At 41.2% G+C, this 288,358-nt stretch overlaps 10 protein-coding genes and 2 long non-coding RNA genes across 21 annotated transcripts in view; 6 read left to right on the top strand and 6 right to left on the bottom strand.

Annotated features, from left to right (window-relative positions):
- The window catches only part of LOC133506502 (complement C3-like), a 37,266-nt gene extending 16,525 nt beyond the window's left edge, over positions 1-20,741 (top strand). Inside the window, exons 21-44 of the mRNA XM_061830715.1 lie at positions 5,171-5,438; positions 5,582-5,667; positions 6,259-6,398; positions 6,515-6,724; positions 8,059-8,119; positions 8,385-8,468; positions 8,545-8,748; positions 10,628-10,703; positions 10,800-10,962; positions 11,454-11,561; positions 12,100-12,259; positions 12,405-12,565; positions 12,722-12,877; positions 15,087-15,146; positions 15,209-15,299; positions 16,460-16,511; positions 16,701-16,788; positions 16,906-16,995; positions 17,092-17,197; positions 18,336-18,425; positions 18,496-18,579; positions 18,659-18,739; positions 18,805-18,952; positions 20,498-20,741. Coding sequence (XP_061686699.1) covers positions 5,171-5,438; positions 5,582-5,667; positions 6,259-6,398; positions 6,515-6,724; positions 8,059-8,119; positions 8,385-8,468; positions 8,545-8,748; positions 10,628-10,703; positions 10,800-10,962; positions 11,454-11,561; positions 12,100-12,259; positions 12,405-12,565; positions 12,722-12,877; positions 15,087-15,146; positions 15,209-15,299; positions 16,460-16,511; positions 16,701-16,788; positions 16,906-16,995; positions 17,092-17,197; positions 18,336-18,425; positions 18,496-18,579; positions 18,659-18,739; positions 18,805-18,952; positions 20,498-20,639 — 2,909 coding nt within the window. The 3' untranslated portion in view covers positions 20,640-20,741. The remainder of the gene's footprint in view (positions 1-5,170; positions 5,439-5,581; positions 5,668-6,258; positions 6,399-6,514; positions 6,725-8,058; positions 8,120-8,384; positions 8,469-8,544; positions 8,749-10,627; positions 10,704-10,799; positions 10,963-11,453; positions 11,562-12,099; positions 12,260-12,404; positions 12,566-12,721; positions 12,878-15,086; positions 15,147-15,208; positions 15,300-16,459; positions 16,512-16,700; positions 16,789-16,905; positions 16,996-17,091; positions 17,198-18,335; positions 18,426-18,495; positions 18,580-18,658; positions 18,740-18,804; positions 18,953-20,497) is intronic.
- A 683-nt stretch (positions 20,742-21,424) lies between these two features.
- On the bottom strand, positions 21,425-63,615 carry LOC133506409 (sialoadhesin-like). Its single transcript, XM_061830527.1, is given in 12 exon segments — positions 21,425-21,951; positions 22,978-23,121; positions 23,931-23,973; positions 52,986-53,067; positions 53,140-53,400; positions 55,012-55,272; positions 55,995-56,264; positions 56,732-56,968; positions 57,801-58,140; positions 58,142-58,437; positions 60,434-60,796; positions 63,483-63,615. Coding segments are annotated over 11 exon segments (2,325 nt in total). The 5' UTR covers positions 63,526-63,615; the 3' UTR covers positions 21,425-21,951; positions 22,978-22,992.
- On the bottom strand, positions 26,293-33,328 carry LOC133506408 (protein turtle-like). Its single transcript, XM_061830525.1, has 5 exons — positions 32,830-33,328; positions 30,202-30,438; positions 29,457-29,726; positions 28,718-28,779; positions 26,293-26,455 (listed from the first exon to the last, which is right to left on the bottom strand). The coding sequence occupies exons 1-5, from the start codon at positions 33,197-33,199 to the stop codon at positions 26,438-26,440; spliced, it is 957 nt and encodes a 318-aa protein (XP_061686509.1). The 5' UTR covers positions 33,200-33,328; the 3' UTR covers positions 26,293-26,437.
- On the top strand, positions 29,651-36,133 carry LOC133506410 (uncharacterized). Its single transcript, XR_009796489.1, has 3 exons — positions 29,651-29,842; positions 30,339-30,461; positions 35,877-36,133. It is a non-coding gene; the product is annotated as an uncharacterized LOC133506410 (long non-coding RNA).
- A 5,687-nt stretch (positions 63,616-69,302) lies between the features above and the next one.
- Positions 69,303-86,536, top strand: arhgap19 (Rho GTPase activating protein 19). Of its 4 annotated transcripts, none has more exons than XM_061830604.1 (12): positions 69,303-69,455; positions 72,173-72,432; positions 73,706-73,786; positions 74,507-74,716; positions 76,227-76,453; positions 77,731-77,817; positions 78,888-78,953; positions 79,846-80,052; positions 81,223-81,312; positions 81,549-81,635; positions 83,350-83,451; positions 84,090-86,536. In XM_061830604.1, exons 1-12 carry the CDS (start codon positions 69,412-69,414, stop codon positions 84,183-84,185), a joined length of 1,557 nt encoding a protein of 518 aa, XP_061686588.1. In that variant the 5' UTR covers positions 69,303-69,411; the 3' UTR covers positions 84,186-86,536. The 4 variants fall into 4 exon arrangements, with proteins under 4 accessions (XP_061686588.1, XP_061686590.1, XP_061686591.1 ...); XM_061830606.1 differs by having other exon boundaries at positions 84,085-86,536; XM_061830605.1 differs by having other exon boundaries at positions 69,315-69,455; positions 72,176-72,432.
- Positions 86,537-92,207: 5,671 nt separating this feature from the next.
- On the top strand, positions 92,208-127,805 carry LOC133506062 (slit homolog 1 protein-like). 2 transcript variants are annotated; one of them, XM_061829797.1, is made up of 37 exons: positions 92,208-92,597; positions 96,771-96,842; positions 97,924-97,995; positions 98,733-98,804; positions 101,672-101,743; positions 101,953-102,024; positions 102,125-102,196; positions 102,556-102,719; positions 104,400-104,547; positions 104,893-104,964; positions 105,224-105,295; positions 105,391-105,462; positions 106,248-106,391; positions 107,268-107,431; positions 107,884-107,907; positions 108,037-108,181; positions 109,419-109,493; positions 110,040-110,183; positions 111,158-111,301; positions 112,157-112,323; positions 113,180-113,318; positions 113,389-113,457; positions 114,002-114,073; positions 114,188-114,259; positions 114,430-114,501; positions 115,979-116,142; positions 117,395-117,525; positions 118,257-118,351; positions 119,813-119,952; positions 120,054-120,147; positions 120,242-120,379; positions 121,402-121,630; positions 122,429-122,559; positions 123,325-123,479; positions 125,014-125,228; positions 125,318-125,441; positions 126,542-127,805. In XM_061829797.1, exons 1-37 carry the CDS (start codon positions 92,377-92,379, stop codon positions 126,811-126,813), a joined length of 4,500 nt encoding a protein of 1,499 aa, XP_061685781.1. In that variant the 5' UTR covers positions 92,208-92,376; the 3' UTR covers positions 126,814-127,805. The 2 variants fall into 2 exon arrangements, with proteins under 2 accessions (XP_061685781.1, XP_061685782.1); XM_061829798.1 differs by lacking the exons at positions 92,208-92,597; positions 96,771-96,842; positions 97,924-97,995; positions 98,733-98,804 and adding an exon at positions 99,431-99,492.
- On the bottom strand, positions 119,962-125,119 carry LOC133506065 (uncharacterized). 2 transcript variants are annotated; one of them, XR_009796392.1, is made up of 3 exons: positions 124,999-125,119; positions 120,733-120,908; positions 119,962-120,102 (listed from the first exon to the last, which is right to left on the bottom strand). It is a non-coding gene; the product is annotated as an uncharacterized LOC133506065 (long non-coding RNA). The 2 variants fall into 2 exon arrangements; XR_009796391.1 differs by having other exon boundaries at positions 120,007-120,137.
- A 15,210-nt stretch (positions 127,806-143,015) lies between the features above and the next one.
- On the bottom strand, positions 143,016-212,965 carry lcor (ligand dependent nuclear receptor corepressor). Of its 2 annotated transcripts, XM_061829726.1 has the most exons (8): positions 212,824-212,965; positions 210,886-211,041; positions 171,986-172,051; positions 170,103-170,182; positions 167,272-167,407; positions 160,751-161,137; positions 153,581-153,656; positions 143,016-150,227 (listed from the first exon to the last, which is right to left on the bottom strand). In XM_061829726.1, exons 2-8 carry the CDS (start codon positions 210,995-210,997, stop codon positions 149,057-149,059), a joined length of 2,028 nt encoding a protein of 675 aa, XP_061685710.1. In that variant the 5' UTR covers positions 210,998-211,041; positions 212,824-212,965; the 3' UTR covers positions 143,016-149,056. The 2 variants fall into 2 exon arrangements, with proteins under 2 accessions (XP_061685710.1, XP_061685711.1); XM_061829727.1 differs by lacking the exons at positions 210,886-211,041; positions 212,824-212,965 and adding an exon at positions 207,981-208,166.
- On the top strand, positions 212,232-227,671 carry LOC133506028 (MORN repeat-containing protein 4-like). Its single transcript, XM_061829728.1, has 5 exons — positions 212,232-212,816; positions 215,185-215,256; positions 222,551-222,665; positions 222,755-222,864; positions 227,116-227,671. Exons 2-5 carry the CDS (start codon positions 215,190-215,192, stop codon positions 227,256-227,258), a joined length of 435 nt encoding a protein of 144 aa, XP_061685712.1. The 5' UTR covers positions 212,232-212,816; positions 215,185-215,189; the 3' UTR covers positions 227,259-227,671.
- Positions 227,672-239,976: 12,305 nt separating this feature from the next.
- hoga1 (4-hydroxy-2-oxoglutarate aldolase 1) lies at positions 239,977-251,084 on the bottom strand. Its single transcript, XM_061830296.1, has 7 exons — positions 250,696-251,084; positions 249,616-249,744; positions 248,953-249,080; positions 246,622-246,756; positions 241,912-242,008; positions 241,494-241,627; positions 239,977-240,210 (listed from the first exon to the last, which is right to left on the bottom strand). The coding sequence occupies exons 1-7, from the start codon at positions 250,922-250,924 to the stop codon at positions 240,061-240,063; spliced, it is 1,002 nt and encodes a 333-aa protein (XP_061686280.1). The 5' UTR covers positions 250,925-251,084; the 3' UTR covers positions 239,977-240,060.
- LOC133506295 (metal transporter CNNM1-like) lies at positions 250,805-269,434 on the top strand. 2 transcript variants are annotated; one of them, XM_061830295.1, is made up of 14 exons: positions 250,805-250,940; positions 255,549-256,082; positions 256,967-257,228; positions 258,147-258,499; positions 259,020-259,353; positions 263,955-264,098; positions 264,333-264,473; positions 264,577-264,746; positions 265,497-265,587; positions 265,726-265,847; positions 265,917-266,172; positions 266,480-266,575; positions 266,693-266,797; positions 267,866-269,434. In XM_061830295.1, exons 2-14 carry the CDS (start codon positions 255,678-255,680, stop codon positions 267,985-267,987), a joined length of 2,601 nt encoding a protein of 866 aa, XP_061686279.1. In that variant the 5' UTR covers positions 250,805-250,940; positions 255,549-255,677; the 3' UTR covers positions 267,988-269,434. The 2 variants fall into 2 exon arrangements, with proteins under 2 accessions (XP_061686279.1, XP_061686278.1); XM_061830294.1 differs by having other exon boundaries at positions 265,708-265,847.
- Positions 269,435-269,949: 515 nt separating this feature from the next.
- LOC133506485 (aspartate aminotransferase, cytoplasmic-like) lies at positions 269,950-280,217 on the bottom strand. Of its 3 annotated transcripts, none has more exons than XM_061830680.1 (10): positions 280,020-280,217; positions 278,861-279,019; positions 275,842-276,023; positions 275,460-275,583; positions 275,267-275,379; positions 274,953-275,057; positions 274,725-274,875; positions 274,238-274,403; positions 273,462-273,604; positions 269,950-271,540 (listed from the first exon to the last, which is right to left on the bottom strand). In XM_061830680.1, exons 2-10 carry the CDS (start codon positions 278,967-278,969, stop codon positions 271,401-271,403), a joined length of 1,233 nt encoding a protein of 410 aa, XP_061686664.1. In that variant the 5' UTR covers positions 278,970-279,019; positions 280,020-280,217; the 3' UTR covers positions 269,950-271,400. The 3 variants fall into 3 exon arrangements, with proteins under 3 accessions (XP_061686664.1, XP_061686662.1, XP_061686663.1); XM_061830678.1 differs by having other exon boundaries at positions 278,861-279,157; positions 280,020-280,129; XM_061830679.1 differs by lacking the exons at positions 269,950-271,540; positions 280,020-280,217 and adding an exon at positions 271,632-271,719 and having other exon boundaries at positions 278,861-280,007.
- Between the last annotated feature and the right edge of the window lie 8,141 nt (positions 280,218-288,358).

The following is a 288,358-nucleotide window of genomic DNA, read 5'->3' as shown; positions in this document are numbered from 1 at the left end:
GTCACAAACCAGTGCAATCTGTAGGCCGGTCCCAAGCCCGGATAAATGCAGAGGGTTGAGTCAGGAAGGGCATCCGACGTAAAAACTGTGCCAAACACATATGAGCGTTCATCTAAAGAATCCCATACCGGATCGGTCGTGGCCCGGGTTAACAACGCCCACCCCCGGCACTGCTAACCTGCAGGGCGTCGGTGGAAATTCAGCTACTGTGGGTCGAAGACAAAGAAGAGGAGGGAACCGGATCCATCGTCAGAACAAAAAGAGGAATGCACAGAGCCTACAACTGAGTGTAGGGACTTTGAATGTTGGGACTATGACAGGAAAAGCTCAGGAGTTGGTTGACATGATGATTAGGAGAAAGGTTGATATTCTGTGCATCCAAGAGAGCAGGTGGAAAGGTAGTAAGGCTAGAAGTTTGGGAGCAGGGTTTAAATTATTCTACCACGGAGTAGATGGGAAGAGAAATGGAGTAGGGGTTATTTTAAAGGAAGAGCTGGCTAAGAATGTCTTGGAGGTGAAAAGAGTATCAGATCGAGTGATGAGACTAAAATTTGAAATTGAGGGTGTTATGTATAATGTGGTTAGTGGCTATGCCCCAGAGGTAGGATGTGACCTAGAGTTGAAAGAGAAATTCTGAAAGGAACTAGATGAAGTAGTTCTGAGCATTCCAGACAGCGAGAGAGTTGTGATTGGTGCAGATTGTAATGGACATATTGGTAAAGGAAACAGGGGCGATGAAGAAGTGATGGGTAAGTACGGCATCCAGGAAAGGAACTTTGAAGGGCAGATGGTGGTGGACTTTGCAAAAAGGATGGAGATGGCTATAGTGAACACTTATATCCAGAAGAGGGAGGAACATATAGTGACCTACAAGAACGGAGGTAGAACCACGCAGGTGGATTATATTTTGTGCAGACGATGTAATCTGAAGGAGGTTACTGACTGTAAAGTAGTGGTAGGGGAGAGTGTAGCTCGAGAGCATAGGATGGTAGTGTGTAGGATGACTCTGGTGGTGGGTAGGAAGATTAAGAAGACAAAGGTAGAGCAGAGAACCATGTGGTGGAAGCTGAGAAAGGAACAATGTTGTGCTGCCTTTCGGAAAGAGGTAAGACAGCCTCTCGATGGACAGCAGAAGCTAACGGAAGACTGGACAACAAGGTAATCAGAGAGACAGGCAGGAGAGTACTTGGTGTGTCTTTTGGTAGGAAAGGGGAGAAGGAGACTTGGTGGTGGAACCCCAAAATATAGGGAGTCATACAAGGAAAGAGATTAGCGAAGAAGAAGTGGGATACTGAGAGGACTGAGGAGAGGCGAAAGGAGTACATCGAGATGCGACGTAGGGCAAAGGTAGAGGTGGCAAAGGCTAAACAAGAGGCATATGAAGACATGTACACCAGGTTGGACACGAAAGAAGGAGAAAAGGATCTCTACAGGTTGGCCAGACAGAGGGGTGGAGATGGGAAGGATGTGCACCAGGTTAGGGTGATTAAGGATAGAGATGGAAATGTGCTGACTGGTGCCAGTAGTGTGCTAAATAGATGGAAAGAAGTTGATGAATGAAGAAAATGAGAGAGAAGGAAGAGTTGAAGTGGCAAGAGTGAAGGACCAGGAAGTGGAAATGATTACTAAGGGGGATGTCAGAAAGGCACAACAAAGGACGAAAAATGGAAAGACAGTTGGTCTTGATGACATACCAGTGGAGGTATGGAAGCACTTCGGAGAGGTGGCTGTGGAGTTTTTGACCAACTTATTCAACAGAATACTAGCGGGCGAAAAGATGCCTGAAGAATGGAGGAAAAGTGTTGTAGTTCCCATTTTTAAGAACAAAGGGGATGTTCAGAGCTGTGAGAACTATAGAGCTGATGAGCCACACAATGAAGTTATGGGAAAGAGTAGTGGAGGCTAGACTCAGGACAGAAGTAAGTATCTGCGAGCAACAGTATGGTTTCATGCCTAGAAAGAGTACCACAGATGCATTATTTGCCTTGAGAATGCTAGTGGGAAAGCACAGAGAAGGTCAGAAGGAGCTACATTGTGTCTTCGTGGATCTAGAGAAAGCCTATGACAGAGTACCAAGAGAGGAACTGTGGTACTGCAGGCGCAAGTCTGGTGTGGCGGAGAAGTATGTTAAAATAGTACAGGACATGTATGATGGCAGCAGAACAATGGTGAGGTGTGCCTTAGGTGTGACAGAGGAATTTAAGGTGGAGGTGGGACTGCATCAGGGATCAGCTCTGAGCCCCTTCCTGTTTGCGGTAGTAATGGATAGGCTGACAGATGAGATTAGACTGAATTCCCCTTGGACCATGATGTTCGCAGATGATATTGTGATCTGCAGTGAAAGCAGGGAGCAGTTGGAGGAACAATTAGAAAGATGGAGGCACACACTGGAAAGGAGAGGAATGAAGATTAGCCAAAGTAAAACAGAATATATGTGCGTGAATGAGACAAGTGGAGGGGGAAGAGTGAGGCTACAGGGAGAAGAGATAGCGAGGGTGGACGACTTCAAATATTTAGGGTCAACAATCCAGAGCAATGGTGAGTGTGGTAAGGAAGTGAAGAAACGGGTCCAAGCAGGTTGGAACAGCTGGCGGAAGGTGTCTGGTGTGTTATGTGACAGAAGAGTCTCTGCTAGGATGAAGGGCAAAGCTTATAAAACATTTGTGAGGCTGGCCATGATGTACGGATTAGAGACGGTGGCACTGAAGAAACAACAGGAAGCAGAACTGGTGGTAGCAGAAATGAAGATGTTGAGGTTCTCGCTCGGAGTGACCAGGTTGGATAGGATTAGAAATGAGCCCATTAGAGGGACAGCCAAAGCTGGATGTTTTGGAGACAAGATTCGAGAGAGCAGACTTCGATGGTTTGGACATGTTCAGAGGCGTGAGAGTGAGTATATTGGTAGAAGGGTACTGAGGATGGAGCTGCCAGGCAAAAGAGTGAGAGGAAGGCCAAAGAGAAGGTTTATGAATGTGGTGAGGGAAGACATGAGGGCTGTTGGGGTTAGAGAGGAAGATGCAGGAGATAGGCTCAGATGGCAAAAGATGACACGCTGTGGCGACCCCTAACGGGACAAGCCGAAAGGAAAAGAAGAAGTCAATGATCACCAACGTATACAGCTATCGGTTCCGTCTGCTTTTTAGTATAATTACAACTTGAACTTTACAGTACTTCTTTCTCAACTACGTTCTTAGTTAATTGTTTCCACACTTAAAGTACTTACTTCCTTACTTCTTCCTTGCATACTCCTTACTTCCTACCTACAGTACTTCTCGTTGGCAGCCAGGTTCATAGATGTTGGGACATGAGCACAATTAACATTGTTTCTGCTATAAACAACACTTTGACAGATTTGAAATGAAACAAAGATGTCCCTTAACTGCAGACTTTCAACTTTAAATTGAGGGTATTTAGATCCAAATCAGGTGAACAGTTTCGAAATTACAATAGTTTATATACGGGCATCTCACTTTTTCAGGGACCAAGAGTAACTAGATGCTGGATCTCATTGCTGGTAATGGCCGGCCAAGCACTGCAAGCGTCATCACTTCCTGCTCTTTGTTGCTTGGGCATTTTTTCTCCGGTTTCGCCTCCAACAAATGAAGTGCATGCTCAATCAGCTTCAGATCTGGTGAATGACTTGGCCATTTCATAACATTCCTCTTCTTTGCCTTGGAAAAAAAACCCTCTACGGTCGCTCTCGCAGTAGAGTGTGCTTTAGTCACACTGTGAAGTTCCGTTCAATGCATCTGGCTGAATATTGGCAGATCAGCCAATTTGTCCCATAAAAAGCGGGAGGTAAATATTCAAATTGTTGTAAACCTCACACGGTTCACCTGAATTGGATGCCAACACCCTGACATTAAGAATGAAAGTCTGCTGTTAATTCACATTTGTGTTTCTCATTTCAAATACTTACGAATATTCTCATTTACCGCGACCCTCGTGAGGATGAGCGACAAAGAAAATGCAAGCAAGCAAGCAAATTTATTTGTATAGCGCATTTCGTACGCAAGGTAACTCAATGTGCTTTACACGATTCAAGGCATTTGAAAGCAAAGAAATAAAACATTTAAAACGGGATAAAAACAATAAAAATGACAAACAAAATATTTAAAAAAAAGACAATTAAAACTGCATACAGTGAAAGTAATATGATCAAAAAGTGGAAATATTGTAAAAAGCATGAGGAAAAAAGAAGAGTTTTCAATCTGGATTTAAGAACATTCACACGTGGGGCAGACGTCACCACTGTTGGCAACTTATTCCGTTTGTGTGCAGCACAATAGCTAAATGCTGCTTCACCATGTTTGCTTTGGACTCTGCGCTCCACTATTTGACCTGAGTGGGTCGATCTCAGAGCTCTACTGGGTTTGTATTCCGTAAGAATTTCTTTCATGTATTCAGGACCTAAATCATTTAGTGATTTATAGACCATTAGCAGAACTTTAAATTCTATTCAAAAGCTGACTGGAAGCCAGTGCAAGGAATTTAGGATTGGCGTTATATGCTCTGACTGCTTTGTTTTGGTCAGAACGCGAGCTGCAGCATTCTGAATGAGCTGCAGCTGTTTAATACTCTTTTTGGCAAGTCCATTCAGAAGACCATTACGGTAGTCAAGTGTACCTGAGAAAAAAGCATGGATGAGCTTTTCCTGGTCTGCTTGACACCTACAAGACTTCACTCTAGATATGTTCTTCACATGATAGAAGGCAGTTTTTGTGATTGATTTGATATGATTGTTGAAAGTCAGGTCGGAATCAATCAGAACACCAAGGTTTCGGACTTGGTCTTTGGTTTTTAAAGAAAGACAGTCCAGGTGTTTACTAACAACAATTCTCTTTTCTTTATTGCCAAAAACAATTGTCTCAGTTTTGGATGGATATTCTCATTTATCCTGGTCATTTCATTCCCTGGGCACTGAATCAATTGCAACTTGCAAGTCATTTCAAATCCTTTGCGGAGGTGTTAATTGGGTCGATGTCCTGATATTAATGGATCTGACTAGAGACTTACCTACATACTAATTTATTTCTTACTTACTTGGTTCTGACTTAGTTAAGTACCTTCTCACTTAGTTACTGTACTTAAATCCTCCCAACTCATCTTTCTTGTCACAACAGTGGCCATCTCCAACTTGTAGCGATGTAGTGTGCCTTATTTCTTCCAGATTGGGGAGGACGTAGGACCAACACTCCTACATACACCGATGCCCACAAGGTCTTGCAGAGCAGTGTTTACACAGCGGCACGCACCATGGAGCGTGAGGAAGTGCGCCCGGAACCCGAGGCAGACGCTGAACGCGAACAAGTAGACGACTACGAGGAGGAGGAAGAAGAACGGTACCTGGACGAGAACGACTTGTATCTGCGCTTTAGGTTCTTCGAGTCCTGGCTTTGGACCGACCTCAGGCTGCCCAATGAGGCTGACAGAGACGGGTGAGGGAAGGCAAAAATTAAATACCAAAAAATATAAGTAAAGGCAATGTGAAATGGCGGCACAGTGACTCATCTGGCTAGAGATCATTGGCCTAGATCATTTTCAACTACAGTATGTCGGTGTGTGTGTTGATTGGCGTCAGGCTGGCGTCCAGCGAGGTGAGCCATCCCCTGCCCGACAGCATCACGGAGTGGGGCATCCTTGCCGTCAGCGCCTCGCCGAACACCGGTCGGTAAACTAGCGGGTTCACCTACACTTACACACTGTGCTCATTTTTTTAAATGAATTTTCCAAAGGCACTTGAATTATTTCATGAGGCATAATATGGAGAAATTTGTATTTAATGTATAAAATTTTGATAATTTAATGGCATTTTTCAATATTAAACGGTAGTTTTACTCATTATTTTACTTATTTCATGGAATTTTATTTGTCATGAAGTATTGGTTTATCGTGATATTTGTATTTAATCAGTAGTATTTTCCATTAATTATTTATTCATTTAATAGACTTGTATTTTTTTTTTCATGTCGTACATTATTATCAGCACACATGTAATGAATTATTCATGATTTTAACATTGGTATTTAGTGAATGGGATTTTATAGCATTTAAAATGATTTTTGGGTGGCATTTGTATTATTTAATGACGTTTTTTTAAATGTAGTAAATAATGGTATGTTTTGTTTGAGTGCGTTAGTTATTTCAAAGCAATGCAAATGATTTCCCGGCATTTAATTTTTTTTTTTTAATTTTTGTTCTTATTAAACAGCAGTCTTTTTTTTTTTTTTTTTTAACGGGATGTTAATCTTCGTTCAGGTTTCTGCGTGGCCGAGCCATACAACATCAAGGCGTGGAAGCCCTTCTTCGTGGACCTGAAGCTTCCGTACTCTGTGGCCAGGAATGAGCAGGTGGAGATTAAGGCTGTCATCCACAACTACGCTCAAGACGACCTGCACGTAAGTCAAAGCTTCTTTTGCGCAGTTTTGGCGTCAAGATGTATGCATATAGGGTGGAAAAAAAACCTGCAGTTTTGGTGGCTGACCGCCGTCGTGACTAATCGTCTCCCTTTCAGGTCCGTGTTGTGCTGATGAAGACAGACGACATGTGCAGCGTGGCCTTCCGTGACCGCCACACCCAGGAAGTCACCCTGCCGGCGGGCACGTCCAAGGCAGTGCCCTACACCATCATGCCCCTGGCGGTGGGGCAGCTCCCCATCGAGGTGATGGTGGTGGCCCGAGATATGCTGGACGGAGACCGCGTCCAGAAACTCCTGCGGGTGGTGGTGAGCGTTGGCCGTCAATGATTTTGTACATGACCAAAATTAGCACATTTTTTCAGGATTGTCACAGAAAACAATCCACTTAAAATGAATGGAGATGTTTTCCTGATTGAATTCATCCTCTCTTATTTCACAATCAATTTGCTCAATTCAAACCTTTCCAACGTCAAACCTTTCAGGTCATTCAGGACTCTTTGGAAAGTATTATTCACATTCTCTACATTTCCAAAGTTTTTCATATTTGACATTATCAATGATACATTTCCCAGATTAATGGAGACAATTGACAAAATTGATTTCAACTTCAACATTTCGCAAAAGCATTACAAATTTAAAATCCCTAGTTTCCCCCAAATTCCAAACTTTCCATTTTAAAATTTGCTTAAATCAATGGGCACATTTCATAAGTTCACCTCATCCTTGCGCATTTTGCAACCGATCCAAACCATTACAAATTCAAAATGTTGATTCACCTCAGGGCGACACAGGTGGATCAGCTGGTAAAAGCGTTGGCCTCGCATTTCTCGGGTCCCGGGTTCAATTCCGGAACTGCCTGTATGGAGTTTGCATGTTCTTCCCGTGCCTGCGTGCGTTTCCTCCGGGCACTCCGGCTTCCTCCTACATTCCAAAAACATGCAACATTAATTGGTCACTCTAAATTGCCCATAGGTGCGATTGTTATTGTGACTGTGGCTGTTTGTCTCTATGTGCCCTGTGATTGGCTGGCACCCACCCCGCCTCCCGCCCGACGACAGCTGGGATAGGCTCCGGTACTCCCCGAGACCCTTGTGAGGATAAGCAGCGAAGAAAATAGATGAATGGATGGAGGGATTCACCTCATCCAGAAAACGACTTACGAAACTATTTTCCACATTCCAAAATTTCCAATTTCTCCAGAATTCAGAATTGTCCATTTTAAAACTCCCTTAATTTATGGAGACATTTTAAAATTTTCTCAGCTTTCAAAATTTTCAACCCAGGTAAGGCATTCACAAACATTTACTGTACATGAAAATGTTTGTTCACAACATTCAGGCTACTGTTTTCCAAATTTAAAGAATTCTTAATTTAAAAAAACAAAATTCTATACTTACAAGTAAATTTAAAGAAAATTTTCTTTAGATGGAGATTTTTGACCAATTCACATCCATTAGGTAATTGTAATTAGTCTTTGAAAAAAAAAAAGATTCTTCAATAATTCAACAAGTCAATGATTTTCAAAGCATTTAAAGTTCAGCATCAGTGCTGCCGCATTCACACGGTGTTGTTGCTTCAGAAATTGCATTCTCCAGTTGTCTTACAATTAAAATAGTTGTTCTCTCTTTGCACCCAAACAGATGGATGGTGTCCAAAAGACCAAAGTGTGGAGCACTATCTTGAACCCAAGAGCCGAAGGAGGTGTGGACATTTATTTCAGACACAAGTTCTGTTTTTGACAATTCATCCCCCGGATCTCATTTTACTTAACACCGTGAAATTTGGAAGGCATGTCTGTGATGAGCAGACACACCAAAAAGTCTCAAGAACCCATGGCCGAAAAGGCATTGCAATTTTAGGGTTCCGTTTTAGATTCATTTTGGCCATTTTTGTATTCATCCCCTGGAATCAGTTTTTCACTTAGCAACATGAAACGTAGCGGACGTTTTGCTTCCATTTTGTGCAGGTAAGCAGAGCGTCCGTGTAGGCAAGGTGGAACTGGAGGGGGTGGTGCCAAACTCGACGCCAGAAACATTTATCAACGTTCGAGGTCAGTCACCACACGGAATAAAAGGTACCAACGTGATGGCTGACGCCACCTAGCATCTCCCACCGACTTCCCCCAGGGAACGTGTTGGCCGACAGCATCGATAACTCTATCACCGACGACTCGCTGGCTTCTCTGATCCGCATGCCGGGCGGCTGCGTCGAGCAGAACCTTGCCAGCATCACCTTGCCGCTCATCGCCACCATCTACCTGGAGAGGACGAATGACTGGGAGGCTGTGGGAGTGGAGCGCAAGGCCGACGCGCTGAAATACATCAAGAGAGGTGTGCCACATTGATAGAAGATAGTCATGAATGGTGGGATTTTACATATATGCATGAATGTTCATGCGTTAATGCATAGCAGATAAAGTTTGGACTTGAATGGATGGATGATACATGCATGAATGAATGATGGAGAGGATATGGTTGGTTAATACATACTGTAAAGAAAACGAGTATTTGAACACCCTGCTATATTGCAAGTTCTCCCACTTAGAAATCATGGAGGGGTCTGAAATTTTCATCATAGGTGCATGTCCACTGTGAGAGAGATCATCTAAAAAGAAAAATCCAGAAATCACAATGTAGGATTTATTTGTGTGATACGTCTAAATACGAATAAGTATTTGAACACCTGTCTATCAGCTAGAATTCTGACCCTCAAAGACCTGTTATACCACCTTTAAAAGTCCACCTCCACTACATGTATTATCCTGAATCAAAGCCACCTGTGTGAGGTCGTTAGCTGCATAAACACACCTGTCCACCCCATACAATCAGTTAGAGTCAAACTTGTAACATGGCCAAGACCAAAGAGCTGTCCAAAGACACCAGAGACAAAATTGTAAAACTCCACACAGCTGGAAAGGGCAACGGAGAAATTGCCAAGCAGCTTGGTGAAAAAAGGTCCACTGTTAGAGCAATCATTAGAAAATGGAAGAAGCTAAACATCGGAGTGGAGCCCCATGCAAGATATCACCACGTGGGGTCTCAATGATCTTTAGAAAGGTGAGGAATCAGCGCAGGATTACACGACAGGACTTGGTCAATGACCTGAAAAGAGCTGGGATCGCCGTTTCCAAGGTGACTGTTGGTAATACACTCAGACGTCATGGTTTGAAATCATGCATGGCACGGAATGTTCCCCTGCTTAAACCAGCACATGTCAAGGCCCGTCTTAAGTTTGCCAATGACCATTTGGATGATACAGAGGAGTCATGGGAGAAAGCTTTGTGGTCAGATGAGACCAAAACGGAACTTTTTGCTTATAATACCACTAACCGTGTTTAGAGGAAGACGAATGATGAGTTCCATCCCAAGAACACCATCCCTACTGTGAAGCATGGGGGTGGTAGCATCATGCTTTGGGGGTGTTTTTCTGCACATGGGACAGGACAACTGCATTGTATTAAGGAGAGGATGACCGCGGCCACGTATTGTGAGATTTTGGGGAACAACCTCTTTCCCCCAGTCAGAGCATTGAAGATGGGTCGTGGCTGGGTCTTTCAACATGACAATGACCAAAAGCCCACAGCCAGGAAAACCAAGGAGTGGCTTCGTAAGAAGCATATCAAGGTTCTGGCATGGCCTAGCCAGTCTCCAGACCTAAACCCAGTAGAAAATCTTTGGAGGGAGCTGTTACTTAGCGACAGCCCAGAAACCTGTTTGATCTCGAGAAGATCTGTGTGGAGGAGTGGGCCAAAATCCCTTCTGCGGTGTGTGCAAACCTGGTGAACAACTACAGGAAACGATTGACCTCTGTAATTGCAAACAAAGGCTACTGTACCAAATGTTAACATTAACATATTAAACATAACATATTATTTGTACCGGTATCACCCAAATAAATTGTTAAAATATCATACATTGTGATTTCTGAATTTTTCTTTTCAGATTATCTGTCTCACAGTGGACATGCACCTATGATGACAATTTTCAGACCCCTCCCTAAGTGGGAGAACTTGCAATATTACAGGGTGTTCAAATACTTATTTTCTTCACTGTAGATGTACAAATGGCTTGTTGGTTGGGTGGCTAGTATATAGACTGATGATTATTGGAGATATGGATGAGTTGTACACAGATAAATGACTGGATCGATGTGTACAGTATCTTGATAACTAAATGATCTGCATTATGTGTTTTTTCTCGCTATTTTCAGGCTATCAGAACCAGCTGGCCTACAAGAAAAGTGACGGCTCTTACCCCCCCTACAGGAGGGAGGGCGCAAGCACCTGGTACATCACAGCTGCGCATCTATTCATATGCGTAATCATCATACTCATAATAATAATAATAATAATCATAATAAGCGGATGATGACTGGTGCTCAGGATCACGGCGTACGTGGTTAAGGTGTTCTCCATGGCTCACTCGGTCATCGGCGTGGACATGCAGCAGGTGTGCGACCCCCTCGCTTTCCTTGTGCGCAACAAGCTCAAACTCCCCATCGGACACTTTGTGGAAGACAACCCGGTCTACAGTACCACCATGACTGTAAGATACACATTTTAAAATCAATACACGTGGGCACAAAGCATCTACTGGAGTGTACACATACAGTATGACTGATCAAAAGTTGATCATTTTAGACATTGTACAATCTCACAAAGGGGACTTCAGGAATGGTAACGGTTTCAAAGTGGGATTGGAGCCAGTGTAAATGTTTGCAATAAGGGGTTTGAAAAATTGATGGAATGGATTGTTTCATTTAAGTATTTGCAAAGTTTTGGGGTTTGAACAAAGTTAAGGTGACAAATAAAGGTTGTTCTCAAAGTAGGGTTTTAAATGTGAGTTAGCTTTTCAAGATAAGGTTAAAGTTTCAAAGAACGTTTTAAACCTGGGTTCGGGTATCAAACAAGCTTTATTGGTCCAGATCATGCATTCAAAGAAGAGTTTGGGTAAATAATGTTGTTTGTCTATCTAGGACGGCATATGTTACTCCACCCTGGCTGAATTTAGTTTCTCTCATGTGTTTGTTCTCAAAGGGCGGCCTGCGGGGCAACGACCCCAAGATCACGCTGACGGCGTTCGTCCTCATCGCCCTGGCGGAGGCCGAGCAGGCGGGGATACATTGCAGCCAGGAAAACCTGGAGGTGAAATAATTGAACCCCTCTTGAGAAAAAATAAATTCCAGATGTTTAACGTTCTCACGGGTGAAATGTCACCGTCCCCTTCGCCATTCATCAGTGAGGAAGAAGTGGTTTTACGCATTATCCCAAATGTGGAAAGAAGTTGCGCGTATATTAGCAGGATGAAGAAGACTGCTGAAATACCTTTTCTCATTGAACCGGGACATTTGTTGGAAGAGACTGGAAGAGTCACAGAAAGGAAGTGAACATCATGGCTCATACCCCTGCTGTGATTATTGTTGTTCTGCGTTCCTTGTTGGAGGGCACCAAGTTGTGCAAATATTGACCAAAACACGGAACAGTCCGCTTCGTACGTTCAAAAATCTACAGGTCAAATTAAATTCACCTATAAAGGTTATGATGCCTTTTAGGTTCACCCGGAAATTTCACTATTTCTACCAGAGTATCCCTAACCTTTTGTGAGTCGGGAATTTTCCTTGTCAATTGCTGTTGGAAAACACTTATGTACGTCACTCCATGAGCTGGTTTGTGGGCCCTGCAGGAGGCGATCGGTAAAACAGCAGAGTTCCTGGAGAAGGCGCTGGCGACGTCGGGCAGGAGGCCCTACACGGTGGCCATCGCCTCCTACGCGCTAGCCTTGGCGGGAAAAGGCTCCAGCGCCTACGACCCCACAGGACAGCTCCTTGCAGCATCTCCGGATGGTAAATGCTTCAACCAGAAGTAGCTCTTCCTGTGTTAATTTACTGACAAGTTAAGGCTAGTGCTTCAATGTAAGCTTAAAAAAGGGTTTCAAACCATGTTTAGTGTTTCGATTGAGTTTCAATGTCCTAACTGCGGCCCCTGCAGGGAGCCACTGGCCAGACGCTCACAACCATTTGTTCTCGCTGGAGGCAACCGGTTACGCCATACTGGCTCTCGTCAGGGTGGGTCGCATGCAGGAGGCCGGGAAAGCCTTCCAGTGGATCAACGGCCAGCGCAAGATGGGGGGAGGTTACGGCTCAACTCAGGTATTGTTTGCTTCTTAATCATAACCATTAATAATTAGAATTATGAAAAGCTCTTCACCCTTCACGTGCAGTTGTTTTTTTTTTATTAATACATTGTACAGTTTCATCTACAGTATTTACTGACAGTGTTGTTGTACCTGTTGGTGGTGGTGTCAGTCCACCATGGTGGTGCTGCAGGCACTGTCTGAATACCTGATGAAGACTCGGGTTGCCAGCGAGCTCTCCCTGGACGTTGACGTCAAGATAACGGGCCGACGCGACATCCGATACCATTTTAATGCCAAGACAGCATACACTGCAAAATCTTCACGGGTGAGACACACGCAGAACAGAAACAGGAAGTCACATGGACCTCCAAAGCATCAGAACTTTCCTTCCGTTACCCGTTTGCTTCCAATGTTTGCTCCAACAGTAGCTCCCAAAGTTTTCTTAAAAAAAAATATTATCCTAAAGTCAACTTTCAATATATATTACCTGATTAGCTTTCAAAATTAGCTTCCAATATTACCTCCTATTGTAATGTTTAAAGTTATATTCCAACGTTAGTGTCCATCATTACTTCTGTTAACTCACTGTTAGCTTGTAATATTAGCTTTTGAAGTTAGTGTCTGAAGTTACCTGGAATGTTAGCGCCAAGGAGAAATTAGCTTCCAACATTACTTTCCAGTGATGGCGCTAATGTTAGTCTCTGACATTACCTGTAAGATTAATTTTCAATGTAAGTTTCGAATGTTGGCTTCCAATGTTAGGATCAACACTCTTCTTCTTTTTTCCCTTCGGCGTGTCCCATTAGGGGTTGGCTCAGCGTGTCACCTTTTTCCATCTAAACCTATCTCGTGCATCTTCTTCCCTAAGTCCCTCTGTCCTCATGTCTTCCCTCACAACATCCATCAACCTTTTCTTTGGTCTTCCTCTCGCTCTTTTGCCTGGCAGCTGCATCCTCAGCACCCTTCTACCAATATACTCACTCTCTCGCCTCTGAACATGTCCAAACCATCTAAGTCTGCTCTCTCTAACCTTGTCTCCAAAACATCCAACTTTAGCTGTCCCTCTAATGACCTCATTTCTAATCCTATTCAACCTGCCCACTCCGAGCAAGAACCTCAACATTTTCATTTCTGACACCTCCAGTTCTGCTTCCTGTTGTCTTTTCAGTGCCACTGTCTCTAATCCGTACATCATGGCCGGCCTCACCACTGTTTTATAAACTTTGCCCTTCATCCTCGCAGAGACTCTTCTGTAACATAGAAGACAAGACACCTTCCGGCAACTGTTCCACCCCACTTGGAGCCATTTCTTCACTTCCTTACCACACTCTCCTTTGCTCTGTATTGTCGACCCCAAGTATTTGAAGTCATCTACCCTCGCTATCTCTTCTCCCTGGAGCTTCACTCTTCCTCCTCCTCCTCCTCCTCCTCCTCCCCTCTCATTCATGCACGTGTATTCTGTTTTACTTCGGCTAACCAGTGCATGCCTCCATCTTTCTAATTGTTCCTCCACCTTGTCCTTGCTTTCACTGCATATCACAATATCATCTGCGAACATCATGGTCCAAGGGGATTCCAGTCTAACCTATTCTGTCAGCCTATCCATTACTACCACGAACAGGAAGCGGCTCAAAGCTGATCCCTGATTCAATCCCACCTTCACCTCAAATTCTTCTGTTATTCCTACAGCACAGCTCACCACAGTTCTGCTGCCCTCATACTTGTCCTGGACTATTCTAACACGTTTTTCCACCACACCAGACTTCCGCATGCAGTACCACAGTTCCTCTCTTGATACTCTGTCATAGGCTGTCTCCAGGTTTAGAAAGACAGATTATAGCTCCTTCTGACCTTCTCTGAACTTTTCCACGAGCATCCTCCACCCAAATAATGCATCTGTGGTATTCTTTTGAGGCACGAAACCATGCTGTTGCTCATAGATACTGACTTCTGTCCTGAGTATACACTCCACTACTCTTTCCCATAACTTCATTGTGTGGCGCATTAACTTTATTCCTCTATGGTTGCCAAAACTCTGCAAGTCACCTTTGTTCTTGAAAATGGGAGCAAACTCACTTTTCCACCATTCTTTAGGCATCTTCTCGCCCACTAGTATTCTTTAGAATAAGTTGGTCGATGTTAGCATCAACACTGGATTCCCTTATTATATTCCATAGATACCGCCAATGGTACCTTTCAATGTTAAATTTCCACTTTCGCTTCTCGGGTTTTTCTCCAGGATTAGAATTAACAAGAATGAATGTTAGCTTCCATTGTTGTGTCTTGTGTTACCGTTCAATGGTAGATTCCCAGCTTAGCTTTTATAGTTAGCTTCCAACATTAACTCTAACATTAGCTTCTGAAGTTAGCTTTCGACTATTGCCGCAATGTTAATTTCTGGTCAGGAACTCTAATGATTTAAAGAGGACCAACGTTAGCCTCTGAATTTAGTTCAAACATGATATTTTATGTTAACATTTGTCTGCATTTTTATTTTACCACCCTGGTTTCCCTGTTCTTGATCTTCTTCGCAGCTTCCAGCTAATCTGGACCTGACCGTGGAGGCCACAGGCAATGGGCAAGGAATACTCGAGGTGAGATGGGTAACAAGATGGCCTCCACAAAGCATCAATTGACATGCGTGTCATGATTCCAGGTGGTGACATATTACAACCAGCTACATGAAGTCGACGAAAAGACCCCCTGCCAGCACTTTGAGCTCAGTGTAGATGTCGAGGATTCCAGCGGTGAGTTGTCTGGTTTGCCCTGTCATCCCAAGGCAGACTGACCAATCACAGTGGAGCATAGTGTATGAATTGTTTATATGTCCATTTTTACTCTTTGGAAAGGTATTTCTATATGGACAAACAATGTTTTTATTACATTTCCAAAACCTAGAATTACCCAAGATCTGAAAGGCAGGCTGTGGATAAAGCTATGTGACGGTCTGCATAGTCATTTAAGTACCTCAAAAATCAACAGGCACCCCTTTAGTATGCTGCAAGGTAAACAATGTAGGCTACTGGCATTGTTTGTAAAATGGTGTAGTTGGTCCAAAATGCTAGGATTGTCCCATATGTTTGATTAAAAACAATCCAAAACAGTTGTGCTCTGGATGAAGCTTTGTGGCCATCCACATGGCCTTCTGAGTCCCTAAAGTTGTTAGCTCAAATTGCTTGCATTATTTGATTAACACTTGGCATTCGGATCATCCCAACTGCATAGCCAACAAAGTTAACAATTCTTGGAAGATCATTTGGGTGAGTATTTTTTTTTCTTTCAGACTATGCAGCCATCCACATGGTCAAATGTACACAACTCCGTGGTAAACAATGTACATGTGTGATGCCAGCTAAACAATAGGAAAATCAGGACCATAATTCTTTTTTAACAAAATGTTTTGCAACAATTCACATAGTCCTTAAAACCCTGCTCAAAAAAGCAACAAATCAAATTAAAGTGATGTCTTGTGATCATCTCTGGCATTAGCACATTTACCCAGCTAAGCTAAAAATTCTGGGAAAATCACAAGTTTGGCTCATTAGCTCACCAGCTAATGCACTTTTGTTTTCTCTAAAATAATACTAAATTGTACTTAGCTCAAGATGGTAGCATTACGCTCACAACTGAGGCCGGATGAACGATGGTGATAACGATGCTGGGAAAATGGCGAAGATTAGCTTTTGTGCCTGTCCACATCGTCATTTGAATCCCTCAACATTAAAAAAATTAAAACAGGGCTTTCCTCGTTAGCTACTCAAAACAGTGGTTGATTCAGAAATTTTACAAATAGACAACAACAGAATCTGTTTCTTTTCACCTCTTTTGTCACTTGTTGCTGGGCAGAATTACTGGTCTGGCCTAGCAACAATAATTGTTCTTTGAAATTGTTCTTAAACCGCAACAGAAAAGCCTCCCGCAGATGTGGAAAAGTCCTACCTGATGACCATCAAAGTCAGGTGAGAGGCCCCGTGGGGTCAGCCACTTCAAATTCCAGCCACTGCTTACGCCGACAAACTAAATACTGTAACACTATATAGTATGGCAGTACTCAGTAAATTCCTCACCTCAAATAATCCTTGCATGCCAGATAAACATCTAACTCAATAAATATCCCGATTATGATCGAATGTATATGACGGGCGCAGAGCGTTAGGATCCAGCGACGTCAGGATGGTGGTGCTGGATATCAATCTGCCCACGGGCTTTACCCCGGAAAACTCGGACCTGGAGATGGTACACATTTTATTTCATGTTCTATTTTTCTGGTTTCATTAATAACCCTCTGGGCTCTATACTGACAATTTGTCTCCCTGAGAGCTGGGATAGATATCATAATGCGTGTGTGTGCAGCTGTCCAATTCAGTGGACCGCTACATCAACAACTTCAAGATGGTGGACAACCTCAGCGAGAGGGGCTCCCTCATCATCCACTTGTTCAAGGTAGTTGCTGGAACCGGGAAAGAGCACGCAAACACGGTTCTGCTGGGTCACTTCAGCTGCAGGCTCAGCTGTGGTGTCCTCTTCCCCTTCACGCAGGTGTCGCACAAGGAACCTGAAATCCTGATCTTCAGACTTCAGCAGAACTTCAAAGTGGGCCTCCTGCAGCCCTCCTCAGTCACCGTGTATGAGTACTACAACCCAGGTACTGCTCTTATACTTTATAAATATATGTACTGTAGATACTCAAACTGATCACTTCGTTAGGCACACTCTGTGATGCAGTGGTCCTCAACCTGAGGTTATACTGTATTTATTAATTATTAATTACTACTTTTTATATATACTGCATGAATATAGCCAAAGATAGATGGGGTAGGCTCCAGCACTCCCGCTCCCCAAGTGAGGATAAGCGGTTCAGAAAATTGATGTGGATGGATAAGTCGGGAGGGTTTGAACAAAAGGTGCATTGCAATTGGAAAAAAGTCTTTTTTTTCCGTGAAATAAAGGCGTCATTTTCCAGAATGGAGTCTTATGTTATGGAAAATAAGGCATCTTTTCCAGAGTAAAATGTATAGTTTTAAAAGAATAAGTCTATTTTTCAAATTCACGAGTTAAAATGCAAATTTCTTCCCTTGTTAAACGTTGATTGTAATATTGCGACATTATGACTTTTTTTCCTCATGTTATCCAAGATAAATCTTTTTTTTCTTGTTTTTTTAAACATTATCCCCTCAAAATTAATTTTTTTTTCTAAAATGAAAAAAATGCTTTTGTAAAATTACAACCCTTTTCCTTGAAAATTGGTTCCTATGGAATTTCGGGGTACACGGTCCCTAGACTCCAAAGTTAGAGAACCCATGCTTTAATAACCTCGAATACAAACAATTTTCCTTTAGAAATACAAAACGCTTTTCTTTTGAGATGTATTTCTCTTTAAGAGATTTATTTTGCATTGCTGCGCGGTTTTGGCATAATTCATTCCTATATCGTGACATCCAAGCCTCTTGAAATATTTTAGAAATGTATAAAGTTGTATTTATGATAAAATTGTGTGTCACTGTTAAAATAGTCAATGTAATTCTAAAATACTTTCATTAAAAAATATTGCGCCACCAATCTTTTTAGCATGTCAATGTCGTGTCAATTTCCACCCAATGTTACCGTAATGCTAATTGCTAATTTTTGTGTAATAGTGGAACGATTCAATGTCACGCCAAATTAATAGCGGAATGCTTATTTTAGAATCATCGTTTTACGTTAGCATAATGCTAACACCCCGTTTTTAGTTTTTTTGATTTGAGGTTAATAATGACAATATTAGTAATATTTTTTGTTGGTAGACCACCGCTGCAGTAAGACGTACACACCCCGTCAAGATCAGGGGGATCTGACGCACATCTGCAAGGAAAACATCTGCCGCTGCGCACAGGGTAAAAACACACGCAAACAAACGTAAATGTACTTTCGAACTGTAACCCTTTTGTTCGCTCACCTCGACAGGCGACTGCTGCGTGGCCAAAGCGGACAGCGACAGCTTTGCTGCCAAGGAGCGAGAGACCTTTGCCTGCAAGTCTCTGCACCACGGTACTTTTTGTACCCCAAAAACATGAGAGACACTTTCACGCTGCTCACCCCTTATCACCTTGTCACTTGCTGATTTCAGTGTTCCAGGTGAAAGTTCTCAGCATCCAACAGAGTTACTACGACAAGTACGAGATGGAGATCACGCGGGTCATCAAACTGGGTGAGCGCTTCCTTTTTGGGCTGGGGGGGCGCGATTGAGGAGGAAACTCAATATGGTCGTTGCAGGTGTGGAGGCAGGAGTGGAAGTGGGTCAGACCAGGGTGTTCGTGTCCCACGGGGGGTGCAGAGAGGGGCTGAACTTGAAGGTGGGCTCCCTTTATCTCATCATTGGCCCCAAGGAGGACCAGTGGGATGTTGACGCCGACAACAACAGGTATGCAAGGAGGGTTGAAATGTGGGTAAATGTAGCATTTATTTCGGGGACTGTTTGGAAGTAAAAAGTAAAAATACTTTTTGGAGTTGTTATTAATCGCTAGTTTAGAGCATTTTGGAAACGTTATCTTGATAGGATAAAAGTGAAGGCGATGTTCACTTGCTCTTAAACAGCTTCAAGGAACACGCAACTTTTTTTGAAGGTCAACTATTTTATATAGTTTTGCTTAAAGGGGAAATCCAGTGCTTTGGATCAACAATGTGTCCAATAGATCATGTAATATGTACCCTATTTTGATAATGTGATGTTAAATCCTCTCTTATTTAAGAGTGTTTTGAGAAGATTTTTCTCGACTATTACGAATTTTCAGGGGCGCTGCCATTTTCCCGAGTCACATGACCTTTGGGCGAAATGTCGCGGAGTCTGACTACTCGGAGGCCTACGCGTGACATAAGTGCATAAACAAAGGGCCCCGGAGCTCCGGGCCGGCAGCAGCGGATGGTTCTTCGGACGCGAATGACGTGGAGTCTGACGAGCGAGCTCCGGGGGCAGGCCATGAATCGAGCTTCCAGGCTGCGGAGGCCGTTAGCCCCAGACGCCGAAGGTGGGCTAAAGGCCTCTGCCGCTGCTGAAGTTCGGCTAATGGCCTCCGCTACCTGGAAGCTCGGCTAACGGCCACCGCCACCGGAGCTCGCTCGTCAGCCTCCGCGTCATTCCTGTCCAAAGAACCCTCTGCGGCTGCCGGCCCGAAGCTCCCGGGGGCTTTTGTTTGCGCACTTATGTCACGCGTAGGCCTCCGAGTAGTCAGACTCCGCGACATTCCGCCTGAAGAACCATCCAAATATTCAACATTAATTACAGCCACAGGTTCAAATCTGTATGGAAGTATTCCTCGGTCTTCCCAATCAACCGATACTACTATTTCTTCCTCAGATGAGGATAAATACGAGAAATCGGTGCTGGGCATTAATGGTGTCCCATGTAATTGAGCCTTTGTTGTGGCACAGTACATGTCAAATCCGTGCATGTAGGTCGTGTGACTCGCGAAAATGGCAGTGCCCCTGAAAATTCGTAATTGTCGATAAAGATCTTCTCACATCACTATTAAATGAGAGAGGATTTAACATCACATTGTAAAAATAGGGTTCATATTACACGACCTAGTGGATACACTGTTGATGCAAAGCACTGGATTTCCCCTTTAATCACGCCAAGTTGTCCAAACAGTTAACCACATTTAATAATTCGCCTGTTCAAAGTTTGTTTGGGTGGGGGAAACGTACCCTCTGTAATTTGCTGAAAATGTTACTGATTGGAAATTTTCCTGCTACCTGGTGACATCTCAGAGCCAAGCAAACAATTGACAGAACAAACCAACAACAGACATACATTGTGTGTGTGTTGTGTACATAAGTACCGAGTTGAATCTGTCCCTTATTTTTTTTCTCCAGGATTTAAATCAGTACTTCTATCCCCCCCTCACTAACATCTCTATCTCAGAGTGCGAGTATGTAAGCCAATTTTGGTGTATTTCTGGTGTGTCAGGTTCGTGTACACGTTGGGGGCGGGCACGTGGGTGGAGCGCTGGCCGTCGCCCGACGACTGCGCCGCCGCTCTCCTGCAGGACAAATGCGCCAAGTTGAAGGCCGCCGCCACAGAACTCTCGCTCAATGGCTGCCGCTTGTGAGACGCTTTCTGTTCTGTATGAGCATACGTCAGTTGGACTTTTGGTCTCTTCCCTTGTTTGGAAGTGAGGGTTTTTTTTTTTTCAAAACAGGAAGTACATAATGCCGACTTATGATCCTCTTTCTTTACAATAAAAGTCCTCGAACATGGTTGTCATATATTAAGGTAATTAAAACAGAATCAGTTTGATATGCATACAGTGTACACATATACACTGAATATGAAGTTTGAATGTTCAAATGTTCAAAATCATTTTTCGTGACAAACGAGAAAACCAACCTAAATTCTTTCGAAACTTTTTCCATCATTCATGTGACCTAGACTCTGTAGAACTCAATTTCAAAGAAGAAGAGAGCAGTAGTAAAAATAACCAACTGCGATAACGTGGTTGCGCAAGTGTTCACACCATCTTTTAACAGGGAGGTGGGCGTGTTCAGAATTAACCAATTACATTCAAATTTAACAAACACAAACACAAGTGCCACTGTTGAAAGTGCCTCCAGTTGCTCAAAACAACCCTCAGCTATTCTAGTTTGCGTTTCCTGATATGTATTTGCTTCATTAGTTACCTACTTACAGTTACTTGGTTACTTTTACATCCTCAATTTACATATAGTTACTTACTTAGTTGCAAAGTGGTGACGTGGCTATGTTCAGAATTAACCAAAAACCTTTTAACATGTCAAATGGGGGTCAGCTCACAAATGTCACCACTTAGGTTGCTGAAGTTCAGATGTTGTAGTAGTCTTTTTTTTTTGTTGCCATTTTTAGATCATTTTGAAATTTTTGAAGTCATTGAAATGGAAAAAAGGAAGTCTGTTCCAGGGTCAAAATGACACCACAGCAAAAACTTTCTTCGTTGTATGGGATATATTTTAACATTAACGTTCATACCTGACATTCAAGCATTAAAAAAAAGAAGTGGCACATTGTTCAGATTCAAACATAAAAAATCAAAAATACGGCCATTCAACTGTAGAAATAATGTAAGCTCTTGGAAAAAAAAACAAATCGGTCTTTCAAATAAAAAAAAGTTATCATTGCAAAATATGCATTCAAAAATATGATAATCATCCCCCACTCAATTTTAACATGCATTTCAATGATAATAAACATGGGGAAAGTTAAAAAAGAAAAAATTACCAGCATTTCTATATGCAAGACTGTATATACTGTATAAAGACTTAATACAACGCAATTTATCAACTAATTAATGATGTGGGGAAAAAAGTCAAGCACAATGAGTTCAGATCTTGTTTTTCTGCACTGTGGCGCACAGTACGGACACGTCGGGTTCCGCTCGAGCCTTTGGCCTGTAGATGGAAAGACCATAGGCCATCGTCAGGTAGTACAATAGAACCGAAGCCATGCTATGTGATGAAAGTGATACAATTCAGACTTGGGAATGATTTGGAGCCTCCTGTTATGACACACATGGCCACCCAATTTTCTCTATCAGTAAAACTGCTGCCAGGGGCTATTCGCCCCCCCCCCCCCCCCCCCACACACACACACACACTGATTTTTCCACCGGGCACTAGAGAGGGAATAGGCTCAAAAAGGCTGCTTCAACCCAAAGTGGATGACTTCCTGGTTAATTTTATCCATGGGTCATTTTTTTGGTGTGTATCCTGTTATGAGAGAATTGTTCACTGAATTTCATGTAGTTCGGTGAAACTAGTGCCTGAGGCTTTTTTTAAATGATTATTTTTATAGATTTCACTCTCAAAGTGCCTGCTTCAACCCAAAATAGCCAACTTCCTGTTTAATTTCCGGCATTGGACTAATTTTTGTTCATCCTTTCACGCTAGATATTTCCACTCATTTTCATGTTGAATTTCATTCGTTTCAGGAGCAATTTTTTTTCCCCAAAAATTTCTCAGGGTATGATTGAGGGAATTCGCCCAAAATGGCTGCTTCAAACCAAATTAGCAGATGTCCTGTTCAATTTCAGAAAAGAAAGAAAGACTTCTTTCTCATGCCTCTTGACAAGATAAATGTCCACCCAATTTCTTGTCGGCTCCTGAGGAAATGCGGCCAAAATGGCTGCTCAAGACCAAACTAGTTGACTTCCTGTTCAATTTAGAGCTTGGGCCCTTAGGACTTTGTGTGCGCTGTTATAAGTCTTGTGTCCACCCAATTTTTTATGTTGATATGTGAATCGAGTGTTGAGGGAAGATATGTGTGAAAACATTTTCCATAGTGCAGTAATAGATGATATATGGGGGACTCGTGTTGGATTCAGACGGATATTAGGATATCTGTGTCGATTTTAAGAGGCTCATAAGAGTCATTAGAATGGGCAAAAAAAAAGGACAAAAGAAGGATGGTGAGCTCACCTTGAGGCTCGGCTGTCACTGCAACTGACCGTTGTCCTGGTACCGATTCGCGTTGGCGTATGTGGGAGCGTTTTTGGAGAATGTCACCACGGAGTAGACCAGCTCGTGTTGATGATTCCCATCACTGTCTGCACTTGCCGTTTGCTGAGCGGAGTTTGAAAGATTTTTCTCAATCTTCACTTTTATGTGCTGTATTTTGTACTTTTTTTATTTTTTGTTTTTTTGCATTTTTAAAAAACATGTTTCCACAGTTTTAAAAATAGATGTATTTTTAGAAATTTTGTTGTTACTTAACAATTTTCTCAAAGTAAAACTTTATTTTTTTCAAAAGATTTTGAGCAATTTTTTTGGAATTAATATAGAATTATCATTGTCTGATATTTTCAACTTAAAAAACATTCTAAACCTTTTAAAACTTAAGAGCTTACAAATATTCAATATTTTTGACAGTCTTAACAATTTTAGCATTTAATAAAGCAATTTTAATGCAGTTTTAAACATGCCAGCTAACCTTATTTTCCATTTTTTATCCTGACCATTTATGTTGAAACATTTTTGGAAAATATTTGTAAATGCTCATATTTAATAGAGTAAGAAATTAGATTTTTAATATTTTACAACTTATAATAAAATGTCTAAAATTTTGTAACATTTTTAACAGTAACAGTTTTACTTTTTTGTGTAATAATTATCTCCTTTTTTAATATTTAAAATTTTGGTGAAAACTCCTTCATAGTCCTGAGGACCGGGGTTCAAATCCCTGCCCCGTCTGTGTGGAGTTTCCATGTTCTCCCCCTTCCTACGTAGGTTATAATATTTTTAAAAAATTCCCAACAGATATATTTGTAAATCTATTTTTTTTTTTTGAGATCTTGAATTTTTTAAACATTTTTTGGGACCATTAGACAACTGTGTTTTACATTCAGCACTTAAAACACAAATGTTTTTCTCACCTGAGCTTCAGACTGTGTTGTGTGCTTTGATGCAATCTTTTTCCTACAAAAAGAAACAACAGCAACCGCAATCAACCATTTTAACAAGAGAAATACATTTTTATTATACTTTTGTTATATTTGTTTTCATAATTGAATCAATATGAAATAATCTATTTTATATAATTTTTTAATCACATTTCTTACCAATTTATATTTCCAGATGTTTTTATCTATTGATCAAATTTATCATTTTTACCATGAAAAAAAATTTATGAATTAAAATTTTGATTTCCCATTTTTACTACTTAAAATGTGCAATTTTGTCCATCCATCCATCCAGTCATCCATCCATCTATCTTCTACCACTTTTCCGGGTTGGGTTGTGGGGGAAGTAGCTTCAGCAGGGATACCCAGACTTCTCTTTCCCCAGCCACTTCGTCCAGCTCTTCTGGAGGGATTCCGAGGCATTCCCAGCCCAGGTATTCCCTCTTCACCATGTCCCGGGTCATGCCCGGGGTCTCTTTCGGGTGGGATGTGTCCAGTAAACCTCACCAGAGAGGCACCCAGGAGACATCTGGATCAGATAGCCCTGCCACCTCATCTGCCTCCTCTCAACACTGAGTCCCTCCCAGATGATTGAACTTCTCACCCAAACTCTAAGGGAGAGCCCGGAGACCCTGCAGAGGAAACTCATTTTGGCCGCTTGTATCCGGAATCTTGATCATTTGGTCACAACCCACAGCTCGTGCCCATAGGTGAGGGTTGGAACGTAGAACAGAACTGGTAAATTGAGAGCTTTGCCTTTCAACTCAGCTCCCTCTTTACATACAAAGTCTGCATCACTGCAGACGCTGTACCTATTCGCCTGTCGATTTTCCCGCTCCATTCTTCCCTCACTCTTGAATAAGACCCCAAGATACTTGAACTACTCCACTTGGGGCAGGATATCATCCCCGACCTGGAGAGGGAACGCCACCCTTTTCCGACTGAAGACCAAGGCCTCAGATTTGGAGGTGCTGATTCTCATCCGAGCCGCTTCACACTGTACACTGCTCCAGTGAGCGTTGGAGGTCACGGCTTGATGAAGCCAACAGAACCACATCACCTGCGAAGAGCAGAGTCCAACTCTCACTTGAAACAAGTCCGACTTATTGCCGGCAATGTGGAGCAAACTCTTACACTGGTCGTACAGGAACCGAACAGCCCAGATCAGGGGGTTCTATACTCCATATCCCCAAAGAACCGACCACTTTCTTCCCAATCACAACCTTCCCGGTCTCAGTCATTGCCCACATGGGCATTGAAGTCCCCACACAGAATAATGGAGTGCCCAGAGGAAGCCCTCTCCAGCATTCCCTCTAAGGACTCCAAAAAAAGTGGGTACTCTGAACTGTTTGGTGGATAGGCACAAACAACAGTCAGTACCTGTCCCTCCAAAAGAACACAAAGTGAGGCTACCCTTTCATCCACCTGGGTGAACCTTAACAAACAGGCGCCGAGCCAGGGAGCAATAAATACACCCACACATTCTCGGCGCCTCTCACCATGGGTAACTCCAGAGAGAAACAGAGTTAAACCCCACTCGAGAGGACTGGTAACAGAGCCCAAGCAGTGTGTTCAGGTAAGTCCAACTATCTAGCCTGAACTTCTCGGCCTCAAGCACCAGCTCAGGCTCCTTCCCTGCCAGAATTGTGTCATTTCATGTAGCTAGAGCTAGTTTCTGTAACATGGGATAGGATCACCAAGGTCCCTGCCTTCGGCTACCGCCCAGGTCACATTGCACCCGACCACGATGGCCCTTCTCACAGGTGGTGAGCCCATGGGAAGGGGCACCAGGCACTCACCTTCGTGCCCCAAGAAGGGGGACCCCGGTGGCCCAAGTCCAGGCAAGGGAAAACTGAATCCATCGATTTTTCTCCTCATAGGGGTGTATGGAGCCATACGTTGTCTGGTCCCTCACCTAAAACTTGTTTGCAATGGATGACCCTACCAGTGGTGTGAAGCCCCAGGCAACTTGGGTCCTAGGATCATCGGGAAACACAAATCCTCCCACCCCAATAAGGTGACGGCTTGAGGAAGATTTTTGCAAAAACAGTTTGAAGTATATTTTCCCAAGGAAAAAAATGACCTGAGCATGTAGATGGTGACGAGAAGCAAGATGAGCAGTACAACTGACGTCACGCAACCGATGGTTGCCGCCTTCAGGGGACCTGAGGAAGGGGAACATTGAAGCGACCAGACGGACGCAGAAGAAACACCTTGGAGACGTGACAATGACTTACGAGTCTCTGTGTAAAGCCGGTGGGTGGCGTTGGTGCTCCCCAAGGTGTTCCGGGCCTCACAGCGATACTCGCCGTCGTGGTGCAGTTGGTAATCGCTGATGTTGAAGACTGCCTGTGTGGATTTGGGTGACTCCTCGTTGTCCTTGTACCAAATGTAGTCAGCGTTGGGGTTAGCGTCACTGCTGCATGTCAAAATGACCGAAGAACCCACGGTGACGGAACTGGAGGGGCTCGCAGAGATGTTCACATGCCGAGGACCATCTGGAAAGAACACTTTTAATGTAGTTCCAATTTTTTTTGCGTAAAAAAGAAAAAAAATCACTTCAATTGTTTAAAACCTTATTGAAATTTGTAACATTTTTATATTATTCATAATTTTAACAATTCAGATCAGGTTTTTATCAAGTTATAAAGCTTCATTATACACTACACAAAAAATGAATTGAGCCATTTTATAGTTATTTACATATTTTCATGTCTATCATATTTGACATTTTTACAATTTTGAATATTTTAGCAACAACAAAAGCTAATTGGTTGGTTTGAAGCATTTTAAAACATCCTTATCATATTCAACATTTTAACATTACAGTATTTAACAAGAAATGTATGTATTAAAAATTTATTTTTTTCACCATTTGTTATACTATAATAAACACTTGGGACAATTTAATTTCATTGAATGTTGAGTTACTGATTTGTCAATTGTTTCAACATTGTTTTTTCATATTTAGCATTTCAACACTTATTTTTTGTGACTTATTTTAATGAAACACAGGAACAAGTAATTTTAAAAATCCATTTTAAAGATTTTTTTTCCCCCAAACTATTCTATTTTACTTTTGAAGTAATTTATATTTCAGTTTTGCAGTTTCTTCAATTTACATTTTTAATGTTTTCACATAACTTTTGGAAGATTTAATCTCTTGTTGAAAAATGACATTTGACATTTTCCTTTAAAACAGTTTTATCACTTTGAACATTTCTACTTTAAAAAAAAAAAACAAAAAAAACAATTACACTTCTTAGCTGGTTATCGTCACAAGGGCCACGAGAGTGCTGGAGCCGATCCCAGTTGTCGCTGGGCAGGAGGTAGCGTACGCCCTGAACTGGTTGCCAGCCAATCGGAGATGGAGACAGACAATCGTCCCAGTCACAATCATCACCTTGGGGCAATTGAGAGTGTCCAATTAATGTTGCACGTTTTTGGGATGTGGAAGGAAACCGCATCCACAGGGAGAACATGCAAACTCTACACATGCGGGGCCGGGATTTAAACCCTTGTCGTCAGAACTGTGAGGCCAACGCTCTCCAGCTGCACCACCGGGCCTCCCCTAAACGTAATGATCAACCTTTAATCAACTTCCTGCTTAGCCCACCCTTGTAGCAATGCAGGAGCCAATCATGTTGAAGCGGAGCAACTCTTGCCGAGAAAGGCCGTGGGATTTCCAGCAATGTCTGTGAAATGAGACGTTCCCTTTCCAGACATGTCGTCTTTGGTAAATGTTTTTTGTTTTTTTGTAAAAGGGTTTCTGCATTTGCATTTGTTTTCTAAACCCCAAAACGTTTTTTGTTTGCTTACTCAAATGTAAAAGTGATTTAGCTTTTGTTCATGTCTTTTAGAATATTTGTTTCCTTTTTTTCCCCCTGAAATATAAGTATTTCAGAATTTGTTGTATTCCAGGCCAGTTTGTAAAGGTCTGCAATATTCTGAGAAAAATAAATCACTTTTTACCAACAGCAGTGCATGATATGTATGAACGGTGACAAATAAAATCGTCTGTTACTCTGCATCAATTTTCTCTTACAAGGAACGACTGCTCCTGCATGACAACCACCAAGTAGAGACAAGACTAACGAGGTATCGGTAATTTTTGGTACAATCGTGATCACATTACTTTTTTTTTTACAAGGTTCTGCATGCACGGTTGATTTATTTCACACATCATATTCATCGTATCGTGTCAAGTTGTGATGAATGTTTTAACATATTTGACAAAAGTGCTTTTTTGTTTGTTAAAAAATTCTAACTCCCATTTTAAGTGAGGGGAAAAAAGATTAAATGTATGTTCTGTAGGGTTCAATGGTGAAGATTGACTTGGGCTGTCGAAACTTTCAAAATGATTTTGGTTCCTATTCTGAAAATCCACACTGACTTCAGGACTTACATTGAACATTTATGAACATCTGCGAGGATGTGAAATTTCCATATACATTTGAAGAGTTTGTTTTCAAAACGCGACACAGGCATTTTTTTCAGATTTACGAAACTCGCGCCAAAATTATTATTATTATTTTTATTAATTTTGTCGCGAGTTTCGTAAATCTGAAAAAAAATGCCTATGTCGTGTTTTGAAAACAAACTCTTCATTTAGAACCTTGCAATAGAAGCTTCCCGCATTTTTTGAGCGGATGGAAATGAAACTGTAATTTCTTTCTGCTCCCTGCAGCACAATTTTTTTTGTCCTTGTACCAGGTGTAGCTAGCGGCTGGGTAAGCGTCACAGGTGCAGGTCAGACTCACTGACTGGCCCTCCTGGATGTCCTGTGGTGGACTCAGCCTCAAAACAGAACACTTTGGAGCATCTGAGGAAGATAACATTGGACTTACTGGTGAGCAGCTCATTTACACCTGTACGGCAAACCCCCGTTTATCATCGCGGATATGTTTTGACTTTGTTGTTGTTTGAAAATGATTGATTCAGAGCAATAGCGACTGGTTTGGTTTTCTTTTGTTCTCTTGCCTCTTCTTATTCCGCATAATTATTTGGAATATCTTCCAGTGAACCTCGCTGGTGCCCCCATGCTGTGGCACAACTCTAAATTCAGAATTGCCTCTAGACTGTAAGAAACCCATCCATTCATTTTTTTTAATCCTCACAAGGGTCACGAGAGTGCTGGAGCCTATCCCAACTGTCATTGGGCAAGAGGTGGGGGGTACACCCTGAACTGGTTTCCAGCCAATCGCAGGGCAGATGGAGACAGACAATAGTCGCTGTCACAATCATCACTTAGGGGCAATTTAGAGTTTTGAATTCATGTCTTTTTTCGGGGATGTGGGAGGAAACCGGAGTGCCCGTAGAAAATGGTGAGAACATGCAAGCTCCACACAGGTGGGGCCGGGATTTTAACCCTTGTTCTCGCAACTGTGAGGCCATGACTCTAACCAAGTGTGTCACCGTGCCGCCACTGTAAGAAACTATAAAAACAAAAGGAAGATTATGAATCTGCAATATAACGGGGAAACACTGAACTGTACTCACATTTCACATCAATCATGACAGATTGCGACGTCCGCTTCCCAAGGTCATTCTCCACAACACAAAAATACTCTGCTGAGTCTGAAGACTGAATGGGGGTGAAGACCAGTTCTGGTCTGGTCCCCAAAGCTTGTTGACCTGAAGGCCTTATCTTCTTGTACCAATGTTGTCGATATGATGTCTGAATGTCAGTTCTGCAGGTCAGAGTCAATGAGTGACCCTCCAGGATCTCACCTCGATCACTCAGCTGCACCCTGGGGGCTTTCAGAGCATCTGGAGGAGAAGATGGAGGAGAAAGTCAGTCTGAGGAGAGGAGACCTCCACTGAAGTCCAACAATCTGAAACATGTCGAACTCGCTTGACTGAATCCGGACATCCAGTGGGAAATGGTGATAAATTTCTACTCCAGTCTTGCAGGTGGCACTCATACTCTTAACACGGCTCCTTCTGGTGGGTCACTGCCCCCAATGGGCTTGAGCGCAAGCAGACTGTTATGTCTGACGTGACCAAGTTAAACAAATACCTAAATAGTTTAGGTTACTACTCTCGATAAATCAACCAATTGTTTAAAAAAGTAAACTCTAAATTTTGGATGCTTAACTTTTTATTTTATTTCATTATTTAGAATAAACATGTTAGACAAACATTCATTGAGTCAAATTAATACAGAGTTCTAAAAACATTTTAATGAAACAGTTTTAGGTATAAAACAATTTAGTGAATGAAATTAAGCATATAAAAATCTCACACAAGCGAGAAGAGACGCTGAGGGGATATCCTTGGACAGCACAGGTGACATAGTCTCCAGGATTTAAACGCATTCTGAGCTGTTTCGTCCTCTGTGTTTCTGTGCAATCAAACTGAACTCCATTCTTCATCAAGCAGAAAGACAAAACAGCTGCCGGCCTGCAGCTCGTGTGACATGACAGCCAAGCGGACACATGAGAATCTTCCACTTGGACGTCTACCACCTGCATCTGCACAGCTGGAGGGAAGAGGAGCAAAAAGGTGGGTCTCGGACCGGGATGCTCTTTAGAATTTAAGTCCAGAGACTGGTTTGACCAGTTTAAAACCTTGCATGTGTTGCAAAGCATCATAAAGAAAGAATTCTTTGGACGTTTGGTTGTGTCAGTGAATCACAGCCTTGAGACAGAAATTCCACATTCATTTTAAGACCACCATATTGACTTTGGTTCGCAAACTGGACCTCCATGTTGAATTTGAGATTCAGAGTGGACCTTCTTTTCAAATTTGTTTTCAACCTAGACATTTTACTCTGTGGTTCAAAAACTAGGACTCAATTTGGACTTTGGGACTTACAGTGAAGAAAATAAGTATTTCAACACCCTGCGATATTGCAAGTTCTACCACTAAGAAATCATGGAGGAGTCTGAAATTTTCATCGAAGGGGCATGTCCACTGTGAGAGCAATAATCTAAAAAGAAAAATCCAGAAATCAAAATGTATGATTTCTTTTAACGATTTTTTTGGGTGATACAGGTGCAAATAAGTATATGAACACCTGTCTATCAGCTAGAATTCTGACCCTCAAAGACCTGTTATACCACCTTTAAAAGTCCACCTCCACTACATGTATTATCCTGAATCAGATGCACCCGTGTGAGGTCATTAGTTGTATAGACACCTGTCCACAACCATACAATAAGTAAGAGTCAAACTTGTAACATGGCCAAGACCAAAGAGCTGTCCACAGACACCAGAGACAAAAATTTACAACTCCACACGGCTGGAAAGGGCTACGGAAAAATTGCCATGCAGTTTGGTGAAAAAAGGTCCACTGTTGGAGCAATCATTAGAAAATGGAAGAAGCAAAACATGATAGTCATTCTCAATCGGAGTGGAGTCCCATGCAATATATAACCTCGTGGGGTCTCAATGATCCTTAGAAAGGTGAGGAATCAGCCCAGGAATACACGACAGGACTTGACTTCAATGACCTGAAAAGAGCCAGGACCACCGTTTCCAAGGTGACTGTTGGTAATACACAAAGACGTCATGGTTTGAAATCATGCATGGCACGGAACGTTCCCCTGCTTAAACCAGCACATGTCAAGGCCCGTCTTAGGTTTGCCAATGACTATTTGCATGATCCATAGGAGTCATGGGAAAAAGTTTTGTGGTCAGATGAGACCAAAATTGAACTTTTTGGTCATAATTCCACTAATCGTGTTTGGAGGGAGACGAATGATGAGTTCCATCCAAAGAACACCATCCCTACTGTGAAGCATGGGGGTGGTAGCGTCACGCTTTGGGGGTGTTTTTCTGCAGATGGGACAGGACGACTGCGTTGTATTAATGAGAACATGACCGCGGGCATGTAGTGTGAGATTTTGGGGAACACCTTCTTTCCCTCACTCAGAGCATTGTCGTGGCTGGGTCTTTCAGCATGACAATGACCAAAAGCCCACAGCCAGGAAAACCAAGGAGTGGCTTCATAAGAAGCATATCAAGGTTCTGGCATGGCCTAGCCAGTCTCCAGTCCTAAACCTAAGAGAAAATCTTTGGAGGGAGCTGAAACTCCGTGTTTCTCAGCAACAGCCCAGAAACCTGTATGACCTCGAGAAGATCTGTGTGGAAGTACCAAAATCCCTCCTGCAGTGTCTGCAAACCTGGTGAAAAACTACAGGAAATGTTTAACCTCTGTAATTGCAAACAAAGGTTACTATACCACATATTAACATTGGTTTTCTCAGGTGTTCAAATACTTATTTGTAGCTGTATCACACAAATAAATCGTAAACAAATCATACATTGTGATTTCTGGATTTTTCTTTTCGATGATCTCTCTCACAGTGGGCATGCACGTACGATGTAAATTTCAGACCCCTCCAAGATTTCCAAGTGGGAGAACTTGCAATATATGTTCAAACACTTATTTTCTTCACTGTTCGATGGACCACCACATGAGCTTTGAGCCCTAAACTCGACCCCCGGCTTCACTTTGGCCCTCATGGTTGGCCTATGCCTTGATTTTGATATCCAAACTGGTTCTCTACATTGACTTTGGGACTCACACGTGACCTCAGGGTAGAGTTTGGACCTAAATTGGAAATCCATATTGGACTTTGGAGCTGACAGTGACAGTATCAAAATAAGGTAAACTCCATGCTCCATATGATTGGCTTTAAGTGTGGATATTGACTTCACATGTTGCCGCAAACGAAGAATGCTAACATTTGGGGTTATCAATGGCTGAGAAGCTTTTAGGGATGTGACAAATATTATGATCTTCTCTGGTAAGTTGTCTCTTTGGCATGTATAGTAAATACCTGAAATTAAAAGCTAAACTTGTGATGTATTATTTTAAACTTTCAATGCTAAACCTAAATGTTGGCAAATACTACGATTCACTTACCTGTGATTGTCAAAGTAGTTCCGGGTAAAGTACTTTTCCATTCAAAATTGCTTGTGATGAATTTGAAGCGATACTCAGCAGAATCGCTCTCAGTCACGTTTTTAATTCTCAGAGTTGATTGTCCGTACGGTGCTGATGGGTATTCAACACGATCTTGGTAGTGATTGTCCAACTGGAGATTCCGAGGTGGAGAGGGATTTGTCTCTGCTCTGAACCAGAATTTGGTCTCGATGTTCCAGTTCCAGTTGGTTCCGTAAATGCAATTAATGTCCACTGACGAGCCTTTAAGGGCGCAGATGTTTCTGTTGTGGTAACGGACAATGTTACATCTGTTGGCCCAACCTGAAAGATTGAACAAGCACCTCAGCATTAGAGTTGGCGAGGAACAAAGTCTTAAAAACTGCTCTGGCAGGAGTCAACTCACACACTGGAGGAGATAAAAGCTGCTGATTTCCTCTTACAGCACAGGAGTAGCTGTGTTTGGAGTAATATCCAGGTTTGTACTTTTGGGAGTTTTCATTTTGGATTTCCCGTCCGTTCTCATACCAGAGGTATGAAGGAGAAGACCCCAGCTTGCACTCGGTCTCACAACTCAGAGTTTTGCCCTGATTGTTTTCCTCTGGAACTACTCTGAGATCTACGACCGTGTAGAACAAATTGAGATCAAATGTCAAAGCACATTTATTTCAATGGAAATGTGTGAAAGCTCATTTCCACCAAGCAGAATTTTGTTTGTCAATGTTTGTGTTTTCATTGTCAAAATTTGTGAACTGTTCCCAAATGAAGTGTGACCCGCATGATTATTTGTTCCGGAGTTGTTATGAGTGTCTGTTTTCTCTTTTTTCTCCTTGTCTTTATTTTCCTTTTTACGTACTTTCTTTATTACTTCTGTACTTTATTACATCGTCAGGGGTGGATCTTTCTGGAACTTCGAGAAGTGCTTATTTAAGGACCACGATGACTTTTCGACATGGCTTCTTACAACCATCGGGGCTTAACGAGTAACGAGTTGCTTTCTTCCACCTTGCCTTCTGCCTTTCGTCTTTTGGACATTTCTGGAACATTTGCTGTGAATAACATTCAACTACTTGGAGATTTGTTCGGACTGTAGTGACTATACGTTCTTTGGCTTGTTCGGTCGTGTTACACGTAACTAAACTCTTTTTGTGTTAGGGTGTGATTGTATTGTGTTGTATTATATTGTGTGTTATTAAATTGTCTTAAATGAAATACAACTGCTTTGTAGTATCTTGCTGTTTTGACCAAGGGGATTAATTCGAAATTCACACGTAACAAAATCGTAACAGAGGCTAAACCGTTTTAGAGCAGCAACTTGGATTGGTTGCCAGTGTCATACTTCTTATCAAAAGCCGTTTTTTCAAACACAGAGTGGGTTCACAAAGGCATCCTACAAAAATATATCACACCAGACACATCTGATGATCAATTTGTGAAAAAGAATGTAAAAAAACAAAAACAAAAAAATGACCCTGGGCTGGTCGCTGGCCAATCCCGGGGCACAGAAGGACAAATGAGCATTCGTACTCACATTTAAAAAACTGGGCAATTTTCAATGAACTCAACATGTAGGTGGAGTACCCGCAGAAAACCCAGTCAAGCATGGCGAGAATATGCAAACTCCACGCAGGAAGTCCCAAGCCCAGATTCAAACCCTAAACCTCACACTTGCGAAGAACACTTTGCTGTCACAGTTTTGTGATTCATTCATCCATCCATCCATTTTCTGAGCCGATTATCCTCACAAGGGCTGCGGCAGTGCTAAAGCCAATCCCAACTGCCAACGGGCAGCAGGCAGAGTACACCCTGAACTGGTTGCCAGCCAATCGCAGGGCACATGGAGACAGACAACAGTCGCACTACCAATATAACCTAGGGGCAATTTAAAGTCTCGAAAGTCCCTGGTCCTCAGAACTGTGAGGCCAACGCTCTCCAGCTGATCCACGGTGCCGCCAATTTTGTGATTAGTCTTGAAAAATCAAATTTTCTCTTAAGATCGTTGTTCTAAATAAAATACAAATTTTTGCATAATAAGACCAATAATTGTGTTGAAAATAAAATGATCTGTAATGATGTATTTTTAATTTGAAATATGAAAATTTCTCAACAGTATTGGAATTGTTGTAAGATTATATACAGGATGATTGAGTTAAAAAATATGACTTATGAAAGGATAACTTTTCTTTCAATATGATTTTAAAACAATATTGATGAAGATGCATTTTGATGGAAAAATTCAACCTTTGTGCAACATCATTCCATTTTTTTTCCCAATATGTTTGATTTCAGTGTGTGTTTAAGGGGATACCAAAGATTCAAAAATGTAATTTTCTCCTCAAAATGTGATTGCCTTTGTTGAATATTTTTAAATATATATTTTTCTAATACATTCTATTATTGTGAGACTACATTTTGTGTGAACATTTTGTGACTTCTCCCACACACGAGACTTTGGGGAGAGGGGCAGAGCAGTGGTTTCAAGCTCTTCCTGCTTGGTGGCTACGAGCTTTTAGTGAGTATCGATACCATTGACAGTCAGATTGACTCCAGGCATGACAGTGTAGCTTCCCCCAGGCAGGTTTGTTACAAATCTGAACTTGTACACGCCCGCGTCGCTTTCTCTCAGCTCTCTGATTGACAAGGTGCACTGTTTGCCAACACAGTTAAAGTCCAGACGACCAGAGTACTCGGGGTCTAAGCTGAGATCTTCAGGTTGATAATCAGAAACTTTTGTGAACCACAACCTCTTCTCAACGTTTGTCTGTTGGCCGTCCTTTCCTTTCGGGTACCGGAAGGAGCAGTTGAGCGTGACTGTGCTTCCTGTCAGGCCACAGACGGTTTTCTTGTCATAATAGCCCCCCCAGGGACTTGTCTCCAATCCGTGGAAGACTGAAACACATTTTCAAAATAACATGGAAATTAACTCGTGGAATATCATGTTCTTTTTATTTTTTTTATTAATTTTTATATGTGTGGATGATTCTGGAAAAATAATACACAGAACTTTTTCTTAATATTGACACCCAAAGGTCCAGTGAACCTCTCTCTCTCAGCTCTTACCCATCACTACACTTCCCCACGGAACCTGCAGTCGACTGATTCAAGTCTCCTCACTGTCCTTGTCGCCATCAGGTGAACTTTCAGGCGTGGAACTACAACCCGTGGAAATTCGGCATTCACCAACATCGGCTATTTTCAACTCGGCAATGAAACAGCTCTTGTTTATCTTTGGCACCTACTTTGGTTTTTCTCTGTTCTTGTCGTCAACTTGTTGTGATTGACTTTCTTTTTTGTATAACGGATCCTTGTGATTATTATTATTTCTGGTCCAGATTCAATTTTTGGAAGCAATCTAACTGCAATATCCATCCATTCATTCATTTTCTTTTGCCGCTTATCCTCACGATGGTCGCGGGGAATGCTGGAGGCTATCCGAGCTGTCAATGGGCAGGAGGCAGGGTACACCGTGAACTGGTTGCCAGCCAATCGCAGGGCACCTGGAGACAGACAACAGTCGCACTCACAATCACACCTAGGGGCAATTTGGAATGTCCAATTAATGTTGCATGTTTTTTGGGATGTGGGAGGAAACCAGAGTGCCCAGACGAAACAGGCGGGGCCAGGATTGAACCCGGGACCTCCGAACTTTGAGGCTAACAATTTACCAACTGCGCCACCATGCCGCCCCAACTGCAATATGTTCAAGTATATTATTCTGACACGACAGTCATGCACCTTTTTCATATTTGTTCTGTTTGTGCAGCAATGTATTACATTTAAATGCGTGAATACACTTTCCACTGTTAAAAAAAAGACAAAATGGCCAAATGTTTCTTTCTTTTGCTTTCTTTACAAACTTTTGTCGCAGATTGTCTACATTACCTACTGGTTTTCACTCACCCAAAGTACCCTTTTATTATGGGTTGTTATTTTATGATGATCCAGCAGCAGAGTCAATATAGAAAACAAAAGTAAATTGAACACTTTAAATCCTTCAAATGTTGTCAGATTTGTTGGGTTTATGTCAAAGTATATTTCAAACCTAATCTAGATTCCAAAATATGGAGGCAATCTAAAAGTAATGTAAAAGCACAATAAATGGCTGATATGCAGGACAATTTTGAAATGCACTTTGATTTGTGTTTATGTCAAACTTGATTTTAAACCAGAGCTGATGCAAATTACACATTTGGAAGCAATGTAACATCCAATCCCACTGAATTCAAAGCGTTATGACGTGTCTGGTGAACGTCATTCGATTTGTGCGTTTGATAAAAGTGTTTTAATCCAAATTTTACATTTCTTGATGTTGTTCTCTCATGGGACACACTGTCACATCCTGACGGTTCAATCAGTATTCGTATTCGTAATACATGCTGTAGACAATTGCACGACTTATCACTTGAAACTGCTCCCTTTGCACAATTATCATTGCACTGGTCTATAATAGTGAACCGCAGACATGTCAGGGTACTCAGTACAAGGTTTAACATAATGTGGGGCGTTGACGCACTCTCAACTGTTCTAAATGAAGAAGATTCTTCACCTTGTACATCTGTGACTCTTATAAGGAATCGTGTAGTTCCTCGTAACTGGATGTCTCGTGTTCTTTGTTCTCATTAGTTTGTTTGTTTTTTATTCTGAACATCGTCGCACCAGGGCAGCACTGACTGCCGGGGACAAATTCCGTGTGTTTTGTTAGATACTTAGCCATTAAGGCTTTTTCTCATTTGGATTCTCTCTGACTGATCTTTGAATGATTAAAATCATCGAGAAGACTTTTATGGCAGGAAGTGAAGGAAACCACTCGTATTACTGAGCAGAAAACCGCATGTGAACTACTCTAGTATGTCGCTTTAAAGATCCTCAATTTCTGTGTTGTCTCATCCCCGGAGAAAATAAACTTGTTTTTTTGAATGGCATGTGTGCAGTATGTTGTTGTTGATAACGTAGATGATAAAAAGTAGAAAAAACAGCATTTGAAGTTGTGCAAATTCAGTCACTCTAACCAATGTAAAAATATAGACGAGGTTGTACCTTGTACGCAGAAGAGAAAGATGGCAAATATGGTCCGGCTCATATTTCCTGTGCATGTGATTTTAATGCTCACCGCTCTTCACCGTCGTCGTCTCTGAATGAAAAAAATTCTGAGAGCGAGAGGTGACATTCTTCCTCTTTCCTTAGATAAGCATGATCACACTTTCACTGTTTAAAAAAAATAAAAAAAAAAAGTTAATCAACAAACGCTTCTTGGTTTTACTTTTTTCACACACTTTTTTTCCCAGACTACATTTCTACAAAAGTGCACTTTTGGAATGACATGTTCCCACTTTGCTATGACTGTTTGGACACATAAATGACTGAATGCGTGAAAGCATGACCAAATGTAGATTGTAATCTTTCTAAAATTTACAAATTATAAAGATGAAGCTATTGATATGACATGCGTAAAACCTGAAGAATGGAGAAAATTGCATCTATATTTGATGTGTGTGTTGAGGGGTGGAGGTGGGTAACCTCCTCCCACTCTAGTGAGGCCCTTTCCACCCAAACTAAAACTTCCTACAACTGCCACTGACGGTGTGCCTAATTGAGTGTCCGATGAGCATACATGTACGTCACTGTAGATATTTTAAAGACAACGCTCACACTGAGCTTGACAACATCCTAACCCACAATGCGTTCGATCCTCCTACAGCAGGTTTTTCATTTTACTTCGGAGTCGCCGCTCCTCCGCATTGAGAGGAGCCAGATGGGGTGGCCGCATCTTAGCTCTGATGCCTGCCGAATGTTTTCCGGGATGTTGTGTGTCTCCATGTGCCCTGCGATTGTCTGGAAACCAGTTCAGGGTGTACCCTGCCTCCTGCCCGTTGACAGCTGGAATCGCCTCCAGCATTCCCGCAACCCTCGTGAGGAAAAGCGGCTCAGAAAATGGATGGAAGGAAATATTTCCTCGCAATTTCAGTTGGCGCCGCTCAATAAAGCGAGATCATCTCTGACTGCTGTCAATACACAGTACTTCCAAGTTAAAAAAATAAATAAATAAATTACTCTGTCTTGAATGTTCTGCTGTACACTATACATATGATGTACATACATATGATGTATAGTGTACATCATCGATTACTGCATAGTATACAGTTTACTGTACAGTATCCTAAGTACTGTATTTAAGCAAGTGTAAGTAACGTCCATTTTCAAGCTTAAGTTTTTTTATCGAGACGAAAATATATGTTCAACTAGACCATAAAATGTATATCTTGTTTGATGTTTTTTCCCGAAAAATAGAAGTATTTATGAATTAAAGTCTGGGAACTTTGACCTTCCCTTTCTTGTGGCTTATGTTGCACCTGTAAAGAATTTCTTTCTTTGCTTTGCACCATCCTCAAGGCGTGGGAAACATTGTTGCTGGGTTCTGTGTCGTATGTTTGTCTGCAAAAGGAATGCAGGGACTGCATGTGGTACTCTTAGAATCAGAGGATGGAACAAAACTATGGTTGAACTTATTTCTACAGCAATAGATGTTGCAATAACTGCTCTTACACACTGGGGTAATCCACATGCTACACCCAGATAAAAACTGAGGTCATAAAATGACCTTTGCTATAATCTGGCACTAGTTCTTTCTTTATCTCACAGAAAGCTTCTTCCTGTTCATTTTAACAATGATGCCATTTTGAGGTCTTCCTCGTACATTAATGTGGTCAAAAGCTCAGTTATTGCATAATTTGTTATCCATGGTACAATAATTAGTCAGGCCTAAAAATGACAATTTGTTTCCTCGTTTGTGGTTTTGGTGCATTCAGTACAAACAATTTTTGGTCGTCTAAAATTGTTCTTCTTCCTGTACTAAGGTTGTGTTGCAAGTAATAAACCTGTTGTTTCCAAATTTGCCATTTATTCTTGTTAACCTTGTGTCCCTCCTGTGCTAAATGTTCCAACAATGCTGTTGTGTCACTTTTGCAAGTTTCCTTGTGGGGTGATGCACCCAAAACATCATCTACATAAAGTCGAATTTGATTGCCACTCGATAATTCAAATGTGGACATACTGGCTGTCGTAACTTGTGAATAAATTGTTGGACTTTCACAATACCCTTGAGGTAACCATCTAAATGTGTATTTTTGCCTTCAAATGCAATTGCAAATGCAACCCAATCCACCACAGTAAAAACCTTTGCTTCTGGTCTTAATGAATTTGGCAATGTGTGTGTTTGTCTGAGACACAAGGTGCCCGCTGTCTTGAGGTCTTGATTCGTTCTCCAACATCCAGATGGGGGCGCCTTCTTTCCTGGAAAATAGGCGTGCTGCAGGGAGAGTCTCGACATTCTGTTATTACCGTTGCAGTCACTAATGACTCAATTACTGGCTTTATGGCTTCTCATGCATCTGGTTTTCATGGATATTGTTTCATAACTACCCTATATTCTGTTTTTAGTCCAATTTGTACAGGTTGTGCTCCCTAATGAGTCTCGCATCTGATAGTCCTATCGACCGTATGCATTCTGGAACTTCTTTTCAAAATATGTCCTCTTTCACTGTTAAGAGATAAGAGTAAATACCGCGTCACTTTTGATGAAGTTTCCAATCAGTTGCCGTTTGACTTTTTTTGACGAAACCTCCCAGCCACTCCCACTGTGTGTCATATGGTTTAAACTTGAATACAGTTGTCATTCTCACTCTGTTTTCCTCAAAAAGCTCATCATCCTTTCGTTTTACTCTTCCTATTTTAGGGTAATTTGCTGTGTCTAAAACGCTGGTTTGGTCTCTGAATTTTCAAATTTTCCACATCTTCTACATATTGATTCATGTCGCCTTTGTACTACGTGTTATCTTGCACAGCCTTTTTTCAACATCACCCATAGTCCAAGTCCGATACGCTAAAATAGTTAAGTCGGCGCCATTTCGTGTTGGGGTTGATGACTTGGATCATTGGGTATAAGTCGCCTTAACTTAGTGATAAGTTGGTCATTTGTGCAGCAGTCTGTGGAGAAGATAGTTTTCCTCCCAGTCTTTTCGATCATTTCAAGTCAGTTCCATCTGATCAAGTCATTCTGTGTGGTGGTGTAAGTCAGGGTGTGGTTGTTTTTCTCTTTTCTGTGTGCCTTTCTTAACTTGTACCTCTTGTCTTTCTGTATCTATTGTACTTTGCACTGGCCCTGCCTCTGGGAACCATCAGAACTTTCTGACTACTTACTTTATCTTTCTGTTAACTTTCTTGTTCTTTCCTTTATCTGACTCCTTCCTCTCTTTTCTTCTCCTTCTTGTAACCACAATCTTAGACCATTTTATGAAGGTCACCTTGATTTCTACAATTTGTCATCTTTCAACTGAATTATTTTTGTGAATTAAGCTGGTCAGCGAATTTTTATTTTGTAATCTATTTATCTAAATATTTTAGCTCATCTGGGACTTGTGCTTTGACATATTTCCAATCCTTGCAAGTCAAATTGTCCCTTTTCTTTTGTGTACTCATATTTTTCCCCATTTTGCAAATTTGGAGCCAACACACTACACCGAGAGTCGGCAGCCCATGGCTCTAGAGCCGCATGCGGCTCTTTAGCAATCCTTAGTGGCTCCCCAGAGCTTTTTCAAAAATGTTTGAAAATGGAAAAAGATAGTTAAGAGAAATATATTTTTTTCATTTAACATGGTTTCTCTGGAAGGACAAACATGTTCCAATGCTGTAAGAATGTGTAGAATAAATATTACATTTCAATATTTCTGTCAACAAAGATTTGCGTCATAGCCTGTGACATACGTTTCTATTCGCAGGGCGAGATGCTAGGCTGTGGCTGTTGTCATTGATCTAAAAATTAAAAAAATTTTTTAAAAAGACCGGATAGCACAATGGCCATCGTAGTTGAAGTCGCTGGAAGCAGATATCCGCCATCTTGATCCTCCCAAAACAACCATGCCGACTTACGTTAATCGCCACTTTCGTGGCTGTTAATATGTATTTACATATTCAGTGTTAACACTTGGGACTAAATGTCTGTGGAAATATATTTCTAAATAAAACATACATGGATGTCCCTTAAAGTTGATCTTACTGGTATGTTTGGATGTTAAATTTCGGATCATGCTCGAGTATGTTGGGCTGAGTGGCAGCAAGCCTCCAGATTTCACTTTTTGAAGGTAACCTTTTTTCTTTTCCCGTTCACTTCTAAAATTCTTGATATCGGGTCAAACAACAGACAGTAAACTCTGCATAACGTGACACTGTTTAGGACCACAACTTTTGTGTCAACTTCGAGAAATGTTGACTGACACATAACCTTTTCAATAGTATTATTGGAGACTGGGACCTCCGTTTTAATGTTGAGTTACGGTATGTGTCAGTTTATACGGTGTCGAGTTACGGAATCCCATAAATTTGTTCTACCTTATTAAGTTCCTGGGGCCTCCCTGGCTTAATCAATATATATCTGTCAGAAATTTCGTCCGCACTCTTGGATCGAATGCTTTCATTTCACATCGTGCTTCACAGCATATTTTGGGAAAAAATTAACGTCACGGAAATTGGGCCCAAGGTAATATGCAAGGTTTCTTGGTAGCCACGGTGTTATACGTCTTTCCTTTGCACATCAAAAATACTTCATGTTAACAAAACTGAAAAAATGTCAAGCTCACACGACCAGTTTTAATGCCAAATTACATGCCATATTTTGAGGGAAAACCCCGCCATAATCCAACCTGTAAACCAATTCCTCCACGCGTTTTGGGAGTACCAAGATGGCCGCCAATTGTCTTCAACCAATCGACACAGCTCGATATAAATGGGCAATCCAGTATTTTTTTTTTTTTTTTTTTTTTAGATCAATGGCTGTTGTAAACAAACTGGCGGCTGTGTGATGGGTCATGAATCCCACGGAGGAAAAGAGAAAAATAACTGAGGAGAACAGCGGATTCAACGTTTCTTGGACCGAATCATTTGCTTTCATTGCCAATGCGGAAGGATTGCCTGAATGGTTGCTTTGTAGCGAGAAGTTGGCAAATAACGAAAAGAGTCATGTGGATATTTCCAATTTCCACATTTTCAGGGAAGGCATGCTACATTTGCATCCGAGTATCCATTCGGGAAAGAGAGAAAAGTGCAATTGCATGACATCTGGGGAAATTAGAGGAGTGCAAAAATAGATTTAAGAAGTGGATTGCATCTCCAAACTCCACTACTGCTGCAAGTTTTGTTGCAACCCGGGAGATAATAAAGCGTGGAAAACCACTCACAGATAAGGAGCTGAGCAGTGATGTCCAAAAACACAAGTCGGATGAAATGGGTAAGAACACAATCCTCTCATAGGCATATATTCATTATCAAAGTAGCTGTTTTCAAAAGGCTGCTGTTTTATTTTTATAAACGCAGGCTATGTTTTATTGCACTCTGTTTCGTGCCTAGATAGGGGGCACGTTATGCACGTTCCATTTTGTTGTTTTTTTCCAATTCTCAAAACAAAATGACATCAAAATCAGATTTCTTTATTGCATTTCTTTCATTTCATCAAAGGAATGAAACATGATTCATTAATATTGTAATGAAGTTAAACTTGAGGCGGCATCGCACAACAGGTCACGTGGTGTGTCGTTCTTTACAGAATGCACTGCAGGGAAAATAAACATTTAATCATAAATGCTCATTATGCATTTGTAGCCAACTTTGTCACTTTGATAAGAGGCTAACATAGATGCATACAGCATGTGTTGCCCTCATTATAAGGCTTTTATTTTTTTGCGGCTCCAGCTGGTTTTTGTTGTCTCGGTCCAATATGACTATTTCAACATTTTGGGTTGCTGACCCCTGGTCTAGGATAATTCTGTGACGTTCGAGCAGAGTAATAGAGACTGGTAGAGGGAAAAAATAATAATAATTCTGTTAGCACTTAAAAAAAAAAAAATCTTGTTGTATACATTCACCTGGTAGAAAAATATTGTCTACGTGAGTGAATACTATTTCGTGGTTGGAATACCATTAAAATAGTTTGGGTTTTATGCAAAGTGGTTAAAATTCACTCATGGTTTTGAAACAATGCACATGGAGAGCACATTTTAATTCCTACATTTGTTTAGTCCATGCTGTGTCAACATTTATTTAACAGGGGAGGAATGTAGCACCTGTAAAGAATTTGTTTTGTTGCACTTATCTCTTCTAATCGTTATCATGTTGTTATTATGTTCTCTGTGTGTGGGAGATGGGGATAGGTTTGCATGTTTTGCCTGGCAGCAGGTGGCAGTTGACTGAAGGAGAAGAAGAAAAGTCAGATCCCACGAAAAAGGAGGCTGTGTAGCGAATGTGGCTGTGTATGGACTTGAGAGCCGTTGTGTTTTTTTTTTTTTTTTTTTTTTTTTTTACAGAATTTTCCTGCTGTGAAGCCAATAAATTAACATTTTCCACACACCATCTGAAGCCTCTGTCGTGAGTGGTGGGTGGAACATTTACCTCTGACGTCACAGCTAGGAGACCTGCTGTTGTGCAACTAGCTTTTAGTCGTAGCATTGCCTGTTGACACCGAGGAAAAACCCACTTGTTTCGAGAATTCCTCAGTGATTGTAAGCTAAAAACAATCCATGAAAATGGTGAAGACGTGTGTGGTTAAGTTTTCTAGCAATTTGAATTGTTCAAGTCACAGTTTCCATTATTTTTCCGAAGACCCAAGCCCCAGAAGGTGGTGGGTTGGGTTTGTGCAGACGAAGAGAGCTAATTTTTCCAAACCCGCTTAGCAGTCTCTCATATGCAGTGAACATTTGACCCCAGGCTCTATTACTGCCGGACTCAGGTCTGAGATGCGTTTTAAATGTAAAAAAAAATATCAAACCCGCATCAGTGCCTACCATACAGCCAGTTCCGACATCTGAACAGAATAGTTTTGCTAAAAGGACTAAATGCGAACTTGGATCAGCTGCTGAACCTGGACACGGTTCGACAAGCTCAGCGTCCCCACAGAAAGTACCAAAACTGTGAGGAGCTTTTGTTAAAAGACAAGTTGCAGTGATATGTTGATCATCTTTTATTTCCTGAGAACTTTGAGCACTGTTGACATGGTTGAATGAAGGCAGCACATGTTGTTTTTGGCGAACAGTAAATCGTTTGACCTAATATTGTGTACAAACAGTGGAGGAGCTTGAATGCGTTGGCCTCACAGTTCTGAGGACCTGGGTTCAATCCCAGCCTCGCCTTGTGAGGATTAGCGTCTAACAAAACCCCGATACGAACCTTTTATTTGTAGATTTATTTCTGTATTTGTGAAGGGTTTTTAATTTTAATAAAATACTACATAGTATTAAAACAAGCAGTATTACATACAAGTCACTCTCAGAATAGGAGACCTGTTTGCAATTTATCAAAATAATTTGTGCACCTGGAATAGATTGAATTGAACCTGTGCTTTATCTATACATTTTTCCCCTTTTTATAAACTTTGAACCTTAGTTTTCTATATTAATTACAGATGGTGCAGGAAGCATCTTCTGCACAAGAGGTTGACATTGAACCAGCAGATGAATCTCCAAATTTGGTACATTCCAAAAGTTGCCTGACTGATGAACTGCCTGTTCATGGGAAAGGAACACATCTTTCCAACAGCAGAGAAAATACTGCAACGTGTATTTCAACCTCAGGTGGCCTCAAGATGCTCATATTGACAGACCAAATAAGCATCGACTGACAATGTTATGAGAGAAACATATTTAATTTAAAAAAATGCGATGATTTTAGTTCTGTGCTGTATATTTACTTCATAAACAAACATATACATCAACATTTCCACAAAGACAAAACAAAAAAAATTCAGAATGTAAAGCAAAGCAAAGCAAATTTATTTGTATAGCGCATTTCATACACAAGGTAACTCAATGCGTCTTATACGATTAAAGGCATTTGAAATCAAAGAGATAAAACATTTAAAATAGGATTAAAACAATAAAAATGACAGACAAAATATAAAAAAAAAAAAAAAGACAAAACCGCATACAGTGCAAGTAATGATAAAGAAGCATGAGAAAAAAGAAGAGTTTTCAACCTGGGTTTAAAAACATTCCCACTTGGGGCTGACCTCACCTCTGTGGGCAACTTCTTCCATTTATGTACAGCATAATAGCTAAATGCTGCTTCACATGTTTGCTTTGGACTCTGCGCTCCACTATTTGACCTGAGTAAGTCCATCTCAGAGGTCTACTGGGTTTGTTTTCCGTAAGCATTTCTTTCATGTATTCAGGACCTAAATCATTTAGTGATTTATAGACCATTTAAATCCTGTGTACTCTTGGCCATCTGCCACAATAAAACCTGGGTGCACTGCAGCTGTTGGTCTGGATGGTCTGCCATTTTCTGGTGAATATGTTGACTCAGGACAACAACAGCTTTCTTCTGTTGTTTCCATGGGTATGCAGCACTTACATGTACACCTGTGGATATATTTTTAAAACAATCTGTTCAAATTCACAAACTTCTACAGCTTAAAGACGCTTATAGTCCAGTACACAGAACCATCCACCCCATTTACATTTGTTTTTTAAGCATTTAGTGGCCACCCCCCCCCAAAAAAAAAAAAAAAAACCCACAAGATACCAGTTTACAGTTTTCAGTATAAAGTTGAGCGGTTTTGCTCATGACATCTTGGGATAATTGTGACTAAAGTGGGGATGGACGGGTCTGAGTACTAACTGATTATGCATCAGTTTACCACGTGAAAATGTATTTCTTGTGAAGCAAGTTATGACCACCAGTTGGTTCTCAAATTAACATGACGTTTTAAATGGATTTTGTTCATTAAAATGCTTATTTGTGAAAATATACCAACTTAGACTAAATATACTGCGTTTGCATCATTTTAAAACAAGACCAAAAACTCAATATATTCATTTGTGATAGCGAAGCCATTTCCATTTATCAATGTATGCCTACATAAAAAAAAAACAACAACTTCACAAATGCTTACCGGTCAGTGTTTCCACCACGAGGCGTGTCGTCCTCCCTGGATCTGACTGCTAGCTCGGCACCTTCATCACCAGCTATTTCGTCTGCATTTGAACATGTGTTCTGTCTAACTGGCTCAAAATAATACCCCTTAACACCTTTATAAAGCTCGTATTCTTCACCATCTTAATGGGACCCTTCAGAATCATGTTCATCGCTCGAATTACCGGGAAATTCATCGTCGTCCTCACGTTGGAGTCTAGCAGGAGCCATGTTTATCAAAACTTATGACGTCACGTCCCTATTTCCCCTGTGTACTCGTGTATTTCCGGTGCATCCAGAAATGTGTGATCAATTTTTGATGATAATTGAAAAACAAAAATGTTTCCTTTATAACGAATTTCAGATTCAAATTCAGCGTAAAAAATGTATAATGTAAGCACAAGGTACATAGAAGACTTTACATACCCTCTAAAAGGCATCATGTCACGCGGCTTTTTTCTAAGGTCAACTTTTTTTTCAAAAGAAGTAGCTTATTGTTCAGATTCAAACATAAACAATAAAAAATCCAAACATTCAAGTGTTACAATAATATGAGCTCTTGAAAGAAACTAATTGGTCTGTTAAATAAATGTAATCATCCCAAAAATCTGCATTAAAAATATGATAATCACCCCCCACTCAATTTTAACCTAGACGCTTACAATATTTGAAATTAAAATCTGCATTACAATTATAATAAACATGGGAAAAGTTAAAAAAAAAAAAGTTTTTCCCATATTTTTTTTTTTGGACTAGCGTTTCTATATCCAAGACTATATACTGAATGTGAACTTAATTTATTAATGACAGGGGGGATAAAAATCAGCCCAAGGTTTGGCTGTCCCAGGATGAGTTCACATCTTGTTTTTCTGCACTGTGGCATACAGTACGGACACTTCGGGTTCCGCTTGAGCCTTTGGCCTGTAGATGGAAAGACCATAGGCCATCGTCAGGTACTACAATAGAACCGTAGCCGTACTGTGTGATCAAAGTGATACAATTCAGACTTGGGATGATTTGGAGCCTCTTGCAATGACGGACATGGCCACCCAATTTTGTCTATCAGTAAAACTGTTGCCAGGGGCTATTACCAGCAGGCACTACAGAGCAAATAGGGTAAAAATGGCTGCTTCAACCCGAAGTGGACGGCTTCCTGGTTAATTTTATCCATGGGTCATTTTTTTGTTGTGCATCTTGTTATGAGAGAATTGTTCACTGAATTTCATGTAGTTCGGTGAAACTCGTGCCTGAGGCTTTTTTCAAATGATTATTTTTATGGATTTCACTCTTAAAGTGTCTGCTTCAAACCAAAATAGCCAACTTCCTGTTTAATTTCAGGCATTGGATTATTTTTTGTTCATCTGTTCACGCTTGACATTTCCACTAATTTGTTGTAATGTTGTTGAATTTCATTTGTTTCAGGAGAATACAAAAAAAACTCCCCAGGGGCATGACAGGGAGTTCTCCCAAAATGGCTGCTTCAAATTAGCAAACAAATTACCAGATCTCTGGTTTAGTTTCAGAAAAGGGTCTCCAAGAGTTATTTTTCGTGCCTCTTGAAAAGATAAACGTCCACCCAATTTCATGTCGGCTACTGAGGAAATGCGGCCAAAATGGCTGCTTAAGACCAAACTAGCCGACTTCCTGTTCAATCTAGAGCGTGGGCCCTTGGAACATTTTTCCTCTGTGCGCTGTTATGAGACTCGTGTCCACCCAGTTTTTTATGTTCATAAGTGAATCTGGTGTTGAGGGAGGATATATGTTTACATTTTCCAGTACAGTGAAGTACTCGTGTTGGATTCAGGCGTATTCAGAATACCTGTGTCGATTTTAAGAGGCTCATAAAAAAGAAGAAAAGAAGGATGCTGAGGTTACATTGAGGGTCGGCTGTCGCTGCAACTGACCGTGGCATACTCCATACTGTTGTCCTCATGCCGATTCGCATTGGGGACGTTGGCGGAGGTGGGAGCGTTTTTGGAGAAAGTCACCATGGAGTAGACGACCTCGTACTGATGATCCTCGTCACTGTCTGCACTCGCCGTTTGCTGAGCACATTTTGAAACACTTTTCTCAATCTTCACTTTTATGTGCTGTATTTTGTATTTTTTAAATGATTTTATTATTTTTTACATTTTTTTAACAAGTTTCCACAGATTTCAAAATAGATATATTTTGAGTAGTTTAAGGATTGGTGTAACACTTTTCATACTTGGAATTAACAATTTTCACAAAGTAATACGATTTTGAGCATTTTTTTGGAATTAATATAGAATATCATTATCAGACCTTCCAAATATTTAATATTTTTGACAGTTTAAATAATTTGATAATTTAATGAAACAATTTTAATGCGATTTAATTATGCTAAGCATTGTTTTACTTAGTAGCGTTACTCCTTCAGAAAAAAATTTAAATGTTTAGACATTTTAATATTACATTTTATATTTGAAACTTTAGTAATTTTTCAAATATTTTTAAAAACAATGTTATTCAATATTTTTTATGTTGATGTTTTATTTTGAAAAAGTTTTTTAAAATATTTCTAAATGTTCATGTTGAATAAAGTAAAAAACTACATTTTTAATATTTTAACAGTGACATTTTAACTTTTTTTGGGGTTTAATCACTATCACCATTTTTAATATTTAATGTTTTGAAATTCGGTGAAATCGGCTTCACAGTTCTGAGGACCGGGGTTCAAATTCCTTCCCTGCCAGTGTGGAGTTTGCATATTCTCCCTGTTCCTGCGTGGGTTATAATATTTTCAAAATTAATGACAGATATATTTGTAAATGTAAATCTTGACAGATTTAAAATGCTTCTTACATTTTTTTTTTACATTTTTAATTGTTTTCAACTTTCCATACATGAGGCAATTGTGTATAACATTCAGCACTTAAATCACAATATTTTTTTTCTCACCTGAGCTTGAGACTGTGTTGTGTGCTTTGACGCAATCTTTTTCCTACAAGAATAAACAGCAACCATTTTCAACCATTTTAACGAGAAAAATTGATTTTTATTATAATTTTATCATATTTGTTTTTATAATTGAAACAATATGAAATATTCTATATTTTATATCATCATATTTCTTAACATTTTATATTTTCTGGAGTTTTTATTATCGATTAATCAAATTTGTCATTTTTACCACGAAAAAAAAATTCAATGAATTTAAATTTTGATTTCCCATTTTTACAACTTCAAATGTGCAATTCTTTTCCATCCATTCATATATCCATCTTCTACCATTTTTCTGGGTCAGGTCGCAGAGGCAATAGCTTAGGAGGGATACCCAGACTTCACTTTCCCCAGCCACTTCATCCAGCTCTTCCGGAGGGATTCCAAGGCATTCCCAGGCCAGGCATTCCCTCTCCAGCGTCTCCTGGGTCATCTCCGGGGTCTCTCTCTGGTGGGATGTGCCCGGAAAACCTCATCCAAGAGGTGTCCAGGAGACATCCGTATCAGATAGCCCAGCCACCTCATCTGGCTCCTCTCAATGCAGAGAATCAGCGGCTCAACACTGAACCTTTCCTGGATTACTGAACTTCTCACCTGATCTCTAAGGGAGAGCCCGGACACCGTGCAAAGGAAACTCATTTTGGCCACATGTATCCGGGATCGTGTTCATTCGGTCACGACTCACAGCTCATCACCATAGGTGAGGGTAGGAACATAGATCGACTGGTAAATTAAGAGTTTCACCTTTAAGCTGAGCTCCCTCTTTACCACAACAATCTGATGCAAAGTCCGCATCACTGCAGACGTTGAACCCATCCGACTGTCGTTCTCCAACTCCATTCTTTCCTCACTTGTGAACAAGACCCCGTGATACTTCAACTCCTCCACTCTGGGCGGGATCTCCTCCCCAATGTGGAGAGGGCACGCCAGCCTTTTCTGACTGAGGACCAAGGCCTCAGATATGGAGGTGCTGATTCTCATCCCAGCCACTCCACCTGCTTCAGTGAGCATTGGCGATCACGGCTTGATGAAGCCAACAGAATCACATCACATGCAAAGAACAGACATGCCATGGTGAGGCCACCAAACCCGACACCCTCTATGCCTCGGCTGCACCTAAAAATTCTGTCCATAAAATTTATGAACAAAATCGGTGACAAAGGGCACCTTTGGCAGTGTCCAACTCTCACTGGAAATGAGTCCGACTTATTCCCGGCAATGTGGAACAAGCTCTTACACTGGTCGTAGAGGGACCGAACAGCCTGTATCAAGGGGTCCTCCTGAAGAACCCCCCACTGGACTCCCTGAGGGACACGGTCGAATGCCTTCTCCAAACGCATAAAACACATGTAGACAGATTGGGCGAACTGTCATGCACCCTTGAGGATCCTGCTCCTCAGCAGTATAGTTATAGTTGTAGAGTTGGTCCACTGTTCCACGGCCAGGACGAAAACCACATTGCTCTTCCTGAATATGAGATATGACATCCTGACAGAACCTTCTCTTTTTAACCAACTCGATTGCCTCAACCCCAGAGATAGAAGAGCCTGCCTCAGAGAACCCCGACACTGCTTTCTCATGGGAAGACGTTTGAAGAGGTCTTCGAGGTATTCTCCCCACCGACTCACAATGTTCCGAGTTGAGGTCAGCAGTCCCCTATCCTCGCTATACACATTGTTGACGGTGCACTGCTTTCCTCTCCTAAGATGCCAGACACTCGACCTTAATTTCCTTGGCCAGTTGCTTCGGGAGTCCCCCTTCTTTAGCTTGACAGCATCCCCCACTGTTGTCCACCCATGTGTTCGTGGGTTGCCGCCATGACAGGCACCGACTATCGTATGGCCAAAGTTCTGGTCGCCCGCCTCAGCAATGGAGGCACAGAACATCATCCACTTGGACTCAATGTCCCGCCTCACCCGGAACATGAGCAAAGTTCTTCCGGAGGTGGGAGTTGAAATTCCTTCTGACAAGGGAGTCTGCCAGCCGTTCCCAGAACACCCTCACAATACATTTTGGTCTGCCATGACAGATTGGCATTTTTTCGCACCAACTGAGCCAACTCACCACCAGGTGGTGATCAATTGATAGCTCTGCCCCTCACTTCACCAGAGTGTCCACGACATGCAGCCACAATTGCAATGACACAACCACAAAGTCGATCACCGAACTACGACCTAGGGTGTCCTGACGCCAAGTGCACATGTGGACACCCTTATGCTTGAACATGGTGTTCGTTATGGACAATCCGTGATGGGCACAGAAGTCCAGTAACAGAACACCACTCGGGCCCTAACCAGGGTTCTTCCTAATCACACCCTTCCAGGTCTCAGTCAGTACCCATGTGGGATATTGAAGTCCCCCAGCAGAATGATGGAGTGCCCAGAGAGAGCGCTCTTCAGCACTCCCTCTAAGGACTCCAAAAAGAGTGGGTACACTGAACTTTTTGGTGGATAGGCACAAACAACAGTCAGTGCATGTCCCCCAACCCAAACGCCAAGGTAGGCTACATGCTCATCCACCCCAACATACAGGTGCCGAGCCAGGGGGCAATAAATACACCCATACTTGCTCGGCGCCTCTCACCATGGGCAACTCCAGAGAGGAACAGTGTTAAACCCCACTCGAGAGGTCTGGTAACAGAGCCCAAGCGGTGTTCAGGTGAGTCCACCTATCAAGTCGGAACTTCTGGACCTCAAGCATCAGCTCAGGCTCCTTCCCTGCCAGAGAGGTGACATTCCATGTCCCTAGAGGTAGTTTCTGTAACCAGGGATCAGATTGCCAAGGTCCCTGCCTTTGGCTACCACTCAGCTCACATTGCACCCGACCCCAATGGCCCCTTTTACAGGTGGTGAGCCCATTGGAAGGGGGACCCATGTTACCCTTTTGTGCTGTGCCCAGCTGAGCCCCAAGGGTGCAGGCTCGGACACCAGGCACACACCTTCGAGCCCCAAGAAGGGGGGCCCCAGTGACCCACGTTCGGGCAAGGGAACCTGTACCCATCGATTCCTCCCCCCCCCCCCATTATAGGGGTGTATGGAGCCATACGTTGTCTGGTCCCTCACATAAAACTTGTTTGCCATGGGTGACCCTACCAGTGGTGTGACAACTTAGGTCCTAGGGTCATCGGGAAACACAAATCCTTCCACCCCGATAGGGTGACGGCTTGAGGAAGTTTTTTTCAAAAATAGTTTTAAGTATATATTCCCAAGGAAAAAAATGACCTGAGCATGTAGATGGTGACGAGAAGCAAGATGAGCAGTACAACTCCCGTCACGCAACCGATGGTTGCCGCCTTCAGGGGACCTGAGGAAGGGGAACATTGAAGCGACCAGACGGACGCAGAAGAAACACCTTGGAGACGTGACAATGACTTACGAGTCTCTGTGTAAAGCCGGTGGGTGGCGTTGGTGCTCCCCAAGGTGTTCCGGGCCTCACAGCGATACTCGCCGTCGTGGTGCAGTTGGTAATCGCTGATGTTGAAGACTGCCTGTGTGGATTTGGGTGACTCCTCGTTGTCCTTGTACCAAATGTAGTCAGCGTTGGGGTTAGCGTCACTGCTGCATGTCAAAATGACCGAAGAACCCACGGTGACGGAACTGGAGGGGCTCGCAGAGATGTTCACATGCCGAGGACCATCTGGAAAGAACACTTTTAATGTAGTTCCAATTTTTTTTGCGTAAAAAAACATAAAAAAAAATCACTTCCACTTGTTTTAAACGTTATCGACATTTGTAACATTTTTATATTATTCAGAATTTTAAAATTTTAGATGAGGTTTTTATCCAGTTATAAAGCTTAATAATCAACTACACACAATAAAGGAATTAAGTCATTTTTAAAATGTTATTTACAAATTTAAATGTCTATCATATTTAACATTTTTATCATTTTTAATATTTTAGCTTCAACAAAAAGTTAGTTTGAATCATTTTAAAACATCCTTATCTTATTCAACATTTTAACATTAGAGAATATAACAAGAAATGCATGTTTTATAAATGTACATTTTTTACCTTTTGTGAGACTACAATAAATACTTGTAATAATTGAATTGAATACAAATTTACCGATTGTAAATTGTTGTATCATTGTTTTATCATATTCAACATTTTAAAATTGTTTTGATTGTTTTATTATTTATTTTAAAAAAGGACATGAACAAGTTATAATTTAAAAAAAACTATTTTAAAGATATTTTTTCAAACTATTTTATTTTCCTTTTTAAGTATTTTATGTTTCAGTTTTGCAGTTTCTTTCATTTACATTTTCGATGTTTTCACAATTTTGGGATAATATCTTTTGTTGGCAAAGGAAATTTGACATTTTCATTACATTACAATTTTTAAAACATTTTTAACACTTCTAACATTTTAACAGTTTTTTTACACTTCCATCCAACCATTTTCTTAGTCGCTTAACCTTACAAGGGTCACGGGAGTGCTGGAGCCTATCCCAGCTGTCAATGGGCAGGAGGCGGGATACACCCTGAACTGGTTGCCAGCCAATTGCAGGGCACATGGAGAACAGCCGCACTCACAATCAAGGCAATTTAGTGCCCAATTCATTTTGCATGTTTTGGGGTTATGGGAGGAAACCAGAGTGCCCAGAGAAAACCCACACAGACCCGGGGAGAACATGCAAACTCCACACAGGGATTGCTGTGCTCGAACCCGGGTCCTCAGAGCTGTGAGGCCAACGCTTTCCAGCTGGTCCAACTTGCCACATGTCGTCTTTGTTAAATGTTTTCGTTTTTTACAAAAGTGTTCCTGCGTTTGTAGATGTATTTTCTGAAATATTTTTTGTTCATTTGTTTACTGAAACGTAAAAGTGATTTAGCTTTTGTTCATATTTCTGAATTTTTTCTTTTTTTTTGTGGAATGTGTTTCACAATTTGTTGTGTTTTTTTGCCCTTCCAGGCCAGTGTTTAAAGGTCTGCAATATTGCTCCTGCGTGAAAAACCACCAAGTAGAGACAAGACGAACAAGGTATTGGTAATTTTTGCTACACTCGTGATATTTCACACATCATATTCATGGTGGACTACTGTCAAGCTGTGTTGAATATTTTAACAAATTTGACAGCAATGCTTTTTGTGTGTTAAAAATTTCTAACTCCCATTTTGAGTGAGGGGGAAAGAAGATTAAATGCATGTTCTGTAGTGTTTATTGAAGATTGACTTCGCCTGTCTAAACTTTCAAAATGATTTTGGTTCCTATTCTGAAAACCCACACTGACTTTGGGACTTACACTGAACGTTTATGAAAACCTGTGAGGAGATGCCATTTCCATATACATTTTGGGCCTTGCAAAAGAAGCTTCCCGCATCTTCTGAGCAGATGGAAGCGAAATTGTAATTTCTTTCTGCTCCCTGCAGCACAATTTTGTTGTCCTTGTACCAGGTGTAGCTAGCGGCTGGGTTAGCGTCGCAGGTGCAGGTCAGACTCACTGACTGGCCCTCCTGGATGTCCTGTGGTGGACTCACCCCCAAATCGGAACACTTTGGAGCATCTGAGGAACACAACATTGGCTTCATTGGTGAGCAGCTCATTTAAGTCGCACACCTGTTCGGCGAACCCCCGTTTATCATCGCGGATACGTTGTTTTGACTTTATGGTTGTTTGAAAATGATTGATTCAAGTATAGAGCAATAGCGGCTGGTTGAGTTTTCTTTAGTTGTCTTGCCTCTTCTTTTTCCGCTTAATTATTTGGCATATCTTCCAGTGGACCTTGCTGCGGCTCGCATGCTGTGGCACAATCTGGTACTACACTGAAAGCGCACAACTCTAAATTCAGTATTGCCTCTACACAGCCATTCATTGTTCGAACCACTTATCCTCACAAGGGTCAGGAGAGTGCTGGAGCCTATCTCAGCTGTCGTTGGGCACAGGGGGTACACCCTGAAGTGGTTGCCAGCCAGTCGCAGGGCAGATGGAGACAGACAGTAGTCGCAGTCACAATCATCACCTAGGGGCAACCTAGAGTTTCCAATTAATGTTGCATGTTTTTGGGATGTGGGAGGAAACCGGAGTGCCCATAGACCCACACATCCACGGGGAGAACATGTAAACTTCACACAGGTGGGGCAGGGATTTGAACCCTAGTCCTCAGAACTGCGAGGGCAATGCTTTAACCATGTGCTACACCGTGCCACAACTGTAAGAAACTGTAAAAACAAATTCAAAATTATGAATCTGCAATATAACTGTCACTGTAACTATAACTGTACTCACATTTCACATCGATGATGACAGATTGTGACATCCTATTCCCAAGGTCATTCGCTACAATACAAAAATACTCTGCTGAGTCTGCAGACTGGATGGAGGGGAAGACCAGTTCTGGTCTCGTCCCCAAATCTTGTTGACCTGAAGGCCTTATCTTCTTGTACCAGTGTTGTCGATATGATGTTTGAGTGTCAGTTCTGCAGGTCAGAGTCAGTGAGTGACCCTCCAGGATCTCACCTCGATCACTCAGCTGCACCCTGGGGGTTTTCAGAGCATCTGGAGGAGAAGATTGAGGAGAAAGTCAGTCTGAGGAGAGGAGATCTACACCCAAGTCCAACAGTCTGAAACATGTCGAACTCGCTTGACTGAATCCGGACATCCAGTGGGAAATGGTGATAAATTTCTACTCCAGTCTTGCAGGTGGCACTCATGACTCTTAACACGGCTCCTTCTGGTGGGTCACTGCCCCCAATGGGCTCGAGCGCAAGCAGACTGTTATGTCAAGCGTCACCAAGTTAAATAAATACCTAAATAGTTTGTTACTACTCCCCATTAATGAAACACGTGTTTAAAAAAATTCATTCAACTCTAAATTTTGAATGTGAAATTTTTTTTTAATTTCAATATTTAGAATAAATATATTAGACAAGACAAATTAAAAAAGCATTCTAAATACATTTTAATGAAACAGTTTTAGGTATACAACAATTTAGTTCATGAAATTGATCATATAAAAATCTCACACAGGCGAGAAGAGACGATAAGTGGTTGTCCTTGCACAGCACAGGTGACATAGTCTCCAGGATTTAAACGCATTCTGAGCTGTTTCGTCCTCTGTGTTTCTGTGCAATCAAACTGAACTCCATTCTTCATCAAGCAGAAAGACAAAACAGCTGCCGGCCTGCAGCTCGTGTGACATGACAGCCAAGCGGACACATGAGAATCTTCCACTTGGACGTCTACCACCTTCATCTGCACAGCTGGAGGGAAGAGGAGCAAAAAGGTGGGTCCAGAAAATGCATGCTCTCTAGAGTTTAAGTCTGGAGACTGGTTTGAACAGTTAAAAACCTTGCACGTATTGCAAAGAATCATAAAGGAAGAGCTCTTTGGACCTTTGGTTGTGTCAGTGAATCACAGGCTATAGACAGAAATTCCACATTAATTTTAAGACCACCATATTGATTTTGATTCACTAACTGGACCTCCATGTTGAATGTGGGATTCAGAGTGGACCGACCTTTTGACTATTAAACTGGATATCTACTCTTACTTTGGTTAAAAAACTAGGAGTCAATTTGGACTTCGATACTTAGAATGGACCACCACATTAACTTCGGTACTTGAGCGAGACCCACAGCTTCGCTTTGGCCGTTATGGTTGGCCTATGTTTTTATTTTGATCTCCAAACTGGTTCCCTGCATTGACTTTGGGACTCACACGTGACCTCGGTTTGAGTTTGGACCTCAATTGGAAATACATATTGGACTTTGGAGCTGACAGTGAGAGTCCCAATATCAGGTAAACTGCATGCTCCATCCGATTGGCTTTAAGTGTGGATATTGACTTGGCCTGTAAAACTGTCCACATGTTGCTGCATCAAAGTATCACAAAGGAAGAATGGCCACATTTGGTGTTTTAGATGGCTTAGAAGCTTTTTGGGATGTGACAAATATTATGATCTTCTCAGGTAAGTTAGGCCTTTGGCAACTATAGTAAATACCCGAAATTAAAAGCTAAATTTGTGATGGATTATTTTAAACCTTCACCGCTAAACCTTAATGTTTTATATGACACATATTATGATTCACGTACCTGTGATTGTCAAAGTAGTTCCGGGTAAAGTACTTTTCCATTCAAAATTGCTTGTGATGAATTTGAAGCGATACTCAGCAGAATCGCTCTCAGTCACGTTTTTAATTCTCAGAGTTGATTGTCCGTACGGTGCTGATGGGTATTCAACACGATCTTGGTAGTGATTGTCCAACTGGAGATTCCGAGGTGGAGAGGGATTTGTCTCTGCTCTGAACCAGAATTTGGTCTCGATGTTCCAGTTCCAGTTGGTTCCGTAAATGCAATTAATGTCCACTGACGAGCCTTTAAGGGCGCAGATGTTTCTGTTGTGGTAACGGACAATGTTACATCTTTTGGCCCAACCTGAAAGATTGAACAAGCACCTCAGCATTAGAGTTGGCGAGGAACAAAGTCTTAAAAACTGCTCTGGCAGGAGTCAACTCACACACTGGAGGAGATAAAAGCTGCTGATTTCCTCTTACAGCACAGGAGTAGCTGTGTTTGGAGTAATATCCAGGTTTGTACTTTTGGGAGTTTTCATTTTGGATTTCCCGTCCGTTCTCATACCAGAGGTATGAAGGAGAAGACCCCAGCTTGCACTCGGTCTCACAACTCAGACGCTTGTCCTGATTGGTTTTCCTCATCACTACTCGGAGATCTACAACCGTGTGGAACAAATTGAGATCAAATGTCAAAGCACATTTATTTCAATGGAAATGTGTGAAAGCTCATTTCCACCAAGCAGAATTTTGTTTGTCAATGTTTGTGTTTTCATTGTCAAAATTTGTGAACTGCTCCCAAATAGTGTGTCCTGCATGATCATTTGTTCCGGAAGTATTATGAGTCTCTGTTTTCTCTTTTTTCTTCTTTTCTTTTTCTTTTTTACGTACTTTCTTTATTACTTCTGTACTTTATTACATCGTCAGGGGTGGATCTTTCTGGAACTTCGAGAAGTGCTTATTTAAGGACCACGATGACTTTTCGACATGGCTTCTTACAACCATCGGGGCTTAACGAGTAACGAGTTGCTTTCTGCCACTTTGCCTTCTGCCCCTCGTCTTTTGGACATTTGTGGAACATTCGCTGTGAATAACATTCAACTCCTTGGAGATTCGTTCAGACTGTGGTGACTATATGTCCGTTGGCCTGTTTGCTCGTGTTACACATAACTCAACCGTCTTTGTACCTCTTTTTTGTGTCAGCTTGTGATTGTATTGTGTTGTATTATATTCTGTGTTCTTAAATTGTGTTAAACACAATACAACTGCTTTGTTATATTTTGTTGGTTTGACCAAGGGGATTTATTCTAAATTCCCACAAAACAAAATCGTAATAGAGGCTAAACCATTTTACAGCTGCAACTTGAGTTGGTTGCCAGTGTCATACTTCTTATCAAAAGTCAATTTTTCCAACACGGAGTGTGTTCACAAAGGCAACCTGCAAAAATATATCACACCAGATGCATCTGATGGTCAGTTTTTAAAAAAGCCACGAAAAAGAACTCACAAACAAAAAATGACCCTGGGCGAGTTGCTGGCCAATCACTGGGCACAGAAAGACAAACAAGCATTCATACTCACATTCACAAAATTAGACTGTTTAGTTTTCAATGAACTCAACATGCATGTTTTAGGTGTAGGTCTGAGTAACCGCAGAAAACCCACTCAGGCCTGTGGAGAAAGTGCAAACTCCACACAGGAAATCCCGAGCCTAGATTCAAACCCTCAACCTCACACTTGTGAAGCAGATGTGCTCACCACAAAGAACACCTTGCTCTCACAATTTTGTGATCCATCCACACATCCGTCCATTTTCTGAGCCGCGTATCCTCACAGGAGTGCTGGAGCTTATCCCAGCTGTCAACTGGTAGGAGGCAGGGTACACCCTTAACTGGTTACCAGCCAATCGCAGGGCTCATCGAGACAAAACAGCTGCACTCACAATCACACTGCACACACAGCAATTTAGAGTCTCCAATAAATGCATGTTTTGGGATGTGGGAGGAAACCAGAGTGCCCGGAGAAAACCCACACATCCACGGGGAGAACATGAAAACTCCACACAGGCCAGGCAGGGATTTGAACCCTCGTCCTCAGAACTTTGAGACCAACGCTCTCCAGCTGCTCCAACGTGCTGCCAATTTTGTGATTTCTCTTGAAAAATCTAAATTTCTGTAAAGATCTTTATTCTAAATAAAAGAAAAGAAAAATTTGCATAGGGTGACAAGTAATTGTGAAAATGAAATTCTCTGTCATGATGTATTTTTAAATTTAAAAATTCTCAATGGTATTAAAATTGTTGCAAGAGTATATGCAGCATTATTGAGTTTAAAAAAATATGACTTATGGAACTATAACTTTTCTTTCAATATTATTTTTGAACAATATTGATGAAGCTAAATTTTGATGGAAAAATTCAACCTTTGTGCAACATCATTTCATATTTTTTTCAAAATTGTTTGATTTCAGTGTGTGTGTGTGTGTGTGTGTGTGTATAATTTTTATAATACACTCTTATTGTAAGCCTTTTTGCGTGAACTTTTTGTGATCCTGCCCACACACGAGACTGGGGAAATTAAAAAAAAAGGTAAACATGGACAGAGGCTTGTAGCTCTTCCTGCTTGGTAGCTACGAGCTTTTAGTGAGTATCGATACCATTGACTGTCAGATTGACTCCAGGCATGACAGTGTAGCTTTCCCTTGGCCGGTTTGTTACAAATCTGAACTTGTACACGCCCGCGTCACTTTCTCTCAGCTCTCTGATTGATAAGCTGCACCAATCGCCTTGACAGTAAAAGTCCAGACGACCAGAGTACTCGGGGTCTAAGCTCAGATCTTCAGGTTGATAATCAGAAACTTTGGTGAACCACAACCTCTTCTCAACGTTTGTCTGTTGGCCATCATTTTCTTTCGGGTACCAGAAGTAGCAGTTGAGCGTGACTGTGCTTCCTGTCAGGCCACAGACGGTTTTCTTGTCATAATAGCCCCCCCAGGAACTTGTCTCCAATCCGTGGAAGACTGAAACACATTTTCAAAATAACATGCAAATTAACTCTTGCAATATTACAGTATATTCTTTTTATTTATTTACATGTGTGAGTTATTCTGGAAAAATAATATACGGAACTTTTTCTTAATCTTGAAAGTGAACCTCTCTCTCAGCTCTTACCCATCACTACACTTGCCCACGGAACCTGCGGTCAACTGATTAAAGTCTCCTCATTGTCCTTCGCGCCATCAGGCGAACTTTTAGGCGTGGGACTAACTACCCATGGAAATTCGGTATTCACCATTATCAGACACTTTCAACTTGGCACTGAAACGGCTCTTGTTTATCTTTAGCCCGTACCATGAAGAAAATAAGTATTTGAACACCCTGCTATATTGCAAGTTCGCCCACTTAGAAATCATGGAGGGGTCTGAAATTTTCATAGTAGGTGCGTGTCCCCTGCGAGAGAGAATCTAAAAAGAAAAATTCCAAAATCCAAATGGATAATTTTTTAATGATTTATTTGTGTGGGAAAAAGCTGTAAATAAGTATTTGAATGCCTGCAAAACCCATTGTTAATATTTGGTACAGTTGCTTTTGTTTGCAATTACAGAGGTCAAACGTTTCCTGTAGTTGTTCACCAGGTTTGCACGCATTGCAGGAGGGATTTTGGCCCACTCCTCCACACAGAAATCTTGATCAGACGTGTTCCTGGGCTGTCACTGAGAAACACGGAGTTTCAGCTCCCTCCAAAGATTTTCCATTGGGTTTCAAACCATGACGTATTAGTGTATTACCAACAGTCACCTTGGAAACGGTGGTCCTGGCTCTTTTCAGGTCATTAACCAAGTCCTGTTGTGTAGTCCTGGGTTGATTCCTCACCTTTCTAAGGATCATTGAGACCCCACGTGGTGATATCTTGCATGGGGCTCCACTCCGATTGACATTGAACCGTCATGTTTAGCTTCTTCAATTTTGTCATGATTGTTCCAACAGTGGACCTTTTTTCACCAAGCTGCTTGGCAATTTCTCCGTAGCTCTTTCCAGCCATGTGGAGTTTGTATTCATTCATGTACAATTTTCTCTCTGATGTCTTTGGACAGCTCTTTGGTCTTGGCCATGTTACAAGTTTGACTCTAACTGATTGTATGGGGTGGACAGGTGTGTTTATGCAGCTAACGACCTCACACAGTTGCATCTGATTCAGGATAAAACATGGAGTGGAGGTGGACTTTTAAAGGCGGAGTAACAGGTCTTTGAGGGTCAGAATTCTAGCTGATAGGTGTTAAAATACTTATTTGCAGCTGTATCATATCAATAAATTTTAAAAAATCATACATTGCGATTTCTGGATTTTTCTTTTTCGACTATCTCTCTCACAGTGGACACGCACTTACAATGAAACTTTCAGACCCCTCCATGAATTCTCAGTAGGAGAACATGCAATATAGCAGGGTGATCAAAAACGGATTTTCTTCACTGTACTTTGGTTTTTCTCTGTTCTTGTCGTCGACTTGTTGTGATTGACTTTTTCTTCTTTATGTAATGCATCCTTGTGATTATTATCTCTGGTTCAGATTGAATTTTTGGAAGCAATCTACTATAATACGTTAAAATATATTGTTCTGACACAACAGTCATACACCTTTTTCATATTTGTTCTGTTTGTGTAGCAATTTATTAAAAGACATTCTTCCTCTTTCCCTCATTGACATCCGTGAATATACTTTGCACTGTTGAAAAAAGACAAAATGGCCGAATGCTTCTTACTTTTGCTTTGTTTACAAACTTTTGTCGCAGATTGCCTACATTACCTAGTAGTTTTTATTCACCCGTTGTTCTATCATGACGATCTCGCAGCAACGTCATTATGAAAAACAATTAAAAGTAAATTGAACACTTTAAATCTGTCAAATGTTGTCAGATTTGTTGTGTTTGTGTCAAATTATATTTAAAACTTAATCTAGATTCAAAATTTGGAAGCAATTCATAAGTCATGTAAAAGATCAATAAATGGCTGATATGCAGGACATTTTTTAAATGCACTTCGATTTGTGTTGAAGTCAAATTTGATTTTAAACCAGATCTGAGCTTGATTACACATCTGGAAGCAATGTAACATCCAGTTCCACTGAATTTAAAGTGCAATAACATGTCTGGTGAAAGTCATTCCATTTGTGCGTTTTATCAATGTGTTTTAATCCACATTTTACATTTTCCTTGGAGGCGTTCTCTCATGGGACACACCCTCACATCCTGGATTAGTATTAATATATACTGTAGACTATCGCACGACTCATCACTTGAAACTGCTCCCTTTGCACACTGGTCTATAATGGTAAACCGCAAACGTATCAGAGTACTCTTTACAATCTTAACATAATGTGGGGCGTTGACGCACTCTCAACTGTTCTAAATGAAGAAGATTCTTCACCTTGTACATCTGTGACTCTTATAAGGAATCGTGTAGTTCCTCGTAACTTGATGTCTCCTGTTCTTTGATCTTGTTACTTTGTTTTTTGTTCTGAATGTCGTCGTACCAGGGCGACACTGACTGCCAGAGACAAATTCTTCGTTTTTTGTTAGATACTTGGCCATTAAGGCTGTTTCTAATTCGGATTCTCTCTCACTGATCTTTGAATGATTAAAATCATCGAGAAGACTTTTATGGCAGGAAGTGAAGCAACCAATGTGAAAATATAGACGAGTTCGTACCTTGTACGCCGAAGAGAAAGATGGCAAATATGGTCCAGCTCATATTTGATGTGCATGTGAGTTTGATGCTCGCCGCTCTTCGTCGTCGTTTCTGCATGAAAAAAATTCAGAGAGCGAGAGCTGACCTTCTTCCTCTTTCCTTAGATATGCATGATCGAACGCTTCTTGGTTTTACTTTCTTCATACACTTTGTTTCCCAGACTACATTTCTACAAAAGTGCACTTTTGAAATGACATGTTCCCTCTTTGCTATGACTATTTGTACACAACATAAATGACTACATGCGTCAAAGAATGACTAAATGTACACTGTAATATTTCTAAAACTTTGAAATTGTAAAGATGAGGCTATTCATATGACATGCGTAAAACCTAAAGAATGAAGAAAATTGCATCTAAATTTGATTTGTGCGTGCGTGTGTGTAAGTTGGGGGTTGGAGGTGGGTAACCTCCTCCCACCACTATAGATATTTTTAATACAGCGCTTACACTGAGCTTGACAACATCCTATCACACAATGCGTTCGATCCTTCCAAAGCAGGTTTTACATTTTACCTAGTTTCTGTGTTTCTGAATGGTTAGAAATGAAAAATAATTAGTCGAGGTCAGCTTAAAGGAGGACTTTGTCCAAAATTCACATGTACAATTAACCCTCCAATCTGAAGTAATATTATTATTACATATATTTTGGACATTAATTGAAAAAACATTGAAAATAACATTTTTGAAATCCACACATTATCTGGATATGTGCCAACTTTAACAGTCAGACCCGGAAGAAATGTCCTTGACCCTTGACCTCGCCCTATGACGTTGCCGGTGCTTAGCATTGCAGACCATTCGTTCTAGCTAGGCCAAGATGCCAACATGTTGTGCACCAAAATGCAACAAAACTGAGAAAACACACCCAAATTTGTTGTTCTTTAACCTCCCAATTTTTGTTTGACCTTTTCAAACTCATGACAACACTGTCTTTCCACCACAGTTGGCGTTAGGTCGCAAAGAGAACATGAACACCAGTCTTTCGAAACGAGCCTGTCTGGAAGATCTCTGAGGTTCATGTTATGTGATTGTTGTGCTCCACGGTCTCAGATGTAGAGGTGCTGAATCTCATCCCAGACGCTTTACACTCAGCTGCTTCGGTGAGATTTTGTCTCGGTCTGTTGTGGTGAAGAAAGAGCCAATCCGAAAGGCTAAGCTCTCAATTTATCGGTCGATCAACACTCCTACCGATATCTATGATCACGAGCTGTGGGTCTTGTTGGAAAGAACAAGATCCCGGACACAAGCGGCCAACATGAGTTTCCTCCGCAGAGTGTCTGGGAGATAGGAAAGACGCTCGATCATCCGGGAGGGGCTCAGTGTCGTGCTGCTGCTCCTCCGCATCGAGAGGAGCCAGATGGGGTGGCTGGGCCATGTGCCTCGAATGCCCGCTGGACATTTTTTTGGGGATGTCCCACTGAACTGCAACGAGATACTGCGTATTACCAATTTTTTCCATGACTTGCCACAGATTTTTTTTCATCGGTCTTGTTGTATAATAATAATAATAATGCAAATAGTACTGTACTTTGTTATTGTACACAGATAAAATTATCCATATCTTTGCTTCATTGATTATTTATAGTTCTGAAAATTTTCAGTTTTACTCCACTGCATTTCCTAAATGTACCCCCCCCCCCCATCTTTGTTACATATTATTACTACACAGTATTATATCTGGTCCAGATCTCGCTTATGGAAGTAATGTAAATGCAACATATTAACGTCCATTCTTCAGACACTACATTTATACATCATATACATATTTGCTGTGTTTGTGTAGCTTTTTATTACATTTAAAAGACTTTCTTCCTCTTTCCCTCATTGGCATGCATGAACACACATTGCATTCTTAAAAAAAAAGAAAAAAAAAGCGGTAAGGCGGGTGAATGCTTCCTACAGTATGTTTGATTGTGCTGTTGTATTATATTTTCTACACTATATACATATTTCTTGTGTTTATGTAACATTTTGTAACATGAGACATTCCAGCTCCACATTCCTCATTGACACGCATAAACACATTTTGCAGACCACAGATTTGTTCGATCTTTATCAAAATGAATTTCGATCCAGATGAGCTCCATATTACACCTTTAGAAGCAATTTACTCTAAATGTAACAACAAAAATCCAATTTGACGTTACATCTCTGTCAAATGTCAAAATTGTTTTGTGTTTGCTAGCAGTATCTACATCGTCATCAGTCCTACATTACACTTTATCGGAAGCGATGTAAATGTAAAAGTAAATTGAAGCTTCTGTCTGCATTTGGAAAAAAAATTCCCCATAGCAGGGTTGCCCTGACTTTTTTACCCCAAGATCTACTTTTCAAGCAGCCAGCCTCTTGCGAGCTATCGACGATGGGGGCTGGGAGATGATGATGTTGATGCTCCCACACCGTTTTAAGGTTAATGTTTGTTGCCTCCGATATTTAAAATACAGAATTAGCTTTTTCTGTGAACTGTATTGTCTGCGCTTTCATCCTGGATCAAGCTGTACCAAGTCGCAATTTTAAAATGACACACGATCTCATCCTGCACTTTCCATTTTGGCTTGAGACCAGACCTTTCCCACTCAGAAAAGACTAAATCTCATCCATTTTAACCACTTTTTCTTTGATTAGTCACGTACTCCGACAGTCATTGCATCTTAAAACAACAGCTTCTTTCTCCATTAATATCGAAAGTAAACATAAGCAGCATGTCTAGCTCGTGTTTGCTCTACGTTGCCCAGACTGTGTTGGTAAGTAAAGCAGGGGTGGTGGATGCTGTCATTATAAAACACATTGATGGGCTGCATAAGTGCTGTAACATTTGTAATTATGAGTGTACGTCTTTATAAGCGCGGTGGGGGGTGACTGTAAGGTAAACTAGGAAAAGAGTATGGCGGAGCAGCTGTCGTCGTTAGAGGAAGTTCTGTGTGCTGCCTAAAAGAAACCAGTGGCTTCTTCTTTTCATTCTTTACAGTACGTGTAAAGAAAACATGTGAATAGTGCCACTGGATGCAACACAGTCATCCCTCACTCATGGAATCACATTGCAAAATGCCACAAACTGAATAGCTGTATGTTATACTTTCAATTTGCAAATGCAGAATATCTGCGAAGAGACTGCATCAGCGGATTTACAAGACTTCCTCATGATCACAATCGACGCATTGAGCACCCCTGCCCCATAGGGTTAATTTTTTACATTCCCTTAAAATGAACTGTGGGTGAGGATAAATTAAGTGAATCCCAAATATTCTTATTCAGTGAAGAAAGATCGCAAGACTGCCACTGGCGGTTTTGGAAAATGGATCGATGGATGTACTGAACTAGAAAAGTTGGATAACATAAAATAGTACATTATATATAAAATAGTTGTCTGTTTTTATTTGCCATCAGTTTTATTTGCTTTAACTTTTGACAAAAAGTGCTGCTGTTGTGGGATTTGTTTTAATTTGATCAAAGATTTCCTCGGCCCACACAGTGAAGAAACTGGTTAGAACACTGGCCATACAGTTCTGACGACTGGGATTCACATCCCGGGCCCGCCTGTGTGGAGTTTGCATGTTCTCCCCGGGTCTGTATGGGTTTTCTCTGGGCACTCTGGTTTCCTCCCATAACCCCAAAACATGCAACATGAATTGGGCACTAAATTGCCTTTAGGTGTGATTGTGAGTGCGGCTGTTCTCCATGTGCCCTGCAATTGGCTGGCAACCAGTTCAGGGTGTACCCTGCCTCCTGCCCGTTGACAGCCCGCAACCCTTGTGAGGAAAAGCAGCTCAGAAAATGGATGTATGGAAATATTTATTCGAAATTTTAGTTGGAGCCACTCAATAAAACGAGACAATGTCTGACTGTTGTCAGTACACAGTACTTCCTAGTTAAAAAAAAATTATAAATAAATGACCGTCTTAAATGTTTGATGAAGCTGATTGTCACAACACTATAGAGGCCAGCCACATGATGTCACAGTCAGGTGATTTATAGGCCTTGCGCCTTATTGGAAGACAAACAAGTGTACCGGCAGCTGTATCTCCACGCACGAGTGACCCCGTTATTTTTTTTAAATAACTTACATAAACCAACTAGCCTCCAGATATGGTTAACTTCTGTGCTGTGATTGGCTGCTCCAACAGAGCAGGGCCTGACGTAAAAAAGACGTTCTTCGGGATTCCAGCTGTTATAACAAGGCAGGGAGAACAAACTGAATAACTTTCTTCTCAGCGTCAAAGGGATTGGATGGCAGTATTGTCCAGAGCAGATGTAAACACTGCTATCTTTCCAGTATCCTGTCTGGTCAGATCATTTTGTCACTGGTAAGTGTTATTTTGTCAGTTGACTGATAAATTTAAAGGTCTAGTGTCATCCCTATAAAGATTCTAAAATGAATATTGAAATGAAAAATACATATAAGATTATTCACTTCAATGTCTACATGAAAAAATAAATATGAGCGGAGAGCGCATCATCCATGTGCAAAGTTGCGGAAGTGTCATTCTACGACATCCAAGTGGTCGCCATATTGGCTGCATCCCCTGTCTGTGACGTCACCCCGAACATTCGCCATTGAAAACACGCTGTGGCGCCTACTGTAGGACATGCCCCTTCAGACGCGGAAGCTCTTTTCGAAGAAAACATCTCACAACTGAGTGAAGTGTCCGGGGCAATATTACCCTATTGTTTCAAGCCATATTTAGATGACATGCAGATAACGGCCAAACCACTTCCCCGCCCTATCCACCTCCGCACGGCGGTGATAAACACGCACTTCCGCGGCGGACATGAGCCACCGCGATGACGAGCCACCACGGCCGACAAGGCCGGCAGCAGGCTTGGCCTTGTCGACAAGGCCGAGCCGGTAGCGATCCACAAGGCCTGCGGAGGCCGTCCTTCAGCGGCTGCTGCACGGAAACTTTCTGATGCGCACATCGGCACATTTAGCAACCGCCATCTTGATACTCCCAAAACAACCATGCCGACCTGTGCAGCGACAGCAATTAATGCAGTTTTGTGGCTGGGAGAAAACATTCTACTGGTAAGTTTGAAAGATTTACTTTGACACTGTTAAAAGTTGTTTGTAAAAGTGTTTTTTTTTTAATTTTCTGATGAGCTTAATTCACTTGAACAACGTTTTGGTTACAGTTGTTGTTGTTCACTGTTCACTCTCTGCTTCACCTTTATAGGCCAACGTTTTTTCGCCAAAAAACGATGTAAATATTTTTTACCAAACTTCATCAGTGGATATGCAAGATAACACATTTTCTGTGAAAATTTTTAAATGAATTTCATAATACAGAACTCTGCAAATTAAATTTGATTTTCAAATGCAAGGAAACAAGTTAAAATTTTGTCTGAAATAGGACATCGCAGGAACAACAAATAATGCGTTTAGCATGTATTTCCCCGTTGCGAGTCCGAGTTTCCAAAAATATAGCTAACTAAATGACTTAAAATGTAATGTTTTTAATGACAAAAAAAAAAATGCTTAGTTTTTTGCTATGTTATGATGGTAGTGGTTCACAGACTATTTTGATAAAAGTTAACATGTCACGGAAATCGGGCCCTAAGTAATATGGAAGGTTTCTTGGTAGTCACAGTCTTATATGTCTTTCCTTTTAACTTAGCCTTTTTTTTTCTTTTGCTTAACAAGTCGAATTAAAAATCATGTTACTAGAACTGAAAAAAGGTCAAGCACACACGACCAGTTTTAATTGTACATGCCAAACTCTGATATCAGTGCATACTGTTTGTTGACTTGGCAAATTTGAAATGACCAATCACATAGCGGTGATGCAAACCACGACCTATTCTCGCCGCGCCCTTAATCGGCGACTGACCAATGGTTGAAGATCTGGGCGGAGTCTGCTGAATAACAGCGGCGGTTTCGAAGGAAGCGAACATGGCTGCGGGTCACGACGCCGACGGAGTTACGCCAAATACAAGGTAAACACATGTTCCCTCCTCACCTTCGTAAGTACCTTGGGTGTTCCCACCGACGGATTTATTCCACGCTACTGTGTCCTAAAGATAAACGTACAAGACTCGAGCCGTGAAAGCGGATATCCAAAGGACTGTCTCTATGACTGCCTAACCGGTGCTGTTTGTCACTCGCGTTCTATTAGCGGCGAGGCTAACATTTGTGTACATCTTCTCGTTTAATTCATCTGAACAGGACCCGCATTAACAGATACATCTTGTAACTAGAATTCATGTGATGTAAGTATCTCCCTCCCGTGATAAATACTCAGAGCCTTGTAAATTTTTAAAACCGGTGAAACTTCACCAATTTCTGCCACCGTCCTAATGCGAGATTTTAGTATGGGCTGCCAAGGGGTTTTAAAAGATGGTTCAAATAATGTATTTTAGTTACCAAATCATTCCTTGGAGTGTAGGTAATGAGAAACTAACACGTATTTTTAAGTACCTATTAATATTTTTGGCCTACAGCTAAAAAAAATATATATATATATATATATATATATATATATATATAAAAGACCACATGCGAAAAATGTGCTTCTTTTCAAAAACATGAAGAAAAAATGGTCCTAGCTTGTTTTATGCTATGGAATGAGTATTGTGTCAGTTTCTGTGTTTTAACTTTTCATTCAGGTCATGCATTAATACACCCTTTTATGAAATATTATTCCAAATCCAACAAGAAATGCGTTATATGTGTAATTTTTCCTTAAGTTCGCCTATGAAAATTTAGCAAAAAAGTCGACTTCCTTAAGCTTTGAAAGGTCCTGTGACTACAAAGACTGACACCAAAGGTGTCTTAAACTGAGGGAAAGTCTACAACTTTATGGGAAAAACCATAACTTGCTTTAGTCCTTAATTTCAAGGGAAATCTACAGCCGATGGTTTGCCACTAGATGAAAGTTACCAACTGTTTGTCCAAATTTCAGTACTGTCGCTGCAAAGTCATTTCAAAATGCGCCCCCCATAATAAAACATACGGTCCTGAGCCATCCTTTGACTCACTGGTAACTACTTCTGGAGCTGTATCCTTTAAAAAAAATGTATATTAAGTCATACTAAGTACTTTCATTTCCTTTGCACATATTGGTGTACATTTATACCATAAATATATTGCATTAATGTTTCTAAATGGTTACAGATGACATGACAAATTTTAGTTAATTGAATAATTAATGGGATTTACATTAACCTAGATTTTCCCAAACATAATTTCATGAAAAAAGCCTCAATTAACTACAGAGCATTCTGTGCAATGTATTGGAAAATACACATAATCAAACGCATAAAACTCAATTACCAATTATTTGGGCAAGTGCATGATGTTAAAAAAAGAAAAAATTAAGCATGGAACTTTAGCTGCTACAGTGACACCTTCTTGATCTTTTGCAGTACTTGCACCTTAAACACTCTGAACATACTGCTCCAACAGCATTCAACATATCTGAAACCAGCCTGGCAACAAGAAGCATACATAAACATCCCAATGGTCCTTTCCGCCCTGTCAATCACTCGTACAATAATAGCCAATCAGATAGCCGCATTGTCCTAACTCCTGGCTTGACACGCCCCTCTCACTGTATTGCCCCATAATCAATGCTGGTTGGTAGTAGCGTGCGCTTGGAAAAGTTAATGTTACAAACAAAATGGTCCTGAGATGCACTTGGGGAACGGGCAATTCTGATGAAAGATGTCCGGGTCGGGTTGATTAATTTTCCAAAGCCTAAAACACAGTTGACAAAGTGTCTACGATGCATTAAGGCTCGCGGAAGAGCACACGTACAACTAAGTGTGGATGAAATCAACATACACAAGGCTGTATGTTTGAAGGTAAGTGAGGGAGAAGTAACTTCTCTGAGTTTGAATTATTTATTATCAGTGCTTGATACATTGCAGGAGAACAACTTTAACTTTGTTAGTGTATCACGGACCTGCTGAATGAAATGTGTAATGTTTTATGGCAAAGAGTCGGGTTAGTGATATGTAAATGCGCGATGTCATGCAAGAGAAATGTCTATGGCTTACTCATTTGAAGTTTTTGAATGAGGTTTGAGCTTTAAATTCTTGAAATGTTTGATTCTGATGAAGTGTGTACTAACTTTTGTGATAAATTTGCAAGTCGTGATTAAAACTAGAATGTGTTCTGTGTTGTCAGTCGGTGTAGAGTTCTCAGGTAATAAACATAAATGTAGTGAAACATGGAACAGCGGTCCCACCATCATTTGAAAATGTGCGATCTAGAGTGTGGCAACAATTCTAGTACGTGTTCTTTCAGGTTTACGTCTCGTGATTTTATCAAGGCACGCTATGACTTCTGTTCCTTTTGTGTAGTTTGTATGTTCATTGTTGTGCTGTTTTAATTTCCGCATGAATGGTGTCCATTAGTCAAAGATGTATATTTTCAGTATTTGTAGAATAAACTTTCCACAGTTTACCTTCATTTAAAACTCGGCGTTAACTGTAATTTGTTTCAGTACACTTTGAAGCAGAACAGCTTCAGTGCAGACAAACGTTGAAGCACCCGTACAAAAAGATGGCATTTAAAAAAACATTTTCATTCTTGTGTATTTTGGGTCTCTTCTGGCAAAGTCATCAAATTTAAAGATGGACCATTGTATTATTATTATTTATTTATTTATTTTGCTCTCAAATGTCAAATTGTGATGTCCCGCCTTCAAAAGCAGGCATTCCAACGTGGTGGTACACCAGGATGATTTGTCAGGAGGGTCCCGCGCCGCCACCCAACCACCCGTCATCTTCAACCCGGACTTCTTTGTGGAGAAGCTCCGCCATGAGAATGCTGACGTGTTTCTGGAGCTCGTGTTGAGCAATATCACTCGCCTCATTGACCTTCCTGGCACGGAGTTCTCCCAGCTCCTTGGTGAGGAGGCCCCCAAGACCCCCGGATTCTTCCGCTCATTCAACTTCCTCAAGCGCAAAGGTTGGCGAAAACTTTGTTTTTCATTAGAATTTGTAAGTTCACCTGGTGGCGGCACGGTGGATCAGCTGGTAAAGCATTGGCTTCACAATTCTGAGGTCCTGTGTTCAATCCCGGCCCCACCTGTGTGGAGTTTGTATGTTCTCCTCGTGCCTGCGTGGGGTTTCTCCGGGCACTCCGGTTTCCTCCCACATCCCAAAAAACATGTAACATTAATTGGAAACTCGAAATTGCCCCTAGATGTGATTTTGTGAGTGCAGTTGTTTGTCTCTATGTGTGCCCTGCGATTGGCTGGCAACCCGTTCAGGGTGTACCCCACCTCTTGCCCATTGACAGCTGGCATAGGCTCCAGCACTCCCTGCGACCCTCGTGAGGATAAGCAGCAAAGAGAATGGATGAATGGAAGTTCACCTAGTCACTTTTTTTTTTTTTTTTCTTCTTTTGTGTTTGAACCTATCCTCCAAAAAAACTCACCCATTGGTTGTTTTTCTGCTTAGGCCACAGTAATGAAATATTGTTGTAGGGTTTAATTCTTTAACGACTTTTTTTTTTTTTAATTCTGTTTGACATGTCCTGTTTTATTGGTTGTCTTTGAGTGCACCTTCTGTAGCTGCACGTGAAAGTCAGTTTGGTTTTGTCCCCCCCCCAATAGTGGTATGAGCTGTGTATATGGTCTGTGTGTATGGTATGTGCAGCCAACGTCTGCATTTACATATGTGGTCAAAGCACTGCTTAAATGTTATTTTATAGGAGATGGGGACACACACACACATAGGAATGTTACAATAATTGGAACAATTTACAATGTCTTTTTGTTTTCCACAAAATTTCCTCAAGTACCACCACATATGACACTATCCAAACTTTAGGCTTTGCTTGTGTTTTTATAAATGAATGCTCCATCATGATCCAAACACCTAATACATTTTAAAATCTTGTTGCTCATTGGTTAATTAATTTTACAGTCCTTAAACATTAGTTACTTTAGTCAAAAGAAAATTGTCCTCACAAATAAAACAAGTTAAAAACTTTTCATGTGTGAACAAATATTGGAGGGCCGGCAAAATCAGCAAATAGGTGAATCCGTAGGTGTTCAACTGCAAATGTGCTGTCAGTTGGAAAGACTATTTTGAAAACCAGCATTACCAAATATTTTTGCTTCTGGTCCAGGTATATTTAAATGCACTGCCACACCTCACAGTTGACTTGAATATTTGACTTCTAAAGTGTCAATGGTAGTGAAAGTAGGGTGAGTGTCTGTGTTTTTGTGTCACAGATAAAGGCTCCATGTTTGGGACAGCACTGTCAGAGAGTGGTGTATCTCACATGTACCGGCTCATTGAATACCTCAGTAAAAGTAAGTCTACGCCACTTTTTTTAAAAATTCCATGCCGTACTTTTTTCAAATAAGTGAAATTGTAGAGTACATCCTACTTTTGACTGTTTTACTCACCTAGTCTTATTCTACCTCCTACGTTATACTTGGTCCCAACTTGTTCTTCCAAGTGTTACTATAATTCAACTTTTTCACTCCTTTTATTCATCAGTCTCATTTACATTTACTTTATTCTATATTCTAATTTTTCACTTATATTCTGCAAAATTTTATTCTCCCTGTATTTACAATGTTATTTTTCTTTCTGACGCCTACTTTAGTTTCCTATTTCACTAATCCATACTATCTACTTTAGCTACATATTAATCCACAAACGTTCATTGTATTGAGTATTAATCTCGGCCCTACTTGAGCGATAGGCAACTGATGGCGTGCAATGTGTGAATACACTTGGACTGGCCTCTCAATGAATTTAAGTATTATTCATTTATTATCCTCAGAACTCTGAGGGGAACATTCTTCTCCATTCCCATATTTATTCACGATGTTCCACTTGTTATTGTAGGTCTTTGTTACTTTGCGTTATTCTCGGTCTTAAATTATTCCCACACTTATTCACAACATTCCTCTGTACTGTTTTTCTAAGTTCTACTACAGCATTCTATAATTATTCTATACAAAGCCACAAAGTTTCACTGTACTCAGTGGTAGTGCTGGTTTACCCTCTTTTCTCCTGCCCAGATCTGCATGTGGAGGGTTTGTTCCGGGTTCCGGGCAACAGCGTGCGGCAGCAAGCCCTGAAAGAGCTCCTGGCTAGTGGGGCTGACGTGGACCTGCAGTCTGGAGGGTTCCATCCCAACGATGCCGCCTCACTGCTCAAGACATTCCTGGGGGAACTGCCCGAGCCTCTGCTCACGCATAGACACTTCCATGCCCACCTCAAGATCGCTGGTAGGGTGTAGCGCAGCTACACTATTGTGTACACCTTCATGGGAACTTTGCATGATAATCTATGTCGACTGTCATATTTGTCAGACATTTTGATCCCCATGTGTTGTGGAATAGTGAATCCTCATTTATTGCAGTGGACCCGCAAAAAGTGAAAATCCATTATATACTGTAGATACCCCATTACAAAAAAAAAAAAAAAAAGTTTTATTGCTATGAAATCCTTAAAACACATTTTAGTGCTTGTTCTCAAAATTTCTCTCTCCCATAGTTCTCCAAATAAAATGTTACTTCCAGTTTAAGCTTACAAGGAAAATAATCAGTTTTAAATTATTTGCATAGCACATAACCACAAAACCAAACCATATCCATTTTGTCTAATGAAAGTCCAATAGCTTCATGCTAACATGATGCGAAACATCATAGACAGGCTAACAGAGATCCGCATGCATATTAAGTAATAATAAACCTTGTATTGCACTTTGATGCTGTCTTACTTTGCACAACAACATACCTACTACAAACCCCAATTCCAGTGAAGTTGGGAAGCTATGTCAACCATAAATAAAAAGACAATACAATGGCTTGTGAATCATTTTAACCTGTATTCAATTGAATACAATGCAAAAAGATATTTAATGTTCTGATTTTTTTTTTTTTTTTTTTTTTTTTTTTTTTTAAACTTCAAATGTTTTTTCACGAGTTCCATATTTTGTCATAGATATAAAAGACCCTGTATAGTAATTATGATGCAGGGAATAATTGAACGATTCCCAACAAGGAGTATCACTATTGAATACTTTTAGAATCCATTCTGCTCTTGACTATTGATTGGATAATTGAATAGTAATTTTCCAGTGCAGCCCTTTGGAGGGGCAAAAGCTAGTGCAAAGCATAGGCTGTTCCCAAGTCCGGATAAATGTAGAGGGTTGCGTCGGGAAGGGCATCTGTCTTAAAAGTCAAATCTGAGCATTCGTACGAAGAATTCCATACCAGATCAGTCGTTGCCTGGGTTAATAACCGAGAGGGGCATATAGACACGGGAATTATGTGCAGCAGTTTAGGGTGATTAAAGATGGAAATTTGCTCACTTGTGCCGATTGTGTGCACTTAATGAATGAGGAAAATGAGAGAGAGAAGTGTAGAAGAGGCAAGTGTGGTGGACCAAGAAGTAATCATGGTTACAATACTGACTACATTCTGCTTCAGCTGACCAGGACAAGGTAGCAATTACTATTATGAGGGCCAAAAAAAAAATGGTGATTACAATGGGGTCCCTCATACTTTCATTACATTATGCATTGTCACTTACAGATACTCTTTGTTTGAGTTTAAATTGGCTCAACACTGCATCAGTCTACAATAAACATGGTTCTTGGCAGAATTTTATTTTATAATGGTCCCAGCGGAGCTTTCAGGCAGAAATTGTGTCCACCTATTTTTGAAGTTGACTTAGCCAAGATTTTTAATTCCCCGAGCTCTATTCCAAACACAGACCTGTTTGTTCTTCCAGAAATGACGCTGCTCGATGAGCATGGCAACAAAACATCGGCACCCAACAAGGAGCGTCAGACTGAGGCCCTGCAGCTCCTTCTCTTCCTCCTGCCCCCGGCCAACCGCTCCCTGCTCAAGCTGCTACTGGACCTCCTCTACCACACTGCCAAGAAACAGGATGCCAACAAGATGTCTGCCTTTAACCTGGCTCTCATGTTTGCCCCGCACGTGCTTTGGCCACGACATGTAAGATGTACATTCAGATGTTTGGTAAATTCCAGGAATTCTTCAAGTTTTTATGGGAATAATCCATAGAGATACAAAATTGAAGGTTGGGTCTGAATTGCTAGCCTATCTTTACTAAAACAACATATTTCATGAAGGTACAATGTTACTCTGACTAATGAGGGCCCTGAAAGGTGAGACAAAATTTGAGTTATAAGTGCGCTTCAGTTACATTGTTGCTGGAGTGATGTGGAAAAGAAAAATGGAGCAATTAAGGTATGCAATGCCCTGCCATGTAGCCTAGGAGAAGTATGTATTTTATGCTTGAGTAGGATACCTTTCAATTAAATTACCCTGATTAATTCTGAAACCTCCTCAGCTTATATGTGCATTGAGCAATTCGGATCAATGGCAAAGGGGACAGTGACAAAACTCTAAGTACTTTAAAAGGCTACTATGTCTTTTGTTTTTCCACCAAATGTCACTATAGAACCACCAAAGAGGGCAATATTTGATGTTTAGGCTTAGTTTGTTTTTACATATGTCTAAATAAATATATAAGCATCTAATATTTGTTCAAAGATATGAGACAAAGAAAACTCTTAAGTTCAATTAAAAAAAAAAAAAAAAAAAATCTTTTGGTCAAACCATAGTCTTCCTCACGTTGGCGTAGGATTCATAGGAAGTCAGATAACCTGGTTCCTGAGTTTGGTCAGGCTCGGTTCTGCATATATTGGATTCAAAGTTCCTTTCAATCTTCCCAAAGACACTTTCCAATTTTTAATTTTCCAAAAAATTGTCCATCTTAAATTCTGGCAATTTATCAAAAAGCAACCCTCTCCCTTGCATCCCTACTCAGAAGACACATCTTGAGGTCGACACATTTCAAAATATCATTTTGTATATTATTCATTGGTGTGTGGGGGGGCAGATGAAGGCCTTGGCCTCACAATTCTGAGGACCCGGGTTCAATCCTGGCCCTCCCTGTGTGGAGTTTGCCTGTTCTCCCCGTGCCTGCGTGGGTTTCCTCCTGGCACTTCGGTTTCCTCCCACAGCCCAAAAACATGCAACCATTAATTGGACAATCTAAATTGCCCCTTGGTGTGATTGTGAGTGCGGCTGTTTGTCTGTTTTCATGTGCCCTGTGATTGTCTGGCAACCAGTTACGGATGTACTTCACCTCCTGCCCGTTGACAGCTGGGATTGGCTCCAGCACTCCGCGGCCCTTGTGGGGATAAGCGACAAAGAAAATGGACGGATATTATTCATTGAGTGTGATTGTGCGTTTCCTGCTGCAGATGACAGCCACTGACCTGAAAGACCATATGAAGCCCCTCAATAACAGTATGGCCTTCCTCATCAGACATTCACAGAAACTCTTTAGGGTGATTATCACGCACTCATGCACACACACAAACTTATGAACAGAAAATGCACTGAAATAAAGCAAACAAACAAACAAGTTAACCAATGCTCTATGCTGCCTGTTTGCATCCACCCGGCTTACTTTAACTAGTTTACTGTAATAATGAAAATCTAGTGAAACTTCCCCAAGGGTGGAAATTTCTTTCTGATTTTAAATTCCACACCAGTGACATTGTATTTACATCATTTTTTTTTTTACATCAAATTGTACCTTTTGATGATGGTCATCATTTTTGGCCAGTTGAAACCAATAAACTATGAGTTCCTTATTTACTGGAAAAAAAACATGCAAACTGAGGATCATGCAGTTCATTCTGGACTCAACACTTGAAAGTTCAAGTTTTTTTATGTTTTCTCTACCAGATTACATAATTGATAACTTTTTGGACAAGGGTGCAATGTCATGTTAGTTTTACTTCCCGAAAGAAGTCTTTAATGGCTTACTGCACTGCACTAGCACAAATGACGTATTTAATTTTGATTGGAAGAAGTGGAATCTCCCTCTGTTTATTAGCCATTTGGATGTATTTGCAATATCGTCATACAAATTAAATTCTAGGTTGCTTTTCAAATTACTCATTGTGCAAACAAAATGTATTTGAAGATATCAAAAAATGAGAAATAATGGATATTTGATACTAATGAAAAAGGCTCAATTGATGTTAGTTAAAATCTTGGCATTTTAATAGGAATAAATACATTGGCCACGATCACTGAACGGGTCATAAAATGCAACAAGGCCTAGGTGAACAACCTACACAAAACACACTAATACAAACTCAAAATGTACACAAGAACAAGCAAAAGAATAAGTTCAAAGAAATAACACAACATACATGCGTACACAGTCTCGCACATTGAGAACGCACACAAACTCAAAATGCAAATAAAGTACAGACTTATACCACAAACAAACGGTAGGAACACAAATAAAACGTATATAAACACAAAAGCAAAGAATACACCCACAAGAATTAACTAAACAATGCAAATATTGACACAGTTCATTAGTGTGATGTTTGTATTTCAGGCCCCAGTGTACTTGAGGGAACATGCCAGAGCACACTTCATGAAGACCACCACCACACGGAGCAAGGTCAGTCCAAGCCTGATCGAATTGTATTGATTGATTGTCCTCCAAAGACCTCCACACAACAATTTGTATTTATTAGTAGAACCAGGCAGGTATATATTTTTAGACCAATGCAATTGTGATATTGGGCAGATTGGCATTCCAAGCAACGATTAATTGGATGATTAATAAAAAAAAAAAGTGTGTGTGTGTGTGTGTGTGTGTGTTGTGTGTGTGTGTGTGTGTGGTGTGTGTGTGTGTGTGTGTATTTATTTATCTATCTATCTATCTATCTATCTATCACATGGAGTCACTGATGGTGTAGTGGCACACATGCCTGCCTTTGGTGCGGGCAGCGTGGGATTGATACCTGCTCAGTGATGGTGTCTATCTCCGACTGGTGACCAGTTCAGGGTGCAGTCCGGCTTTCGCCCGAAGCCAGCTGGGATAGGCTCCAGCTATCCCGCAACCCTTGTGGGGATAAGCAGCTTGGATCATGACATGACACACACACACATATATATATATATATAATATATATATATATATATATATATATATAAACTGTATGAACACAAAAACTCACTGAAAACCTAGGATTTTTTTTTTCTTTTGTCTTAGGTTATAATGTATTAATTCATGCTGCACTATGGTGAAAAAGAAAAAAAAAACATAAATACTGTTTATTGTATCACCATTATCTTTCTTCATTAGCAAGTGCTTATCTTTTTGGGGTTCATCAGAAAACCATGATGGACCCCAAGGTTATGCACAGGGTTTGTTCTAGATTTATGTGCACTGAGATGGAATGCTACTTCTGTTTTATGCCTTATTAAAACATTCCTGAAGGAAAAAAAAAAAAAGGAGAGAGCGAGAGACAGAAATGTTGTTGGTTACTAATGTCTCTCACTTATAGGACGACCTGGACCTGTTGTCACTGAGCAGTTCCCCCAGCCGGCAGGTGGTGTCGCCCCTGAAGCGACGGGAGGGCGGTGTCAGGGGCACTCCGCATCAGTGCCAGTCACCTGCTCAGCAGTACACAGAGGAGGCGCTCAAGGAGCTCTTCAGACACGTGCACCAAAATATGCCCGACTCGGCGAAGAAGAAAAAGCTGGTCCGACAGGTCGCCTTCCTATTTAAAACTAAGCTATTACTATTATTATGACTACAGAGTGAGCCAAAAGTAGACTTTGTGATACCGATTTTAGAACTATGATTTGACTAACTACTTAGTCTGCCAACAGATGATCATAATTAGCTAAAAATAATACAAATTGACTGAAAGAACAGGATCCCTGATACAAGCAGCCGAAATTCTTTTCCTCCCCAGGGTGTCCGGGCTCTCCCTTAGAGATAGGGTGAGACGCTTGGTCATCCGGGAGGGGGTCAGTGTCGAGCTGCTGGTCCTCCGTGTTGAGAGGAGCCAGATGAGGTGGCTGGGGCATCTGATTCGGATGCCTCCCGGACGCCTCCCTGTTGAGGTGTTCCGGGCATGTCCCACCGGAAAGATTCCCGAGGATGACCCAGGACACGCTGGAGAGATAAGTGCTTGGGAACGCCTCAGGATCCCTCTGGAAGAGCTGGAAAATGTGGCTGGGGAAAGGGAAGTCTGGGTATCCCTGCTGAAGCTACTTCCCGCACGACCCGGCCCGGAAAAGTGGTAGAAGATAGATGGAGAAATCTCATTCACTGCCACCCTTCTCGGTTACCAGGCATACTTGGCATCGCTAGCATAAGGAAGACTCACCATTGTAAAACGTGAAACATTTGTAAGCCTACTTTTTGCCCTTTGTTATAGCGGGAATGGTCAGGAGAACTTTTCCTTTCTAATATCTCAACAGATTTAGACTTGTCAAACATCAAAATTTTCAGGGCAATTTGGGAAATAGTTTTCCCCATTTTCAAAATTTTCCATCTACAAATCATTGTTCAATGTTACCTATGTCCACATTTCTCAGTTGATTCAAACTATTCCAACTTGTAACCTTTCATCTTGTTCCAGCTGTGCAAAACTATTTCTTTCATTTCTCCAAAATTCCCCAATTTCCCTTAGATTTCCATATTAGTAGAGACTTTACATGTTTACCTCCTTGTTCCACATTTATTGTCTGACTCAAATATTTTCCACTTCAACCTGTTCTACTCATTCAAGACATTTTGGGGATTTATCTCATTCCACAGCATTTCAGTTCTTTAGCCCATCACCTGCAATTTCTCCAAAAATTGCATTCTCTAGTTATTTGTGCTCAAGACAATTATTCCTTTACTTACTTTGTCTTTGCTGTGTGTGCAGTTGGTCAAGCAAACGGGTTCAGCCAGCAGCCAGCACGATGGGCCAAGCAAGAAGCGCCCGCGCTCTCGCTCATTTGGAGGGCTCATCAAGGTAATTTTTTTTGCCCGTATGATGAGAGACGTGCACACTGTACCATTTAACTGAAGCAACACAAACTGAAGACACAAAACAAAAAACACAAACTAAAAATAAATACAGAAATAAAAACAAAAATGAAACATAAAAACATGCATGCTGTAATCCACTAGCCATTAGCATTCGCGCACACTCACACACTTTTCTTTTTGCTGCGTATGTCGACATGGCCCTCTATTTTTGACTTCCAGCGTAAAGCTCGAGCCGATCAGCTGATGCCGGACGTCTTCGCTAGTGCAACACACAAACGCGATAAAGAAAATGTCATCCTACAGCAGGTAAGCCATGCGTGCCACCATCGTGACCAACAGTTAATGCAGTCGAGTAGTTGGCTGACATGTTCATCACAAACGAGGAAGAGGGTTTATTTCTAAAAAGTACTTTGACTATTATTGTAAGCCACTGTAAAATTATGCAGTTTCATGTTTGTGAATTAATATAAAAATGATCAAATACACAGTGAACAGAATTATTAGGCAATGCTCATTTTTGAAAAGAATTTTCATTAAACAACAACGCCAGTGCTCAAGGTTCATCCAAAATGTTGATAAACTTCTAACAAGAATATTTGAGAGGCTAAACCTCACCTTTACTTTTAGAAGATCAATATGTGGACAATTTCGCAACTACTGGTGTGCAGAATTACAATCAGTCTTTTAAACAAAAAGAAAACATTTTCCCCATCTTACTTTATTTTTATGTGATTTAAATGAACATTATAACCAATTTAGAATATAATTTGATAGGAGCTGATTTATGTATACTTGAGGTTTAAATAAAAAAAAAAGTGATTTAATTTAACTATCTTTTCGATAACGTTGAGCTTGATTTGTCATGGATAAGGTTTTTGTGCAACAGGAACCACAACTTTCAAATGTTCGAAAAGGTTTACTGTTTTCCTTTGTTTATCTTCCATTTAAGAATTGCTCACAAGTTCTCAATTGGGTACAGGTCAGGTGACGAAGGGGGTCATGTTACCAATTTTTCATCTTTCAAGCACTTACTGTCCGGCGACGCAGAGGAGTACTAGATTCACTTGGTGGAGCATTGTCCAGTGCGCAGAGTTTCTATGGAAGTCTGGAAAATATCAAATTTGATGTCAGAAATTTCCAGGTCTGCTATGGAAACTAGGAATTGAAGGAAAAATGAGACAGAAGCAGTACAAAGAGTTAATGTTAAGTTAGCTAATTAAACCAATTCCAGAGGAGGAGGATGAAGTCAGTGCAAAGAAAAACACAAAACAGGTGATTAAAACTCAGACATTTCCTGTCACAACAATGGACAAATACAAGTTAATTGGGACTTGGGGGAACTGGCACATAAAATGTTTCAAAACAAACAGTTCTTGGACTATCCATCCATCCATTTTCTGGGCTGCTTATCCTCACAAGGGTCACAGGAGTGCTGGAGCTTATCCCATCTAACTTCGGGCAGGAGGCGGGGTACACCCTGAGCTGGTTGCCAGATTAATACCTATTGTACTTAAAAGTAATCACATGATACAACTTAATTCCCCTTAAATTTACTGTACAGGAGAAGTAACATTTCTTTAAAGTGTAACTGTCTCATGTGCTGTTTTGACATTAAAAGCTCTTTTCTGACTAACGCAAATCCACCATGGTGCATGCCGCAACTCTCCTATTGGCGCATTAGACCTGGTTGACATAATCTCTCAGGTGCACCAAGTGAATGTAACGAAAGGATCTGTCTGGGCTGGTGGGTGTAAACAATGAAATTTTATTTCACTTCAAACATGAATTCCCTTGAAGTGAGGCACAATGACGGTCTCCGTGCCTGACTGGAGCATTGTCGCTGGCAAAGACAATGCGATTAAATACAAGCTGAGTTGGCTCTCATAGCTGCTGGCTGGCCAGTGGGATAAAAAAAATTATAATAAAAATGAGCTAAAAATGATGACAACACCAATAATATACAAAGAGGCACCAAAGTAATACCTTTAGTTCAAAACCGTGTTTGTGTGTGTATGTTCAGGTGAAAAGCCCTCTGAATGCTGGCAGGTACTGCAGGGTGGCGCTAGTGTTGAAAAATCCTGACTTTGACTTTCACAGGGACAAAGCTGTGACAATATCGAAGGTACAGCACGCAAGAACATGGCAAACATGCAGAAACAGACACGCACAAAAAGAAACACGTGCTAACATGAATGCAAACAAGCACGCTAACACATGGAAATGGGTGCACGTGCAGTAATACAAATGTACAGACACACTCGCACATGAAAACACAAACTAACACTCAGACGCACACTGCGTGTACACTCACACAAACAGGTACTCTCATACAGAAACTCAAATGCAAACATGCAGTCATGCGCAGACACTCGCACACGTACAATTAAAAAAAAAAACCACACAGAAAATGTACATGAACATAAATCTGCACACAAACCCAAACAATTATACAAATGCGCATATACTGCTGACACACACCCATTACCCAAATGTACACAGGAATGCACTCCTACGAACACATACGTTAGGTGCTCACACACGAACTCACACCTACGCTCACACAGATGCATGTACACAAATGTAGAATACGCTATTTACGTACACTAACACAAGGACAAACGTGGACATGCAAACCATTTCAACCACACACATGCCAGACGAAAACACAAAGACAGATACAAATGGAAACAAACACGTTGACACGCATACATGGCACAAGTGATAATTCAGGCCTAATGTGTCCGTTTTTCATCAGGACAGATTGTTCTCGGCATCTCAGGAGGTTTCGCTGTAGATACCGCCGCCAATTCCTGCTCTGCGTGGCGATGGCTTCATGCTGCAGCTCCATCGCTATGACGTTTTCAAACTATTTATCTCTTATTGTGTGATTGTTTACTCATACTGGGCACTCCATTAGGTACACCAGCTCATGAAAGGTGCCACTCATGAAATGCCCACTGAGTTTTTTTGACTGACTTCAGCGACCATGCTATTTTAAGTGTTTAAAAATATTTCAACACTTTGTGGTACTTTGGGATATAAACAACTAACCATGATATATGCACACACACATTTTGGGTTCTTTTTTTTTTTTTAAAGATGTGAATCTCTGCGACTGTACAAGCGGTGGCCACGAGCTAGCTTAGCCCTCATTTACTTTGTTTTTATTTTTCATAAGTTACTATCGCACAGGAAGACCGGTATACTGTATACCTTTTTGGAATTTCTTAGCTGTACCTCTTGTAATTGACCACTACCATACAGGAAGGGATGACGACTAGCTAGCTAAACCTTGACGGTGACATCATTCAAGATTACCATTATAGAGGAAGCGATAACTGCGAGAAAGCATAGCGTCTAAACTGTGCTGTTTACAAGTGACCACTACCATACATAATAACTACTTTTGTAAGATAGTCTTACTATTTCCTGTATATAAACAAACTCTACTATTCAGGACGTGATGCCGGTCAGCTATCTTACCTGTCACTGATGGGACTGTTCATATAAACAACTGGAAGCGACGACTACGTGCTAGCTCAGACTTCGTAGACTGTCATGTTTCTATATGACTTTCACCACCATCTTGCTTGGCCTTCCCAGAACATGCGGTTTATTAAAGACCACAACCTTTTATTTTCGTAGCCTACACTTACCGTTATTTATATCTGACCTGACATGCTTGCAGCCAGGGAGTCGGCAACTCTTACTTTTAATGACTGCCACCTAGCTTAGTCTGCAAAGACGGTACTGTTGCTCAACAAATGACTACTGTACAATAAGGTAGTTCGTACAGAATTTGCAGTACTGTGACGGTTCTGTTTGTAAATGTCCACTAACGTACATGACTCTGTAACTGCTACCTAGCTGACCCTTGACAGGCTGATTGGGTGACTTGACGACATACAATCACATCTTGTCTATGTGGCACTTGATGATATTTCGGGTGTGACCAATGTATTACTGACACATAGCAGCCATGTTAAACTACCTGTGTTTAATTTTGGCAACAGGGAGGTACATTTAATCAGTTTATGCAGAAAATGCAAGTACTGTAGCTTGTGTATGCTGTTTACCTATAGAGTTGCTGTTACTGGTTTTATTTTACTTTTTTGTGGTCTGTTCCTCCAATTTTGGTCAGTTAAAGGAAGAAATAGACTGTGTGTGTGTGTGTGTGTGTGTGTGTGTGTGTGTGTGTGTGTGTGTGTGTGTGTGTGTGTGGTGTGTGTGTGTGTGTGTAAATTGGAAAGGAGGGATGTTTGGGTGAAATGAGGGCAGTCACGTGAGGCTGTGAATTTGAAGTGATCATTATAAGTGGAACAAAATTGGGAAAAATCCCAGCAGGCTTTGCGCTTCCTGGCCCCAGACTGAGTGGACTGGCGGCGAGCATTTTTCCCAAATTTTGCACCTCGTTGAGGCTTGTATGGAAAACCTGACATTTTATTCGATATCGTACTGGTGTGCTTAATTGTCCATATAGCATCTGTGTGTGCTGTGTCCTCATTTGTAACACAATTAAGCATATTGGTAATACAGTACAATTTGAAGTATACAAATGTCAACAAGTATCACGCAGTTGTGAACTAATGCACAATTTCCTCACATGTTCTACTTATTCACTGAATTGGCTTACTGGTTTGGACCAAGTGTACATCGAAATGGACAATTCTGCACTCCTTGAGAAGCTCTAGCAGCATGTAGGTGTTAACTGATGCATGGTTTAGCCTCACTAGGGGAAAAAAAATATCACCTTTTCTAGTGTGCACTAGTCGTTCTATTTGTGTACAGAAATGTCCTATAGTAGTTGGGGTGGAAAACGCTCATTAGAAGGTAAGTCAAATACGCTGCAGTGGTCAGACTTCAAGTGCTTACTAGTGAAGACAAAAGAGCGTGCTTGTATGGTATCGATGAATGTTTAAAACGCTTGCCGAAGAGGCTGTACTACTTTCGGGTTGGGAGAAAGTTGCATGCAGGTTGTGTTAATGTGTTTGTGGAATGTGTAAAGTGACCTTCCTCACCAGAATTGAATAAGTCGGCTTAACAGAAAAACTTACTGTTTACCCGTGAACTTTTTTTTTTTTTTTGTTAATCTTAACTTTTTGTCATGTGAATGTGAAATATTTCTATTACAGTTGTACTTGTGAAATTTTAGAGTAAAATATGTTAACTGGCCAAAGTCCACATTTGGATTAAAACTTCAAAACTTATTGTCCTCCCTGTCTGAGTTCTTTGAGAATCATTTAGAGCTTATCAGCGGGCTATCAACGCTTCCCTAAAAAAAGTGCTTCTGCAATGCTCATATTTGTCCACCAGTGGGAGACCGCTCGCAACAGAGACAGGACTTGCCCTCGCCCTGCCAATGACGTCACCTAAACCGTTGGACACTGAGTTTTATAATGACCATGAAAAATGGTGTCATTATTTTGACAGATCGAAAAGTACTTTTATTGAGTTTTTTTAATCAGCGCTACACATTTTTCTAATATTTTGACTCTCCTGAGTACGTTAAAAGGGTGTCCACAGAGCATTTAAAAGTCTTGTGATTTGATTTTTTTTTTTTTTTTTTTTTGTTTTAAATCTAATCCTAAATTTTAAATAGGTGACTTGTAATTTTTCAGTGTACCCCAAAAAACCTATACACCCTTTAAATATTTGTAAATTATTTTACATTTTAAAAATTGTTATCATAAGCATCGAAATTACAATTATTTGAAGTGTGTATGCATTTTTGGTGACACCCTATGTGTAATTTCTGTGTGTATGTGTCAGCGGCGGCGTTCGTTTGAGCTATCTCATCCCGGACTGTGTTGGTTAGTCAATGACATAATAAAATTTTCAATTTTGTGGAGGCCTTTGAATGTGATTTTGAATCCTGAAATTGAGGAACATATTCATATTTGTGAAAACCACACAAAACCTACCAAACTGTTTATAAGTGACTTAACTTACAGGGAAGTGATAACCACAAGCTAATTTGGGATTCCTGGTCTACTGTCTGTAAATACCGCGTGCTAAACAAGGAAGTGATGTCTACTCGTTAGCTGAGCTTTTGTGCCCCAACCTGCCCCCGTTCCCTGCGTAAGCCACCGACTGACCCCTAACCCCTGTGGAGGCGCACAAGGAAATGTCTCTGGATGCGACCTCGGGATAATTTATTTGGATTTTGCATGTTCTCACTGTGCTTGTGTGGGTATTCTCCTGGCATTCCGGTTTTTGCCCACATCCCAAAAAAATTTCATTGTAGGTTGATTGAAGACTCTAAAATTGCCTGAAGGTGTGAATGGTTGCTTGTGCATAAGTGCTCTGCGATTGGGTGGCGACCAGTTCAGGGCGCCTCCTGCCCAATGACAGCTGGGATTGATTCCAGCACTCCTGTGACCCTCGTGAGGATAAGCGGCTCAGAAAACTGATGCATGTATGATATATTTCAATAAAACAAAAACAATCAGGCCTTAATAATTAACATTGCTGCTCCCCTGAACATCAGTGGTGGAGAGGGTCCATAGCACCAAGTTCCTGGGAGTGGACTTCACTGAGGATCTCTCCTGGGCCAGCAGCCTTTCACTACGGGCCAAAAAAAATGTCCCCAGTGTCACAAGCTGAGAAGCGCCTGAGCACCAGCCCCCCATCTTTGCTGGCTCCACAGCGGGACCATAGAGAGCATCCCGGGGAGCTGCAACACTGTGTGGTACAAAGCCTGCGCCACATCCTGCCGCAAGACACTCCAATACATTGTGAGGGCAGCTGACGAGATTATCGGAATCTCTTCCATCCAGGAGGACAATTGTAGCACCCTCCTCACCCACTTAGTATGAAATTTTCAACCATCAATCTCCCAACCTTTTCAGTCTGCTCCCATCAGGGAGGACATTGCGGGCCAGAACCAGAGTACTTGAGGACCAGGTTTTTTTTCCCTTCTTTCCAGCAGGCTGTAAGGAGATGAACTCAGCCTGCTGTCCTCTGTCTATCTCTTTTCCTCGACTCACCTGAGCTCTGATCTCCCATGAGCAAGCACACGTGTGCATCCCTCTCCAAACTGCCTTTTAATTTGTAAATGTCATGCATCCCTTGATACTCAGACTTTGGTTCACGTCTCCGAATTTTCAATATTTGTGCATTTAATTTATAATTTGTATATGGTGCATATTAAAAAAATAAATAAATTACACTTATACACAGGTCGGGCTTTCTCAGGGTCATATGGCTGTGAGCTGAGCTGCGCATGCTACCCTGAGAATGTCCAATCTCGTCAGATCTCAGAAGTTAAGGTGGTTTGGCCTTGGTTAGTACTTGGATGGGAGACCACCTGGGAATACCAGGTGCTGTAAGATTGTCCTCCCCGGCTAAAATTGCAGACAGGTTGCGTCAGGAAGGGCATCTGGCATAAAACTGTGCCAAACAAATGTGCGTTCATCTAAGATGACATCCTGTGATGAACGCCAATGGGACATGCCAAAAGGAAAAGAAGATTTTTATACCATTTTTTTTCTTTTTTTTTTTTTTGTGGTAGCACCATAGACCCATAATTTGTATCTGCAGATTTGACAACTGTCCAGAAGACCATCATTGATACCCTCCATAGGAAGTTCAGGCTATTCACAGAAAGCCTAGTGGAAGGGCAAAATGTGGCAGGAGAAGATCAAAAAGAGATGATTGTGGGCTTCAGCAAATTATTAAATTGGTGATTCCTTCTGCTGAGGATCTATTATGAAGATGCAGATTTCATCTTCCAGCAGGACCTGGCCCCTGCCCATCACGGCCAGAAGCAGCAAAATTTGGTTTGATGCCAATGCCATCGTAGTGCTTAACTGGCCATTCGCCACCCCAGATCAAAACCCCACCGAGAATCGATGAGCTAATATCAAAAGGAAAACGAGAGGCAACAGATTCAAAAACATAGAAGAAATCTGCACTTCCAAAACTCTCAGGCAATGCCACAGGCTGACCGCCTCAATGCCTCAGCGCATCGAGGCAGTGAGTAAAGTAACGGGGTACTCAACCACGTATTTAGCATTACTGTATCCTTTTGAAAGATTGATTTAAAGAAACCCTAATTTCTCATTTTATTTATATAAACTGAGAAGTAAAAGTACTCAATTTTTTTTTTTCAATTACTGATTTTGTGGGTTTTATGATCTGGAAAATCAGATTAGGCAAGAATAAACAAATACTGGAAATTTTTTCAATTGTTGTTTAAGGTGGAGGTGGGACTGCATCAGGGTTCTGCGCTGAGCCCCTTCCTGTTTGCAGTAGTAATGGATAGGATGACAGACGAGGTTAGACTGGAATCCCCTTGGACCATGATGTTCACAGAAGATATTGTGATCTGCAGTGAAAGCAGGGAGCAGGTGGAGGAACAATTGGAAAGATGGAGGTACGCACTGGAAAGGAGAGAAATGAAGATTATCTGAAGTAAAACACAATATATGTGCGTGAATAAGAGGGGTAGAGAGGGAAGAGTGTGGCTACAGGGAGAGATCACGAGGGTGGATGACTTCAAATAATTGGGGTCAACAATACAGAGCAATGGTGAGTGTGGTAAGAAGTGAAGAAACGGGTCCAAGCGGGGTGAAACAGTTGGAGGAAGGTGTCTGGTGTTCTATGTGACAGAAGAGTCTCTGCTAGGATTAAGGGCAAGGTTTATAAAACAGTGGTGAGGCCGGCCGTGATGTACGTATTGGAGACAGTGGCCCTGAAGAAACAACAGGAAGCAGAAATGAAGATGTTGAGGTTCTCGCTCGGAGTGAACAGGTTGGATAGGATGAGAAATGAGCTCATTAGAGAGACAGCCAAAGTTGGATGTTTCAGAGACAAGGTTAGAGAGAGCAGACTTTGATGGTTTGGACATGTCCAGAGACGAGAGAGTGAGTATATTGGTAGGAGGGTGCTGAGAATGGAGCTGCCAGGCAAAAGAACGAGAGGAAGACCAAAGAAAAAGTTGATGGATGTTGTGAGCGAGGACATGGGGACAGTGGATGTTAGAGAAGAGGATGCACGAGACAGTCTTGGATGGAAAAAGATGACACGCTAACGGACAAGCCGAAAGAAAAAGAAGACGTTTCAATTGTTGGCCCCGAATAATATATAATCCATGAAAGTGTTATTCTTTGAATGGAGTCATGGAAATGAACTTTTTATTTATGTATTTTATATATATTGGGTTAATTGAAGACTCTAAACCAGTTCAAGGTATACCTGGCTCTCGCTCAAAGATTTGAACCCTGGTCCTCCAAACTGTGAGGCAGACCCTCTAACCAGTCGTTCACCATGAGGGGGTCCATAATTTTTCATTCCGCTTTTTCCTACATTAACAATCTCTTTCAAAAATGTTTTGTCTTTCAGTTTTACGGATACCACCCCTGCTACCTGTGCAGGCAAGGCATCATACATGAAATTGCAGTCACTTCATAACCCATAACGTTTTTGATTTTATCAGGGGAGGAAAAGATAAGCTTTTGAGTGCTTATTTTTCCAAATGCGCCCGCGTCCAATGTAGAATGTTATATTTCATAATATTTCCTTTTATAAAGACGTCACTTTGCGTCAGATGGAATGTTTTTCTTTTGTTTTATTGACTCAAAGTGTCATACCCTTTAAGTTTCACATAGGTTTACTCTAAATGATCCCATGATTGACCTTCCTTTGGCTTTAAAACATTTTCTGTGTATAAAATCCCCAGAAAGATGTTTTGAAGCAGCAATTTTGCACAAATTTTTTTCCTGACAGCGAAACCACGATCTAATTTTTGTAGTCATCATAGGGGTTTTAGAGTCGTACTTTGTCTGGTCCCTCACCTAGGACCTGTTTGCCATGGGTGGCCCTACCTGGGGCATGAAGCCCCAGAAAACGTTCTCCTAGGATCATCGGGACACACAAATCCCTCCACCACGATAAGGTGATAGCTCGAGGAGGGGACCCGGGTCACCAATCATAAAATTTGACAGCGATGTCTAGCAGAAGAGGATACACATAAAGACACAAGGATACTTGCACCCCCCACCCAACCTCCCACCCCAAAACAACGGAACAGGAGTTGGCAATTCTGCAACAGTCAAGGCCCTTGGAATGTTGGAAACAAATTTGCTCCGTGATGCAAACATGTACTGACTGTCTGACTTTTGCCTGAAACTTAACAGGAAGTCAGACATTTTGGTTTGAAGCAAGTATTTCAAACTCCAAGAGAATCATGTGAATGACTCAAAAAAATTAAAAGTATTGAGGACGCGTGCCCCAAAATGAACGGGAGGTCAGCCATTTTGGTTTGAATTAGCCAATTTCGACACTTGTACAAAGTAAACTTCCCCCAAATGAGCTGCAATCGGGATCAGGTGTACGAGACCGATGGGCAACGCGAATTAGGTGGGGTTTTTTTGTTTGGTTTTTATTTTGTCTTTGTCATATCATATGAGCAGAGCATAGCATCACAATTAGATGACCATTTTGAGGAATCAGAATAGTTTCAAAATTGATTATCATTGCTATTACAAATTATGCAAGCTGTCCTTGTTTTCCCCTGAGCTGCTGACTTGAATGTTGTGGCGTAATTATTATTACCCCCCCCCCCCCCATCATGTTCCCGCTTCCTCACCCCCTTCTTCCCCCCCTTACCTCAGGGGGTCGGGGGGGGAGCCATACAGTAGAGCAGAAAGCAAGCGAGAGAGACTGAATAGAAGGGAGTTCACCCCGGGTGCTTTGGGGAGCTGCTTGGGCGGAGTCTTATTGCTGTTATTTGTAAAAGCTTTTGATGGATGATTGCTCTGTGCAGTTGTGTGTGTAGAGTGCGAGAGAGGGAGTCCCTCACCCCTCCCTCCCCCTCCTCGCTCCCCCCTAGTGGCTGGCGTCTGTGTGCACAATGACTCAATGAGAGGAAGCCGAACAAGGAAGAACGTCGGCACGGAGCACTCAAACCCAAGCAGACCCTGTCCTCCATCCTCGGTGTCTGGTTCTAGTTCTGCTTGTCCCACCTTACCTGGGGCGGTCCGAGCTCACCTCCTTCCTTGTGCGTTCACTTCCTGGAGGAGGCAGCACTCCTGCATCTCTGAGCAGGATGCCTGCTCGGACAATCAGGAATCCAGGGAGGTCAAAAGGATGTGGGTGGGCATCCCCCTCGCCGGTGCTGGTGGTGGTGATGATGGTGATAGTGTTGGGGTGCCCGGGTTGCGCGCAAGCGTGCCCGGCTCCCTGCAGCTGCCTGGGGAACACGGTGGACTGCCACGGCCTCGGGATCCATGCTGTGCCCAGAAACATTCCCCGGGGAGCAGAAAGACTGTAAGTAAAACAACAGAGTGTGTGTTTTTGGGTGTGTGAGATAGAGATGGAGAGATTAGTCCCATGATTGAGCGTTTGGTGTCAGATTAATTTCCTCAAAAGGCCGAAATGGAAGATTATGATGCGCAACAACCTGAAATGGGAAATTATAGCGCTCCGAAACATCCGTTGAATGGAGCTATTTGATAATGCTGAGTTGCAGTGCAGAGTTTCACTGGCTTTGCGCAAACGCCTGCTCTGGCAGTTTGGTGTTTTCGTCGGTGCTGGTTGTAGTAGGACTTCATCTGTGTGGTTTCACAAGAACAGATCCTGTTTCAAGAACCTTGACATGGGTAGTGTAAATTGTACTATACACTTTGGATGATAAGGCACCTCAAAGTGGCACTAAACTGCACTCAAGGACAAAAAAATCTCTTGCCAAATGGCAATTTTGCAGCACTCAGTACTACAACTAATACATGTTGTCATGTAGTGGTTCACATTGAGTGGGTTGGAGTGGGTCAGTTCAGAAACTGCATGAGGCTTGACTGACTGTCAATCAGTCCAGAGTGTTTTTCAAAGACTGAGCAGATAAACAGTATGAAAAGAACCTTGCACATGGTGGTTGTGCTGGAAATCATCACTAACGTCTTTTGTTCAGTGGTGCCTTGATATACAAGTTTAATTTGTTCCATTACCATGCTCGACACTCAAAAGACTAGTATCTTAAATTAATTCCGCTAAGGAAAACTAAATAAATCCCCCAAATGTTTGTTTTTTAAATGAGAAAACTAACAACCTGTAATGTTGTACTTTATCATACAATACAATAATTACATGAAGAGAATTTAAAGAAATTAAACCGTCCAATGGACTTGCTTCTTTTGGTGTGTGTACATTGGCCACAGGGTGTCACTATAATCCAGATGTACAAACATTTGGAGACATCTCAGGTCCTCAATCAGAGGTTGTTCCACGCAGAGGATAAAGAATACATACACGTATTTCAAGGCACTGTGGCAGACTATTACATATATGCATTTCATGAAATGAAAACCGCTCTAAAGTGATTTGGGAGTGGGGAATTAGTGAACGATTCCGAACCCTATATTTGGAATCATTCACTCATTCCCTAATCCCTCATCGCTGTGCAATATATTGATATTTATATACATTGTATGAATTTTTATATCGAGAACTATATAGTCCGCTGCAGAAAAAAAATCCTTATATAGTGACTAAATAGTCGGGAATTATTCCCAACACAGCCACAAAGTCCATCAGCTATTTGCAGCAGGAACGATGACATCAGGGTATATAAATAAGGAAACACTCCATGTGTGTGTGTGTGTGTGTGTGTGTGTGTGTGTGTGTGTGTGTGTGGTGTGTGTGTGTGTGAATAATTGATGCCAGCACACACACATTATCCTGTCCCTCCTCCATCTTCTCCCTTGCGGGTCACTGCAGGAGGAGTTTTTGTCAAGTAACTGCTGTGAGAAAAAAGTGCCGCAGAAGTGTTTGCTCGATGGGGAGACTGAACCCGCCATGGTGGAGATTGGAGCGGTCCCAAGAGGGGTTTGTTATGTACTGTATGCCACATCCTGGCATGTTGACCTTGAGGAATGCAAATTTGACCTGTTTAGACATCTCAGAGCAGCAATAATACCACGAGGGGCATTTTTTCACCCTGAAATTAAAAAAACTCCTTCCTGAAGTGACCCAAAATACACAAAAATTTCAATAAAGATTTTACCTTCAGGTGCCAGTGACCCAACTTATGAATCGTTTAAGATTCACACGTCACTTAGCGTATTTTAGCGAGCGCTAACTTGAGATACGTGCGCAGTATGGTGGTGACATTAAATCCAATTAAATTCACTTCACAATAACCAGCACTTTGTCAAATACATACTGAACATTTCTTAAAAACGATTGCGCAGGCGAACTGTCAGTTGAAGTTCTCTCAAAGTGCTTTCAAACTAAACATAAAACAACCAAGCAACTACCAAAAGGCCCTGTTAACTTAATGCTAACGAACAATGTAAAACAGCATTGACATGCGAGCGGTTAGCTTCAGTAGTTTTGGTACCCTTTGAACAATGGCTATTTGAACACAAATAAACGTGCAACACATAGACATTTTCAAAGTTCTCACAGGCATATTGTATATTTTTTGGACCTGCATATGCCCTAAATGTGCATATTATTTCGCGAGATATTAACTGGGTTCAGAAAGAAGCTCGAAACGTAAGAAGTGTCGGCGTTTCCATCACATTTGCCAAGGTGCCGGGAAAAAAAAAAAACTCTTCAAAGGCTTGTGAGGAAATCTTGAAACAGTGAGTGGCTGATATTTTTCCTTGTCTTGAGTAAAATGGGGGAAAAAAAAAGGTATTACGGAAAAAGTAACATTGTTTGGTAGTTAGGATGTTTTTGTCCGAGAATGAGTTGCGTGAAACAATTCACTTTCCCTTTTCGCTGAAACGTAGAATAAAGATTAAGTACCCATTCGATAATGTCAGACAGACAATTGCTGCATTTTTACAAAAGATTTGTTAGTTCCTAATCTTAATGAGGATATTCTTGGCCAAATCATAAATGATCCAGAACAACCCATTCGCCCATGGAATCTAAAACCCAAACACCATTAAAACAAATACAAACTCAACTAAAATCTAAGCATTTTAAAAAAAGTAGCAATAACTTGATGAAAGAAACAGAATTTGAAAAAGGAAAATTCAAAGTGAAAGAAAAACTAAAGTAGTACTAGAAGTAGTCCGTGTTAAAGGTTTAAGAACCTTTGGACGGAGGTCTGACTGGAACCGTTCAGTTCCAAGGGATACAAGTAGCAAGAAGTACTGTAAAAGTTCTGGGGTGAATGTGGCCGCTGTCATCATCATCATCATCATCATCAGTACAGGACAAGGTCACGCACTCGTTTGATATGCCACCACAAACGCACACGCATTCACACTCAGTGGGCTCATCTTACCTCTCCCACAAAGCATTGAGGGAACGAATGACATCATCGCTTGCGTGCCGTCAATCAAAGCACACAAAGAGCTTCATGGAGTGTACTCTGTGTGTGTGTGTGTGTGTGTGTGTGTGTGTGTGTGTGTGTGTGTGTGTGTGTGTGTGTGTGTGTGTGTGTGTGTGTGTCCCATATATTTGTATTTTCCATTTCATATTTGTATATTTTTCTATTCTATTTTCTAGCCCTTTTTATTTCTAATAGTAATGTTTGTGTATTTTCCTTAATTTTCTATTTACTTGAGTAATGTTCTTTTTTTTTTTAAAAGAGCACTATTATTGCATTCAACTTAAAACCTTTTTATATATTTGTTGAGTATATTGTATTATTTCCCCACTGTTATTGCTTTATAATATTTTTTTTCAATATGTATGCAAATATTTTTCTCATAACATATAGTTTTAATGTATTTTGTCAACTTTTCCAGTTTATAAAAAAACTTCTATTACACTTTTGTTTATGTTTTGCATTTTTAACAACAATACAAAATTCCATTTTATCTACTACTATTTTACATTAACTATAAATATGGTTAAATATTTTCACATTTTTTGAAAATATTGTATTTGTCAGCTAATATTTTCTTGTTTAAAAATGTAAATATCTGCTGAAAATATTTTTAGCAATAATTACTTTTGTCATATTTTTATTTTGTCTTAAAATGGTCTGTTTCTCATTTTTCACAATGAATTTGTATTTCGATGTATATTCCAAATATTTCATTTTTTGTCAAATATTTTGCAATCTTTCCATTACTGTTATATCATAATATATTGTATTTTTCACCCCAATATTTGAATACAGAATCTTTAAATTTGATAATTTTATTTTAAAATATCTTTGTATTTTTCAGCAACTATTTTGACATCTAAACCCAAATTCCTAAACAAATTCAGTACTTGTAATTATGTCTTTATATTTTGTACAATATTTGTCATATTTTCAAAATCGTTTTTCTTATGTAGCTATGTTATTTTTGTTTTATGATCATTTACTATAATGCTTTCTAATTCCTGTATCTATTTTTTTCTGTGTAGTAGTTTAGATTTAGAATGTTTCATTTTTGAGCATTTGATTATTTATGCTTACTTTGTCCATTTTTTTTCTGATTTCAGTGCAACATTTTTTGCTTTACAAATATCAACGAGAATGTGTTTTTGTTGCAGGGATCTTAACGGGAACAACCTGACCGTCATCACCAAGTCGGACTTTTCGGGCCTCAAGCATCTGCGAGTACTGTGAGTGTTCCCCAGAAATCCGTCTATTTTCTGTACCACACGTCTTTGGTAGCTTCATCTCCCACCCCTGGAATGTGGAAATGTCACACAGGAAGACACGAGATGCCCAAAGGTGCTGATGCAGTGTCAGTATCGCGGGAGGGGGTGTAGACATATTGGGTGACAGGCTGGCTAAACGAAATTTTTCCAAATGTCTGTCATGACATCATTTGTTAATCATTCAGAATTTTGCGACTACCGCCAAGGCGGAACACAATCCGTTGCCAAACACTGGTGGATAACTAGTTTTTCCCGTCCCAACAATATGATTATTATTATTATGATTATATTGCTAATGGGTGGCGCAGCTGGTAAAAAGTTGGCCTCACAGTTCTTAGAACCCGGGTTCGATCCCGGCCCCGGCTGTCTGGAGTTTGCATGTTCTCCCCATGTCTCTGTGGGTTTTCTCCGGGCACTCCGGTTTCCTCCCATATCCCAAAAACATGCAACATTAATTGGAGACTCCAAATTGCCCCTCGGTGTGATTGTGAGTGCGACTGTTGTCAGTCTACATGTGCCCTGCGATTGGCTAGCAACCAGTTCAGGGTGTACTCTGCCTCCTGCCCGTTGACTGCTGGGATAAGGGGTAAGCGGGAAAGAAAATGAATGGATGGATATTAATAATGTTGTATGTTGGTATATTTGATATTTGTCATTCTATTTATTTTTAAATAAAATGTACGTTTTTAATCAATTTTTCCATTCTAAAAGGTTTATTTTTAATAACACTTCTATACTGATATTTTCTGTATGTTGTATCAATTTCCAATATTTTTGTATAAATATATTTTTCCCGGGATTTTTCCCAATCCTGCACTTAGTACTGTTTATGTGTGTGTGTGCGTGTGTGTGTGCGTGCGTGCGTGCGTGCGTGTGTGTGTGCGTGCGTGCGTGCGTGTGTGTGTGTGTGTGTGTGTGTGTGTGTGTGTGTGTGTGTGTGTGTGTGTGTGCGTGTGTGTGTGCGTGTGTGTGTGTGTGTGTGTGTGTGTGTGTGTGTGTGTGTGTGTGTGTGTGTGTGTGTGTGTGTGTGTGTGCGTGCCAGTCACTTGATGGAGAACCAAATCCGAGAGGTGGAGCGAGGAGCTTTGGATGAGCTGAAGGATCTGGAACGACTGTAAGTGTGAACGACAACAACAAAAAACGACGTTCACATAAATATGCGATTTACTGCTACCTTGACTTATGAGTACACCCAACTTTTGAGTTTTTACAGTTATAAAATGTCACTTTCTGTGATGTGCCAAAATCTAACTCACAAGTGAATTTGTAGCGCCAGTAGATTTCGATTTTGTTTTGAAGGAAAAGGAAAATGAATTTAGGCACGGTGATGGTCTGGCCTGTGAGCAAGGAGAACTGGACAAACAATAAAACATAACGAAAAAATTAAATCACTCGTAAGTAACTGCTGTCGGCATCGACTCACACCCAGACCCTCACATGTAGGTGACCCGGAAAAGTTTTTGAATTCACTCACAAAAACACACCAAATATGCAAATACTACAGGATGTACAGTTATTACACCTTAAACTGCCATTTTATTTCTTTATATTGTTTTTTTTTTTTAATGTTTTCCGCAATGCAAGGTCATTTTCTAAATGAAGACCATAAGAAAATCATTGTTTTTCCAAGGTGGAACGAATTCAGAGCATTCCACTTCATCACAATGGCAACAATGCATTTGATATACAAATGAACTGAGTTACAAGCTTGAGAACGGAATGAAGTCAATCTGTAAATCTGACCTTGTGTGTGTGTGTGTGTGTGTGTGTGTGTGTGTGTGTGTGTGTGTGTGTGTGTGTGTGTGTGTGTGTGTGTGTGTGTGTGTGTGTGTGTGTGTGTTTTTCTCTCAGTCGCCTCAACAGGAATCGGCTGACACAAATTCCGGAACTTCTGTTCCAGAAAAATGAAGCTTTGTCACGACTGTGAGTACCCAAACTTTTTTTCCTTTTTATTATTATTATTATTTTTTTGAGGTCCAATTTCATATTCTCAGTTCTGCTCCCGAACTTTGATACTTCATTTCCATCTCAACAAGACCCACAATATGTCAGGGGACTTAAAATGGCAGCAAAGCGTGTGTGCATGTGTGTTTGCACGTGATGGATTTACGGAACACGGAAAGTCCATCGCTCTCTTCCCAGATGGGAGTCAGCGTGTGAAATTGCCAAAGCGCCACACACGCAAACAGGTTTTCACGCATCCACTGGTCTCCCTCGGTCTTCTCAAACAATTTGTAGATTGTCCTCACTCAAACAAAGGAACAAATGAGTTTCCAGCCGCGTGAGGTGTATTTTGACACGAGTCGGCCAGACCTACTGTATGTGCGCATGCGTGTCTTTCCTAGACCAGCAGTGCGCTCCTGAAGGAGCGTCGAGCCAGTGGGAAAGTTTACCTTTCTCACCCGCTGACATGCAGACAAAAGAGGGGATGAGGAAGAGTGGCCACGAGGAAGCAAACCCAAGAAAAATGTCAGGAGAGCAAATATTAACGCACACACACACACACACACGTCCAGCTGTGACCAGCTCCAGTCAACATAATCTTCTGACCTCTTGAATCCTGGCAACGGAACTCTTGACGACCTGCTGGGAAAGCATCTTTAATATCTTTGTGGGTGTGTCTGTGTGGTTTGCAAATACGAGTGATACGTTCAAGTGTCATTTTTTTTTTTTTTTGACACTTGTTCAAATCCTATCGTTTCAGTTTGCCGTATTATTGGTAATGCACTCGAGAGTTGCTGCAGTTTCCGAATATTGGTGAAATTTCCGTACCCTAGTGTTGCGTTTGGTGTGTTGGTGATGCTTTCCAATGTCATTGTTGTTTATTGTGTTCAAGTGTCAATGTTCCTTCACACCAATTTCCTTCCACTGTTCAAGTGTCTTCACACTAATGACGCATTCACGTATTATTTGTTCGCATGTTTGGTGATTTCAAATGTTGCATTTTCCTCGACTTGATGGTGGGTTTCTCCCCGTGATGTGTTCACGTGCTATTGGACTTGGGACATTTCTTGACACCAGGGATGTGTTCAAGCGCTGCTGTCAATTCTTTACAATCATGATGCGTTCAAGCGTGATTGTAGTTACTGCACGTGCATGATGCATTCAAGTGCTGTTGTTTACTCACACTGGTGATACCTTCAGGTGTCCCTGTTGTTTCTTCACTGTCATGATTGTGCCTGATACAAAATGTCAGCATCCTGTCAAGAGTATAAGCATTAAATGAGGTGTGGTTTGGATCACTGCTCAAAGTTAAAGTGTGTCAAGTTGGAGGCTTCCACGGTGCTGTTACACAACTGCACATTTTCTTGTATGTTAAGAAAACAGCACATTTTACACTCGAGTGAGCTTCACTTCTTATTGTTTCTTTCATCCTGTGTCCCGAAGCTGACCCTCCCCCCACTTCCCCCGCCCAAAAAAACAACAACAATGACTTCATCAAAATGTGGAGTGTTTTTTTTTTTTTTTTTTTTTCATACACTGTAGTCGTTTTCCTTTCCAGGTTGTTTTAAGTCCAAATGATTCTCGTGAAAACGTTTTGATGGTCGTCTTCTGTAGACTAAACAGTCTTGGGCGTTTGCTCCCCACACGCTGTGAATTGAAACGCTCTCACGTCTTCACATCGTTGACGTGTCAATGCTGAGAGTCGAGTGTTTGCGATAACCTCGGGCGCAAAAAACAATATTTTGGTTTCCCTCCTTTTTCTTTGTAACGTGTTTTAAGCACAGTCAACTGTTTCTCAGCATATTGAAAAAAAATTGCGCATCTGATCTAATTTTATTGAAATGACCTAATGGGAGGAATTGTAATAATTTACAAGCAGTCCTGTTGATATTCCCCAAAATGGACAGTTGGAGCCAAAATGGCTGACTTCCTGCACGTTTTAGCGTGTAGCGTCTTGTATCCCATTACGATGAACACATGATTTGTTTCTTCATATTGATGCATTTAGGTGTCGTTGTTTTAACACTCCTATTGGTGATGTGTTCAGTGTTGTGTTTTTAAACAAGGAATGCCTTGTTGGTGCATTCAAGTGTCATTGTTGGGATGTTAGTAGATATTAGCTGTTAGATAGTTGGGATGCGTTCAGGTGTAGTATATCTTCACATTGGTGTTACATTCAAGTGTAGTTTCTTCTCGTCCGCATAAGTAATGAATTGGTTATGTGTTCAAGTGCAGTCATTTCTCCAAGATGGTGACGATGTTTCTTCATATTGAAATTTGGTTGAGTGTCGTTGCTGATTCTTTTTACTGGTGAGGCCTTCACATGGGCTGAAAACTGCTAATGCTTTCAAGTGTTGTTGTTTCTTTGCACTGGCGATAGGGTCCAGTGTAATTTTTCTTCAGACTGATGATGTATTCATGTTTTGTAGTTTTTTTTGTTTTTTCTTTTTTTTCCACGCTCGTGATATGGTGACGTTTCTTATTTTCTTCATATGAGTGATGCATTCATGTGCCCAAATATTTGTTGTTCCTTACACTGATGAAGTGTTGCCGTATCATTGTTTCTCAACACTGTTGATGCGTTTAAGTGTTGTTTCTTCGAATTGTCGATTTATCGCCTCACACCAGTGATGCATTCATATGTCTTTAATTTCCACCCTGGTGATGCATTCAAGTATAGTTTTTTTTTCTTCTTCTTTGTTTGAAAACTTCCTTGTGGTGTTTATATTTGTGAAAATGTTTGACTTTTTTACACAAGTTATTTAAGTGTGTTATTCTTCTCCTTCCATGACTATTAAATTCCACAAATGTAATTGATCAATTTTCTGCTCTTCTTGTGTTTTCAGTGATCTCAGTGAAAATTCCATCCAGGCCATTCCCAGGAGAGCCTTCAGAGGAGCTGCAGACCTCAAAAATCTGTAAGCCAATATATGAACAAAACCGACAAAGTACAACAATATCGTGGTTTGATGTTTTCACAGTGGTTTTTTTTTTCATTTTAAGGTCCTGCCCCTAGTGGCCTGGAGTTTGACATGTACAATTGACGAGTTTTCGCGGACACATTTCGGAAAACAAATGAATTGTTGCTTATCGAGTTTGATTGACGGCATAATTTGTTGATTGACAGGCAGCTGGACAAGAATCGCATCAGCTGCATCGAGGAGGGAGCGTTCAGAGCTCTGCGATCTCTGGAAGTCCTGTGAGTAGCTTCTGCTGTGATGCGTTCAAGTGTCCTGCTTTCTTCCCCCTGGTGATTCGTTCGAGCGTCATTGGCATTTGCTGTCTGTGTGTTCCTCCAGGACGCTGAACAACAACAACATCAGCAGCATTCCCGTCTCCAGTTTCAACCACATGCCCAAACTTCGCACTTTGTGAGTCCTTCCACACCAACGATTCATAGAATTATCGTTGGGCAATTGGAGTCAAATGTGCAGTGCTTATCCAGGGTCCAAATTTAATCCAGATATGACAGAAATGTATTTATATCATGTAAAACCGTATTGAAAATGTTCATACAATATGCGTATGTTCATTCATTTTCCCAGCTGCTTATCCTCATGAGGGTCTTGGGAGTTCTGGAGCCTTTCCCATCTGTAATCTAGATTAAACATTATTTTGAACTGTTATCTCCAACAAAATTTGGAGAACGCAGAGCAGCCTGTAATTGTGGAATGATTAAACGCAGCCTTCGCTGACGTTTCTTCCTGAGCATTCTTGCCTTCCCCCACAGTCGCCTTCACTCCAACTCTCTGCGCTGCGACTGCCACCTGGCCTGGTTGTCCCCGTGGCTGCGCCAGCGCCCCGCGTTGGGCCTTTACACCCAGTGCAGCGCCCCGCCTGCCCTCCGAGGCCTCAACCTGGCTGAACTGCGCAAGAACGACTTGGCCTGCTCGGGTACGCCGCTACCGCTTCCGATCAGGAACATGAAACACGGATTGAACACCTTTCGGCAAGATTGGTTCGGTCCAGTACGGTATCGGCAGTAATCACACTTATTTTGTGTACGGAATGTTGGAAAAAGTATTGATCAAGCGATATCAGTCAGAGAACACTAATGAGCAATTGTAGCTATGAGGAAAAACTCATCCATGTATTATTGATCAATAGGTTGCATAGAGTAACGTTGCAGATATGTTAAAAAAGTACTACAAATTGATCAAATGAAAAACTTCAAGTAAACCAATAATCACCACAATATATATTTACACTGCCACACAACCACTGCTCAATTTAAAGATGAGCACATGAATAAATGAAGTTGCGTACTAAATGTCATTATTTGGAGAGCTGTAAGTGCCGCTCGTTAAATGCTAATCTTCATTAGCTCGCCAATTGTGTTTTTTTTTTTTTTTTTTTTTACTTATGGTGTGTGAGCTTGGTGCCACCAATTTTTGTGGAGAAAAACAAAAGGAACCAAGTCTGTGATGTATTTGAACTTTCAGTCAGCGTAATTCGTTTGTTATGCGAGAAGAGCTTGACGGTGAACTTCACGTGGAGTGTCATTAAACCAAATTGAGCGAGCAACATTCACTTGTACGCTTTGCCGCTGTGGTAGTAACTTAGCAACCAGTTGTTGTGATCTGCATGCTGTCCGGGCCCTGCTGGGTAGCTCGTATAACTCGGGGATTTTACACCCAGTCCTATACGATACTCGTTTTTGTTTTTCTGACATCAGACTGATTTCTGATGTCAAAGATGAGATCAGGGCACCCCTAATTAAAAGAGACTTTTTAACGTTGCTTAGTAACTTGGCAAGAAATCTGACCACATCACTTTGAAAGAAATAAAGAATGGTAACGATGGTAATAACTTTTATTTGTCAATACCAGTTGAAGCTTAGCACAAAAGTGACACATAAAACAAAACATTTTACATTTAAAAACGGAAATCTTCCACGAAACAATGTTATTTGATCAATCAAAAGTATGTCATATTAATGCTCGCATACATAAAATGTGAAAAATCATGGGAAGTTAGCATAGATCTTACTGTAATCATAAACCATTTACAGAGGGGCAGAGTTTTTATATCATCTCCAGGGGTTGCAAAAATGTCAAAAATAGATGCATTAAAAATTTTTTGGGACTGTCTACGCATGATAAACATGTCCACTAAATCCCATCTTGAACTAACTTCAGCGGCTGAATTATTTTTGAAACTCGGCGGGGTTCCAAAAATGGCCTAGAAATCGATGTTTTTAACCAAAATCGAAGACTTCCTGTCTTTTCGGGTTTGGCTCTTTGAGACTTTTTTGTGGGTCTGTTTATTACAGACATGTCCACTAAATTCCATCTTGCTAAGTTAAATTGGCTTGCATATGTTTTTTTTTTTTTTTTTGCATATAATGCAAAATACCATCGATAAAAGAAATCAGCATCAATATTACCATGATTACAACGCTTGACACAACTGCTACTTTCCTATAAACGCAGCAGCAACAATTGTTACGGACATATTTGGGGAAACAAGTATTATAACTTCAAATCATGGGCTTCGGCTTCCTCCACACTGCTCACGGCGTAAAACTTCAGTGCGCTGTCATGTTCTTCTTCGTGGCTCCACCTGTGTTCCCAGGCCACGGCGGCAGCGCCTTCGTGCAGCCGTGCAGCCTGGCGTCGGGTTCGTGCCCGCCCATGTGCTCGTGCAGCAACAACGTGGTGGACTGCCGGGGACGAGGCCTCACCGCCATCCCCGCGCACCTCCTCGAGGCCATGACAGAGATGTGAGTAAGACATTTCAGTCCGTCAAGTGTCCGCCGACTACAAGAGCCGTCGACCTTTTTGAAACTGAGAGCAACTTTTCGGGTGCTGATTAATGCATTTTTTATTTTTTTATTTAAGTAATTAATAAAGGGCAACCATTTTTTTTTTTATACACGTGAAATAAATAGTTGCCAGTGTTTCCTCTTCTTCAATGGCAGCCATCAACATTGGTGGCTCCTGGTCTGGTATGCTTTACTTTGTTCAAATTTGGTAGGAATAACTTCAAAACTTCACTTCAAAACAAAATGGAGGTCTTTTTGAGCTGATTCCTGGGGCTGACAATGTTCTTCTTTTTTTTTTTCAAGTCGTCTGGAGCAGAATGGCATCAAGTCTGTTCCTCCTGGTGCCTTCACCTCCTACAAGAAGCTTCGAAGAATGTGAGTCGACATGTGGAATGAACTTGCATTCAGATTCAAAATATGAGATGACATTTTGATTATTATATATTGTGCATGACGGCACATTTACTTTTCTCGCAGGCACGTTTCTGAATTTCTGGGATTTTTTTGAAAAACACTGATAGGTTCTATTTTATGTTACTTAAAAATAATTTCTATTTAAATGTAGCACACTTTCTGTTCATATGTTTTATGTACTTGTTTTATTTCATTTCTGTGTAAATGTTTTGCATTGCAGAGACCTGAGTAACAACCAAATATCGGAAATTGCTCCGGATGCTTTTCACGGACTCAAAGCCCTCAACTCCTTGTCAGTAAAACTCCTTTTGTGGTCATATGCATATGTCGTCATGTATTTTCATGTCTGGTAAAAATGTGCTCATGTGTTTGAGCGCGTTTGTTCAGAGTTTTGTACGGCAACAAGATAACGGAGCTTCCTGCCGGCGTGTTTGACGGCCTCGTTTCATTGGAGCTGCTGTAAGTGGACATCCGTCCTTCTTCCAACTAGCTCACATTTCTTTCGATTTTGCGACCTGCACTGAAATAGGAATACTATCTGGATTTGATTGATTTAATCAAGTGCAAGTGATCAATTTTGCCTGCAAAAGGGAGGTTTAAAAAAAAAAAAAAATCTTGTTGGCCAATTTGCAATTTTGGAATAGATTTTTAGCAAGAAACAGAAAGTAGAAACACACAATTTGCTTTAGTGCAGATGTGTCAAACACATTTTCCTCGTGGCCCACATTGTTTTTCCGGTTTTCCTTCAGAGGGCCATTATGACTGTGAAACAAAAACATTTAGCCATCTCATCATATTTGCATCATCAATTTATGAACTAGTTTTGGAATCAGAAATCAAGGGTAATGCGTTTTTCAACTATTCACGTTTGGTAACACAAAAATGCTTGTAATATCTCAACTTTATGATTTGTGATACAGTATATGACAATTTGAAATTTTGGTACAGATTTTTATTAGAATCATGGAAATTGACACTCTAGATTTGGCTTTGCGGGCCACATAGAATTATGTGGCAGGCCAGATCTGGCCCCCAGGGCCCTGGGTTTGACACCGTGCTTTAGTGTGTGATCAAATTAATCCAACCCTTGTAAATGTAATTTCATTACATTTGCATCAACCCCGCTAAATGGGAAATGGGGAAAAAGGAAGACAGGTAGACACAAATGGCCAACATGGACCCCAAATGAATAAAGTTGACAGTGTGTGTACTTTTTCCTACCTTTTCTCTGTGACATCCTGCAGGTTGCTGAACGCCAACAAGATCCACTGCGTGCGCGCGTCGGCCTTCAAGGATCTGGAGAACTTGGCGCTGCTGTCGTTGTACGACAACAAGATCCAAAGTTTGGCCAAAGGAACCTTCAGCTCGCTGCACAGCATCCAAACACTGTGAGGCCACGCATTTGTGCTTTGTTACCGCAGTGTTGTCGACTTCCGAGGTTTTTGAGGGACTCGCTGTTGGCCGACTGATTATTTTGTCTTAAGTTGCGAGCAAAACTTTGTGCTAGGAGCACTGGGAGCTTGCAGGAAACTTCACAACAAGCAGATGTTTGATCTTGAACAATTCTTCTTAATTTTTGCTGTCAAATTCAACGTAAACCAAAGAGTTATACAGTGTGGCCAAACTACATGAACTTTGTCTTAGTCCAGTTAACTCAATGCAGACAGACAAACACAAAATGCCATACATGGAATAATGGACAGAAATGGTATTAAGGTGTTATAACCATTTAAGCACCAGATAGTTGAACACAGTGCAGCAACACGTGTAACTCCTTTGCGTTTTTATTTTGTAAGTACTTTGCTGCCCCCGGTGGTCAAGGTGCTCAGACCAGAAAGAGCAGCATACTGTCAATGGAATAATATTCATCCATCCATTTCCTGATCTGCTTATCCTCACAAGAGTTGCGGGAGTACTGGACCCTATCCCAGTTGTCTTGAGGCAGGTGAATTGGTTACCAGCCAGTTGCAGGGAATAATAATACTGTAATAACAATACAATTATGACCAACATACTGATGAATTTATTTACATTCTTTTCAGTAATGTAATTAACTCGTGCTTTTATGAAGTACAATGCTGTTGAGTGCCTTTTCGTATGTTAAAAAAGTGTTGTTGTTTAGCGGGCTGTAACAGTCAATGAGGAAAGACGATTGAACATATGAATGTTTTACATTACGTGTGTGGTCGGGGAACTCGTAAGTCAAGGCACCGCTGTGCCATTATTTTGAACGTTCACGTCCGTCATTTGTGGTTTCCCATCAGCCACCTGGCCCAGAACCCTTTCGTGTGCGACTGCAACGTCAAGTGGCTAGCCGACTTCCTCCGCGCCAACCCCATCGAGACCAGCGGGGCGCGCTGTGCCAGCCCGCGACGCCTCGCCAACAAACGCATCGCGCAGATTAAAAGCAGCAAGTTCCGATGCTCTGGTTAGTCTTTGTGTTTGTGCGTGCGGTTATGTGTGTGGTACCCGGGGAAAATTGGCGACAACAAGGGGAGAACATGCAAACTCCTCACAGGTGGCGCTGGATTTGAACCTGGGTCCTCAGAACTTTGAGGCAGATGTAAAAAAAATCAGCTGTGCACTGTGCTGTCTTGGAATAATATCTTAGCAGTAAAAAAAAAAAAGGTCTATATTGTTCCTAAATGATCAAAATGGAGGCATGTCACAGTGTAAATATCACTCAGTTTCCTCCAACCTCCTAAGCCATCATCAAGTACTTCTCTAGACCGCAGACTCTTTGAAAGTGACGCAACGGCGCCTCTGCTGGTCACCGCTTCAATTGCATGCAAAGGATCAACACTTTACGATTGATTGCTCGATCATTGTGCCAGTAGCGTTTGTTCATTGGCTGACATTTTCTTTCTGTTTATCTTTTAGCCAAGGAACAATATCACATCCCAGGTGAGTCACCCTGACGCCACGCACGGTAGCTGTCAGTCAAGAGGCAACAACGCTCCCAAAACGTTTGTGCACGTAAAATATATACACTGCAGTGAACATGTGTTTAAGTGTGTGTGTGTGCGCTGCCAGGTGCCGAGGACCGCCGCCTGAGCTCCGGTTGCAACAGCAAGCCGGCGTGTCCGAGCAAGTGTCGCTGCGACGCCAACGTGGTGGACTGCTCAAACCTGAGACTCACCAAGTTCCCCCAGCATTTACCGCTCGCCACCGAGGAACTGTACGCCAAACACACGCTCAGCATGTCGAAAAAGTTGTGAATCTCCCTTGTCCCTCCGCAGGGGGAAAAGACAAAGTGGCTTTACAAGCTACCACTACGTGAGGGTCACTTGCATTACCGTCACCTAAAAGGAAAATATACACTGAAATTCACCTTACGTGACAAATGTATGTCATGCTTTCAATCTGATGGATCTAAATTCACAATTATCTATAAATATTTAATATATTTTAACCAGGTGCCATTTGAAGTCAAATTTAATCTTATCTGCAAATATTATTTTAAAACACTATTTTAAAAAAATATTTTCGCTTTGCATATGTGCCCTATCCTATATTCATGATATTCAGGGGAGTTTTGTAATACATTATAATTTCATGGATTAACCCATCAACATTCAACTTCAGTAGTTCAATGTCAAAAATAAAAATTTAAATTCAACACCAATAGGTGGGTGTAGTTGCACCTCATAATCTATACTGTATGTATGTACAGTATATATATAATTTATGACTTTATATATTGTATTTTAATTACGCTAAGCAAAATATGACAAAACCACCCTTAAGTGATCAATGTGTACTGGTTCTGTAACAACAATAAAGATTATTAAAGATCGGAGGCAGGGTGGCTCAGCTGGTAAAGCATTGGCCTTACAGTTCTGAGGACCCGGGTTCAATCCTAGCCCCGCTGTGTGGAGTTTGCATGTTGTCCCCGTGCCTGCGTGGGTTTTTCTCCGGGCACTCCGGTTTCCTCCCACATCCCAAAAACTTGCTACATTAATTGGCCACTCTTAGGTGTTATTGTGAGTGCGGCTGTTTGTCTCCATGTGCCCTGCGATTGGCTGGCAACCAGTTCAAGCTGTACCCCGACTCCTGCCCGTTGACAGCTGGGATAGGCTCCAGCAATCCCTGCGACCCTCGTGAGGATGAGCGGCAAAGAAAATGGATGGATGGATTATTAAAGATTTGATCATTCTGATTTCTGTGGAGCGAGCAAGCGTGGTTCTTATGGGTGGTTTGAAAATGAAAGGCACACGCAAATGTAACATGTAATCATTTTGACATGTTCTGTCAGTGCATGAATGAACAGCCTCTGGACATTCCAACTGCCTCTTCTACTTACCATCTTGTTGTTTTTTTTTTTTTTTTTTTTTAACTCTTGCTTTTTGGCTTTTGGGCTCCCCTGATGATGACCATGATAATGGCGGTTGTGGCGGCGGCGGTCTACATCGCAGGCGTCTCAACAACAACGACATCTCCCTGCTGGAGGCCACGGGTGCCTTCAAGGGTCTGTCGCAGCTCAAGAAAATGTAGGTCAAGCCGCGGTGACCACACACACACACACACACACACACACACACACACACACACACACACACACACAGATGGACAAGGATGCGCACACATGCTTGAGTGCTCTAAATGCAAAAAGTACCTAATATCTTGCTTTTTATTTTCAAGGCCAATTGAAGCATTAACAACAATGGGGTGGGGGGTAGCTGACAACAAATCTCATAATTTTTGGTAGTTGCAGTAATACACAAAATATATGAAATAAATCATTATTTTATAAACATTGTGTGACTAATAAAGGGTCATTCTATTTTTGAAGATGATTAATAGAACTGAAAAAAATGTAAACATACTCATGCCTGTATTGGATTACCCCATTTCTTTCTATTTTGAATTTTGCTTAACTAAATGCATTGAAAGATTTTTTTTTTTTTTGGGGGGGGGGGGTAACACAATGTAGTAGTGATTCACCAGCACTTTTGAGGGACTGAGTAAAAAAAGACAATTCTCTTTGATGAATGAATATTAAGTGGTGTTTATTTTTCCCTCCTCCTGCTGAGTAGAAACCTGAGCAACAACAAGATCACCGAGATCGAGGACGGCGCGTTCGAGGGCGCCGCCGCGGTGGTTGAGCTCCACCTGACCGCCAACCACCTGGACGCGGTCCGAGGGGGCATGTTCAGAGGGATGGATGCCCTACGCATGTTGTGAGATGTGCACGCATGCGCGCACAGACACACACACGCACACGCACACACAACAAAAACAACTTTATTGTGATCATAATCCATGAGATTGTAACAGAATTGAGCCAGTGAGAACTCGAATGGGCTAACTCCATTTTTATTGGATTTTGCTGTATACTGTAAAAATAAAAACAAAATAAAAAATGTAAAAAAAAAATCTATAATATGGGAAAGAAATTGCCTTTCTTGGATTTTGACATTTTGCCAAATACAGTTGTATTGAGGAATGAGTTAAATTTGTTTCAATAATAATCCATCCATTTTCTGAGCTACTTTTCCCCACAAGGGTCCTTGGATCTCATAATAATAGTAATGATAATTGAGATCAATGTAAGTCTAAATAATAGGATGGATAACTGAAGATATTTCTCTTTTTTGGGCTTTATTCTGATGGGAATGTGCAAATTCATGAAACATACATACTTTTTATAAAGAAAAAAAAAGTATAAATATGTCAGAATTAGTTTAATGCTAGTTTTCATCCATAGTTCCAATAAATAATAAATATAGAAAATACAGTCATCAGAGATGAAAGGTGTCAAACTCAAGGCGCGGAGCCCAGATGCAGCCTGCTGCATTTTTTGAAGTGTCTCGCAAAATCAAATCTTGTGCACCACTAAATTGCGTTCCAAACTACAATTTTGTCCTCACTTTTAATAACAATGAGAGTCAAAAAAAAAATTCTGACCAAACAACTTTTTAAAATAAACTGAACAATATTTTTAACAAAATAAATATAACAAAAAAAAAAAGAAGCCAAGGAAAGACTTCTTTGGTCAAAATTACTTATCCATCTTTTTTGCTGTTGTTGATGTCGATACTGTGAGTAAAAACTATCCAGTTAAAGGCTAACCTACTCGTATTTTAGAGTGCTGGGACTTCTTTCGTATAGTGCCTATTGTAAATTGTGTGTGTGTGTGTGTGTGTGTATGCAGGATGTTGAGGAACAACAAGATCAGCTGCCTGCACAACGGCAGCTTCACGGGCCTAAGCAACGTCCGTCTGCTGTCGCTCTACGACAACCAGCTGAGTACCATCCTGCCCGGAACCTTCGACGCACTTCCCAACCTCTCGACCTTGTTAGTGACGCGCGCGCACACACACACACACACACACACACGGGGTGTATCTCGTTTCTTTATTTGGAACTTCCTACATCCTAGCTCCAAGCCGCTCCTTTTACGTGCTAGCACCTCCCACCAGAAGTCCCGGCGAGGAACCAGGATATTGATGAATGAGCAGGGGTGGTCAATAATGTTTAGGTAAAAGAGGAAGGCAATCGTTCTGCCATGATGTCATTTTGCAGTGACCTCTACGATCACCGACGTGTCAGAAATGAATGTCTGCGTGGCTAAACCATTACAAATTTCCATTTAATGCTTTATATATACAGTGGGATCACACTAAAGTCAAACAGAATCAACAGTTACTCCTGCCAAGTTTGCAGACCTAAAGACGAGCATGATTGGTCAATCCCAAACCCGTCCTGTTGTCCAGACGTTTGAAACGTCACCATGGAGGAGCTTGGGCAATTCTGCGGCGGATACGTCAGACATCCTTTGATTTCAGCTAGCACGTGGCGGCTGCTCAATGCGCATTAAAGACACTTAACAGCTTCCATGTGGCGTTCAATGTTTTGAGGAGCCAGGAGTGTTGCATTTAAGGAACTTGAGATGCACCCACAGACCGATCCACAGATGGCAACTTTGCACTTTTATTGCTAGATTTAGCAACTTTCCAGACAACGCTAACAACTGTTTATCTGAAAAGCCCGAAACAACAAATTTAGGTACTTACGTTTTAGTGGTACATTTTATTGTGTTTTGAAATGATAGAAAGCATCAATTTTTCCGCTCAACAACTTGGCCTTGAGCAGCATCCCCTGAAAACAAATAAGCGGCGGTGGTGTGACCAAGCTTGTTTCCCGCTCCAAGGAACCTGCTGGCCAACCCTTTCAACTGCGACTGCCGTCTGGCCTGGTTGAGCTCCTGGCTAAGGAGTCGGCGCATCGTGACGGGAAACCCGCGCTGCCACGGTCCCGCTTTCCTCCGCGAGATCCCGCTGCAGGACGTGGCGGCGCCCGACTTCCGCTGCGAGGACGGTACGCCGCAAAAAGTGTCACATTCCATTTCCTAGCAGCCTCCTGCCTGATTCTTCCATTCAAATATCATCGTACAAATAAAATAAGTGAAATTTCTTTTAAAATGTTCATGTACATAGGTCCGGTCCTATCTTGACAAACATCCATCCATCCATTTTCATAGCCACTTGTCCTCCTAAGGGTCGCGGGGAGTGCTGGAGCCTTTCCCAGCTGTCAACGGGCAGGAGGCGGGGTAAACCCTGAAGTGGTTGCCAGCCAATCACAGGGCACATAGAGACAAACAGCCACTCTCACAATCACACTGAGGGGAAATTTAGAGTGTCCAATTAATGTTGCATGTTTTTGAGATGTGGGAGGAAACCGGAGTGGCAGGAGAAAACCCACGCAGGCACGGGGGAGAACATGCAAACTTCTCGCAGGCGGGGCCGGGATTGAACCCGGGACCACAGAACTGTGAGGCCAACGCTGTACAAGCTCCCCACCGTGCCGTCTGATAACAACATTCTTTATACATTTAGTAGATATTATTGTGAAATTTCATATTAAAAAACATCCAAATAGCTGTTTAATATTTTTTTTTCAGAAGGACAAAACAAACACATACATATTTAACATTTTTTTTTTAAAGTGGTTAAAACGGTTGCTACACACTCTTTGTGTAATGTTTGTATTTAAATCCCACTGGGTCCTCTTTTGTACTAATTTGTGTAACGATGACTTTAGTGTTTGTCTCATCGGTTTTCTTAGAAATATCCCCCCAATAAAGATTGTTTTACATAAAGAATGTCCAGCTCCTATGAAAAGCAATTCTAACTTCCTGCGCATCGCATTGACTTCCTGTATTTTTTTTTTCCAGGTTCTCTTGCAGAGTCCAGCAGCTGCTCTTTGGGCCCGCAGTGTCCCAGCGGTTGCACGTGCATGGACACCGTGGTCCGCTGCAGCAACAAGCACTTGCAGGCTCTGCCCAGGGGACTTCCTCCAAACCTCACCGAACTGTGAGCGCCCGACTTGACCTATGCCCCTTTCAAATGAGCACAGCAATTGATGACCAACTTCCGCTGCCAGCTATCTGGATGGGAACCAGTTCACACGAGTACCGGCCCAGCTCCACAACTTCAGGAACCTGCAGCTCATGTGAGGGATACGTTTCCACTTCCTGTCACTTTTCCACATTTTCTACTTCTGATTCACACTATTTTACTTCCTTCTTAACCTCTTTCACTTACTCTTCTACTACTTCATCATCAACACTTAGACCTCCTGTTTACCTTTTTACTTCCTGTCCTCCTCCTCTCCTACTTTTTCACCGCTCCTACTTCCTTTTTAGCACCTGAACTTCCGGTCCATGGTTTCTTCTTCTTCTTCTTCTTCCTCTACTTTCTCGCGACAATTTGTTCTTCGTCTTCTACTTTAAATCCAAGTTGTTTACTGTACTGTTCTTCCTGTTTCCCCAAGTCTTGTACTTCCTTTTCCCTTCTTCTACTTCCTGTCTGCCATTCCTCTTTCTTGTGCACTTCTATTTCTTCAACTCCCAACACTGGAGCCTCCAGAGTAACTGCATTCATTGAAATTTCCAGCAGAGGGAGCACTAGACTGTGACGTTCAGCTCCCTCTTGCCACAACTTTACACATTAATAACTAAAATAGTGTGTGTGCATGTGTGTGTCTAACTGTGCAGAGATTTGAGCAACAACAAAATCAGCTCGCTGTCCGATGACTCCTTTGCGAACATGAGCCAACTCACCACCCTGTGAGTACACACACACACATGCATGCAAATAAAATCACTTATTGCAATAATGATGTAGCTATGCATGAATTACTCAAATGACTCCTTTTAATGTGTTGTTATTATTGTGTGCAGGATCCTGAGTTACAATTCTTTACGTTGTATTCCCCTTCTGGCGCTGCGAGGCCTGCGATCACTGAGGCTCCTGTCAGTTTTCAAACACACACACACACGCGTGCACGCAATGTATATGCATTCCCAATCCTGCAGATACTTGTGTAAACACACACACATACATACAGACTGTACACGGTATACATACACGCGTATACGCACGTCGTGGCGTGTCCTGTCGTGATTGTTTGTGTTTGTTTCAGATCTTTGCACGGTAACGACATCTCTGAGCTGCAACATGGAATCTTCAATGACGTCACGTCTCTCTCGCACCTGTATGTACCTCGTGTCTGTCAGTACATTTGCACACTATATACTGACAGGTATACACACACTGTTTACACCTTATTTGTGTACCTGTATTTGATTTTTCATGTCCATATGTACCCATATATGGCCAACATACTCCATGTGTACACTTTTATGTACCTATGCGTGTGTCCATATACGCGCTAAAGTGTATATGTGTGTCTGTACCTCTGCATGTGTGTATACCTGTATGTACCATCTGTGTGTGCCTGTATAAGTATATGCCTTTTCTTGTGTGTATGAAACCTGTATACATACATTTAATGTTTTTAAGTGTACCTCTATACATTTTGTGTATGTACCACAATACACCTAATATGTACACATTATATGTGCTTGTACTTAGTGCATGTTTACAAGTGAATGCACCTATATGTGTTCATGGGTTTGTATGTTTACTGCCAAACAACCTGCATGTGTACTTTTACGTGTATTTGTACCTTACTGTACAGCACAACTGTTTGTACCCGAGCATACTTCCCTCTAGTTACACAAACGTGTGTACCCGTATGGGCTTCACTGATGCGTATAGGATTGTGGCATCGTGAGTTGTGTTCTCTCCATCTGAAAAGATCCCCAGAGGTTGAGGAGCGCCATAGTGACGATAATATTGATCATCGGCGTGCATGTGAAGAATAAAACGTGCACCATGATGACGATCAATCGCAGATTTAACCACGGGAGACCTCGGCGTCATCTTTGAGAGGGCAGATGAAAAGGGAGAGAGGGGCGGGTGGAGGGCTGATGGGGGAAGAACAAAGGTGGTAGAAAGACTGAAGGAACGAGGGAGCAAGGAACACACGAGACAAGGGGGAAAAGGAGGGAAAGAGGGAAAATAGCTAGGGGGGGAGTCAGAAAGGTGGATGAGAGGAAGGAAGGAATGATGAGCGGTTAAAAGAAGTTGGTCCTAAGGATAGGAAAAAGTCGCAAGAAGGAAGACCAGTGAAATGGGATATAGACAGATGGAAAAAAGGAAGAAATGAAACAAAGCGGAAGACAAAGGAGTGATGCAGGCAGAGAAGGCAAGGGGAAGGAACCAAGGAAAGAAAGCAAATCGGAAGAATGGAGAGGAGGCTCAAAGGAAAGATGAAGCGGGGAGCGAAGGAATGAGGGGGTGAAAGAAACGAAGGAAGGATGAAAATTATTCAGAGGGATGGATCAGAAAAAGCTAGAGGAAGAAAGAGCAAGAGGGCAAAGGAAAGGGGGGAAGTTGGAAAAAGGCAAAAAAGGAAAGGACAGAATAAGAGGTTGGAGAGAAGGACAGATGGAAGGAGGGAGTACAGGAAGGGTGGAAGAAGAGATGGGGAAAGGAAAGAACAGAAGTGAGCAATAACAGATGGAAGAAGGGAAGGAAGAAAGGAAGAAGGACAGAACGGAAAGCAAAAAGCAGTTGATTGTGTGTCTTGTTGTTGTGTCGCCTTCTGATGACATCACCACGCTCAGCGCCATCGGCTCCAACCCGCTGTACTGCGACTGCCGCCTGCTGTGGTTGTCCGAGTGGCTGAAGAGCGGCTACAAGGAGCCGGGCATCGCGCGGTGCGGGGGGCCGCCCGCCATGGAGGGCAAACTCCTGCTCACCGCACCACCCGAGCGCTTCCTGTGTCGGGGTGAGACAGGGGGGCACCCCCCCCCCACACACACACACACTGCACACGACATCACTTACTACACAACCTCACACACGCCCCCCCCTCCAAAAAAAAGCACAACATTTCTTATTCCAAAAAACAAATAAAACTCCAAATATTCCAAGGCAGAAAAAAGTCGACATTTTACTCTCAAAGAACCAAATTAGCCCTTGAAGAAAAATTGCAATTTTGCCATGAAAGAAATGACAACTGAATTGGAATCTTGGCTAAAAAAAAAGAGAGGAAAGAAATGGGAAAAAATGTTACTAATGGGAGAAAAAAAAAATTCACTAGCATAACGTTGTCATGGCGGCACGGTGACGCAGCATTGGCCTCACACTTCTGGGGCCGGAGATTCAAATCCTGGCTCCATGCGTGGGTTTTCTCCCACCTCTTTGGTTTCCTCACACATCCCAAAAACATGCAGCATTAAATGGATACTCTAAATTGACCATAGGTGTGATTGTGAGTGCGGCTGTTGGCTGGGAAACAGTTCAGGGCATACCCCGTCTCCTGCCCGTTGACAGCTGGGTAGGCTCCAGCACTTCCGTTACTCTTGTGAGGATAAGCGGTGAAGAAAATGGAAGGATGGATGGATGGACCTCCATAGATGCACCCAAGGTGGGCATGTGTACCACGACACCATCAGTGACTTATGTTAATATCAAAACATCAGTCAAAATTATGTAAAATGAGTGAATTTATTCCAGGAATAAGTTGCAAGAAAGAGAGTGCCCTGTTAAATAAGAAATAATAAATTTTGTGACAAAAAAAAACATCACTGAAAATACATTTGTAATTTAAAAGGGAAAAGAATAAAATCACTATTCAATTTTTAAATTATTTTATGACGGTAAAGTTATGAGAAAAAGTCAAAGAATTAAGTCTCGCTAACATGGACTCGGTATAAAAGTGTCAATTTCATTTCAAAAAGCACCCTTGATTTGTCATACTAGTGTCCAAAAAAAAAAAAAAAATCCTCCTCTGACAACTACTTCTGTTTGACCCAGTTTTGTCTCCATTGCATCCATATTTGGCAAAAAAAAATGTCATTTTGCAAGGAATAATGGGACTATTTAAAAATAAGGAGAAAAAGCTGTACTATTAGAATAAAAGTTGTTTTGCAATACAAAATCCCCAAATTATGACTGTGAAGTTGAAATGTTCAGTCTGAACTCGACTCTACTAATAGATTTGATCTACTGTATGATTGATCTGTGCGTGCGTTCAGGTACGGTCGAGGCCAGCGTGGTGGTCAAGTGCAACCCGTGTGCTTCGTCGCCTTGCCACAACCGAGGCCTCTGCCACCAGTCGGCGTCGCCCTCGCAGCCGTACACTTGCACCTGCAGCCACGGATTCACGGTATGTACGTTACACCTTTTCTACGTGGACACGTTTGCATCCGTTGTTTTTCCAATTAATTTTGCCTCTGGACAAAAAGTACAGGCAGAGTCATACACTCCTTTTGTGTGCGTGTGTGTGTGTGTGTGTGTGTGTGTGTGTGTGTGTGTGTGTGTGTGTGTGTGTGTGTGTGTGTGTGTGTGTGTGTGTGTGTGTGTGTGTGTGTGTGTGCTTTTTGAGTCATAATGGACGCCCAGCCTACAGAATCAAAAATGGTGCTGCCCAATCGTCTTCTTCCTTGAACCAGGAAAAACGAACTGAAGAATCTAAGTTGCAGTTGTGTTTGTTTCCATTGAAAATATGTATTCAGGAATAAGAGAAAAATTCAATTTAGGTATATGCGAAAATGTAATTTGTCACAAACGAGAATTTGTTGCTTATTTTTCATCGGGTTTTGAAAAATACCGTAATTCCCAACCTACAGAGCGCACCTGGTTATAAGCCTCGGTACACAGAAAAAGTTCAACGCTAGCGCCCTGCGCCGCGCTAGCATTAAACTTTTTTTTTTTTTGTGGACTGAGGGTTATAACCAGGTGCGCTAATGCTATCGCCACACAAACACTAGCTAACATCACCGCATAAACCGCAGGGTTGAAAGTGTGTGGAAAAACGTCACGGTTTGTCGGCCGGAAATTACAGCGAGTTTGGGAAATAGTTCTAAATCTGATGGGTATTTGTCTGTGTGTGTCCAGGGCCAACACTGCGAATCTCCGGCGGACGCGTGTGTCAGTAATCCCTGCGTCAATGGAGGAACTTGCCTCAGCGACGAGCAGACGAGCGGCTTCAGGTGCGAAAAAAAAACATTGAAGAAAAAAAATCGCAATGTTATGAAGGAAAAAGGGCGGCAGGTTGATCGTTGGCCTCACAGTTCTGAGGACCGGGGTTCAAATCCCGGCCCTGCGTGTGTGGCGTTTGCACGGTCTCACCGTTCCTTCTCCGGGTGCTCTCTTTTCCTCCCACATCCCCAAAACATGCAAATTAGCTTCATTGAAGACTCCAAATTGCCCGTAGGTGTGAATGTGAGTGCGAATGGTTTCTATATGCCCTGTGATTGATTGTCTGGTGACCAGTTCAGGGTGTACCCCGCCTCTTGGCCAAAGTCAGCTGCGACAGGCTCCAGCACGCCCGAGACCCTTGTGAGGATAAGCGATCTGAAATATGGATGGATGGAGGTTGCATTTAATTGAGTGTAACTGTAATTGGTAGATGGGTGGTCAAATAAATGTTTCCTAGAAACAGAAAACATTGATTTCAAAACATCCATCTATTTCTGAAACGCTTATCCTCACAAGGGTCGCGGGAGTGCTGCAGCCTAGCCCAGCTGTCACCGGGCAGGGTACACACAGTCAATCGCAGGACACATTGAGACAAACAGCCGCACTCACAATGACACCTAGGGGCAATTTAGAGTGTCCAATTAATGTTGCATGTTTTCGGAATGTGGGAGGAAACCCTCGCAGGCACGCGGAGAACATGCAAACTCCACACATGCAAGTCTGAGATTGAACCCGGCACCTCAGAACTGTGAGGCCAACGCTTTGCCAGCTGAGCCACCGTGCCACCTCTTGAAAACATCCATCCATCTACTTCTGAACCGGTTATCCTCACAAGGGTCGCGGGAGTGCTGGAGCCAATCTCTGCTTTCATCGGGCAGGAGGTGGGATACACCAGCCAATCGCAGTCATTCCAAAACATTCCGCAATTTCTTGTGCATGTTTTTTGTCCCTAACAGTGACAACAACAACGCCAACAATAATTTTTTTTCCGGCCACTGGCGAGAATCATGTTTCCATATTGATCTGAAAAAAGACAAAATCTTGGGGATTTTGTTATGATGTTTTCAGATTGGGGGGGGGCCTAATTAAAGATGTCAACGTACATTTTGAGGTGACAATTGGTTCCAGTTTTTTGACATTTGCCAACATTGAGACTTTTTGACATAACATTTGGAGCAACCTGATTTAAAAAAATATATATACATATATATATTTTATATATTTTTTTTAATGAATTATCCCAGCGTAGTCATGTGATAATAAACTCCAGGTTGTGTGAAATAGTCATTTAACTTAGTCAAGTTGTATTGTCTTGCTTCACACGTTGCGATGTGCTAAACGTGTGATGGCACGGTTTTGACAGGCCCACCAGCTAATGATTTTCACTTGTCTGCCAGCCACACACACCCACACACACATCTCATACACTTCATATTCATTTTTTTTTTTTTTGGGGTGGGGGGTGCGTATAGTTGTGCATGTGCCTTGGGCTTCCACGGCGTCTACTGCGAGGTGAACGCCGACGACTGCCAGGACCACGGCTGTGAGAGCGGCGCCACCTGTGTCGACGGCGTGGGCAACTACACCTGCGTGTGCCCGCCCGGGCGAGACGGTAGGTGGACGTCGCTCGTGGTCCCGCCTCCGCCGTGACTCCCGGGTCGGGTCAATCAGGTTGTGCGACGTGCCCTCTTTGTGCTGTGATTGGCGGGTCAGGTCTGTTTTGCCAGGAAGAGCTGGATGTGTGCGGGCCGGCCACGAACCCCTGCAAGAATCAGGCCACGTGTGTCAGCACGCCCACTGGACACAGGTGACACACACACACACATGCACTATATTATTTTCATTTGATTCGATTCATCTGACTCAATTGATGATCATTTTCCCTGAATCATTTCTTTGAGGTGCGTGTGCGTCCCGGGTTGGGTCGGTCCGGACTGCGGCCTGGACTACGACGAGTGCGCGGACCACCGCTGTCACAATGGAGCGCAGTGTGTCGACGGCCTGGACGGGTACACGTGCGTGTGTGCGCACGGATACACGTAAGTCACGTAAAATGGACGCAGGAAAATGGTGCAATACTACTCATAAAGTGGAAGAATTATGAGGCAATGGAGTAATAGTGACAAAGTAGGAAGGTTTATTGCGACACTAAAGTTGTGAAATTGGGGAAATAAAATCTTTAAAAAAGGATCCTTAATCTATGAATTTATTCAATATTTATTTTTTAAAATTTGTTTCATTTTTTTTTTTATGAAGGTATTATAATACAAGAGTCATAACTATATCATTTTAAAATAATGTTTTTGTAATATTGCAAAAATAGTCAATAATGAGAATAAAATTGTAATATCAAAACTTCCATTCATCCATTATCCAAGCCGCTTATCCTTACAAAGGTCACGGGAAAGCTGCAGCCTATCCCAGCTAGCTTCGGGCGAAAGGCGGACTACACCCTGAACTGGTCACCAGTCAGTCGTAGGGCAGATATCGACACCATCGCTGAGCGGGAATCGATCCCACGCTCCTCGCACCAAAGGCGGCCGTGTGTACCACGACACCATCAGTGACCTATGTTGATAGCAAAACATGAGTCAAAATGATGTAAAATGAGTAAATTTATTCCAGGAATAAGTTGCAAGAAAGAGAGTGTTCTATTAAATAAAAAACAATTCATTTTGTGACAAAAAAAAACACATCACTCTGAAAATACATTTGTAATTAATGACAAGGAAAAGAAGTTATAATCCAAGAATAAAATCACTATTCAATTTTAAAATGATTTTATGACGGTAAGGTTATGAAAAAAGTCAAATCAGACAATAAATGTATAGTTGATTAGAAGAAAGTTGGAAAATTATATTTTGAGAGCATGAAGTAAATATTTTCAGAGAATATATTTAAAATGAAATGAATGAAAATGAAATTAAAACGTTTTCCTTGTTTTACTTTGCTTTGAAATATTTTGCAGAGAAAATGTTTTCATGGCGAAACATAAAAACTTCGGTATTACGAGAGGATGCCTGATGTTTTTTTTTCCTTTTTCTGTTTTTCTTCCGGTCAGGGGCAACTTTTGCCAAGTGTCGCCGCCTCCCACGTCGCCCTGCCACCTGGTGCGCTGCCAGAACGGCGCCCCCTGTGTGGAGACGGCGGGTGTGGCGCTGTGCCAGTGTCTGGCGGGCTTCGAGGGTCCCGGCTGCGAGAAGTTGGTCGGCGTCAATTTTGTCAACAGAGACTCGTACGTTCAACTTCGTGACATCAAGAACCTCCCCCAAGCCAACATCACCATGCAGGTCGGCGACGTTGGAAAAAAAAAAATTCAAAATGTTTTTAATATATTTGTTGAAGGATAGATTTACAATTTCCTAATAAAAATTCTATTCCAAGAAGAATGTAGTAATATTTAGTCTAAATACTTGTTAAATAATATGACAATTTTCACCCAAAAATGTATACAAATAAAATTTTAATATTGCCATAAATACATCATATTATGAACACAATAAATTTGCAGTTTTGAAAAGGATTACTGTAGAGAAATCAATATTTTTTAGTTTTACAAGAAAAGTTGTACTTTCAAGAGAATAAGCAAAAAAAAAAAACAAGAATAAAACTAACATTGCAAGAAAGAGTTGTGGGTTTAAGATATGAGGCAAAAGTATTCCAGGTATATATTAGTAAATTTGAGCAAAAAAAAAAATTGTGGTGATTACCTGAATATCGTTGTATTTTCGCAAAAATAAAATAATGTAAAATATGTTTTGTATTACAATTTTGTTGTGTTGTATTACCGGGGTAAAAAAAACTTTTTTTGAGAATAAAGTTGCAACGTTTAAAAAGAAAAGAAAAGGATAATTTCAAGAGAATTTACGAAATATTCTGAGAACAAATGTCTTATCTTGCATGAAATAAAGAATAAAGTAAAAAATTCTGAGAAAAAAATGATTAAAAAAGTTGTAATATAAAGACTAAAATCAAACTATTGTGGGAAATATGTTATAATATGTAAAAAAAACATTTATACTTAGTTTGAATATTACAGGAACAATGTTGTGTACTATTAATATTATAAATATGTTCTAATGTTGCAGGTGTCTACGGGTGATGACAACGGCATTTTGCTTTTTAATGGCGATAAGGAACCAATCGCTGTGGAGCTTCATCAAGGTCACGTCAGGGTCACCTACGACCCCGGGAACCAGCCCGCCACCGCCGTCTACAGGTGGCCACGCCCACATCTTTGTTGTCCAACCTCAAATTTAAGGAAACCCATACGTTAGCTTTGCCACAGGTTCACTCGGTTGAGGGGCAAATTTTTGGTTTCATTGAACGCTCGTAATTGGGCCCACGCGAGTTCTTACTTGTTACTCGAACCCTCGACTCTTTACTGGGTTCCATTTTGGATGTTGATCATTTCTTGATGTTTTACGCATATGAGTGACGGTTGTTGTTTTTTTTTTTCTGTTTGCAAAAATGCTCGACACTTAAACGCTACGCTCGACAAACGACGCCATCGTCGTTGGCCAGGGACCGCCCAAGCGTTCATGGTTGGACCCCCGGGAGCCTCTTAAGTGCTCGGTGCCGGCAAATATGGTCGCTAATGCGCTCGGAGTGACAAATGTGTCGGCTCAGCAGGTTTCCCCCATTGAGGGGACCCTCCAACCCATGTCAATGACAATCAAAACACCGACATTAGTATAATTACATTTCATTTAAAGTAACTTAAATTGTCTTTGGTGTTTTATTTTTTTTTTTTTAATTAAAAAGTTAATAGATTAGGATTACTGAAGTCAAAGTTTTCTTTGATGTTACTTGTTGAACTGAACATGAAATTTGATTTTAGTAAAATAGGCCAGACTAAATTGTTCTTGATGTTTACAAAAATACATATCTGTGGTCTCTGATGTTCACGAAGACGACGTTGAGTTCTTTTGAAGTCTGGCTTTAATCATTTGCTTTTAATGTTTTTTGGCGCAAACGCGTTCAGCTCGGAGACGGTGAACGACGGTCAGTTCCACACGGTGGAGCTGCTGACATTTGAGCGGACGCTCAACCTGTCGGTGGACGGGGGTCAGCCGGCCACGCTGGACGGACGGGGACGCCGCCAGGCCGCCGCGACGGACGCGCCGCTCTATGTGGGAGGTCGGAACGTGTACACATCGACTTCTTTTCCTTTCGGTTTGTCCCTCTTGGGGCTGCCGCTGTGCGATATCCCATATTTACAAATGATGCACGTCTAGGCTACTTTTCAGACACTCGTTATATTTGTTTCATTTAAAGGGGAATGTAATCGAGAATCGGAAAAGGGTGGCGTGCCCTCTCCAGGTCGGGGATGAGATCCTTCCCCAAGTGGAGGAGTTCAAGTATCTTGGGGTCTTGTTCATGAGTGAGGGGGAGATCAACAGACGGATCGGTGCAGTGTCTGCAGTGATGCGGACTTTGTATCGGTCCGTTGTGGTAAAGACGGAGCTGAGTCGAAAGCCAAAGCTCTCAATTTACCAGTCGATCTACGTTCCTACCCTCACCTATGGCCACGAGCTGTGGGTCCTGACCAAAAGAACAAGATCCTCCGGGATCTCGCTTAGAGATAGGGCGAGAAGCTCGGTCATCCGGGAGGGGCTCAGTGTCGAGCCACTACTCCTCCGCATTGAGAGGAGCCAGATGAGGTGGCTGGGGCATCTGATTCTGTGAGGTGTTCCTGGCATGTCCCACCGGAAAGAGACCCCGAGGACGCCCCAGGACACGCTGGAGAGACCATGTCTCTCGGTTGGCTTGGGAAGGCCTTGGGATCCTTCCGGAAGAGCTGGAAGAAGTGGCTGGAGAAAGGGAAGTCCGGGTATCCCGGCTGAAGCTAATTCCCGCGCGACCCGACCCGGAAAAGCGGTAGATAATGGATGGATGGACATGACCTACGTGCGCAGGTGTGACGTGTACCGTGCCGCAACAAAAGTTCGATTACATGGGACACCATTTATCCCCAGCACTGATTTCACGGTTTAATCCTCATCTGATGAAGAAATAGCAGTATCGATTGATTGGAAAGACGGAGGAATACTTCCACACACAACCGTAAACGACACAGCTCGGGGGAGCTGTGAGCTAGCTCCCTGGCAAGCGAGCTCCGGGGCTCGGGGAGCGAGCTCACGGCTCGGTTGATCGGGAAGACGGAAGAATACTTCCAAAATCCGTCTTCCCGATCAACCGATACTGCTATTTCTTCATCACATGAGGATAAATCCGAGAAATCATCACTGGGCATAATGGTGTCCCATGTAATCGGACGTTTGGGACCCCACGTAAGTCATGTGACTCGCGAAAATGGCAGTGCCCCTGAAAATTCGTAATTGTCGATAAAAAGTTTCTCAAAACACTATTAAATGAGAGAGGACTTAACATCACATTGTCAAAATAGAGTACATATTACATGACCTCTTGGATACATTGTTCATGCAAACCAGGGGAGTTCCCCTTTAAGTCTCCATATCGTTTGTTTATGAAAACATGTTTGGTTCATTGAAGGCTTAATTGACTTTTTTTAATTCAAATAATTAATTAATTAATTCTCCCAAAATGACCTTTGATGTTCACGAGAACACAAACATCCATCAAAGATTTGAATGGTTTTTGATATATGAAGCGAGTCGAAGATTGTCATTTCTACCCCGTTGTTCATCAGGCCTTCCCGAGGAGGTCGTGCCAGCCTCCCTGTCGCTGTCGTCGCGCGCCGTCAACACGTCGGGTTTCCACGGCTGCATCCGGAACCTTTACATCAACCACGAGCTCCAGGACTTCACGCGCGGGCACATGCAGGCGGGCGTGCTGCCAGGCTGCCACGCCTGCCGCAGGGCGCAGTGCCTTCAGGGCCTGTGCCAGCCCGGAGGAGGCACCCGGGTCAGATGCAGCCAAAAAGCGCTTTGACATTAGCGCGTCTTTGATTCGGACTTTGATTTTTGTCTTTTTTTTTTTTTGCTGGCTCTCAGGGAGTGGAGTGTGTGTGCTACTCGGGGTGGGCGGGGCCACACTGTGACCAGCCAATCGCAGAAGGGCTCGACGGCGGAGGCAAAGGGGACGCGGTCGACGCCACAGGAGCCGTGGCGGCGTTAGGTTGGTGGCAAACGCCGAATCGTCTTTGAGACACACAAAATGCTTCGTTGGAGACTTCAAATTGTCAAATGGTTTATGAAAATATTGACGTTCATTCCCAGTTGCAAATTGTTATTGACGTTAATCAAACATCACATCACAATTAGTTTTGTTCATTCTGAATGCAATAGTGAGCATTTATGAAAACGCTTGTTAGTTTTGTGACTAAATTGCACACGTTAGGTTAACTGATGAACAACTCATCTTTGGTATATATATATTTAAAAAAAATCACATTCATTCATTCATTGAACCATCTTTGTTTTTTTATGTTTACAAAAACATACACATCCTTTCTTCCTTCCTTGATTCCCTCTTTGATTCCTTTCCTTCCTTCCCTAATTCCTTGCTTCCTTTCCTTCCTTCCTTACCTTTCCTTCCTTGCTTTCTTTTCTTTCTTCCTTCCTTCTATGTTTCCCTTCTCCCTTCCTTCCTTGCTTCCTTCCATTTTTCTTTTCTCCCTTCCTTCCTTCCTTCCTTCCTTCCTTCCTTCCTTCCCTCCTTCCTTGATTCCTTGCTTCCTTTACTTCCTTGATTCTTTTCTTCCTTCCTTCGTTCCTTGCTTCCTTTTCTTCCTTCCTTGATTCCTTGCTCTATTTTCTTCTTTCCTTCCTTCCTTCCTGCCTTGATTCCTTGCTTCCTTTTCTTCCTTGATTCCCTACCTTTCCTTCCTTGCTTCCTTCGTTCTTTGCTTCATTTTCTTCCTTCCTTGCTTCCTTCCATTTTTCCTTTCTCCCTTCCTTCCTTGATTCCTTACCTTTCCTTCCTTCCTTGCTTTCTATTCTTCCTTCCTTCCATGTTTCCCTTCTCCCTTCCTTCCTTGCTTCCTTCCATTTTTCCTTTAGTTCTTTCTTCCTTCCTTCCTTTCTTGATTCCTTGCTTCCTTTTCATCCTTCCTTAACCCTTGTAAGGAATCAAGTTCCTTGTTTCCTTGATTCATATCCTTCCTCCTTTGACCTCACTTGAGTGGTCTGACAGGTCTTGATGTTGTTTTTAAAAACATTTCCATTGAGTTCACAAATGATGGCCGCGCTCGTTAATGCGAGTTTCACCTCCCTCAGGGTCGGCGTGTTCCCCCATTCCCGTCCGCGATTACCACCGCCTACAGCAGGGGGCGGTCTTCTGCCAGACCCCCAAGACCTTCTCCTGGGTGGAGTGCCGAGGCGGCTGCCGGCCAGAAGCGGGGGACTCGCCGGGGGCCTCCGCGCCCCCTTCCTGCTGCGCCCCCTTGAGGCTGCGGCGACGCCGGCTCAACCTCCTGTGCGACGACGGAACCTCTTTGACGCAAGACGTGGAGAAGCCAATAGAATGTGGATGCAAGATGTGTGTATAATACACACACACATACATTGGTGAACAAAGATTATTATTTTTTTCGACTTGAAAACAAGTCAACCTCAGTGCTGTGGCGCAATAATTAGCTCGTTACACTTGTGGTGAAAAGGACTTTAAATCGTGTTTGCCGTTAACAAAAAACACACGTTAGCTTTATTCAGGAAAGGAAGCGTTTCTCGTAAGCTTGGTGAACATGTTTCGATGCGAACGCCGACGCGTGCGAGTCGTTGAAGACTTGAGACTGTTTGATGTTATCAAAAAAAAATAATGTGCATTTGGTTCATCAAAGAGTGTCACAGATTTTAATTAAAAATCGTACAGTAGGTTCAATGTAGACTGAATGATGTTATCTATGTTAATGAAAATGTGGACATTCGTGAGTTTTCGGAAAACAACGCCGTTGAAAGATTCGAAACCGTCATTGATGTTACTGAAAACGCGTTGGGTATGTTTTGTTTTGTCTCCGGTGTTTGAAAAACAAACGCGTCGGCTACTTTTATCAGAGGCTGTAAACCGCCTTTGATGTTGACGGGAACACGTACAATTGGTTTCTTGAAAAGGTCGTCGTCTACGAAAGACGTCAGATTCGTGGAAGTCATTAAATTGTCTTTGGTGTTTTTATTTTCATAAGTTGAGCTGACCTTCTGATCGACAAAAAAAAAAAAAAAAAAAATCAGTGTGTCACTCAAACACACAAAATATTCGATGTTGATTTTTTTGGGAAACGCCTCCTCAGCGATGTGATCAGAGGAGTCAGCGAAGGCATCACATAAATGTAGCTTTAAAAATGTTATTTATACCAACAATTAACTTTTTGTTTTGATTTTGAATTTTGTGTACTCTAACTTAGCTTTTTTGTCAACTATGAACACACAAACAATAACAAGCTAACAGATTGTAAAGTAATATATAAGACGTGCTCATAGTATTTTTATATACGTTGACTGTATTCTAGTTTTCTTCTCTCTGGATTAATTTATTGGAATAAAGAGCTGCTGCTGCTTCACACTGTGTCTTTTATATTTTTGACCTCATAGTGTTGCAGTTTGTTGAACGTGGATTCAATTTTGAGAAATGTACAAATCAGGTAGACCGAAGACTATAAATTGAATAATCGTACAAGACGTGTTCAGGTTGGACAAAGACTGTCACATTTCCATGATGAGGATTCTTTTAGGCTTTTGAAATGTTTTCATTGACTGAAACAACCAATAGCTTATTTTAAAGATCAAGTTGTTATTGATATTTTCTTTCACAAACATCGATTTAGGGTTTTTTTTTTGTCTGACTTTGGACTCAATGTGCATTTGTTTTGGTGAAGATCATACATTTTTTTTTCACGTTAAAGAGAAGGTGAAGGTGAGGACTATTGAAGACCCAAAAGCGTCTTTGCTGTTTTCTTCATGGAAACCTTTTCTGATCTGCTTTGAGTTTGTTTCAAACTCATTTGCATTTGAAATGGACCAACTGGCCCAATCGTCTGCATGACAACATGAGCTAACAGAGGACATTCGGTCGGTAGAAGACAAAAGTGTCTTTGATGTAAATGAGATGGCGTTTGCATTTCCTTGCATGTCTTTCTTTCACCTTTAACTTGCCACCGGCATGTGATTGGAGGCGAAGAAAGTGGGCGGGGCTGAGTAGCAAGCGGCGGCATTTTAATGAGTGATTGACGTCCCCTCCGCCCACCCCGCCCCTCCCCCATGAGGCCATAAAAGATGACATACATCATCCCCCCACCTCAAGGCCTCCCAAACGTTTCATGTGGCACAAAAGGAGGTGTGCAAAGAAACCGTCCAGCCGACACCTCCGCTGAACAAACGACGATTGACTTCCTTCCTTTCTGGAACAACTACAAAAAAAAAAAAAGTTAAACAAACCCAAATTGGGTTCACCCGAACGACATCGTAACAAAATAAACACACATACACACAAAATGAAGCAGTCACATTTTTTAGAAGACAAACAAAAACAGATAAATAGTCATTATCCTTCCTTCCTTCCTTGATTCCTTTTTTCCTTCCTTCCTTAATTCCTGAAATGAGGAAATGAACAAGGAAACGCATCAAGGAAACGAGGAAATGAACCAAAGAAACAAGGAAACGAATCAAGGAAACAAACGGATGAAGGAAACGAGGAAACGAACAAGGAAATTAATCAAGGAAGTGATGAAATGAATCAAGTGAACAAAGAAACGAATAAGGAAACAAACAAGGAAATAATGAAACGGATCAAGGAAAAGAACAAGGAAACACACAAGGAAATGAAACAAGTCAAGGAAAAAAAAATCAAGGGTACGAATCAAGGAAATGGGGTAACGAACAAAGAAACATGGCAACGAATCAAGGAAATGAGTCAAGGAAACAAGGAAACGAACGAGGAAACAAACAAACGAATCAAGGAAGCGAGGGAACAAGCAAGGATACGAATCAAGGAAATAAATTAGGAAATGAACAAGCAAATGAGGAAATTAATCAAGGAAATGAACAAGGAAACAAGGAAACAGACAAAGACATGAACAAGGAAACAAGGAAACTAATAAACAAAACAAGGAAATGAACAAGGAAAAAAAAACAAATCAAGGAAATGAATCAAGGAAACAAGGGAATGAACACAAAAAAAGGAAACGAATCAAGGAAACGAACAAGAAAACAAATTAAGGAAACAAATCAAGGAACAAGGAAGGAAGGAATGTAAAGAATCAAGGAAGGAAGGAAAGTTATCACGGAAGGAAGGAAAGGAATCATGGATCGGAATCACAGAAAGAAGGAAGGTAATCATGGAAGGAAGGTAAAGAATCAAGGAAAGAAAGGAGTCACAGAAGGAATGAAAGGAGTCATGGAAAGGAATCACGGAAAGGAATCACAGAAGGAAGGAAGGAAGGTTAAAAAAGGAATTACGGAAGAAAGGAAAGAATCAACGAAGGAATGAAGGAATCAATGAATGGAGTTATGGAAGGAAGGAATGTAAAGAATCAAGGAAGGAAGGAAAGGAATCATGTCTAGGAAGGAAAGGAGCCATGGAAAGGAAGGAAGGAAAAAAGTCAAGGAATCACGAAAGGAAGGTAAAGAATGTAGGAAGGAAGGAAAAGAATCGAGGAAGGAAGGAATCATTGAAAGGAGTTACAGAAGGAAGGAATGTAAAGAATCAAGGAAGGAATGAAGGAAAGAAATGAATCAAGGAAGAATCGTTTAATGGCTCCTCACACACCTCTTGGTTTCCCCCTTCTCCTGTTAGCAGTTGTTTTTCTTGTTGTTCACGTTTTTGGTTATCATCTTCCTCCACCAACATTCTTTTTTTTTTAATTGATATGGTCAAGATCATGGCTGGGTGCTCTCGAGGTGCCCATCACGCACGCACACGCACACACCAATCCACGGCAATAAACCCAAGTGAGGATAGTGTGAAAGAGGAGGAGGAGGGAGGTGTGTGAGGAAGACAGGAAATTACAAAAAAGGGGGGGGGGTTTATGGGAGTGCCGCAGGCAACACGAATAATTTGACAGCAAAAGAGCCTTTGGGAAAAAAAAGAAAAGAGGAACAAGAGGAGGTGGAGGAGGGGGAAAGGTCTTCAGAGGTATCTCAATGATATTTATAAATGCAAAAGAAAAATGTGACAAAATTACAAATCTGGAATTTTCCATCAGAATTTGCCCAATTATGCAACAAACAAAGCATCCAAACTGTATTCTCTTAATTGCCAGTTTTCATTAAAAAAAAAAAAAAAACAAGAAGAGAAAATTTTCTTTTGAAAATGGGACTTCTTGAAAAAAAATGCTTCGTTTGCATGGGATTTTTAATTTTTTTTCTCTCGCAATAAACAAATGTTTCCTTTTTCAAGAAAATGTTTTTGTTTTTACAAAAAAATACTTTGAAAATTTTCTTAAACTTTCAACTTCATTCTCCTTCAACTCATACTTTATATCAGTTAATCTTGTAGAATTACTTGACTGTGAATACAACCGTAGAAATATTTTTCTTAATTTTGTTTAAAATTACTACACTCCATCTTGGAAAACATATTTAATTTTAATGAGATTATTAATGTTTTTCACTCAAAAATGATAATACTCTAAAAAAAAAAGTCCTACGTATATTTTTAATTCATTATTTTGTGATGTTCTTTTGTTGATTGAATCAATTTTTTAACAAACAAACCATTTTCTTATGTCAAAACTGTTCTGAATAAAGACTTGTTTCAAATTTTCCTCATTTTTTTCAGAAACACCTTCTTGAAGAAATGTAATTACTTATTTAAATGTTGTCACGGGCAAGCGTCACAGGGTAGGGCCCGAATGCGGGACTCCGAGGGATGGAGATGATTTTCGAGGGCAGTTGGATTTTGGAAGAGGTCCAAGTAGTCCAAAAAGGCAAAGTGCGAAAACCCAGAAACGAGGACCGATAACTACGAAGAACAACTTGAAACATAAACAAGACTTGACGAGTGGCACAGAAACACTGTAACAAGGTCATTGTATGGAATACCAGCTGAAAAGACCAGAAAAGATGGATGGTTTTCGGCAATTAAACGTGATGGAAGGCGCCCAACCAAAATACGCACACGCCTGTGTAGCGATCGCTACATTTCACGTAGGAATTATTCTTCTCAATCACAAATGACCAAGAACTATTTATAATGCCAAGTTGGCCCATTTGAGAACAATGCCTATTTTAAAAAAAGATAATAAACCGTCTGCGTAACTGTCAACTTTTCAGAGCGCCAACTTGTATGAACTACCAAAAAAAAAAATAATAATCCTTATAACAAACCAAAGCACATTATATGTCAAAATAACAGAGGGAAAAAACACAAATTTTTTATTGTAGATCTCAATTATGACACTATCTGAAGTTAATGTCTAATTATCGAAGTCTATTTTGTGGCATTACTGTCTCCACAATTGTATTCATGTGTAACTTTCTTCACCAACTCTAAATGCTGACCCTTCGAAATTACAGCATCCATCCATTTTACAGTCTGTGAGTGTTTCTGGAGCAAGCGATCAGAATCTGTACACGTAAGATTCACCACAAAATCCGTATGAACTACGCCAATACTGTACGAGTTGACAGGTATGCGTTTGTCGTAGCAGAGAGGTTAACATGTGGCCGTAATCGCTTCAGTGTACGTTCCGTGGAGATGACTTCATCCTCTTTTTTTTCCCCCAAATCATGGTTGATGAATGCGAGTTTGTGTAAAACCAGGGGTCGTTTATTTAAATATTGGTATTTGTATTGAATACCAGCTGAAAAGATCGATGGATTCCGGCAAAAGTTAACGTGTAGCCGAATACGCTTCCGCGTTCACGAGCCGTCGACCCGTCACAATGTGGGATTTATTCCCGATTGAGAACAGATCCAGCAACAAAATATTTGCATGCGTCCAAGAGTTTTCTACGCTTTCAAACTCTTCCGTGTTAATCTCAACGACTTACTCACCAGATCCGTGTGTGGCTCCAGTTGTCCAAGACAAGTGGAAGCGGCATTAAATATGGGTCCTCTCTGCCAAGTGTCTCTCATTTTTCCACGTACCTTCGTTTATTATCACCTTCTAAATGTTTAACGGTATCGGACACGCCCCTTACAAACGTAGATCGAATTACTTATATTTTTCCTGCCAGATTAGTTTGAGTCATATTTTGTGTGTATTCATATTTGGGAAAGGGCTGTTTTGTAAACTTGAAAGTATTTTCTTGAAATTCTATTTTTGTGTAGATGATGAGCGGGGGAAGAATGTTAAAGACCATCTAGATATCGACACTTATAGGTTTTAAACTTTTATTGTCAATAAGATGTTCAAAACAGTGTGTGTGTTTCACGGGCAATAAGTGTTAATTGAGAGGAGGCGCACCGGGTGTCCATTAATCAGTAATGGTCAGGAGGTGGGGTTCCTGCGTGGGGGGGCAACCTCGCATGGGCCTGCTGACATTCTCACAGCGTGTGTGTGTGTGAGTGAGTTAGAGGGAGTGAAAGGTCATGAAATGTCTGTGTGTGCACGCGTGTGTTGTCACATGACCACCTTTTAACAGCAACTGCTGCCCTTGTTTACCCAGCAGACACAAAAAAATTTATTTTTTTTTCCATTCAAACTGTTCTCGTTAAGATTGAACCGTTGTTACGCGTGAATTTAGAATCAACCCCCTTGGTCAAACCAGCAAACTATAACAAAGCTTTTGTATTGCATTGAAAACTATTTAATAACACACAATACAACGCAACACAATACAATAACAAACTAACACAAAAACAGAGGTACAAAAACAGTTTGGTTACGTGTAACACAAGCAAACAAGCCAAACGACATCTAGTCACCAAAGTCAAACGAGTGTCTAAGTGGGCGAATGTTATTTACGGCGAATGTTCCAGAAAAGTCCAAAAGACCAGAGGCAGAAGGCAAGTTGGCGCAAAGCGAGTCGTTACTTGTCCGAAGCAGCGGTGGTTGTCAGAAGTCCCGTGGAAAATCCGTCTTCGTCCTCAGCACAAACGTTGTCTCTACCTTTAATGTGCTTGATCACAAGATTGAACCCTTGCAAACTCAAGACCCCACCCTCATCAGTCTTTGGTACTTGTTCTTCATTTTGTCAAGAAAAGTCAAGGGATTGTGATCAGTAAAGACTTCAATGGGAAATGTGCTAGTCCCCACGTACACCTGAAAATGCTGCAAAGCTAATAAAAAAACAAAACTGAATTTCCTTTTCAATGGTTGAATAATTTCTTTGATTATCAAACTTTTTGGAAAAGTAACACACTGAATGATCAAGACCCGAGTCATCTTCTTGCCTCGGGACACCACCTGCACCTCCATCACTTGCATCAATTTGCAATTTAAAGGGCTCCTGTCATGAAATGGATGATTTTTAGTGTTATTAGTGAAAAAACGTCCACCAATATGGGCCCATGCGGTTTTTTCCACCACAAAACATGATTTTGACGTATACAGCTTTTTGTATCTCCCGCCATCAAAATCCTCTCGAGGGATTTGTTTTCGAGAAGAAGCAGGAAGTGACGTAAAGGACAGCGGCGCCCCCAAGTGGACTCGTTCGTTTCCGTTAGTTTTACCTCCGGGAAGGTAGCTTGTCGTTCCTTCGTGTTCATCAAAATGCCGGCTGGGTGTGCTGGACGTGCTGGGCCGTAGGAGGGGAACACCCAGAAGATGTCGCCAGCCAATTGCAGGGCACATACATACTGTAAACAAACAACGATTCACATTCACAATCACACCTATGGACAAGTTAGTCTTCAGTCAACGTACCATCCATGTTTTGAGCACGTGGGAGGAAACCAAAGTGCCCGGACAAAACCTGCACAGGCAGGGGGAGAACATGACAACTCCACACAGACGGGGCTGGGATTCGAACCCTGGTCCTCAGACCAGTTATCGCCGCGTGCTGCTATTCTCTCCTAAATCACAGGTGTCAAACTCAAGGCACGGGGGTCTCGAGCGAGCCTGCCACATCATTTTATGTGGCCCGCAAACTGTTTCTTGTTAAATGTAGAAAAAGACAACTTCAATGTTGAGATATTGTAAGCATTTTTGTTTTTTATTACCATTCCCATTTTTTAAAATAAAGTGTGAAGTTTCACGATTTCTACAGGTCTTCTGATTTTTATAGTTATCCATTAATTTGTTGAGTACTTGCAATATGAGGCCCCTCAACAAAAACCATAATTACAATGTGGCCTGGAACAAAAATGGGCTTATCAACCCTAGAATGATACTTCATATATTCTATATTTAGGATTTAGCCAGTACCTATACTTTGAATGACTTTTTCCACTTCTTCCTTTTGAGAACAAATTTGTGTACTTTCTACCTCTAGTAAATGAGGCAAAAATGTTTTTGAATAGTAACTTATTTATTTTTGCATTTTGTATTCATTGATTTTTAATCATGGTATCGATTCCACACTATTGTACCAAACTTAATATTACATCAACAAAGGGGGAACGAGCCTGGTGTGGCTTAAAGAACAAATATTTCATATAATATATATCATAATGTGTAATAAGTCAGTTTTCCCACAAGTGTAGTAAATAAAATTAGAAATATAAAATAAAAACCATAAGAATGAATTTGTGAAAAAAGCAAATAAATCATGAAAGACGTGTAAACGTATTTTATTTTGACAACCAAATTTATTAGAAGAATAGTGGTTTTGAAAAGAAGGTTCTAGGATCCAGTGAATACTACCTTTTACACGACATCACAGCTGAAATGTGAAATGTTGCTTTTTTTTCTTCTGCTTCATCTTTTTCTTAGCAAATTGAAGAGCGAGATAACATAAGAATAATAATACTTTTTTTTACACATGCACAAAGACAGAGCTAATCAGCGGCGCAGAAAAAAAAGATCAAATCGCCATCCTGCTTTTTTCTTTGTCTCAAAAATAAACACAATCATAAAAAAATCACAGATGCGATGAGACATTAAATTGTCATCCAATCAGATTTTAGCTTCCAAATAAACAGGAAAGAAAACAGTGCAGTCAATCAATCAAAAATCAATCAACCCATTAGAAATCAGCGCTAATGAAGAGTGACATTAAGTGCTCATGTACACGGAATACAAACCGACCGGCCACAAAAAAGGTACAAAACAAACTTAAAAACTTTATCGCACATAAATAAAATTAAGTGAGAAAAATGTTTAAATTAAGATTTTTTTTTCCCCCGTTAAACTGTAAACAGTATCGAAAGAAAGGAAGAAAGAAGAGGTCCTTTTTGGGGTTGTTGTTTTTGGGGAGAACCTGCGTGTGTTAATGTGTGTACTTGTATGAGGAACATAACAGTATGGAAGGGGTGCTCGGGTGCCCTGAACATCAGCACAGCGCACCCCCCCCCTCCCCCCGGAAAAAAGCGCTGGAATGAGGAAAAAAAAGAGAGAAAATAGAGACCTTCTATAAGCTTTCAAGGCCTTTGCGATGCTAACCAGAGCGTCGGAAGTAGTTCTGAGTGTTTGTGTCATATTTTCTTTTGACTGATACAGAAAAAGACAAAAACGCACTTAGCCTAATCCAACGCGATTCTGATTTTCAGATTACAAAGTGAAGAAGGCGTGACGATCAAAATTATGAGATTAGCGTGTGTTGCCCGTGAGAAATGCAACTGTAAGTAAACCCATAGGGCGTCGGTACGATTACAAGAAAAAAACAAGCGCAGATGTTAAAAAATAGAATGCAAAAAAAAAACACTAGCAAAATGAAAAACAGTTGTTGTTAGTCGCTTCTGACATCTTGGTGACGTAACAACGCAAAACCAAAAGCGCAGTGGGAATGTTGGAAGTACAGTCTGAAGTGTTTGTAAAATACATTTTACTTTTGCTTATTTACTAAAAATACCTTTTTTTTACCGATTTGTTTTTCCCTGAAGTGTACAAACCGAAAAAGTCGTGACTAGTAAAAGGAGCCGCTAGCACGCGATGGCTAAGCCGCTTTTGTGAAACTTTGTGAAGCCGGAGGACATTCTTAAGATTCAGGAAAAAAAAATGGATGATCAAAAGGTAGAATGAAACCAAAAACAGAACAGAATCAGAACAAAAAAAAGAGAGGTTCTTCGTTGCTTTCGACTCGTGAGCAACATCGCAATGCTAACAAAAGTGGAGTTTAATGTAATAGTGATGTAATCTGACATTCTGATTTTTCAAATCTCCATCATGTTCCAACAACAAAATCAGCTGCGAGGTCCGACTCTGTTTTCCCGAAGCGTACAAACCGGAAGAAGAAAACTGATTGCAAAAGAGCTAAAAGAACAAAAAAATGTAGCGCCTAGCAGATTGTTTCCGACAACATTCTGACGTTCTCTTTCCGGCAAAAAGGGACGACGGTGGCGTTTTTTTAACTTTTTATTTTTATTTACACTGGCATGCAAAAATATCGCAGAACCTTTGCTCGGCGTGGTCCGACAGTATTAAAACCACACAAATGACGGGAATAAAACAACGTACGCTCGGCCTGAGGAAAAAAAGAGGCTCCGAGGGTAAAGCCTTTTTTATGTACAAGCGTCCTCAAGTGCCCTTGTGTGACGTCATAAAAACGGAAAGCCCCGACTACCCGAGAGTTTTCAAGAAGGAGAAACTAGCGAGCGGACACCGAGACGTGAACGTGCTGCGCGGAACTGTCGGAATGTTTTCCCTGAATCATCACCGGAAAAGGCGCCGCCCTCTCCCGCTTCAAGATAAAACTTTATTCTTCAGACATTATACATTTGCTATGTACATTGTGTGTGTCACGTGTGTATGTTCGAGGTTAGTTGTGTTTACATTCACTTGACGGAGATCAAGAGGTATAGCGTACGCCAGGAGGAATGTGCACTTTCAATCCCAAACACGGCGAGCGGGAATATAATAATCTCTGTTACAGGAACAACTGCGGCAATGAGGACGTCGACGGTACGAAGGGGAAGAGACGAGGGGAGGAAAAAGAGCAGAATGGATTGCGTAATGGAAGGAGGAGGGGAGGGGGAACAATCATCTTGTTTCATCTCGAAAATCGGGATTTTTCCGTTTGTCAGGATGATGCTTTTGAGGCTTTTCGTTCAGTTACTATACCAGACAAACCGAAAATACGCTACCATACATCCCCCTAAAACCTTTACCCTAAACCTTATCCCTACCCCTACACCCTACCCTTACAACAAGCCCCTCGATCCCAAACTCTTATGGTAACAAGTCCCGAAGCCAAACTTCCTCTTTTGAAATCTCCTGCCAAATATTTGGCAGGCAATTAATTGTCTGAAGAAGCCCAACGTCGGGAAAAATTGTAGGGAGATTTCTTCTTTCATTTGTTATTCATTATTAATGCTCTTCTCTTAGAATGCAGAAACACTTACAGGTACGTGCCAAAAGATTTGAAAACTGAGAGAATGTCCATTTATTCCAACAATTTGTTTCACAAAGCGAAACTTGTACTTCACCACACACAAAGTGAAATGTTTCAAGCCTTTGTTTCAATTTCAATGAGACCAAAATAAATAAAGAAATCCAGTTTCTACAAAATTGGAATAGCTCATGTGACCAACAAAAATGGATTTTAAACAGAAATGTTGGCCTTCTGAAAAAGTCTCTTAAAGTAATAGGCCCTCAATACTTTGTTGGGCCTCCTTTTGCATCAAGTAGAGCATGAAGGCACCATCCTCAGTCCACTCCTTATGACGCTATGCCAGATTTGTGACTCACACACCGTAGCTTGACAACCCTCTCAAGGCCACACTCATCCCAGTCACAGTTTCCCTTTCTTCTCAACTCTGTTAATGTACTTTCTTTAAAACTTCCTTCCCTCCTCACCGAGGGTTCCAGTTCTGGTTTTCTGCAGAATTGTCAAGTCGTCTTCCCCATGATTGTGAACCCTACTAAGTCAGACCGAGACCGTTTAAAGGCTGAGTAAAAACCCTCCAGGGGTTTTATGACACTTAGATGACAAGAATGGGACACAGGAAGCTTCCAGTACAATGTTGCACTTTGCCATAATATTCCAATTTTGTCCAATTACCAGATTTGCTTTTTTTTTTGTTGTTGTTGTATTTTTGCCATAGTCATCAAAAGTGACACAAAGGTATGATATATTCCACTTTGTGTGTGGTGAACAATACAATACACTCCATGCATATACTCCAGCAATACAAAACAATCCAAGTTTCACTTTTTGGAACAAATGATACAAATATTTAAAGGACCTTAAGGTCGTCTTTGGGGGGATTTTAGGCCCAGTACACACATAAAGACAAATGAGCTGTTTTTGTCCCAATATCGCCCCCTCTCAATGAAGCAATCAATTGTCTTATAATATTTACCGATAAGACTACCCATAGGTCTCAGGAGTATCAATTCTGGATTTGACTCAATTTTAGGGACTGAAACAAGTCGAGGCCGACAAGCTGACTTGTTTACTATTGTGTGCAGAAAGGGAAAGCCACCTTCTCCTGAGCAAAAACTCTGTGAACTGCGACGCCAAACGTAATGGAGCCAACAAACAAAGAAAAAACAGAGCAGTCAAAGTAAAACAAGCACGTGTTACCCATTTTATTTGGAATTTTTATGTGTGTACCAGGCCTTAGCTTAAGTACAGAAAAGAAAAGCTCAAGAGCGAGTCATACAAGACTAGTTGAGATTCTCCCACCTGAACTTTTTTCTCACCTATTCAGTTGTTTTTTCTTCCAATACTTTTTTTTTTGTTTGCTTGCGGGCACACACAAACACAAAACTCACTAAGAGGTTCCCAAATGTCACTCCTTATGTCTTCGGAAGCAGCTCTCTGAATGTAAGACATTTGGGAATCTTTTCATGAGGCGAGGTGAAATCTGACGTATGGATGTGTACAATCGCGGCTGTTCATAAAGCACTGAGTTTTTGGCTGGAAAACAACAAAAAAATGGAAAAAAAAAACATGACGCTAGAAGCCAAAAGTCTTTTCAGCAATACGCTAAAAGAGTAAAGTGGAAAATTCTGGATAAGATCGGCAGTGACAGACGACATCAAACTTTCATGGAATATTGGCGGTTGGTTCTGTACGGTTCATCAGAGATGTCAATCAAAAAAGCCTCTGTGAAAATACCAGAGAAGTAAAATGGCGGAAAGGGATGGATGGTTAAATATATAAAAAGGTTTCAGGAAAAAAAAAAGGTCCAGAGGAAGTGGACCTTTCCTGAGTGACAAAACACAATCGTGAGAGCACCGACAGGCATATTGGAGTGGAATAATGTGGAAGGGTTTCCATGGCAATGCATTCAGAGACCATTTTTTTTTCCCAGGTGGGCTAGTTCCATCTTCCCCTAAGTGTGTACTTCTACAGCTTTGGATTGCTATCGACAAAGTGACTCTGGACGTCGTAGCATTGGTCTGTGACGTGACATTTTACGCCGCTATCTAGTCCCTCTGGATTGTGGGGGGGAATTGTAAGCACCTCGCCCATACCCTTTAACAGGCTCCAACCCTAGTTCTAATTGAACAATGTAAAAACCGAACCAAACCCAAGCCTTGCCCTAACCTGAATCCAACCCTAAACTAGGAGTTAAAACCGAACCAAAGTATTAAACTTAAAACTAACAGTGACTAATGCAGCCATTCAGGATGATGACATTCAAAATGTAACCCTGAATCAAAACTGTCTACCCCATAAAGCTGTAACAATTGAGTCAATTGTTTTAAGCCTGATTCAGACTTTTTTAAAAAAATCACACAAGACTGATTTCAACCCGAATAAAATGTAAGAACGAGTGTCAGCTTCAGTCAGATTGTATCTTGTACAATCAAAACGCAGTTACCACTGGACTTTCCAATCGGTGAGACTTTTCTCAATTATAGCTGAGAAGCAATTTTTTTTAGAAATGGTTTGCTTTGATGCAAAAATTTGAAATGCACACCACATACACCTGCGCAGCTTGTGTGGAACAGCAACAACTCCTTAGCTTGAACACGAAACCAAACCATAGTCTTTGCACATTAATCTCCAAACCCAAACCCAGAGTGGGTCAAAAAAGTCTACACACCTATGTTCAAATGCCAGGTTTTTGTCCATTCATCCATTTTTTGAGATGCGTATCCTCTCTAACAAAGTTTGCAGATGGCAACAAGGTGATTTGTAATTTAATTTGGCGCTAAAACATCCATTCATCCATTTTCTGAGCCGCTTATACTCAGAAGGGCCGCAGGAGTACTGGAGCCTATCCCAGCTATATTTGGGGGGAGGCATTGGCACACCCTGAATTGGTTGCCAGCCAATCGCGGGGCACATAAGCAAACAACCATTTGCACTCATTGGGGCAATTTTGGGTCTTCAAAAAAACTACCATACATGCTTTTATGATGTGAGAGGAAACTGGACTACCAGGAGAAACCCCACGCAAGAACGGGGAGAACATGCAGACGCCACACGGTGCCGCGCCAAGTTTATGTGGTATTAACAAATGAGCAACAGATTTTACTCATCAATTTCTCCACGATTAATACGACTTGGAACGTATAACTCAAATGAAAGAAAAAAATGGTATGTGTGGGGGTTGGGGGGAGCAAAATAAACAACTGAGATAATGTGGTTACCCAAATATTTCAACCTTGGCTTCAATGGACCTTAAAAAAGAACCTCACAAACATAAAATGTGTTACGTCTGATGAAACCAAGGTAAAACCTTTTGTCTATACAGTAATTCCAAAAGGTATGTTTGGAGCAAACGTAACACTGTTCATCACCAACTAAAATCATCATCCGACACTGAAACATTGTGGTGGCAGCACCATGTTTGGGGCTGTTTTTCTCCAGCTGGAATTGGGGCTTTCGTCAAGGTGGAGGGGATTATGAACAGTTCCAATAAGCAGTCAGCGGATTCGTCAGAGACATTCTAAATTGTGGCACGTTTGTGTTGACGGCCATTGAACATAAACTTGAATGTGATTCAGTCTGAAAACAGCTATATCACAGTTATAAGAAGGTGTGCACATTTGCGCAACCATATAGTCTGAATTATTTACGTTTACTTCCCTTCTTAAAATTGTCAAAATATTTCTTTCAATTGAGTTGTGCAAGTTCCAGGTCACATTATTGGTAGAAAAAATTCAGAGAAATGCTTTGAAAAAGATCTAGCTTGGTCAGAATTGTTTTATATACCAAAAACTCGGCATTTGTACACGGCTGTGTCGACTTTTTATACGTTCTTCTCAGAACTTGGCCAAAGCCGTCATTCCCAAGAGGCGTTTGTCCTTTTAAGCTCTGCATTTAGCTTACTCAAATGTTCACTCAATCGCTTTGACATTTTCCCGAGCGTCCACCCAGGTTTGAAAGGTTCTATTAACTCTAAATAAACCTTGCTATTAAGATGGCGTAAAAGGTTGGATGGATCTATATGGCAAAAAGACCAAAACGGCGCTAGGCGTTGGGAAAAGTCAAGTTGTTGCCAAATCTACACATGGTAAAAATCTGTAAGCGACTGAGATGGTTAAGTTCTAAGATGAGTTTGAAAATGTATGAAAAGTATGTATATTTAAGGTTTGTCCTATGAATACAATTTTCCAATGTACGGTATATCGTGGGTCATCCTTTGCATTTCTGCAACATTAACCCATTCATGGGCAGGGTGGCAATTTTTTTGCCTTATTGAGATAAAAGTCTCCCAACAGGACACAATCAAGGAAATAACACTTCTGTTTCGTTTATGGTTAAGTTATATGATAACTTTACTAATTTAGAATCCCGTCCCAAAAATGGGACGCTGCCCGCAAGAGGGTACTTGGGATTTCTTAGTAGATCGTCCCAAAAAACATAATCAGAATCAGACTAAAACACTTAAATATTTTGATAAGGATATAATGCGTGAAAATCATGATGTCGCAAAAATGGGACGCTGCCCACGAATGGGTTAAAAAAAAAAAAAAAAAAAAAAAAAGTAAAGCGATGGTTTCTTTGTTTAGGTATACAGGCAAGTCCAAAATTTTAGTTTTGTGTTTTGAGTGTTGTACCACATTGTGCCACAACATGCCGGGCAGCAATGAGGTCTATTGGAAATGATGAGATTTCAAATTTCTCATTTTAAGCTTTATATTTACCGTCATATCGCCGCTCATTTCCATTAACACGTCTTTAGCATTTCACATTATGTTAGCATTCAGTAAGTGGACTTTCGCAAAATGGTTTAGTTCAATATTTTGGTGTTTTAATGTGTATTTGATGAGCTCGAGTTTGTTGCGTCAGTTTTACAGTGAACTTCAACTCAGAAAACAGCTTGAAGCAAGCATGCTTCGACTCTTATTTGAAAAACTATGAATCTTATTTCCTCAAAGTGATGTTAAACAGCCTCTCATTTCTGGAAATGAAAAGAATGAGAACAGGCGCTCCGCAATACATTTTTTCAAAAAGCGTGTTCAAGTAAGTTTGTGTCTTGAATTTGAATGACTTTAAATCATGTGGAAGGGGTAAACCCCATACTGTATATACAAAAAGTCAATCTTCCTATTTTTACCTATTCTCGGCTGGAAACTACCACAAGTGTCCGATTTGGAAAAAAAAAATGTTTTTGATAATAGATGCTCAATGTCCACTTTTGGCAATTGTGGGAATAAGAAGCAGGAAGAAAAAGATGTTCACAGAGGCATTGTCGACAACCCGAGGAAACACGCCCACCACCTTCTTCGAATCTAGACGCGCAATTAAACGTCTGAATCCGCCCACTCAACATATGGCTACCTGACAAGTGTGTGCATGTGTGTGTGTGTGTGTGTAAGTGTGCGCTAGAGGGAACACGACAGTACGTATTCACAGAAAACCTGACTTTTAAAACTTGGGTAAAGAACTTTTTTTTTCCCCTCAAGGGTAGAAGGAAAACAACATCGACTAGAAGGGTCTCTTAAAAAGGACTAAAAATCTGGAAAGTGGCGGCACTAAAAGTCCTGATTCTTCATGGTTCATGTGTTGCTATTGTACAATCAACTGCTTTGATAAAGTAGTCAGACCTGAGGTATCCACGACAACCACAAGAGGAAATGACCACAACAGGCGTGGACAAGATGGCAGCGGCCAACGTGGCATCTGTGAGGTTTGTAGTTTTTTTTTTCTTTTCTGGCAGTCTTGGAGACAAAAACATCTAAATGATCGGACCAAACATCTACGACATAAACGCATCACGTTTTCCCGCCTCGCGTCCTGTCTCCGATTCCTTCGGTGAGAAAGTCCGGGCAACAAAAAACTGAGTTAGTTTTCGTCACCCCTGGAAGGTAGTGAACCTGACAACTGAAACCCAAAAACTTTTTTAGGTGTCCCGCTGGGATCTGCTGCGACTTCTCTAAGGTTGTCTCGTGAGTGTGTTTGTGTGTGAAAGAATAAAGAAAGACGAGGTAGGGTGGCAAATATTGGTCAGTCAGACACTGAACGCCTCACCCCCAGCAAGAGGGAGGAGACTTGAAAAAAAGAAACAAGAAAAAAAAAAAAAAAAAAAACAGTGCTAGCGTAGGGAAAAATATGTTTCCCGTCACTTGGATACAGCTAAGTACGAGGCACAGCAAAGTCCTTCTTGTGAGATTGAGGTATAACGTGTGATCCATATATCATCTTTCATACTCTATTCATATCATCTTTAAATACGTCCATCTGCTTCAGGTAGTTACATATGTGCGCCGCTTTTTTTTTCCGACTGACTAATATTGCTGCCCTCATCCCGCTGGCTGCATCCTGAGACATTTACAGTATTGAAGGCTACCGTTCTCTTCTACATTCAACATGAGAGCCAGCGTGTTGTGTACAAATACATTGATCCTGCTATCATATAGTGTGTCACTTAGTGTGAGGGGGACATTGCTGTTATGACCTTGGAGAGTCAAAAACCAAGGCGGGGCGACAGCAAAAGAAATGGCATGCACCCCCCCAGTCCAGCGGGCTCTTGAAACGCTTGAGTGCTCACGGCAGCGTTAAGGAACAAGGGGGCCTCCCCAATAGCAATTAACAGTCAACAGCCGCAAAGTTTTTTGTTTGTTTATTTTTTAGAATTGACGAAGAACAGTGCTTTTTTTTCTTGGATAAGGTAGTATATTTAGGGTTTTATTTTTTTCACTGACACTTTTGCTAACTATTATTAATATATTTACAGCTCTGGACAAAATTAAGAGACCACTTCAAAATGATCGTTTTTTTCAAATATTGACAACTCCCAAAATTCCAAATACAAGTATTATTTAGAGCTTTTTTTTTTTGCATTAAATGAAGAATGGCCAAAATAGCAAATAATGCCAACACGTTTTTATTCCGGAGCTGTGTTAAGATGTAATTATTCAATTTAGACACCTTATTTCATCTGCCTTTGTTGTGTTAGACAATCAGGTATTTCCTTGACATTGTATAGTTTATTTTTTCAATTTTCAGTTTTTGTACATTTGCACAATTATCCTTATAAAACTAAGTGGTTTTACCGTAATTTCCAGCCTATATGCCGCAACGTTTTTCACATGCTTTCAATCCTGCATTTTATGCGGTGATGGGGCTGTTTTGCGGATTTTTTCTAACAGCAGCAAGGGGGCACTCGAGTGGAAAAGGTAAGCGTGAGACCAGTGGAATATATGTGCGAGGAACTGACTTTTATCGGTATGTTTTTTTTTGAACCGGCCCTGTTAGCGCTGTGCTAGCGTAAGCGTTGCGCTAGTGTGTTGGTGTTGTGTTACTGCCATGTGTCAGTGATTTTTACCGGTATGTTTTTTTTATCCGCCCTGTTAACCCCATGCTAGCGTGTTTCTGCTGTGTTAATGCCGCCTTTCAGTGATTTAGGTATGTTTTTTTTTTTTAACCAGCTCTGTTAGTGCTGTGCTACCATGTTGCTACTGTGTAGCTGCTGCGGCTGTTTTTTTTTTGTTTTTTACCGGTATGTTTTTTTTTTTTTTTAACCAGGCCTGTTCATGCTACCGTGTTGTTGCTATGTCAAGATAAGCTAAGGTATCAAAACTTTGAAAACTATTTCTGTGTACCATCTTTCTTTGTAAATATCTCGTGTTTCAATGCTGGTTTCAATGTGAGCACTTGCGGCTTTTACACAAGTGCGGCTTATGTATGTACCAAATGGTATGGTTCCTTAACATATGTACTGCGTGAGGTTTATAATCCGGTGCGCGCTTAGGCCGGAAATTACGGTATATGTGGTTGCACAACAAATGTTTTTTCCGCATTTCTGTTGCAGTAATGTCTTCAATCAAAATGAAGTGGTAAGTGCTACTAGTTTGTTCACGCAAAACTCTGTGCAAAAGTGCCAATTATATTGTTTGATTTTTTTTAAAACAAATTCAAGTGCTGCATCCTAAAAACAAAATGGATGGCTATTTGTTTCGTAGCTGTGATTGGTCCCGAGTCAGAACCTTTTTTTTTCTTTTTAGACACTTTTAATGCTCGGCATTGTTCAAAGTGTGGATGCATTTCATGCAGGATGTCTTTTCCCCTTGGCCACGCATACCCGCCAATCAGGCCACGAGGGATTGTATGAAACAGCTAACAAGCGCTGCTAATTAAATAAGTATCCAATGGGCCCCAGACCGCGTCCTATCATGAATAATCAGCACCAAACTAAAGTGGTGCATGCCATTTTCAAGGAAAACAATCAAATAAATACATGTACATTACAAGTAGACGAGTGAATTGTCAGGGTCAAAAGAGCTCTCTCACCAGGCAAGCATGCAGAGCAAACAACATTTAGCAAAACAAAACAAAAAAAAAAAAAAGCTATCAAACTAAAGTGTAGTACGGCACTCCAGACATTACTGCGACCACAACATAGATATGACTTGCACACAAAATACTATTTCGTGTGCTTATCATTCATATCATTCCGCATGATGAAGCTGTGGACCTCTCGCTAAGCAATGCAGCATATCTTTGCTAAAAACTGCAAAATTTCCTCGAAAAGAAAGCATCACCTTTCAAGAAAAGATAAGCTCCATTTGCTTACCCAATTGTCCAGGAATCATATCAATATTATTCATTTGCAAAGTATATTTTACCTTATTTTTGCCAATGATGAGTATTTTGTGTACACATTATTTATATACTTATATTATATACTTTGTTTGACCTCATTCCCACACAAATTTGTTGCCTGGGCAAGCAAATGGCACGCACATTAGTAATAGAAACAAAATGTCCTCTCACTTTGTGGCCACAAATTAGTATTTTGTGTGCACAAATTGATTTTTTTTTTTTTTTTTTTGCACACATATCTATATTGTGGCCAGGGTTAAACTCTTTCCCTTATATCATGTCTGGGGCTCTGTACAAAAGACAGCAAAAAAAAGATTTTTTTTCTTTTCTTCCGTCTTCTGAGTGATATTTTTTCGGCCTCTTTGTCAGCGTGGAGCTGGGAAAAAACACTTCATTCCCCCTCCCCAGTGGGAGGCAGATGTAAGTGATGTCTCGGTGCGCTAAAGCTAGCACCGCGGCTCCCCCCAAGCCCCCCTCCCCCATCTACCAGATAAAAGCTAGGCTACATGCGCAACCTAGTGTCTAATATGTCCCAAAGTGCTCTATGATGTGTATTAGTAGTAGGATAGTTGGGAGTGTTGTGGTGTTTTTTCGTTTTTTTTTTTTTTTGGGTTGGGGGAGTTGCGGCACAATGCAGTGTATTAGCTAAGCTAGCCCCCTGCACCACTTGTTTTTGCTAAATAGTCTCGTTTGAAAGCCACGTCTCAGTTACACCCTGAGTTCATAACCAGCAGAAAAGAAACAATTGGCTTTTCGTAATAATTTATAATATATTAAATTTGACTATCAACTAAGCCCCCCACTCCCACTGCATATGAATCCCCCCTCCCAGCCCCATTATAAATGCACATTATCGTAGTAAACTGCCTTTAAAACTTGAAATTGGATGGAGGGCAACTCGATTAACTGAGCTTGATTAGAAGAGAAAAAGGAAAAGAGGAGAAAAAAACATCAGCAAAATGTCCTGGTTTAGACGAGGCTAGTTAGCTAGCTCAAGCTGTTCGCCAAGGCCCCGCTAAAACATAAGCATAGGAGCGGGGTCTCATCGAGTGGATGGCAGCCGAGCTTCAAGCCATCTTAAATGGCCGAAACTGAGACAGCCTTCCACGGTCAGACACCGATGAAGGTCCATGAGGTAGCGCCACCGTCGCTACAGCTGATCCGCATTCAGATCTGGAGGCAGCGGCGTCGGCGGGCCCTCCCGACCCGGCTTGTGAGACGGACCGTAATAAGTGCATGATGCGAGGGGCAACAATGCCGAGGTAACCTGGTCCGCCAGAGCGCCGGACCCAAAGTGTAGTGCAAAAGAAAGCAAAACCAAAAAAATAAAAATAAAATAAAGGAGGAAAAAAATGATCTCACCAGTCAGTAGTTTGTCACAAAACTCACAAACATGCATCCCTGAATGACTTCTTGTTGTGTCTTCTTGTTCCCCGCAAATCTCGCCGGGACATTGTGGGCAGGAAAGAAAGGTCTTGCAGTTAAAGCATCATGGCTACCTGGCAGGCGGATTCCGATTCACAACCCTGATGAGGAATCTTGACGGCGTTGATTCAGATGTACACTAAATAGTCATTCACCAATTTTTTTTAAACTGTAAACCCCTCCCACACACACCTTTTTGTCCTTCTGCCCAAATTGGAGTGTTCCCAAGTGACTGCATTCATAAGTGGCAAGGTTCCAGGTTCCCGAGAAGCTGTGGGAGGCAAGGTGTGTTGGATTTAAAGGTTTTACGGGCCGAGGATGAGGGTTGCAAAATTCTGGAAATTTTCAAAGTTGGAAACACTCCATGGGAATTAAGGGGAATTTATGGGACTAAATCAGGATATTACAATAGATCCTAACTCAGACATATTTTCGTATAATCCTGACTAAAACAACCAAATAATATGCAATTACAGCACAAGTGCCCCGACTCACAGGTTTTTCTAGTTTCCATATTTCCAAGCTTCGGATATACCGCTACTCAAGTGACCTATCCATCAATCCATTTTATGTATCGCTTATCCTTACTAGGGTCGCAAAAGTGCTGGAGTCTATCCCAGGTATATTTGAGCAAGTGGCAGGGTACACCCTGAACTGGGAGCCATCCAATTGCAGGGCACATAGAAAGAAACTCACGCTCACACTTACGGGAAATTTAAAGTCTCCAATCAACCTACCATGCATGTTTTTGGCATCTGGGAGTAAACCAGAGCGCCTGAAAAAAAACCACGCAAGCACGGGGAGAACATGCAAACTCCACACAGGTGAAGCCGGATTTAAACCTGGGTCTACAGCGCTGTGTGCTAACCAGTCATCCACCATACCGCCTCAAGTGAAGTGGGGCAGGGGGAGGGGTGGGGAGCAAATGGACCATTTAAACTCTTGCATGTGGATAAGAAACACTATCAATTTTGCGTGGATCTCTGGTCATAACAAACAAAACATGTATATATGCTCAAATATGATGTCTTTTCACTGAATTACCCTGAATTCGCAGTTAATTCCCATGGAAAAGAAACATTTCCAAAGTTCCCCAATTTAACTTTCCATCCAAATACTCCAAAAACTTTCCATTTAATAATTGGAAATTTTTCCACTCCTTTTGCACACTAGTGGGGGTTTGCCGCATGCTTGAGAAGATTTCTTAAAATTGTCGTTGTTTGTCTTAGGTACAAAAGTCTCAAGAAAAATGATTCCAATTAGTGTTTTTTTTTCTCAGAGAAACTTTGTTTTCATCCCTGCGTTTGTGCTCGGCCAGGATACTGCAAAGGAAATTGGCACAAAAAAAGCCCCGTGGTTCTGGAGGTGTCTAGTGAGGTTGCTTTTAATCGACAGGTTCCATCTCTTCCTTGACGTCCACCTTTAGCTCAGCAGGCCTGAGGGAGGGGGGTGTGGCAGCAGCATCGTTGCGCGGGGTGATGGCAGGCGTACTCTCCACGTCACCGGGGAACTCCGCGCCGCCCACCTCCATTTTCATCATCAGCTTGAGCTTCTTCTTTGGGGGATTCTTCAGGGTACCCATACGCTCCTTGACTTTGTACTCCAGAGTACTGTGCGGGATGCCATACATGTTCTGCGCCTTGGAGACGCTCATCTTGCCACTCATCACCACGGCGATGGCCTCCTCCAAGATTTCGCTGTTGTACTGCCGATAGCGCCCCCTCTTCTTCCGCGGTTGCTTGGAGTTGGGGTCCCCCTCCACATCCGAGGTGGAATATGCTGGCCCGGAGGCGGAGTGTTCCAGGTCAGCAGTCCAGTATTCCGCCGCGCCGTCCAGCAGGCTTCCCAAGCTCCCGCCCCGCCGGTTCTGCTTGGGCAGGATGGCTCTCAGCTTCCGGCTCAAAGCGTTCTCACTGAGTCCACTACCACCTCCAGGTCCAATTCCGCCAAAACCATACAGCTCAGAGGCAGAGGAGTCCCAAGAGAGATCCATGCCCCGAACCTGTGGGATCTTCAGGTCAACGGGAGGTGACTGGTCCCGCTTGGCGTTATGGTGGTGATTCTGGGCCTTAGAGACCTGATTGTGGTTGTGAATCAGTGAATTCTTGAAGGAGAAGGCTCCGTGGTGGTTGTGGTGGTTCTCTAGGAACGTAGGTAGGTCTTTGAGGTCTCCAAGGGCTCCACTCAGGGCCCCACTGGTCTGCTTCACCTTCATGAGGCTCTCCAGATGGGCCTTGGTGCCCCAGTAGGATGAGGAGCCCTTTTGGCCCGGCAGGGAGTGCGACTGACCGCGATTGAAGAGGCCGGCCGACTCGAGGCTGGCCAATGACAGCGCAGCAGGCTGACACAGGAGGCGGTGCTTCTGGGTGAGCAACTCCTCCTTGATGCGCAGTGAGCGTGCTAGCGGCGGCTTAAAGGAGTTGATCAAGTTTTCCCGCAGGCCGTCTTGAAAGCTTTGCGGCAGCATGGCGTCGTCCTCATACTCATCCGGCACAGAGTGGTCCACCTTTACAGAATGGTCCACCTTCACAGAATGGTCCATCCTCAAGGGGTGCCTGTGTGGAAAGAAACACCCAGTGAGAAGTCTCAGATAACTCAGTCTTGGACCATGTCAACAACAACTTGTGAATGAAGTCAAAGGACCGAAGGATGAACAGACAGGCAGAAAGATAGAGCGATAGGGAGAGAAATCACTCCAGCCCTACATCCAATATAAAATATTGATCTGCATATTCAGGGCCATCAATAAGCTCATCCCTCCCATAACTTGCAGACCTTCTTGCTATCCCCCTCTTGCAGATCTTCATTCTCCATCCACCTCACCATCCCTTCCGCCCATAGTCCAGGGTGGGGAACAAAGCCTTCAGCCACTCTGCTACCCTTCTTTGGAACTCACTGCCATCGGACCTCCGAAAGGCAGTCATTAAATCCAAACTCAAGACACACCTGTTCCAGAAAGCCTACTCACTTTAACATTTCCTATATCATGTGCCATTTTCATATGCCAAGTTTTACGTTTTGTTATTTTTATTGCAATCCTTGAATGGTTTTAACTGGCTTGAAAAAGATAAAATGACTATTATTATTATAGATGGACAGACAGATCAATAGATAAATAAAAGTCCATTTAATTTCATGGGTCAAAAACACAGAAACCTTTTTGGATGCATTTCCTTAATGGTAACGATAACTTCCATAGAAAATGACCACAAAAGTGGGTCAGGAACAAAGCCGTTCCTGTCCCAATACTTTTGTCCATTAAGTCTTTTTGGTTTTTTTAAATTATATGTTAAATGAACAAATAGCATTGCGGCAGCATCTTAATCTGTCTGCGGCAAGATGAAAGATGCAAAGTGCTTCCACTTAAGTGCTGCCTGGTCGTCATGGCAACAGCAGTAGAGGAAAAAAACAGGGGGAAGTGGTAGAAGAGGAGTAAAAGAAAGAAGAAAAGGAAGAAGAGGAGGAAGAAGAGGAAGGCCACTCTCACAGCTTAAGGGATCTTTATACTCTCACACTTGCGTGGCCGACGGCGCCCGCACTGCATCACGTGACCGACGTATTGGGCCGCGCAGCCCCTCTGCGACACTTGAAGAGCACACGGCAAAAATTGTTACTGCGCCTAGCATGCTGCGGAGATTATCTCTCGTGATTGGTCCGTTTCAGTCACATGCTGTGATGATGTACTCAGCATTCCTCTCGGTTCCTCACATGCCACCTGGGCCACCACCTTCTTGATCGATTTTGCACTATAATTAAACGTATCATCTGGTCATCTAGGTCCATTTGTTCTAGCAGACACACACACCGCCCCATTTTTTCCTGATTATAGAAATTAATGTAAAACGGCTACCAGAAAAGACCCAAAAGTGCAGAAGAAACTCCACCTCTACAGAGCAAAGAAAAAGTTATGAAAAGCCTGAGAGAGTGTGCACACTTACACAACCACATTATTTTAGTCAGTACTTTGCATTTTCAATGTTGCAAATATTTAAGATGAGTTACACAGGTTGTACGCCGTATTAATGGTTGAAAAAGTCTTTTTTTTTCCCCACACAAAACTCTGGCATTTGATTAGCACTGCGACGACTTTTTATATCCACTGCACATGCTTTACGGTTGCAGATGTTGCGCTGCAATATTATCCAATAAACATGATTTAATTCACAAATTGTAGACATGACCAGGAGTCATGGTCACGTACCCTTTGACAACTAACAATAAAAAACTCTTTGAACAGATTTTGTGTTTTAAATGAGCCGTCAAAGAAGTCAGTGTACTAAAGAAAACTATAAAATGCTAATTTACTATGGTCCTGTAATTGTTTATTAAAGGACTGGACAATTATATGACTGTGATTTGAGATGCCAATAAATTTCCCATTGATCCAGGTGATCAGTTGAGTGCAGATTTCCTCACTCTAACATGGTGGAAATGTAAGACATAATAAGCCAATCAGAGTTATCCTTTCCCTGCACCACCCCCGTTGGCAAATTGTGGGAGTAAACAGAAGCCACGCCTGCTAGCCTGGCCCGCGCCATCGTGAATTAGAAATTCCCTGTTTGACTGGAAAAATGCTATTAACTGGCTGAGCGCTAGGAATGTCGGCACCCTGGAAAATAGTCAACGCTGTTTTTGTTTGTTTGTTTTAAGTACCACCCAAGTTATTATGCGGAAAGTTGTCTTCGTTATCCCAGAGGGGATTTGTATCGTCTACCTACAAAAATACTTAGCATTTCAAACTACTGCACTGTTATATTTGTGATATATTCTGACATTTGCGTCACTGTTGGGTGAAAATGTTATTTTTTTTAATCTGTTATTTTATTTGTATTTTCTATTTAATGTCCACTATAGCTTATTTCCATGAATATATCTTTAATTTGTAATACCCACATTGGAGTGAAGTTTAAATTGTTACATTATATTTAATGTGTAAAATGGCATATTTCAATGTATTTCTAATAATTCATCCAATATGTTGTTGGTTCAGACAACAGCCAATCAACCCGTTGAGTGAAGGAGTGTGCATGGGGGGAGTAGTAATCCACCCATGAGTGAATATTTCATGAGCAAATCATTAGAGAATTCCATTTGGACTCCACGCCTTAGGGGGGCCTTCAGGGGTCCAAATGACCCCTGAAGACCCAAGGCTGGATCGTGACTCCTGTCCTTATGGCCTGCACTGCATTTGGAAGCAGGAAGTTTGAAAAGCAACCTGCTCATCAAAGTGGAAGAGAATATCAGCGAGTGTTGCAATGTACAGTGTTACCCTAAATGCACCACCACTTGTTTGGTTTTTATTGTGTTATGTTGGAAATTCTAACATTTGTGACGCGCAACACATATAGATGGGCTACGATGTGCCTCGCAAACACTGCCTTGAACCCTGATTTTAACTTTGAAACCATAATCAAGCCTTCAAGCCATAATATAAAAACCCTAACATTGGTTGAAACCCCAATTTGAAACACAAATAGCAGGGTGAAAACTGTCTTGAAACCCTAATCCTTATTTACAACTTCACACCTAAATTTGAAGGCTATTTTGAAACTCTAATCTGGACTAGAAACCCTACATTGAAACCGAAACTCTTGTTAAACATCATCCCGGGTTTCTAATATTAACTTGAAACCATTACCTGTGACTTGAAACCCTAAACCAGGCTTGGAACATTGATTTCCAACCAAGTCTTGAGTTGAAACCCCAATTTGAAAACCAAACCGTTGTTTAAAATTTAACAAGGGCTTAAAAACCCAACCTTGAAACTGACCCTAACCCTGGCTTGTGTGTGATTGAGAGAACGGTAAGCACTTCCTGCATGCAGCCAAAAGTCAAGGCTTTGATTGACAGGCAGAGGTGACACAGTGTTTCATTTTGTTTTGATTGCCAGGTATGACGTGTGTCTTACCCTTTGAGTCCGTGTGGTGAGGAGAAGCTCGGTTTATTACTCTGGTTCTTCTTAGTTGATAGGTCTAGAACGCCATCTGAACAAAAGACAAAAATAAATCCCATTACCAATTATAATCAATATATTTTTGCCCTATAGCCTTGCAACTGTGACTGATGTAGCATTTTCGTATGAAACCCATGTATAATTTAATCAAATTCTGCATCAATTTATTTCAACCATGACGTGAGGTAAAGATAAAAGCGCAATCAAAAACCAAAAATTAAAATGGTGTTGATCATTTGCATTTACATTCTCTAATAAGGTTTGTGATGTATATTATTCGGATGTCATAGTGTCAGATTATCATTTTATTCTTCCATGTTTTTATTTTTATGCTTCAGACTAAGGCTAAATGACTTGGAGTGACTCCCACTGTTTGACCATGTGAAAAGTCCAATGTTTGGGCTATTTAGACCTCCATAGAGTGACTCTCTCATATGCACTCAGTATAAAAGTGTCAATTTCATTTCAATAAACACCATGGTTTTGTCATACGAGTGTCCAGGAAAGGCCCCTCTGACAGGTACTTCTGTTTGACCCAGTTTTGTATCTGCTTTATTCATATATGGCTAAGATCGCCCACTTGAGTCTGATCGGTCGCCTCCGTGTAGAAGACCCACTTGTGAGAGCACACGTGTTTGATATGTCAAAAGTGGTGGCTCAGCAGTGGAGAGGTAAGTGCGGATCTTCACTAGTGATATAGATAAGATTGAGAAATTCAAATCACCTTATTTCAGGCTTGTCGGAAGAAAAACATCTGTGATACAGAAAATCCGTGAATGATTTCAATTCATATTTCATGTTTACTGAGGCACCATAGAACCAATATCAAATCCTAAATACTAGAAAAACTTGGTTTGATAAACAAAATTAGGGACAGTGAATGAAGATAGGCTTCCAGGTTGGCACAAATGTCCTAACTGAGACTCTTTCAAAGAGTCTTCATCTTTTCCCACTGGGCTGCTCCTCCTGACTGATTCGACAAGAATGCACATCCTATTAACCAAGATTTTTACTTTTTTTTTAAAGATGAAAGTGTGGCATTTATTAGTTTTTAAAAGTTCATACAGTTTCGTAATCCTGCTTCGAGGGGGGACAGCGTATCTATGGCTACGCAGTTACGTTTGTCGCTGGCTGGCTTTTAGGTCATTGATATCCACATCTACACTAATCACTTGGCAGCTCATTAGTGGAGTCAAGTCCATAAGAGGCAGCAATAGCCAGGAGCCTTCAATTAGTCTATCACTCAATCAATCAATCAATCAATCAATCAGTCAGTCCACACTTTGTGAACCATCATTTAGTGGTGGTGGGGAGAAAACTGAGACTGAGACTGGCAGCACCAGATTTAACTTTTGCTGGAAATATGCGAAAAGCATCGAATATTACTGCAAGTTACTTTCTTGTACAATGTTGTTTTAACTTTTACCATTAACAATGATCTTTTTATTCTTGCACTATGATGCCAATCATCAAAGTTAGTTTTTTTATATTTTTTTCATTTTATACAAATATAATTTAAAAATCTGTTTTGACCCATATCTGTAATGAAATTAAATTAAAAGAATAAATGCAAATAATACAAAAAGAAAATTAATTAAAAAACTGAAAAAGAAAGCATATAAAAAGATGAAAAATGGTGAATGAAAAATAAAATACTGAATATTGAATTAAAGCATAATGAAGGAGATTGGATTTTTTTATCCATCCATCCATCCATTTTCTGAACCGCTCAGTTTCATGGGGGTCGCAGGTGTGCTGGAGCCAATCCCAGCTGTCAATGGACAGGAGGCGGGGCGCAGCCTGAACTGGTTGCCAGACAATCGCAGGGCACATAGAGACAACCAGCCACACTCACAATTACACCAAGGGGCAATTTAGAGTGTCTAATTAAAGTTGCATGTTTTTGGGATGTGGGAGGAAACCGGAATGCCCGAAGAAAACCCACGGAGCCACGGGTAGAACATGCAAACTCCACACAGGCGGGACCGGGATCAACCGGGTCCTCAGAACTGTGAGGCCAACACTTTACCAGGTGAAGCACCATGCCTCCAAAATAAAAAACAATCATGATGAATTAAATGAAGAAATCTTGAATAAAAATAAAACATGGAGTTAAAAATAAATACATTGATAACATACATGCATTAATTATGCAACAATGTAACTGTATATACCTGTGTGTGTGTGTGTGTGTGTGTGTGTATATATATATATATATATATATAACATTTTGTAATAATAACTTTGAAATGTATAAGTATAGAAAAAAAATTAAATGGAAAACAAAAAAATACAAAATAATAACATTAAGAATGAAAAAGAATATAGAAAAGAGTGAGGAAAATAAAAACTGCCCTGAGAGAGGCAATAAATTGAAATATTGACGTTTGTTTTTGTATGTACTTTAAGTGGTGTGATGTATTTAATGAGCATGCTGTTTTCCTTTTTGTGTTCAGCATTTGTAATAATCCCAAAAGTGCATCTGACCCACACAGACGGCCAGGCAAGCAGCCCTTAAATGCGCCATAGAGCACAGAGCATATGCAATGCTTACCTTCATGCTCAGTTTTTAGAATTTAATTGCAACAACAACAACAAAAACAACGAGACATCAGCCAGGAAAACAAAACTTGGGTGCAAATGGGTCTTTCATATGGAAAATGACCGGAAGCATACTCCCAAAATGATTGAAAAGTGGCTTGAGGATAATGAAGTCAATGTCTTAGAGTGGCCATCACAAAACCCTGATCGGATCTCATTGAAAATTTGTGGGCAGATCTGAAAAGGCGTGTGCGTGCATGGCAACCAACAAACCTGACTCAGCTCCACCAGTTCTGTTGGGAGGATTGGGCCAGAATTCGAGTATATGACTGTCAGAAGGTTGTGGAAGGTTACCCAAAATGTTTGACCCAGGTTATGCAGTTTAAAGGAAATGCTACTCAATACTAAGGAAATCTATGTGAACATTTGGCCCTGAATAAAATAATATAAAATTCTCCTTATTGTGGCTTTCAACAAAATAGAATATACATATTTGTTTTTTTTTATCCTCACTGACCTGAAACAGGAGAGGTTTAGTCTGATTTTACTTCAGACAGTGAGACAAAAAATGAAATGCGTGTTTTTGCACAGTGTACAATATGTAAATGCTGGCTTCATCTGTATATAAACTCAGACCTTGACTTCCTGGTTACTTGACTTACATTTTTATCGCGATACCACTGTCATTTAGATGTTTTGGGTTTTTTTTTTTATCCTCACTGACCTGAAACAGGAGAGGTTTAGTCTGATTTTACTTCAGACAGTGAGACAAAAAATGAAATGCGTGTTTTTGCACAGTGTACAATATGTAAATGCTGGCTTCATCTGTATATAAACTCAGACCTTGACTTCCTGGTTACTTGACTTACATTTTTATCGCGATACCACTGTCATTTAGATGTTTTGGGTTTTTTTTTCGTTTTGTGTTGGAAGGAAAATTTTGAGTTCTACGCACAAGATGGTATGGCAGCAAACTTTAAAAACTAGTGACAATTTAGGAGAGAGTGAATAATTCAAAATGCTGTGTTTGATCAAGCTGTTTATTACGACTCCCACTTTAAATAAACAGTAAAACTAAACACAAAGACCATTACGCATTGTGTATTTAACCAACCACAGAATTGAAAGTCTGTTCACTTAATAACATACAATACAAAATGCCATAGATGGGCTATCTAACCTTGTTGATGGGGTAGTTCTAACCCTTTGAACGGAAAACAAACTGCGCAGAAACAGTGGAAAGAGAAAATATCATAGGACTCACAAGCATATATGAATTTTTTGTGCTCTGTGAAAAAAATACTTATATTACCACAGGTTAGTTCCGACAGTCTTCTTGATGTTACAACTAAGTGAAAGATATCTGTCTGTATTTTATTGTGCCCTGGTTGCCAAGGTTTTCACATTGGAGGGAGAGACACTCAATTTAGGCGTTAAATCATGGCGCATTGACTGTTTAATTCTTGAGATTAAATTTAATTATCACTGTATGTTTTAAATACAGAAGTAGAATGCTGTATAATTTTTCTTATTTAAAAAAAACTTATAAAAGTTTTGTTGGTTTTTTTTGTTTTGTTTTTTGGTGGGGCTGGGCGAACTGGACCAGATCTTTTATTTCAACAGAGAAAGAAGATTTTTCATATGTGTGTGTCATATGTGAGATGCACGCCTACATTTTTACAATTACAGTCATGAGAAAAGCTGAATAAGCAGCTCATTCTCTGCTCACATTACACATAATAACTTTATTGGTATTAAAATCAAACATTAATGACATATTAAAAAAATTATATCTTTATAATTCAAACATTCCTGGCAGCATGATGGCAGACGGGAAAGCCCAAATTGTTTTTTGTTTTTTTTTAAAGGGAGGAAGCTTACTCAGTGCTAAGCTAAGCCGCTTCCCAAAAGCTGCTCTTAGAACCAGGAATCTTAACGAGGGCGGGTGGCGGTCACACTGTGGGGGTGGGGGTGGTAGGTTATGTGGTCCAACGGTCATGGGGATGTGGGCATGCGTGTGTCCGTTTGATATAGTGGTACCTCAACTTACGAAGTCTCCACTAACGAAAAATACAGGTTACGAAAAGCCTTCCCCGGAAAATTTTGGTCTCGAGTTACGAAAGGTTTACAGGATACAAAAGGGAAAAAATGACACTGGATTCCACCGAACGTAGACGTCCTGTACTGTATTTTGGTTTGAAAGTGGAGTGGTGGGGTTTCTCTCCCATTGGATACCGCTGGAGCATCTTGGTGACATCACATTGGCTCGGAGGGAAGTCAATCTTTAGCCATGATGCAAATCCTGTCTTTGGGTTTGTGTGGGGCGATAGAGCTACTCTACCATTGGCTAGCGCGTAGCATCTTCCTGGCATCGCATCCCTCCATTGGCTAGGAGGGACGTCAATCTTTACCTGTGATGAACTTCCCGTATCTTCGTCACCGAATCCATTGTCTTACACTCGCGCACACTCGTACTATACAACTTCTTCTCGGATTTAGTCATCTTTTTTCACCATGGGCCCCGAGAAATTGATGTTCAGTGCCAGTGAGAAGAAGACGAGTTGTTTTGTCCATCAAATCAAAAAAAGAAATCGTGGAGATCTATGGAAAAGGCATGCGTGCAGATGGCCTCATGCTATTGCCGCTCCACGGGATTTTGAGGGGTTTGAAGTGGAGGTTGAACCTGAAGTTGAGGAAATTGTTTCGCTGGGAAAGGCTAAGGACATCGACGAGTTGGTTCAGGAGCACGACAAGGATCTTTTGACGTTCAGGAGCACTACTTGAGCGAAAGGAGTTGGAGGCAATGCAACACATGGCAATGCAGGAGCCGTTTGCGGCGTAGTGGAGGATGCAGCCACTCTTTCATCACCCAGAATAAAAGAAGTCTTCATGAAATTCCATGACATTTCCGAATTATTCAAAAGAATCATCTGGAAAATGTGTTAACTCGTCGGGCTATTGCTCAGTTCGATGACATTTGCCTCGCACATTTCCGGAACATTTTTTAAAGCCGTCAAAGGCATACGTCCTTGGATTAGTAATTCACGAAACATTGAAAGTTAATGTTAAGGTGTGTTTTGAATTCATAGTTTGTGGAATTTATTACTTTAGTGGAATTAAATTGTGTGCGTGCCTCCTCCTTCGGCCCACATGATGCCTCAACACGCACTCTTCTCTTCACATGGTTGCTGAACACCAAAAGTAAATGATTTTTTAAAAATATTCTTTACATTATGTACACTTTAACATCTTATTTTTAAGGTAAAATGAACATAAATTTGAATTATTCTTTACATTACATATAACTTCAATGCCAATTTTTGGCCACGGGGTCGGTGGGGGTGGGGTGGGTTTTGGAATGGATTAGATGTAAAATGCATTTCTACTTACGAAAGTTTCACATTACAAAACGACTTCTGGAACGGATTAATTTCGCAAGTAGTGGTACCAATGTATTTAATTTATTGATTTTATTAAGGAATGAACGTGTGCACTTGGTAAGCCCGCAAGTCACTTAAACACGTAAATCAAGCACACACACACACAGATAGCCTTGCAAAATTGACATCCAAATGCACACTTAGAAAGGATGGATGGTTTTATCCCTTTGACGTACCTTTTCCGCAAAATCAGCATGTAACGGCAGAATAGTGATCAACTGGTTAGAGCGTCTGCCTCACAGTTTTGAGGACTGGGGTTCTAACCCGGCCCAGCCTGTGTGGAGTTTGTAAATTCTCCCTGGCCAGTGTGGGTTTTTCTCCAGGCACTCGGGTTTAGTTCAACATCCCAAAAACATGCTTTACATCCAAACTAGCAGCAAAACCCACCAGGCTACCTTCTGTTCTGTCACTGAAGGGAAGAATTATTATTCAAGTTTCTATGCCATTTAGATTTTCAGTGTTCATACAGAATTTTGTACTTCATATCCGCAAATAAGTTGTTATTGTACACGTTTCTACTTTTAGATGCTTTATTGTTCGGAAGCTGTGAGATGATTCATAAAATATGGACATGACAATGTTTAAACATTTTCAAAAGGTACACTATCTGTGCAGTTGTACTTCATATTGAATTGACAGCAGAGCATTGAAATAAATACCGAATTGAAATCAAAAGAATTCAAATCAAATGGAATCATGAGGAGTTAGTGTTATAACTCTTGAAGCAGCGAATATTTCAACAGAAACAGTAAAGCAACACATGTAGATGGAATGTAATAATACCTACAGGCGTAGTCTTTATCCTCAGCGAAAAACAGCCAATATTACTGCAGTTTACTGTGTTGGTTATGCAACGCTTCTTCATGTGGCCAAGTAACATAAAAAACGTACCCAAAGTAGGGCTGGAACAGATCAAGGGCAAATCCAATTCAGTTTAGTGGGGAGAGATTATTTGACATATGAGTGTTTTGAGACAAGCATGGTCATTGGGCAAATTAAACTTAAATTAGACGGTATACGAGATCATGTAAACGTTAAGCCTGACTCGAGTCAAGACCTCAAGTCGCGTACCTCTTTTGAAAGGGGCCTTAGAGTAAAGCTGTGTGGTGTCAGTGTGTGCGAGCAGTGTGTGTGAGCATCTCACCCTGTTGGGCGGGTTTCTCGGTCTCAGCCGGGTTCTTCTTGACTGTGAGGTCCAGCGGGCCGTCCTGGTCGGCCATGAGCAACTTACTGAGGACGGGGTTCTGTGCAGAGGCGGCAGCGGCAGTTAGGCCCCCTTCAGTGCCAGGGGGGCTGAGGCAGGGCGACGGCAAGGAGCAGGAAGTGGACGAGGGTGGCGAGCCGGGCGTCGGCCCCGGGGGCGAGCAGGGTGGCAGGCTTTGGTCCTTCATGGCCCCGTTGGGTGGCAGCGGTGGCAGGGGGGCGTCCTGAGTTGTTTTTGAGGTATATTCGGCTGCAAACTGACGGATCATTCGCTGCATGATCTCTCGAGCCACTAGCGGAATGTGGGGGTCCGACAAACTTGGGAGATCTGTGGGAGTAAAAAGAGCAAGAGAAAGAAATGGGAAAAAAAAATTACTTGAAAAAACAAAGAAATTAAATGAGGAGTGTATATCTCATGCATTCTTTAATTTTATGAGTCGCTTATCCTCACGAGAGTCGCGGGGAGTGCTGGGGCCAATCCCAGCTGTCATCGGGCAAGATTTAAGTAAAATAGTCTGCCAGGAAAGTTTTACTTGGGAACATATGTTCAAACAAGTAAAAATAGATAGCCTAACAAACACAGATATATCTATGGTAGAAAAATCTCTTGGCTCACAAAGAACTAAAATACCTGTATTTTGCCTTGGTTTGAGATGTTTGATGTGGGTTAGATTTTAGTATTCATAGTGAAGAACAAAAAAGTAAGAATCACCAGCGCTGGGAATGTGAGATGCATCCCGCAGAAATAATCCTGGTGTGATGCTGAATTAATCCTAAAAATCACCCACGAGATCCTATAATCCAGCCCTTGACACCAGATTATTGAGAACCATTTCACTGTTTACAAACACTCAAACGTTTTCCTTAACCACAATTTCTGATTTCCAGCATTTCTTTTAAACTCTCTTTAACAATCAGTAGCCTGTTTCACACAATGATGGTGCATCTGAGTAATAAAAAAAGGACATCAGTGATCTTTTCCATAGAACACAGCAAAGCTAAAAATAATGCAACATTTGTGCACTTTCACACAGCGTCCAGAGTGAAAGGGGGCAATATATCTTTCACGCAGAGATTGGCGCATCAAATCCATTTTTTAATAACTTTTACACAAAACTCAACAAAGGCAACGTAATACCTTTGTGGTTTAACACAGACACGCCTCCTCCCCTGCTTTTCTGAGGAGGTGGTTTAGAAGTAGAGAATATAAGGGGGGGGGGGGCATCGCCATAAATAGGAGCCGTGAAGTGCTGTGTGCTAAGAGCCAATAAAGCGAGTATAACCGTGAGTCCATGTACCGTGTTATTACTACTCCCGCCATTGAGCACACAAAATAAAACTAACAATGTACAACGTTAAAGCCGATGCGTTTGAGCCAGAATACACACGGGCGGAACTTGACGTGTTAAAAACGGGGTGAGACGCTGACGGAGGGGCATAACATGGACCTCGGAAACGCTCCAGACAGGCTCGTTTCGAAAGACTGGTGTTCGTACTCTCTTAGTGACCTAATGCCAACTGTGGCGGAATGCCCGTGTTGTCGTGAGTTTCAAAAGGTCGAACAAAAAATTGAGCATACCGGAATGAATTTGGATCACGATCAACTTGTGTGCATAACATAGATACTACATAATAGATACGAAGTTGTTTGTTTGGACAAAGACGTTGCATATCAATTTACTTATGATCTCTGACAGTTTGATGAAAGGACCACTTGTATATCCATTGGAAAAATCGGTGAGTACACATTTTTAACGGTCTTAGAATCCTATGTGAATGCTATGTGAATGCTATGTGAGTTATATGAATGCTATGGGCTTCTTTTCTGAGTTCGGCGTAGGACTATCTAATGGTTTACTTATATCTGGAATATAAATTGCAAAAAAAAAAAAAAATGGGACTTCTCAAAGTGATTACACGTAAATATCCATCCAATCATTCAGTTTCTTACCCACTTAGCCAAACGAGGGTCGCGGGAGTGCTGAAGCCTATCCAAGCTGTCAACGGGCAGGAGGCAGGTTATACCCATGCAGACACGTGGAGAACATGCAAACTCCACACAGGGAGGTCCGGGATTGAACCCGGGTCCTCATAAGTGTGAGCCCAACAATTTACAGTTGCGCCGCCGTGCCGCCTCATAAAGTATGTTGTTGCTTATACAGTACCGGCACGAGAGGCTATCGCTAAGCAGCTAATAACCAGTAATGATTAGATGCGTGCAATTTTCCCTGGCTGATGAACGAGCCTCAACTGTGACAGCCACAGTTTTATCCTGTCACGTTGACCCCACGGGAGGTTAAAGAAGGGCAAATTTGGGTGTGTTTACTCAGTTTTGTTACATTTCAATGCACAACGTGTCGGCATCTTGGCTTAGCTAGAACAAATGGTCTGTAATGCTAAGCAATGGCGACATGAGGGGCCGGGTCAAGGACGTTTCTTCCGGGTTTGGCTGTGAAAGCCGGAACATATCAAGATAATATGTAGATTTAAGAAATGTTCTTTATCGTCTTTTTTTTTTTCAATTAATGTCCAAAATATACTTAACAATAATATTACTTCATATTGGAGGGTTTATTGCACATATTAATTTTGGGGAGAGTCTTCCTTTGAAAGGCATTAAAAATAATAATTGCAATGGTTTTTGTTTAATCAAATTTTAATCAGATTATTTATTTGGTGGAATATGTGCAAGCAGCACGGCAGGTGGCCATCCAGGGGCCTGCCAAATAAATAAATAAATAAATCATTTTTGCGCATTAGCAGAAGAAGGATGATTGCATTATCATTCATGGCTAGTTTTTAACACAGATAATTTGTATATCAAAAATATCCATTATTAATCTTATTATTATTATTTAACAGTTCAAAGGGATTTCTTATATACTGTACATCTAAACTCGTTTCTATGATTTTCATAAACTGTGTAATTAATTACCTTTGGTCAATTAAATCCCACATCATCTCATCACAGGGAATGTTAATTATCAGAACAAACTTTCTGCTTTCAACATGCACCACATTAACACTTTATGGTGCTTTATGCTCTTTAACTTTCTTGCTCATTCACAATAGAACCAAACTACATAGCATAGGATTGTTACCCAGATCAATAACGTCATAAAGTATTAAAAACAAGTACACAAGTAATCATTAATGTTCCTGTATGAAAGTGTAAACATGAACAATATGTTGTGTACTTAATCAATTGTCAGGCCCGAAAAAGTCTGTTTTATTTGGTGAAAATGACACAAAAATGTGTCAAAAGAGAGTGTAGTTGAGCTCAGGAAAGTGGGTCAGTGCCTGTGCCCTACTTTCAAACACTTTTACTTTGGATTAATTATGTTTTACCTGCAGGTGTCATCTTAAATCTTTTGTACAAAAAAGGACATGCATCAAGGTTTTATCCTTTGCCCCTTTTGTATTTGACTATTTTTAATATATCTGGTCACTCTCACCCAATCAACAAAAACAGAGGGATGTACTTTTTGAAATGCAAATTTGAATGAGTTTAAGGTTTCTCTGTACAAAGTGTTTTGTCCTCAAAAACTTCAATGAAATCATGTAAATAAACTTTTCCATATTATTAAAATTTTGTGAAAGGGTAATCCCACCCATTTAGTAGCTTTAAACATCTACCATTTTCAAGCCACGGGCAAAAGCCAAAAGGCTTATTCTTTGTTCTGTTTCTTCTGGGTGTACTGCAAAGATTAGCATTAGGTAACAATATTGTAATGTTGTTGACGTGGTGACTATAAGGGAGGGGTGGGCAAACTTTTTGATCAGGGTCACATTGATGTTTAAAATTTGACAGGTAGGTCAAGTCACAAACAGATACATGCAGTTTAATAAAAAAGACATTGCAGTCTTAATACTTCATTATATTGGGAACTGTGTTGTTTTGTTGATCTTTTTTTTATTGCCTGTGCATCAAATTCTGGTGTTGGTTTTGTTGTGCCAATTTTCAGAATAGCAGCTGCCAAGTATCTGCAATATCACTAAACCACTACTTAAAAAAAGTATTAGCTTAACTCGACTCATTACTTTATAATATACGCCACACTAGTTACAGTTACATCAACATGGACAAATAACTTAAATATTACTGCTCAATCAGCAACTTAGAGCAGAATTGACATGACAACACAGTACAGTAATTACAGTATTTTCTGCACTATAAGGCGCACAAAAGAGCCTTTAATTTTCTCAAAAGCTGACAGTGCGCTGTTCATAACTACGGTAAGCAGCTGCCGACTCCATTTTCCCCTGTAAAAATAGCATGCGGTGCATGCTGGGATATATAACTGCGTGAAGCGTGCCCTTTCATTTCCATTTGTGTGTTTGTGTAAATATCCCAAAATGACTCCTATACTGCTACTACTAGTACAATATTATGTCTCCGACTTTACCTCGGGGAAAATAATAAAACCCTAATAAAACAGCTGTTTATTCATTTTGGGAGTGAATGAGGTTTACAGAACGCTCGTTTGTAATCTATTAATAAAGTTTGACTGACTTATCTGACAGTTTTGTTGACATTCCCTTTAGCGCAGCTTCATCTAATGGATGCATAATGTAACCCCAGCCTCTGCTGTAGCGTCCATTCTGTACGCCTTATAATGCGGTGCACCCTATATATGAAAAAAGTTTTAAAATAGGCCATTCATTGAAGGTGCGCCTTATAATCCGGTGCGCCTTACAGTGCGGAAATTACGGTACTTAAACATAAACAAGCATACAATTCCCAGTACACTTCTCTAAAGACGCTTAATTGACAGATAGATGGATACCGATTGTGCTCCAAGAAGGCAACTGTGTGTGTGGATTTGTGCTTGGATGTACAAAAATGTGTCGGGATGACCGACAATGCTTTGCACACTTAACATACTAGTAAAACTATCATGTGTAAATTAAAAAACTACTTTATTTCTATTTAATAGTTTAGTAGCAAGTGAAATTGTGCATTACTTTACACTTTTATGGTATTGCACTGTCACTGTGCATTGTTGATTCAAAAATCAACTCCCAATCCCTTTCTTTCCACTACTGGGGCCTCTACTTCCAAAGAGGGCTTGCGTCAGGAAGGGCATAAGGCATAAAAACTGTGCCAAATAAATATGAGTGTTCATCTGAGATGTCACACTGTGCCGACCCTTAACGGGACAAGCTGAAAGAAACTTACTTACATAACAGCAAATTTAGTGATCTGTAAAATGCTTGCAAAAGGCTGAATAATCAACGTCCGAATCATTGGCATATAGTCATACTTTGGTGAAAAATGCTATAAACCAACATGTAAATGCAGTCTGGTTACTCTGTTGGAGTAATTAATGCATTTCTTCCCTCTTTCCTAAAGTAGAAGAACCAAGCCAGAGTAGAAACAGGTGGTGGAACTATTGGGCATTAGAGCACAACCTGGTGGAACCATTTGGCATTTCAGACAAGGTCCAATGAATGTTGTCTTGATTTTTTGGGATAATTTGGCAAATTCTGTACCAATCTTTACCAGGCCTGATTAAAATGGTCAAGTTCACTTTTTCCCTGTACTCTGCTCGTCTACTGTACAAGCTGCTCGCCTACTCGCTACTTATAACTCCCTGCCTCTAACTGCGTTGTCATGAGTAACAGAAGCAAGACTAACCCCTACCTACCTACCTACCAATCCATCTTATTTTTGCTTTAGTTGTATTCCTCTATTCTAATACACTTATTTATAATACACTTACTTATATTTGAAATCAGATTTTTTTAAATGCTTTCATTTCTTTTATGATGACAATGTGGTGGGCTGGTGGACGACTGGTTAGCCCATCTGCTTCAGAATTCTGTAGACCTGTATTCAAATCTGGCCTCACCTATGTGGCGCTTGTATGTTTTCCCTGTGCCTACGTGGGTTTTCTTCAGGTTCTATGGTCTCCTCCCACATCTCCGAAAAAAAACAGATTGCTTAATTTAAGACATCAAATTGCCCAGAGGTGCGAATGGTTGTTTTTGTCACATGTGCCGATTGGCTGGCGACCAGTTCAGGATCTACCCTGCCTCTTGCCCGAAGATAGTTGGGATAGCCTCCAGCTAGCCCGCAACCATAGTGAGATCAAGCAATACAGAAGATGGACGGATGTTGACAAAAGGGTTACACCTAGAGTTCAATGTGACTTGAGATATTCATTTAAACATTCAGATTATTAGGTCATTTTCAAACGTGAAAATCTATATTTGGAGCAACTGAAAGGTATTAAAAAGTCAAATATTAATCATCTCCATGCGGGAGCAGAAATGATTACATTCTGTGTGTGTGAGTATGTAATCATTTTAGGGGGCGTACACTCCTCAAATTAGTTAATTTCCCAGTGGAAGGAATCAAATTCCCTAACCTAAACTGCCTGAATGCACGTCTGGAAAGACACTTACCCTCATATTCATGACTGCGGGGGAAATGTGCGTGGTGTGTTTGTTATTTTGTACCTTTTCTGTGAAACACAGCATTGAGGAAGTCTTGCGCTTGTCTCTCCAATCGGCTGAGGCGAGTCTGTTCTCGTTTTCCGTCCTCACTCTCCAACAACAGCTGGCCGCCGACGACAGTGTCGTTGGCACTGTAATCCTACAAGATGACAGGTTGGAATATTAGGAACATGATTTCAGCATGTGTGAATCAGAATGTGTTATCAGTCTTAGAATCCTGCTTCTGATTGGGGCTCATTTGAAAGAATTCAGCCCCCAAAAAAATCTCAAAAATGTTTCCTTCAAACCAAAATGGCCTATAACCTGTTACTTGAGACTTTTTTGTGAGCTAGGCAATGATAAACATGTCTAGCTAATTTTGTATGAGTGATAAAACTGGTGCCTGACTGCTTCAAAAGAAAACTTTCTGTTAAATTTCATTCAGGGCTACTTGAGACTTTATTGCAGAGCCACCAAGGTGAGGTGCTTGGATGGGCAGTTCTGGAAGTCGGGCAAGACGCCAAGCACAAAGGTATTACAGGGCCATTCAGCCGGGTGTCTGTCATGACAAACCTAATGGCAAAGGAGAGGCCAGGCAATAGGGTCAGGTGCCAGTCGCTGGTCGAGCATCCCCGGAACAGAGATAGGTTGCAACCGCTAGATGAGTGCTGTCGGAGCCTGGCGCACCTGGCAAGGGACCAGGATGGGAGCCTGGTGACGTCTTCTTCCCACTAGCTCCTATTTTCCCGGCCCATTCTGTCATGGTTAGGGTTTTGAAGCCAAAGACAGCAAGGCAAAAAATGTGGTGGACCCAAGTGCAGGGATCCAGGGAGGCAAGGCAGGAGTGCAGGACTCTCAAAATGAGATTTAAATTTCAGGAAAAGGCAACTTAACAAAGTAACAGAGAAGTACTTAAGTAAACCTACAACTGGAAACAAAACATGACTGATGTGATACTGACACGAATAAACAATGGACCCACAAAAACTAAAAGAACTGCATTAAAAAAAAAGGAATTAACGGCAATCCAATCTGTATTGGCGATGATGTCCTGCAGTGTGAAAATCGCCTTTGAAAAGACCCTTCAATGACCAAATACGGTCATTTCACCAAATAAGGCTTTAAATGGGACAACTGGAAGCAGTGTTAGCATGTAGGCAGTCGCACACACGTGCGTGTGCGTGCACACATGGTGCAAGACAAAGAGCAGATACAATTTAACTGCCTCGCTCTTGGTGAAAAATAAAATACAAAAAGACAATACTGAGCTTGGTAAAACAGTAATCTTCTATTCGACCCTCTTGCTGGATCGCCGCCGGGCTCTGCTTTTTTCCATCGATTTCCATCTCAATTTTTATGCTCCACCCGAATGCTGTTTAGAAAAAAAAAAGCTGATAGGGAAGAGCTAATGCTTCTTAAAGGCCAGATGGACAGGACAAAAGTGAGGGTGGGGGTTTTGTTTTGCGGATATTTTTAGGAGGCAGATGGCTAACCTGGGAGTTCAAAGAGGGGTCAAGACTAAGAACAAGAGACGTTAGGCGAAGACAGAATTTATTACTTTCTTCATATTTTTCTAAACACCTCCTCCTTCCTGAAAGGAAAACAAAACTCCAAGCGTAATTAAGAAGCATGAAGAAAAGAGAGAGAAGGTCCCCAACTAAACTCCCAGAAGCAGAGAAGGTCCACAACTGAACTCCAGTAATTTGTCGCCGTTTAAAAATAGAGAAGAGAAAATAGGCGACTGAGTAATGTTGTATGCTCCTTTTTATCAAATGCTGCTCTGAGTGAGTAGCAGTTGGCTGAAAGTTTATAACTACCTTCACATCTATGTTAATTTCCATTAGCCCGTCTATTGCATCTAAATCTGCACATTAAGATAGCCAACTTTAGTTATTAGTTGGTTTGGTTTCTAGTGTTTTACTAAACAATATTTCATTCTGTTTGTGTGCGTCAGCTTTTACAGTTCACATTAAAACAACTTAAAAGCAAGCATACTTTGACTCTTAATTTAGATAACTGTGTGAAGGAGACACAGCGAAAATACACTGAGACATATTTGTCTTTTAATAACTTTAAAAGTGTTTTAAAGAGTGTGGGGGAGGTAAAACAGATTTTTTTTTCCAGCAATCTCTCCATATCAACAAACTCTGTGTGGTCAGAGCACTGATCATCTCCAGGGATACAGCACACGCCACCAGGGACTGTTCAGGGTGCTAGACTCCAACAAGAGGTTCTGGAGTAACCAGAGTAGAAGTACGGTGTTTTGCAACAACTTTATCCCACGCACCGCTCATCAATTGATTAATTGAAGCTATCTATTTATATATAGCTGGGGACACGGTAGTGCAGCTGGAGAGTGTTGGCCTCACAGTTCTGAGGACCCGGGTTCAATCCCAGCCCTCCCTGTGTGGGGTCTGCATGTTCTCCCCGTGCCTGTGTGGGTTTTCTCCAGGCACTCTGGTGTGTGTGCCCCCCCCCCCATCCTAAAAACATGCAACATTAATCGGAGACTCTGAATTGCCCCTAGGTGTGACTGTGAGTGTGACTATTTGTTTCTATGCCCTGCGATTGGCTGGCAGCCAGTTCAGGGTGTAACCGGCCTCCCTCACGTTGACAGCTGGGATAGGCTCCAGCTCTCCCGTGACCTCTGTGAGGATAAGCAGCTAAGAAAATGGATGGATGGTTCTATATATAGAACATTTTCCCAATATCTTTACAACATCAAAGTGGAAAAGGTGTAGCTAGCAGGATTCACTTCGAACGTCAGCCATCAATGGTTTGTTAAACAAAATGGCGTCACAACAACAAACAAAAATTGCAAGCAAAAGAGTTCCATCTGATGTTGACAATCATACCTTGATTTTCTCACGTCGCATGCAGCAGAAGAGACAGTTGTCATCAAACGACCAGTCGGACACTTCCTCGGGCTCACAATCTGCAAAACAGATGCTTTATTGTAAAGGGCTGACAGGAAGTGGAAACACATATGAGACAAGAATGCATTCGGAAACGAGTTGACAGTCCAGATGTAAACTCAGTTCTGTTGGAAAGGAAGTTATGTGACAATTTTAGAGAATAGCATGTAAAAGAGGCTAATGTATTAACTACGGATATGCTAACTGTGACATTGATGTAGTGCAGGTGATAATAAAGCCTTTATTGTAATAGGTTTACTCCTAGTTCACAGCTAGCATATCATTAGCACGCAAATTAGCCTGAATTTCCTGCAAAAGAAAATGGCAGATCACTGCATTTCACACAGGACCCAGCCAAGAAAAATCAATGTTTGTCTTGATGGAGATGTGCGGCAAATAAAAATATGATGAGGGTGCAAATATCTCGCACAATAACATTAGTTGACACCCCCGGCAGACCTTTGGACCCACTCCCAACGTATGAGAAATGTGGACAACGTGGTGTCATATAAACCCTCCCCCAACAACTAAAGGCATGTTTTCCCCAATATTTTTTGTTCATTCACGTCATTTTTACTCAAGCGTGATGCTAAAATTCATGCATTGACACAAACACATCTTTATAGACACGACTTAACATATTTATATCCAGTTGATATTATAGTTTCACTTTTGATTTATTATGATTACTGTATTATGCTCAGTGTTAATTTTAATATTCTGACTAGTCTCATTTTGCTTAATAAGCAAAACCTGAATTTGTAGTTATGTTGGCTGGGTTTTAGGAGATAATTTCTTGGGACTTATTGTGGGTCAATTCATTGTAAACATATCTATCAATTTTGACTTTAAGTTCAGCCAATCACTGTGAAATCTGTTCAGAGAAAAATATGTGTCATTTAAATAGTTAGTCATGAGCTTTCTGTAACACACTGCCATTATTGTTTTGTTTAGTAGCTAGCTGAACATGTTTATGTTCTTGTCCTTCTCCCTTTTTTGAATGTCTTTCCGCAGAGAAAAGAAACAGCATGCTCATCTGTAACAAAAGCTACGTTTGGTCCTTTTATTGTTGTGAATCCATTCAGAAATAATACATAAATACACCATTAACCGTTTCGCCATGAAAGTTCTTTGAGCAGACAACCGTTGTTTTATTTAATAGTCAGTTGAGTTTTGTGCTTCTCGTGTTTATGCTTAGAAAACTACCTGCATACTTGCATATTTTATCCTTATCACTATCTATACTATCCCTATTACTGTGGAATATGTTGAGACATAATGATATTACATGTTGTTTAAATGTTTTTTATGGACTAACATTCTTATTTTGTTTAATAGGTAGCCAAATGCCAGAATTTGTCAAGTAAAATAGCCCACTCATCCATAACGAGATGTATGTTTTGTCCTTTGATTTTTGTGGAATCTGTTCAGAGAGGACACAATAATGCGCCATTTATACATTAACCCTTGAACTTTATTTTTTTCGAAAAACTGTTTATTTATTGAAGTAATGGTCCGTAATCAGAAGCACAAGTTGTCCTTCAAACATTGTGTAATACGTTGAGATATAACAATGGTATTAGATGCAATTTTAACAGTTAGGGAAAGCGCTTTTTTTTTTTGTACAGAATTCCATTATGGTAGGTAACCAAACTCCTTGAGTTCCTTCTTCCTTTATTAATGTGTTTACGTTAAAGAATGTAATACAGCAGCACGCTCGTCTGTAACAAGAAACATGCTTTCCCCTTTGATTGCCAGCTCTGTGTGTAGTTGCACGTGCGTGCACTTGTGTATTTGTGTGTGTTTGTGTGCGTCTGTGTTACCTTGGAAAGTAGTGCTATCTTTGACTACTCCGGGCCCAAACAAGCCTTCCAGGATGCTTTCAAAGCCTGCAATAAGAGAAGTCACATTAGCATTCACACAGCCATCATGTGACCAAAACGTAAAAACATTCTCTAAAGAAACACATTGTTGTGTGTTTGTACACGTGATATGAGTCTGTGTGTGCATGTGTCAAGAAGTCTTTGTATGGTTCATGCATGACTAGCATTGTGTCATTGCGGACTGACACAATTACTACACAGATGCACTCACATGAAATCACATATACACACATAAAGACACATTAGTAAAGATTTTGCAGGCACACAGGCGTTCCAAAATATCTACAAAGACAAGCCCGGAGCTTATTATGTGCACACACACAAACACACATGCCCGCATGTACACATTCACATTAGCAGTCTTTCTTCTCTTTAGCACAAACACACTGGCGAGTTAATGTCACTCACTTTTTATTAACTGTAAACACCTTGCTGTCGGTGTTGCCTAGCAACCGCATACAGTCCGGCATGAATACATAAGAGGGCACCACCCCTTCCCGCACAACCCCGCCCCCACCCCGCCAAAAAAACACCTACACCCTCAAATGACACCAGCCTCCCCTCCCCCGCCACCTCAACCTCCACCACAGAGAAATGACAGTGGAGGCAAACAAAGACCTGTGATGAAATGCAAAAAAGATTGATAAAGTGGCCGTACACATACAGGAACACAAATACACAAACCCCTTCATCTCCATACACTTTGGATTTGAGAAGGAAAGCCAAAAGTTTTACCTGGATGGTAACAAACACTTTAAAAAAAAAAAGATATCATGCCAAATGGCAGCTGGGTGAGTCAGTGGTTGGCATGTCTGCCTCAGTTATGAGATTTGGTGTTTGAACCTGGGGTTGAGCCTTCCAGTGTGGAGTTTGCATATTCTCCCCGTTCTTGTGTGGGTTTCAACTTCCACATTCATAAAACATGCATGTTGGCTTTACCAAAGACTCTATAAATTGTCCATAGTTGTGAATGGTTGTGTGTCTATATGTGCCCTCTGACTGCCTAATGACCAGCGATATGAAACAATACAGGATCAGGATTGGGAAGCTTCATTTTCTACATGAACCTGTTCAAAATTCAGTTCATCTTTCCAAAAATGAACTAGTTCAGTTTAGAGATCATATTTCCAAATTTTGAACAAAAACCATACGAGTTCATAGTCTTAGTTTTTTTAATATGTTACAGACAGGGTTTTGCATTCAAAAACTGGGGATTTCATTTCCCCACAGTTGCCACCTATTCAGTTCACACTTGTCACCAGCTACAGCTTCCAACCTACAATCTCAAAAGCACGAGGAAAAACGTGTTGCTTGATCAGTGTTTTTTTTTTTTTTAATGAGGATTTCAAACAAAACCACGACATTTGTCCTCAACGCGCAAACGAAAAGATGGAACACATTATGACAGGAACGATGGTGAAATGACATTGATATCTTTGCATTCCTTGCAGCTCTTGCTGACTATACAAATGAAATACTTGAAGGGTTCTTATATCATGGTATGATTGTGGTGTCTTAACTAAAGCATTCTATTAAAAATGAAATTTTCCGCGTCATCCATTTTTACAATGACATTTTTTTACAAAAGAACACTTTCACTCCTATTTAGGAAGCGTCCCTGAATGCAGCTCATGCAGTCACACAGCTGCTGCATGCTTGCCTAGTATCATTCGAAAGAGTAAAATGGGAATTGCTGCAGGTGTAAGGTACAATCCTTTAATGTTTTGAGCGTGTCCCAACAGGCACACACTGGGCACTTTTAATATTATAGCTCATTTACTGTATTTTATAGTATGACATCATAGCAGAACATGCATTGCGACTATTGCGTGCATGTACTATACATTGCCGATTACAGTGACGATGTGTGCAGCCCTACCCACAACCCTAATGAGGATATGTGCTATAGAAAATAGATGGATGTACAGCATAAATATTTTAAAACTGCCTTCAATAGTGAAGAGCATTGTTGTTTTTGTACATACTTCTTCTTTTCCTTTCGGCTTGTCCTGTTAGGGGTCGCCACAGCGTCTCATCTTTTTCCATCTAAGCCTATCTCGTGCATCTTCCTCTCTAACACCCACTGTCCTCATGTCTTCCCTCACAAAATCCATCAACGTTTTCTTTGGTTTTCCTCTCGTTCATTTGCCTGGCAATGTACTCACTCTCTCGTCTCTGAACATGTCCAAACCATCAAAGTCTGCTCTCTCGAACCTTGTCTCCAAAACATCCAACTTTGGCTGTTCCTTTATAAACTTCACCCTTCATCCTAGCAGAGACTCTTCTGTCACATAACAGACCAGACACCTTCCGCCAGCTGTTCCAACCTGCTTGGACCCGTTTCTTGTTGTTTTTCTCCATACAAAACTATGAATTTTACTGAATTTTGCAAAAATGTGTGAAATTTTTCACTTTTGCTATACTGGTTGCATGCCTGAATATGACAACCCAAGCTTAGCACACCTATTTTGGGGCAGTCTTTGCGCCACCACACCTCCCACTCATTTAAAAACGCAAGTTGTTTCATGTTGGATGTTGTGTATAAAATTTTTGTGCAAACAGTTTAAATTTAATCAATTTTGGAATAAGGATGTAACATAAGAAAATGTGGACAATGGAAACGATGGGGATATTGTCCAGATGCTCTGTAAATGTTCCTCATGGGAATTCGTCAAGGCGTGTGTTTTACTCTTTCTCTTTGGTTTATTCAAGAAACCTGATTCCAAAAGAAGGCCTTTGGCTATGAACAGCACTCAATGTGTTTTCACGCTTGTATGACAATGAAAAATGTTAAAAAGCAAAAATCAATCGCATTAAATGTAGTGAACAGACGGGATAATATGGGATATTATTATGGGATGGGATTGGCCGGATGAGATTACAGCCAGCCACAGGGAAAAAAGCCGAGCAATGGAGGTCTCACTAACACACACACGCATATACACACATACATACACAAGTGCATCTCAGTAAATTAGAATACTATAGGAGAGTTCATGGTATTGCAGCACTGCACTTACAAAGTGAAACTCATTTTTATTCAACACAAGAAAATACTTTTCAACTACCCATCTCCGAACTGATTTCTAAAAACGTTTTTACTTTTTCTGATTAACATTAGGGTTAGGGTCTTGGAAATGGTAAAGTGTGGATTTATCCAAATGATAAATACAATTATACAATACTTTGTGGAGTAAAATCTTTTTAAACTGAACCTTAGAAATACACAAAGTTTTCCTTTTTTCAATTTGCTAATTTATTGAGATGCACCTATGTATGGGAATCACAGAGGATATAGAAAACAATAAATGCACAAACCAAATGTGCATGAAGGGACTCAGAAAGGATGTGGACACCACACTTACACACACACACACACACACACGCACACAGACAGATGTAGATTTTAATGGGAAAAAATGCATACACACACATAGGTATGTTAAGTATGCTTACAGAGAACTTCCTAATTTTGCAGAGGAAGATCATGAGACTATACCGTTTTTTTTTTCGTTTTGGGGCAAGGAGTACCTAACGTCAATCACGTGACTAACGTGGAAAAGGAGATGGCTGATTGAAAAATTATTGATGACATAATTTCTTGGAATACAACTTCCTAATATTTTTCTTTTCTTTATGGCTAGCATCTTCAGACCAATGTTAAATATATGTATATTCTTTATTTATACAAATATGAACTAACACAAACAAAACACAAATCAGTGTTTTTCAAACTCTGGGGCGTGCTCCGTCAGGAGAACCGGAATTATCCATCAATTTTTTTAGCCGGTTATCCTCACAAGGGTTGCAGGAGGACTGGCGCCTATCCCAGCTGTCAACGGGTAGGAGGTGGGGTACACCCTGAACTGGTTGCTTGCCAATCACAGGGCACATAGAGACAAACAGCTGCACTCAAAATCACTCCTAGGGCCAATTTAGAGTCTCCAATTAATGCATATTTTTGGGATGTGGGAGGAAACCGGAGCGCCCGGAGAAAACTCACGCAGGTACCGAGACAACATGCAAACTCCACACAGGCGGGGCTGGGATCAAACCCTGGACCTCATAACTGTGAGGCCAACACTTAACAGTTGATCCGCCGTGCCGCCTAACGGAATTAACAACTTAAATTTACAAACTAAACAATCTAAATGTTGCCTAATGAACTAATGTAACCAATGAACTTAACTATTGCAACTAACAACTAATTAACTATGAAGACTGACGAAGAAACTAACTAAAAAAAAACACTATAAAGCTATTTTAACTGACTGTCAAAAGAAGAAACTACTACAATGACAAAAAATACAATTGTAACAAACTATTGTAAGGAATAAACAAAATTCTTACAACAAATGTAACTGATGACCTAATTGAACAACTACCAAGAACCTAACATACTATTATAGCTAATGAGCTATTGAAGCGACAAAGTAAAAAACAAACTTCACTATTGTAAATAAGTAAATGAGATTTAAATTAAATGAATTGTTCAGGTTGTTTCTTGATGGGAGATGGATCGTAAGAACCAAAGCAAATTTATTTATATGTGGCACGCATTTCACACACAAGGTAATTCAATGTGCTTTATATAACTAAAAGCACTCGAATACAAAGAAATAAAACATTTAAAACAAAAAATATATATAAAAAAATTTTAAAATCAAAGTATAATTAAAAACAGCATAGAGTGTAAGTAATATTAAAAAGTGGAAATACTGTAAAAAATGTGAGAAAAAAGAAAAGTTTTCAACCTTTCAACACGTCACTACTGTTGGCAACTAATTCCATTTGTGTGCAGCGAAATAATAGCTCAATGCTGCCTCACCATGTTTGCCTTGAACTCTGTGCTCCACTATTTTAGTCTGTCATTCTCAGAGCTCTACTGGGTTTGTATTCAGTAAGCATTTCTTTCAAATGTATTCAGGACCTAAACCTTTGAATGATTTATAGACCAGTAGCAGAACTTTAAAATCTATTCTAAAGCTGACTGGAGGTCAGTGTAAGGACTTTAGAAATTGGAGTTTTATGCGCTGGCCTTTTTGTTATGGTCAGAACTCAAGGTGCAGTACTCTAAATGAACCACAACTGTTTAATGTTCTTTTTGGGGAGTCCAGTTAGAAGACCACTACACTAGTCAAGTCTATTTGAGATAAGAGCATAGATGAGCTTTTCCTAGTCTGCTTGACACATACAACCCTTCACTCTTGATGTTCTTCAGATGGTAAAAGGCATTTTTAAAAAATATTTTATGACCATTGAAAGTCAGGTAACCAAGAAGATCAACTATTTAACCCCCCCCCCTCTTTTTTTTAAATTCCCAGTGAGGCAGCAAGTACGTAATCGGATGGTGTGTGTAGAAAGTGTATGGAATCTTGACGTTTCTTGTAACTAGCCCACGATAGCTAAATATAGCGCAGCATGAGCATTCATAATTCAAGATGGCCAAAGCCTCATTCTCGGCCAATCAATAGCTCATTAGGGCCAGAGAGCAGGCAGGGTGGGACTTTGGTCGCAACCGCACTTGACATCCATTCAGATTCATTCATTATTTACGTGCCTCATTTTGCTGTTAGCGTTAGCATCAGTTCCAAAACCTTTTTCGACTGTAATAGTGAAAAACATACAAGCCACAACGTTCCTGGCCCAGAGGCAGTTTCAAATAAATCCTGTTGAAGGGAGGTTTTCGATCGATTAGGTCACAGGTGCCAAACTCAAGGTCGGGGGGCGGGATCTGGCCCGCCACATTATTTTATGTGGTCCGCAAGGGCCAATCATCTTTGTCAACTTCCATGATTCTTGTGAAAATCTGTGCCGAAATATCAAATTGTCATGTATCATAAATGATATATGAGATAAAATTTTACAATAATTTTTGTGTAACCGAACGTGAACAATGGTTGAAAAACCCATTAGCCTCGATTTCTGATTCCAAAACTAGTTCACAAATTTTGTGTGTAAATATGATGAGGCAATTAAAGATTTCGATGGTTTCAAAGTAATAACAGCCTTCTGAGGGAAAGCGTAACTACAATGTGGCCTGTGACGAAAATGAATTTCACACCACTGCATTAGGGGATGGGAGAGGGTGCAGAACTGTAAATGGTCAGTGTGTCCAGCAATTGACATCAGTTCCGGTAGCTAGCTAGCTGCCTTCTTCATCAATGCAAAACCCACATTTGAGTGTGAACATAGTCTATGTCAATAGACATAAGTCTGAATCAGTTCAGAAATGGTGACACTACTCTGCGCCACTGTCTGTAAATGCCAAAAAGTCATCAGCTGCTTTTTTTAAGGCGACGACAGAGCAATCTTTGTGGCTTATTGAAAACCGTAGCATGGAAAAATATGTTGTGTGACAATGACAGATATGCCGACAAAATTCGTAATGATACACTGATGTCACATGATACCTCAAATAACATGCTATTCCATGATACATACGTACTTACATTGCTGATTTGAGTGTAAATAACTATTAGAATAATTTATACATCTTATAGTTTTAAAGTCTTTTCCGGGTATGGTCATCTATATTTGGGCACTATTAGCCAGTGATGTGCACATGACACCAAGAAACCTTTGCTATTTACTGAAATATTTTATAGTCGACTTGATTGTTTCGAGCCACTTTTGCGGTAGAAATAGCAACATGCTAATCAAATATTACCAAAAAATTGGCAACAATTGCTCTGAAATTTTTTTGGAATGCACTGAAAAACTGCTGTTAAATGTTAAGTCTCATTTAGTGTCACAGACGTATTAATTCATTTTCACAGATCCATCTGTGAAGCGACAAAGATATAGTCATACGATTTTAACAGATTTTAGTACGATAACTCAACAGCAGAGAGAGAGAGAGAGAGAGAGAGAGAGAGAGAGAGAGAGATCAACAAGTCAGAGTGAAACAACTGATAAATACAGGCATCTTACTCAAACGGAATTTTGGTAACACCAAAAAGTTCATCTCCAAAATGGAGTTTTGCTAACACCAATAAGCTCATCATTTTCCCAAAAAAGAAAGGGATGACTTCACACTTCTGTTGAAAAAAAACTACTCTAACACTACAGCTGTTGTTCAGAATCAAAATAGTGCTAAACGCTAACCTCACATTTGTCTTTCAGCAACTAAAAGTGCAGAAACATCACACCAACATCACTCGACAGTTTATCAGCTAAACTGCAATGTGACAACACGATAATAGTACAGGCTGACATCACACTGCAGAAAACAAAATGGTGTTAATCTCACGCCCGATTTGCTATTGTTCAGAACTCTTATTTAGCCAAAAAGTAGTGTTAAACACCAATGTCACAACGTCATTCAGCAACAAAATAGTGCCAAACTGTAAATGTTGATGACATGCTGTGATTTGACGGACACGTACATGCCCATGCGCCATCGCACTCGCAAATCTGCAGTCGAGCACGAAAAATCAGGCGAGTAAAACTTGTTACGAGTAAAAATACATAGATATTGAAAGACGTCACTTATTTTGTGTGGTCTTGACCAATGTTCCCTCTAAGATGCGTCACTGCGCAATTGCGCAGGGTTAGGACACACACCTGTAACTTTATATCTGCGGGCATGACTGGCCAAACTGGTATATTTTTCAAATGTGACTGCATACTACTGTCAAAAATAGGGGTGTGCCGCATAAACACACTCACAAAGCCACACATACACAGACACACACAAACACACATAACAGCTGTTGGTCATTTGAGTGAAATTATCACGCTAATGAGATAATTAAGCACCGATGACCAGGAAGGAGGCCGCTTAGCACTAACTGCCACTAAACCTCCCAAAGTGACAGTGGCAGCCAAGAACCGCCACATGCGTGAATGTGCTAACAAGATGCTAATTGATAGGAATTAGTGGTAAAGTGGGTGTAGTGCTGGGAGGTTGAAGTGGGTGTCTAAATTTTTTCCATGTAACGCCAATTAATTTGGCATTAGAACAAAATGAAGTGATGGCTAATTTTTTGTGAATGATTATTTTAAGTCTGACATAGTAGCTCCGTTTCTAATGCTAACTTGCCAGCTTTCCAGCCAAATTTCACGTTTGAATACATGCTAACAAAGCGACGGGTACAGTTAGCATCAGACTATTCTGGACAAAATTGTGCTAAATGCTAGTGGCACTTAACTGCTGTTCAGCAAAAAATAATAATGTCATGCTGCTGCTATCACGCAAGACCCCCAATTACTTGTGGTTCAGTACCCATGAAGCAAGTTTAACACAATGTGGGTCGTTAACACACTTATCGCTTATCTATTCTCAATGAAGAAGATTTTACATCTTGCACGACTTTCATAAGGAATAGTTCCTGTAAACACAAATGTCTTGTTCTTTGTTCTTGTTGCTCTGTTGTTCTTTGTTTTGAATGTCCGACTGCCGGAGAAAAAATCCTTGTGTTTTTACACACTTGGCCAATAAACCTGATTCTGATGAATACATATGTTCGCAGATATATTTTTTCTCTTTTTTTATTTGGGTTAGGGTTAGGGGTTAGGGGGTGTCAGATCTACTCCGGTTTTGGCAGTACTTTCCACTATTGAGATTTTCTTTTTTCCCCCCCAAAAACTGTGATCAAGAGATTTTTTTTCATGGCAGTTACTGTATAATGGCTGTCAGGTATTCAGAGATTTTCTTATATACACGGTGCCAAGTGCTTCCTGTCTCCCAAGAATAGCGGGGTTCCATTCGAGTGCAAAATGCTGACGTCATACTACTGTCATTCAGTGCCAAAATACTGCTAAATGTTAATATAAGTCTATTACTACTGGTGTTCTGTCGGCCACAGTGTTAAGCATCAAAGAAGAGATAAATGCAATATCGCACTAAGTGCTACATCATAGCACAATTCTCCAGGAACAAAATATTGCAAAGTGCTAAATAATGCTAAATGATAACTCATGGAGAATAATAATATGACATTGAATGCTAAAGTCAGACAGCTGTTGTTCAGCTACAAAATACTGTACCACATATTTTGTTTAGTGTTATAGTATTACAGAAATCAGTACACAATCCAAAATCTGACATATATATCATTATCCAGCACTAAATGCTAAATAGTGGAAAATGCTAATGTCATGCTACTGTTGTACAAACACTAAATAGTTGTAATTCCTAATGTCTCATGACTGTCCTTCAGCAACAAATTAGTGCAAAATCCTAACATCACATTCAATGCTACCGTCACACTGCAAGCATTTTGTCAAGCATCAAAAAAATAACTAAATGTACATTAATGGTAAATGCTGACGTCACAGTAGATCCTAACATCAAACAACTGTTGTTCAGCTATAAAATAGGGTTAATGCGAAAATCACACTTAATGCTAGTATAACACTATTGTCGTCCAACATTAAAGAGTTAAGTGTTCAATAGTGACATCAAATTAAATGTTAACAACGTCATTCAGCAACAAAATATGGGTAATTGCTAGTCTTGAAAGCTAATGTCATCAATAACTAACCTCATCACACTGATAATGTTGAGCAACAAAATAATGCCAAATGCTAAATAATACCAAATGCTAATGTTAACCTAAAAGCTAATGTCACGCTACTCTTGTTCAGAGATAAAATAGATGCTTAATAATATTAAATACTCGGTGAGAACTTCTTTCCCTTCAAGTTGGACGACAAAGAAGACTACAGGACTTGAGTCAAAATGGCGTTGGCGTGGTTTTCCATTGGGCATCAAGGTCGCACAAAAAACAAAAAGAAGAAAAGGAAGCACAGCATGATGGAGGCGGTGATGGTGGCTGTGAGCCTCATTGAGAGTCTCAAACAAAAGGTGAACGAGCTCGCGAGGCGCCGGGAGAGCAAGGTAATATTTTTGTATTCTTTCTTTTTCAACGACCTTCTTTAAATTCTTTTCAGGCAGCGGAACAAATTATTCCAGTGAAAAGACGCCAAATGAAAAACACGAAAACATTTCTATACTGGAAGCTAAGGTAGCGACCTTGCTTTTTCACTTTCGCCGACAAGTACTTTTACTGAGGTGAGCAATACGTTGATGCAATTCTTGCATTCAAAGTTTCTCAGATAAGAACGCAGTTGCATATTTTTGTTGTTTCACAGATAAAAGTAAAGCAAATCTGAAAAAAATATTTAAGTATAATTTTTCCTCTTTTTAAATATATCATACTTTTTTTCTCAACAATCTTGATAGGATTCTACCAAAATTCTCTTAAAAATGGATACCCTTATCTAAGGAAAAATGTGGTTGTTTTTTCATTTTATTTTAATAAATGGCAATGTTTTTTCAGTCTGGAAACCCTCTCCTTTGTGAGGAAATTTTTTTTTTATTATTTTCATTTTTTCAAGACTTTTCTTTTTACATTTTGAATATGTTATTTTACTATTTTTCAATCCAAAAAGAAATGTTTTTTTATTCCAATCTGTATAAATATTTATAACATCTAATTTGTCATTTATTTTAGTCATACAAATGTTGAAGTATTCAAAACATCAATATTTATTTTGTTTTTACTCATTTTTCTTTAATATTCTGTGAAACAGAGTCTCTTCTAAGAGTGACGCATGACCCAAAATGTTAAGTTTGGATGTCAGACCAAAGCTGTCTGCTTAGCTGCCGGTGCACATGGATAAATTCCTGGGATTTAAAACCTTGGGCTGAGACAAACGAGAGCATGCCTGAGAATAAAAGGAGGTGGGCGGCATGGCTGAGCGACACCTTTACAGCTTTTTCTTTAAAGCAACCCCACATATAATTGTTTGAAAATTCGGCCAAAATAACCAATTTCACTTATTAGAATGAAATTTTCTAGACATCTATCATAAGTAGACCCACAAACGTTATTTTCCTTCAATATGACCATTTTAAGGCTTATTTTGTCAGGTGTTGGCATGTTAATCCTGGGGAACATTTACCTTGGGTTCTGTTTTTTTTTTGAAAAGTCAGCCTCAAATGCCAGTCTTACCAAAATTAAAATTGGTAGATATATCTATTATCAGTAGACCCATAAAAAAGTTTCAAGGTGTCATGCACAAAAAGAGACAAGAAGCCAACCATTTTGGTTTAAAGAGGCCATTTGAGGGTCAATATGGCGACTTTATAAACCCCCTAGCGTTTTGGAAAATTCAGCTCCTGAATGCAGTTTACATTGTCAACATGAAATTTGAAAGATGTCTATACACACAAAAAAAAGTCACAAGAAGCCAGGCCCAAAATGACAAAGGAATTGTGCCATTCTAATTTAAAACTGACATTTTAGGCTCATTTTGGCCACTTTTTTGTGGGTTATTTTTTATTTTGACTCATTTAAACTTAACGTTTCCTGCACCTCTTCCTGGCTGTGACACCTTGAGGGGCCTTTGCTCACTTTCATCATCTCGTTCTTTACTTTTCTACACTTTCCTGTCGTCACGGAAACCAGGCATTTTCCCCACCGACAATACATGTTAATATAGGTGACACAAGGGCCACACGCACAGACAGCCACACACAGCAACAACAAATTGGCACAAAGAAATATAGAGACAGTGAGGGGTTTTTCATTGTTTCGGTGCATGTGCAAGTTTTATCATGTGTTTTACGAGATATTGATTAAGGGGTTTATATGTATGTGTACTTTAGGCACTGTTTGGGTATTTTTGGGAGCAGATTTTCATGTTTTTTTGGGGGGTGTTTTTGTGTTTTGTATGTTTTTCTTTTTTGTACAATATTTCAATTTTTCATGCGTTATTGTGCATTTTATGTTCACAGTTCTGTGTTTTGGGTGGGGTTTTTTTTGTCCGTTTATTTGTTTTTACTTATGTTGTGTACATCTTGACCATATTCGTGTACTATAATTTTCAACAGGCTTTTGGAGGGTTTTTTTCTTGGTTTTGTGTTTTATATATAATCTTTTGGGCCATTCTGGAAACGTTTTAATGTTTCTGTCTGTCTGTCTGTATAAGTCGAAAAGGGAAGCTCTCAACTTATCAGTCGATCTACGTTTCTACTCTCCCCTGTGGTCACGAGCTGTGGGTCGTGACCAAAAGAACAAGATCCCCGATACAAGCAGCCGAAATAAGTTTCCTCCGCAGGGCGTCTGGGCTCTACCTTAGAGACAGGGTGAGGTCATCCGGGAGGGGCTCAGTGTCGAGCCGTTGCTCCTCCACATTGAGAGGAGCCGGATAAGGCGCCTGGGGCATCTGATCTGATCCGATTTGATTTATCAACATGTATTAAGGACATTTGTTTTGTACTATGACATTGTTTTAGATTTTTGTATGTTGTCTTTTTTTGGGACAGCACGGTGACGCAGCTTTAATGCATTGGCCTCACAGTTCTGAGGACCAGGGTTCAACCCCGGCACTGCCTGTGTGGAGTTTGCATCTTCTCCCCGTACTTGCATGGGTTTTCTCTGGGCACTCAGTGGTTTCCTCCCACATCCCAAAAACATGCATTAATTGAATACTCTAAGTTTGCCCTTGGTGTGATTGTGAGTCCGACTGTTGTCAGAAAATGGATGGATGGATAATTTCAGGTGTTTTTGTGTGTGCTTTTTTGCTCATGCTTTAATTTAAGCTTTTTTTGTACTGGCCACTGTCAGCTTTCTGTGAGGAGTGTCTGAAATGAGCGTGAGCTCAAAGTCAGGGGGCCCCAAACTGTTCAATCTCAGACATATTTTGGACGGCTGTATGTGTATGTGCGTGTGTGCGCGCGCATTTGTAGGTGTGTGTATGCCTGCACACACTCTGGGTATCATATGATGATCACGTGAAGCAGAGCTTCAGGCAGATGACAAAGACGCTCACAATATTCTTAGTCTTTGTTTTGTGATGTATGTCCTGATCTCAAATGTAATGACTGTGATGCTTTTCAGTCCTACGATGTGAATATTAAAGCAGTTCAAATAGTGAAATGTATTACAAAGTTGATTGATGTTTATATTAAATAAAGTAAAAGGACTGAAATGATTCATTTGTTAGATCCTTGTAATTTCTCAAAAATGACTGAATGGCTTTATATATCTTAGGAATTAGGATAATCTTCTCAAATTCATCACTTTTCACTTGATAAACATTCATATTCAAAATCTTTGATGGTAAATATGATTCACTAATTTTATGGCTGCAGCACATTCCAAAAAAGCTGAGACAGGTGGCAAAAAAGACTGAGAAAGTTGAGGAATGCTCATACATGTTTGGAACATCTCGCAGGTGAAGAGGGTAATTGGGAACAGGAGGGTGCCATGATTAAAAAGGAGGTTCCCTGAATTACTCAGTCACTCACAAGCAAAGATGGGGTGAGGGTGAACCTCTTTGTGAATACATTTCATGAGAAAATAGTTGAACAGTTCAACAGGACAATATTCAATGAAAAACTGCAAGGAAGTTCGGGATTTCATCATCTATGGTCCAAAATATCATCAAAAGGTTCAGAGAATTTGGAGAAATCATTCCATGTCGGTGGCGAGGCCGAAAACAAACCTCAAGCGGCATGCTACCAAAAATTGACATCAATGAGAACCACATGTGCTCCGGAACACTTCAGAAAACCAATGTCAGTAAATATAGCTCAGCGCTACATCAGTAAGTGCAACTTACAACCTTGCTATGCGGCGCAAAAAAAATTTATCAACAGCACCCAGACACGCCGCCGGCTTCTCTGTGACATCAGGAGCTGAAGTTGGGTTGGCCAGTTAGTCTGCGCGTGAGTGTGAGTCGTGGCTTACAACGAACGACTCCTTGCAAGTGTTTTCAATTTATATTTGTGTGACTGTTTGCCCAATTACATAAGAGACAAAGTTAATTGGAAACTGTGGCTTTTTTTTTTAAACTTGAAAATTCACTCTTAAATAACAACACCAAGCAAAACATTTTGAGTTTTGGCACTTGTAAGTGAAGGTACTCCTGTATCTGTATGGTTAAGTGCAGTAAAAAGCATCCTGTTAAATTAATACTTTACCCCTCAACTTACCCTTTACCTATTTTTAATCATGAATGCATGTCCTTACATTTCATCCATCCATTTTCTTAGCCGCTTATCCTCACAAGGGTTGCGGGGAGTCCTGGCGCCAATCCCAGCTGTCAATGGGCAGGAGGCAGGGTACAGCCTGAACTGGTTGCCAACCAATTGCAGGGACATAGAAACAAAAAGCCGCACTCACATTCACACTTAGGGGCAATTTAGAGTGTCCAATTAATGTTGGAAATTTTTGTGATGTGGGAGGAAACCAGAGTACCCGGAGAAAACCCACACAGGCACGGGGAGAACATGCAGACTCCACACAGGCTGGGATTGAATCCGGCTCCTCAGAACTGTGAGGCCAATGCTTTCCAGCTGCACCACCGTGCTGCCCTGTCATGACATTTTTAGAATTTAATGATTAGGTAAGCATAAGACAATGATCATCCATCCATCTATTTTCTGAGCTGCTTATTCTCACAAGGGTCACGGGAGTGCTGGAGCCTATCCCAGCTGTCATCGGGCAGGCAGCAGGGTACACCCTGAAACCGGTTGCCAGCCAATCACAGGGCACATGGAGACAGACAACAGTCACACTCACAATCACACCAAGGGGCCATTTAGAGTGTCCTATTAATGCTGCATGTTTTTTGGTATGTGGGAGGAAAGCGGAGTGCCCGGAGAAAACCCACGCACGTGTGGGGAGAACATACAAACTCCACACAGGTTGGGCTGGGATTGAACCCTGGAGAAAATGATCAGTAATTTATTTAAAATTGTTTAAATAGCATTTTTTTCAATGTTGGGATTTGGAGGGATTATCAATAATATTTTTATAAATGCTGGTTGTCGGCGACAAGGAATGTGGAAGTTATTTTGGAGGCTCAAGTTCTCTCTGTGTATACAGTAATGGGGCATGTGATATATAGACACACAGACGTGTGCGCACGCAAAAACACACACAAAGCTCAGAACTTCAGGGAGCATGCCCTGAACAACACAAATCTACATCCACACACACACACTTACATTGCCCACCCCACCCCCCCAACACACACACGCGCATACACACACTCACACTTAAAGGGGGGAGGTTTAACAACTGGTCATAAATATTCCTTTTTAAAATCAAAGGTCTAGTCTCTATTCCTAATTTGCTGCCTCTTCTGTGTGTGTGCACGTGTGTGTGTGTGTGTCTGTGGTAAAGCCCACAAGCTTGTAGAAGTGGGGGTGGGTTTCTCCAGTCTAATAATATTGACACACAGGTGGAGCAGAGGAGACTGCTTGCATGTATATTACATATTAGCCATAATTTGGAGGAATGTTCCCTTGGAAGCGCCGCACACAAATACACACACGCACATGTAACTCTTTGCGCAGGCAGTCCAAAGGTGTCAGGGTCCAAAGAGTGTGAGTGATAGGGGGAGACACACCTCAGCCCTTAAAAAATGCACAAAAGTTGTGAAGGTTAATATGGAAGTGAATGGTGCAGGATTCTTATTTGCACTTCAACGCACAACGTCACCTATTTTATTGTATAAGGTATTATAGCATACATTGTAGATTTATAGGAGTTGCATTTTATCACGTGTTGTTTTTGATACTTTTGAAGATAAAGCTGAAAGTTAGGTTAGTGTCAAGGATTACAGCCGGGTTTGAGGTTTCCGTTATAAGCCTTTTTATTTGATTCATGAGGTCTTTCTTGTGGCAGCGGCACGTAACATGATGGTGGCACGTCGCACAGGGCTGCCACTGTTGTGGCCGAGCGTGTTAATGTAGCTAAGAGAACATGTTACACGGAACATCTGACAAATTATGCTGATATTCACGGTTGGAAAAACAAGGACCTCTAGCACGAAGGAAGAAGACACGCTGGACCACAAACTTGACAAACATTTTGTGACTTGTTTTACCACAACACAATCCCTGTGTAAGCACATGATTTTCACTCTCTCATGCTTACAAATCAGCACCAAACCATTCAGGTTGTTTAGTTTCACAGCTTTCCACATGTGAAAGCACAAACGACAGAGTCAAATGTCAAAGTCATAACTATGTCAAATCAATCAAGTGTAAAATAGCTTAGGTCTTCCAGTTTTCAGCCGATCCTAGCTAAACTTAGTGGATAGTATTTCAGGTAGATAGAGGCTCAGCTGAGTGGATATTGGTGGAGATTGGATTTGAGCTTCAGTAGATCACTAAGGTCAAAGTTTATATTATCATTCCTCCATCCATTTTCTTAGCTGCTTTTCCTCATGAGGGTCGCGGGGAGTGCTGGAGCCTACCCCAGCTGTCAACGGGCAGGAGGCGGGGTACACCCTGAACTGATTGTCAGCCAATCGCAGGGCACATCAAGACAAACACCCGCACTCACAATCACACCTAGGGACAATTTAGCCTGTCCAATTGATGGTGCGTGTTTTTGGGATGTGGGAGGAAACCAGAGTGCCCAAAGAAAACCCACTCGGGCACAGGGAGAACATGCAAACTCCACACAGGCGGGTCCAGGATTGAACCTGGGACCTCAGAACTGTGAGGCCAACGGTTTACCAGCTGAACCACCATGCCGCCCAGTTTACTATTAACAAAGCAAAATTAAGTTTGCAGCAAACCACAGCGAGTCATACCTCAAATTCAAGCACTCAATGGGGGCTGTGCAGATATGTAATCGCCATAACACTATTCCCTCACATGTTCACATCATCACAAAACACGGACATAATGCAACTTAAAAATGATCACAAACTGAATTAGGAGCAAACCACATTGAGTCACAAGGCAAATCAAAAGTGTTGATACCTACATTAAAAATTACAAAAACGAGTTTTTACAAATATTCTTGTGCGGTTTTCAAAACCTGAAAAGCATGATTTTCAATGCTTGAAATAACACACAAGTTGTTAATACACATCAGTGGGGAAAAAAAAGATAAAACAAGACTAAATCAGACATCAATTTAAAGGCCTTCATAAAAACGTTTCAGTTGTCTAAATTCTGGATATAGCGTAATTTGATGACACCAAGCTTTTCTTTGTTCAACAAAGTCATCACTCCTCACCGCTCATTGAACTCAGAACTAAATTTGCAAAAAAAAAACAACATAAACTGATGCCTACTTAAAAGCGTTGATGAAAGCTTTTCAGATATGTAATTAGTTTGTCAACGTGCCATACACTCCACTTCCTATTCTTAGTGAATTTGCAAAAAAACCACATTTCTAATTAAAGGCTTTGATGAGCGCTATCAAGATAGGAATTAGTTTGTCAATATGCCCTCATGTGATGATATAAAAACCAAACACAAGGTTTACCATGCTTCATTATCTCCAGCATTTATTAAACTCACAGATTAGCACAAACTAAATAGGAAAACAAACCCTATTGAGTCATAATCAAAGGCTTGGTAAATGCTTTCTAGACGTGTAATTAATGAAGGGAGACACCCTAATTTAGTGGAATCATGAACAAATCGTGCTTTTTTTATGTTTAAAACTCCCCACCTCTTATTAAACCTACAAATTTGACACACTCGGCTCACTCTCACTTTGATGTTTCTGAGGAATTTGGAGCCTGGCGTTCACGTCGCACACTGACTCCATTGTTGTGACAGCGGGGTAAAAGACTACTGATGAGATGAAAAACAACTTTGAAGAAAAAAAAAATATATCACGCTCCCGCTGGAAGCTCGAGTCCACTTAGTCTCAACTCTGTCATATCCATTCTGAGCTTGAACACACACTAATAAATACAGAGTGACACTGTGAAGCCGTGACATTAGACATCGGAGGAGGCGTTCATGTTAAAAATAAAAAATGTGACATTTGATGCCAACGAGAAAATATGGCCGCTGTGCCCACGCATCAATTAAGTACTGGGAGCGTCTGCAGCTGCATGCGCACGTACGTACGCACTCACACACAAACACTTGAAGTGTGTGAGTGCAATCAAAATGTGAAAAAAGTAAAATAAAATTTGAAGACTTTAGATTTTGAATATTTTTGATGAATTTATTATTTTAGCTATTATCTTTATCTGAAACTAACTTTTTTTCTGTCCTATTAGGTCATGGAGAAAAGAGGATCCATGACCCTTTTATGCCAAAACAGTGTTACTGTGTCAAATTTTTTATGATTGTGTTGAGTAGTTTATAAGGTGCTACTGTGTTTTTTTGCACTCAGATGATTTTTATTGAAAGTTTCAGTCAGACACAAAGTTTTAAAGGTGAATGGGAGAGAGTGAAAAGAAAAAAATATATAGGCACCTCAAAAGACAGAACACTCGGTGTCTGGAAGATGAGGAAAGTCATCATTATATGCCTAATTACAATGACACATTAGATTTGAGTGTTGTAAGAGGCCATAGTGCTACACCAGGGGTGCCCAGACTTTTTTACCCCAAGATCTACTTTTCAAGCAGCCAGCCAGGGAAGGGGGAGGGTGCGATCAATGTATTGGCCAGACCTCAATCAAGCGATGAAATCGATAGCTGATGTCTTTTTTTGCTCATTATGTATGGTATGCTCATAAGCATACTATACAGAGGAAGTTAGCTCTTCAGTTTTCTGAGTTTGGTCCCATTACATTCCAGATAAAGCAGATTGGGCCAAACTAATTATTAAATGTTAGTTTAAAGGTCAAATGTCGTCAAACGGATGATTTTTGGTATATTATTAATGAAAAACCCACAGCCAATATGGTCCCATGTGTTTTTTCACCACAAAACATGATTTTGAGGTATACAGCTTTTTGTAACTCCCGCCATGAAAATCCTCTCGAAGGATTTGTTTTCGAGAAGAAGCAGGGAGTGACGTACAGGACAGAGGCGTCCCATACTGGACTCGTTTGTTTCCATTAGTTTTACCTCCGGAAAGGTAGCTTGTTGTTCCTTCGTGTTAGCCAAAATGCCGGCTCATTGCATTGCTGGACATTGCTTGAAAACTCGGGAGAATGGAATTACCCTTCATAAGTTTGAAAGAGACCCTGTTCGTTGTGAAAAATGGATTGCACGGGTGCAGAGGACGAGAGCTTTGTGGGTTCCAAATAACAGGCAGGTGTGTATACAGCTCCAAAAAAAAAAAAAATAGTTTGGGGTGGACCACGTGATCGGTTTCTCTCATAACGTAACAAAAGATCCGCGTATGAAATGTGTTGATGTGCGCGTCGCCCAGCCAACAATGTCTCGATAGTGTTCATGACATACTGGGGCGACTTTGAACATACCCCTAAAAGCGACATAGCTAGGCTCCACCTCCTCCTTATATGCCACCACAGCACCGAAACTCAGCCACACTGGCTGAGGCACCGTGTTCAGCAGTCACAGCTTCTGCGAAGGCTACGCGTCGAGCTTTGCGACGGGAGCGGCTCTGAAGAATCCATCCGAGAATGCATTATTATATTATAGCCAATAAATAGATAAAAATGTAGAATGAAAAATGTACCGCAATATTAGCATCCATCCATAGCTTCTTTGGTCGTCCACCACTGTATGACTTGGTCATTCTGCAAAACGCCTGAGGAGGGGTATTGCTCAAAATGAGCACGGGCCTCCAGAAAAATATCCTATACTAAACTGCATTAACTGCAATTGAGGAACCAAACATGAAGGTAATGTGAGACAAAGATGAAAAAATAACCACCACCCTAGATAAAAGATTTAAAAACCCTAGTGACATTTCTACTGATAGCCACCTTGACCTTCAATTCATGCATGTGCATGCTTGTGTATCAGTGCGAACACACTGAGGTGGGCTTGCCACCTAAGTGATGGCAACAGAGGACAGAGAGTTCAGGCCTAGAAGCTCACTCGGCCTTCGCACAGCTGCTCGTGTCACCATCTTAGCGTGCGTGGTTGTGTGTGTGTGCATGTGCGTGTATGTCTGTGAGCACGTGTGCGTGCGTGTGTGTGTGTATATTATATATATATATATATATATATATATATATATTTATTTATACGGCTCTGTCAATTGGACACTAAATTGCCCCTAGGTGTGATTGTGATTCCAACTGTTGTCTGTCTCTGTGTGCCCTGCGATTGCCTGGCAACCAGTTCAGGGTGTACCCTGGCTCCTGCCCATTGACGGCTGGGAGAAGCTCTAGCACTCCCGCGACCCTTGTGACGATAAGCGGCAAAGAAAATGGATGGATGGATGGATGGATGGATGGATGGATGGATGGTTGGATGGAATATAGCAGAGTGAAAAATTTAAGGGCGTCTGAATACTTTCCATACCCACTCTTTGTATAATAAGCGCCATTGGGGGAAGAAATTGCACATTAAACGTGAAATTCCAGTAATCTGTGTATAATGTATTTTCTTACATCAATCAGTTCTTAAGCATCTTTTTACAAATTTTCTGCTCTTTCGCCCACCATTGCTTTTGTTGCATATCTGTTTTTTTTTTTGTTTTTTTGTTTTTTTTTTTTCAAAAAAATTGTGACGTTTGTCACCTTTTGATGATATATAGGCCAGATGAGCGGAACTTGCGGACCCATATTGCACTTGAATTGCATACATGTCTGATTTACTGTGTACCCTCATAATAAAGAGACCTCTGTCAGACATAAAAATTCCAAATTGTACTGTTAATACTGACAGTAATGTAAAAGACCTTAATTGAGTTCTGGATGGCTAGCCGCCTTCAACAAATAAATAAAAAATGTTGCAGTTTGACATATTTTATGTTATTGCAAACCTTGGTGATTAAACCAATATCACTTTTACCCTCAATAAGGAATTATTTTACTTACTCTTTGGAAATATTATTCTTTGTATTTTGTACAATAACATAAACGGTAATGCAGAGAGAAACTCACAAATTGTGTTTTAATTGAGACCTGATCCAAGTCGCACATTTGTCATCATGTAAAGGCACTGAGAGCTGTATTGTGTTTTTGAAGGTTCTTATTACATGCATAAAAACAGTGACTATTAGAAAAGGTCAATATTTTGAATAATCCACTGATGCCAGTTCTTTGCACTAATTAGGAACTGTTTGATGTTTCAATCTGCAAGCGTGAAGGAGATCCATGATAGAGAGAGGATGTCTCACTCTGTTGGGAGTCACCGCGAAGGGGGAGGAAGCGGAGCGTGCTTGCTAACGATGTCTTTAGAGGTGTAATCATATTAGTGGCAGGGTGAGCGGAGACTCTGTCCACAAACCTGCTAGAGCTGAGATTTGTTTACCATGCACTTTCTGCAAGCCGTTGCAGCTTGCCCCATTGAGATAAACTGAGGTGTAGGGATATAGCCAAGACACAGTACAAAAGTAATTTTGAACAAACACCTTACATTTACATAAAAAATGTATTCTGGATCCGATCCGAAGTGAATCTAAAGCCAATACAAACCTGATGAAGGGATGGTCAAAACATGTTATATTGCATCTAATCAGAGTGAGGTAGCTGCCACCAGTCATGAAAAAGATCCTTTTTCATTGTTTAAACATTGAGCGATATTACTCGAGCAGTAAGTTATAATTTCATAACTGACTTTTACTTCTATTAAATATGATTCCATTTGTTAAATTTGTCACATCTTATTTCAGTATGGATTTGGATGGACGTCCCTTTTAGCTTTTAACGGGGAACATGTGCAAATGCTTCCTGATGGGGGCTGCCATTTTTAGGTCTTTTCACTCTCGTGAGAGTGCTAATTCGCATGAATCTGATTAACGTTCATTAATTTCTGACCACTCAAATACAACACAGGTAGTAAATATTCAACAACAAGATCAGCTGCATGTTTGATTTCATCACATTTACAAAGCTAGATAATAAACCATGATCATAAAGCGTCATTCTTCATTACCGTAATTTCTCGAGTATAATGCATCCTGAAGTATAATGCGTACCCCGAAAGTTGACGTAAAAAAAAAATCAGGAAAACTCTTCTACCAATGTACAATGTGCACCACCAATTTGCTGCTACCCATATGCTCAAAATATTGGGAATTATCTGTATTTACATTTTGTTAGGTTTGTTCTTGTATTGTTTTTCAAAGAACTGTCTGTATAACACTCATTAAAAATAATCTTTGTGCACGTGCTGATGTAGCCGTGATATAATCTCGGAACAGGCCACAGGACACTCTTGTCCTGGTCCCTGTAATTGTCAGAACAGAATCCCTCAACCAACTAACATAAATGCTCAATGATGGTATAATATATTTTATTAATACTGTTGATAACACATTACAGTCTTAAATAAATATTTAACACTGTTTGACTTGAACATTTTTTCCATTAAATATTAGTGCATAAAACGTTTGTGCATAGTGCAGTTTATCCTCTACATTACACATCATCTGCCAAGACTTCAAAAGCAACATCTGGCTCATCTCCAATCTGAAAAATATCGATCGTAGCTACCTTTGGTGACTTGGTCCAGTTCTGGTGCCTGAATTCATGAACAGTGATCCTATTTTGCTCCCACAGCATGTCATCCTCTGTCCCATCTGTGGCGTTGTGAGGAAACATTTTTTGAATCCCAAGAGTTTCGGTTCCGTAGCACAGCCTCTCGCCCACCTGATGCCATTGCTTTCCTCTGGCGTCAGGTGGCTATCAAAACAACATGAGCTCAAACTAGGTAGAAACGAGGGTAATGGGCACATTTTTAAAAAAAGCGACGGTTTCAATTGTGTGCGCTCTCCAATTTTTTTTACGTGCCCAAGACACTCGTATTACGGAGCTCACGTTGCTTTAATACTCACCTAAAGCCATTGAGGCGAGCTACCGTTGTTTCGGACTGCGGCACGACTTCCGGGTTGGCGGCGTCATTGGCCCAAGTGATGACACATTTCTTTTAAAAGCAGCTGCACAACTACCCGTAGTAGTCTACATTTTTTGTCTTAGTTTAAGTTTACACAAACTCATGGCCAGTCGTTTCTGATCTTTGATGCAGTAGCAAACAAACATGCTACGCTAACGATCGTACAATGCAAGCTCCCCGAGGAGGTCATAGAGTTCAGGTTCGGGGTGCACATTACCGTAATAAATATAAATGTGTAACATAGGACATCAACTATAATATCGAAATGTACACGTATAACTTCTTTTTTTACCACTCTATGTACTATACAATGTGACTGTATTTTTACCATCCATACTTAAATATAATGCGCTCTATTAACATTCTGAATATATTTTGGGAAAAATGCGCGCATTATTTTCGAGAAATTACGGTAGTTAGCAAGTTAGCAAAGAGTAAGTTTCTGATGGCTGCTATACATTTTCCAACTTAGGCGTGGTGCACACAGGATCGAATGATTAAATCCATTGCTCTCAACAATCTCTCATCTAACACAAGTAAGGCAGTTCTTGCAATTCAACATCACGATCTGCAGTTGGAAATGAGTTTGCCCAAAATAGCGCATTATTATTCCATTGAATTCTTACACCAACATCACGATCTGCAGTTGGAAATGAGTTTGCCCAAAATAGCGCATTATTATTCCATTGAATTCTTACACCATTAATGCAATATTAATTAAGAGTACAGTACTGTGTTTTTACTAATGCAGGCACATACAACGTATTCTTGCTTGAGAATGTTTTAGGTTTAGTTCCCCTGTTAAGATCCTGAGTGAAGAATAAAGATCCTACTAATTGACTGAGGTGTCTGGGAGGCATCCAGATCAGATGCCCTAGTCATCTCATCTGGCTCCTCTCAATGCGGAGGAGCAGTGGGTCGACATTGAGCTCCTCCGGTGACCGAGCTTCTCACCTTATCTCTAAGGCAGATCCCGGACACCCTGCAGAGGAAACTAATTTTAGCCGCTTGTATCTGGGATCTTATACTTTCGGTTACGACCCACAGTTCGTGACCATAGGTGAGGGTAGAAACGTAGATTGACTACTACATTGAGAGCTTCCCCTTTCGACTTAGCACCCTCTTTACCACAACGGCCCGATACAAACTCTGCATTACCGCAGACGCTGCACCGATCAGGCATCTAATGTAAAAAATAATAATAAATAAATAAAAATAACACCTTAAGAGTGTTTGATTGTTTGATTGACAGCCTCCATACATTTTCATTAGCACCTCAATGTGGTCTAGTCTGTGGTTGCCACAGTGTTTAATTAGCTGAAAATCAGAACAATGATTTGGGGGAGGGGGTGCAAAAGCATTTTTAAGCATCTTTTTTGGGATGTTTCTCAGCAGCATCGCAGCCGACTGACTAGCACATCTGTCACACAGTTTACAAGTCAGGGATTCAAATCTGGGCTCTAAACGGGTCTGGAATCTACATGATGTCTCCGTGCCTGCATGGATTTTCTCTGGGTATGCCGGTATCCTTCCACATGCATGTTGGGTTTATTCAAGACTATAAGTTATCTGTAGGTCTGAATGTCAGTGTAGATGATTGTTTGTCTACACATGCCCTGCATTTGGCTGGTAAACAGTGCAGGGTGTACCCTGCCTCTTGCCCCAGAGTCAGGTGGCTTACGCTCCAGTGTCACGCACACCCGCGACCCCAGGTACAAATAATGGATGGATGGATTGACTCTTTGCTAGAAACCTGAACTTTGACCTGGATATGACCTTTAGATTTTGGCTAGCAGTGCCACTGATTCCTCTCACTCGTCCTCTTCTTCTTGTTTGATATCTAATTAACAAGATGAGCATAAAAAATAAAAAAATAAAGTTAACATGCCTTATTAGCAGGTGGTCAGGGTGACTTTTTTTTAACATCAAATGCAAAAGTCGAGTGAAACTTTAAATCACAAATTCTTTGTTTACTTCTTTAGTCTATATTTTGCTACTTAAGTCTCATTAATTAACTTGCAATGGAAGAAAAGAACTGCAAATGGCTGGCAATCAGTTCAGGGTGTACCCTGCCTCCTGCCCGATGACAAATGGGATAGGGTCAAGCACTCCCCCAACCCTAGTGAGGATAAGCAGTTCAGAACATGAATGGATGGATGGAAGGAAACAATGGAAGAAAACAAACTGACATCATACAAATTTGTCTAAACATGTTTGCATGGCGTCCAAATACGCAAACTGCAACAGATCATATTTAAAATAGAAGATAAGCATTTGATGATCTTGTGTTTACATTGCAAATATGCAATCTAAAATCCAGCTAAATTAAATTATAAATCTGATAACATTTGCTAGATGTCTCCAAACATCTTCCATTTTAAATGTGATAAAATACGCACTTGGGATCTAACTTGGATCAAACATAAATGAACCACAATAAATCTATAACCATTTAACTGCAATATATTGACTGCCTCAACATGTTTTCTTCACATTGGAACCAAATAAGGAGATCAGAACTGGATTCAATTCCAATTAACCACAATAAATCTGGTAACATTCGATGTATGTGTTTGATTAAGAAATATGTGTATTGGGAATATTTCAATCAAGATTAGATTTTATTTAAACTTCAATCCAACCCAACAAATCAGATATTTGTTTGTTCAAACAAGCATTTACATTGTGACAAAATATGTAATCATGAACAGATCTGGCGTCAACTTTCTTTGCCAATACAGCGGTTGACCATGCATAAACTATGCACATTTGTTTAAATCAGTCAGGATTTCATGTCAATCTATCCCTCAATTTTCTGATCCGCTTATCCTCACGAGGGTCGCATTGAGTGCTGGAGCCTATCCCAGGTGTCATCGGGTAGAAGGCAAGATACATCGTGAACTGGTTGACAGCCAATCGCAGGGCAGATGGATACAGACAACAGTCGCATTCACGATCACAGCTATGGGCAATTTAGAATCCCCAATCAATGCATGTTTTGGAGATGTGGGAGGAAACCAGAGTGCTCGAAGAAAACCCACACAGGCAGTGGGAGAACATGTAAGTAAACGCTACACAGCCGGGGCTGAGGTTTGATCCCCGGTTGTCAGAACAACGCTCTACAGCTGAGCCACCGTGCCGCCATGATTTCGTGTATTTTACTTTATATCGACATAAATAGACAAACCCTCCTTGGTGGAGGTCATAACTGAGGCTGAGGCCTGTCTCTTTGACCTCTGCCAACTCAGCTGCCTGCTCAGCTCCATTAATGTCATTATTGTCTCGTTAGCACAGAACGCACTGTCTCTTAATATTCATTAATTGCTCACGGACGTCCGGGTGACGCCGCCTGTAATTTCATTAGCAGTCAATTTTCGTTACACTTGGCCATGAACAAGGAGCGCAAGGAGGGAGGGGGATGAGGACGGGGAACAAGGGTGTAAGAAAAGAATGCAGAAAGAGGACGACGATGAGGAGGAGGCTGTGAATGCAGGATTCAGGACAAGAACGGAAGGATGAGGAAGGAATTTTGGGGGGAGTTATGGCTTTTCGTGATTGTCTTTTTACAACATGCGTAACTTTTAGGGGCTTTACGGTAGTCTAACTGCTAGTTAGCATGTAACAAGAGACAACTGTTGGGATGTAGATGATTGTATGCGTGGAGCATCTACCATGAAGCTTCTGAGGAAACTATGTGCTGTTGTAGCTCATCAACACATTTCAATTTTTGAATTTATAACATTTTCTCAATTTTCAAAAAAATGTTTGAAAGAGGAGAAGTATATTGTTGCCGTATTGTTTTTTTTTTTTTCAATTTGCCCGACAATCTGAACTATAGATTAGAAATGACTGCTTTTGGGGGTGGTGGAACAAGAACATCCACATAGCCCACATTCTTGGACAAATCCTTCCCAGCGTACACAATCCACCAGCTGACCTTTTCAACCTACAAGAAACAAAACCCAACACACATACACACTTTGTATCATGCGCCATGTCCCAAACTGGTTTTTGCACACACAGACACACACACACAGACGTACCCACACACTTCATGACAATCACCAAAGTTGTGATGGACAAAAAACAGCTCAAATATGAAGTTCCATACAAAGGACCCTTTATTAAAAAAAAAAAAAAAAGGAATTCACTAAAAGGTGGGCATGTCCAAATAAACATTGTCCGTGTGTTTGTCCATGTGTGTGTTTAGTCAAAATACTACCAACCTCGCATGAGCTCATATGGAGTCGATGTCTAAAGAAGCCAACCAAAGCCAACCAGCGTTCACGTAACTCGCTAAACAAAAGCAGTGTGCACGTGCACGTACACACACACACACACACACACACACACAATGGAAAGTTTACATGGGCAGAGGCAGTACATTGTGTAGAAATTCTAAGGAAGTCAACAACTACTTTGCTGCTTGTGCAGCTTCATATTAGCCTGTAGCTTCTAGTTAGCATGTAGCTCATGATGAACATGTACCAAAAATTGTTGAAAACTGGTGGGAGTCATTTAAGATTTATTACAGCTTTTGCGTCCGTTGGGGCACTCAAGGTCACAGTACAAACATAGTTAAAAGAGATGAAGCAGTACAACAAAAATAAAAGACAAATCATCAAATAAAATAACACATTTTATGGAAATGTGACTAGTAGTCCGGAATATGTGTGTCTTCAGTTTGACTGTAAGAATTTAGCAGCTACCGTTAAACCTGTAGAGTGTTGGCATATAGCTGCTGGTTATTGCATAAAGCTTGCAAGTTGGTAGCGTCGGGTGAAAACGTGGATTTGTGAAAAAAATGTGAAATTGGGCAAATTAATAGATTTCGATCTGCTTGGTTTCCATGCACTTCTCATAGACATGTTGTTCCTTATTGTATAGCAGCAAGGATGTAGCTTCCTCATAGCATGTAACTTCCTGTTAGCATTTAGCTCATTGTTATCGCATCACAACAAGAGTGGAGATGATTTTCCATATGTGGCAGCAAGCGAGCAGCCTGGAGAACTAGCACGTAGCTTCCAGCAACAAGAGAAATTTTTGGAGCAAACCTCCTGTATGCAAAATGCCAATGTAATGGGACCCATGGTAAATTTTTATTAGAGATTTTATTGAATTACTTATTTTAAATTATTGCTCATTTACTTTATTTTCTGCAAAGGACATTCAACAACAATTGTTCTTAAATATATGTATTTAAATAAGGCTGTGAGTACAGTTGCTAGCATGTTATTAGTTGTTAGCCATGTCAATTAGTGTGTAGCCCGTTGATCCTCATTAGCACATAGCTGCTTATTATAATTTATATGGAGATGACTATAAGCTATATGACTAAAAGGCCTGTGGGACTCCTGAGGTCGCTGATGGGTACTGGCGGGCCAAACGGAATGCAGCTTTGGTGGTCGCTGAAGCAAAACTCGGGCATGGGAGGAGTTTGATAGCTGGGATAGTATCAAGCACTCCAGCGATACTGATGAGGAGAAGCAGCTCAGATAATGGATGGATTGCTGGAGTCATTTTGATCTGCTCATGAAGGCTACATGTGCAGTCATATGACTGCCTTCTGTCGTCAGATTGGTGAATTGGAGTCAAATGACATTAGTGATCCTATTTAATTGACGTACAGAATGTGGAAGGCAACGATGGAGTCTGAAAATAGATGCAAACACCCAAAATGTCTAAATAGAATAGAAACGGAGTAAAAGTATCAATCCTTCTTTACATTACTCAAGTAAAAGGTACAGTGCATTTGAATTACTCTGACAAGTACCGTTTATTGAAAATGTTACTCGAGTAAATGTAACAGAGTAAATGTAGCGCATTACTACTTATCACTGCTTATTAGCATGTAGCTGCTTGTTACTGAGTGGAAGGCAACGTGTGAATGACTGTCCATATATAGATGGCCATAAGCATGCAGCAACCAGCATGTAGCCTGTCAATTATCAATAGCATGTAGTGTGTGTGTGCACGCATATGTAATGAGAAACCAGTACAAAGATTTATAGCGTATTGGCCTCAGACCCTAATGCATTCACCAAGGATATTTATTTCTTTTTTTTTTTTTAAATAAAGGAAGCAGATGAGATGGTTGCAGTAGATCTCTGGATGTGGGGGTTGGATGTGGTGTAGGGGGGTGGTCCATCTGTGCATTACGATGGAAAGCTTGAAGGGTGGGACTTAGGGGCGGGCGACATTTTGTCCTGCTGATGACCCTAGGGACGCGAGCTGACGTGATACGAAAACCAAGCTGCCGTTTGTTCCTTTGGTGATGCAGGAATTTTTTTTTATCATTGAATCCGACTTAGCATGCTACTCAGCGTGTTAGCTTAAAAGTCATTATACTAGTTTGTGAACTGGTTGAAGATAAAACCCAAAAGGGCACAGAAAATAAGTGAAGCTTATTTAGCATTACCCAGTGTATTAGCATGCAAGACCTCAAGCTAGCATGTTTGCTGGTAAAGGACACATGACAACAAAAGCACAAAAACTAACAGCAGAGTCCTTTAAAGTAAGAAGCTGTCTTGTTCTTAGCAAATTATAATAAAAGACCTCAGCTCATTGGTATATGTAGATAGTAGAAGAGACAGCAACAAGCCATAAGACCAAAAAATAAAAAATACTAATCCGTATAGAGTTAAAAGAAGTCAGTGAGCAGCTGGGTGACCAAAAGCTGAGTCAGCGTGCTAACGACCATGTTAGAATATGAGACCTTAAACTAGCTGGTGAGGTGGTCGCCCAAATAAATAAATAAATAAATAAATAGAAACACTAAAATCCACAAAAGCAGAAACAGATTCATTCATGTGTGGTGCATCAAGTTGGCCATTCAAATATGAGCTAGGTTGCTATGTAGCATGTAATCTTAAAAAACCTCTCTCTTCCATGTTAGATGAAGCAACACATAACCCAAAAACACCTCAAAACTGCAAACATTCAAAGGCAACTTAATTAATTTAGTATACTCTAAAATAAGATACTGGTTAATTGAAGCTCAGTTAGCATTCTGCTTAACATGCAGGGTTAAGAGACTTTAAATAAGCTGGTTAGGAGGTAGAACAAAAAGAAAAAACAAAACCACAAAAAAGCAAACAAACAAAATGTTAATTTACATACACTTTCATGAAAGAAATTAATATAAGCCAAACTGTCATGGGCCCTAACATGTTATCATAAAAGACATCAAACTAGCTGGTTAGCTCATCAAACATACAAATAAACCCACCAACCATAAACTAAGACAGAGACACTAAGACATCACTAACACTAAGACACATTTGCCTCATCCTGTCAGTTGGCTTAATGATTAACATAGTGTGTTTTGGATGACATTTAGCTTCCATCTTATCTGCGAACACGTTACGCTAATTGTATGTGCACAGTTCACACACACGCGCGCGCACGCACACACACAAAAGGCGTGAAACGGCTGTATGTTTAATTCAGCGTGAGGAGACCAGGAGTTCTTGAACATCTCTAAATAAAAAACAAAAACAAAATAACCTGCCAATCACATATACACACACACAAACCTGTCTATTGTGCATGACAAGCTGTAGCTTAGCATCGATGTTAACATGAAGTCACAACATGGATTTGTTAATATGCAGTGATTGCGTTCACAGTCAAGTACTCGTGTGTATAGGTGTTAAAGCCAAAGAATGAACAAAAGCCTGTGTTTGTGTTGTAAGAGGTTTATTGACATAGCTTAGCATCACTGCTAACATGAAGTCATGGCACGAGGAAAAAAAAACACTGAAATTGTCTTTCATAATGATTTCTTACATTTAAAACGTTTGCAAGCTACATAATGTGACTTTTGTTTTTCCTTCACGGAGTAAATGTACACTTTTATGGAAAAATGAGCCACTTATTGTTTTACTTGTAAATTTGCATACCAATATTTTTTAGAAATGTACACTAATAGCAACGTTGCATTTCGAAACAGCCATTTTATCAAAGAGCTATCATTTTCTGGCTGTCATCCTGGAGTAAAAAAACTCTATGTAGTATGTTGAAGGTAATTTCTCTTCATGTAAGCACAGACCGACATTGACAGTGGGCCGGGGCCACTACACCGCTGTCTCGGGGCACCACGTACATCTAGAAGCTGTCCACTGCAAATTTCTAAAAGGGCTGGAATTTTTTGCCCACTGAAAATGCCCCAAAACTGCCTTTTCAGTGTCAGACTGAAATTCTATCAAGACAGAAACATCTACGACAGCAAGTTGTGAAAACACAAGGACTGACTCAAGACTATAGACGAAGCTAACACCGCTAGCCTTAATCGAGTCATACGAAGGGCAGCACGAGCACTGAATGGCAGCGAGGAAGGACAGCAACATAAAAAGAAACTTCAGCGCAGGATTATTATGTCCAATATTGTGCAAACAACAACTTTGAGCTCAGGAGGACTTTATTCATTAAGAAAAATATATTAACAGTATTGTGAATTATTTGTTGGTGTACCGGTATTTATTTATTTAGTTCAAGGATAGCCCTTTGTGATCCATCATCTTATTTTAAAGAGTGTCTTTTGAACGCATACAGATAATCATCAATATAAAAAATAAAGTAAATCAAACTCATCACACACACACTTACAGACACAATGCTTCAACATCTGGATTCAAGATAATAATGAGAATAATAACAATAATTTCTTAAAGGTGTTTAGATACAAGATGCTATATATGAGATCATCACTAAAACTTAAGGCTACAAGAACGTGGTTTTTGGACCACCATTCATAAAGGCTTAACATTGGACTCTGGTAAGTCATGTTTACTGAACGCATAGTACATAAACAAGTGATGTAATTTTTCCAAACTTTTAGGCAAATTTTTTCCCCCGTCCGTATATTTGTATAGATAGGAGGCATGACGAAAGTCTGCGACTCATTTGCTCACACTCTATCGTACTCACAAAGCTCACGTGAGGTATACTGTAGCGTCTCGCCACCGAGACGATTATAGTTTCTTGGCCAAATTAGTTAACGCTGGCGAGCAACAAAAATTGAAAAGAAGGAATTGGTCAGCTTTCCATTTCAAATCAAGGGTAAAAGACATTTAACAGTGGTGTCCAATTTGCGGATGGCTGCGTGGCTGAGCTCGGAAAACTAGCACGTACGTCACCTCACCGTCCTCAGTGAGTCATTTACAATTTCGCAGGTTTTTAATTAATTTCAAATTCCAAAAAATACAACATGAAACCCGCAACACTTCATGTTAGATTTCAAGCGTTGTGCACCCTGAGTGAGCCAGCCTCCGATGAGCGACACACAGGTCCATCCTCATTCAGTGCCCTGTTGCACTCACCTGGGTGACCAAGAAGCACTACTAAGGCAGACAGCCGAGCACGATGTGCCACTGTCTTTGTTTTTTTTTTTTTTTGCTGAATGAGCTGGGGCATTTCTTTGTGCAGACACATGAGGCGGGAGGGTTGGAAGGGTGGAGGGGGGTGGTTGGGGGCACGCACATGAAATGAGGCGAGATTCCAGTCTTGCAAGCATTTTGAAAACTTGCACACCCAGCCTTTGATGCGCATGAGTGAAAGTGAGCCATGTACAAAAAGGTACATGTTGATGCACCACCCTGGTTGTTTTGCTTGTGAAATAAGGTAGCCCAGCATTATTTTCAGCATTTTCAGAAATGGGGGAGACACACTGTTGTCTTTTAAAAAATATCCACTCTAAAGTTTTTTTTTGGGGGGGAGGGGGCATTTACTGACTAATGTCATGGGGACAAATGGATAAAACAATGTTTTTAGTGGTCTATAATGAGAAGTAGCACTAACACAGCGTTTTTACTATTTACACATTAACAACAGATTTCAGGAAACATCACTTCAAGAACATTTTTTCAATTTTTGTTTTCAGACTGTTGTCATGGAGACAAACATAAACAAGCAATTTTTCTGGAGGTTAGCAGACTTTGCATGTTGCGATAACTAGCATAACTAAAGGCTGAAACGAGAGCATGAATCCCCAATTTGTTTGGTTTTCTTTATGACTGGTGTCTTCATACATGAACATCACTTATTTCTACATAGTGTTTATGATAGGATACATGTAAACACAGATGAAGCCTAAACATCGGATATGGTCATCTACGGTAGCTCTTTAAGATGTGATGTGTAAAACAAAAGAAAAGTGTAGACTGCAGTCATGATATATATTTCTACAGTTATTTATCCCCTCCTGTTTTGCCGATTTCATTTGTTGGTTGCACATAACTCCCAAGTGAAGTAGCGTGGCATAATAATTTTAGCATTCAAAACTAAAGAAGAGATGATATTTTAATGTTTTTAGCCATCTACATTAAATAATAATAGCATAACTATGTGCACACAGTCAAAATGTTTTCACGTTCATTTACCAGTAAGCCATCAGTCAAGATACCCGTTTGTTGACAAAGTTTGACCCAAGCTCACATGCTAACACGGAGAGGTCATCACTTGAGTAGAAATGAGGCTCCGCCTGGCCGCTAATTAGCCCTCAAACCCACAAATATGTCAGCCTTGAATCTTAGTTGACAAACACTGTCCTTAAAAGCATTAAAAGCCGCCACTACCACACACACAGGAAGGAAGGAAGGAAGGAAGGAAGGAAGGAAGGAAGCAAGGAAGGAAGGAAGGAAATCAGTGGGTAGAGATTTGAAACACTAATAAAATGAGCCATACTTTGTAAGAATGAGATGAGGATTAAAAAAAACATTTGCCACTTTACATGTTACAAGTCATCAGAAATTTATTTGTTAAGAATTGAAACGATAAAATGGCTTCCAAAACGGAGCCAGTTTAAAAGTGAAATGAAAAGAATGGATAATGGTTGTGCTGTTTCCAAAGTTTCGAAAGTTCACTGGAAGATTTAGTCATTTTAAATATCATTGAGAAAGAAAACTGCGCTGTCAAACTCACCCCGACTGCTGCTGAAGTTGAAGAAAGAGCTAGCTAGCACATCCCTGTGGCCGGAGGTAGATATCTCACTGGCCCGTAACCGATCATCCACTGCTTTACTTTTTACTATAACCAATACCAGCTGCTAAACTTGTCCTAACCCAAAGTGTGAGGAATATATAAAACATTTTCAATTCCTAAAGATAAATAAATCTGTACAACACATTCAGAAAAATATTTCCTAGTCATTTAGTAAACACATATAATACGAAAAAGCAAGCAAATGTTAGCAGAACAAACATACATATGTAGATTTCTTTCTGCAGTGTTCAAGACGAATTTGTATGCCAGTGTGTGCTGTAGTGACAAACCAAACTGTATTTTGTGTAAAATATTAGGTTTATACGTATTTGTAAGTCCATCTTTATGGTTTTGGCTTTGTTTTGTTACAAAAGATTTACTAAAATTTAATTATTGTAAAAAGTGCAAAATTGCAAACCTGGCTTGGTTTACTCTCCTGTGTATGGCGCGGACATAAAGTTATTAATTGTTGTTTTGAAGTAAATGTATGAAGCACTTTAGAAAATGAACAAATGCTGTGGGTTTTTTTTTTTTTTAACCCTAACCCTGTCAAATTATCCTTATTCTATTTTTTTTTTTAAATGTCTCAATTTCCATCCCCTATTGGATGGACAGATGGCTGGACAGAAGGACAGAAATAGTGCTGTGTAGCAAAACGTAGCTTCAAAAAGTTCGCATTGAATAATATAGATAAGCACATCTTAGGAAAGAATACCAGACAAAGACATAACGAGATAGATCGCTAAATATTCAGCATGGCATTCAAAAGCATAAAATCGTGTTAGACAGCACAACAGACTGTGTAGATAGACAGTACGTCTTAACTTAGTCTTAGTATGGCATAATGAGATAGCATAGATAAAAAGAGACTGTAAGTAGGTAGGTAGGTAGGTAGGTAGGTAGGTAGGTAGGTAGGTGGGTAGACAGACAGACAGACAGACAGACAGATAGATAGATAGATAGATAGATAGATAGATAGATAGATAGATAGATAGATAGATAGATAGATAGATAGATAGATAGATAGATAGATAGATAGATAGATAGATAGATAGATAGATAGATAGATAGATAGATAGATAGATAGATAGATAGATAGATAGATAGATAGATAATCAATACCTACAGGTTATAGGATAGCATTGCAAAGCATAGATAGATTTGATTAATTTTTCTGATGGAAACCAAGGCAACACACTAAACCCATATTCAAGACTCAGATATCAAGGACATAAATAAACACTGTATGTCATAAAAGATATATTTATGATTGAAAAAAATAATTGATATCATAAACAACACTGGCAGAAGATGTTTGCATAAATTCTAAATGACATGCTTATACATGCATATGTGTAAATTGCATGGAATAAATACATGAACTATATTGATGAGGAATTAAATTGACATTATTTGAGATCACTCCCTCCTCATCCTCTCATGAGGAGATTTCTTGGCAAGTGGTTTGTAAGTAGGTGACGGTTCAATGCGCAACATCTGGACATTGCTGCTCCAAAAAAAAAAAAAAGAAGCCATGACCGTCCCCACCAATGTCGCCTATACTGCACTCCAGCTTTCCCGCTCGGGGATACTGTAAAAGGCGGATTAGGCCGGCGAGGTCGTGGGATCAGTGACGAAGTGGACGATAATCTTGACATAACATCGGGACGGCTGGATGTAACCGGATTAAAACGCCAGCTAATGAAATACACCAGAAATTGATGCTGAGGGTGGAGGAAGGGGACCAGGAAGGAGAGGGGTTCCAAAATGAAAACACATGCACAATATACAACAACAATAAAGAAACACTTCAAACTGAACATAATATTCTCTTGTTATATTCCCAATGAAGCAATTGGCACTCCCAAAAAGCAATTAAGAAGCGTGGGGGGAGGAAGGGAGGGGGTACTCGTGTTTGGAGATCGGGAGCGCGCACGTCTTCCTCCCTATCACCAAAAAGCCCGGCCGGTGCGCGGGCACGCGGGTACAGTGGCTCCGCTGATTGGCCGAGGCGCGGCTCCGGGGCAGCACGTGACGCTTAGAATAAATAAACAGCTCGAGAATGAAACGCGTCCGAATCCGAAACGAAAACAAAAGTGGGGGAAAAAAGGAGAGAAAAGAATCGAGCGCTTTACGACGCAACAACAACAGGAACGGGCGCGAAAGTTCCAGAGCGGAAGTAAATGCAATGACAGTTCCATTGAGTGGTTTTCCCAGCCACAATCACACACGCAATTCCAAGCGAGCTTACCTACACAGTGAATGAGTTTGTGCCTCCACGAGTCAAGCTCCTGCCGAAAGCCGCGCCTCTCTAGTGTGCATTGCTGCCGCTTGCACAGACTCGCCATTTTCTGTTGGCCCCTCCCGTGGGCGCGCACATACTGCTGGGCGCACGCGTCACCCTCGCTCGCTCGCTCTTCTGACGTTGGGTGGAGTGAGACTCGACTAAACCGGACTGCAGCATCCCCCCTTTCTATACCTCCCTCTCTCTCCTTCGTCCCACCCCCTCCCCTCCCATTCTTTTTCCACCCCTCTCTCCCTCCACCATCCCTCCCAGCATCTCTACAGGCACTGGTCGTCCTCAGGGATGTTTGTCTATTTTTTTTTTCTTTTATGTTGTGTATGCGCACCAAATGTGCCCTGGCTTCGAGGGGCCGAAGTGTGTCAAAGGGCGAGGGTGCCGACGGATTTAAAGTGTAGAGACAAGGCGCATTGTTTGCACCCCCCGCACTGCATGTAAATAAGCATTGGTTTGCATACAATGGGGGTTTGTATCTCGGGTTGTTGTCGTCATAGTTGTGGTTGAAGGTCCCAAAACTGCCTTTTAAAGGTATGTTTACAAAATAGTAATGGGAAATATGATTGTTTATATTGGCATTTTTTTAGGCGCTACGAAATGACGGCGATAATGCAGTTTGACTAGGAGAGGGGTGGCCAACCTGTCGGGGATGAAGAGCCACATTTTTGACTGTGTTACGACAAAGAGCCACATCATACACCTGAACGTCATTCCCTCCTCACGTATACCTTTGCTCACCAAGAAAAATTGACTCTTACAGTGTACCCAAGACCACAGGCCAGTATACATCTATTTTCAGACCTCCTTTTCCTCACAAGGGTCACGGGAGTGCTGGAGCCTATTCACGGGGCACATGGAGATAAGACAACACTTGGTTGAACTGCTAGTTTGCCTGTGTGAGAAAGAGCACACAATTTTAATTTTTTTAAATTACTGGCCTGTGGGCGGCACGGTGGCCAGTGCGACTGTTGTCTGTTTCCATGTGCCCTTCAATTGGCTGGCAACCAGTTCAGGGTGTACTCTGCTTCCTCCCCAATGACAGCCAGGATAGGCTCCAGCACTTCCGCAACCCTCGTGAGGATAAGCGACTTGGGAACTGGATGTATAGATGGCTTTTTGGCCTTTGCAATGTTCCAAGCCACGTAATATGATGCAAGTGTTACAATTTGTCTTCATTATTTTTTTAAAAGCTGCATCTGCTTTTCTGTGTCTGTGTCTAACCTGGAACTGCGAAGTTTAGGCCCTTTTGGAAAGTCCAGATCGATGTTAGTGTGGAGTGAGATGAAGTGAAGCTTTGAAGCTTTGAAATGCAATAGACGTCTGACACAAAGGGAAGACTGGCTTGCTATTGCACTCAACAACAAAAAACATGAGCTCTCCTGCTCTGGAAAAAATATCCTGTATTCATCCACATATTTTTGTCTAATATGCATTTTTTCCTGGTCTTTTTAGAGAAAAATTGACAAATCATTTTCTCCAAAGATGACAATCCAACTGTGAGCTACTGTATTTTCATTCAATGCAAAAGCCAGTTTTGAAAAAATACCGTGCTAACCATTCCTGCTGCGATCGCCTGATCGAGGTTGGGAGACGTCTACTCAGGGGCCGAGGTCTTCCTGTTCGGGGTTAACTTTTCCTTCTCTTGGTGCACAGCTGAGCTGGGTGGCGGGAACAAAAAAGCCACTCTTCCCCAGTCACCATTGCACTTTTTTTTTCCATTCTCACCCTCCCCCTGCGCAGTCCCGTCTCACTCGCACACTGATGCACAACAAAAACACACAATGAGCTTGTTGTCACAATACCCGTAACACCAGTAATAAACTCGAGCAAAGCGCGCATGCAAATATCGTAATAAATGCAAGCAATGCTCTCTCGCAACTGCCCTCATGAACTCAAGCACGCACATATACAGAACTTTTTATATACTTTCATGCCTTCACGAGACTCTCAAGAAAGAAGACAAAGAGTCACATGCGGCTCAAGAGCCGCGGGTTGGCCACCCGTGGACTTGACCATAAAAAAAGGTTGTAATGCACATCCCAGACCACTAGTTGGTGATGTCGCATTCCCATCATGTAGAAAAGGCTGTGCTTATCCCACTGTTTTGGCATTCGCTAAGTCACACATTTTCAGATTTTTGGGGGAAAATATTCTGTGTCGTTTTCAGAAAAAAAATGAATATTTGTGATTTGATGCCAAAAATAGTTTCACCTACACACACACACACACACACACACTCGCTCGCTCATCGATTCACAAACCTAACGGCAACATTGTCTTAGATTTGTCAAACACACCAGTAGAATCTATAGTAACAGCCTCAGAGGAACTTTGCAAACCTATCAAAAACTACTAATTTGTTTAACCTATTAATATAGGTCATTGTTATCACTTTTAAGGATTTGTCAATTGTTCATGGGAATTCACTATGAATGTGTAGGTGGACTCAGCCCCTATCCAACCCGAATAGCAAAGTTCTACAGTAGTAATGCCTTTATATTTGCCTTTTCCAAATTTTATGTCGACCTTATCAACATTATTCCTGTTTAAATTTGAAAATGCTGTCACATTAACGTCAGGCCAAAATTTGTGAATGCATCATTTCCACAAAAAAAGTAAAAGGGGATGTTTACAACAAACTAAAATTGTAATAATGCTGTTGAAATTTTCCTTTTTCAAGTTTTGTACAGGGAAGTTCCCTGTACAAATGGAAATAATCAACATATAGCAATGTCATTGCAGGCGATGTCACATTTCAGTGTGGTATAGGAAGAGTTTATAACACCACAGATGTGGGTTTTTTGTTTGTTTAAAATTTTACATAGCAACACTATTAAATGATCATAGCTTATCTTACCTTGGCCCTGGGCCTTTTGTGCCGCATCTCTGCTTGGCTGTAGTGTTCCGTTTTCTCCCTGCTCACAATCCCCACTCGAGTAAGGTCTGCCGCCTTCACATGCTGAGAACATGCTTTCTTTAGCCTTACATTTTAAGCAAAATGGCCCCGCAGTCTCTGTCAGGGAAGAAATCATACATCAGTGACATCCACACTAATACAGTCATTTAGCCAATTATTATATTAGTGACTTCTCCTTTAAAGGATTAGACGCCCCCCTTTGTTAATGAGCTAATGTGATCATTTAAGCACATTAAACGCCAACGCTTGTTTCTGCTATGGTTTTTCCACATCTGGAGGATTTCCTATTAGGGCCATAGAGAGAAAACGCCAAATGATTAGTCTTGACCCATTTTAATTTGCCAAATCACTAACTGAATATGAACATTTTACGTGGATTTATTAATAACTGTGCTAATGATTTCAGCGGAGGTGGAAAAAGTCGTCATAATCATTTTTTTAGTCGAACTACCAATACAGTACTTGCAAATAAAACGAAGGACTGTGGGGGTGTGGAACGCTTTGAAACACTTCTGTAATGGCAATATATATAAAACTGACTCTGAAATGTGCTTAGGTACAAAAGTAAAAACAGTAATTTTACTGTCACTTACTGTACAATACTGGTTTTGATAACTTGGCACAAAAACAAAAAATTGTACGCTAAATAGTTTCCCCTATTTTTAAGTTGCATAGAGATTGTACGAAGAAATAAAAATCAATGAAGACGTAATGGGCATGTTCCCATAGCTTTGCTAACAATGGGAATTAAGAGAACCAAACAAAGCAAAATAAGTAAATGTTTATTTATTTATTTAATTGATGCCAGAAGCTGGTGGGTTTCAGGATGGTACAAAACACAACATATTTGTCACAAATAATTCCTGGCACTGACAAATGACGACATGGATTGGGGATATCTTGCTTTTCTGAATCCGTTGCTTTCATAGTTAATGCTCCTTGGTTCATGTTACTGCACGTCCCTGCTATTCCTGTGATTTTCCTAATTCCACCACTTCAGACTCAAAATAGTTGCGCCTTTTAAACGTCATGACATAAAAGCAACCAGCCTATTTTCACAAAGAGTATAATAAATCAAATCTATGGAGTTGAGATAAGTCAGTTAGAAAAATAAGCACAAGTACAGTAACAAAGAATGTGTATGTTGTTGCTCCCCACTAGAAGACTTCTGGTACTGCTTTGCGGTTTGTGTACGTTTGTTGTGGGGCAGATGACTCCACGCTTGGGGAACTGATCACTAGCTTGCCTCAAATAATCCCCGTGTTTTGTTTTGGGATTGTTTTTTTTTTTTTTCGGTCAAGAAAAAAAATAGTCATCTTTTTAGTCAATTGAAGAAGACCACCAGGCAGTAATGATTTCGAACGTCCACGCCATTTTGGCACAGACTCGGTGCAGCTGCACTACTCGGGACTAATGCGTGTAAATCAAGTTCCATAAAACTCACAAAAAAACGCGGGACTAATCACCAAATTGAAAAGTCAAATGGCACGGTGTCATTAAAAGGGGGCGCGGGGCAAATTCGCCGCCCTTTTATAATCCTGCCACACATAAAAAGCGGCAAGGGCAAACGTTTTTAAGGAGAGAGCACTCCGGCTAATTAAATCGTTGAACCCCTTGCCCTCGACAAAGATGTCGCTCCGTCGACTAGTAAGATTCAAGCCAATGGGAGCGGAGTTTGAATGGAATCGGAGACAAGCCGACCAATCGGAAAGTGGCACCTTGGGGTTGCGTTTGCCAGGACTTCCGCGGACAAGCGTTAGCTAAGGAAAAGGCTAATTTGTCGCCGCTCTCAACCTGATTTCCGCCATCTGTCGGCGCTATTTTCAGCGATGTAGAAGCGAGACGACCGAGTTCGCTGTTGTAATAAACAGGTAAAACCTTCATTCTTGTTCCCGTGCGTGTGTTTGATTGTGAATTGACCAGAGGCTGGCGGCGTCCTGGTGTCGAGAGGATGAAAGGGATCCGGGCACCGTTACTGTGGCAACATTAGAAGGAGGGAAACACACCTCCTCCACACTCCAGCTCGTCTCACAACAGTAGCAAACAATGGCACTTCACTAACAGTAATGTCTAATAAAGATACATACGGAGGCTTGTTTCCCCCCCCCCCAAAGCTTAACGTGCCTTTTAGGTTCTGTGCCATTTTATGGACCCAAAAAATCTGTTACTTTTCAGACTAACAACAGAAAATGGAAGTAAGACAAAAGAAAATTACTTAAGATCAGTTAGCTTAATGGGGAGAATTGAATCAAGCTACCGCTATACCAGGGGTGTCAAACTCATTCACAATGGGCCAAAATTTTAAATTGAACAAAGCTGCGGGCCAAGGTTGAACAAATGAACCTTTTAATATGTAACCAAACAAATGTGTAATACTTGTAATACCGGTGGGCCAGCTCAAATATTAATTTGAAATTGCCTCGTGGGCCAAATATAATTCCACGCCTGCGAGCCAGAGTTTGACACCTAGTGGACTTTCCAAGTGACCCAACATCAGGTTTGGGTAGGGTAGTAAAATATTGTACTCAATTAACGGTACCGTTACTTCAGAATAATATGACTTGAGTGTCAAAAGTGAAAAAATGTACCTAAGTAAAGACTAATTTAAGATTATTTTTTAATAAGAGCATGAAGATCATATACATATATGTTTACACACACACACACACACATCCATCCATTTTCAACACTTTTTATCCTAGTCAGGCTCGGGCGAAAGCTAAACTACACCCTGAACTGGTTGCCAGTCAGTCACAGGGCATATATAGACTCTGTCACTGAGTACGAACTGAACCCACGCTGCCTGCACCAATGTGAGGTGAACCCAAAAAACAAAACAACGCATGCATTGGGCCATATAGAAGCATATTTTCCTATATTCACATAATTGACTTCATGAAGAAACTGTTGGCTGACTAGACTTAGTCATTGTGTGTGCATGTGGGATACTATAGGAAAGGGCTAATGTTTCCATACGCTCTCCCAAAATAACAATAGAAACATCTGGAACTTACCGCAAGTTTATTTATATTAAAGTTTGGCTAGTGACAACACTATGCTGCCTGTTTATAGCTGTTTTTTTTTTTTTTTAATATATTTTTTTTGAGTCTGTAAAGTAAACACTTGCATGGCTGTTCAAAAAGAAAAAAGGCATTCTATTGGCGCAAGAAGGCTATGAACATGGTCATGTGACTACCTTGTGTCGTCTGATTGGTGAATTGAAGTCAAATGGCAAAGAGAGGCATTAGTGACCACGGTGGATTGGCGTAACAGACGCCCTATGCAGAGGTCGCAGATGGAGTCTAAAAATAGATGTGTACACGCAGGGATGGATAAATAAAAGTTACACTCCCAACTCTGAAAGTCCACACATTTAGTTCTAACCTCTCTGCATTCCTCTTCTCTTTCTGCCTCAAAACCCGCTTTCCACCTGTCCTTCATCTTTGACCTACAATTTGGTGTTAACCTTTAGGTGGCCAAGAGTGATAACCTGCTCCTTGACCAATCCAGTATGGTACGCTCATTTGTCTGCCAAAGTTTTAAGCCACATGCCACTACTGACATAACCATCTGTATTTATCTGAGTTCAGAACTGGCCTACAGTTTGCACTGGTTTGTCCCCTCCCAACCACCACCATTGCCTCACAAACAGTGGAGCAACACATGCAAACACCAGAAAGATAACGTAAAAAACGCTCACAAGTATATATTAACGTTTTTTTTTAAAACAAATGATATTACAGCAGTGGTCAAAGAAGTCATATTCTTTTTCATTTGTCTACATTACTGTAGTTTCATACCCCCTCTGTGTGGCCAAGGCAAGCACACAAGAAGGAGAAGCACAATGAATTGAATTGCAGCATTAAACCATGATAGACCAACTTTTTAATTCTTAATTTTCTATTTATGTATCAAAATTACTCAGTTTTTATTAAGTACAATATAATACATGTAATTATCACTTGTTATAAATGAAAAAAAATCTGTGTGTTGGTTGTATGGGGGGGGACTGCAACAGATTAACTGTATTTCCATTCATTTCAATGGGGAAAGGTGATTTGAGTTCCAAGCGTGGCGTATTGTGTATTAAAATCTAAAATCCTGGTGGTCATAATAACCCCACAAGAGGTCTTAAATTCGATCAAAGTGGTCTTAAGAAGTCTTCCATTTCTTTTGTTATTTAAAGTGTGTAGAAACTACACTGATGCTAATACATCACGTATGCGTTTGTGTGTACAGGACCCATGACCCTGACACGAGGTTCCTTCACATACTCGAACGGCGAGGAATACCACGGGGAATGGCGAGAAGGCAAGGAAGGCACAGATTTGAATGCAAAACGTGCACGTCTGTTGCATGATGACCCGGCTCAAGTTTATCATCATCATCATCATCACGGTCATGCTACATGCATGACGATAAAGACGCTTGACGCAAGTGTGGGTCGTGTTGTTGTTTTTTCAAGTGCTGAAGCAAGCGGATTGTGACAAGAAGGTCTGAAGGTTGAGCTGAGAGTCATGTGATGTCATGTGTGGTTAAAAAAACCCACCAGATCCATCAGTCAGCATACGTTACTTCTCCCCCTATAACTAGGGTTTCTGTTTAAATCCCGCCTGGTCTGACCATACACCACTCGGAGCTCCTTTTGCAGAAAGATTCAGAAAAAGTGCTACATCAGGCATGTAAAAAGTATTTCTTCACTTGTGCCTTTTTCACAGAACCCATAAAGTGTTACATTTCTGCATGTATCACTCAGTTGTTACTGAGTTGGAAAGCAGCACGCTACATTGCTTGACATTACATTTACTCAAGTAACAGCCATCCATCTTTTATAAGAGTCACTTATCCTTACAAGGGTCGGGGGGAGTGCTGGAGGCTATCCCAGCTATCTTCAGGCAGGAGGCGAGGTACATCCTAAACTAGTTGCCAGCCAATCGCAGGGCATATAGAAACAAACAACCACTTGCATTCACAATCATACCTTTGGGCAATTTAAAGTCTCTTATTAATGCACATTTAGGAGATGTGGGAGAAAACAGGAGTACCCAGAGAAAACCCACAAAGAAGATGGAGAAGATGCAAATTTCACAAAGACCCCCGGTCCTCAGAATAGTGAGGCAAACGCTCTAATCAGTTGCATCACCGTGCCACCCTCAAATAATATTTTGGATAAATTGTATTTGCCAGAGTTGTTTGAATGCGTCATAGTTTTAAATTTGCTTGAGTATTTACGAAGGGGTACTTATACTGCGTTACAATGATTGACACACTTCTATCTACTTTTGTTATGCAATTATTGCATATGTGACCTATTTTTAGACTTTGACTTTCAAATCCACGTCAAATTAACCCTCATTTGACTCCAATGCATCAATCAAACTTTTCAGATAATTCAATGCAAAGCAAAGAGCAGCTGGAAAGCGTTGGCCTCACACTTCTGAGGACCAAGATTGAAAACCCGGCTCCGCCTGTGTGGAGTCTGCATGTTCTTGCTGTGCCCGAGTGGGTTATCAACAGGCACTCCGGTTTCCTCCCACATCCTAAAGACGTGCATTAGAGACTAAACACTCTTGGGTGTGATTGTGAGTGCAACTGTTGTCTGTCTCCATGTGCCTTGGTAACCAGTTCAGGGTGTACCCTGCCTCCAGCCCAATAACAGCTGGGATTGGCTCCAGCACTCACTCCCGCGACCCTCATGAGAATAAGCAGCTCAGAAAATGCCTGAATGAACAGATGTGTGTGTGTGTGTGTATATATATATATATATATATATATATTTTTTTTTTTTTTTTTCAGAGATATGGTTCTCTGCCTTCCCACGCTATCTGACTTTATTGTCATTGGCTGGCATTTAAGTCACCCCTCTCACACACAGTTTCCCAAAAAACAGGCCTCCTTACCCTAATCTTGGGTTTCTGCTATCCCCTTTCACATAACCACCAAATGGCAGAAATTTCAAGAGTTGAGTTCAACACCCTTGTTCTGTTTTGGAGGGTACAAACTCCTATTAGATGGCCATCAGTCTATCCAGCAGCACCACCAGTTGGTCGTGAAGTGGCTCACTGTACGTAAAACATGTTAAGTTTCCTTCAAAAGGAAGAGGTGAAGGTGTAAGCGATGCATATGCACTATATGTCACAAGGCGGTCTTGCGAGCACACCACCTCAGCCCCTTTTTCTCCTTTATACTTTTTGCTGCTGTTTGGGACAAGGTTCAACACCTCCGCCAAGGTGTTACACCATACGGGGTGATCATATGTTCACCGCTGCATAAACCAGAAAAAAGTGGCCACTCCTTTGGCAACCAGGTCTTGTTTTCGCAAGACAATATTTTGTAGACAATAATGAAAGGGATAGCTGCAAGGCAACTTTTGAGCCGTTAAAATTGGTTAAGTTGTAGTTTTGGATGGTGAAAAAGTGAGGTTGGAAAAGTGGTAATCTTATGAGTTTAAGATTAAGATATGTAGCCATAGTCTACACTACACATTACACGACACAGCTGAGTGAAGTGTAGGCCCAGACAAATGAAGCGTGAGAGACCTTTTTTCATCGGGATTGTGTAAATATTAACCATTTGCATTCATTTTCAGTGTCAGGTATCGTCACTAGGGTCACAGGTATGCCGGAGGTTATCCCTGCGGACTCTCTGTGCAAGAGGTCACTCGCCAATCACAGGGCAGATATAAACAAACAACCATGTGCACTCTCATTCACACCTAGAGGCATTTTGGAGTCTTCAATTGACCCCTCCGTGGATATTTGTGCAATCCGCGTCACTGACCAATCAGAGGCCAGAGATCTGCATAAACCAAAGCCCGTTTTTGCTCCCGCCATTTTCTCAGACAACATTGCATGGTCCAGTATAGGTTTAGTTAGCGTTTTATTGCGTATTTGGGTTATTTAACAAAAAATATGGTTAAGAGGTGTAGTCACGGACTTTGTAATAGTGACGACAGGTATCCTGAAAGGCTAGTTGGTGGAGTTCGATTCGTACACTTTCCAAAATCGAAGACCCAGTACGAAAAATGCCTTTGATGGATCAAACTTTGTGGAAGACCGCATCATCAACTAAATCCATCTAATATCAACCGGAACACATATGTTTGCAGGAAAGTATTCCCTATATTTGATTTTCAATACATGTCTCGTATAAATGAATTCGAAGTTCTTCGCTAGCATAACACTTGTGCGTGTGAACGATTGACACACTTATTCTTTGTTGAGCGATATTTAGCGATAACCGGACTGCACAAACGTATTGATTTCTTGCTGGCTCGCGGCCGAAGCTTAACCAGACTGTGTTTGCACGAAGATATGCCCTAAATTTGATTTTTAATACACGTCTCGTATAAATGAATGAGACGTTCTCCGCTAGCATAACATTGCTACGTGTGAATGATTGAATGAAATCAGAAGCATGGCGTCTCTCTCAGTTAAGAATGTATTGTATTTAGAATCTATAATATATCGTTGATTTGAATGAAATCAGAAGCATGGAGTCTGTCTCAGTTCAGAATGTACTGTATTGTATTGTATTTGCCATTTTTACTGTTTGTCTTACGTCAGCGCACGTGGCATGACGTCACTTCAGGAGGCGTGGTTAAGTGCCCTGTACGGAGGGGTCAATTAAACAACCATGCATGTTTTTGGAATATGGGAGAAAACCTGAGTGCCTGGAAAAAATCCATGCAGGCACCAGGGAAAACATGCAAAGTGTGTATGTGCATATATGGATCTAGATATCTGTGCTGTATATATTCACTTATGGATTTTTCAGAAGAGGAAAAGAGATGTGGACTTAATTTTTCCAAATCTTTGGTCCAAATCACCCGCTGAGATTAGAGAGTGAGCCGCACTCTTCTGACAGATGGACCGTTAATTTACTTCGCCATTAGCAAAACTGCCTGGCTGCTATAAAGCTGCCTACAACCTCTCCTTCTGTAACCCCCCCCCCCAGACCCCTTTAGTCACCTTCCCTATCCATACCCTAAATGCCACTAAATCACGTTCCTCACTTCCTCCTGCGAGGAACCTGCAGCCACTTACCAGCCTCGTTTGCTAATGAGAAGTGCCTGTTGCTCTCATACCCTCGCACAGAATATTGAAATATGAAATGAGACTGGATGTTGGAATATTCAGATGACAGTGTGTGTGTGTGTGTGTGTGTGGCGGGGAGACTCACATGAGCCAGCCTTCTTGTGATGCTCAAAGGCCTTCATCAGACGCCATCCAGTCCAGCATTGATCTGAACACCAAAAAAAGAAACATATTAAAACCGTCATAAATAACACGTTTCACACAAACCCTCAAAATCAAACCCGGGCATTCTATGGCTTGTTCGGGCCACAAGAGGCCAATCATAAATTAGAAAATAAATGTAAAAAAATATGCATGCTGTACATGCAATACAACTGTGTTGCTTTTACTTTGAAAGCGTTACATTCGTATTTACTTACATGTAGATGTATGTGCGAGAGTGAGCTGCGATTGTTGGTAAACAGCAACAAGTGATGCTAGCTAGGTTACCCTCAAGGTGGCAGATCAGTCGGAACGAAGAAAAGAAAAGTTGGTAACAAATGCCACGTTTTCAACAAGACATGGACTAACAAGTACTTCTTTACAGAAGTCAAAGGTAAACCTGTGTGCTTAATTTGTCGTACAGAGGTCACAATATTAAAAGACTAAATACAGAAATATGTCCAATGAAGCGCACGCAAGTGAGTCTGATGCGTTGCTCACAAAACTGCAAAGACAACAAGGATTTTTTACAAAATGTTCCATACCCAGAGATTTCAGGAAAAATCTAGGGCTCATATTTTGACAGACTCCAGCAAGGGAATTAACTTACAAAATACAGCGAATATACTGACGTAGCATGGTGATGAAATTTGATGACTCCTCATAAAAACAAAAGCATCAGTAGTGCCCCTTGGAAAATGTAAACAAACAAAACAAAAAAAAAGCCCCTGCCACCAGTTTCACTGATCAACACAAATTTGGATTGGCGCCGATCATAAATTGCGTGGAAAAAGTCTAAAGAATCAATGCCTGATATTAAACCGGAAGTTGACCATTTTGCTTTTAAGCAGACATTTTGCAGTGAATTTAAGGGATCATCCAGTCAAGAAATCCTGCTCAAGAATTCACCCAAATGAGCTCCAATCAGAAACAAGCATTCTAGATTGATGGATGACGTTAGAGGGCAACGCTTTCACGCTTATGCCATCTACTGTATGTGTCAAAGTTTAAGATTATAATTTATGAGGATTGTCCGTAAAAATTGGGGTGCGAGGGGCGGTTTTAACTTGACATTGGAAAATTCTCGAAAGCTACATTGATGTGAATGTCGACTTTTTGGTTTCATCTATGGTGTCACTCAGCCGTGACATCTTATGACAAACGCTCGTATTAGCTTAGCTGGAGTGCACACTCGCTAGATGTGACAAAGTGGTTTTGTCAGTGGCGCACCGCGGGGACGTCAACCAGGACAGCTCAGAGACCGCGATGACAGGTGGTGTCACTCTGACGGGATTTCACAGCTCAAATCTGACAGACAAATAAAAACAAAACAAAAAGATACAATTTATCTTCGCTGAAGTAGAAGAGTGTAGCTGTGTTTATTAGCATTTATGAAACGCACTTCTAAAAATAATCACCAGCCATGTCAGAAAGCAAAGACTGTCTTGATCATCCACATCACGTCCACTTCCATTTCCATTTGTGTATGTTCCATTTTCATTTTTACTCTCTCTTTCCTGTCACCTTTCTTGTACCTGGTATTTGTTTTAATCTCTGTGGAGCTTTAGCACATTGCAGGTGCCATTCAGTCAAGTGGAATCTGAATGAATTGTTTTAAAAATTCACCTGGTGAAGTCAGTCCCACTTAGCAACAATATTGCGTAAACACATTTTTTAAAAAAATCTCAGGAAGCCTTACCTGAAAAAATACAGGAATTAAGCCGTATGTTTAAAGGTCCATTGTCATGCCTACAAACATTCTAAAATAGATATTGTAATGAAAAATACATTTAACATTCTTCACTTCAATGTCCATACGAAAAAATAAATATGACCGGAGAGCGCGTCATCCATGCGCAAAGTTGCGGAAATCTCATTCGACGTCCAAGTGGTAGCCATATTGCATGCAACGTCTGTCCATTACGTCATACCGGGACATTCACCACTGAAAACACACTGTACCACCTACTATGGGACACGGAAGTGACTGGGCCAATATTACCCGATTGTTTTGAGCCATATTTAGATGATATGCAGATCACTTTTAACTAACAACAGACTCCCAGACAGTATGTATGAGCCAGCCTGTCCGAAACCGTGTTCGGCGAAGCCATGCCTCGTCAGCAGCGGACCAGGCGCCGCCGAAGCCAGGCTTCGTCCGCGGCGGACCAGGCGCCGCTGAAGATGTGCTCGGCGCCGATGGGCACACCGACACATTTAGCACCCCTGACTTACGTACACAGATCTTTTGTTACATTCTGAGAGGATCACCCCGCACAAACAATTATTTTTTTTTTAGTAGCCTTATACACACCTACTTGTCATTTGGAACCCACAAAGCTCTTGTCCTTTGCACCCATGCAATCCATTTTTCACAACGAACCGGGTCTTTTTGAAAAGTATGACGAATGAATCCAGCACTCCCGCGAGCCTTATGAGGATAAGCAACTCAGAAAATGGACCTATTTTTTTATTAGTAGTAATTTTTCTCTAAAATGAAGCCAACACAGCAGTTTCACTTTACATCTGGTAGGCATTACTATCAAGAGAACCCAGAAATGTACTATAGCTTCTTTTTCTTTTCCTTTCGGCTTGTCCCGGTAGGGGTCACCACAGCGTGTCATCTTTTTCCATCGAAGCCTATCTCCTGCATCTTCCTCTCCAACCCCATTTGCCCTCATGTGGTCCCTCATAACATTCATCAACCTTTTCTTTGGTCTTCCTGTTGCTCTTTTGCCTTGCAGCTCCATCTTCTGCGTCCGTCTACCAATATACTCACTCTCTCGCCTCTGGACATGTCCAAACCTATCTAAGTCTGCTCTATCAAACCTTGTCTCCGAAACATCCAACTTTGGCTGTCCCTCGAATTAGCTCATTTCTAATCCTTTTGAACCTGCTCACACCGAGCGAGACCCTCAACATCTTCATTTCTGCCACCTCCAGCTCTGCTTCCTGTTGTCTCTTCAGTGCCACCATTTCTTATCCAAACACCATGGCCGGCCTCACCCCTGTTTTATAAACTTTGACCTTCATCCTAGCAGTGGCTTTTCTGTCACATAACCAGACACCTTCCGCCAGCTGTTCCAACCTGCTTAGACCCGTTTCTTCATTCCATTACCACATTCACCGTTGCTCTGGATTGTTGACCCCAAGTATACAAAGTCATCCACCCTCGCTATCTCTTCAAGATCAACACTCATATTTGTTTGGCACAGTTTTACGCCAGATGCCCTTTCTGACGCAACCCTCCGCATTTATCCAGGCTTTGATCGTCCTATAGATTGCACTGGGTTGTGCCCACATAGGGCTGCATTAGAAACATACTGTATATATTCAATAATTCTCAGTAACAGTACATCCTCTTGTAGGTCTGCGTCATGGCCGTGGCCAGCTGACTTTCAGCGACGGAACCTGCTACACAGGCCAGTTTGAGAATGGACTCTTCAATGGCTGCGGCGTGCTGGTTTTTGCTGATGGCTCTAGGTCAGCTTCTGATTCACCCTGCTGATCATGAGAAGAAGTATTTTGGACATCCTGTAATTAAATGTCAAATGTTTTCTGGTGTTGTTAAGGTATGAAGGAGAGTTTGTGCAAGGAAAGTTCCAAGGTGCAGGCGTCTTTACACGTTTCGATGGGATGACATTCGAGGGGGACTTCAGAAGCGGATGTGTGCAAGGTTCTGGTACGATAAGTCCCTTTCACACTGCTTTTTTCCTTGTGTTATTTTTCTGTGTGAATAGTATTGGAATAGTGTTTAAAAGTGACCAATATCCGTATGAAAAGTAGTATCACAGGTGAAACAGTAGCCCCTTCAACACTGATCATCCAAACCTGCTTTTTCCTGGCTCGCTGTTCTTTGTGTAAAATACCAGATCGAGTGGTTGAAGTCGACTTGACAACTGTCCAGTTTTGTTGGTAATGTCAGGGGTGTAATCGGAGGGGTGAGCTATATATATCACCTTTCATCAAATTGGAAATGTTGCTTTAACGATATACAATTTTACATTATTGAATATTCATGGGGGGCACGGTGGAGCAGCCGTAGAGCGTTGGCCTCACAGTTCTAAGGACTTCAAATCCCGGCCCCGCCTGTGTGGAGTTTGCATGTTTTCCTGGTGCCTGCCTGGGTTTTCTCCGGGAACTTTGATTTCCTCCCATATAGAACTCATGCGTGTGACGTCACCGTTTTCTCGACGCCATATTGCCGGTCAAACTGAGCTGCTCGACAATGTGGGAGACATTGAAACAGAGAAGAATATTTACAATACCCGAGACCTGTTGTGCTGTTGGTTGTCACAATGGATGACACAGATCTTCAAATAGATCATTCAATGGAATACCAGCTGAAAAGACCAGAAAAGATCAATGGATTTTGGCAATTAAATGTGATGAATGGTGCCCAACCAAATATACGCGCCTGTGTAGCGATTACTTCATTTCAGGTAGGAATTATTCTTCTCAATCTTAAATTACCAAGATGTATTTATAATGCCAAATTGACTCATTTGAGAACAATGCGTATGTAATAAAAAAAGTGTCGCAGAGAGGTTTACGGAGGTTAATGTGTGGCCCCAATACGCTTCCGTGTACAGAAGAGACGATTCCCTGTCCTAAAATTTTTTCGCAATCATAGTTAATGAGTAGTTTGTGTAAAACCAGGGGTCATTATTTTTAAGTATTGTTATTTGTATTGAAAACATTTGAGTGGCTCCATCATTATGTGGGATTTATTCCTGATTGAGAACAGATCCAGCAACAAAATATTTTTATGCGTCCAGACTTTTATACGCTATCAAACTATTCAGTGTAAATCTCGATGACTTAGTCACCAGATACATGTATATATCCAGTTGTCCAAGACAAGTGGAAGCCAATTATCAATCCAATTTCTTATCAGCGAAAACATCGACTTTGGCAATAAATATGGGTCCTGTATGCCAACTGTTTCTCATTTTTACATGTACCTTTGTTTATTATCACCTTCTAAATGTTTAACGGTATCGGACAAAACTCTGGTTGTCCTGCTATAAGACATATTTTCGTTTCGTTTCAACGAAGTTAACTTGCAACAATGTTTTGCTAGACCGGCAAGATGGCGATGTCACATGATTTTATGACGTAGGTGCCCGAGCTCTATACCAAAAACATGCCTGAATGGGAGACTCTAAATTGTCCATAGGTGTGATTGTGAGTTCAACTGTTGTCTGTCTCCATCTGGCTGGCAACCAGTTTGGGTTGTACCCTGCCTCCTGCCTGATGACAGCTGGGATTGGCTCCAGCACACCCGGGACCCTCACGAGGATAAGTGGCCCAGAAAATGGATGGATGGGAGAATATTCATGCTATGTTTCAAATAAAACAACCAAATATGTGTATGGAGAGCATCGGAGGAAAGAAAGAAAGAAAGGAAGAAGTGCATAAAGTCTTCAACCACAAAATCACCAAACATGATTCAATTCAATCATATCAATGGCAAGCAAAATAAACTCACCCTTTCAAACTCTTGGACTGGGCAACCTTTTCAGGAGTTTAGCAGTTTAAGTTGGATGAACCGGTACAATGGACCTCAATGGAACGCATGTAGCTTTTGGCTAACAGGAAAATGACACAAGCCACCAATGTACATGCAGGCTTCCCAAGCATGCTGTTTGCTAAAAACAATAAAGTTTATCAGTTTGAACATTAAATGTCTTGTCTTTGGAGTGTGTTAAATTAAATATAGGTTGATCATGAGTTGTAAGTCATTGCACTCTGTTTTTATTTGTTTAACATAACTGTATGGAAGGGATCAGACCGGGAGGGTGGAAGTTTACAAGCAAACTTTCTTGTTCTGGACCTAGTATCTGAGGTTCAATAGTATTTTCCCTTTTCACAATGTTCATCTAAGGGAGCTTTTTTCCCCCCAACTCACTCTCTTTTGTTTAAAGCACAGGTGTCAAACTCAAGGCCCATGGACCAGATCTGGCCCGTGAAGCCAAATCTAGAGAGTAAATTTCCACAATTCTTGTAAAAATCCGTATCAACATTTTAAATTGTCACATATCATAAATGACAAAGTTCAAATATTACAGGCATTTTTGTGTTACCAAACGTGAATAGTTGAAAAACACATTGCCCTTGATTTCTGATTCCAAAACTAGTTCATAAATTGATTATGTAAATGTGATGAGATGACTGAATAGTTTTGTTTCACAGTCATAACGGCCCTGTGAGGGAAACCGGAACAACAATGTGGCCCGCGAGAAAAATGAGTTTGACACCCCTGGTTTAAAGTACACAAATGGAGATTTGTCCAGCAAATCTTACAACTTCAAAGGTAGGATGTGTTATTGTACAAGCCCCATCATTTTAATCAAAAAATTGTCCTGGCTTGCAGTTGTATGTGTCGAGGTACAGAAATTGGGTTTAAAGGTGACCTGGTCAGGAGTCCTTTTCACACTGGCTATATTGTGAAAGGTGGATTTTACCTAGCTTGCAGTCCTGTGTGTAAGGTACCATAATGAGTTCGACTGGTGCTGAAAGCCAAAAGGGATCGAGCATATTTTGTCAAACGGTCACCAGGTGAGTGTGTTTTTTTAGGAGTGGCCATATGTGGTTGTGGTGTGTTGGTGTGTTGTCATGAGGTTAAACATTAACGCAGTGTTTAACTAACATTTAACAGAAACGCTACGCCACTGACTCAAGTCCACCCCAGGTCTTGGATATGATGGAGCACTCATCATACAGGACTTACAGCTACCAATCATCAGCTTCAAATATATATATATATAATATATATATATATATGCCATGACTGCTGTGGAGAAAAGCAAAAGAGAGACTGTAAATACAAGGCCACCTTGCTAGAATGTGCCTTTATATGCATGCGATTGACGTATTGGTCACACCTGAATTAAGCGACGAAATGGATGATAGGCTGATGTCTTTTTTTTTTTTGGGGGGGGGGGGGTGGCATGCCGTCACCCAACTGACCAAAACCGCCTTGGTGGTCGACACATAGAGCACCCCTGGGTTAGAGCATTGGTCTCACAGTTCTGGGAACTGGGGTTCAAATCGCGGCCCCGCCTGTGCGGAGTTTGCAAATTCTCCCCGTGCCTGCGTGGGTTTTCACCCGCCACTCCAATTTCATCCCACATCTTAAAAACATGACTTCGTTGGAGATTCTAAATTGCCCCTAGGTGTGATTGTGAGTGGGACTGTTGTCTGTCTCCATGTGCCCTGCGATTTGCTGGCAACCAGTTCAGGGTGTACCATGCCTCTTGCCTGATGATAGCTGAGATAGCCACCACCGCGACTTTTGTGAGGATAAGCGGCCCGGAAAATGAATTAATATATATAACAGACAATTTTTACATTTTACAGAGATCTGATCCAGATTTCAACGCAACCGTAATGAGAAATTTTCCCTAATCTGTTCAGACAATTGCCACTTTCTTTGTATTTATTTGCATGGTAAAGATACGTTTTGTTGTGTTCTTGGATCAGAAGAATTTTGGATTAAAGATTCAATTTAACCCCGTTTAGTCAAATAGAGTTCCCATAATAGTCATATATTTATAAATTTTACACGTGAGAAATGGTTAAGCCTTGTCAGCAGTCTCTTGAGTGCTAGATTGGTGAAAGTGTTTTTAAATACAATGAACCCCAGTTTTTTGCTGGTGATATGTTCCAGACTGTATTAAAAAAAATCTTGAACATTTAAATGTATTAAAACATACTTTTAAAACGTCTATATGTATTTGAGCACACAATTGTAAGCCTAAAAATGTAGAGGAAACACTATACATATTATGGTGTCATTATCTTAGATATGGTATGAATCTACAAGTCGTTAGATGCGGGGTCTGAAATTGTATCGAAAGGAATGCTGTAGCTCTTGATGACTGAAAGTGGTTTTAAAATATGCGTGTGTGTGTGTGTGTGTACGTCACAGGACTGTTAACGTTCGTGGATGGTGGCAGTGGCGGCCACGAGGGCGTTTTTGAGAGCAGCCAGCTGATACGGCGGGAGAGCAGCAAGGTGGCAGTCCAGAGGGCTCAGGCGGCCGCCGCCAAGGCCCGCACCCTGGCTCTGTGATGGGGACCACAGGACAACACTGCTTCCAACTTGTCTGTGGTTTTCCACGACAACCACTCCGTAACGTAACTGTGCCGATTTTCTTTCTACTTGGTTTTTTTGTTGGTGTCACTGATTCTGGATCCCCCAGCCGCCTAAACAGTGGTGCTACACGCTTCACGCTCAACTAACTTAAAACCACTCAAAAGTGCATTCGGAGGTTGATTTTCCGCAGCGTTTCCGACTCCAAAACAAAATCTGTTTACATCTGTCCGAAACGCTATGGCTACATTGACCACTTTAGCAGCCAAACACGGTGACTTGGTCGCCCTGGTTACAACGCTGCAATCCATTATATATTTTTAATGACAAACAACTGGGTGTCATCCAGATGTTCATGCATTAAAGCCAGTAATTTGTAAGAATGGAAACGATCAAGGCAGTCGATTGAGTTTTTATAGAACGCTCGACACAAACACGTCTTGCATTAAACTCTAGTATACCGCTTATGGGTATGCCAATGATTTTTATGTTTTCATCCCCTGATTCAATTTAGATTATGAAATTTGGTAGACATCTGTATCATGTCTACAGTCAGAGAAAAACTTGCAAGCTTCTCAAGAAGGGTTGGAAGCATTTTTGCCATTTTTGGGGGTCCTTCTAAGATTGACTCCTGCCAAGGTTGAACCACACCATCTAGAGAGATGGGAGACTCGTAATTACAAACAATTTTCATTTTTATCAGTGCGTGTGAACAGCGCATGGACGCGAACTCGCTATAAGACATACCGTGCCTTGTGAAAGTATTCGGCCCCCTTGAACTTTTCAACCTTTCGCCACATTTCAGGCTTCAAACATGATCTAAAATCAAGAATCAACAACAAGTGGGACACAATCGTGAAGTGGAACAAAATTTATTGGCTATTTTGAACTTTTTTTAACAAATAAAAACCTGAAAAGTGGGGTGTGCAATTTTATTCGGCCCCCTTGCATTCATACTTTGCAGCGCCACCTTTTGCTGCAATTACAGCTGCAAGTCGCTTGGAGTATGTCTCTCTCAGTTCTGCATATGGAGAGACTGAAATTCTTGCCCATTCTTCCTTGCAAAACAGCTTGAGCTCAGTCCAGTTGGATGGAAAGCGTTTGTGAACAGCAGTCTTCAGCTCTGCCCACAGATTCTCGATTTGATTCAGGTCTGGACTTTGACGTGGCCATTCTAACAGCTGGATACGTTTATTCGTGAACCATTCCATTCTAGATTTGGCTTTATGTTTAGGATCATTGTCCAGTTGGAAGATAAATCCCCGTCCCAGTCTCAGGTCTTTTGGACATCGGATCATTCAGAGATCCTCACTGAACTTCTGGAGCGAGTTTCCGCCACTGGATATAAAGGGGCCAAATAATATTGCACACCCCACTTCTCAGTTTTTTATTTGTTAAAGTATGAAATATCCAATAAATTTCATTTGACTTCACGATTGTGTCCCACTTGTTGTTGATTCTTGACAAAAAAAAGTAAGTTTATCTTTATCTTTGAGCCTAAAATGTGGCAAGAGGTTGAAAAGTTTAAGGGGGCCAAATACTTCCACAAGGCACTGTATAACTAACAAAGAGGTTGTGGGTGCCGCCTTGCATTTTTTTTCCTCATGCAGCAGCCAGTTTTGCTTGGCAACATGACATGTGATAGACATGTCTATCATGCGTAGACAAAAAAAGTGTGAAGAATCCATGACCAAAAAGACACAGGAAGACTGCTGTTTGGTTTTGAAATTGTCCATTTTAGGAAAATTTTGGACATTTTGTTGTTGTTTTTTTTTTTTATTAATTAACGCCCAAATCAAGTTTCACTTGGGAAATTTTGTAGGCATGTCTATCATGAGTCCACCCACAAAACAAATCTGAATGTCATGCCTGAAAACCACAGTAAGTCTACCATTTTTGTTAAAAGAAACCTTTTTAGGCTCATTTGGCCAGTTTTGGGGTGTTCTTTGACTTCTTTAATTGACAAACTCTTTGAGGTTTTGTTCGACTCTTACCAATCAAAATGACCTAAAAGTCCTGACCTTAGTGTAAAGCCACCAAAATGTCATGGTGGAGTGTTTATTTCCACTTCATAATCATCACAACCATGAACACGGACCCACTCCTTGCCAAGAAAGGCTAATACTAACATCGGTGCTCTTGAAGCACGAAGTCCGGGCAGACTTCTTGCCTCCCCATCCTGCCTCACCCGATCACTCAGTGCCCTTTCACCGCCGGGTCTGATCCTGGACCAACCGCCATCAGTTACCTCTGTCTCCCTCAGTGCCAACCACCCAGTGCCAGCCAGCGGCTGTTGATCCAGAATCAATGTCTCGCAAATAATTTCTAAAAGTGTCTTCTGAAAATATGACTGTTCCGAGTCTACACTTATGACTGAATAAGAAAATTTTTTGGTCGAGTGGTACTGGTACCTTGACTTACAAGCACCTCAAACTGAGAATTTTTCAAATTGCGAGCAATTGCTTGGTCAATTTTTTTTTTTTTTGCCAAAGCCAAAAGTGACAGTGCAAGCGAGTTTTGGTTAGCCTGCTTGCTCAAGTGGAGTGGAAAAAAAAAAATCATCCTTCTGACCGTTTTTGATGCCGCAAAGAGTGAAACACACAAAATATAAAATAACACATCCAAGGAGCAAAGATTCCCAATGAATTCTAACCGACCGACCCGACTCCAGCCGCTGACATCATTCACTATGCCACACCCATTAAAGGTACACATCCAAAACAAATACTACAGTGCCAGTGCACGGAGTAATTACAACTTTGTTAAACCAAAGTGTTTCCTCTTTTTATGCAATACAGTAATATTTTCCTTCACTAAACCACAAAGCAGATTATTGGTATTTCAATGCATTCCGGTGTGGAAAATGTATTTGATACAGGAGTAGATTCACACAACAAATTACATTCGTAAGTCAGGGTACCACGATATTTATTTTAATTCATTTTATACTTGAGCACATTTTGATGTCGAGTATCCACAAGTGGTCACTTCTATTATTGTTTTTGTTGTGACGCTAACGAGGTGTGTGATGAGTTTCAATGAAGTCGATGTGCCTGCTGGGAATTGTGTTACTGTACGGTATGTGTCTTTGTCTGTGGGTGCATGCCTGTGTGTGTGTGTGTGTGTGTGTGTGTGTGTTGTGTGTGTGTGTGGTGTGTGTGTGTGTGTGTGTGTTGTGTGTGTGTGTTTGTGTGCGTGCGTGTGGTGTTAAACAGCAAATGAAGTCAATTGTCAGTTATGTGATTATCTGAGAGCGCGTTTAATTTAGGATGCAGTTTGCATGTGGGGGACGATCACACTCATTTAATTGGCTCTGGGATCAGAGCCCCGACGACTGTGTCAGTCCACTTGTACGTGTTGTCATACGTGCGGTTGTGCGTTACACAACTGGCACTCACAGAGGATCACAAAAGCCCTTTAAATGCACCTTAAAGCCACTTCACAGCATCCAAACAAAAGAGAATCTGAGGGGTAAAAAAAAAAACATTCTGGATGCTTCTGTTGCAGTCCCTCCAAGCTTTGAGGAACAGTCACTCACTTTTGACGGAAACACGTTTTTGTTTGTTTGTTATATCCTCAATAACAAAATAAGAACACGGGTCATGTGGGAGATTAGCTAAAAATTGCTTTCAGAGGGCTTTATGCTCATGTGCTCACTAGCGTGTAGCAGGAGTTACATTTAGGATCCCAGCGCTTGAAAATTGCTTTGTTTCTTGATCATTTCCATTTAAAATTTATATTTGGCATATCTGGTCAAAATATACTCTGATGGTGATTTCTTTATCAAAGAGAAAGATAAATCCACTCGACAGTCATGGTTTCCTCAAACTCTGTAAACCGGCATCTGATCGAAAAAGCACACAGTGTGTGTTGGTTTAAATATTACAAACAACAATTCCACTAAAAACAAAAATAAGGGTTTGCAAAAAAAATGTATACACACTTTAAATAATTATATTTGTAATTAGTTTACATGTTAAAAATTATTTGAATTTTAATAAACATCAAGTTTACAATTAAAGTGTGTATAATTTTTTGGGGGACACCTAGTGCACTTAACAAATATTTTAAATATTTATTGAAACAGTGTTTCCCAAACGTTCAACTGTTCGTTTCATCTTAAAATAAGTCACTGTTTATACTCCATGTACTTTAGATGTCTTTTTATGTTTTGATTTAAAAAAATAAAAACTTTGACTAAATTTAAAAAAAAAGAAAAAAAATTGATATGTGAAAATATGCGGGACAACCTTGAGTGTCCACTGTGTGCCTGAAAAAAAAGTGACTGTGCTTTGAATCCTTTAACGTCGCACTCTTTACATTACTGTAACCTTACTTTATTAAATAAGATTTCAACTAAACGGTGGTCACCAAGTCTTCCGGATGATAAATGTGAAGACGCAGAAAAAGAGATTACACTAATTGTAAGATAGAAAGATGCTGAGATGTAAAATGTAAAAGGGTGAGTGAGTCATCTTAAAAAAAAAGACTTCCTTGGGGCAAAAGTCAAAAGTCTTTGGGATCAAATATTAACTTTGTCAAGGTTTCACACGGAAGAGGTGATATTGTCCTTATGGTTTTACAGTAGTGTTGCATTCTAATGAATTCAATTCATGTCAGAATGTCACTTTGTTGTGTGTGATTAAAATGTGAAAGAAACGACTGAAAAACATTTGTTTTGTGGGCTTTTTGTTTCTTATTAAAAACTATTTTCTGGTCCCAAAAAATGTTTTTGTTTTGAAATTCAAAATAAAGTGTAAAAACAAAAATCGATAGCATTATCACCGCTCAAAACACAATACATTTACGTACTAAACTCCTCAAAAAGACGCAATGCTGGGTAAAACTTTATCGAATGTGATAACTGAAGTTTCCATGTGACATTGTGAGCGTGTACATTGTCAGTAATGACCTGCCTACACAGGCCAAGTGGGGGGAAATGTAAGCTTCTGTATCCAGATGTGAAATGCAATCGTTCCTCACGCCCCCGTGAGCGCCATCATATGGTAGCTTACATCCATCCATCCATCCATTTTCTTAGCCACTTATCCTCACAAGGGTCACAGGGAGTCCTGGAGCCTATCCCAACTGTCAACGGGCAGGAGGCAAGGTACACCCTGAACTGGTTGCCAGCCAATGGTAGGGCACATGGAGACAAACAGCTGCACCCACAATCACGCCTTGGGGCAATTTAGAGTGTCCAATCAATGTTGCATTTTTGGCGATGTGGGAGGAAACCGGAGTGCCTGGAGAAAATCCACGCAGGGACGGAGAGAACATGCAAACTCCTGGTATCTTACATACATGCTAAAATACAGTGAAGAAAATAAGTATTTGAACACCCTGCTATATTGCAAGTTCTCCCACTTGGAAATCGTGGAGGGGTCTGAAATTTTCATTGTAGGTGCATGTCCACTGTGAGAGAGATAAAATCCATAAATCACAATTTATGTTTTTTTTTAACGAATTATTTGTATGATAAAGCTACAAATAAGTATTTGAACACCTGAGAAAACCAATGTTAATATTTGGTACAGTAGCCTTTGTTTGCAATTACAGAGGTCAAACGTTTCCTGTAGTTGTTCACCAGGTTTGCATGCACTGCAAGAGGGATTTTGGCCCACTCCTCCACAGAGATCTTCTCTAGATCAGACAAGTTTCTGGGCTGTTACTGAGAAACATAGAGTTTCAGCTCCCTCCAAAAATTTTCTGTTGGGTTTAGGTCTGGAGACTAGGCCACACCAGAACCTGGATATGCTTCTTATGGAGCCACTCCTTGGTTTTCCTGGCTGTGTGCTTCGACTCATTGTCATGCTGAAAGAGACCCAGCCATGACCCATCTTCAAAGCCCTGACTGAGGGAAAGAGGTTGTTGCCCAAAATCTCACAATACATGGCCGCGGTCATCCTCTCCTTAATACAGTGCAGTCGTCCTGTTCCATGTGCAGAAAAACACCCCCAAAGCATGATGCTACCACCCCCATGCTTCACAGTAGGGATGGTGTTCTTGGGATGGAACTCATCATTCATCTTTCTCCAAACACGGTTAGTGGAATTATGACCATCACTTTTGGTCTCATTTGACCATAAAGCTTTCTCCCATGACTCCTCTGTATCATCCAAATGGTCATTGGCAAACTTAAGACGGGCCTTGACATGTGCTGGTTTAAACCAGGGAAGCTTCCGTGCCATGCATGATCTCAAACCATTACATCTGAGTGTATTACTGTCACCTTGGAAACGGTGCTCCCAGCTCTTTTCAGGTCATTGACCAAGTCCTGTCGTGTAATCCTGCGCTGATTCCTCACCTTTCTAAGGATCATTGAGACCCCACGTGGTGATATCTTGCATGGGACTCCACTCCGATGTTTAGCTTCTTCCATTTTCTAATGATTGCTCTAACAGTGGACCTTTTTTCACCAAGCTGCTTGGCAATTTCTCCGTTGCCCTTTCCAGCTGTGTGGAGTTGTACAACTTTTGTCTCTGGTGTCTTTGGACAGGTCTTTGGTCTGGCCATGTTACAAGTTTGAGTCTTACTGATTGTATGGGGTGGACAGGTGTCTTTATGCAGCTAACAACATCACAAAGGTGCATCTGATTCAGGATAATACATGTAGTGGAGGTGGACTTTTAAAGGCGGACTAACAGGTCTTTGAGGGTCAGAATTCCAGGTGAGAGACAGGTGTTCAAATGCTTATTTGCAGCTGTATTGCACGGATAAATAGTTAAAAATCTCATACATTGTGATTTCTGGATTTTTCTTTTTAGATTACCTCTCTCTCAGTGGACATGCACCTACGATGAAAAATTTCAGACCCCTCCATGATTTCTAAGTGGGAGAACTTGCAATATAGCAGGGCCTTCAAATACTTATTTTCTTCACTGTACATGATGGCATTGTACTACATCCATTATGAACGGATTTTCATTATTCCCAGCGTTGCAATGAACATAACCCCCACGAATAACAGGGGAACACTGCACTAGCTTTTTTTCTTATTTGACACTCGTTCATGTAATTAAAAATTGCTGGTGTTGGATACTTTCTGTTAAGCATGTTTTCGTTTTGTTGCAGGAAATCGAGCTCATAGGTTGTAATGACTCCATTAATCAACATTGATTTATTAGGCAGTAACCTGATAGTGAGAACAACTAGTCTTGCTGAGAAAATTGGAGAAGATAGATAGATAGATAGATAGATAGATAGATAGATAGATAGATAGATAGATAGATAGATAGATAGATAGATAGATAGATAGATAGATAGATAGATAGATAGATAGATAGATAGATAGATAGATAGATAGATAGATAGATAGATAGATAGATAGATAGATAGATAGATAGATAGATAGATTCATTTGAGCCTCACTAAGCTTGCAGTTCTACTTTTTTGACCCACATTTCTTTGACCAACTTTCTGTCCCTTGTAATTACAGAGATGGAAAATGCCTTATCTCCATAGGGGTCTGACTTGAAAAAGACATTTTTCAAGACAGAAAAAAAAAAAAAAGCACTTGGCAATGGTGGCAAGTAAGTATGTAATAAGCAGTGGGGAAAGTAGGATAAAAGTCTAGCGTATTATTCTCTGTGTGTTGCTGTGAGACATCACACACACGAAAGAAGAACATATGGAGGATTCTGAAGTGGGATCACACTACCTGGCAGGTCGAGCAATTTTTTTTTCCTCCTCTTTCTTTCTTTTGCGGCCCTCGGCTGTCAGGGAACGCTTTCCCTCCCCCAAGCTCGCTGCCCTCCCCCAACCCTCAGCCAGCAGTGTCACTTAAATAGCTTTAAGGTGTGTTTGGGTTGGACTTTCACCTCCTCCTCGCACGTTTCCCGGGCAACCGTCCAGAGTTGCCTTTAATTTGTATCATCTCCATCCCGAGTGCAGCGCTTTAGCTTCATCATCGAACTCGGGCCTGTTGCCATGGCAAACTGTCTCAATATCAACGGCACACCAGCTTCTTATTCTTATTAGTTATCCAATGAGTGTATGTGCACGTGTGGGTTTGTCTATTAGTGTGCGTGTGTGTCTGTGTGTATCTGTGCTTCACTTTGCATGTGGTTCTTTCGTTTGTGTGTGAGTGTGTTTGTGTGTATATCGCTACACATTTGTATGACCATATTTGTGTGAGCATATGTGATTGTGTACCTTTGTACAAGTGCCTATGCATGTTTTTCCGTGTGTGTTTGTGCATATATGTGTACGTGTGCCTGTTATCGTGTTTTGTGTGTCCTCTCTGTGCACGCGTGTGTGTGTATGCGCCGACAAAAGAGATGCTCCCTTACTCCCGGCTGTTTTTTCCTTCTTTTTTTAACGTGCGTTTTGTTAATCCATCTCCACGGGGAGGACGCGCCCATTTTTATGCTTGTTCCGTAAAAACGAATGAGGGAGAGAAGAGGTAGGTGTGGAGGAAGCCTTTTATGCGTCATCTTATCAGGGAAGCTTCCCAAAAGACTTTATTTCCCTGTTTCCTCACGCGCATACTGATCAGATGCAATTAAAATATAATGGAAAAAAAACGTTGTGGTTTAGGTGAATTTCTAATTCTCCAAGCCATATGAAATAAAAAGAATGTGTAAGAAGGGGAAAATATCCTCACAATGAAAATATGGGAGTGGGGGGGAATGTAGTTTTTGCAAAAGATGTATTTCACAACATGTTTTAAAATCAGGAGTTGTCTAAAAATTGTCTTTGTTCAATTGTTCAAAATATCTTGATGAAAAATGCTGTTTAAATATAATATTAATCTCATGAGAGTGTCATTGTGCCAGTTCTATTTCGAGAAAAATCAATAGGTTGTCTAGAAAAGCTGGATTTGTCTGAGAAAAGCTCAATGTAAGGATGAGTCAAAATGGTCTCAATCTTGAAAAAAAAACCCATAATTTTACAAGAATATCATGTTTGTCAATAACTTTTTAAGTCGTATTTTTTTCCAGATGTATTTCTATGAGTAAAAAAAAGTAATACAACTATCCTCAAGAAGGAAAAAATGTTTTTTTAAAACGTAAGCTTTTGAGACTGTTATTCTTGTGAAAAGTCACATTTTTCAAGAAATACTAGAAGAAAAGCAGTTTTTATCTGAGTAAAAAAAAAAGTATCGAAGGAGCAGTGAAAATGACACACACACACATATGTTTAAAAGGGACTGACTGCATGTGGTTTTGTTTGTGTCTAATTGCTTGGCTTCCCACCGGGCACGACGGGACATTGGAGAGTTTGTGCATGTCAACGTGAGCCTATATTCAAGGATTGGGGGTGGGTGTATGTATATATACTGCAGATATATATATATATATATATATATATACTGCAGATATAGATATATATATATATATCCATCCATCCATCCATCTTCTTAGCTGCTTATCCTCACCAGGGTGGCAGGAGTGCCGATCCCAGCTGTCAACGGGCAGGAGGCAGGGTACACCGTCAACTGGGTGCCAGCCAATCGCAGGGCACATAGAGACAAACAGCCGCACTCACAATCACACCTGGGGGCAATTTAGAGTGTCAAATTATTGTTGCATGGTTTTGGGATGTGGGAGGAAACCAGAGTGGCCTGCAGGCATGGGGAGAACATGCAAACTCCACACAGGGAGGGCTGGGATTGAACTCGGGTCATATATGTATACATTTATTTGGAACTTTGCGACCTCACACACCAGCTCGGCCTCCTTCCCTGCCAGAGAGGTGACGTTCAACGTCCCTCGAGCCAGCTTCTGTAGCCGAGTATCAGATCGCCAAGGTGCCTTCGGCCATTGCCCAGCTCGCACTGCACCTGACCCCTATGGCCCTTCCCACGGGTGGTGAGCCCATGGGAAGCGGAACCCACGTTACCATTTCGGGCTGTGCCGCCCGGGCCCCATGGGTACTGGCCCGGCAAGTGCTTGCCTCCGAGCCCCATCTCCAGGTCTGGCTCCAGAGGAGCACCTCAATGACCCATGTCCAGGCAAGAAAACACTTGATCCATTTAAGTCTTTCATCATAGGTGTTGTCCCTCATCTAGTACCTGTTGGTCATGGGTGAGCCTAGCTGGGGCGTGTCGCCCTCAAAATCTTAGCTCCTACGATCATCATTACACTCAAACCCCTCCACCATGTTTAGGTGACGGCTTCCAGGAGGGGGCCGTTATATCTAAATATATACTGTCACATGTACAATTTTCACTTGAAAATATGTCACTTCTCCCACAGGACTCCTTTAATTTGATGCTTTTATTTTAATCTATATCCCTCGCACACACATGCTGCCGGCGTGATGACGGAGGCAGAGGCCTGGAGGTGTAAAAACTGCAGAGGTTGGCAGTGGGGAGACGGGGAAAGGGGTGGGGGTGGGTGCACAACGAGCATTTGCATATCCAAGCTTTAGAAGAAGAAGCCTTGGTTCGATGCTCCCATCTTCAACTTTCTAGATGCCTCCAGCCTCAGATAATGCTATCATATTTTATATATTATCTAGTGCTGCTCAATAAGACTACTCAAACGCCCTTTCCTTGGTGGAGGTAATCATTTGAAATTGTTGGTGTGATACAGCTACCAATGGACAGTGCCTCCCTCGTGAGGCGTTAAGTGGCAACTACAACACCCCAAATTATAATGATTCTGTTTGATGTCATTAATGCTAAATGAAAACATGAACACAACACTTTATCTTTAACTAAAAACACAATTGTAAAAACTAAAATAACATTACAACGTGCCTTGTTGCCATTCTTCATTAATTGCTTGAGAGTAGCAAAGAAAAGCAAAATGTATTTGTATAACGTATTTCATACACAGGGCTGTAGAGCATTGGCCTCACAGTTCTGAGGACTGGGGTTCAAATCCCAGTCCCACCTGTGTGGAGTTTGCATGTTCTCCCGGTGCCTGACTGGGTTATCTTCGGGGACTTGGATTTCCTCCCATGTACCAAAAACATGCCTGAATTGGAGAATCAAAATTGTCCCTAGGCGTGATTGTGAGTCCAACTGTTGTCTGTCTCCATGTGCCCTGCGATTGGCTGGCAACCAGTTCAGGGTGTACCTTGCCTCCCGCCTGATGTTAGCTGAGATAGGCTCCAGCACTCCCGTGACCCCTGTGATGATAAGTGGTTCAGATAATGGATGGATGGTGAATGGCTGTATAAAGGATATTGCCACGTAAACTAAAGAAAAATACAGAAAATCATTGTCAGTTAACAAAGCTCATTGCTACAAGCTACAAATTCAAGTTAAAACTCTACCATGCAAACCAAAAGTCATTTCCTGTATATCAACAACACTAAGAAATGCCACAGGCTTCTCTGGGCCCAAGCTCATCTGAGATGGACTGATATAAAGTTGAAAAGTGTCTTGTGGTCTGACAAGTCCACATTTGAAATAGTTTTTGGATATCATTGATGTGGTGTCCTCTGGGCCAAAATGGAAAAAAAAGACCATCCAGATTATCAGCCCAAAGTTCAAAAGCCAGCATCTGTGATGGTGTGGGGATGTGTCAGTCCCATGGCATGACTAAGATGCACATCTGGGAAGGCACCCTCAATGGTGAAAGGTACATCAAGGTTTTGGAACAACATATGCTGCCATCCAAGCAACATCTTTTCCAGGGACATCCTTGTTTATCTCGACAATGCCAAGCCACATTACATGCACGTGCCAGTACTAAAATGGCCTGTTAGCAGTCAAGACCTGTCTCCCATTAAAAATGTGTGATGGAATATGAAGCGCAAAACACAACAGAGACCCCAATCTGTTTAAAAACTGAAGTTATACATCAAGCAAGAACAGAGAAGAATTCCACATACAAAACTTCAATAATTTGTGTCGTCATGCCGAGTATTATTAAAAGGTGATGTTACTCAGGGTAAGTTTGAAAAATGAAATGAAAATATCTGCAATTTGAATTAGCTTGAACATTAAATACTGTCATTGAAGTGGATTCAACTAAATATTTGTTGAAAAGGATCTGCAAATTGATGTATTCTCTTTGTATTTACATTTCACATAAAATGACTTCTTTAGAATTGGGTTCTGTAAAATTTTCTCTACGAATCAATCATTGAAATACAATACAATCATTTTAGAAAGATGATTTTTGTTTACTTATTTTACCTTTATCACATTAATCATCACAAAATGTATGACTGTGTTATCATTCTTGGTCACTGATTGAATGGGAGGAGTCACCTGATTGAAAGCCAATCCATTATGAAAGTCCACTCATAACTAATTCCCCGTTGGGTAAATATAATTAATTTGACATTTTGTATTGACTTTTCACTTAGGTTTATGATCAAAATAAATGCTTAAATAATAGTTTTGATTCCCAATGTATTTAAAATTCAGTTTTGTTAAATATAAATTATCACTATTGAAAATTAAATGTTTAAAAATGTAAGAATTCCACCTTTGGATTAAACTTGGCTGCAAAACATAGAAGATTGTATATCTTTGTGCAACAAAAATGCTCGACTGCCAAAACATTTGGGTGACATTTCATGAGGAAGATAAATGCATTATAACCTGTACAGGTGGATTTAATTCTAATTTCTATGAATCTTTGAATGCACATCCACCCGCTCAGCATTTTAGCACTTTTTGAACACTGTCCTCTTCTCTGCTGTGACTAAACCACAAAATTCCCATTTCTTTTGAATTCCAAGGATTCACAAAAAAATGCCTCTGTCGCTCCTTCAGTCTCTGAAATCCTGTTAAAATGTTGCCATTCACAAACATTTTGGAGTAACGTGGGTTTATTGATGCGCTTTTTTTTAATTCAATGAACACAAACATTTCCATTCAGAGCCATCCATTAGAGGCGAAGTCTCGTCGGAGTTGTTGCATCTGTTCATGGTCGAGTGGCCGGAGAGGCGAACGGCAGACGCCACCGTGGAAGCCAAACCAATCCATGGCCTGCTTGAGGGCTGGCACACCCAGCTTCCTGGTTACCTAGCAACACACATGGACGCAAGTCAGAAGTATCAAGACTTGAACTTCAAGTTTGGAACGATAACTGAGTTATTGGTGCAAAAAAAAAAAAAAATCAAGCCAGCCAAGTTGGATGCCAGCTAAATTTCAAATACGTTAGCTAGTTCAAACTCCAAAGTCAAGTCATCCAATCTAACGCAGTCACAACATATACGGGGAGTCCTCGGTCTACGACTGAGATCCATTCCTACAGTGGCGGCTTAACTCGAATTTGGATTTAAGTCAGATTTCACCATTAAAGTCAAAATTTATGATGACCACTGGGATTGGCTTCAGCATTCCCGTGACCTTCGTGAGGATAAACAACTCAGAAATGGATGGGTGTTGGTGCTTCATATATAAAAAAAAAAAAAAAAAAAAAAACTAAAATACATTAAAATAAAAAATATAAGATCCTTCACTTACCATTAGGGAAGAGAGGCTGGGATGGCGAAAAATGAAGGGAGGCTGGGATTAGCTATCGCTAAGGAAGGAAGCAAGTGCAGGTAGGCCTTGCTAGTGGTAAATTCCTCCTCAACGTCCTTCCCTTTTCTGCTCTTTTAAAGTTAGGAAAATACACCTTGCCTTTTCCCTTAATGAACATTAGGCTCATATTATGCCTACGTCGATTCTGAGCCTCGATCCATAACGTAAGTGATCTTTCCATCTCGGCAACGATCAAAGAACATTGCGTCGTTTTTTTTTTAATTCACAAAAAAAGTTGCATCATGATCACTGAATCCCTCATAGGGGTGAAAGGTGCGCCTAAATTTCAGACTTTTAAAATTCAAATCGCGCCGATCGGCCGACTGAAGGCCAAGTCATCTCCGTCGGTGTTAATCCTTTGTGCGATTTTTTTTTTTTTTAATGATATTAGGGTTCGTTTTCATGGTCATTGCTTTTATTTCAGCTCGACCATAGCTTTCTTTTTTTGGGCCATGATGTTTAAAAAGGTGGCCAAAAAAGCCAAATATCGTCCCCGCGCACAAACACAGATAAGCAATATGCATGAGCTAAGCAGAAACACTATGATGCTGGAGCCAAAATGGCGGACAAGACAGGGGTGTCGTAAAAAACAGGCAAGATTTCTCAAGTTATGTCATTGAAGTCAAAGTCAAGTCTTTTGTAAGTTTTAGCTGAACAAGTTCCAACTCATGTAATTACCAACTCGAGTCATGTGACTTATGTCCCCAACCTCTGCCTAGCAACACGTCAATCAATAAACCATTTGGGTGACATGATGGTGTGTAGCAGTGCGCCCTTACAGCGGCGTTCGGTTCAATGAGTCGCTGCTGCAGCTCTCGGGCTTGGTCCCAGTGGCCCGACTTGCACAAATGCTCCAGGTCGCACAGCGACTCACCCAGAACGTTAGCCAGTGCGCAGACTCCGCCCACTGCACCTGAAACATGAACAATCATGACCAGTCACAACACTTTCAACTTAAAGCATTCTTAAAGAAAGGCTAAAATCTAACATTCTAACTAGGCCCAGTTCCTATCAACAGCAGCAGGCATTACAAAGCTTAGCCAGCAAAGCTCATGAAGCTAACGAGATGTTTATGCTTGCTCACGCTACATGCCGACAAGAGGCCAAGGTACTCTCCGTGGCGCCACTATCAAGTCAGCAAAGATAACAAAGCTAGCTACGTGCGCCCGGCTGCTACGTTAACATTTAGCAACTCACCAACACAGTAGGCGGCCATGAGGAAACCAGCTGAGCCTGCCAAAACCTGGAAGTCCTGATCTTTGGTTTTGTGGACCATTAGGCCGATCCTGGTGATCTGCGCAGAAAATACAAAATGACTGCTTCCTATTTTTCGTTATTATTTACATGATTAGGTATTTTTTTTATTTGGATTATTTTTTTTCAATCTCACACACACACACACACACACACACACATATATACATCCATCCATTTTCTTAGCCACTTATCCTCACGAGGGTTGCCGGGAGTTCTAGGTCCTATCGCAGCTGTCAATGGGCAGGAAGCGGGGTACACCTTGAACTGGTTGCCAGCCAATTGACCCCTCCGTGGATATTGCGCAATCCGCGTCACTGACCAATCAGAGGCCAGAGATCTGCATAGACCAAAGCCCGTTTTTGCTCCCGCCATTTTCTCTGACAACATTGAATGGTCCAGTATAGGTTTAGTTAGCATTTTATCGCGTATTTGGGTTATTTAACAAAAAATATGGTTAAGAGGTGTAGTCACGGACTTTGTAATAGTGACGACAGGTATCCTGATAGGCTAGTTGGTGGAGTTCGATTCGTACCCTTTCCAAAACCGAAGACCCAGTACGAAAAATGTCTTTGATGGATCAAACTTTGTGGAAGACCGCATCATCAACTAAATCCATCTAAAATCAACCGGAACACATATGTTTGCACGAAGGTATGCCCTATATTTGATTTTCAATACATGTCTCGTATAAATGAATTCGAAGTTCTTCGCTAGCATAACACTGCTGTGTGTGAACGATTGACACACTTATTCTTTGTTGAGCGAAATTTAGCGATGATCGGACTGCACAAACGTATTGATTTCTTGCTGGCTCGCGACCGAAGCTTAACCAGACTGTGTTTGCACGAAGATATGCCCTAAATTTGATTTTTAATCCACGTCTCGTATAAAAGAATGAGACGTTCATCGCTAGCATAACACTGCTACGTGTGAACGATTGACACACTTATTCTTTGTTGAGCGATATTTAGCGATGATCGGACTGCACAAACGTATTGATTTCTTGCTGGCTCGCAGCCGAAGCTTAACCAGACTGTGTTTGCACGAAGATATGCCCTAAATTTGATTTTTAATCCACGTCTCGTATAAATGAATGAGACGTTCATCGCTAGCATAACACTGCTACGTGTGAACGATTGACACACTTATTCTTTGTTGAGCGATATTTAGCGACGATCGGACTGCACAAACGTATTGATTTCTTGCTGGCTCGCGGCCAGAATCTTAACCAGACTGTGTTTGCACGAAGATATGCCCTAAATTTGATTTTTAATCCACGTCTCGTATAAATGAATGAGACGTTCTCCGCTAGCATAACATTGCTACGTGTGAATGATTGAATGAAATCAAAAGCATGGAGTCTGTTTCAGTTCAGAATGTATTGTATTGTATTTGCCATTTTTACTGTTTGTCTTACGTCAGCGCATGTGGCGTGACGTCACTTCAGGGGGCGTGGTTAAGTGCCCTGTACGGAGGGGTCAATTGCAGGGCACATAGAGACGAACAGCCACACTCACAATCACAATTTGGTGCAATTTAGAGTGTCCAATTCATGTTTTGGGATGTGGAAGGAAACCGCAATGCCTGGAGGAAACCCACGCAGGCACGGAGAGAACATGCAAACTCCACATAGGCGGGGCTGGGATTGACAAAATGGCCACTTCTAACCAAGATGGCAGACACAAGTTCCTTTTTTATTTGCTGGCTCTGGAGGGTCACTGCGCCTCATTTGTCCCACGATTCCAGTGAACTATAACACCCCCCCCCCCCCCGCCAAAAGAAAAAACGTGAAGGAGAGATTTTGAATATCTGAAAATGCACTTTTATCCGACCTGTTGGATCACAGTCATGATTTGGTCAGCAGAGGGGACCGCAAGACAAAAGTGTGAACAAACGTCTTCCATTGGACATCTGGGATCACACGAAATGATTCCCAAGAGGTGCGAATGGACATTAAAGGTTGCTCATGAATATTTAATGAGCTGCCTGTGCCCCCCCCCCCCAATTGTCTTCAGCCCAATAGAAGAGAGGGGTTCAAAGGACTTCGAAGGGAATACGAGCACCCTCCCCAGTGTGTATTTCTAGCCAGTGACGGTCAGTCAGGCATCATATCAATGGTCGCTCTTTGACGAATCTTTGACCGCCTCATCATATTTCCACATGGAATTTATGAACTAGGTTTGAATTCAGAAATCAAGGGGAATGTGTTTTTCAACTATTGTTGTTCGTTAACACAAAAATCCTTACAATTAATGAGATGGCAATTTGAAATTTTGGTCCAGAATCATGAAGAATCATGGAGGTTGACACGTATGAGTTGCCTTTGCGGGCCACATAAAATCATCTGACAGGCCAGATCTGGCCCCCGGGCCATGAGTTTGACACCTGTGGGCTATCTGATTAACTCAACAACTAACTAATTAATTCACTGAGTGAGAGATTTGTTCATTTAAATCACTGACTAAATCACTAAATGAGTGACTGATCCAGACTAAATGACTGAATGACTGACTAAGTAACACAATGACGAGCAGACTGACTGAATTTCTAACAAAATATCTGACTGGTTAACTAAATGATGAGGTAGTTGGCGAACTGACAAAACAACTAGTAGTGGTTAACTGACTAAAACAAAAAAAACAAATTGACTACCTAAACAGCCTAAACAAACTAACTTACTGAAAGAAAATGATCAGTTAGCTAAGTCAATTAGCGAATTGACGGATTATCAGACAAAACAACTTATGAACCCAATAACTTACTAACCGACCAACTGACCAACTTGTCTAAAAATGCAGCAAACTCGTGAATTGACTGACTGACTCAATGACTGACTAATTGATGACTAACTATGCAACTAACTGTGTCATTGACTAAAACGAATTAACAAACTGGCTAATCAAACTGTTGGTCAAAGCGATTGACCAACTAACGAACTGACAACGTGAGTAATGTGAAAAGCTCGCCTCTCGCCAGCACTTTGGGAAAATGTGATTTGAGTTGCAGGATTTGTCATTGGACTTTTTGAGAGAAGGAAAATTTCTTCCCGGAACCTGTCTGGCGACCTTTCACCTTTTGCTGCGCCTGTTCCCGCCTACGAGCGAGACGGCGACGGCTACAGCGTAGGCGAAGGGGCACGGGGTCGAGCGCCGTTGTCTTCCTCCCAAATCGCAAATCCAGTCAGACACTTCCCACACTGCGAGAGTTTGTTTTTCCCCCGCAGCCTCAAACGCGCCACGACGCGTTGGCTGACCTGCTGCCTGGCGAGGGCAAACTGCCCGCTCGCGCCATCTTTTGACTTTCTTCTTTTTTGCTATTTTTAACTTTTTACTTCTGATTTGTTAAACTTCTTCCCTTAACAACATGACACAGATGTTTGTGTATAAAATAAGACCGACGTGTGTGTGTGCACTGCATGCTAAGAGCTGACCGTGAGCCCTGCCAAGATTAGTAGACTATTAACGACTACGTGGACAATCAAAATTGTCGACAATTTATTTACTAGTCAATGTTGTTGGGTTTGTTTGTTTGTTTGTTTTAAGCTTTGTCTTTCTCTCAGAAGTGCTTGGATCCTCACACTAATCCTGAACATGCTTGCTTGTTGACTGCGCCACATCTCCCGGGTTAGCCACGTGACGTACTGGGGAAAAACGACAGCTAACTGGCCTTAGGAACGGAACTCAAAACTTGAGTATTTCACCCAAAATAGTCAAGAAAAACGTAATGAAAAACCTGTGCAACAACAACTTTGATGGAAGCAGTGATGTCAGTGCTGGACATGCATCTGAAAGGAAAGCGCGTTGTGGCTGATTTGACTTCTGACAAAGAGGGATTATCTCGGTTTAGCCAGCTATCACCTAATATTAGCATCAACAGCTGTGAGCTCATTGCGTAATGCTGTAAATGTTTACATTATCTTTAAGCTAACGATTATGATATCATTAGCCTTAGCACACAGCTTTTGTGTTTGATATCACATCATAATCACATATGTGACACTCCAGTGGGAAACCGACCGGATTGCCGTGTTTTAAGCTACAGCATTAATGATTTAAAAAAAAAAATATATCAACCACCAGAAAAATATGTAAAGCTCACCTCAGAGTTATAGTTAATGTGAATTTCTTTCCTGAATGCCTCGAAAGAAAAACGTTTTTATTGAGAAGGTACGGGAAAATCTCCATGAGACAAGTCAGACAACGGCAAGACGTAAACAATACGAATCGGCAACTGCTGTGCGCAAAACAAGGTAAAACGACTTTATTACTGGTTTCACCAGAAAATGTTGTTTCACCTGATTCATTTTTATAAGGAAATATTCTACATTTTGAATTGAAAATTCATGGGTGCCTGCCAATAATGGTGATCACAACTACCTGCACCAAATGCTACCCAATTACCACAATCTATACACCTTTTAATAATAATAAGCATTTTTATTTCATTTTTAGAGAATGTATCCATGTTTCGTGTTGGAGGCTCACGTATCTGAAGTCTCACTCATTCACTCATCATCACTCGCATGGAACCCCTTTTACTCTCTTACTCTCCAATTTACACACTCTCCCACACTTCCTCTCTCCTTCCCACACATTTTCATACAATTTAATGCACGTTTTTTATTTTATTTTTTTTTAAAGCACTCCTTACGTCTCCGTCGCTGTCCTTGAGTCCTGCGATGTTTGGATGTTCGGACAGACGCACAACTGCGTCCAGCGGCAGCTCCAGGCCCGTGTTGGCCGCGACGCTGTATAGGATCACCGGAACCGCGCTATTGTCCGCCACCTGGGAACATAGGGATGAAGTCAATCAGGGGGTGCAAAGAACACAGCATTTATATTGTCAGTATTTGTTGACATAATTTTCTTCTTTTGTATTGTATTGTTAAATTATACAGTGCAACCTCAGTTTTAGACCACTATCCGTTTTTTTTTTTTAATCAACAAAAGTGCAGAATAACTTTAAACAAGCAATAAAGGGGGGGGGAAGCAAGTATATATATATATATAATATATATATATATATATATATATTTTTTTTTTTACAAAAAGTAACATACAAAAACATTAACTCGGAATTCAGGTTGACAAAATCTTTGAAACAATCCCCAGCTAACTGTTGTTCATTTGTGAAAATTAAAAGCAACTTTTCAACTTCCTCCAAGATCTGTGGCCTCTGCTTGCTCAACACCGTTGCTCCTTTACCAACATCACTTGCTTTAAGGGCGTCCTTGCGTTTCAGAATGGTTAATGGTCGTCGATTTCGCCACGCCACACTCCTTCGATAGCTTAGAAATGTCATGATCCTGCCGCTCCAGCACGAGCTGTGCGGGTGCCCGCGCAGGTGCGCTGATTGGGAGGTGCACACCTGCCGCCTCATGCAGCCTGATTACGCTGTGGATTTATATGACCACGATGACGACTGGCCGGCGCCAGTTCGTTGATCTTCATGTCCCGTTCGTGTGCTCCGGTATCCCTGATCGAACCTGTGTGTACCGACCTTCGTCCGTTCTCCGACCACCCTTGTAAGCCTGACTCCTTTGATACTTCTGCCTGCGTTGATTGTTCTCCCGTGTACCGACTCCTGCCTGTCCGCTCACCTGCTCTCTTCGCCCGACGTCCCAACTACCGCTGCTGCACCGGACTGCCTGCTCGATCCCCTACCTCTGCATATAATAAACGTTTCTCCTTGAACTACCTGGCATCTTCCGAGTCCTGCATTTGGGTCCTACTCTCGTTCCGATGGGACGTGACAAGAAACGCGCACACCAGTAATTCTTTCTTAAAGTCAACAGACAGTTTTCCGCACAACAAAAAAAGGATTTTGCAGCACCAGCAGTTCCACTTGCCTTCTTTGGAGCCATGATTGGGGGTTAAAAGTCCTCAATAGGAAGAAAAAACAGTCACTACCGGGACACGTCTGCGTACAGAGGCTGCCTTACACCAAATAACGTCGTGGGTAGGTCAGCTGGTTGTGCCAGGCGTGTTTGTGTTATTTCCGTTTTTTTTCAAGGGGCATTTGAATTCACAATAACAAATCGTGTCGTGGGTGGGTCAGCTGGTCGGGCCGCGCGCATTATGTTATTTCCGGGTTTTTTTCAGGGCGTTTGAGTACCGGATTTTTGTTCAAAAACAGGCAAAAAAATCTCCAGATTTTCGTTCGAAAACTCATTTGTTCGAGAACAGGGACGTTCGAGAACAGAGTATTCTTAATTTATTATCTCTTTAAATTAAAAATGGGTACTAATAAACTAATAAATTGACATGCACATTTATCTTATTAAAATCTATTCTGTTGGGTAATTGGTTCACCTAAATGATAAAATAAGAATATTATCAAAATATTTAATATTACGTGTCATCGGTCAGTTATTTAGTCAGTTAGTTGCTTAGTTAGACAGTCAATTAGTCAGTCAATACATCATTACTGTTCATTGACATTCGGTAATTTATTTTTAAAATAATTGAATTTACACCAAACAATAAAATTGAAAAAAATGGTTAAGTAGAAAATTAGATGGAAATTCAACATTTTTGTATTGATTTCATTAAAAATAGAATAGATTAATTGTAACTGAAACACGAAGAAAACCACTGCAACTAAGCTGCACTTATACTATTATACAAAGCATTAATATATGCCCAAGTACTGTTATTTAGTTATTTCTTTTTTGTGAAAAGTGTTGCTGTTCCATTAATGTTGAAAGATCAGCTGTGACAAGGTTTAATTAATCCTAATGCAGGTTTTGTTAGCTTGTCTGTGGCATTTCCCGTTACAGTATTAGCTTTAAGTCAGTTGTTGTCTATAAATTAGGTGGTTTGGTGAAACACACGTCATGGGATTCCTTCCTTCCTACCTCAACAACAATTAGCTGTACTTTCACACTTTGTTTGACACTATCTCGCAGTGGAGTGCCAGAACTTGTAGGGCAAAATTTTCGCACACAAAACACAGGATAGAAAATAACAATTAGTGTTTAACCTTAATGAAGTGCTGGAGCAGGGCCTGAGAGTCCATCTTGCCTTTGTAGAAGCACGGCGTCACAACCAGGACGGCGTCAGCGCCGGCCGCTGACATCTTGGCCGTCAGTTCCATCGTGGCTCGAGTGGCTAAACAACAAAAGAACACACGTAAAGTACGGCCACTACCGGTACTCATGTACTGCACTATAAGTAATGATAATAAAAATAGAAGTACAAAATAGATGGTCAAAATAGAAGTACTCCTTCACTGAGACTCCTGTACTTTAGAGAAAGTACAAAAGTACACACTGAAATGTGCTTAAACACAAAAGAAAAACTTAATATTTACTAGGGCTGTCTTGGTCAAATATATTTTTAGAATGGATTATTCTATCAATTATAAAGATTTATTGCAACAAAAAAAAACATAAGACTAGCTAAATCAATTGATTACTGATTAATCGGATACAAGACATATTAAGTTAACAGCCGCTACAAACAGCTCGTATACCAACTGTTTGCTTGCAAGTCAACGCAAAATAAAAAGCGGCTGAGCGGTGGCTCGTCTCAATAAAATGGCATGTCAAGGTATCATAGTACTTGAAAAATCTACTTAAGTACAATCCTCATCTTTGTGCTTGGTTATTTTTTACCACTGACAAAAACAGAGACGGTGACGCACACTCGCAGCCGGATCCGGCGATGAGCAGCTTGTTAGCGGGCATCAAGCGTCGGACCCTCTTCACCACCTCCACGCGCTCCTCCTCCGTCAGGTAAGGGTACTCGCCATTGGAGCCCTGCACCACCAGTCCTACAAAAACACAACACACCCACAGCATGATAGACTGCCCTCAAAGTCACTCATACACCTTAGAAAGACTACAAAAAAATAAAACTGAGATAAAAAGCTACTGTACAACTATAACTTTAAATTTGTAAAAAGACACCATGTGAAAATTGTAAATATATATATATATATATATAAAATAGTGTGTGTGTGTGTGTGTGTGTGTGTGTGTGTGTGTGTGTGTGTGTGTGTGTGTGTGTGTGTGTGTGTGTGTGTAATGAAACAAACATGAATAGGAACAAAATAGAAATGGTATAGAAAAAAGAACATGAACGTGGTTTAAGAAGCAAAAAAATAATATTGAATTGCTTAGGAAAAAGGGAAACAATGTCAGGAAACAATGTCAGGAAAATGTATAAGAATGAGAAAGATTAAAAACTTGAAAATGAAAAAGAAACTAAATCAGACATGGCAAATGATAAGGTTGAAAAAAGTGACAAGTGAAAGTGAAGAAGACCAACAGGAAAGTCATTCCAGAGGGAAGGAGCATCTGGTGAAACGTGTGAAGACTAAAAAAACATGAAAGTCGTTTTAAAAAAAGAATAATAATAATGATTCATTTTTAAGAACGCCTTTTTTTTAGCATCTAAAAAGCAGGGATGTACACCTTTTCCTCTCAAGGTGTATTTCAATAGATGCAGTTCAATAAAAGACAATAAAATGCGAAAAATGTGGCAATGTAAACTCAATTTACTTGCCTCTATTATTTCACCTTTTTATGAGCGTTCGTCGAAGATGACGCGCTGTGGCGACCCCTAACGGGACAAGCCGAAAGAAATACATACGCGGTCATTCATGAAACCCAATGTCTCTCTTCAAAGTCAGCGTTGAACTTCCGCTTGTACCGGAAGTGACGCGGCGCCGTGGCTTTAACGTGTAATTCGCTGAATGTGTTTTATCGTGACGATTTCTGACCTTTAAAGGGAATCTTTGCGTACTTGTGCAAGTTGTGCTCCAGTTTGTCGTAGTCCACGTCCTCCCGCTCGTTGAATGGGGTCACAATGGGAGGGTACACGCCGCTGAGGTCAAGCCGTACGCCGGCCGAGCTAAGGCAGCGGGCCCCGCGCGGCCCGGATCCTCCGCGACCGAGACGCACAGTTGTTAGCAAGCGTGACGAGATTCTCCGGGCCCCGTAACTCAACATGACACCAGCTGCTTCGGTACTCCTTGTTACTACTAATGCTGCACTTGTTCTTGTCGATATATTTGGACGGTGATCTCCTAAGTTAATGTCTGAACCGCCTGGTTAAATATTGACGACGCTTTGTGCTTTTTTTTTTTTTTTTTGGGGGGGGTTGTTAGGTACTTCAAATGTTGACTTGAGTTCGTCCACTTTTTTTTTTTTTTTTGAGTTGTCAAACAAGACGTGGACACATCCTACAACGTTAGCGCCTCCAAGTGGTAATGTGGACTCCTGCACCACAGTCACTTGAGTTTAGTGTACAAAAAAAGAAAACAGTATATAGCAAACATCAAATTAGTAAATAAAAGCGGACAAAATATGCTAGAGAAAAAAAATGGATGAAAAAATTCCCATAACATGCTTTGAACAATTTACAAAAGTAACAAAGTATAGATTTAAAAAAATGGTCAAAACAATAAAAACAAATCGTGAATGACTGAAATATAAAACGGGAATAATTAAGAATGCATAGCTATGTATTTATTTGTGGAAGTTAATCTAAATTAAGGCTGCGGTTTAAAACAGTTTGGGGTTTTCAGGAAAAATAAAGTAAATCCTACAAGGAGACAAAAAAAATGATTTGGATTAATGTTGTTGTTGTTTGCTATGAGTGGACATTTTGATTAAAATTCTAAATTGGATATACACTGAGGCAAAAAAAAAAAAAAGTATGAAGTCAGCCATCAGTTGTGAAAGCTTTACTGCTTAAAAAGATGAGGACTGTAATTTTAACTGTAGGTATACCTCACCGATGAAAGGCAAAAAGAAAAATCCAGAAAATCACAATGTGATTTTTAAATAATTTCTTAGTAAATGATGCTAAACAAATGAGTATTTGGTCCCCTCCAAACAAGATTTCTGGCTTTCAGGTTCCCCTCTCCTCCGCTCTTTACCTCTTTTAATGGCTCCAGCTGTGTGAACTCGTTATCAGTATAAAATACACTTGTCGACGTCCTCTAACATTAGAGTACATGGCCCTCTCCATACAAGCGTGTGCCTTGATCTGTCTGCCATCTTGTGGTAAATTATGGACATCAACAACTTTCAGGAGACGTTCATCATCAAGTTCATGGTGACACTTGGAAACAGAAATTATTTAAAAAAATGTGTCGCAGTACCTGCACAAACATGCCAATACACACGTACCCCATGACTGACAGCTCTTACACGGTATACATTTAAATGACCGACAGTGTCAAAATGCCCTTTATTTTTAATAAGTTCTCATGTAGCATTTTTTTTTCCTAATGTAAATGCCATTTCCAACAATATCAGTATTTTTCGGAGCACTATAAAGACCAAATTTACTGCTTAGGTGCTGTGGAGAAAGGAAGGTTCTATAGAGTGCCAGTACAGTATTTACTCATTTTATATTTCGTCACTGTCAGGCGGATTCTCCCAACTTCAATTTTTTTCATGAAATTAAAAAAAAAGATATACCAACCACCTTTGAGTTATTAGCCCTTAAATATACTGTTGCTCTGTCACATGAACACAACAGCACCCCAAAATTACTTTTTGTCCAAGAGGTAATTTAATATGCACAAATTAAACAAAACAAAAAAAAATACCGCCAATTTATTACCAGTCATGTCGCCCACCCAAATTATTTTTCTAAGGTTTTAGGGATTCAATAAATAAGACAATGAGCTGACTTGTTTATGGGGGGAATTTCACCACTTCCTTCTCCTACAAAGCACTCAAGCGATTGATTTTAACACAACAAGCCTTCTCAAATATATCTAACGTCACAATTTCCCCTTGTTATTGTCGAAAACAAATGAAAGGTTGCAATATCGGGATAATTACGCAGCAAAAAGTGTACTGCAATACTTCAAAGCGCAAATGTGCTTGCCTTTCGCTCCTGACGTCACCAGGACCACACGGGACCTCGACCGAAATGTGGGCGGGGCAAAATCTTGCTGAATATTAATGTGTCATCACAAAACAAGCCTAAAATTACTACTGAGTGTATTTAAGTGGGGATTTTTTTCAGCCCAGGACAGCAATAAGTACCGACACATAATTACAGCATTAGTTCATGGGGACCCTTTGTAGTTTCCTAAACAGGCTAATCTTGGCGCATCCTTCCTTCACTTGTACAGAAAAAAGGGGGTGGGGGGGGGGGACTAATCCATGACGCTGGTGGTTTGTCAAAGAAAACTGCTTATTAATATTTGAAGAACAGAAATTATATTTAGGCTCTTACATTACCGACACCAGAGTTTAGATATTCCAAATGTCTCAGCCCTGTGGACAAGAAAAGACAAAATACAGTATTTAAACTATATACAATTTTTTTCAGTCTCTTGAAGAAGACAAAGCTCATTAATCTTAGTCTTTACCTTCACTTGACGAACAAAACGTTCCTGTCATAGTAAATTGCCACAATCCTTCCAAGTGGCCAGCAGTTTCTGGGTGATGTATCAGCCACAACACGCAGCATATCACCAACACAAAGATTTCTTCCATGCGTAGGCCATCGTGGACATTCTTGAAGCTGTCTGAGGTATTCTTTACACTAATGTTTCCAGAAGACGTCAGCAAGATACTGTACTTTACAATCTCCATTTCACCTTCCTGTAAATCCTGACAAGTTTAGTGTCCTCCTTTGGAAGCTGTTTCAAAACCATCCTGTCTGTCTTCACTATTTGCTGCATTTGGTTCCTTCTCTTTTGTTTTCACACAATACAAGTTTTTTCAAGCCTGAGAAACCAAGACAAGGAATATTGTCTTTGATAACAGGAATGTTTCCTTGTGAAAACACTTCAGGTAACCGGATAAACTGATCTTCATAAAGGCCACTCACTTCCAGCTCAGTCAACAACGCGAGTGTCCACCACTGATTGCTTTCCCTCCGTTCGTATTAAGACGCTCGTGTTGTGTCCATTCAAGGCCAGCTGAAGCATCAGTGACTCAGTAACAAAAGTAGCCGTATTGCATGGGTCCAAAAATGCAAATGCTGGTTAGTACTTGGATGGAAGACCGCCTGGTAATACCAGGTGCTGTAAGCTTCTCTCCTCGGCTAAAAAGCAGAGGGGTAAAAAGTGTGCCAAACAAAAATGTGTTCATTTGAGATGGCACGCTGTGGCAGCCCTAACGGGGCAACCCGAAAGGAAAAGAAGTCACAAACCTTGTTCCCTTTTGAGCTTTGACACGTATTGGAATTATTGAAAGAGCGCAGTGTCTTTTACCGGCCCCAGTGGCACCAACAGACCTCCTGAAGGGCTATCTTGTAGTCGTCACCAAAAAAACTCTTTCAGCATTTGTTTGGCTTTTACGTAGCCAACTGAGGGTTCCATGTGCAAGCAACTTTTGACTACCGTAAGTCATCTGGTGGTCCACTTGTGTATTGCAGAAGAAACTGTAGTCGGTCACAATTATCACTAGTTCGGTCTTCTACTCCATGTTCCATTGATATAAAAACGGATTTATATTCAAGAGGATCACTGTTAAATATTGCAATCTTGACATCGGGGAGTATTTTAAAGAAAACGTAGTTTCCTAAATGGGCTAATCTTGACGCATCATTCCTTCTACACTTGCACAAAAATGGGGGAAATAGTGGTGACGCAGATGGTTTGTTCAAAGAAAAACTGTTTACTCGAATTCAAACAGCAACAACAACAACAAATAACATTGTTTCCGCATTGAATGGGCTTTTCAGTGAAAAACAATGTATTTAAAGGACAGCAAATCTCTGTCAGTGAACAAACAAAAACAAAACGATGAGGATGATGATGGCCAAAAAAAACTATTTTGCCCCACAATCCGTCTAACTTTCGTTCTTCTTCCGGTTCATTATGTTGCCACAATGCATCAACTCTCTAGCAAACCTCAAATCTACATTTTAAATACAAATATATAGAATGCAAAATACTCTTGATCCACAGCATCCATTTAATAAACAATTTGGGAATAATTGATACTACGCAATTAAAACTTATCTGAAATTATTTCACTGCAACTAGGCACTAATTATTCTAACTGGAAATATTTGAAGAACAGAAATTATATTAAGGCTATTACACCCTTCTTTTCATAAAGCCTAGTGATTGATATTGATTGACATCTGCCTCACAGTTTTGAGGGCCGGGGTTCAAATCCGGGCCCCGCCTGTGTGGTGTTTGCATGTTCTCTCCACTTTACTTTCACACCCCCAAAACGTGCATTGTGGATTATTGGACAACTAAATTGCCCATAGGTGTTCATGTGAGTGCAAATGATTGGTTGTTCAGATTTTCCCTGCGATTGGCTTGCGACAAGTTCAGGGCAAACCCCGCCTCTCCCTCAAAGTCAGCTGGGAGAGGCCCCATGCAGCACGGCTGCGACCCTAGTGAGGATAAGGGATGTAGAGAACGAATGGATGGACAATGTTTGAAAAGAGAAGAAATATTAATTCAAATGTGTTTGAAACGCACACTAAAGGTGATATTGTTATGGGATGCCGCACTGCACAATAACACAAATGTTAAATTTGAAGAAAAACTACTTGAGGATAATGTAAACAATGATTGGGCTCATGTAAATGAGCTGAGCTGCTTGTTGCTGCTGCAGTGCCACTGACTTCATGTCCTAAAATTAGCAGCAGTGACGTCACCGTGGGCGCGTTCGTGCAGCATCCTCTCAGCTCTCAGCACATGGACCAGACCGGAACCAGCGGCGCAAGAGCGGCCCACACCCACCGAGGACTCGGAGGGACTCTCACCCCATCATGGCGATCCTCCTCCTCTTCCTCCTCCTCTTGCCCGGGCCGGGGCTCTCCCTGCTCGGCTTCCGTCCGGAGGAGACCGGCCCGGAGCTGTCCGTGCACGACGGGGTTCTGAAGGCCACCGAAGGGACGCGCTTCACTTTGCGGGTCTACTACTCCAACCCCCCGCTGCACAGTAGACTCAACCGGACGCGGACCACCAGCGCGGCCCCTTGGATCGCCTTCATCGAGGAGCCCACCGGAACCCAGGCGCGCCCCCGACCCCGGAACGTTTGCGCGGACAAGAGCGCGCGCACGTCCGACATCGAAGTGCTGGGCTCGTTCAAGTCCGCGTCGAGCCGCAACTCGGTCCTGGTGGAGCTGCTGGCCAAGGAGCTGCGCCGAGGGGAGAGCATGAAGTTCTACTCGGTACGTATGCCGACACATGATTGGAGCACGGTCTCCATAGCAACGAGATTCGAGAGCCATATTGCATGACTGTTTAGTAAAGTTTTTACTGCATGCGCGCGTCCTGCACACGAGGAGGAAAACGATAGAGGGAAGGCAACTACCAAAACTGGGTACAAGTTGACATCCGTGCACAACTAGTACCACTTGTGAAACGTAGGAACTTTTATTCAAGTTCACGGATTAGAACATTCTTTGTCCTCACTCGTCAGACGATGCAACGCAGTAGTGGAACGGCCTGAGTGTACTAGAGCACAATGACTGTTTTGTGATGTTTGTCCACTACGAGACTCCCTGTCAGTGATACTGAATAAATGCTTAAATGGCTGCAAATCAACATTCAGTGCAACCTCTTTGTACTAGTATTTTCTTCACCCTCTTTAGTTATTCAACCCAGCACAGTACTAAATCACAAGGGGGCCTAGTAGAATGATTATATTCCAGTGTTACACTCGTTAGTTTTTCCACGGCTGCCTTGACATTTCTGGACACTAGAGCAATTTATTTATCCAATATTGATCTTGAGGTCCATGTACTAGTATGCCCTTTGTTCTCATAAGTAGAACAATTCAGCGGCTACTGTTTGGCATCCGTGTACATTTTGCATGCTAGTAGGGAGGCTAAATTGTACACTAGTCGACATCCATCCACTTCTAGGACTACTTGTGAAGTGCTCAATCAGTTATTCTCAATGCGTTGTCTTTTAGAAATGTTTGTTTTTAAACATTTTAATGAAGCTCCCACTAGTGTGTTGAATTGTCTCACTAGTGAAAAGAAAGAGGGCACTACTACATGGACCTCAAGATGGATATTGTTGCTGGAGAAGAATTGCTGTTTTCCCACAGGTGTGCACCTTTGACGGGTCCAAGTGGGAGCACTACCGGACTAGAGACTTCTGGGTGGCGGTGGTTGAACGCGTGGGGGAAACTCCCGAGCTGTGGCTGCAGGTTCTGGTGTCGGTGCTTCTGCTGGCCTTGTCGGCGCTCTTCAGTGGGCTCAACCTGAGCCTACTAGCGCTGGACCCTGTGGAGCTACAAGTCCTGCAGAACAGCGGCACCGACAGGGAACAACGCTACGCCCGTAAGATCAAATCGGTGCGCCGCCACGGTAAGTACGGAAAAATACCTTTAAACTACTAGTACCGGGTCTACCTGAAGGTCTGTGTACTAGAAGTGGGCTCTTTATCCTCTCTATTTTGACAGAAAATTACAATAGAACGACTCTAGACTCAGATATTTTGCTGGTAATATTTTTATACTAGTAATACTTATTACAGGTACACAGTTGAAACTTGCTAATAAATGAATTTGCAGCACTAGTAACACTGCATTTATCATGCACTAATAGCCTCTTTATCAACGATAACAAAATACTTTTTTTTTTTTTTTGCTTCACCTGTCACATGTCGTTGTCCTTTTAATTTGCCAAAGTTGTAGTAGTAATCTGTGGAAATGTCATAGAGTAACGTGAAAAAAAAAACGTTTCAGGTTAGATAATTGTTTTTCGAGTACACTGTGTACATCCTGTTTGTTCCACTAGGGAAATGGTTCGTCAACTTTTTACACCAAGCACCGCCTCAAAAAATTCTTGGCTGTGCAAGTACCACCATAGCGACCACCATTAAAATACGAGCAGTGATCCCCGTTGATCATCAAAAGTGGGGAGGAACTACGGGCGAAATGATGAATTTAAATGATGACTCAATTTAAATGTTGTTCATGAAACTTCAATAAAAATTGTACCAACATAAGATGATTTTAAAAAGTCAATGCAAATGTATTGTCCCTAAACGTTAACCTCAAGTGACCCGTACTTTAATGGATTAAACAATAAATAAAGCCACTGATGCACCGTTTGAACTTCTAATTCAGCAATTCTGTCTTATACCGCTAGAGGAAGCCCGCATACCACGAGTGCTCCTCATACGACACTTTGAGAAAGAACTTGGAGAAAAAAAAAAGTGTGTGCTAGTACATGTACCCTTATCTGAAGGATATGGAATAAAGGTTTCATGTTTCTCCAAAGGTAACTACGTTTTGTGTACACTGCTGCTGGGTACGGCACTCATCAACGCCTCCTTGGCCGTGTGGACGTGTCGCATCCTGGGCATGACGTGGGTGTCCACCGCCATCTGCGCGCTGGGCATCTTCTTCGTGGGCGAGATCCTGCCGCACTCGGCGGCATCTCGCCACGGCCTGGCCATCGCAGCGCGCAGCATCTGGCTGACGCGCCTGCTCATGGTGCTCTCCTTCCCCGTGTCCTACCCGCTCAGCAAGCTTCTGGATCTCATCCTGCACCAGGAGATCTCCAACTTCTACACCAGAGAGAAGCTGCTGGAGATGTTGCGCGTCACTGACCCGTACCACGACCTGCTCAAGGTACCTTTTGAAGTTTGCGGGAGTGAAGCGCACTGCATGACAGATTGACTCATGTTATGATTTCAAGCCTGGGTCAGGGTTTCAAACAAAGATTATGGTTTGAACCCAGAGATAGGGTTCCAAATTCAGGTGTGAAGCCTGAAATCATTCAACCAAGCTAATGCTAACACATAAAGGGAAACATTTAAAACCCTTTATATAACTTTTTATTTGAACACAAACGGTGCAGCAACACATTTAGCCATTCAAAATGAAAGCATTCGCAGTCGTATAATCTTAATCCTCTGTGAGGATTTGAGACATCTGTACAGATGTCCATATAGAGAATAAACATCTATCTCTCTTCGTTCTGGTCGCCAGGCTGCCCAGAACCGCAATGGCGTGTGACAAAAACTGTACTGTGCTATGTTTTTATGAAGTACAATACCCTTATTTTTATCTTTAAAAAAATAGTTATGAGCGTGATCACAGAATGAAACTCAACTTTAAAACGCAAAGTACTGTCATTTACTTCGTCAAGGAGGAGTTGAACATCATCCAGGGGGCGCTAGAGCTGCGCAGTAAGACAGTGGAGGACGTTCTGACCCCGCTGGGCGACTGCTTCATGTTGGCGGCCGACACCCTCCTGGACTTCAACACCATGACGGAGGTCCTGCAGAGCGGCTACACGCGCATCCCCGTGTACCAGGACACGCGCGCCAACATCGTGGACGTGCTGTTCGTCAAGGACCTGGCCTTCGTGGACCCGGACGACTGCACGCCTCTGCAGACCGTCACACACTTCTACAGACGCCCGCTACACTGTGTCTTCAGTGACACTACCCTCGACGCCATGCTCGAGGACTTCAAGAAAGGTAGGCTTTTAAACTCTGGTTTTGATCCTTGGTTAGGGTTTCAAATTAGGGCTTCAAGCCTTGGTTGAGGTTTTAAAGAAGGGTTAGTATTTAAAAACCAGGTTAGGGAGTTTCCAGTTGTGGTTTGACGGCTCCGCCCTGTCCGTAACCCACGTGAGGATAAGCGGTGCAGAAAATAGATGGATGGATGGGTTGAAGTCCTGGGATTTGAATTCAAGTTTAAGGTTTCGAGGTAAGGATAGGATTGGGTGTACCTAAGGAAGTGTTCTAAGATGTGTCATAGTTGGAGGAGTAAAAAGAAGATGGCAAGATTTTGCTGGGTACTGCAGTCAGGGGGTGGGGGTGGGGGTCTGCCGGCCAACCAATCAGAGGCTTTGCTGCTGCTCCCTCCTCTGTCAGCATTTTTTTTGTTTTATGTACACAGTAAAGTTTGTGATTAGCAGGGGAGATGAGCGAGCTTGCTGGCCACCAGCCGGGAGAGTGCACGGTTGTCACGGCAGCAGCTTTTAGCAACCACTCAAACAAGAGCACTCAAGATGATACTGTAATGAACACCAGGACGAGCGTGGAATTGCCTCACAATAAATGCACTTTCGGCGAAGACAGTCCTTGTCCACGCAATGACGAACACAATTTGAATCGATTGGAGATTGGTTTGAGTGATGACTTTTGGAATCAAGTGGGAACATAAATTTGAAGGCAAGTCACAAATAAAAGGCCCGACTGCAGCTCCAGTATTCCTCGTGTACTCTTGTGCAGAGAAGGCCAGCCAGCAATTTCCCATTACAGTGAAAAAAAAGAAGTATTTGAACAGCCTGCTATAATGCAAGTTCTCCCACTTTGAAACCATGGAGCGGTCTGAAATTTTCATGGTAGGTGCATGTCCACTGTGAGAGTTAATCGAAAAAGAAAAATACAGAAATCACAATGCATGATTTTAAAAAAAAAAAATATTTGTGTGATACAGCTGCAAATAAGTATTTGAACACCTGTCTCTCACTAAAATTCTGACCCGCAAAGACCTGTTAGTCCGCCTTTAAAAGTCCACCTCCACTCCATGAATCATCCTGAATCAGATGCACCTGTGTGAGGTTGTTAGCTGCATAAAGACACCTGTCCACCCCATACAATGAGTAAGACTCAAACTTGTGACATGGCCAAGACCAAAGAGCTGTCCAAAGACACCGGAGACAAAAGTTGTACAACTCCACGCAGCTGAAAAGGGCAACGGAGAAATTGCCAAGCGGCTTGGTGAAAAAAGGTCCCCTGCTGGAGCAATCATGAGAAAATTGAAGAACCTAAACATGACAATGATCAATGATCCTTGGAAAGGTGAAGAATCAGCCCAAGACTTCACAACAGGACTTGTTTGATGACCTGAAAAGAGCTGGGACTACCGTTTCCAAGGTGACTGTTGGTAATACACTAAAACGTCATGGTTTGAAATCATGCGTGGCACGGAAGGTTCCCCTGCTTAAACCAGCACATGTCAAGGCCCGTCTTAAGTTTGGCAATGACCATTTGGATGATACAGACACTCCTGTGTGAGGTCGTTAGCTGCATAAAGACATCTGTCCACCCCATACAATCACTAAGACTCAACCTTGTAACATGGCCAAGACCAAAGAGCTGTCCAAAGAAACCAGAGACAAAATTGTATAACTCCACACGGCTGGACCATTTGGATGATACAGAGGAGTCATGGGAGAAAGTTTTGTGGTCAGATGAGACCAAAATGGAACTTTTTGGTCATGATTCCACTAACAATGTTTGGAGAAAGACAAATGATGAGTCCCATCCCAAGAACACCATCCCTACTGTGAAGCATGGGGGTGGTAGCATCACACTTTGGGGGTGTTTTTCTGCACATGGGACAGGACGACTGCACTGTATTAAGGAAAGGATGACTGCGGCCATGTATTGTGAGATTTTGGGGAACAACCTCTTTCCCACAGTCAGAGCATTGAAGATGGGTCATGGCTGGGTGTCCTTCAACATGACAATGACCCGAAGAACACAGCCAGGAAAACCAAGGAGTGGCTCCGTAAGAAGCATATCAAGGTTCTGGGGTGGGCTAGCCAGTATCCAGACCTAAATCCAATAGAAAATCTTTGGAGGGAGCTGGAACTCCGTGTTTCTCAGCGACAGCCCTGAACCTGCCTGATGTAGAGAATATCTGTGTGGAGGAGTGGGCCAAAATCCCTCCTGCAGTGTGTGCAAACCTGGTGAACAACTAGAGGAAACGTTTGACTTCTGTAATTGCAAACCAATGTTAATATTTGGTACAGTAACATTGGTTTTCTCAAATGTTCAAATACTTAGTTGCAGCTGTATCACACAAATAAATTGTTGAAAAAAAATTATACATTGTGATGTCTGGATTTTTCTTTTTGGATTATCTCTCTCACAGTGGACATGCACCTACCATGAAAATTTCAGACCCCACCATGATTTCTACGTGGGAGAACTTGCAATATAGCAGGGTGTTCAAATACTTATTTTCTTCACTGTAGCTGGAGTGCTGAGTGGCCAAAGCTGCATCAGTTACAAATCTTAAAGATGCATGGTACACTGGATCCGAGATTTTGAGGGATTTTTATCCATGTATGTCACCACAGTCCGATACCAATCGGAAGACACTAAACAGCACTCTTCAAAATCACCAATGACCCCCTCCTGGCAGCTGACTCTGGACTACTCGCTATCCTCATCCTCCTTGATCTGCAAGCAGGTTTTGCCATCCCATGTCCGAGTCAATCCTACTGAACAAACTCCACCACAATGGCACCCCCTCACCCCACCCACTCCAATGGTTGAATTCTGAAATGAAATCTTTCAAATCCCATCCATTCCCTGATTTGTCTGGTGTCCCCCAGGGCTCTGTACTGTTAGTGCAGATTAGCATTAGCATCTCATGACAAAATGACAATCATGTTCGACATTGGGAATGCTAATTTTTTGTATTTGGCCATGTCAACACAGCAAACCAATCACCAATTTGGTGGATTGGTGATGAAATGCTGCATCCACCAGTGAAAATGTAACGGAGGGCATCATTTACACACTTTGCACTGACCCACTTAGATGAATGTGTGTGTGAGTTAATGAGAAAGTTGAACAGAATCCAGACAAGTGAGTCTCACTGAAAGGATTCACTGTTGCTGTGTTTCTGTGTGTGCGTGTTGGTTTGAGACCAACACACGCACACACTGGAACCTCAACTCAACCGTAGACACAAAGTCCTCTTTACACTTTTTGGGGCGTTTTCAGTGGAAAAGAAGGCACACACATATGCGCTCAACCACAATTGTGTTCCTTTGCTTTGCTTTTTAACTGGAGAGTGGAATTAGTTTTGCGTGATTGCGTTTTGCATCTAAAGACATCAGCTGTTACACAAAAAGGAAAAGGAAGGAGGAAGGAAGGATTAGCAGAAAGCTCGTCCTCCATTTTAAAATGTCTTTGCGTCGAAGCTATTAGCTGAAAGGTCCACTAGCATGAAATGCACCAGTTTGAGTGTGTTATTAATGAAAAAACAACAGCTGGTATGGACCCATCTGTTTTTTTTTTAACCACACAACATGATTTTGACGTATATGGCTTTTTGAATCTTACGCCATGAAAAGTGTCTCGAGGGATTTGTTTCCGAGAAGAAGCAGGAAGTGACGTACAGGGCAGTCGTGCACTCAAGCGCTCTCGTATGTTTCTATTAGTTTTACCTGCTGGAAGGTAGCTCGTTGTTCTTTCGTGTTAGCCAAAATGTCGGCTCGTTGCATTGCTGGATATTGCTTGAACACTCGGGAGGATGGATTCGCTCTTCATACTTTTCAAAAAGACCCGGTTTGTTGTGAAAAATGGATTGCAAAGGATGAGAGCTTCGTGGGTTCCAAATGACAGATGGGTGTGTATACAGCTACTAAAAAAACAATAATTGGGGGTGGGGGCGTTATCAGTCAGGGCTGCTTAATATGTTGATGTGCACATCGGAAGGCTTCCGTGCAACAGCCACTGAAGGACGGCCTCCACAGGCATTGTGGATCGCCGCCGCCTTTGTCGACACGGCTTTTTGCCGGGGAGGCTTGTCGGGGTGCCAGGGCACGGTGGCTCATCTCCGACACTGAGGTGGATTGGACGGGGAGGCGGTTTGGCCGCGGCGTCGTCATCGCTCGCGGGCGGTGTCGTTTGTCAAATCCGCGGCGGTGGATCGGGCGGGTTGGTGGTTTTGCCGCATGCGGTTTGGCCGTGATCCGCATATCATCTAAATATGGCTTGAAACGATATAATTTTGCCCCGGTCACTTCACTCGGTTGTGAGACGTTGTCTTCTTCGAAAAGAATTTCCGTCCCAGAAGGGGCGTGTTCGTCTCCCATAGTAGGGGCCACAGCGTGTTTTCAATGGCAAATGTCCCAGTGTGACGTCACAGACACAAGATGCAGCCAATATGGCGACCGCTTGGATGGCGAATGAGACTTCCGCAACTATGCTCATGTTTATTTGAAGTGAATAATGTTATATGTATTTTTCATTACAATATCTATTTTAGAATGTTTATAGGCATGACACTTGACCTTTAAGCAAGCTCCACATAGAGTGCTTTTCGGCAGGTAAATCTCACCTGGCCATTGTTCAGCGCGTGAACAACGAGGGCGAAGGCGACCCGTTCTACGAGGTCATGGGCATCGTCACGCTGGAGGACGTTATCGAGGAAATCATCAAGTCTGAAATCCTGGACGAGACGGACCTCTACAGTACGGGCACGACAGTAGCAGCATTGTTGTGATGAGAGCAAATGGATTTTTATGATCAATACATTTAATACTTTTCTTAAAAATGTCCAATTCTCATAATTGCCTTAATTCTACATCATTTCTGTTCATTATCAACTATTTAGCATCCACATACAATTTCTACAGAAACCGCACTTTGCAGTTTTGATTTGATTAAAATAATTATGTTTGTTCCGCACGTTGCCGCGTCGATAGCCGACAACCGCAGCAAGCGTCGCGTGTCGCACCACGACAGGAGGCACCAGGACTTCTCTATCTTCAAAATGGCCGACCACGAGATGAAGGTCAAAATTTCCCCGCAGCTCCTGCTGGCCACACACCGCTTCCTGTTCACAGGTTAGCGACAAACCGCAGCTCTTTGTATATATACCAAAGCCATGGGGAAAACAAATGATGCTAAATGCTAAGCTAACCATCCCTGGGTTTTGTCTCCCATCAGAGGTGGAGCCTTTCAAGCCGGTCTACATCTCTGAGAAGATCCTGCTGAGGCTCATCAAGCATCCCAGCGTCGTCCAGGATCTGAACTTTGACGACAAAAACAAGCACGCACCAAAGCACTTCCTGTTCCAGAGAAACAAGCCTGCAGATTACTTCGTCCTGATACTGCAGGTACTCCACTTCTGTCATACTTTTATTGTGAAAACCAGCAGCTCAAAATTGACCACTGGCTTTGCTGGTCTGTTGCTTTTCATCTGAAATCTTGTCTCATGTTTACTTGATCTGGTCTTTCAGCTCATTTATGTTTTTATTCTGAAATATATCAGCTCCTGGTTCCGGTTCTTGTGTTTTTTGTTTTTTTTTTCATACTTTGACTAAAATGGCTGGCTCACACCCCCTGGTTGTGGTTCATCTGGTCTTTTACGGTATTATTCTGAAATCCCGTGGCTCCTCTCAACACACTTGACTGCATGAAATTTTCTCCGACTGAAAATTGTAAAAGTGCTGTCTGAAAATTGGAAACCAGCAGGGGAATTTAAAAAAATGTCACGATGCGCCCACCAATTTGAAAACCACTGGATTAGGGTTAGGGATTGGGATGTCCTATATATTTTGTCCTAGTGTTGTTGCCATCGCTAGTTACGAATATGCACTGCAGATTGTGCAGTTCCTACAAAAAGTGCCTTGACAGCGCCTGATTAAGGTTCTACAAGTCTGTAACGCTTTTATTCTGAAATACTGGCTCACATTGTTTCCTGTTTGTGGTCCCTCTGGTCTTGATGCTTCTACTCTACTAAGCTTGTCTCCTAGTTCTGGTACTTCAAGTGTTTAAATATTTTATTTTGAACTCCTGTTGCACATCGTCTCATTTTTTTATGCCTTTAAAGCTTTTATTGTGAAAGTCGCTTTCTGGTCCTTCAGGGTAGAGTGGAGGTGGAGTTTGGCAAAGAGTGCCTCAAGTTTGAAAATGGAGCTTTTTCCTATTTTGGCATTCCCGCCATCATGCCAGCAGGTAAACACAAACAAACCACGAAGGCCAAACGGTTCTAAAATATGACATTTGCTTGTCTGTATACAAAATGTACATAATTTTTCCTTGACCATACACTGTGTGTGTATGTATTGTGTAAAGCTTTTTTTGGGTGCTCAGACCCGAGGTCCCCGTCTCGCTCAGAGTCAGACGGGTGGTCCCCAGGCCAGCTCAACGGGGGGTCCAATGTCTACGTGCCCGACTATTCTGTGCGACAGCTCACGCCTGTACAGATCCTCAAGGTGACCAATCACGGGATGCCTCACGGCCCCACTGCGCCCCAGTTTACCCACAACCCTCCTTTGTCCCAGATCACCAGGAGCCATTACCACAATGCGGTTGGGGCCTCCAGGATGGACACCTCGCCGCAGACGCCCGACCCTGACGCCCAGGTAGCGGAGCCTCTGGCGCCCGAGAACGGCACCCCCGCTGCCGGCACAGCGGGCGCCACACTGATGCCGCCGCCTTGGGACCTGGGTCGACACCCTACGGCCAGGACCAGAGAACAACAGCAGTCTGGCATCCCCCACACCACCTCCGTGCTCAATCGCAGGAATCGCATTGTCAGTAAGTTCTTATAAAGAGCAACCGCATGTTGGCTCTTGGCAGGGATAAGTTACGACAGCCGCCATATTGAATGTGTCAGTTGCATTTGTACCAAACAGCACCCACCCCCCAACAATGCACCAAATTTCCGAATGTTCCGGGGTGCAGTGCGCCCAGAGTGAATTTCCCAACGTATCTGCTGTTGATATTTTGTTGGTGTGATTGAGTGGAACGCATCTTATATGTAACGAGAGGGATCAAACTACGTGATTACAAAACCCTTTTAGGGCCATTTTTTTCCTTAATAAATCTGGTACCAATGTTGCAGGAAGTAAGTCCGACGGACAGAGGAGTCCGAGGGATTCCATCTTCCTGCGGCTGGACGAGATCCCGTACAGCCGAGACGACCAGCCGGACGACGCTGGTAACCATCAAAACATTCACATTGTGAAGATGTCCTTAGTTTTGAACGGTAAACCATGTCAGGACCGTGGCGACGAACTTGACACTCATTTACGTCCTTTGTGTGCGCTCGTGTCAGACCTGGCCAACGTTCCCACGGTAACAGACACGTCTCCGTTCATCAGCAGCTTGTCTGTCAACGCCTCGGAGGACACGCTGGGAAACAAACTCCGACTCAAGCTCAGTCAGTCTGCATGCGCACGCATGGACATACACGACTCATTCATCAGTTTTTTCAATGCCTTCCTTTCTCCAGTTTTGATTCACATGCAAACAGCCCCCACCCGCCCCCCTGCTCACCACCACCAGCATACAAATACAAAAAAGGGAGGAGGGGAACCTCACACCTACTCATACAAATCCATTCCCTTAATAGAAACAACACACACACACACACAGTAATTTTGTTAAATGCCACAATAATAAGGGATAATTTCTTACAGAATTTCATATTATTTCCCCCGGATGTCAAAAGTTGACTGTAATTTCCGGCCTACAACACGCACCTGGTTATAAGCCTCACCCAGTACATTTGTAAAGGAAATACCATTTGGTGCATACGTAAGCCGCAGCTGTGTAAAAGCCGCCAGTGCCCACATTGAAACACGAGATAGTTACAAAGAAAGATGGTACACAAAGAGTTTTCAGTTTGAATACCTGAGCTTATCAGAGCAACAACATGGTAGAACGAACAGGGCTGTTAAAAAAAAGAAAACATACCGGTAAAAAAAAAAGAAAACTGCCGTGGCAGCTACACAGTAGCAACACGCTCGCACAGCACTAACAGGGCCGGTTAAAAAAAAAAAAAAAACATACCCAAATCACTGATGCGTCAGTAACAGCAGCAACACGCTGGCGCGGCGCTAACACTGGGATGGCGCTAACAGGGCCCGGTTAAAAAAAAAAAAAAAAAAAAAACCATACCAGTAAAAAATAAATAAATCACTGAGACACAGCTATAACGCAGCAGCAACACGCTAGCGCGGCTCTCACAGGGCCGATTAAAAAAAAAAAAAACAAAAAAAAAACTTGTAAAAGTCACTTCCTCGGCACATATATTCCACCGATCTCACTCTTACCTTTTCCGTTTGAGTGCCCCCTTGCAGTCGTTAGAAAAAATGCACAAATTAGCCGCATCACCGCATAAGCTGCAGGGTTGAAAGCGTGTGAAAAAAGTCGCGGCTTATAGGCCGGAAATTACGGAACATACATTTCCTTAGTGTCGAGTAGCATTTTTTTTGTGTGTCCTCAGGCCACAAGAAGAGACAAAAGTTACAAGAAGATGATAAAACAGAGGAGCCAGAAGACAATTGGATAAATAAACACGATGAAACGGAAGAAGACTCATCTGAACACACGCTCGCTAAAAGCTAACTTGGGAACCGAGACGACCGCACAACCTTAACGACATTGTTTACGGAAAAGACCAAGACGTCTGGTTTTATTTAGCGACCTCCTCCAGGGGGCGCTGCTTCGACAGCAACGCGGATGCTGGCATACGTGAAGAAGACGTCCAACGAATGTCATATCTATTTTGTAGATGTCAACAGGTCACGTTTTCTTGTGATGACGCAACGCCAAAGATGTCACCATGCCGCAAGAAGTTAATTTGAACTTTGAAACGATTTTTGCTCGTGAGTGTTGCTGGCTTATATGACACTTTGAATCATAAAACACATTTTTTGATACTTAATGCATTTTATGCTCAAGTGTATGAGGATGAGTAAATATGAAAAAATGAAATCTTGTTCAATTAATCGCTATTATAATAAAACTAAAATATTTTTATAATGTATTTTATTTTAATTTTGAAAATGATTATTTTGAATGTAAATTATAAATTTATTTTGAATTATTTTGATATACTCCACACATTTGCAATTTTGTTTTCCTGTATTCCGGCGGCGTGGTGGACCAGCTGTAAAGTGTTGGCCTCACAGTTCTGATGACCGTGGTTCAAATCTCAGTCCTGCCTGTGTGGAGTTTGCGTGTTCTCCCCGCGCCTGCGTGGGTGCTCTCCATCCACGTCCCAAAAACGTGCAACATGAATTGGACGCTCTAAATTGCCCCCAAGTGTGATTGTGAGTGCGACTGTTGTCTGGCTCCGTGTGCCCTGTGATTGGCTGGCAACCAGTTCAGGGTGTCCCCCGCCTCCTGCCCGTAGACACCTGGGATAGGCTGCGGCACTCCTGTGACCCTTGTGAGGATAAGCGGCTAAGAAAATGGATGGTTTGATGTAGTTATTCCAAAATTAACTTTACATGCTATAAAGATGTCTTTTTTTTTTATAACTACTTTAATATGTGTTTTCAATTTTACTTTTTAATATTATAATTGGTTCCTCCCACATCCCAAAAACATGCAACATGAATTGGACAGTCTAAATTGCTGGTGTGCTGGCTTTGGGCAAGAGGACCAACCCTACCATCCTAAACTGGTCCCCAGCTAGCTGCAGGGCGCACATAACCATTTGGAGTCACATTCACGGCTCAAGGTAAATTTTTTTTTCCTGGTGCTTGGGGTTGTGGGGGTACCGAGAGAAAACCCCCACGTATGCAGGGAGAGCTTGGAAACTCCACCCCAGCTGACTTTTGACAAAAGGTGTGGAATATCCTGAACTGGTCCCCAGTCAATCACAGGGCACATTTACACCACTGAACAATTGAAAATCTTCAATGAACCTACCTTGCATTTTTGAGGGATGTGGGTTGAAACACACGCAGGCACAAGGAGAACATGCAAACTCCACACAGCTGAGGCGCGACCTTTCAGATTTGAACCCACAACTTCTGAACTGTGAGGCAGATATTTCAATCAGTCAGCCACCAATAAATAAACATTCTGGAAAATAATAAAGAAAAAAAAACAACACTGTGTCCAACACAATTTTTTTTTTCCCAATACTCACCTTCATCGGGCTCATTTCTGATTCCCTTCTGCCATCATAAAAGCAAATTGTATGTACATAATTTTCATCATGAAATCAAAATATACAGAAAATAAAATGTGATAAAAACATGTATACAAAATTTAAAACAAAATAATTAGAAAGTAATAAGTAATTTTATATTCAATTCCAAAAACAGCATGGTCTATAAAGTAAAACAAGTGATGTATGAAATGAAAAATAACTACTACTATAAAAAAAACATTCTCAAAAAGCAAAGTAAAAATTGTCTCGAGTATGTATTATATTATTTCCAAAGTAAAATTATACAAAATTACATTATAAAAACTGGTAGAAATTATATGTATCTTAAATGTAAAATATACAAATTAAAATATGCACGATACCTTATATATTAATATACCTTAACTACACAAATTAAAAAAGTGTCATTTGTAAGTAGTGCCTTTATTTGATTTCTCCATGTAACACGTAAAATACAGTATTTTGAGTTTGTACATATGGTAAAAGGAACAAGGAAAAAAAATCCTGCACTTTTAAAAGGCAACGTCAAATCCTTTGGATCGGAGAACCCTGCAAACACATGCGGTGTGTACTGTGCCTTTAAGAAGGCTCGATGTGACTAAATCAAGTGCTAACAATTATGAACAACAATTAAGTGCTGTAACGACCCGTTTTATTGGGGGAGAATCAGCAGGAGGAGGAATTTTTTTCTCCCCCCCATTACATTTGTTTTAATTGACTGTTTCAGTGTACTTTGTGTGAAGTGTGTGAAGCAGGAGAGCGTTTACATGAGAACACACACCTGACCTATGATGAAGTCCCGCCTGCACTTGACAGCAGCAGATGGCTAACGTAGACTAGCACAGTGTAGTTTACCAGTAATTCCCAACCAAATATGTTGATCTATTGACTACAAATATGCATCTTGTTCATTTAGCTCTGCCAGTGACAGGAAGAACAATGAAACGTTCTTACACCAGCGAACGGTACAATTAACATTACTTATACAACAAGAATAACACCTTTTTGTTCGTTTTTTTAACATATTTCAGACTGTAAATTTGTAAATTGAAAAAAAACGAGATCAGTAGTCCCCTGAATATCTGTCATTCACTATCAACGCATTTTTGTGCTCTGTTATGCCCAAAGATGCTACACAGTGGTGCCATAGGCTAACAAATATAATCAGTGAATTTTCTGGGAGATCAATTTATTTGAAATCCATTTTTTAGGGGTGCTCTATTAAAAAAAAAAAACAAGATTTCTACTTTTGAGTCTGATGATCCAAGATAAATTTGTAATGATGAAGTGTTTTGAGATTTTAATTTCTGTTACACAGTCATCGGGCCAGAACATGAATAGAGTTGACATTAAAATTTCTTGACAAAATAAATATTGTATTTATATATTTTACCTTAATCCACAGATGGTGAACCATAAGTATACAAATGAGCACTGTATTTACTGTTTAAACCACTTTTTTTTTCCCAAAAGAGTCACTCCCTAAATTCAGAACTTTTGTAAAAGTACGATTTTTTTTTGTAGTTGTAATTCAATTCCATTACATTTAATTTTTAAGAAAGATTTGTACAAATTTCACGAGTTATTAATTTCACAATTACGTGCGATCAATTTTATTTGAATAATTAGCAAATATTTTCCAATATTTAAGCGTAGTGTTAATGTTGATTACAGGAGCTAATAATACTTTTGTGGAATTCTTTCAATGTAAAATGTGTGTGTGTTGGCTCCATAGAGGTTGGGAAACACTGGGGCACGAGTGAGGATGCACAACGTGGACAAAGCGTTTTGTTTGCGACATCACGGGCACGACGGGACAAAAATGAAGCGAGCGCGACAAAGGGAGTGTTCCTTCTCACTGGACCTGGGTGACGGCGTCGTGGATGGACTGCGCCACGTAGTCCAGGTTCTTGGAGGTGAGGCCGCACATGTTGATGCGGCCGCTCGCCATCAGGTACACGTGCTTCTCTTTGATCATGAACGCCACCTGATTGGCTGCGGTGTCAAAACACAAGCAAAACATGAGTTAAGGATCGAGATGGCTAGAGAAAAGGGAAGTAGTGAGCAAGAATTGAACCAGACCAGAATATTCACAATGCCCGAGACTTGTTATGCTGTTGGTTGTCACGGCAGACAAGACAGATATTCAAAGAGGTCATTCCAACAAATACCAGCTGAAAAGACCAGAAAAGATGGATGGATTTCGACAATTAAACATGATGGATGGTGCCCAACCAAATACACACTCCTGTGTAGCGATCACTTCATTTCAAGTCGGAATTATTCTTCTCAATCTCAAAGTCCTAAGAAGTATTGATAATGCCAATTTGGCTCATTTGAGAACAATACGTTTATTTTAAAAAAAAAAACAGAGTTGTCTCCAATGTACACGAAGCGTGTTGCAGCCACGTGTTAATCTTCGGTAAACCTCTCCCCAACAGACTTTTTTTTTTTCTAATAGGCACTGTTCTCAAATGAGTACAATGCGTATTTAAAAAAAGAAAAGAAACCGTCGGTCACACAGAGGTTTACCGAAGTTTGTGTGGCTGCAACACGCTTCTGTGTACCAGGGCTGAAGCCTATCCCAGCAATTTTTTTTATTTTTTTAAAATACCCATTGGACTCATTTGAGAACAATGTATATAAAAAAAAAACAAAAAAAAAAAAAAAAAACTGTCACCGAGACGTTACCGAAGCTTAACGTGTGGCCGCAACACGCTTCGTGTACGGAGGACCCGACTCGCAGTTTTTTTTTTTTTTTATTCCCAATCATAGTTAATGAATACGAGTTTGTGTAAAACCACGGGTCACTTATGAAAATATTGGTATTTGTATTGAAAAAAATCTGAGTGACTCCATCGCTATGTGGGATTTATTCTTGATTGAGAACAGATCCAGCAACGACGTATTTGTGTGCGTCCAGACTTTTCTACGCTTTCAAACTTTTCCGTGTAAATCTGGACGACTTACTCACCTGATACATGTGTGGATCCAGTTGTCCATGACAAATGGAAGCTGGTTAATAGTCCAATTTCTTATCGGCGAAAACATCGACTTCGGCATGAAATATGGGTCCTCTATGCCAAGTGTCTCTCATTTTTCCATGTACCATCGTTTATTATCATCTTCTGAATGATTCATGTTATCGGACAAATCTCTGGGTGTCGTGTTATAAGACGTATTGTCACGTCGTCTCCAACCGACTTAGCATTGAAGAATGCTTTGTTTGCCTGACACTTCCGGCCAGTGATGTGATTTGATGACAATGACAATATGAGCTCGATATAGAGTGAAATAGCAAGAGATCAAGGATAGTGACGCGAGCGCGACAGAAGGATGCAGATATTGCAGAAGTAGAGAGGGCTAAATCTGTTTTTAGTTATCAAGCGATCGTTATTGAGAGACAGATGGACGATAGATAGATAGATAGATATAGATAGATAGATAGATGATAGATAGATAGATAGATAGAGATAGATAGATAGATAGATAGATAGATAGATAGATAGATAGATAGATAGATAGATAGATAGATAGATAGTAGATAGATAGATAGTAGATAGATAGATAGATAGATAGATAGATAGATAGATAGATAGATAGATAGATAGATAGATAGATGATAGATAGATAGATATAGATAGATAGATAGCTAGATAGATAGATAGATAGCTAGATAGATAGATAGATAGATAGATAGATAGATAGATAGATAGATAGATAGATAGATAGATAGATAGATAGATAGATAGATAGATAGATGATAGATAGATAGATAGATAGATAGATAGATAGATAGATAGATATAGATAATAGATAGATAGATAGATAGATAGATAGATAGATAGATAGATAGATAGATAGATAGATGACATGTTTCCATGCTTTCCGTTTGATGTGGTGAGTATGCACGTACGGTTGAGGCCCGTGAAGCTGAACATGCCGATCTGCTGGGTGATGTGCTCCCATGTTCCGGGGGTTCCCAGGGCCTGCAGCTTGGACTTGAGCTGATCCCGCATGAGGAGCACACGGTCAGCCATAGTCTTCACGTTATCTTGCCTGCACAAAAAAAAAAAAATTAAAAAAAATTAAAAAGCCGACACAAGACACTCACGTGGCCTACAAGAACTTCAACTTTCCCATGAATAAGCTTTACGATGACATCAATTATTTAAAAAAAGGATAAAGATAAACTATGGTGACTTTTTCCACCCATTGGCCAAGCTGCGTCAGCCAGACGTGTTTTTGTTGGGAAAAAGAGCCACGGCTTCGAGGCCACTAGCGCGTCGTCTACAATGAATAGTTATTCACTCATGTACAAATTTTTGATTAGGTATGAATGCCCAAAGACTGCAAAGCACTTTAAAATGGAGATTAGAAAACAGCAACACCACTACATCAAAATTATTCAACACAAACCCATCTACTTGACGTGAAGCTAATCAACAGTATTAAAGTGTACTCGTGTTAATAGGTGTGCACAAACTAACGCGACATCAATCATGAGGCAATTTTTTTCATTTATTAATGCTCAGACTAAAATATGCATGGTGACGTTTGGTATTTATCAAATCAAGCACGTTTGACAAACTTAAAAGTTGCGCTGCAGTCCTTCAGGTATTAGTAAAACAAAGTTTGAGCCTAGCCATTTTTAAGGATCATGAAGCCCTTTGACAACTAATGGGAACGTACCACTCTTGAAAGAGCTGGGGGCAGTTGAGGGTTTTGCTGACGATGCGAGCCCCCTGCGAGGGCGGGTTGGACCAGGTGGTCCTCACGATCTTCTCCATCTGAGAGAGGATGCGGCCCAGGTTGTCGCCGTCTCGTGCCACCACCGTCAGGTTGCCCACCCTCTCGTCTAAGAACAGGGAGGGGACTGAGTGAACACGTGTAGTCGTTTTGTTCTTCACCAGGACCGGAGCGCGAGGACTGCAGTCACGTGACTTGCCTCGGATAGGACTCAAGTCACCAATTTCAAGACTTGCTTGGCTGAAACTATTTGTGAACCTCTTCGTGTAACTGCCCGAGTAATTATGACCAAGGACTTGCTTACCCAACACGTGACTTGACTCGTTGATTTTTTTTTTGAAATGGTAACTTTGGACTTGCTTGAAATCGGAAGGTTATGATTTGAGCAAATATCGGACTTATTTCCTCAGTAGCGATGGAGTGTACTCACTGTAGAGGCCAAAGTTCTTGGAGAAGGACTGAGCCACAAAGAGTTCAAAGCCCAGAGCCACAAAGAAGCGAATGGCCCACGCGTCTTTCTCCAGAGAGCCTGAGGCGAAGCCTTGGTAGGCCGAGTCAAAGAACACAAAGAGATTCCTCCTCTGGAGACCAAGAGAAGAAGAAGAAGGTCAGGAAAGACGAACTCAATCATGTGACTCGTAATAAAACATAAGGAGACCTGCATAATATCTGCTATCTGCTTCCATTCGTTTTGACTGGGATCCGTGCCTGTGGGGTTGTGGGCGCACGCGTGAAGCACGAAGATGGAACCTTCCGGAGCTTTCTGCACAAACACAACATACTCGGCGATTCATACGCACAATAAAATATGGTGGATGGTCTCAGCACAAAACAAGTGGATCTTTAACTTGCTGTCAATTTTTGTGTACTTTGATTGCGGAGTATCAGAGAGAATCGAGGACCATCATGAAAATGAGAAAATTACCCCAAAATTTGCTAGCTTAGGGCATACGATTTTAAAAACATTGTCACCTCAAGGTCATCCAGCAGGCCGCTAAGGTCCAGGCCTCTTTTGGTAGCGTCCCAGTAGCGGTACGGACGGATGTCCTTGAACCCAGCATCGGCAAACACAGCATTGTGATTCTCTGAAAAAATAAAATAAAATAAAATTGCAATAAAAGTAACACGCTATACGTTTACTGTGTGTGTGTAAGTGTCTACAGACCCCAGGTGGGCGCAGACACATAAACGGGCGTGGCCGTGTTGTTGACGCCGTTGTACCAGCGCCGCAAGAACTCGGCACCGATCCTCAGGGCGCCTGTGCCACCCAGAGCTTGAACGCCACCTACCTGAGACGGAAACAGAACCATGCAAACCAACCCATCTTCTACTGCTTATTACAAACGTTTTTTTTTTTCTGGTGTCTAATCCTTCTTTTGGTAGGTTTGGTGCCTGTATTGTCACAGAACACAAATGTTCTATGGGTTTTGAGAAGAGTTGTCAAACGGCTCGAAACCATCTGCCAAAATTGGGAACGCTTTGAAAGTAGCTGACAGTGAATGCGCGAATCGATTCTAACATGCTAACTGGTAGCCCTACAAACTTACCCTCCCCTCGTTGATGGCGGGACTGTCCTCGCCCAGGGCGACCTTGGAGGCGGCCGAACGGAAGTCCGGCAGGCCGAGGATGGGCAGGTATTCATGGTTAAGGGTGGCGTCCTCCACGATTAGACGCTCCACCTTCTTCACCACCGGTAGGACCCACGGCTGAGAGTCATCTGTGCGGTAGGCTGGACACACACACACCAAATCACCCTCAGTTCCCTGTCACATAACATTGTGATTGGCAAAATGGCCACCGAGCAGCTTCCTGGAAGGCACTCCGTTTGATTTCAGAGGTCGTAATGAGGTGGCCAAGGGGTGAAAAATTTACAGGATTTTTCCGGTAAATTTCCATGGCACTTTAAAATGGGAACCTAACATGAAAACAAACGAATGGGACAAATTGACAGCTACTTCATTCAAGCAAACAAACGGCAGCGGCCACTGGATAAACTCACATTGCTATGACTATTCCATGTCACGTTAATAAACAATAAGAATGTGTAACCCTGCCCTCACCCCTCATAAACATGTCCACAAGCACTCCAATGTTGGAATTGGAAAACACCCTCAACGTTTTCACAATTATACTTTTCCTTGTAACAAAATATTTTTGTAAATTATGCACTTGGAACACAATTTTTTTCTTTTTTGCATTGAAATGAATTGAAATACAGTCTTTCATACAGTAAGCACTAAAATCAGTGGTCTCAAACTCAATTCACTTCAGGGGCCGCTGTTGGCACATTCTAGCTGAGGCAATTGAAATGAGGGAAAAAAAAAAAAGCTGCTGTACACAAATTGTGTGCAAAACTACTGATGAAACTCTCCATGGCAACGCCACTGTAACATTCACTTGTTGAAAAATGTTTCTCTGTTTGCATCAACCCTGGTCGCCGTCACGGCCCCGAGAGCCAAAACCCCACCGTGATTGGTTGGTAGGTTCGTCTGGTCCGCACATAACATTGTAAAAGTGCCATTCATATTGAACTTCAGGGCCGCGCTGTCATCTAACTTTCCTAGTAAGGTGGGGGACACAAAATATCATCTTGGGGACCGCAAAAGGCCCGCCAATTTAAAACCCCTGACTTACAGTAAATGAATCATTGATATCCACCAGATGTCACCATAAAGCGACACACAAACACACAGTGTTGACACAATTGGGCACGTGTGCCACAAGCTTCACGGGGTCTCATTTACCCATCACTACAACCAAATAAGAGCTCGTAATTTGAAAATCTTATCAATTCAGGTACAGTAATAATTTGCTTGCATTAATCTGAAGGATGATGCCAAAATAATATTTTATTGAGGGATAGGCAAGACCCCTGAGAAGGGCCACCGTTCATTTTTGGAAATTAATGAAATTTTACAGTTTGTCTGTACTTTTTGACAACTACTACTTAAAATGTGCAAGCAAGCAAGTTGATACACCAGTTACTCGACTAAAGAGAGCATCTGCATGCGTGTTTGACCTCCGAGGAACTCATGGCGTGCACACGTGTGTAGTATCACGTATCAGCCCCACTATATCCTGAAAAGAACACCATAGACAAATGGAATAAAAGCACTTGCCTGTAAGTGCGACATCTATTTATACGCTCCTTAATGTTTTATAATGGCACTGTGAAGGCATCACACTTTACAATGCAACTGCAAGCCACAGAAAATGACAGCGCCAGGATGTGTCAGTGATATAATAAGGTGTGGTCTTCGTAAACAAAAAGCTGCTGATCTTGCCTGTGCATGCATTAATAGGGGCCTTTACTGCAAATATTTCTAAAACTCTAAAAAAATAATAATAAACAAATGGTTCTAAGAAGCGGATTTTAAAAGATGCTGGCTTATTTGAATGATCGGTGAGAGCCATAAACAAAACTTTGGCCATTTTTAAATCTACAGGTACATTATAAATATAGTATTGTTTTCCCTGCTAAAAATGTTCTATACAACATTTCTAAAGAATTTCTAAAGCACTATAGAACTTTAGGACCCGAATCCTATAGAATTTCTGTAGAAATTCTATTGTTCTGTAGAATTTCTATAGAAAATCACTGCCAAAGTCTATAGAACAAGTTGTTTTGTACAAATTCTATAGAATTCTATAGAATTTTTTTTTTTAGCAGGGGTATAAGAATAATGTGTTTACTTTTTCATGGACATTATTTGAATTGTTTAGGAGAAATCAAGAAATGTACGCCTGTATGTATTGGAACACCACAGTGGTTAGAGAACGTATTTGTACGCTAGCTATTTCTAGCTTTCATAGCTAGCTTGTTTCTCTGACCAGTTTAATTTACCTCATAGGTTTCGACAACGCTATTATACACTACGTTTATATATATTTATTATACATACACACACACAGGTATGTAATTCTAAGGCACGCAGGAATAGTTTACTAGACTGAGTTTAATTGTTCAATTACACCATATAACATTTGTTTAATTCTTTACACTCTTTGGTATTGTATTCTGCTTTCATATTTATATGTGACAACAGTACAACTTTTTTTTAATGGTTGTTATTTTTGAGAAGCGGTGACGGATCAATGACTTCATTTGAAAGGAAAAAAATGTATATTTTACGCGAGTAAAGGGGGATTAGTGAAAGAAAGAATTTAACTCGTAAATCAAGGTATAACTGAACCAAAAAAAAAAGGGACACTCGTGAAAACATATGTAACATAACAATAATATGCAATATGTAATATAACATCTGCTCTGCGTGGATGGGAAATGATGCGTTTGTAGTCCGCTGCCGAAAAAGAGACACACAATGATGCTCGGCGAGCTGCGTTGCGTGACAGAAGTCACGAGATGAGTTTACAAAATTCTAATGGAAATACATACCAGGGTATGAATGGGCCATATAAGGGTAAGCGTGATTGGAATTGTGATTACAGCAATTTGTTATCCCAAATGACGGACTTTATGGGTTTTTCCAAATGACCCTTGAATGCAGCTCGGCCAGGATCTTTAAATGGGACCAGTTAGCTTTTAGCATTGTTAGCTCCACTCACCTCCGACGCCGAGGTTCACCTTCTGCGGGTGGCTGTCCTCACGGAAGTCGGCGGACAGCTTGAAGACAGCCACCGGGGGCGCCTGCGGGACGTCACCGAAGACGGACATGGGTGCGGAGAGGGAACAGGACAACGTCTGTGGAGTTTCCGGAAAGAAGACTGGGCGGTGGGGAGAAAGTTAGCCGGGCACCAGATTCACCTTCACGGCTGCTCCAGTAGGGCACGTTTGAGGAAGAGGCGTCAGCCAATGAGACGACTCCTAACAATGTGACCTGTTGTCCTCTAACCAATGGAACTCTAACCAGGAAGTTTTCCATTGATTTGTGTTGTTCAATTCAAATTGGGAGTTTTGCATTCAAATGTGACCCGTCGATCATTGATGAATAGTTAAATGTTACATCGACGCATTTTTAACACGCGTAATTAAGAATTTGTGTATGTGTGTGAATATTTCTACTCTTTCATAAGAAGCGCAGTAACCATGTATGACCACAACATGTCAGTGTCAGCCCGCAAGCGACCACATTCACGTTGCGTTTACTCATTATTAAATACAATCAAATATATTCTGTTTTTCGTGTGTGTATGTAAGTGTAGTTTTATTGACACTGCCAGAGAGTTATTAATAAAACAATACTGAATGTTTATTAATGTTTTTGTAAAACATGCCAAGATCACACCGAGAGCATTTTCTAGTATTTTGCCCCTTTCCGGTAGGGAAGTAAGGTTGGGCGGTATCGCCTTAAAATTAAATCTCGGCGTTTTTCACAAACATCTGATTGACGATTTTTAGCGACTTTCTCTCTCTTTCGTATGTAGAAAAGACGACTTCAAAATGATTTTTTTCCCCTTTTGCACCCCCCCCAGCCTTCATTGATATACTTTCTTTCTCCAGATACTAAATAATAATAATAAAAAAGCTCTGAAAATGTTTTCGACTACCACAGAAATAATGGAAATACATACAGTATTTCTCTCTAAACATAAGTACTTCCTCTCGCGGGAAAGTGGCCCTTTTGCCAAAACAGCACATGACAATAACGACAGCAAACATGTTAACAAACGGTATAAAATGTCATTAGATTTTCTTTCTATTGGAATTGTCATTGGGGTGTTTATAATTCTGATGCAACGGGGAAACAAATGAAGGAAACTTAACTATGAGAGGAGAGAGGCGGGGTGCACCCTGAACCGGTCACCAGCCAAACGCAGGGGATGTTAGTGGTTACATGGAGTCGTCCATTGTCATCCAGTGGAAGAGCATTGAATGGTTCTGCCTGTACTCCCCACTTATCTAAGATAAAATTAAAAAAAGACGAGATAGCGCATACACGTCGATTGGTCGAAGCCAGTTGACCGCCATCTTGGTACTCTCAAAACGTGTGGAGGTCATGGTTTACAGGTTGGATTATGGTGGGGGTTTTCCTCAAATTTTGGCATGTAGGATTATAACTGGTCGTGTGAGCTTGACATTTTTTCAATTCTGGTAATATGAAGGATTTTTAATTTGACTTGGTAAGCCAAAAAAGGCTAATTGCAAAGGGAAGACCTATAAGACCGTGACTACTAAGAAATCTTGCATATTACCTAGGGCCCGATTTCCGTGACATGTTAACGTTTGCCAAAATACGCCGTGAAGCAATATCCTCATAACATAGCAAAATACTCAGCATTTTTTGTCATTAAAAAAATGACATTTTAAGTAATTCAGTTAGTTCTGTCATTCCCTTTGGCAAAAACAGAGGCCATTAGAGGAAGTGAAATAAAAGATAATGTATCAGTCTAAAAAAAAAAAAGTTTTTTTGAATTGACACCCAACAGAAAATGTTTGTGAATGCTTTTCGATGCCACATCACAGCGGCAAAGTACTTTTTAATACTTGTCGACAATGAAACTCTTCCCTTCTCGTGAACAACCTTGAACGCTAAACATCGTTTAGACGTGGCAAGAAGACATTTGCTACATTTTGTGAGAAATAATTTTTTGGTGCATCCATAAGTCAGAGTATCACACAGTGCTCAAGGGCGGAGTTTTAAGTTGAACGTTTTGTCAGCAGTCTGGCAAGGTATTGCTAAGAATATATTTTGTCAAGTTGCGAAGGGGCCAACTTTTTCCAAGCCGTGGTAAAGAGAAGCTACACAAGAGGACATTTTCTTAAATGAAGTGTACTGGCTGGGGAGGAGATCTGTTCTTTGTCATCCTGCAGAGCTTCCTCCTATCACCAGTCAGCACACAACAACACGTCAACACACAAGCGTGTGCGTACGTGGGACCTGTGGCCGAAAGCGATCCGTGTTGCCGTTCATACACATCAACGGAATGCAACCCAAGGCTGTGAAAACGGCACTGTGAGGTTGTGAGGCACAAGGGCTGCAATCGTCTGTCCATCCATCTTCTTAGTTGCTTATCCTCACAAGGGTCACGAGCGGAGCTGGAGCCTATCCTATCTGTCAACGGGCAAGAGGCGGGGTACAGCCTGAAACCGGTTGCCAGCCAATCGTAGGGCACATGGAGACAGACAACAGTCGCACTCACAATCACCCCTTGGGGCAATTTAGAGTGTATTACGTAATGTTGCATGTTTTTGGGATGTGGGAGGAAACCGGAGTGCCCGGCGGAAATTCACGCAGGCACGGAGAGAACAGGCAAACTCCACACAGGGAGGGCTGGGATTGAACCCGGGTCCTCAGAACAGTGAGGCCAAAGCTTTTCCAGCTGATCACACTGTACTGCCAAATTAGAACTAATAAATCACAAATATAGTTCATGAAATGAAAAAAAGAAATCCCTAAAAGCAGTCGAGAATTGATCAAACCGACAGAGGAGCAGGAGCCCAACCGAGCTGACGTTTGTTGGGTGAGAGGCGGCCTCCGCCCAAATCACACACCTGAGACCCAAAGCACCGGATAACCAAACTCGTCATGCTCAAATCTGTGGGGCCTTTTTTCCTTGATTAACAGGAGGCGTCCAGAAACGGGTTGCCACACTGCCAAAGGAGCCCGGGACACGCAAATTGAGTCCGCTAACACGAAAGCGTCAACTTTTTAACAAAGAAATTCGGTTTGAAAAGTATTTAAGGATCCAGGCGGGACTCTTGAGATCATTGCGTGTGCGTCTTCTCGCTAGGTCGTGAGCATCTTCCTTCTGGCACAGACGGTTCAGGGTCAAGCCTTTCTGGAAAGTACGCCAGGATGATGAACAAAAGCTAACAGCCATTAAAGACAGTCATTTCGATCCGCGCATCCTTGCACAGACACATCATCTACCGACCTTCGTGCTCCGCAAACTTGGGGTTGGACAGGATTTGTTTGCAGAACTCGAGTCCATTTCTGTGATGCTCGTGCTCATAACATCGCTGTTCAAGAGGCGAGAAGTCAAAACAAATATTGAGCTCACATGAGCACAGAAAACTCAGTAAAAGCTCAACAAGCACAGACTGACTTACTGCAAAATTAAAAAAAAAAAAAAAAAATTGAGAACCATATTGGTAAAATAGATTAGGCTTTACATGATCGGGATTTTTTGGGAGCTGACCGCAGATCAGTGACCTCGTGACCACGCCTTGGCGGGGCTTCGTCCTCAGCTTTATTTTGAGATGTGAATAATATTAACCTTACTATAAATACTTGTAACATTACAACTATTATGTTCCTACCCCCACTACCACTATGATTACTTTCAAGAACATGACTCATACTGCATCTGCAATACTTTCAAGAGTACTACTGAAAAGTTACTCAACTCCACCATGGCAACTCTTAGCACTGAAAGGAACGCTCGACTACTGTAACAGTGATGGTTCCTCCTCGCGCTCCAGGGACTGCTGCTAACGCTATTACTGCTTCTACAACAGCCACCGCCACTAGTACTAGGACTACGATGACTACTGCAACCTCAACTATGATTAAAATGTTACTACTAGACCACATAGCTCAGTGGTTAGAGCACTGGTTTGATAAACCAGGGGTCGTGAGTTCGTATCTCACTGTTGCGTCAGGAAGGGCATCCGGAGTAAAAACTGTGACAAACAAATATGTGCGTTCATCTGAGATGTTACGCTGTGGCGACCCCAAACGGGACAAGCCAAAAGAAACTTACTTACTTACTAGGTGAGCACGGTGGTACTAGCTGGTAACGCGTTGGCCTCACAGTTCCGAGGTCCTGGATTCAATCCCGGCCCTGCCTGTGTGGAGTTTGCATGTTCTCCCCGTGCCTGCGAGGGTTTTCTCCGGGCACTCCGGTTTCCTCCCACATCCCAAAAACATGCAACATTAATTGGACACTCTAAATTGCCCCTAGGTGGGATTGCGAGTGCAGCTGTTTGTCTCCATGTGCCCTGCGATTGGCTGGCGACCAGTTCAGGGTGTAACCCCGCCTCCTGCCCGTTGACAGCTGGGATAGGCTCCAGCACTCCCTGCGACCCTTGTGAGGATAAGCGGCTAAGAAGATTCAATGGATGTTACTACTACTACTATGAATCCTCCCAATTTCTACGACAATAACTAGTAAAACTAGTACAAGCACTGATTTTTTTCCATGACGACTACTGCTATTGACAACAGCACTAAAAATGAAAAAGTAATTAAAATAATATGAATACAAGTAAAAAAAAAAAGTAAAGGATTTTTTTTTTTTTTTCCCACAGCACTTGTACTGACTTCATTGGATTTACATGTGGAAATGCTGAGTATCAATCTTCTGTGCGGTTGTTTTACTTTTAGATTTCAAGGAGTGCTGTTAGGTCCGGAATGCAATACAAAACACCTTCGGCGGTGGACCCCCCCCCCCCCCCAACGCCCACCCCCACCGCTGTCCTTCAGCATCCCTCCGCATCGCGTTTTTCTCTGTCCAAGGTAGTGTGGCTGTTGAGCATGAGTAATGTCGTTGTCATCGCCGCGGATACACGAGTGAAAGAAGGGGGGACCAATGAGAGGAGGCGGTTGAGGAGAAGAGAGACGGACGTACAAGAGCAACGATTTGAGGAGTGAAGGTAGAGGAGGATGAGCGCAGTGAAGAGAGCCGACTTTGGAAGAGATGAATCACGGCAACGAGGTTGTGGGCCTTTACCAGCGACAGACTCGCAGCTTTGTTGGCACCATTAACTTTGCTGCAAGACAGAATTATTCAGGCTCCTCTATACTGACCAATGGATTTCAGATACATTTTGGGGAAAAAATGACTTCATTAATCAATTTGAAGTATCTGCTCGTTGAAAGGATGCCTGGTTGTAGATGTACTTCAATCTTCCAGATGGGGAGTCCCTGAGGCTGCATAGACAGAACGGAACATGTAAACGTCACAGTGGAGGATGGAAAAAGAGTGTGAAACTGGATTTAAGAGCTGCTTGTGGCTCTTTCGGTAGCAAGAACCTCAACCAAATCTTTGGTGTAGTTTCAGGTCAGACACGCAACAAAGATCAGCAGAACTTTTGAACCTTTGCTAACCTCTTTCAGTTCTGCAAAGGGGGGATCAGGACTCTAACTGGGTCACTCCAAAAGGCATTGCTTTGTTTTTTCTTCCATAACTCCTATTAATGTTCAATTGACCTACAGATGGTGTGAAGTTCCACGACAAAATGTTCAGATGAAGTTAGGAATTCCTTTCTCCGCCCAGCCTGCCAGTATCACTGTTGAACGTCCCGACACTCTTTTGCTAACGTCAATGTATATTTTATGGGGGGTGGGGGGGGGGCAGACCCATTTTTCCCTATTATCCTTGATACGACAACATAGGTGTTAGCGCGTGCCCAACGTTTCTGCAAATCTTTACCCAACACAAACATTCTTCTTTACCTCGTTGAGCATTCCGTGCCGTCACCTTTACTGTGCAGCTGCTCCTAGGAAGAGTAATAATACTGCAGAACTTTCTAAATTTTCGACAATCTGTCTGACCACGGAGTGATGAACATCACGCCGTTTAGAAATGTATCACGAACCAACGGTGCAAGGGCGGACCCAAATGCAGGACTCCAAGACGAGGACAACAAGTTTGACGTGGTTTTATTTCAGAAGCGGGTTGATACCAAAAAGCAGTCCAAAACAAGGCTGAGGCACAAAAACGCGAGGCTAGGCAGGATAGAAAAAGACATTCAACAAGGTCCGACGACTGTGGGGCAAACTAACAAACTTAACCGACGGGCACAGAATCGCCGTGATGAGGATAGCTCAACACTACACTTACTCTCAGTGGTGGAGAATCCAACTCGCAGTGAATGCAACGCACTGACACAAGGCAACGAACTAGCAAGGGCAGCGACAAATCTCCCGAATTAAATACATGGTATAATTAAGAGTCCACACGGAAAAAAGCTGCGGCCGGTGACAGGTGTCAGAGGTGACACCGGGCAGAGCGGTGGCCAGGCCACGCCCCTCTTGGCCGTGGTCCAGCCTTGCTCATGAATGACACGCTTTTATCGTTTCCACTTCAGCTCCATGCAAGTCAGCAATTCGCTCTTGGACGTCTCCTGAGGACTCTTTTTGTGAGGCATGTTTGTAAACATGTTCACAAATAGAAAATGGACAGAAAACTAACTGGTGCCATTTAAAGGGCAAGGCAACTTTAAAGAACAGGTCCTCGTCTTGTCACTTTTGTTGGACTCAACTGGGTTGGCTGACTCTTGACTGCAGTTAGCTCTTGAAGAGGACTTCACATATTTGTTCCCATCTGTATTGAAAATGTTTACGTTGGTGCATCGAGTCAAAACAGTTTCAGCGATTAGTTTTTAAGCAGAGTGTGCTTCTCTATAGTTGTGACAGAGGAATATCACATCAACTTTTATGACCATTTTAACCAGGCATTTCCTAAATATGTACCGGTAAGTTCATTCAAATCTCATGAACTAGTAACTAACTTCGCTAACTATTTCTGGAGACTGCAAAGGCCCACATAAATCCATAAACAACAAACCAGTGACTATGATCAGCGAGAACATTCTCTTTATTATGTTTGAAAAACAAAAAGTTTGTCGTAATTCTCTTTTGTTACAGTTTCAGAGTTCTGTACAGAATAAAAAGAAATAATCACTGCTTAAGAACAGTCAACTCTCAAACTAGAAATAAAAAGGAAAGCAGGTTTACAATAGAAATTAGTAGTAAGACATTGTCTGAAGTGCAATGGCATAGCTCAGATGAGTTAAACATGAAACCAAAACATTCTAAATAAAAGTACTTCTCTATTTTTCCCAACAAACAGAAATTCTTTACAGAGTAGAGACTGTATTATCTGATGTATTTAAACCTGTAAAAACATATTTACAAATAGCCATTATCTTTTATATATATTTTCTTCTTATAATCACATACTGTATATCATCAGCACCAGTAAAAAAAAAAAGTCCAACATAAAACAATAAACATTAATAATATCATTTTTTTTCATTAAAATTTTGTCTACAGATTTGGTCCCAGAACACAATGATATTTGCAAGAAGTTTGTCTTCCTGAAGAGATAAAACAATGTCTGGATGAACCTTCACTTTAAAGAGGACGAGACTAACCCTAACACCGACCGCGTCCGACCTTACCGTTACCGCGTTTGTTCATTTTTCATTCACGTTTGGACGCAAACACTCGAGTTGGAACTGCTTCCGCAACTAAAGGGTTTGTTTTCATTTCCTGATGAGACCGCTACAAAATAAAACGGAGGGATGGAGGACTTCAACTCCCCAAACGTGAGGAAATTAAAACCTCATTTGTGGGTGCCAAAAACAAACAAAAAAAAACCCCAAACAAACAAACAAAAAAATCAAATAAATAAAAAGTCACCAGGTCTTGTAGGGCAATGGCGCTTACTTGTGTTTGTATTTAAAGGGTTGGCCTATACAATACCAACAACCATTAAAACGCGTGTTGATGGCATGGATCTACTTTACAGGGAAGAAGGCTTTTTGGTTTGTTAACTACAGCGTCACCCTCCAAACGTTCACACCGACGAGGTGACAAACACGATAATGCACAGGCAGCCTTGAGCAAATGATACAATTATGGGAAGAAGAGGTGCCATCATCAAAAGTGTTGAAACTTTTTTGACATGCGAGGATGGAAGGTTGATGATTTTCAAAGCCTTATCGAAATGCAAACTTAAGGCGTCTCACCTCTTTACCTCGTAATATATATGATGTTTTTTTTTTTGTTTTTTTTTTAAACAAGCAAACACACTATCGAATAAATCCCAAAGGCTTAGCAGTGGTTCATTTTCATTGTAAAGCGCGAGAGAGGGGGACAACTTGCATTTTTTTTTTCTTCACAGTAGTTTTACAGTAAAACACAACTCAGATGAAGTTGGAGTGAGAACATTTGTTTCGCTGCTGCGGTACAGAAGGAAAAACCACGATGTAGCAAGCAGATGTGCCACGCTGGAAAAGACGGCTGCGCTGCCACGGGAGGATAATCAAAATAAAATAAGGCCAACTGAAACTTTGCTTCTTTTAATCGACAAAGACACAACCAGCGTCATTCCAAGAGGTAAAACACAGCAACTAAGAAAACAACAGGCGTGGGCTTAATGAGAGTATTGTTTTTGTTTTTTTGTTTTTTTTTTAAATAAAATAAGTCACTTGTGGTGCTTGTATACATTCAGTGCCCAGTGATCATTTCAACTTCAATCAACCCGATGAGTGTGACGTGGTTTGTGCCACATAGGCTGAGGGCTTCATGTCAACCACCTCTTGCACATTCACCCAGGTTACTATTTTTTCTTGGTGTGGATGCCATTTATAGAAATGCACGTGGATGTACTTGCTTTAGCGCCCTTCTTTCTCTCTGTGTTCTTCTACTGTACACTTACTTTATGTGCTCGTCACTCACAGAAACAAGCCCCGCCTCCTCCCAAAAAAAGCAGGCAAGGGCCGAGACTCTCAATGAAAGAGACGAACATCATTTGCTCTGTTGTGATGTTCAAAATTTCAACAGTGAAGGGAGTGTTGAGAGAAAGAGAGAGGGGGGGGGGGAATGGAATGATTCTCAGGAGATGGTAGGAAAGGTGGGATGGGGGAGAAGGATGACAGAAACAGATGAAATGAAGACAAAGAGAAAGAGATGGAGGAAGAACGATTTGTGTGAGTTGGAGGGCAGGGTGGCGGGGCACATTTCAAAGTCACAAAATGGGAGAATTGAGAGTACTTCTGACTCCCTCACGGAGTGGAGAGATGTGAAGCACTGAGCCGGGTGGCACAAACAGATAGAAACTGCTGTCTTGAGGGCAACTTTTTCTTCTCCTCCATCAGTCTGCTGTGTTCAATCAGCCCCCGCTGAAGCTGCGCCTCGAAACGCACTGTAAACGGGCTTTGCTTGAAAATACTGGAAAATAATCACTCTTTCCGCAGGGTAAAAAAAAAAAAAAAAAGGGAACTTGCCAGAACGCATTTCTTAATCTCGATATGAGTTTCCATTAATATGCACAAGACAATAATGATTTCTCAGTGGTCATCCACGCACAGAACACATGAACTCGATTTGTGAACTCGCCTAAAGAACATGCCATCAACATTGCGCAGCAAGT

The sequence above is a fragment of the Syngnathoides biaculeatus genome, chromosome 9, assembly GCF_019802595.1.
Source record: "Syngnathoides biaculeatus isolate LvHL_M chromosome 9, ASM1980259v1, whole genome shotgun sequence".
In the NCBI taxonomy this organism is placed as follows: Eukaryota; Metazoa; Chordata; class Actinopteri; order Syngnathiformes; family Syngnathidae; genus Syngnathoides; species Syngnathoides biaculeatus.
This window is presented reverse-complemented; position numbering and strand designations above follow the sequence as displayed.

Coding starts and splice junctions, on each gene's coding strand:
- LOC133506062 (XM_061829797.1), top strand. CDS start 92,377: ATGCCTGCTCGGACAATCAGGAATCCAGGGAGGTCAAAAGGATGTGGG. Junction 107,432..107,883: donor CAGCAAGTTCCGATGCTCTG/GTTAGTCTTTGT, acceptor TTTATCTTTTAG/CCAAGGAACAATATCACATC. Junction 120,380..121,401: donor GTGTGTGCGCACGGATACAC/GTAAGTCACGTA, acceptor TCTTCCGGTCAG/GGGCAACTTTTGCCAAGTGT.
- LOC133506028 (XM_061829728.1), top strand. CDS start 215,190: ATGACCCTGACACGAGGTTCCTTCACATACTCGAACGGCGAGGAATAC. Junction 215,257..222,550: donor CCACGGGGAATGGCGAGAAG/GCAAGGAAGGCA, acceptor ATCCTCTTGTAG/GTCTGCGTCATGGCCGTGGC. Junction 222,666..222,754: donor GTTTTTGCTGATGGCTCTAG/GTCAGCTTCTGA, acceptor GGTGTTGTTAAG/GTATGAAGGAGAGTTTGTGC.
- lcor (XM_061829726.1), bottom strand. CDS start 210,997: ATGTTCTCAGCATGTGAAGGCGGCAGACCTTACTCGAGTGGGGATTGT. Junction 172,052..210,885: donor ACAAAAGGCCCAGGGCCAAG/GTAAGATAAGCT, acceptor CTCTTATTGCAG/GCTTTGAAAGCATCCTGGAA. Junction 161,138..167,271: donor TGCTGTGTTTCACAGAAAAG/GTACAAAATAAC, acceptor TTACTCCCACAG/ATCTCCCAAGTTTGTCGGAC.
- LOC133506295 (XM_061830294.1), top strand. CDS start 255,678: ATGGCGATCCTCCTCCTCTTCCTCCTCCTCTTGCCCGGGCCGGGGCTC. Junction 264,099..264,332: donor GGACGAGACGGACCTCTACA/GTACGGGCACGA, acceptor CCGCGTCGATAG/CCGACAACCGCAGCAAGCGT. Junction 266,576..266,692: donor CGACCAGCCGGACGACGCTG/GTAACCATCAAA, acceptor CGCTCGTGTCAG/ACCTGGCCAACGTTCCCACG.
- LOC133506485 (XM_061830680.1), bottom strand. CDS start 278,969: ATGTCCGTCTTCGGTGACGTCCCGCAGGCGCCCCCGGTGGCTGTCTTC. Junction 276,024..278,860: donor GGTGAACCTCGGCGTCGGAG/GTGAGTGGAGCT, acceptor GTGTGTGTCCAG/CCTACCGCACAGATGACTCT. Junction 274,876..274,952: donor AGATAGCAGATATTATGCAG/GTCTCCTTATGT, acceptor CTTGGTCTCCAG/AGGAGGAATCTCTTTGTGTT.
- arhgap19 (XM_061830604.1), top strand. CDS start 69,412: ATGGCTGCGGGTCACGACGCCGACGGAGTTACGCCAAATACAAG. Junction 72,433..73,705: donor CAACTTCCTCAAGCGCAAAG/GTTGGCGAAAAC, acceptor TTTGTGTCACAG/ATAAAGGCTCCATGTTTGGG. Junction 81,313..81,548: donor CATTTGGAGGGCTCATCAAG/GTAATTTTTTTT, acceptor TTTGACTTCCAG/CGTAAAGCTCGAGCCGATCA.
- LOC133506408 (XM_061830525.1), bottom strand. CDS start 33,199: ATGCTGAGGTGCTTGTTCAATCTTTCAGGTTGGGCCAACAGATGTAAC. Junction 30,439..32,829: donor AACTACTTTGACAATCACAG/GTAAGTGAATCG, acceptor TCTTCCCTCCAG/CTGTGCAGATGCAGGTGGTA. Junction 28,780..29,456: donor TGTCATGATTGATGTGAAAT/GTGAGTACAGTT, acceptor TATCTTCCTCAG/ATGCTCCAAAGTGTTCTGTT.
- hoga1 (XM_061830296.1), bottom strand. CDS start 250,924: ATGTTGAGTTACGGGGCCCGGAGAATCTCGTCACGCTTGCTAACAACT. Junction 249,081..249,615: donor CGCCGGATCCGGCTGCGAGT/GTGCGTCACCGT, acceptor TTTGTTGTTTAG/CCACTCGAGCCACGATGGAA. Junction 246,757..248,952: donor TGCTCCAGCACTTCATTAAG/GTTAAACACTAA, acceptor CTATGTTCCCAG/GTGGCGGACAATAGCGCGGT.